The sequence below is a fragment of the Somniosus microcephalus genome, unplaced genomic scaffold, assembly GCF_052327205.1.
Source record: "Somniosus microcephalus isolate GS21.2 unplaced genomic scaffold, FLI_Smic_1.0 unresolved_chr1, whole genome shotgun sequence".
NCBI classification, from domain to species: Eukaryota; Metazoa; Chordata; class Chondrichthyes; order Squaliformes; family Somniosidae; genus Somniosus; species Somniosus microcephalus.
This window is the reverse complement of record NW_028225179.1, coordinates 97,176,920-97,465,277: the sequence shown is the minus strand read 5'-3', so window position 1 is coordinate 97,465,277 and position 288,358 is coordinate 97,176,920. Positions and strand designations below refer to the sequence as shown.

The window sequence follows — 288,358 nt, the reverse complement described above, 5'->3', positions numbered from 1 at the left end:
TGCTCCGCTGCCTTCAGGGATCTATGTACATGTACACCAAGGTCCCTCTGACCCTCTGTACTTCCTAGGGTCCTACCACTCATTGTGTATTCCCTTGCCTTATTTGTCCGTCCAAAATGCATCACCTCGCACTTTTCAGGGTTAAATTCCATTTGCCACTTTTCCGCCCATCTGACCAACCCGTTTATATCGTCCTGTAGCCGGAGGCTTTCCTCCTCGCAATTTACCACCCCACCAATTTTCGTGTCATCTGCGAACTTACTGATCATACCTTTTACATTTTCATGCAAATCATTTATGTAGATCACAAACAATAAGGGACCCAGCACCGATCCCTGAGGTACCCCACTGGACACAGGCTTCCAGTCACAAAAGCAACCTTCGACCATCACCCTCTGCCTCCTGCCACTCAGCCAGTTTAGGATCCAACGCGCCAAGGCACCCTGGATCCCATGGGCTCTTACCTTCTTGACCAGTCTCCTATGCGGGACTTTGTCAAAAGCTTTACTGAAGTCCATGTACACCACATTCTCAGCATTTCCCTCATCCACCCCACTAGTCACCCCCTCGAAAAATTCGATCAGATTTGTTAGACATGATTTACCCTTGACAAAGCCATGCTGACTATTCCCGATTAATCCTTGCCTCTCCAAGTGGAGATTAATTTTGTCCCTCAGAATTTTTTCCAATAATTTCCCCACCACAGATGTTAGACTCACTGTCCTGTAATTCCCTGGTTTATCCCTGCTACCCTTCTTGAATAATGGTACTACGTTAGCTGTTCTCCAGTCCTCTGGTGCATCCCCTGTGGCCAGAGAGGTTCTGAAAATTAGTGTCAGAGCCCCTGCAATCTCCTCCCTTGCCTCCCACAGCAGCCTGGGATACATCTCGTCCGGGCCTGGGGATTTATCCACTTTTTGGCCCGCTAAAACCGCTAGCACCTCCTCCCTCTCGATGCTATTATGTTCAAGTATGTCACAGTCCCCTTGCCCGATTTCTATGTCTGCATCGTCTTTCTCCATAGTGAACACAGATGCAAAAAATTCATTTAAAACCCCGCCTACATCCTCTGGCTCTACACACAGATTGCCACTTTGGTCCCAGTGTACAAGATTATGACAGGTTTGGATACGCTAACCCGGGAAAGGCTGTTCCTACTAGTTGATGGTACGGGGTTCCAGAGGGCACAGATTCAAGGTTTTGGGCATGAGATACAGGGTGGATGTGAGGAAAAACTTTTTTATGCAGCGAGTGGTGAGGACCTGGAATTTGCTGCCAATGGAAATGGTGGAAATGGAGATATTCAATGTTTTTAAAGGGAGACTGGATAGGCACTTGAGGGAAACAAACTTGCCGGTCTATGGGGATAGAGCAGGAGACTTGGGCTGACTCGATTACTCCACAGAGAGCCGGCATGGAATCGATGGGCCGAATGGACTCCTTCTGTGCCGTTATTACTCTATGACTCTATAAACCGAGGCGCTGGACCTCTTTTGTGTAACATTTTAACAGTGCTTCTCAGCAAAATTATTAATAAAATCAGACAAGATGTCTTTGGGAAAGGACTGAAGGAGGTAATGGAATTCCTGAGATGAGAGGCAAAGGGAGTCCGATGATTCCTGCCTCAAACTGAGACAATTGATGACAAGGCCACCACTATCTTCTTCGAGCAAGGCTCTACCATCGGTATGTTAACGAGCTGAGAAGGGTCCAAGAATAAAAAGCAGATGACATCAGGTGTCATATGATGATGAGTTGACTAGGACAGGCGGGGTTATTATGTCGGTGGTATCCCTGTAATTGGACAGGGGTTTACAGGTGTGAGTCAATGATTGGGTTAACTGGTCCCCATAGGCTTTGCTGTGAAGAAGAAATATAAGAAGGGTTCTCTCAAACACTTTGTTTGTAGAGGCACTCAGGAAGGAGCTTGGGAACATCCACCAGACGAGCCAAGGATGGATTCGGGTTGGGGGACGACCACTAGCATCACACTGAGCAAACCCTGAGGCCAAGGCCGACAGGGGTTGGCCCATGGAGATTGCATCTACTACCCAGGGCATAACGAGTAAAATAAACCTTGATTGCGCCTTGTGTAACTACTGCTACGTTGCTGTAATATATCGAGTCTCACTTACACTGTATAATAAAATTACTGTCACCAATACGGTTCAATTCGAATCTTTCGGAGCTTAGGAGTGAAGGGGTTAATTGGCAAATCCCCAGAACCTCTACAGTCGTTAAACCGAGGCCCCATCTGCCCTCTCAGGTGAATGTATAAGATCCCATGGCACTATTTGGAAGAGGAGCAGGGGAGTTCTCCACGCTGTTCAGAACAATATTTTTTCCTCACCCACAAATACTATAAAACATAAGATTAAGTCATTATCAAATTGTGGCGTGCAAACTGGTGACCGTGTTTCTTACATTGCAAGTGTGACTACCCTTCAAGCTTACTTTATTTGTGTGCATCGCTTTGTGGTGTCATGATGTCATGAAAGGTGCTATATCGGTGCTACTTCTTCACTGCCTTCTGAGGCCCTATGGGAAGTTTCAGAACTCTTATCTCCCTATTCGGGCACTGAACTTTCATTGCTCCCATTGATTTTATTTGAATGAAAAGCATTTTCTGATGCCACCACTATTGCACTGCCAAACCCGTCCCACCTGTTAGGCTAATTAGCAGAACGGGAAGAAGTGATTAGCAGCTGGTTGATGCTGTTCCCACCTCACTCCCCCATAGACATTCTGGTCGTAAGTAAGTGAAAAATCCTTACTAAAGAGTCAGACAGAGGAAGATAAGCAGAAATGATTAGAGGAGCACAGAAAGAAAGTGACAGGAGAAACACAAATATAGAGGAAAAGAGTGAGATGGTCAGAAACAAGAATAGAGAACCGTAAGAATAGAGAATAGTGAACCATAAGTAGATGGACAGCCATTGCTCCGTAATTGAATAAATGTGGTGTAACTGCATACATTCGCATTAGCTGCCGGTCCTTTTTTTCTGAATTCAATGATTCATTTCAGCTTTTTACCTTCTATATTGCAGCGAATGCATTGACAATTGTGATTCTCTCCTGTGGAAAGTGCAGTCTATCCAGATGTATCACTCTTTACCTGGTGCCCATGGCAGCAGCAGATCTACTAGTTGGTGTTACTTTGCATGAAATTAAAGGGACTTATTTACCAGATTCATAATTAGTCATGGTGTGTGGGTTAACCTTTTTGCTAAAAATTCCACTGTACTTTATCAACGAAACTGGTAAAATAATTGATAACATTCAATGGTTCTGTACTGTAAAATCCCCCTTCCACACCTTGCCCACTTGGATGGCTTACTATTGACTTCAGACTATCTTAACCCAATTTGTTTTCATTTGTGTTGATTGTGCTGTTCAATGCTCTGACCATCGCACAGGACAGCAGAGTCCGGGTGGTATTCTGGGCAGCAAGAACGATGAAAGTCCCAATGATCCAGTGATGGAGAACCGATCGAAATGCATAAAGTTATTGCTCGCCATATCAGGAAGTGTTCTCCTGATATGGATGGTACATTTCTTCTGTGAACAAATTACAGATACTCGACTGTTCCAAACAGATTAAACTGACAATTTCAGTATCAAGCAACAAGTCAGATTCATGCCCCAGCGTTTGAGTTGCTGCAAGAACACTATTATTTATGTAGTGGTGCAGACTAAGTTCAGAAATGATGTAAAGGGCATTGTTTTATATAACTTTGCTCAAATGTTTAAGACAATTAAATTAACTACAATGACTACATTTGATCCTTGACGCCCCCGCCAGAGTCAGTAACTGACTAGAGTTGGTTATCAGTACATGTAACAGAAATTATTGTGTGGCGGGCTGTTCTTTGGTGTGTTTATGACACACGTCTCCCAACGCTAGTAGCAGGCCCAGAGGCTTATGAGGAGTGAGAGGTACGGTATCGTAGTGGAGTAGTAATTTTGAGGCCTGATTGTCCCGCCAACGTGAGTTCAAAACTCACCATGGTAGTTGTTGAGTTTAATCACATTTTATAAAAACAAACTCTGGACTTAAAACGCCGGTAACTGTAAAACTGACCATGAAGCTGTCGAATTGTCAGAAAGAACTATTGTCCTATTGGAAGGATACCTTCTGTCCTTACCAGGTCTGGCCTATACGTGACACCAGTCCCACGTCAGCTTTTCTCCTTCTCGTGCTTATCCAGTTTCTCTTTAAATGCATCTATGCTATTTACCTTGTAGTAGCGCGTTCCAATTCTTACCAATCTCTGGGTAAGAATTTTTTCCTGAAATCCCTGTTGGATATTTTAATAACTATGATACATTTCTGATTATGACCTCTAGTTTTGGACTCCACATCTACCCTATCAAACCTTTTCATTATCTTAAAGACATCTGTCAGGACACCCCTCAGCCTTCTCTTTTCTAGAAAAAACCCCCAGCCTGTTTAGTCCTTCCTAATTGTTTTATCCTCTCAGTTCTGGTATCATACATTTTATTCATTTTTGCACCTTCTCCAACTTCTCTATATCTATTTTATAATATGGAGAGGAGAACATTGCTCCAAGTATGGTCTAACCAAGTCTCTATACAAGTTTAACATAACTTCTCTGCTTTCCAATTTTATCCCTCTAGTGTTTGGCTTGCTACTTTATGGGTTTATTAACCTGCATCACTACTTTTAGTCATTTGTACCCCGGGATCCCTTTGCTCCTCCTTATTCTTCCTAAGACAATGCCACACCTCCCACATACCTATATTGAAATAGTTTTAAAATTACACACCATTTATGTAAGTTTATTAACGTCTTCTTGTATTTGTCGCATTCTTCCTTTGTGTTAACTAAAGCCCACAATTTTGTGTCATCGGCGAGGTTTGAAATTATACTTCCGATTCCTGACTCCAAATCATTAATGCAAATTGTGAACAGTGGTGCCAGCACCGATCCCTGTGGAACAGCACGTCCTACAGTTTGATAATCTGAGTAGTGACCCTTAAACCCCACGCTCTGTTTTCTGTTGAGGTCGAAGTTCAGCCATTATCTTATTGATTGACGGCGCAGGCTCGAGGAGCCACGTGGCCTGCTCCTGCACCCAATTCTTATGTTCTGATGTTCGCACCCTCAGTCTGATTGACATCCTCGGTTAGTTCATTCACAGCCCCGCCTCTCACAGTCTGAATAAGAGCCGCTTCCTCGCTGTCTGATTAGAGCCCTGGCTTCCTCACTCACAGTGTGACTGGGAGCCCCGGCTTCCTCACTCCAGATTGGGGTCATTTCCTTTTCAGTAAAATTTCAAACTTCGATCAAAACCGGGTAAGAATAAAAAAATTAGAAGAGTAAAAATCCGATAAAAGATGAAAGATTCCAGGCTCGCTCCAGTGTTGGAGCAGAACCACCAGGGAAGCTACTGATTGGATGCTTCATGGGCTGCTGTCTCTGATGTGACACTCTACATCACCTCCGATTAAGATATCTTCCCATTGGCGAGTTGATGCATCTCTCCTTTTAAGTGCTGACCGATTTCTGTATATCATGGAATTCATTATTTTGCTGTTTGGAGATTATTTGAGAGGGTTTGATCTTGGGTTGTGAGATTCAACCCGTGACCTTTCTTCTTTCACTTTGGAAATTATTTCAATCTGTAGATAATAATGTACTGAAAAGGGAGACTTCACCATAAGAAAACAAAAATAAAATAATAAATATGGAATTTCAAAAGGGTAAGTCTTGATTGACCAAACTCATTGAATTCTCTGAACAGGTAAGGAAGAGTTTAGACAAGGTTAATGTAGCAGATATGTTTTACCTAGATTTCCAAAATGCATTCGATAAGGTGCCAGATAATAGACAAATGAATAAGGTTAGAGATAGCGGATTCAGGGGACAAGTAGAAGAACGGATAGCTAGCGGTCTGCAAGACAGAAAGTAGAGAGTAACTTTAATGAGTAACTTTTCAGTGTGTGTAATCTTGGAAAGTGGAGTGTGAAGACCACTGTTGTTCCCATTTTATTTTAATGATTTAGACTTTGGAACTAAAAGCACAATATCTGAATTTGCAGATGACACTAAGGTGAACGGTGGGGGTATAGTCAAGACTAAGAAGGACTGCAACAAATTACAAGAAAACATGAATACATTTGCAGAATGGGCGTATAATTGGCAAATAAATTTCAACACAGATAGGTGCTCCAGGATACTTGATATTTTTTAAAGAAATAGGCAAAATGGAAAAGGAGAGTAGTAGACCTGTCAATAATGGATGGGTTAAAAACAATAGAGAGAAAAGATCTTAACTCGAAAAATCAAGATGTAGAACCAGTTTGGGTGAAGCTGAGAAACAACAAGGGGCAGAAAACCATAGTGGGAGTAGTTCATAAGCCACCTAACAGTAGCTGTCGTGTCGGTTAAAGTATAATTCAGGAAATTAGAGATGCATGTAACAAGGATAATTAAGCAAAGGACGAACAAAAAATGGATGAATAAAAAAAAGAGAATATGAGAGTTAGCTCTCAAGAGATATACAGACAGATTGTAATCGCTTCTATCGATATGTAAGAGGAAGACATTAGCGAAAATAAACATGTATCCCTTAGAGGCAGTGCCCGCAGAAATAATAATATGGAATAAAGAAATGGCAGACTCATTAAACAAATACATTGTATCTGACTTCAGGTTAGAAGACACAGCTAACACTCCAGCAATAGTGGGGAACCAATGGTCTAGAAAAATAAGCAATATAAAGAAATTAGTATTAGTAACTAAATAGCACTAGAGAAATTCATGGGAGTAAAATTCGACAAAACCCCTGGACCTTATGGTCTAAATCCTAGTGTTTTAAAAGAGGTAACTACATAGATAGTGGATGCATTAGTTTTAATGTTCCAAAATTCACTAGATTCTAGAACGGTCCCCTTGGATTGAAAGGCTGCAAAGTTAACCCTCGCTATTCAAGAAAGGAGGGAGAGAGAAAACACGGAAATATAGGCAGGTTACCCTGACTTCTGTATTACGGAAAAGGTTTGAATCTAATATTAGAGATGTGGTAACAGGGCAGTTACAAATCATAATATGATTAGATGGAGTCAACGAGGATTTATGAAAGGGAAATCATGTTTGACAAATCCGTTAGAGATTGTTGAGATTGTAACTAGTAGAGAAGAAAAGGGGGAAACGGGATGTAGTGTATTTGGACAAAAAAAACATTCGAGAAGGTGTCACTCAAGTGTTTATTACAACAAAATAAAGTTCATGGATTGAGCATTGGTTAATTGATAGAAAAAGGAGATTAAGAATTAACGAGTCATTTTTGGGTTGGTGGGCCTTAACTAGTGGGATACCATAAGGATTTGTGCTTAAGCATCAGTTTTTCCATTATATAATAATAGCATAGATAAGTGGATTGAGTGTTATGTATCCAATTTTGCTCATGGTCCAAAGGTAAATGGGAAAGTAAGCTGTGAGGAGGATGTAAATAGGCTACAAAGGGATATAGACAGGTTAAGTGAGTGGACAAGGACATCACAGATGGAATATCATTTGGAAAAGTGTGAAGTTATCTACTTTTGTAGGAACATTAGAAAAACAAAATATATTTAAATGTTGGGAGGATGGTAAACATTGTTACTCAGAGGGGCATGGGTGTCCTTCTGCACGAATCACATGCAGGTACCACAAGAAATTGGGAAAATACATGGTATGTTAGCCTTTATTACAAAGGGATTGAAGTATAAGAGTGAAGAAGGAGCTTAGTGAGACCACACCTGGAGTACTGTGTAGATCTTTGGTCTCCTTACCTAAGGAAGGATGTACTTGGCTTAGACGGAGTGAAATGAAGGTTCACTAGACTGATTCCTGGGATGAGGGGATTGTACTATGAGGAGAGATTCAGCAGGCATAGAGTTAAGAAGAATGCGAGGTGATTGTTATGTCTGACATTGGTGATAGGTACTCCATTGCCTTGGCCTGAGCACATGGAGTTTGATAGTGCTGTTATCATTGTATTGTGTATAGGTATTCGATTGCTTTTGCCTGGGAGTGTGTGTGTGGAGCAGCCATTAAAAAGCAACATGAACTGAACTCTGCTTACGGCCTCTGGATTATCTTTGCAACCACAACACTTGGCGACGAGGATGGATGAAATCTCTCTTCCACCAACTCCTCCCTTCCTCGCACTACCCGCTGAGCTGCTGATCCCGTGGGTTCGCAGGTTACAACAATTTGAAACCTATCTCATTGCTCTTGGACTAGAAAATGTGAGTACATCCCGGAAAAATGGGCACTGTTATCCCATTGCTTGGGAGCGGAGGGCCAGCGTGTTCTTGGGATATTATGCACAGCAGACTCAATTCAAACATATGATGAGGCTGTGGCTCTGTTAAGCACATACTTCTCTGCCCCACAAAGTGCCCTCCTGCGGTGATTCATTTTTAGACAGCGTCACCAACTCCCCGGCGTGTATGTGCATCAATACGTGGCTAATTTGAGGGGGTTAGCTAGCTCGTGCAACTTCAGTGCACTACAAGATGAGATGGTGCGTGATCAACTAATAGAGCACACCAACAACGTGAGAGTGCGTGAAAGACTGCTACTCGAGTCCGATGATCTGTCGTTGTCACAGGCAGTCAACATTGCCTTTCAAGTGGAGTCTGCAGTCGAATGTGCAGCAAAACGAGCAAACACACCCAGTGACAGCGCCCTCGGCCCCGACAGCTCTGACACGGTAATGCTCACGCGACGGCAGCAACGCGCACTACCGTGGCAAAAGCATGGAAATTGCGGATCTTGTTCACATGCTACCAGAGCGCAGAATTGCCCCGTGCGTGGCCAAGCCTGTCGCAATTGTGGAAAACAAAATCACTTTGCCAATATCTGCCGCTCTGCCCCAGTTGCTACAAACGAACACTCTCAGTCCTCAAGCACTATAATTAACAACGTGAGCTCTGGGCCAGTAGTGGCTTTCAAGTCATGCACAATTAACCTGAATGATGTGTGCATTCCGCTGTTGTTGGACACCGGTGCCAGCGTCTCACTGCTGAATGTGGAAACATTCAAACGCTTTTTCAGCTCATGCCACTCTCTCTGCCCTCCACTGCCCTTTGCGGGTATGGTAATTCGAAAATTGGACTAGTGGGCTCAGTCAACCTCACTGTACGCTGTGGAACAAAAGTTTTGCCAGAATTTTGTTTCCATGTGGCACGCCAAGGAGCTAATCTGATGGGACTGGATCTTTTCACTGACCTGGGTTTTTCTCTTTTGGACACCGGCGGGTCTGCGATTCTGCACGTTGCCTCACCATGGCACCAAACATGGCCAGCACTCTTCGAGGGTCTGGGCTGCCTGACTGCCTTCACCCACCAGCCCATGGTTGAATCCAACATTTCCCCCGTCATTCAGCCACTACGCCGCATCCCACTTGCTCTCCATGACGGGGCCACAGCTGAACTAAAGCAGCTACTGGAAGCTGGCATCATCGGCCCAGTTGATGCCTCCCCATGGGTTTCCAACCTGGTGGTTGCAACAAAAAAGTCAGGTGGTCCACGCGTCTGTGTCGATCTTCGATCAGTGAATAAGGCTGTAATCCCTGACAAATATCCAAAGCCCATGTCAGAGGAACTCACAGCGCAGTTCTATGGTTCCATCCTGTTCTCGAAACTGGACCTTCGACAGGGCTACCTATAGGTTCCCCTCCACCTCAGCAGCAGGGACCTCACTGCTTTTGTGACACATGCTGGCATCTTTCGTTACACCAGGATGCCATTTGGACTTAGCTCTGCACCCAGCTGCTTCCAAAAGGTGATGTTCTCTGTGCTCGCGGGCATTCCTGGGGTGGCCATCTACCTGGATGACATTGTCGTGCTTTGGCCCTCGACCTCCACTCACGACGAACACCTTCACAGATTTTTCACGGCTCTAGCAAAACACAAGCTGACACTGAATGGCGAAAAGTGTGTCTTTGCTGTTTCAGAGCTCGAATTTGTGGGGTTTCGGTTGTCGGCTGACGGTATATCCCCACTCCAGTGAAACGTCGATGCCATTCACAGCATCCCAGAGTGCAGCTCTGCTGCAGATTTTGCCTCCTTCCTTGGCATGACTGGGTTCTACCTGAAGTTTTTCCCCAGTACTCAGACACCACAGCCGCACTGCGCCAGCTCCTGCAAAAGGATGAGCCATGGGTGTGGTCACAAGCCCGCATGGAAGCTGTTCGCCTCCTCAAATCGCAGCTCATGTCGCCTCCAGTGTTGGCTCACTTTGACATCACCAGCCCCACCCTCGTCACCTGCGACACGTCTGCTGCAGCTGTGGGGGCGGTGTTATCGCAGATACAGAATGGAGTGGAGAATCCAATCGCCTTTGCCTCCCGAGCCCTTAGCCCCACCGAACCGAAGTACTCAGTAGGCGAGCATGAGGCGCTGGCATGCATCTGGGCATGTGAGCGCTGGCACCTGTACATTTATGGCCATGCCTTCACCCTGCGAACCGTCACCATGCTCTCACTGCCCTGCTGTCGACATGCGGCATGGGCCACAGACCACTGCGTCTACACCGCTGGTCTGAACGCCTCTGCCAATACAATTTCAGTCTCCAGTTCACACCAGGATGTGACAATGTTGTTCCAGATCTGCTCTCCCGCACAGTCTCTGCCCTAGCCCCACTCGTCAGGTCTGACCATGTGGAACAGGATATCGTCCAGATGCTGCACATGCCTCTCCAAACCACAGTCTCTCACCAGGAGCTCAAAGACGCATCTGAACAGGATCTGGCCCTCTCCCAGCTGTGCAGCTTCATCAGAGATGGCTGGACTCGCAAGGTGCCTGAGGAACTGTCTGCCTACTCCAGAGTTAAAGAGGAGGTCTCCTGCTGGAATGACTCCTGTGGTGCACGTGGGCTCTGCACTGTGGTCCTAAGTGCCCTTCGTGCGCGTGTTTTATCCATGGTGCATGAGGGCCACGTTGGCATAGTGAAGCTCAAACAACGATGCCGAGATCTAGCGTGGTGGCCGGGTATCAACAGGGAAATTGAGGCCCTGGTCAAGGACTGTGCAGCCTGCCTTGTAAGTGGTATGACTGGCCACCAAGCTCCTCCACCCCTGCAACCCCTTGCCTGGACCTCTCAGCCCTGGGAGCACCTGCAGCTGGACGTCGCCGGGGAGATCCATTGTGTCCCCCACCATCAACGGTTCCTAGTGGTGACCTATGACCTGCATTCAAAACGGCCAGAGGTCACTGCCGTGGGCTTCGTCACCTCTTGGGTCATCATTGATATCCTTGAGTCCCTCTTCTAACGCTGGGGCCATCCAAAGGCCATCACCACAGACAATGGCCCCCAAATGGTCTCTTCGGAACTCTCCTCTTACCTTGAGAGCATGGGCATCCATCACATATGCACACTACCACGCCGAGTCAAATGGGGGCGTGGAGCATATTAACCAGACACGGAAAAATGGCCTCAGAGCACACCAATCCCAAGGGTGTGCGTTTGACAAGGCCCTCCACCACACACTGCTGCACTACAGAGCCTCCCAGCATTGCACTACAGGGGTCTCACCCGCATCCCTCATGCTAGGCCGTGAGCTCATGCTGCCCCTTGGCAGGCTCCGCCCCTCGCTAGCTCAGAGCCCTGCTCCACCAGCTCAAGCCACAGTCGCTAGACAGCAGGAGAAGATGAAACTCTGCTTCGACCAGTCGAAGGGGGCCAAGGCGCCCAACATCTCAGTGTCCGATTGGGTCAGAGTCCGCAGGCCTCACCACAACAATAAGATGACGTAATTCTGGTCCACCCCTCTCCAAATCAGCCGCCAACCTGGACCAGCCACTTTCTGCCTCACTGACGGCTCTCGGTGGCATGCCAGCCACCTTCGGAAGGTGCCAGCCCCCCCTGATGCGGGATTATACGAACCTAATCCCCAAGCCTTACCCCCGGATTGGCGGGATGCACATGTGGCTCAGCCAGCCAACCCTCAAGCCGATATTGTGCCTCAGCCTGCTCCTCACCAGTCCCCACTTCGGCCTGCCCTTCACCAGTCAGCACCTCAGCCTGTTCGTACACGTTCTCGCCCTGGCCACCTACAGGACTTTGTCACTACATTTCATGTTTGAAATTCTGTGAGGGGGGAGGAAATGTTATGTCTGACATTGGTGATAGGTACTCGATTGCCTTGGCCTGAGCACATGGTGTTTGATAGTGCTGTTATCATTGTATTGTGTATAGATATTCGATTGCTTTTGCCTGGGAGTGTGTGTGGAGCAGCCATTAAAAAGCAACATGAACTGAACTCTGCTTACGGCCTCTGGCTTATATTTGCAAACGCAACAGTGATCTCATTCAAATAGGTAAAATTCTTAAAAGGCATGAAATGCTAGATGCTTGGAATCTGTTTTCGTTTCCTGGGAAGGCCAAGGAATAGGTGTTACAGTCTCAGAATAAGGTAGCATCCATTTGGTACTGAGTTCAGGAGACATTTCTTCACTCAGTACTTTGTGAACCCTTGCAATTCTCCACCCGAGAGAACTGTGGTTGTTCAGTCAGTGACAACAATCGATAGATTTTTGGATACTAAGGGAATCCAGGGATGTGGAGAGAGTGCAGGAAAGTGAAGGTGAGGTAGAAGATCAGCCATTATCTTATTAAATGGCGGCACAAGATCGAAAATCTGGAATTGCGGAATGGCCTGCACTTGCTTCTGTTCATTATGAGCTTATTACATTTGTTACATTTTGGTAAGAAATATAAGGACGGCACATAATACTTTGAAAATATGCATCTGAAATATGTAGAGGAGCAAAGGCAGTACAAATAACAAAATCACTAAAATTGGGGCGCAGGTGAATAAGGCCACAAAAAGCAAACCAATATTTAGAGTTTATTTCTAGAAGGATATATCTGAAAAGTAGTGAAGTGTACTTGTACCGAACCTTGGTTCGACCACACTTGGAGTACTGTGTATATATCTGGTCGCCACTTTATAAAAATGATATAGAAGCACTAGCGTGTGTGCAAAATGATTCACAAGGATAATACCAGAAATGCGAGGTTATACCTATCAGGAAAGGGTGAACAGGCTGGGTCGCTTTTTTCTTGAAACGGGAAAGCTGAGGGTAACCTAATAGAGGTCTTTAAAGTAAGGAAATGCTTTGATAGAGTAAACGTAGAGAGATTATTTCCAGTTGTGGGGAAGAGCAAAGCTAGACGCCATCAATATAAAATAGTCACCAAGATATCAAATAGTGAATTCAGAAGAAATGGCTTTACCCATAGAGTGGATAGAACGTGGAACTGGCTACCACAGGGAGTAGTTGAGGTAAATAGTATAAATGCATTTAAGGTGAGGCTAGATAAGCATATGAGGAAGAAATGAATAGAGGGTTATGCTGACAGAGTTAGATGATAAAGAATGGGAGGAGGTTCGAGTGCTGCAGGAACCACGGCATGGAATGGTTGGACTGAATGGACTGTTTCTGTGCTGTATACTCTATGCAATTCTATGTAATTCTATGCAACTATACAATTTTTAGTCTTTCGTTAATAATTGGATGAGAGGTCCCACCCGAAACGTTAAACTAGATTTACTTTCCGCTGCTGACAGATCTGTGTACTGGCAACATCCTTTCTCCATTTCTGCCTCTCACTCCCTGTCTGTGGGAATCAGGGCCAATGTGTATGTGGCACATAAGGGCCAGTATCACCTGGACCGTGGCGTTCCAAGGCATGATATCACTTGGAAACTCAGTTCTGGAAGGCAGGGCCCCTGTGCTCAGTGCTCAATTGCAGGCAGAAGCCACGTTGATCACTCAGCCATATTATCAGGTGTGTTCCTCACAGCCAGCAAGGCGATCGAAGGGACATTTTTTAAAATTTTATTCAACGCCCTGCAGTGAAACACCAGTGCAGGACCCACAAAGGTTGGATAAAGCAGGAGGGTTGAAATTAAAGAAAGACAGACAGACTGACAGAAAGACAGCCAAACAGATCTATGGCGCTTTTCAAGAGCTCAGAATATCATAATGAGGGGTAGTTGCACACCAGGAGAAGTAATATTGTGCAGGCTGTAAGTCGGCAGCTGAACCAACTCGACAGTTAAGTGCTTGGCGAGTTAAGTTACAATCTGTTGAATTGTACTTTTCTCCTGTGTAAATCAAACTCATATTTTCCAAAATATGTGAAAACGAAATTCATTGAAGATTGGTTTATTTTCTAAATCCATTGACCTGGAAGGTAATTTCAACTATTTTTATGACGTAAGGAAGACAACCGAACTCACAGAAAATTCCCGAAATGAAGCACTTGTTCCTTGTGTTGTTTATAGTTGTTCAGTTTATTATTGTTACAAGGTGATCGTACATAGAGTTGTAATTTCTAAAACAAAGAATCGTTAATTTACACTTAAAAGTGCAGACTGACCCACTTCAACAGCCTATTAGGTACATGTCATCAGTATGACACATAAATGTTTATAGAGTTTTCGATTGAATCTTTGAAATACAATAATATTTTCAGCGTTCATGTATTTACCCAAATATCTGTTAAAGCAGATATTTTTTCTTTAATGTTCTCAACCTTCATTTACTTTCAAAGAAGCCATGAGAATCGCTGGCTTCAGTATCTGGAGAGGTTTCCATAAACTTAATTTCACATTCATCGCCAACCACTGAAACGCTGCCAGATCCTGTGATCCTCTAGACCCAGCCATGGTGTGAAACATTTCCACCCCCTGCCCCCGCCAGGAAACACAGCCGAATCCCCAGTTCTTCAAGACTCCTGGTTCTGCCATTGGGATGCATTCACCAGGGCGCACTTGTCCCAGTACAGCATTCCCAGTGTGACCTAAACCCACACTCTTTGTTAATTAACATCAGAACCTGTACCGCAGCGCTGTGGAACCCGAGCCATCGCTTTCTCACACTTCAGCACAACTTTCGCAAAACTGCTGCCATTTAATCCTGGATCCCTATTCCAATTCAGCTAAATCTAAAAGTCGTTGTTCCAGCATCACTACAAGTCAGAGCCCTCCCTCCATTGGTTAAAATCTCAACTAAGCACTGTCCTGCGGGTGAACCACGGGACACCCACAGCAGCTCCGTAAAATTCGAGTCCACCACCATTGGTATCAAAAGCTCGCACTCCCTCCCAATACTGCCGAAACTCAAAACTATCCTCCCCCAGTCCCATCATTATCGCTAAGTGGTGGACAAACTCATTCATCGTGTGATCGCCTCTCAAACACCTTATCATGTGCTAGGAACCGTAAACAGGTAAAGGATGAATTAAGATTGGAGAGAAATGATGTTTTAATAAGAAGACCACGGAAGCCGTTTTCAACGAGGAATGGACAGAATTACATAATTATTTGCCTCAACAGTGTTAGAAGCTCAGGATTTCATGTGATAAAGAGTCACTAACTCAGTCACCGTAAATCAGTAGAACTTACATATCGAGCATATCCCCTTTGCTTTTATGAATTAGCAGAGACAAGTAAATCAGGCTGGCGAGCGCAGAAACATGAACTTCCGTTCCTTAAGCTTTCACTGCATGTGAGCAATTCGATTACAGATTGCTGTGAGCACATATCAATTCTATTGAAGTAATACGATTAAATTTGAAGGGATGGAATTGAAGGTAATGTTAACATTGGACGATATTTTAAAGTGGACAAAATTCAATTAGCCACCCATTATTCACCACTCCACATTTGCCTTCCCATTTAGGGCAATGGAAGGAAAAATTCAATATTGCTCCTTCTGCACAAATTCCCCAAGTTAAAGTTATTACCTTTGTGCTTTAAGTCGTAGAAGCCATGTAACTTACTTAAATAAACCCGTCACTAGAGCCAGAGGATGCTAAATCACATTTTTAGCGCAGTTCTGAATTTACTCTGGCACACTGCATAAATAAACGTGTCCGTGCATGAACTCAGCGTGCTAAGCATATACCCGGATTTTTCAATAACGCTGAAAAAGTCATAATGATTTTCTTCTACAAATTCATTATATGTGAATTGTACATACATGTAATATATGATTGTTAGCATCCATAAAAGTATAAAATTGCTTGAGATTGCGAGCAGTAGAATGATTGTTTTTTTTTAGGTTTTCAATCTCTGGATCATTGTGATTCACACCATTGTTGTTCCCTCGCAGAACCTTCCTCATTCTATTGGCCAGTCCAATGTGCCTGATGGTCAGAACATTCAGCAGTAAAATCAACAAAAATGGAACAAATGGGGTTAAAATGGTTTCCAACCACAAAAATGCTACCCATATGGATGAGGCATAAAAGTTTGGTTTTACATAGAAGGACCTTGGTACATTATCAATTATTTTCCCAGGTTCATATACAAAGTAGATTGGAACCCTTTCTAAAACGCTTAATGAACACACCACTGTTATAACCACAGTCACCGTTTTCTCAGTCCAATATATTGTTCACCACTTTTGACAACAAATGATGACAAAGCGTTCAAAGGTGACAGCGACAGTTAACCACACATAGCAATCAATGGAAACTAAAATCAGGGCGAGATTGAGAGAGCAAATGGGAGTGTAGTTCAGAAATGAATATCGAAAATATGCATCTTTAATCTTATACAAGATTACATCAAATATCAGGACCATTAGATCAGCCGCTGCCATGGCCACCAAGTACTGGGTGATACATTTGGAGAGACTGCACTTCCCATGGGAGAGAATCACAATTGTCATCAAATTAGCTGCAAAAAGGTAGGAAATTAAAACATGAACTCTCCTTATGTTAAGAGGATGTTTGGTCGACACTTCTTTGGTATGAAACTTCATGCACTACTTATCTTGAAATTTTACACTTCCAAACAAATTGTGCTGCCCGTCAGGTTATTACATGAAGAATATGTCGCAAATTTTGAGTTTTCTTTTGTTATTTGATTGATGGCGGTAATGAGGATCTGTGCATCAACCACATCAAAACAAACCGATACAATTATTATACTGACAGCAGGAGCATTGATACAGTTAAACGCTATTAAGGTTGAATATTAACTGATTAGAAGTGGCTTACCAGGTACATCAAATATTGCTGGAATCGGGTAGTAAATGTTTTCTATCTGTAGGATCACCAGCTGTCCCATTTTTGGAGCGAAGCGACGTTGGCTGTTACTGTTGCTAAAATGATCTGCTTTAAAAATAGGGTTTTATTTATACCTGACAGAAAGTTCAAGTGACACAAGAGCATTGCGCAATGCCTGGCATTAGTAACAGTGATTTGAACAAGCAGTTTAAGGCGAACCGTTTTTATTTACATTGATCAGGGAGCTGGATATTTTGCAATGATATTTCACGTTGAACAAAAAGGAATCTAGAATATTAGTTGGATCCTATTTTTGAAATAAAATATTTTTAAATATGCACTCCAGATACTACAGTCTCCTGAAACTGAGGATATTCATTTATAAATTCATGGAAGGTAGTTGGCGAAACAAATGTGCACCACACTTAGCACCACATACGTTTTAGGCACGTTATATTTTTTTCGTTTGAAATTATTATTCTACTTAATCTCGAATTGAGGATGCAACTAGTCAGTTGCATACAGCAGACAGCCCTGCGGAATTTCTGAGATGTTGGATTTCAGCATCAACAGGCTTTGGGGGGAGCTGAAGGAGACGGGAACATGCCTGATATATACCGGGTAAATGTGAATAAGGATCTCAGTAGCCATCTGGAAGGGCTATGGGGTTGTACGGCCATAACCTTTCAGGAATTGGAGGCTGGAAAGGAAACTTCACGCTGGCTGTGGAGTTGGAATTTGGAGGGAGAACACATTCGCCCCTCAGGTCAATGGCAAGTAGCCCCTCCCGAAGCAGAGCAGTGAATGCCCGTCACATTTTGGGATATTTCATCATTTGTTAATGATGGATTTTGATGCGATTTATATTAGAAGGATGATGTACAGGCAAATTGTGACCAAAGGGGATTACGATTCTCACAGCAGCAGATACTGGGTTGGGGTTGGGAGGTAGGACTGGCGTGGTGAAAATTTTGTATTTACAAGTTATATAGGATGTGTTATGCTATTTTCATAAACTGTCCCATATTCTTATCCATGTTTGATCACAGTTACACCCCCAGTTCGAATTGGGGTAGCTAATTCCAGTTAGTGCAGCGTTTCAGACCCTCGGATTCGCCTGAACGCTGTTGGATTATGTTAAATTAAAATGATCTCTGCTTCACTCTCCGGACTGTTATTAACGACCCTTCTTAAAGTGAGTATGTTGGGAAAGTTTAACGGGAATTGTTTGCCATGGTTCTGTAGCAAAATAATTTAACTCATTTGATTGAACGAGGAATGAGAGCCAGGGGACATAGCAACATGGGAACATAAGAACAGGCATAGGCCCACGAGCCTGTTCCACCATTCAATGAGATCAGAGCGGATCTGTGACCTAATTCATTTTATCCGACATTGCCCCATTATCCTTAGTGCCTTTGGTTAACAAAAATCTATCAATCTCATAATTAAAAGTAATAATTGGCCCAGCATCAATTGGCATTGGTGAAGAGAGTTCCAAACTAATATCATGCTTTGCGTGTAGAATTGTGTCCTAACTTCAGTCCTATCTTAGATCATGCCTCCTGGTCCTAGACCCTCCAAACAGTTGAAATAGTTTCTCTCTATTTACACTATTAGCTCACCTTAATATCTTGAAAAGTTCGAGCATAACACCAATTAACCTTCGAATTCCAGGGATTACAAACCAAGTTTGTGTAATCTCTCCTCGTAATTTAACCATTGGAGTCCAGGTATCATTCTGGTTAATCCATGCTGCATTCCCTGCAATATATCCATCCTAATGTTTGGTGCCCAGAATTGCTAACAGTACTCCAGGTGTGGTCTAACCAGGGGTTTGTATAGCTGTAGCTTAACTTCTATTCCCTTGTATTCTACTCCTCTAGATATAAAGACAAGCATGCCATGAGCCTTTTCTTATTATTTTCTGTACCTATTCATGGCATTTTAGTGATCTACTTACAATGACCCACAAGTCTCTTTGGACCTCCACTGTTTCTAGCTTTTCGCCATTTAGAAAGTACTCTGATCTATCCATTTTAGGTCCAAAGTGGATTAACGGACATTTGCCTATACTGAAATCCATTATTTTTGTTGCCCATTTGCTTAATCTATTCTTATCTATTTGCAATGTTATGCTTCTGTATGCACTGCTTACAATGCTGCCTATCTTTGTGTCATCGTTGAGTTTGGATATGCGACTTTCTGTACCATCATCTAAGTCGCTAATGAACACGATGCATAGATGAAGCTCCAACACAGATTCTTGTGAGACACCACCAGTCACATCCTGACAATTAGATTTGCTGCACTTATCGGTCCCTCTGTCTCCTGCCGCTCAGCTAATTTCCTAACCAGGTCAACAACTGGCCTTCAAATCCATTAGCTTCAACTTTAGCTAACGGTCTCCTCTGAGGGACTTTATCAAATGCCTTCTGGAAGTACACAGAAATAATATCAACAGACATTCCACTGTCCAGTATTTTAGTCACCTCTTTGAAAAATCAATCGGATTCGTCAGGCATGACCTACCTTTACAAATCCATTCTGGGTCTCCGTGATCAGCTGAAAATTTTCAAGTCACTTTATCCTTAATCACATTCTTCAATTCATCTCTGAATTTACTCTAGGACACTGCATCAATAAACGTGGTTGCACAAGAACTGAAGCAATTAAGCATTTACCCGAATTGTACCATAATGCTGAGAGAGTCATTCTAATTTTCTTCTATAAATTTAGGATTTTTATATTGTTCACATATGAAAAATATGAAACGTACCATACCATAACAGTATAAAACTGGCAGAAATAGCGAGCAGTAAAACAATGGAATTCCTTCGGTTCTCCATGTCTGAATCATTGTGATACTCACCATTGTTGTTTCCCCGGAGTCGCTTCCTCATTCTGTTGGCTTGATTTTACATAGCAGCACAATGGTAGATGGTCAACTATTTCCAGAGGGTCATATATAAAGTAGATGGGAACTTTTTCTGAAACGCTGCATGAACAAACAATTGTTACAGCAAGTAACACAGGTTTTTTTGGTAAAATATTTTGTTTGTAACTTTTGGCATCAAATAGTTATAAAACGATCAAAGTAGAAAGCAACATTTAAACTGGCAGAACCTACAACCGAAGCCAAAAGCCAGGAGAGATTGAGATAACCAACAGGAGTGTACTTCAGGAATGAATGTGGGAAACAAGCATCTTTAATCTCATGCATAATTACTTCAAATGCCAGGATCAGTAGATTTGCCGCTGCCATGGCCACCAAGTAATGGGTGATGCATCTGGAGAGCTCGCAACTTCCGCAGGAGAGAATCGCAATTGTCACCAAATTAGCTGCAGAATGAATGCAATTACGTTGCTAACTCTCCTCATATAGAGAGGGCTATCCGCCACCTATTTATTTGTTTGAACATTAATTATTCTTTTCTTGTTGCTCAAATTTCTCTCTCTCGTTCTCCTTCTCCCATTGTGTCGATCAACCTTACAGAAGCTGGAGAGATACATTTCTTTAATGATTTTTTCTTTCAGTTACTTCAAAAGAAACAAAAATGCTGAATTGAAATGCACGGGTGGATTTTTAACTTTCCAGCGGAGGAAAAATTTGCATTTCAGATAGGTGCCCTTCATAAAAGCCACCCGATTTTCATTTCCGTTCAATTCATAATTTCTCACTAGTGATAGAGCCTACCACAAGAAGATAATTAAAGAGATTGCTGGTTCATATGACATCAATATGTCATGTATTGTCTGGGCCTGAATAGTAGCTTTTTAGAGAAAGATTGAGAAGTCAGGGGAGTAGTAGATAGTACAGTTGGGCATGACTAGGTATCCAGGGCTCCTTAACCCCGGACGAGCCCCACTAGTTCTTGAGAGGTTGAGCAGAGAGCTTCGAGACAGAGCTGCGTAAATCGCAATTGTAGTGCATCGCAAGCAGAGTGGAAGCTGAGAGTTTGGTAATAGTAGGAATTTGGTGGCGAGGAGCAAATTGGTTTTAACGTCCAAATCAAAAGTTAGAGTGGAGCCACAGAACCTGTGTATTCAAAGTTAAGTATCTACTAATTATATTGTTTGTTTTTGCTATCTCAGTGGTTCGTGTTAAGCTTAAGTAAATAACTTAGCATTTGGGAAGTTTGCCGTAAATAGCGAATAGAAAAATTGCAGTGTAGTTTAGACCGAGTTAACAGCAATTATATAAATCACCTTGTATATAAGTAGTTTATTTGAAGTTTCTAATTAGAATGGCGGCACAGCTACGATGCGTAGCCTGAAATTCCTGTGCCTTGTGGAAATCTCAGGACGCTCTCTGTGTCCCAAAGGCACAACTGTATGTTTCGGAGCTTGAGGGGCAGCTAAATTCCTTGCAGGACATATGTGTGGATGGTTATGTCTTGGATTGCCGGTTCCAGGAGGTGCTCAATCGCAAATGGGTGCCCACCAGGAGGGGAAGGAAGAGGCAGCCAGTGCAGAAATCCTCCAGGAATGTGGCACTCTCACAGCGATATTAAGCATTGAATAGTGGTGAGGGTGACGACCCTTCAAAGGTATGCAGTCCTGAGCCTGGCATTGTGAGACAAAGGACTGTACAGTGGCTACAGCAAAGTGTAGGAATGTAGTAGTAATTGAGGATTCAATAGTCGGGGGGCAGACAGGCAGTTCTGCTACCGTCAACGTGAGATGTGTATGGTAAGCGACCTCCCTGCTGCCAGGTTAGGGTAATCATGGAGAGGGTGCTGAATATTCTGCGGGGTGAAGGAGAAGAGCCAGAAATCATGGCCCATGTCAGAACTAAGGAAACAGGGAGGATGAGGGTTGAGTTCCTGCAGTCAGTGTTTAAGAAACTAGGGAGGAAGTTAAAAGGCAGCAGCTCAAATGTAGTGAAATTTGCATTACTCCCAGTGCCACGCGCTAGTGAGAGTAGAAATCAGAAGATATGACAAGTTAATGCGTGGCTCGAAACATGGTGCAGGAGGAAGGGCTTCAGATTCTTGGGACATTGAGAGCAGTTCAGTCGCAGGAGGGATCTGTTCAAGAGGGACGGATTGCACCTAAACAGAACTGGCACCAATATCCTTATGGGCAGGTTAAACCTTAAACATTCACTCCCTCCACCACTGGCGTACCATGGCTACAGTGTGTACCATCTGCAAGATGCCCTGCAGCAACTCACCAAGGCTTTGTCGGCAGCAGATCCCAAACTCGCAAACTCTTCCACCTAGAAGGGCAAGGGCAGCAGATGCATGGGAACACCAGCACTTCCAAGTTCCCCTCCAAGTCACACACCAGCCTGACTTAAAAATATATCGCTGATCCTTAATTGTCGTTGGGTCAAAATCTTGGAACTCCCTACCTAAAAGCGCTGTGGGAGTACCAACACCACACGGACTGCAGCGGTTCAAGCAGGTGGCTCAAGGGCAATTAGGGATGGGCAATTAATGCTGGGCTGGCCTGCGATGCCCACATTCCATAAACGACTACAAAATACATTTAACTGGTGCTGTGAGTGTGGCTTTACACTAATTCTCTAGGTAGTTGGGCACCAGGTTGTAGTATTAAAAAGTAGAAACATGGTGCACAGAGGACTAGGAGAGACAGTTGAAGTTAGAAATAATACAGAATTAGGTGGGATCATAGAAAATTCAAAGAGATCTAAATTAGGTTTGTAGTGCATATGTGTAAATGCATAAAGTTTGGGTAATTAGGTTAGTTAGCTGCAGACGCAAATAGCCACGTGGGAATATGATGCAGTGGCGATAACTGAGACCTGACTCCAAAAGGTGAGAATTGGATGCTTAATATTCCTAGTTACAAGGTATTCAGGAAAGATAGGAAGGAAAAAAGGAGGAGGTTTTGATTAAGGAATATATTACAGTGCTAGATGGAGTGAATGTCCCTGAGGGATCAAAGACAGAATCTATTGTGTTGGAGTTCAGAAACAATAAAGCAGCTATTACGCTACTTGGTGTGTCTTACAGACGACTACATAATGGGAAGGAGTTTGAGGAAAAGATTGAAAACAAATTATTAGACGTGCAATAACTATTATTGAATGGAGCAGTGATTGTGTTAAGGGCAGAGAAGGGGAGGAATTTCTGAATTGTTTTCAGCAGAATTTTATTGATCAGTATGTTTCCTGCCCAACGAGGAAAGAGGCATTGCTGGAGCTAATCCTGGGAAATGAAGTGGATCAAGTGGATGATGCAACAAATGGAGAGCATATCGGGAATAGTGATCATAATATCGTAAGATTTAGATTAATTGTGGAGCATGACAAGCAACAGTCTTGAATAGAAATAATTTATTGGAGGTATTGCAGCGAATCGAGGAAGATCTGACCCGGGTAAATTGAGGTCAAGGACTGTCAGGCAATAATGGAATGGAGCAGTGGGCGGCCTTTAAAGTGGAGTTGGTTCTGGCAGAGTCGAGGTACATTCCTACTAGCGGGAAAGGGAGGGCAAACAAAACCAGACTTCATTGGACCACGAAGGAGTTGGAGTGTATGATGAAGCAGAAAAGGGGGACATATGACAGGTGTCATATTGTTATAACACGGTGGCATCAGGCTGAATATAAAAAGTACAGAGGAGAAGTGAAAATATTAATAAGAGGGGCAAAGAGAAAGTATGAGCATGGATTGGCGACTAACATAAAGATGAATCCAAAGGTCAACTATCTGCATATTAACAGTAAAAGCGCCATCAGAGGAGCGGAGGGGCCGATTAGGGACCAACATGGAGAACTATTGTTAGAAGCAGAACATAAGAACATAAGAAATAGGAGCATGAATATGCCACTTCGCCCCTAGAGCCTGCTCCACCATTCAATACGATCATGGCTGATCAAGGGCTCAATGCCACTTCCCAGCCCATTCCCATAACCCTTCACTCCCTTATCGTGCAAAAAATTGTCTATCTCCAATTTAAATGTATTTAATGACCCAGCCTCGACAGCTCTCTGGGGCAGAGAATTCCAGAAATTTACGACCCTCTGAGAGAAGAAGTTCCTCATCATCTCAGTTCTAAAAGGGCGACCCTTTAATCTGAGACTGTGACCCGAGTTCTAGATTTCCCCAGGAGGGGACATATGCTTGCTGCATCTACCCTGTCGAGCCCACTCAGTGTCTTATATATTTCGATAAGATAACCTCTCATTCTTCTAAATTCCAATGAATATAGGCCCAGGCTGCTCAAACTTTCCTCATAAGTCAAGCCACTCATTTCTGGAATTAACCTAGTGAATCGACTCTGAACTGCCTCCAATTCAAGTGTATCCTTCTTCAAATAAGGAGACCAAAACTGTACACAGTACCCAAGGTGTGGTCTCACCAATACCTTGTACATTTGTAGCAGGACTTCCCTCATTTTATACTCCAACCCCCTTGAAATAACGGCCAACATTCCATTTACCTTTTTGATTACTTGCTGTCCCTGCATGCTAACTTTTTGTGTATCATGCACAAGGACCACCAGGTCCCTCTGAGCTGCAGCTGTTTGCAATCTCTCTCCATTTAAATAATAGTTTGTTTTTTTATTTTTCCTGTCAAAGTGGATAATCTCGCAATTTCCCACATTATACTCCATCTGCCTTATTCACAAATTGTTCATTTTACGCAAATTGATTTTATTTAATCAGCCACCATATAAACATTTCAGGGTTGATTCACCTACTCCACACACAAGGCACAGAGCCTCAACCGCAATATTAGTAATTCATGCTTGTGTTTCCCACGGTGCGACTGTCTTTCCAGTTAAATAGTGGATGGTGAATCAGGAGTTGAGGGCGTGGTTTTTCAATCGGTGCTCCTGCTCGGTGCTCAGAAGATCAACGTCGGAATTCTGCCTTATAAAGTTTCCAGGGACGATCCCTGCTCTGAGCAGTGTTAGCGGATCTCAGTATCACCAGAAGTAGGGGTTCTGCGATAGGCCTCTGAACAATGGCCGGTCAGCTCAATGTGGAGGCTAAACATAAACACGGGGCAGATGTGTGTGATAATGAACAGTACTCATCACTCATTGATCCTAACACCAGTCAGCGGGTTAAACCAAACAGGTTAAGGGGAAATGTGTTCAAAAGTCGTCGTTTTCACTTAACAGAGAATATGTTTCATTAATTACTAGATTTCATGGTCACAATAGCTGCTTGTCTTTTGCAAAGCCCCAAATCTGCCATCTTTACTATTGAACTGCATGTGTTATGATAAGTGTGGTATAGTGAAGAACTAGTTACTGACAGCCAGCAGCATTTAAATGTCACAACTCGCCAGAGCCATCTTTAAACGACACAGCTAGTTCTGCTACAGGTACTGATAAACAACTCTGCACAGTTATTGGCAAATGAGTCATATTTTTAGTTTAGTCCTATTAATGTAATTTAATTAACTTTACCATCTGAGCAAAGGGATATGTAATCAGATTCTTTAACTCATCTCTGAATTTAGTCTGGGCCACTGCATAAATAACTGTGTTGGTACAGGAATTCAAACGCTGGAGCATATATCCGGATCGTTCCATGATGGCAAAAGGTTCATTGTAATCTGTTTGGAACAACTGAGCATCTGTAATTTGTACACATATTGTATAGAGGAAATATACCATCCATAGCAGGATGAAGCTGCCTGAAATGGCGAGCAGTAACAAGATGGATTTCCTCCGGTTATCCATTTCTGGATCATTGTGACTCTCACCCATCTTCTTCCCACGGATTCCCCTCCTGACTCTACTGGCCTGTACAATGTTCCTGATCGTCAAAGCATTGAGCAGTACAATCAACACAAATGGAGCAAATGGGGTTAAAATAGTTTGGAGCCAGAGATAAGCCATCCATATGGGCAAGGTGTAGAAGGTGGATTTTGCATTACAGAACCATTGTACATTATCAATTATTTCACCAGGTTCGTTAATAAAGTAAGCTGGAATGCTCCGTAAAAGGCTCAGAACATACACCGCCGTTATAACCGCAGCCGCAGTTTTACCGGTGCAATATTTTGCTCTCATCTTCTGGTAACATATGGAAATGAATCGATCAACGGTGAAGGCGACTGTTAGCCAGACAGAACAATCAATGGCACCAAGCATCAGGATGAGATTGAGACTGCAGATGGGAGTGTAATCCAGGAATGAACGTGGGAAATAAATCCCTTTAATCTCATGCAAAATTACGTCAAATATTAGGACCAAAAGATCGGCAACTGCCATGGCCACCATATAACGAGTGACACATTTGGAGAGACCGCACTTTCCAAGGTAGAGAATCACGATTGTCAATACATTTGCTGCAATAATGGTTGGAAAAATGAAAATAGTTAGTGTACTCAGAACAAATGGACCGACAGTTGATGACAATGTATGTGGTTACAGCACATCTTTGTCTTTTGCACTACTCATTCTCACTCTCCAACTCTCAGTATCGCATTATATGTCTCTCTTTGTTCGTCTGCTCACTGTCACAGTTTCTGACTGTTTCACTGCTTTCCTCTCTGTCTGTGGTTCTCCTGCTTCTCTGGATATCAGTCTCATTTTGTTTCTGTGTCGCTGTAATCAAATCTCACTATTGCTCTGTCTCTCTCTGTAGACGGCATTTTCTATAAGGAATATTTTTGGCCAGAATGGCTATGTAGCAAGCCAACAACCTCAAAAAGAAGGGAAATAATATGGAGATGCAGGAATGAGTTGGCAGGCCCATCAGAAGTAATACCTACATTTCAGAAGGGAGATATAACATGTTCAGTGAATTAAAGACCAGTCAGCTTAACATCGGTGGTTGGAAAAATAATGGAAACCCGATGAAAGGAGAAAGTAGAAGAACGTCTATGAAGCAAAAATGAAATAATGATTAGTCAGCACGGTTTCAAAATTGAAGGGCGTGCTTGGCCAAACTCATTGAATTTCTGAAGGCGTAACAGAGAGAGAGTGGACAAGGGAAATGCAATTGATGTAATATATCTAGATTTTCAACGGGCCTTCGATAAGATAGCACATAATCGACTAATAAATAAGGTCAGAGCATGCGGAATCATGGGACAAGTAGCAGAATGGATTACTCAGTTCAAGGCGGGAACCAGAGAGTAGGAATAAAGGGGAGCTATTCAGAGTGACAGAATTTGGAAAGTGGTGTCTCCCAAGGATCAGTGCTGTGACACCGGTGCTTAACAATTTAATTTAACGATTTAGACTTTGGAATCAACGACGCAAATTCTAAATATGCAAATGACACAAAATTGGGCAGATAGTCAATACTTACGAGGAATGCAACAAATTACAAGAAGACATTAATAAACTTGAGAAACTGGCCTATAATTGGCAAAGGAAATTCAACACAGATAAATAAGAGGTATTACATTTTTGGAAGAAAAATAGGGAGGTCACATATTACTTGGAAATTACGAATCTATTGGGGTAGAAGAGCAAAGGGATCTAGGGGTACAAATACACAAATGAATTCGCGACACAGCTTAACAAGACCATAAAATAGTAAACCAATCGCTCGGGTTTATTGCTAGAGGGATTGAATTGAAAAGTAGAGAAGTTATGCTAAATTGTATCGAACCTTGGGAAGACCAAACTTGGAGTATTTCGTACAATTCTGATCGCCATATTATAAACAGGATATAGAGCCACTGCAGAGGGTGCAAAGAAGATTTACAAGGATGATACCAGAAATGCGAGGGTATATCTATCTGGAAAGGATGAACTAGATGGGGCTCTTTTCTCTTGAAAAGGGAAGGCTAAGGGGTGATCTAATAGAGATCTTTAAAATGATGAAAGGTTTTGATAAAGTAGGCACTGAGAGATTGCTTCCACTTAAGAGCAAAACTAGAGACCGTCAATATAATATAGTCACCAAGAAATAAAATAAGGAATTCAGAAGGAACTTCTTTACCCAGAACGTGTTGAGAATGTGGAACACACTACCACAGGTAGTGATTGAAGCGAATAGTATAGATGCATTTAAGGGGAGGCTAGATATGCATACGAGGGAGAAGGTAATAGAGGATTATGCTGAAAAAGATAGATGAGGATAGATGGGAGGAGGCATGAATGGAGCATAAACGCCGGGAGGGACTGGTAAGGCCGAATGGCCTCTTTCTCTGCTGTATACGCTGTATAACATATGTAATCCTATTTAAAAATGACAATGCTGAAAAAAGTTAACAAATGGATAACCACACTTACCGTCACTGTATATTTTTTATGTGAGCGTTATTTGCAAGGCTGACATTTATTGCTCATCCCTCATTACCCAAATACAAGTTAATGATTTGTTGGACACTTAAGAGTGCATTTAAATGTCAACCACGTTGGCGTGGGACTGGAGTCAAGTATAGGCCAGACGGGTAAGGAGAGACTGGTTCCTGTGTTAAAGGGAATTAGTGAGCCAGTTGGCATTTTTCTACAATACGACAGCCTCATTTTCATTTTATCACAGACAACTGTTTGATTTCCAGTTTTTTTTAACGGAATTGAATTTCACAAACCGCCATGGTGGGAATTGAACTCATGCTTTCTGTGATATTGGTCCAGGTATCTGGATTATTGTTCCCCCAGTTTAACCCAAGTCCTTTCCAGGGGACTGACCACCCACAATAACCTGGGAAACTAATTAAGTGAGTGTTTTTTTTTTCCATCTTGGCCTCCAGAACAAATTAATGGCAGGAAATGGCCTGTGTTCAACTGGCCTGTGAATTATTTTTGGAACAAAATGTCCATGCATTTCAAGTATGTCCTTCTGTTGCCCTGGCTCCCATCCATTGGAAATGAAGGAACACAAATTCAAATATTTTGTAGAAGGGCAGTATATCCGTTAGGTGTAATATCTCGGTAGAAAAACATAACCTTCAATGCCTCACTCAGTTTCTCACTCTCTCTCTCTCTGGGACTAATTTCATTTTGATTGCTAGGTGAAAGTGGCTCTACCGATTTGATGTACATGGAAAACAAAATCCACCGAGTTATGAAACAAGCTGACAGTTGGTTAGAACTGGTTTACACCTGGCGATCTAATTTAAGTTTAACCTTCTGCCTCTCTGTCTTTCTTTGTCTCTGTCTTTTGTTTTCCCTCTTTCTATATTTCTAACTCAGTTGCTCTCTAACTTTCTCTCGCTCTCTGTTTCTCCACTTCTGACTCTGTGGGTGAAATTGGTCTCGGACAGTCGCGCAAAACTGGCGCTAGTGAATTGGTGCCAGGTTTTGCCCATGCCTGATTTTCTTTTCATTTGTTTAAAATGGGAAAGGAAATTTGCCCCGGAGTAAAACGTGCTCGGATTTGCTGTGAGCCCGTTTCGAGCTGCTGCTGAAGACTTATTTCACCCCCAGTACTGCAAGACTGTAATGAAAGTTCTTAAAATTTTTGGTGCTGAAACTGCAGAGACAATTATAACTTCCCTGTGCATTTATGTGACGTTATTGCATTGAAGTTTCTGTAGAAGGTAGTGACATTTAATTGATCTCAGTAATTATGGGCTGTGTAACCAACCACGTGAAAACAAATAGATCACAGAAGCAACAAGAGCAGTGATACAGTTAAACATCGAGTGACATTGACAACTGATGGTAACAACTTACCAATAACACCAAAGACTGAGAGGCTGGGGTAGTAGATTTCTTCAATTTGTGCAAGGATTGGTCGATCCATCTCTTTGAGTCACACGGGGCAACAGCTCAGTTTAACACGAAGATGAAGCTGCTTCAATATAATCCCTTATTTATAGCTGAGAGAAATCTCAAGTGAGATAAATTGGTTACACAATGACTGACATTACTTACGGTCTTTTAAACAAACAGATCAGGCAGCTGCTTTTACTCAAATGATTCTTGGCTATTAGGAGGGTGGAACTTCTGATCAGTAAAACTCTCTGATGAACTTTAACCTATTTGATCTATAATCCTGTGGGCACTAACTTTACAGATGTGTTAGCCTATTTGCGCACACACGGAATGTCAAGGTAAATTTGCTACTTATATTACCTCAAACAACTATGTTAAATTCCTCAGACAGCACTTGCACTTTACAGATTAATGCTGTTTGTTCTTAATTAATCAACTTTTTGCAGGGTTGGGTCAATGTTATCCTGTTTTATCACACCAGAATCTGTCACACGGCCCATCTGATCGATTCCTCTCCTCCAGTTGTAACCTTTCAATTCCTCTATCGCAAACTTTGGTAAAAAAATGGCAGAATATTTGTTTTTTCAAATCTCAACCACTCGATCTTCCTCCAAAACATGATTTCCTTTTCCAGCTTTAACGAGCTCTACTCTTTAATTGTTCTTTTGCTTTTCATCAGTTTCTACATAACCTTAATATTTACCCTTAATTGAAGTTCCATGCCAGGCTTTCGTCAGATTTTTTATTACCATTTCTAATCCTTTTCGCTTCCCATCTGTATTTTTTCAATTCAGTTAACTTTCATTTCCCTTTAGAATTGTGGCAGGCCCTTTTAACTCTCATTGTAATCTTTATTTGTTACACATTCTAGTATCGCCAGTTTTTGATGAGCTACCTTTACTTGTGCGAATATGTCTAGGCTTCTCTGAACTGCCTTATTGTTGAAGCAGTATCTAATTGAACCTATATTTCCCCCGTTCTGTGTTATTATATTTGACTGTTCTCTTCAATTTTGACATAGCATTTAAATAGAGCTTCATATTCTGCATGCACAGCCTGAAGAACATCTACATGAATACATCTTGGAATATTTTATCCGTGATATTTAAACTTATTTCACTCCTGTTCGGTTTGAATCTTTCCTCTCTTTTCATTAACCGATACTTTTTTATCCCTTCACCTCTGTTGCATCACTACCATCATCTCTTTCTCCTTGTCATCTATCCCCCTGTCTCCCTTCTCTCAATTATATCTCTCTTTCTACAGATACAGATATCTTGGCTTAAAAATAACAAGGCAAACTCAACATCTTCTGTGAAGGAGATTCTCCCCTCTGTTAGCCAAACATATTGATATGATCAAGAGGAACAGTGTGTCCGTTTTGGGAGAATGGGGCAGATAAGGAATATCAATGTCCTCTCCTGCCACCTATAAAACTTGCATCTACTACCTGTCTCCAGAAATGCCTGCTAACTTGAACATTCCAAGCAGGGCCAGCCTCCAACAGATCCACCTCTATCACTGAGGAGCTTAGCTCTGGGATATTGAACACGGGAGCTTGGCTTCCTGTAAAATAATTGCCTTTGAGTTTTTAGGCCCTTGCTCATTTCCTCTTTTCTAAACACTCCGAAAAGACCACCAAAGGTCCTTGTCAACATCTTGTCTCTATTTGTCCAGAGACATGAAACTCACAGCAGATAAAAGGCTGTATAGTTTGGACTTTCTATGGCCACATGAACCATTTCCTAAGGACCTTTCATTCTTATTATTATTAGTAACCTGCTTTCAGGGGCATTTACAAAATCATAATATGATTGGGCAGTGTCAAATCGGATTTATGAAAGGGAAATCGTGTTTGACAAATCTATTAGAGATTTTTGAGGTTGTAAATTGCAGGGTAGATAAGGGAGGACCTGTGGGTGTAGTTTATTTGGATTTTCAAAAAGCATTCAATAACTTACCACGCAAGAGTTTATTCAAAAAAAATAGAGCTCATGTGATTGGGCTTAATATATTAGCAAGGACAGCAAACAGAAAACAGAGATTAGTAAATAACGGGTCATTTTCGGTTTGGCAGGCTGCAACTAGTGGAGCACCTTAACGATCTGTGCTTGACATTCAGCTACTTTCAATAGCTGCCCTCCAATTAACAAAATCCACGACAAGGCCTTGGACAACGTGGACCACATTCCATACCTCGGGAGCCTATTGTCAACAAGGGCAGACGTCAACGACAAAGTCCAACAACGCATTCAGTTTGCCAGTGCAGCCTTCAGTCGCCTGAGGAAGAGAGGCCTAGAAATTCAGTGGTTTGCGCCAGCCGCTAACGCCATAAAAGGGTTATATTTCCAGCGCTAGACACTTAGCGCCTGAACGCAGTCCGATCTGCACCGACGCCCAAATTCAGTTGACATTTAGCGCCGGCGCAAAGTGTTTGCACCCGCTCAGGTGCGCGTGCAGCTTATGATATCATATCGTCGCGCAACGCTGTTTGTGCGCCCCAAACCGGAAATTCAGTGGCGCCCGCCCAATGTGGGCGTGGCGCTGCTAAGAACTGTGAGGTGGAATGCAAAAGAGGCCCTGTGGGCCTCGGGGAGCGCAAATTAAAGGGCACTTACACTGACCTATAAAGCTCAGCCATTTTGCTGCAATGACTTCACTGCTTTGGATTTCTGGACAGAGACCAAGGGACAGAGGTTACTGATTTGGGACAACATAGGAGAGGTATTTTTGGCTTCTGGCCAGTGCTTTGACAATTGTGATTTATCTGTTCTCGACTTTATTATGGGGGCTGTATGGGGGGCCAACCCTCAGTTGCAGCATTATGTGCGAAGGGCTAGCAGACGCTGTGAGAGAGGGCCAGCCATGCCTAGACGCAGAGGGGCCATCAGGCATCAGCAACGTAGGCCTTACCCACTCAGGCAATACCGGCAGCAGGTGTCCTATTGCACCATGACTGCGGCGCATTGTGTGAAGAGGCTGCGCTTCAGAAGGGAGGTGGTTGCAGAGATCTGCCAGCTGCTTCACACAGATCTGTGTCCACAGCTGATGTGCAGGACGTCTCTCTCGGTGGAAGTGCAGGCCACGGTGGCTCTGAACTTTTATGCAAGTGGCTCCTTCCAAGCTGCTGCTGCGGACATAGCGACCATCTCCCAGTTCGCCGTGCATCGCTGCATCCGGCAGGTCACCGATACACTTTATGCGAGGAGACACCAATTCCTCTCCTACCCCATGACCCGACAGAGGCAGGAGCAGCGTGCAGTTGGATTTGGCAGGATCGCGGGCTTCCCCATGGTGCAGGGCGCCATTGACTGCACGCATGTGGCTATGCGGGCACCTATCCACAATGCCGAGGATTACCGCAACCGGAAGGGCTACCATTCCCTAAATGTACAGCTGGTGTGTGACCACAGGCAGCGCATCCTAGCTGTCAATGCCCGCTTCCCAGGAAGCAGCCACGATGCATTTATCCTGCGCCAGACTACTGTGGCTGACATGTTCGAGGCACAGCCTCCACCAAGGGGATGGCTTATCTGGGACAAGGGCTACCGTTTGTGTGCATGGCTCATGACCCCGCTCCGCGCGCCCAGGACCGCAGCGGAGGGGGCATACAACGAAAGCCATCAAGCCACAAGGAACATCATCGAGCAAACGATTGGCGTCCTCAAGCAATGGTTCCACTGCCTGGATCATTCTAGTGGATCTCTTCAGTATTCGCCGGATAGAGTCTCCCAGTTCGTCGTCGTGTGCTGCATGCTGCACAACCTGGCTATCCGTAGGACTCAGGCACTGCCACCTGGCATTGCACCACCACCTCAGGAGGATGAGCAGGAGGAGGAGGAGGAGGAGGAGGAGGAGGACCAGCCCAGGAGGGAGCGGCAAGGGCCAAGGGCCGTCCGCCGGGGGCTTATTGATCGACACTTCTAGGCCCCCTGTCAGGGAATGGCCTGTGGCAATGAACGCACCTGAGGCAGCCGCTCCGCAAGCCCTCAGCCGGTTAACACAACAACCACTTCAAACATGACACCTGGACATGCTGAATAAATCAAAAGCTTTATTTCACAAACTCAGGGCCCTTCCCACATGAAACAGAAAAACAGACAAGACCCCCAAAAAACAGTCAAAAACATCTGTCACTCCCAAAACCTGGGGAGGACTAACAAAACTTGCCCATCCAAAAGGCCTTCAACAGCGGCCTTACAAAAATAAGCCCCCCCCCCACAACCGAGACACCCCCATGAAAACAAAAAATGCCTTGATCCTCGGCCTTAACAAAATAATGCCCCCCACAACACAAGCCCCCCAATATAAAAGAAACCGCTCTCACCACACTCTAATGGGTGTGCCGAGAGGGCGAGTCCTTAGACAGGCTTCTCCGGCCCCTGGCCAACCTGCTGCACCGCCTCAACCTGGTCCCTGCGGGTGTGGCGAGGCTGGGGGAAGGCTCATGAGGGCCACAAAGCGTGTCGGCAGATGCCCTTGGGGGTCGGCCTAGACGAGACCTGGCACGGGAGGGGCCGCATGCTGACTGCTGCAGCTGTGGCTGGGCAGCATCAGTCTTAGCAGCAGCTCGTCGCACCTTGGCTGGGGGAGTGGCAGTGTCGGCAGCACCATTGGGGGCAAGCTGGCTGATGGCAGGTGCGCGCTGCTCGCCAGAGACACTGGCACTCGGCCGGGCTGGCAGTGTAGCAAGCGCAGCAATCTGGGGGAGGCCAGACCGCTGTGCTGCAGCAGGGCGGCGGCTGCCATGGCGATGCCTCCGTGCCACAGCGAGTGTGGCAGAAGTGAGTGCCCGAACTGCCCTGGTATGTGCCCGCATCAGCTCTGCCAGTGTCTGGACGGCACCACTCATCTCGCAAGTCGCGTCCTGCGCTGCCGCCAGTTGCTGCACACCCGCGTCCTGCGCTGCCGCGAGTTGCTGCACATCCCTGTCCTGCGCTGCCATGAGTTGCTGCACACCCCTGTCGTGCGCTGCGGCCAGTTGCTGGACACCCCCGTCGTGCGCTGCCATGAGTTGTTCGAACCCCCTGGCCTGTGATTCCCCGAAAGCCACCACACTCTGAGCCAGGGACCCAATGGCGTGAGGCATCTGTTTGACCACCCCCATGAACTCTTGGTGGCGCCGCTCAGACGCCGCCAACATCTCATCGAGGACGCGCACCTCCTGGGCGAGGACCGTGTCCGGCCTGGAGGGCGGACTCTCCCTCCGGGGAGAAGGCCGCCATGCTGGCCGACCCTTCCCGCGTGCGTCGACCCCACTTGGGCCAGGTTCTGCCCTCCCCTCCAACACCTCCCCCCTCTGGGCAGAAGGCCGGCGTGCTGCCGGAGCCTTCCCGCGTGCGTCCACCCTACTGGGACCAGCTTCGGCCCACCCCTCCAACACCTCCCCCTGGCTCTCCTGCAGGCCAGACGTCTCCCCTCCATTGCCATCCCCTGGCACGGACGAGGGTTCCCCCGATGTGCCGCCTTCCTCCTGGTCCTCAACGTCACCCTCCTCCAAGGGCCTGTATCTCTGCGCTTCAGGGACCACTTCCTCCTCACCAGCTGAAAGCAGGAAGGCACAAGAGTAGCTTTAGAGTGAGGACAGGCCGTCAGCGAGGGAGGCCTGAGTGGTGCATTATGCGCATTTGTCGGTCAGTGGGAAAGGATGTAGATCTGAAGCGCGAGGGCAACGAGAGTGGTGCAACTGGTCATGTCCTTACCAGTGGGTACCAGTACAGGGTCCGCCTCGCCGATCGTGACAGGGCCAGTCACCCGGCCACGCATGAGTCGTGCCACGCTCTCCTCCAGATCAGTGAGCGCCTGGTGCTCGGGACGGCCTCCACCAGTGACAGCCTGGCTCCTTACATTGCTCGCCAGCTTGGCCTGCAAGAGAAAGGACGGCCTCTAAGTACAGTGTGGTGCCCTGTCGCTGTGTGGACTGCCTCCCATGGTCGAATAGCTTGGCCAGTGTGGTGCCCTGTTGCCGGGTGCACTGCCTACCATGGTCGAATAGCTTGGCAAGTGTGTTAAGTGCAATAAGTGCTATTGATGAACATGCAAGTGCCATTGCTGAGGGAGGAGGACTGCCCATTAGGCCTTTGAGGTCCCTTTGCCCATAATGTGAGGTGCACATGCAAGGATGAGGGGGACACTGGAAAGGGTACTCACCTTCACCATCCGAGTGAGGTCGTTGAACTTCTTGCGGCATTGGTCCGCACTCCTGGGGACATCACAGGTGGATGACACCCTGCGGGCGATTTTGCCCCAGGCTCTCCTGCACTGGCTCCTGGGAGCCTTCCTGCCACTGTCTGGGCACAGGATCTCTCTTCTCTTCTCCACACCATGAATGAGCACACTCAGAGCATGCTCTGAGAAGCGCTGCGCTCGCTCACGGGCCCTTTCCATTGCTCCAGGCGCTATTTTGGCACACCAGTAGTGCTGAGGCCTAGCTGCAGGGCTCCAGTATGCATGGCGTGGCAGCAGTCAAAGTTGACCCTTCCCCCTTTACGAGCTGGCCGGCGTCAGGGTGTCTGCTGTCAATCAAAACATGACCGCACCTGCGCTGCACACGGCTTCAGCGTTATTAGGCCGCATCGCCGGCTTAGCGCCGGAACACAGCATTTCAACGCCAGTTTCAGCGCTCGGCCAAACTTAGGGCCAACTCTACTGAATTTCGGCGATGTGGCCTACACTTTCCGGCGGGCGCTAACTTTAGCGAGCGCCCGACTTTAGCACCCCAAAAGTGTCCAGACTGAATTTCTAGGCCAGAGTGTTTGAAGACCAGGACCTCAACCCCGGCCCTAAGCAAAAGTGATACCCGCCCTGCTGTATGCCTCAGAGTCATGGACCATGTACAGCAGGCACCTCAAAGCACTGTAGAGGTACCACGAACGCTGCCTCCGCAAGAACCTGCAAATCCATTGGCAGGATAGGTGCACCAATGTCCGTGTTCTTGCGCAGGCCAACATCCCCAGCATCAAAGCTCTGATGGATGGGTCACATTGTCCGCATGCCCGATACGAGACTTGCAAAACAAGAACTCTACTCGGAGCTCTGGCATGGCAAGAGAGCCCCAGCTGGGCAGAAGAAATACTTCAAGAACACCCTCAAGGCCTCCTTGAAAAAGTGTAACATCGCCAACAACACCTGGGAATCCCTGCTCCAAGACTGCACAAAGTGGAGGAGCAACATGCGGGAAGGCACTAAAGACCTCGAGTCTCTTCGCCAGGAGCAAGCAGAAGCCAAGCGCAGGCAGTGCAAGGAGTGCACGTCGACCCAAGCACCACACCCACCCGCCCCTTCAACTGCCATCAGCCCCACCTGTGACAGAGACTCTAGGTCCCACATTGGACAAATTAGTTACCTGCGAACTCATTTTTTATGTGGAAGCATGTCATCCTTGGTTCCAAGGGACTGCCTAAGAAGAAGAAGATTTACAGTTTATATAAATGGCACAGATGAGTGGATCGAGTGCAATGTATCCAATTTTGCTGACGTTTCAAAGCTATGTGGGAAATTAAGGAGTGAGGAGGATGCAAATATGTTGCAAAGGGATATAGACTGGTTAATGAGTGGGCATGTGCATGGCAGATGGAATATAAGGTGGAGAAGTATGAAGTAAACCACTTTGGTAGTAAAATTAGAAAAGCAGAATATTTTTACATGGTGAGAGGATGGGAAATGTTGTTATTGAGAGGGACATGGGTGAACTTGTGCACGTATCACAGAAAGTTAACATGCAGGTACAGCAAGCAATTAGGAAAGCAAATGGTGCGTTTGCCTTTATTGCAAAGTGATTGGAGGATAAGAGTAAATAAGTCATATTGCCATGATGTAGGGCGTCGGTGAGACCACACCTGAAGCACTGTGTTGGTCTCCTCACCAAAGGAATGATATACTTGCCTTAGAGGCAGTGCAACGAAGGTTAACTGGACTAATTCGTGGGATGAGGGGATTGTCCTGTGAGGAGAGATTGAGTAGACTCTCCCTATATTCACTTGAGTTTAGGAGATGAGAGGTGATGTCATTGAAATATATACAATTCTTAAGCGGCTTGATAGGGTAGATGCTGGGAGGATGTTTTCCCAGGCTAGAGAGTCTGGAACTAGGGGTCGCCATCTCAGAATAAGACATAGGCCATTTAGGATTGAGATGAAGAGACACTTCTTCACTCAAATGGTTGTGAATCTCTGGAATTCTCCACACCAGAGGGCTGTAGATGTTCAATGGTTGAGTTCAAGTCAGAGGTCGATTAATTTGTGGATGCGAAGGGAATCAAGGGACATGGGGATAGGGTGGGAAAGTAGAGATGAGTTGGAAGTGCAGCCATGAGCTTATTGATTGTTCAGAGCAGGATCGAGGAGCTGAATTGCCTACTCCTGTTCTTATTTCGTATGTTCTTTTGATCTTATAGCCCACAGATGTTAATTGCTATAAGCATCTAAACAAATAGGTAGAACACGGCATCATCAATATGAACACATGGCTGCACAAGTTCCGATCATGATATTATAACAGCTAATTAACAATTGTAACATCATACAAGATTCTTTAACGATTTATCTCTTCATGTCATTCAGTTGATAATTTAGGCCGCGGTTTTATGAACCAAGGCTGGTCCGTGGCGGGCGATGTCGGTGGCGGGTCCAGAATCTGCTGTTGTCTCCATCCAGGCCTCTGCAATGACTTTCTCCTGATTGGGCTTGTTCAGCCCGCCCAGCTTCTTTGTCGGCCAGTTAGAGGAAGCGGGTCTGATGACGTCATTTGATGACACGTCATCAGCCGGTTTCTTCAAAGGGACATGGACAAATTTATTTCGACATTCGTGCTGTCAGTTTTCTGCAGCTTTGATGTGCTGCAAATACTGACGAACAGCGGACAAAGGTGCAGGGCTACACCTAAGCTCTCCCACGACTCCGTCCATATGCTTATGGAGGAAGTCACAACGCACAGGGAAGTCCTCTTCTCTTTTCATGGGTGGAAGAGACCTCCACAGGTGATCAGCACAGCCTGGTTGCACAGTGAATAGGTGGGCAGAAGCAGGGATAAGGTCAGCAGGACCTGGTTTCAATTATCTCAGTAGATTATGAAACGTCAGTACAAAGGCACGCTCAACCTTATTCTGCTGTGCCTTACATCAAATCACCATCAAGCTGCATTCCCTACCTTACTCCTGTACATCCTTACTCAGACCAACTTACCATGCACCTCCACCCATCACTCTCTATCTTCATTATCACATTTCCATCTCACTAGCCACCCAACACACTCACCCTCGTCCTAGTGCAATCATACCAACTAACAACACACAAGGCACTTGGGTGTGTAATGCAATGTTCACATAACATTTCTGTTAAAGTGGTATCAAACATTGAACCTTTTATTTGGAACACTTTGCTTTCTTGGACAGATTTGTGTGCACCGTTGGAAGTGGCTTAGTGAGTTGCAGTGAATGGTGATACATAACCGTAACTCCCTCAATGGTGATGAGTGTGAAAGTTATGGTTTGGGTATTGTAGGGATGCTTTATGGTGCTGGTGTGGGGTGGTGCGAACCTGGCACATCATTTGACAGGCAAGGTGTAGAGAGTTCAGTGAAGCATATCTGGCCATGGTTAGGAGATCCCTGGCATCCCGGGAAGCAATGTGGTCGCGTGCTGATGCCCTGTGCCCTCTGCAGCATCAGTTGATTGCAGAGAAGTTTGGTGTTGTTGGCGCTGCTGGTGTGCCTGGTGCTGCTGCTGTGCCTGGTGATGCTGGTGTTGGGTCTGATCGTGGTGGACCAAAGTGAGACAATTTAAAGGGCTCCCATGCTGATGGAATAGATGGCAGGTGAAGTTGAGATGACAGAAGCGATCTGTCAATGGTGGGAGAGGAAATATCGTCTTATTGGATGGAGAATTGTGTAAAGACTTGCAGCATCCTGAATCTGTAGTGGAAACGCAGTTTAGAGAATCTAATGGTTAAGGGAACATCCCTCAATCAGCTAGGAGCTTTGACTTGACATCTTAAACTGTCAACTCCTCAGCTGATGCACTGACCACGGACGTCCCGCCTCAGCTTCACAGAAGAGGTCTAGGCACAGTGGTAAACCGGTGAGCACCCTGTCGATTCCATAAATCTGGGAAAAACATTGACAAGTGGCTGTAAACAATCTACTATTGATTTCAATTGCCTCCCCTGCCACTGTGTATCGGGTGTGCTTAGCGCTAACTGACCATATATTTGGCGAAGGCGCGTGGCATCGGGTTCACAGTCGGGTCCCGACCCGCTGGGGAAGAAGTACTTTCCCACTCGACCCGCCACAAATCGCGCCCGCAAAATCCAGTCATAATGTCAATGTTTTTATTTTTGACACCATCTTTTGAGTCCGTCTGCCTTGATTTTTGGCCTTGCTTCCTTCAGTTTTGTGTTTCTCTTTACTCCTTTGTCTACTACTTCACTTTCTATCTCTGTTCCTTCACTCTGTATCTCCTTTCTGACTTAAGAATGTAAGTGCATTAGAAATAGGAGCAGGTGTATGCCATACGGCCTCTTGAGCCTGCAGAAAAATATCTTCTCTTCTCCCCTCTAAATCTTTTACCAATGATTATGCATCAATGATATTTGGTTATTGACCACTCGCCAGAAGGAATAATGTTTTCTCTATCTACTCCATCAAATCTCCCATCATCTGCAAAAAAGATTTATTCAGCCACGTCTTAGCCTTCTCTGTTCCAAGGAGAACAGTCCTAACTTTTGCAACCTCTCCTCATATCTGAACTCCCTCGTCCCTGGTAACTTCCTGGTAAACCTCCTCTCTACCAATTAGAAGACCTTTACATCTTTCCTGAAGTGTGGTGCAAATAAATATCCACAATAATCCAGCTGAGGAATAACTAGTGTTTTATAAATTTTCAGCATGATCTCGTTGCTTTTATATTCTATCCCTCTATTTACAAACCAAAGTAACCCATCTGTTTTTAACCATCATACCATGTGGTTATACTATCATTAAGAATTTTCTATATGGACACCAAGTACTCTTTGCTCATCTACAATTCTGGAAATCGTGCATTTTATATTATACTGTCTTCAAAAAGTGCATATAGGACCATTCTACTCAACTTCTGCTCAAAGGACAGCCCACTTATCCCAAGAATCAGTCAAGTGAACGTTTATTGCAACCCCTCTAAGGAAAGTATATCCTTCCTTAGATAAGCAGCGCAAACTATGTACAGTAATCAAGATGTGGTCTCACTATATAATTGCAACAAGGCTTTATTCCTTCCAACCCGGCCAATTAAGGTCCCATCAGTCTACTCTGAACCATCAGCAAAATGATGGAAGGTGTCATCAGCAGTGCTATCAAGCAACACTTGCTCATCAGTAACCTGCCAACTGAGGCTCAGTTTGGGTTCCACTAAGACCACTTGGCTCCCGACCTCATTACAGCCTTGGTCCAAACATGGACAAAGGAACTGAATTCCTAGGGTGAGGTGCGAGTGACTGCCATTGACATCAATGCAGCATTTGACCGAGTGTGGCATCAAGGAGCCCAAGTATAACTGAAGTCATTGGGAATCGAAGGCAAAACGCTCCACTGGCTGGAATCACACCTGTCACAGAGGAAGATGGGTGAGCTGGTTGAAGTTCCATCATCGCATCCCCAGGACATTGCTGCAGAAGTTCTTCAGGGCATTGCCCTAGGCCCAACCATCTTCAGCTGCTTCATCAATGAACTTCCCTCCAACATAAGGTCAGAAATGGGAATGGTCGCTGCTGCCTGCACAGTGTTCAGCGCCATTCACAACACCTCAGATAATGAAGCTGTCCATGTCCGCATGCAACAAGAACTGGGCGACGTTGATGCTTTGGCTGATAATTGTCAGGTAACATTCGCACCACAGAAGTGCCAGGCAATGTCCATCTCCAACATGCGAGAGAATAGCCACCTTCACTTGACATTCAACGGTATTACCATCGCTGAATTACCCACAATCAACAACTGGGTTGTCACCATTGACCAGGAGCTTAACTGGACCAGCCACATAAATGCTATGGCAACAAGAGCAGGTCAGAAGCTAGGTAGCCCGCGGCGAGTGTCTCAACTCCTGCCTGTTCAAAGCCTTTCCACCATCTACAAGGCACAAGTAAGGAGTGCGATAGAATATTCTCCACTTGCCTGGATGTGTGCAGCGCCAACAATACTGAAGAAGCTCGACAGCATCCAGGCAAAGCAGCCCACTTGATTGGCACCTCATCCACCACATGAAACATTCACTCCCTCCACCACGGTGTACCGTGGCCATAGTGTGTACCATCAGCAAAATGCACTGCAGCAACTCGCCAAGGCTGCTTCGGCAGCACCTCCCAAATCCGCGACCTCTTCCACCTAGAAGGACAAGGGCAGCAAGTGCATGGGGACACCACCATTTCCATATCCCCTCCAAGTCACTCGCTATCCTGACTTAGAAGTATATCGCCGATGCTTCATCGTCACTGGGTCAAAATCCTGGAACTCCCTACGTAACAGCACTGTGGGAGTGCCTCCACCACACGAACTGCAGTGGTTCAAGAACGCAGCTCAACACCACCTTCTCAAGGGAAGTTAGGGGTGGGCAATAAATGCTGGTCTTGACAGTGACGCCCACATCCCCTAAACGAATAAAGAAATCGCCTCTCATCCTTCTAATCTCTAGGGAATATAGAAATATTATTCGCAATCCCTCCTCAGAGGATAATCCCACCATCCCAGGCGTCAGTCCAATGAAATAAAAACAGAAAATGTTGGAAATACGCAGCAAGTCAGGCAGCATCTGTGGAGAGTGAAACAGAGTTAACGTTTCAGGTCGATGACCCTTCGTCAGAACTGGAAACAGCTGGAGATGGAACATTTTTTAAAGCAAGTGCAAGGGCAGGGAAAGGGGGAAGGGGAGGAATGAGTAAAAGGCGTGACATCAGCCGTCTCAATTTCTCTGCTCTACTCACTCACGCCAACCTACCTTCCTCTGAACTGGCAGCCCTCCATTCTCTCAGATCCAACCCCAACATTTTCACTAAACCTGCTGACAATGGTGGTGCTTTTGACGTTTGGTGAACTGACCTCTACCTAGCAGAGGCTGAAGGCCAACTCTCCGGCAGCGCCTCTTATCTGCGCCTGGACTATGACTCCACTACCGAACATCAAGCCACCATTTCCAAAATGGTCACTAACCTCATGACCTCTGGAGATCTTCCCTCCACTGTCACCAACCTCATAATTCGCCAACCCCGCACAGCCCACTTCTAACTCCTTCCCAAGATCCACACACATTACTGCCCTGGTAGACACATTCTTTCAGCCTGTTCTTGCCCCATGAACATAGCTCTTCCTATCCCGACTCTATCTTTTCTCCCCTTGTCCAGTCTCTTCCCACCTACATTTGCGACTCTTCCGACGCTCTCCACCACTTTAACAGTTTCCAGTTTCCTGGCCCCAACCGTCTCCTTTTCACTATGGATGTCCAATCCCTCTATACTCCATCCCTCAACAGGATGGCATGAGGGCGCTCCGTTTCTTCCTTGAAGAGAGGCCCAACCAGTCACCAACTGCCACCACTCTCGCTGCCTGGTTGAACTTGTTCTCAGATTGAACAACTTCTCCTTTGACTCCAGTCGCTTCCTCCAAATTAAAGGTGTTGATATGGGAAATCGCATGGGTCCAACTATGCCTGCCTTTTCGTGGGATATGGGTCACATTCTTTGTTCCAGTCCTACTCAGGTCCCCTCCCTCATCTCGTTTTCTGGTACATGGATGACTGTATTGGTGCTGTTTCCTGATCTCGCTCTGAACTAGAAAATTTAATTCACTTTGCTCCAATATCCATCCTTCCCTCACCATCTCAGAATCTTCCCTTCCCTTCCACGACTACTCTCTCCCCATCTCTGGTGATAGGCTATTGACAAACATTCACTACAAGCCCACTGATACCCACAGCTACCTGGACTACACTTCCTCCCACCCTGATTCCTTTAAGGACTCTATTCCATTCTGCCAGTTTCTCCATCTCCGTCGCATATGCTCTGACGATGCCACCTTTGGTACTCGTGCTTCAGACATATCTTCCTTTTTTCTCAGCGGAGGATTCCCTTCTACTGTGAATGACATGGCCCTTGACCATGTCTGTTCTATTTCCCGCACTTCTGCTCTCACCCCTGCCCTTCCCTCCCGGAACAAATATAGGGTTCCCCATGTCCTCGCCTTTCACCCCACCAGCCTTCATATTCAATGGAGCATCCTCCACCATTTCCGCTACCTCTAGCATGATCCCACTACAGACACATCATCCTCACCTGTCCCTCCGTGACACCCTAGTCCACCCATCTATCACACCCAACACGCCTTCCCTTTCGCCTGACACCTTCCCGTGCAAGCACAGGAGATGAAACACAGGCCCTATTACCTCCTCCCTTCCCACTGTCCAGGGCCCCAAACACTCCTTCCAGGTGAAGCAGCGATCTACTTGTACTTCTTGCAATTAAGTATACTATATTGGCTGCTCACGATGTGGTCTCCTTTACATTGGGGAGACCAAACGCAGATTCAGTGACTGCTTTGCAGTTCAGTCCATAAGGATAACCCTGAGGTTCTGGTTGTCTGTCACTTTAATTTTCCACTCCACTCTCCCTCAGACCTTACCGTCTTCGGCTCTTACACTGTTCCAATGAAGCTCAACGTAAGCTCGAGGAACAGCACCTCATCTTTCGATTCGGCACTTTACAGCCTTCTAGACACAGCAGCAAGTTAAACAATTTCAGACCATAACCTCTGCCCCTATCTTTTTTTTCAATGTCTTTCTCTCTCTCTCACATGGCAGCTGTATTTTAGTCTGCCAGGGACATTTTCCCTTCATCCAGAGCCACCTTCTGTTTCTGAACTTGTCCCATTACCATCTCCTTTTGTCTTGCACCATCATCCCATTTGTCTCTTAATCTCTCCTGCCTTCCTTCCTATCACAGACCTTCCCTTTGGTTCTTTCCTCCCCTCCCACCTTTCCCTGCCCTGCACTTGCTTTAAAACTTTTCCATCTTCAGTTTTTTTCCAGTTCTGATGAAGGGCCATCGACTTGAAACGTTAACTCTTTTTCTCTCTCCACAGATGCTGCCTGACCTGCTGGGTATTTCCAGCATTTCTGTTTTTATTTCAGATTTCCTGCATCCACAGTATTTTGCTTTTGTATCAGTCTAATGAACCTTCGTTGCACTCCCTGAAAGGCAATTATACCCTTCCTTAGGTAAGAATAAAAAAAAGCGGTACACAGTACAGAAGGTGTGATCTCACCAAGGCCGTATATAATTGCAGTAAGACTTTTTTACTCTTGTACTCAAATCTTTATATAATAAAGGCTAGCATATCATTTGCTTTCCTAATTGCTTGCTGAACCTGCATGTTAACGTTTTCTGTTTCGTGTACCATGATACCCAGGTCTTTCTCAATAACAACATTTCCTAATTTCTCATCATTTAAGATATTATCTGCTTTTCCATGTTACCTATTGATGTGCCAAATAACTGCCTGAATCCATGAGGTTACAACTTAAAACTAAATGCTTTTATTAAGTAAGTATCTTGGCATCAAGTTAACACAGGGCAACCATCATTCATCACCGACCCAGCCCTTATGAGTAAAACCCAGCTCTTATACATAAGACTCACACCAATCAGGAGGACCCATAAAGGCGGAGCTAGGGAGGAACATTAGTGGTTACACCTGTAAAACATTTACAGACATTAACAAGTACAACAACAGAAAATCCAGAACACAGAGTTATTTCATCACATTCACCCCCTGCTATAGATTCAATGTGTCAGGAGGTCTGATAGTCCTCTGGGAACGACGTAACTCTTGCCGAGGCTCCTCCCGGAGTACCAACTCCGGTTCATCCGAATTCCCAGAATCATCAGTGTTTTCCACACTGAGGGTTTGTGTCTCTAAAGGTCCAATACCACGATTAAAAACTCTACTCACAGCGTCGAACTCTTTTCGAGTTCCAGCAGGTGCAAAATCTTTAATAGAGACCGTATCCTCTCGCCCATCCGGATATTGAATGTACGCATACTGGGGAGTAGCATGAAGGAGTTGTACTTCCTCCACCAGTGGATCAGTCTTGTGGCCTCGCACAAGTCTGCGCAACAGCACAGGGCCCGTGGTCATCAACCATTTGGGTAACGGTACTCTATTAATAGCTTTTCTTGGAAAGCTAAACATCCTTTCATGAGGGGTGGCATTCATCGCTGTACACAAAAGAGACCTTATGGAATGCAGCACGTCTGGCAGGACATCCTGCCAGCGACAGGTCGGCAGTCCTCGCGACTTCACAGACAATATGATAGCCTTCCACACTGTCCCATTTTCTTTCTCAACCTGCCCATTACCACGAGGGTTATAGCTGGTAGTTCTACTCGTTGCAATTCTTCGCTCATAAAGGAAGAACCCCTATCACTATGTATATAGTTAGGCATGCCAAACAAAGAAAACAGTTGGCAGAGGCATTTAATTACAATAGCACTGGTCACATCTGAACAGGGGATAACAAAAGGGAACTGAGAGTACTCATCTATAATATTAAGAAAATAGACATTACGGTCACTCGATGGAAGGGGACCTTTAAAATCGAGACTCAAACGCTCAAATGGTCGAGTTGCTTTAATAAGATGAGCTGGCTCGGACGGCTTATAGAAGTGGGGTTTGCATTCAACACAGACATGACAGGTTCTGGTCATTGTCCAGACCTCCTCAATAGAGTAGGGTAGATTGTGAGACATAAAGAAGTGGTTCATTCCGGTAACCCCAGGGTGGCAAAGTGCATTGTGGAGACTTTGAAACTTATCTCTACCTAGACTAGCACATACTCCTCATGACAAAGCATCCGATGGCTCACTAAACACTCCAGGCCTGTACTGAATATCATAGTCATATTTTGACAGTTCTATTCGCCATCTTAAAATATTATCATTTTTGATCTTGCCTCTCTGCTTAATATTTAACATAAAGGCCACAGATCGCTGGTCAGTAATAAGCATAAAATGTCGGCCAGTGAGATAATGTCTCCAATACCTGACTGCTTCGATAATTGCCTGCGCCTCCTTTTCCACTGAAGAATGTCGAACTTCTCGTCCTGGCAATGTACGAGAGAAGAAAGCTACTGGGCTACGAGCTTGGTTAAGAGTTGCTGCCAATGCAAAATCAGATGCATCACTTTCCACTTGAAAAGGGATCTTCTCATCCACGGCACAATGTCCCGTTTGATATTACAGAAAGCCTCCTGAGCTTCCACCGATAGCGGAAAAGATGTCGACTTAATAAGAGGTCGGACTTTATCTGAGTAGCTAGCCACCCACTGGGCATAGTACGAAAAGAAGCCCAGACACCTTCACAGAATCACAGAATCACAGAAACCCCACAGTGCAGATAGGGGCCATTTCGGCCCATCGAGCCTGCACCGACACATATCCCACCCAATCCCAATAACCCCTACACCAACACATATCCCACCCTATCCCCGTAACCCCACATATTTAATCCCCCTAACACTATGGGTCAATTTATCACAGCCAATCAACCTAACCCGCATACCTTCTTAAAGCTTTTACAGTGTGAGGTAAAGGTAATTCCTTAAGTGGGCGTAATCTTTCAGGACCCGGCCCGATTACCCCATTCTCCACAATGCAACCAAGATTACACAAACGTGTAGTATTGAAGGTACAATTGTTTTCGTTGTAGGTCAGGTTTAACCTCTTTGCCATCTCTAGGAACTTCACGAGATTTTGATCATGCTCCCGTTGGTTACGCCCACAGATAGTAACATTGTCCAGGTACGGGAATGTTGCTTCCAACACGTATTCATCCACCATACGATCCATCTCCCATTGGAAGACGGATACCCCACTCGTCACTCCAAAGGGCACACTAAGAAATTGATACAGGCGCCGATTAGCTTCGAAGGCTGTATAAGGTCAGTCTTCTATTTTGATAGGGAGTTGATGGTATGCAGACTTTAAGTCAATGGTGGAGAACACGTGATACTGACCTATCTGGTTCACCATCTCAGTAATACGAGGCAAAGGATAGGCGTCCAATTGGGTATACAAGTTTCTAGTCTGGCTATAATCGACCACAAGTCTTTTCTTTTCATTAGTTTTAACCACCACCACCTGGGCACGGCATAGGCTATTACTGTGTTCGATGATTCCCTCCCGTTGAAGCCTTTCCACTTCCTCTTTTATAAATGTTTTATGTTCTGAACTATACCGTCAACTAGGAGCAAGGTTCACGAACAAAGAAGGCGGACTTACTTTTAAAGTAGAAAGGCCACCATACTTAAGGGTAATGCTCTCATGCTGACACTGGAAGTCCAAACCTAAAATTAAGTTCACTCACAACTGAGGTAATATAAGGAGTTTAATGTCCTTATACTCCGTATCCTTAATGGCCAATGTGACTTTACAATATCCAGTTACCTCCGAAGTGTGGGACTTGGACGCCATCACAATTTCACTTCGAGTAGGATACACCTTCAATGAACAGGAGTTAACAAGGTTGGGATGTATAAAACTTTCAGTACTGCCACAGTCTATCAAACACCCAGTAGGACGACCATTAATCTTAATGTCCATCATAGATTTCGACAAGGAACACGGTATGGTCTGGTCAACCGTAATCGAAGCTAGAGTAAAACGATAGGCGGCAGCAGAGAAGACATCAGGTACAGATTACCCTTACACATTTTACTAAAATGTCCCCGTTTCTTACATTTAAAAAAGGTAGTCTCTCTGGCTGGGCATCTTTGCCTGGAGTGTTTAGGTTGGCCACAAAAATAACACTAAGACCCATGGGGTACAGCCGCAACAGTAGGATTAAGTGGAGGCTCCATTTACGTTATGGATGCCTCCATACTCGGAACACACGAGGCTGAGAGAGACGCATGGTCTGATGCATACACCTCAAAATTATTCTGGGCTACCTCTAACGATCGAGCCATAACAAGGACTGTTTTTAAAACTAACGAGTCATTCTCGAGGAGTCTCTGTCTAATATAATTAGATCGAAGGCCAGATTTGAAAGAATCACGGATGGCTTCTTCATGATACAATATGGCAGAGACAGCCTTTTAGTTGCAATCCTTTGCCAAAGCCTTAAGATCCTGCAGAAAATCATCAAGGATTCCTCAGGTAATTGCCTGCGAGTAGACAAAAGGTACCTGGCGTATACTTCATTAACCGACTTAAGGTACTGGGCCTTAAGAGCTGCAAGGGCCTCTTCATACATAGTAATATCTTCAAATATAGAGTAAGTTTGATGACTTACCAAGTTGGTTATAAAACCCAACCTGTTAACCGTTGGATCGAACGATGCGATGAAGTATTCAAAACATCGAAGCCAATGCGTAAATTTCTTCGATGCATCTGCCGAATGGGGATTGATATCCAGATGCTTTGGTTTCAAAAATTGATCCATCTTCCAAAGTTGTTACTTAATAAAATTGATGTGCTAAATAACTGCCTGAATCCATGAGGTTTCAACTTAAAACTAAAGGCTTTTATTGAGTAAGAATCTTGGCATCAAGGTAACACAGGGCAACCATCATTCATCACCGACCCAGCCATTATGAGTAAAACCCAGCTCTTATAAATAAGACTCACACCAATCAGGAGGATCCATCAAGGCGCTCTTTTGGTTGAACCAAACATAAACAAATAGACTGTAACTAATTAAAATTTAAATAAACCTTAACAAATCAAATTAAAATTTGGTTGTCCAAATCAATTATGCACTCCAGTCCCCCGGTGCCCACCGGTCGCGGAAGTACTCGAGCGATCAGGCGGACACCGTGTGCTCCATCTCCAGGGCCACCCGGGCGCGAACATGGCCACGGAAGAGAGGGAGGCAATCTGGCTGGACGACCCCTCAACTGCCCACTGCCTGGACCAATTGATGGCTTTTTTAGCCAGGCCCAGGAGCAGACCCACAAGGAGGTCCTCCAACCTGCCCGCTCCCCTCTGCACCGGGTGACCGTAGATCAAGAGTGTGGGACTGAAGTGCAACCAAAAATCGAGGAGCAGCCCCTTCAAATAATGGAAGAGGGGCTGCAACCTCTCACACTCCGTGTATATATGAAAGACGGAATCCTCCAGGCCGCAGAAAAGACAGGTGGCCTGGGAGTCCGTGAACCTACTTAAAAATATATTGCACGGGACTGCTCCGTGCAACACCCTCCAGGCCAAGTCCCCAATAGAACAAGGGAAGACTCCCGCATAGAGAGTCCTCCATTGGGGACCTCCACCGGAAGGCAAGACGGCACGCCGAGGCTTGTCCGGAAGGCAGGCGAAGATGGCAAAGTGAAGAGTGTGCAGGAGCAGCACGTACAGGAAACACCTCCGTGCGGAATGAAAAGGCACGGAGGGTATTTCCTCGAGACGGCTCAAGTTGTGAGGTGCCGGCTCCCGAGGGGGGTTTCAGGGCTGGGCGCCAATGAGGAATTCCATCCGAACGGGGGAAAGCTCGGGTGGGATCGCCCCACGCGCTTGAGCCACCTCGATACACCTTGTTGCACCGGGGCGCAGTGTCACTTTCATCGACTCGATGGCATTGACCCCAAGCTGGACATTGGCCCAAGACATATGCCATGCCAACTCCTCCGGCGCCATCCAGCCCGCTCCTCCGCTATTGAGCAGGGCCCCGACTCTCGTCAGCTTGCCGGGCACAGCCCTGTGCTCCGCCAGCCACCCGAACCCGCGGACATGGAGGTGCGGATTCCTGAGCAGCGGTTCCCGAAGGAAAGCCGCCATTCCTGACGGGGGAGAGCTGTGTCTGGAAGCGACGTAGTTCCAAACCCATAACAGTTCCTGGTAGAAGACAGGCAGCTCCCGCAGGCTGGCACGCGTGCTGCCCACTTTCACAAACAGGAGCTGCAGGTGTAATTGAGGCCGTGCAGCTGGCGGAAAAAATACATCACCAGCGCACACCATCTCGGAGGATTCTCGACGTACAGGTATCTCTGCAGCGTCTGCAGACAGAAAGTCGCAGCCTTGGAGCAAAGGCACACCAGCGCCTGACCGCCCTCCCTAAGCGGGAGACTCAGAACCGTGGCAGAGACCCAGTGCTTACTTATGCCCCAGAAGAAGTCAATGATATTCTTCTGCATCTTGGCGACAAACTCAGGGGGAGGAATCAATGTGACCAACCGGTACCACAACATGGCGGCCACCAGCCTGTTTATGACCAGCGCTCGACCCCTGTAGGACAACACTCGGAGCAGTCCTGTCCAGCGTCCTAAGCGAGTGGTGACTTTGGCCTCTAACTCTTGCCAGTTCGCCGGCCAGGCGTCCTCGGCAGGGCTAAGGTAGACTCCCAAGTAGAGGAGGTGCGTGGTGCTCCAGGCAAAGGGCCTGAACTCCGCCGGCAGGGAGTCCACCCGCCACTGACCCACCAGGAGTCCGGAACATTTCTCCCAGTTGATCTTGGCGGAGGGTGTGTCCGAGTAAATCTGCTGGCATTCCCGCATCCTCCGCAAGTCAGCAGGATCCGTGACCATGAGGAGCACATCATCGGCGTAAGCCGAGAGGACCACCTCCATGCAAGGCCCTTGCAGAGCCAGTCCCGTCAACCTCTTCCGCAAGAGGCGCAGGAAAGGCTCTGCGCAAAGGGTGTATAACTGACCGGACATGGGGCATCCCTGATGCACCCCCCTCCCGAAGCGAAGGGGCGCCATCAAGGACCCATTAACTTTAATCAGACACCCTGCGGCAGCGTGCAGAAGTCGGATCCGGGCAACAAAATGCGTCCCAAACCCGAATGCGCGCAGAGTCCCAAAGAGATACTCGTGATCCACCCTGTCGAACACCTTCTCCTGATCCAGGGAAAGGAAGGCGACCGACAGACCAGCCCTCTGGGAGCAGATGGATGTTATCGTGGATAGACCGGCCAGGGACCATGTTGGACTGGTCGGGGTGGATCATGTGAGCCAGCATGGCACCAAGGCGAGCAGACATGGCCCTGGCAAAAATTTTGTAGCCCGTGCTGAGGAGGGAGACCGGGTGCCAGTTCTTAAGGAGGCGGAGATCGCCCTTCTTAGGCAGCAGGACAATAAGCGCCCTGCGCCAAGGGAGGGGCATCTCCCCGGTCACCAAACTGTCCCCCAGGACCCACGCGTAGTCGCCCCCCAAAGACGTCCCAGAATGCCCTGTCGAACTCCACGGTCAGCCCGTCCAGCCCCGGGGACTTTCCCCTGGAGAGCTGGCAGAAGGCGCCGGTTTGCTCCTCCAGACTCAGAGGAGCGTCCAATTTTTCAGCGCCCTCCAGGCCGACCTTCGGCAGGTCCTCCCACAAAACTCTGTGCACATCGTTGCTGGACGGATCCGGAGAGAACAGGGCCCTGTAATAGGCGTGGGCCTCCGGGTTGATTCCATCCGGATCCGAGACCAGAGATCCGTCGTCGGCCAGCAGCCCCAAGAGCTGCTTACGGACCCCCGTCTTTTTTCCAAGCAAGTAGAAGATGGGGGAGCCGCGGTCGAGATCCTGCAGGACCTGGATCCGTGACCTCACATACGCGCCTCAGGACCCGATGAGCTGCAGGTCCTTCAGCGCGCCCTTCTTCTCTTCATACACCTTCTGCAGGGCCGTGTCCTCGACGACTTGACAGAGATGGGACTCCAGGTCGAGCACCTCCTTCTCCAATTGCCCGACCCGGGCCTCCCGCCTCTTGGTCGACCCCTTCGCGTACTCCTGACAGAAGAGACGGACGTGAGCCTTGCCCACATCCCACCATAGCCTCAAGGAGGGGAAGCCCCCCTGCTTCCATCTCCAGTCATCCCAGAACCGACAAAACGAATCCTGGAACCGCGCGTCCTCCAGCAGCAGGTTGTTAAAATGCCAGTACGCGGACTACCCCCGCGCGTGCAGCGGAACGAGCTCCACCCACACCAGGTGGTGGTCCGTGCACGGCACCAGCCGCATGGAAGCCGCTGGAATGCAGGAGACGTACGCCCGGGAAATGTAAAGGCGGTCGATTCTGGACCTTCCTCCTCCAGACCCCACGTAAGTGAAGGCGCTGGAGTCGGGATGGAGATTTCGCCAGATGTCCACCAAGTCGAAGGACCCAACCAGGTCCCTCAACTTCTCCATCGCCACCAGGCATCGCAGGGGACCCGGACAGTCCCTCGCCTCGAGGTTGCAATTAAAATCCCCTCGGAGGATGACGCACTTGCCCACGTCGATGGAGCCCAGAAGAGCGGACACTTCTTCAAATAAGCGCACTTGCTGCGCACCGGCCTGAGGGACATACACGTTCACTAGATGGAGCGGCACGCCCCCCAGGTGAACAGTGACCTGGAGCAAGCGGCACGGCACGTGCTCCTTGACCCCCAAGATTTCCAGCTGAAAATGCGGGGCCAGCAAGATAGCCACCCCGCTGGAAACGTTGGAGAGGTGACTCATGCTGACCCCTCCTTGCCACTTCCGGAGACACGTGGCCTCGTCTCCCGGAATGGTGTGGGTTTCTTGCAGGAAGCACACCGCATACTTCCCGTCCCGAAGGACCGAAAGGTTATTAAATCTGCGGCGAGCCTCCCTGCTGCCGTTGATATTGAGGCTGGCTATGGTTATCTTCCTATCAGAAGCATAGTGCAACCTCTACCTACACCTAACGGGAGGAGGGAGCACAGCCGCTAGTCGACCGCCATTCCCTCAGCAGCCAAGTGAGGAACGACCTGAGCCAACGCAGCTCGAGCGGGCTCACGTCCGCGTCCGCGCCCATGATCTTGACGGTGGCGCGGACCGACCCAATGAGCAACAGCAGCTCCGACCACCTGGCGAGGGCCAGCCGGGTCTTGTTTTGATGACCCTGGCACACAGCCACTAAATCCCGGAGTTCCCTGATGGGAATGAGGGGAGACTCGGCGAGGGGCACGAGGTCATCCATCGCCTCATCGGCGATGGAATCCAACTCGTCCTCCGCGCCCATCACCGAGTCCCCGTCCTCCTCCGGGGGGTCACCACAAGTGGCCTACCCGTCCGTCGTGCAGTGCGCAGCGAACGGCTCGGCCGCATCGGCCGGCTTCGCCTCTGCCCGGATCCCACCCCCAGGATCGGTGGCAGAGGATTCCTCCCTGGGCTCCTCCGGGGGCGCCGGACCAGAAGACGGCGGCGGTTCGGAGACCCCCTCCGCCTCAGACGCCAGAACGTCCGGAGAAATCGGGGAGAAAATAAATGGAAATTCCTCTAGGACGTCTGGCGCCGGACACACAGTCAGGGGGCCCTCCCCCTCCACGCCACCAGCCTCCGACCCAGCAGAAGGGGTGCCTTCAACTAAATCCTTGACCAGGTCGAGCAGCCCCTGGGGCATGTCCGCGTCATATTGGGCGAGCTCATTTTCCTCGAGCTCGCCTGACCCAGACCCCAGGCCGCCCGACCCGGCGAGGGGTAACGGCACCGAGAGAATATCAATATCAGTTTCAATTTCTGCCGTGGGTTGTTCCGCGACCCCCCCCACGGGAAGGGTCTCATCCCGATCCCCGGGAGGCACGTGCTGGACAGTCACATGTGCCTCAGCCTCCCAAGGGGCAGTTGACCCCTGCCGATTGCTGGTGATGACGACAGCAGATGGGAGGGGCGCAGTACCCATGGCGGGCGACGACTCCCCCATGTCGGCGGGACCTTCCTCCTCCTGGTCCTCCTACTCCTCTAGGGAGTCACGCCTTCTTTGTAGCACGGAGGGAGCGAGGGAGACCTCCATGTCTGCAGAGGCCTCCTCCTCTGCTCCCTCTGGCGGAGCAGGTTTGTCGGGTTCCTCGGGCCCGAGCCCGGCCACAGGGATTGATGTTTCTGCCTCAGCGGTTGGGACCACAGGCTCGGGCACAAGGTCCCTCCCACCCTCGTCAGCCCCGACCATCTCCGCGATGAGCGCGGGTGTCAGGGACTCCAGGTTCAAGGGCCGGCCCTCCATGGGGGGACCCACCGTAAGGTATTTGTTTTTTCTCCGCGCCTTTTTCCACCTGGACGCGCTCCCTCCCCCCCGCCGGAGGCCTTGATGGTATCGGCCTCCGGCGTCGACCACACATCAGTTGTTTGGGGGGGCGCAGCCAGACCCGGGGACTGGAGCGGTAGCGGCGCCAGCCTCGGCCGCACCAGATGATCTGGTGGCCTTGGAGGCGGGGCAGTTTTTCCAGATGTGCCCCACCTCCTTGCAGACATGGCACCGCACACCGCCCGCCATCCAAAAGGCGCGATAGGCGGTCCCCTCGTGGAGGACGACGAATGCCCCGTCGGTGTCCTCCTCCCGCGCCAGCTGAATAAAGACCTGGCACCGGCAGGAGAAGATGTGCCGAAGGATGGCTTCCCAGCAGCCGAGCGGGATAGGCGTGATCCCTGACCTCACCTCCCCAAGTTGGCGCAAGTGGGGGAGGAGTAGCTCACCAGGAATATAGGACGGGATGTTGGAAATAACGATCCTCCGCACGGTGGCCTCAACAGGATCCACCGGCAGGAAGGTCCCGCCCATGGTGAGCCCCTTGGCGACGGCCAGGGACACCGCCCGCTCCGACCCCAGCAAGCACACAGCCTTCCCGTACATTTTTGAGGCGGCGAGGATGGCTGAAGGGCCGACAACCCCAGCCATGGCCTTTACACACTCCTCAATAGTCATTGTGGGGTGGGTGTAGCCCTTCACCCCAAGCTTGATAATGATCAATCTGAAAGGTGACGGGGCAGCAGAAGCAACGGGAGCAGCCGTGGCTGTGGCTGCCACTGCCGCATATGACCTTGCTGGCCCCATCACCGGCGATGAAGTAGTCGCCATTATGGGTGGTGTTTTTTAGAAGAGCCACACTCACCCCAAGTCACAGGCCTGAATGTGTTAATGGTCTCAGGTTAATTAGTGTCTTCTCTTGAGCAGAGGGAGCTGTTAAATTGAAGGCACACCTCTCCCCTTATTAACTAAAATTGGGAGGAGCCTCAGAGAGAGAGGCAAAGAGAGACGAAGAGAGAGAGAGAGGGGGGTTGGGAAGGAGGGAGGCCGCAAGGGCAGGGTCACCACTCAGGATGGTGGGTGGGTGTCGGCAGGGGTGCACTCTCCGATGGAAAAAATAAAGTCTGTTGTTGGTCTTCCGGTGGGGGGAGAAGATGCCTTCACCCGGGAAAGCTAGAGAATGCCCAGGCTCAGTCCTTTCCACCAGGTCTTAAATGGGTTGATTGACTTCGCCTAGGCAGCTCCAGCTGTCCCAGGTCAGGCCGTAGAAGGGGTGTTTTAATAGTGGTGTGTGTGGCCTAGTGCTTTACAAGTGCCACACACACACACACACAGACACCCCTTGGCGTTCCGGCCTTCTGTCTTCTGTCTTCTTTCCTCCCCCCACCTACAAAACAAAGTCTTTAGGAGAGTGCACCTAATAACACCCACCTGTAGATGTTCTTATTCTTCCCTCCTTCCAAAAGGTTGGCCGGTGGTTGTTTCTCCCCTCTCTCCCTCTCCCGAAAAGGAGGCCAATTTGGGGAGGCAGTGATGGGAAGGGCCTCTCCCCTGGTTGATGATGAAGTTCACCTTCCCCTTCCTCCTTTCCTCCTCTGTCCTCTCTCTCCAGGCACCTCAGTAGTTGAAGTTGATGGTAGAAGGAGACCACCATTTTCCACTCTGTTTCTCCTTAGACAGCAAGGCTGAGAATGAGCTGAGCAGGTCCAGTCCCTGCCTTGACTCTCTGTCCAGGTCAAGGCTTCAAACTCAAGGCTTTTATTAAGTAAGAATCTTGGCATCAAGTTAACACAAGGCAACCATCATTCACCACCGACCCAGCCCTTATGAGTAAAACGCAGCTCTTATAAATAAGACTCACACCAATCAGGAGGATCCATCAAGGCGGAGCTAGGGAGGAACATTAGTGGTTACACCTGTAAAACATTTACAGACATTAACAAGTGCAAGAACAGACAATCCAAAACACAGAGTTATTTCATCACACCTACCAAAGTGGATAACTTCACATTTCTCCACATTATATTTAATCTGCCATGTTCTTGTCCACTCACTTAACCTGTCTACATTGCTGACTGTTTGCGTCCTCCTCACTGCTTACTTTCCCACCTAGCTTTGTATCATCAGCAAAGCTGGATATGTTACACTCAGTTCCCTCATCTAATTCATTGATATAGATTGTAAATTGCTTCGGCTAAGCACTAATCCTTGCGGTACCCCCGTAGTTAGATCCTGCCAACCCAAGTAAGAGCCGTGTAATCCTACTCTCTGTTTACTATCTGTTAACCAATCTGTCTGACTCTCTCTCCCCCTCGATCTCTATCTGTCTCGCCCTCTGTCCCCCTCTATCAGTCACTCTCTCTCTGAGCACCTCTTTCTCTCTGTCTCTATCGCTCTCTGTCTCTATCCCTCTCAATTTATTTCTCGCAATCTCTCTCTCTGACTCTTTCACTCTATCGCTGTGTCTCCCTCACTATCTATGTCCCTGTCCCTCTCTCTCACTCTCTTTCCCTGACTCTGTCTCTCTGTCCCTCTCTCTTACTACCTCTATCCCTCTGCCTCTCTCTCTGTCTCTCTTTTTCTCTGTCAATCTCTCTCTGTCTCCACTCTCTCTCACTCTCTATGTCTCGCTCTCTTTCTCTAATCATCTGCCTCCCTCTCTGTCTCTCTCTCTCTCTCTCTTCCTCTATCGCTATATGTCCCAGTCTCACTCAACATCTCTTTCGCGGTATCTTCCGCTATCTCTATCACTGTGCCTCTTTCACTATTACTCTATCTCTCTCTCTCTCTCTCGGCGCCTCTCTCTCAGGGTTTGTGTATCTCTGTCACTTTATTCTCAGTCTCTGTTTTCTTCTCTCTCAGTCTCTGTCCCTCTTTCTCTTTCTCTGAGCCACTCTCTCGCTTTGCCTCTCTCTCTCTGTCTTTGGTTGCCTCTCCTTATGTCTCACTCTCCGTTTCTAACCTTCTGCCTCGCTCTCTCTCCCTCTCGCTATCTCTCTCTCAATCTCCTTCTCTGTCACTCTCGCTCCCTACCTCTCTCTCCCTAAGGGACACCTCCCTCTCAACCTCTCCCTCTTTGTCTCTATCCCTCTGCCTCTCTCTCCATCTTTCTTGGCTGTCTCTCTCTGTCCCTCCCTGCCTTTTCCTCTCTCTCCCTGTCCCTCTTCTATCTCTCTCTATGTCTCCCTCTCTATGTCTCCCTTATATATCTCACTGCTTCTCTATTCCTGTCTCTATTTTACTCAGACCCTCTCTCACTCCGTCGCTCTTTCACTCCAAGTCTATGTCACTCTGTCCCTCCCTCCCTCTCTCGCTCTCTCTCTTTATGTCTCCCTCTCTATCTCTATCCATTTAATATGTCTCTTTCAATAATAGCACTGCAATTGTCAGTCATCCATTTAGAGTTGGTTCACGTCGGCCATCTTATTGTAACACAGCACTGGAATGTGTATTGCAGATTACGATTCCTCACTAATTTAACTTTAGTTCTTTAAATGTGACACAGCGACAAACATGGAATCATTGAGCCACACACAAGTATAGAGTACAAGATGGGAGTGAATCAGTCCCTTTCCTGCGCTGTGTGTTCTGCACATGTGCAGGAGCTGAAACTGAGACACACACCAGAAGGGAGTGGAGATCCTTTCCTTTTAAATTGTACATGTTCATTGCGGAGTTTGCCTGCTCGAAATTTAAAACATGAATTTATTACTTCACTATGCTTAAAATATAAGGCATTAATTCTGTACAGTTAAGATGGAGGGTAATCCTTCTCTACATTTAAAATGTAGGGTATTCCTTCCTCAGCTTTAAAATGGAGGGTATTCCTTCCCCAGTTTTAAAATGGAAGGTATTCCTTCCATGTGTTTAAAATGGAGGGTATTCCTTCCCTGTGTTTCAAAATGGAGGGTACTCCTTCCCTGTGTTTAAAAAGGAGGGTATACCTTTCCCAGATTTAAAATGGAGGGTATCTCTTTCCCAGCTTTATAATGGAGGGTATTCCTTCCCCAGCTTTAAAATGGAAGATATTCCTTCCCTGTGTTTAAAATGGAGGGTATTCCTTCCCCAGCTTTAAAATGGAGGGTATTCCTTCCCCAGCTTTAAAATGGAAGGTATTCCTTCGCTGTGTTTAAAATGGAGGGTATTCCTTCCCCAGCTTTAAAATGGAGGGTAATCCTTCACTGTGTTTCACCATGGTGGGCATTCCTTCCCTGTGCTTAAAATGGAGGGTATACCTTCCCCAGCTTTAAAATGGACGGTTTCCTTCCCCCACTTTAAAAGGAGGGTATTCCTTCCCTGTGTTTAAAATGGACGGTTTCCTTCCCCCGCTTTAAAATGGAGGGTATTCCTTCCCTCGATTTGAAATGGAGGGTATTCCTTCTCTGTATTTAAAATAGAGGGTATTCCTTCCCCAGCTTTAAAATGGAGGGTATCCTTCTCTACATTTAAATGAAAGGTATTCCTTCTTTACTTGTAAATTGGAGTGTATTCCTTCTGTATTTTATATAGTGGAGGGTACTTCTTTTCTACGTTTAAAATGAAGGGGTTCATTCTTTACATTTAAAATGGAGGATATTCCTTCACTACATTTAAAATGGAGGATTTTTCTTCCATGCCTTTAAAATGGAGGATTTTTCTTCCCTGCATTTAGAATGGTGGGCTTTCCTTCTGTACGTTTAAAATGGAGTACAGAAGACGTTTCAATCTGTATCTAACCCAACTGGTATCTGATTTGTGAAGGTTTGATGGCACAGTGTAGAGGGAGCTTAACTCTGCATCTAACTTGTGCTGTACCTGCCCTGGGAGGTTTTTGTTCCAAAAGGGAAGGATTCACTCCCGCCTGGTAATGTACAGCCCACGTGTGTTTCTCAGTGGCTGCTCCTGTTCATGTATAGTGCACAGCGGTTAAAGTGTACGAGTGACTGAGATATTGCAATATTCTGTGTAGCAGGTAATATAGGCACAGTGTCAATCTGGCTCCACCTGGGTACAAAAGCAGTAAGGGTGCTTGCGATGGGCTCCCCAGTCTTTGCGATTTAATTCTCTGGTAGGTTTAAATTTCACCTGACATTGTGTGAGCACAGAGTGATGTTTTTTTCCTATCCACTCAGCTCCCACTCCCGACAGACCCTCAGGATTCGATTGTAAGGACATAGTCGTGTCTGATCAGAATAAATGATTCTGTTAATCACTCGCTGCCTTTGAGGGGATCAGTCCCTAATGCGACTGAGAGAGGGAATGGGACTGAGAGAGAGAATGAGACTGAGAGTGAGATATGACAGTGAGAGAATGAGACAGAGAGAATGAGACTGAGCGAGAGAATGAGACAGAGAATGGATGAGACTGGAAGAAAAAATGTGACAGAGTGCGATAATGAAGCACACTGGCAGAGAGAGTGAGAGAGAGAGAGACAGTGAGATAATGTTGGGTAGAGAGAGAGATTGTTAGGTTAGATTGAAAATATAATATATTAAAAAAAAGCAAAAGTAAAGAAAATTCTGGAAATACTCAGCAGGTCAGGCAGCATCTGTGGAGAGAGAAACAGAGTAAATGTTTCAGGTCGATGACTCATCGTCATGACGTAGCTGTATATTTCCAGCATTTTCTTCTTTTTAAACTTCAGATTTCCAGCATCCGCATTATTTTGCTATTATTACTGAAAAAAATCATGTTCATTTGATGTAATCCTTCACTCCTGTGTACACAGGCAGTGAGAATCATGGCATAAAATTCATTCAAATCTCAGGAATCTGGAGAACAGCTAACGTAGTACCATTGTTCAAGAAGGGTAGTAGGGATAAACCAGGGAATTACAGGCCAGTGAGCCGAACATCAGTGGACGCGAAATCATTGGAAATAAAATTTTGAAGGACAGAATTAGTCTCCACTTGGAGAGGCAGGGCATAATCAGGGATAGTCAGCATGGCTTTGTCAGGGGGAGATCATGTCTGACTAATTGTGATTGAATTTTTCGAGGTAGTGAATAGGTGTGTGGATGACGTTCGTGCAGTTGATGTGGTCTATATGGACTTCAGTAAGGCTTTTGACAAGTCCCACATTAGAGACTGGACAAGAAGGTAAGAGCCCATGGGATCCAGGGCAATTTGGCACAATGGATCGAAAATTGGCTTAGTGGCAGGATGCAGAGTGTGATGGTCGAAGTTTGTTTTTATGACTGGAAGCCTGTGTCGAGTGGTGTACCGCAGGGATCGGTGCTGGGTCCTTTGCTGTTTGTAGTGTACATTAATGATTTAGCTATGAAATTAGGAGGTATGATCAGTAAGTTCGCAGATGACACGAAAATTGGTGGCGTGGTAAATAGGGAGGAGGGAAGCCTTAGGCTACAGCACGATATAGACGGCTTGATTATTTGGGCAGAAGAGTGGCAAATGGAATTGAACCCTGAGAAGTGTGAGGTGATGCATTTTGGAAGGACTGAGAAGGTAAGGGAACACACAATGCATGGTAGGATCCAAGGAAGGACAGAGGATCAGAGGGACCTTGGTGTGCATGTACATATATGCAGCAGGACAGGTAGATAAGGTGGTTAAAAAGGCATATGTAATACTTGCCTTCATTAGCCAAGGCATAGAATATAAGAGCAGGGAATTTATGATGGAGCTGTACACAACGCCAGTTAGGCCGCAGCTGGAATACTATGTGCAGTTCTGGTCACCACACTATAGGGGGGATGTGATTGCATTGGAGAGGTTGCAGACGAGATTCACCGGGATGTTACCTGGGCTGGAGCGCTTCAGCTATGAAGAGAGACTGGACAGGCTGGGTTTGTTTTCCTTAGAGCAGGGAATGCTGAGGGGGGACCTGATTGAGGTGTACGAAATTATGAGGGGCATAGATGTGTAGATAGAAAGGAACGTTTCCCCTTAGTAGAGGGGTCAATAACCAGGGAGCATAGATTCAAGGTAAGGGGCAGGAGGTTTAAAGGGGATTTGAGGAAAAACTTTTTCACCCAGAGGGTGTTTGGAATCTGGAACTCACTGCCTGAAAGGGTGGTAGAGGCAGGAACTCCCACAACATTCAAGAAGCATTTAGATGAGCACTTGAAACGCCATAGCCTGCAAGGCTACCGATCAAGTGCTGGAAAATGGGATTAGAATAGATAGAGCTTGATGGCCGGTGCAGACACTATCGGCCGAAGGGCTTCTTTCTCTGCTGTATGATTCTATGACTATAGGAAGAATATGCAGAACAGACTTAGATTGACTTTTATATGCTTGATTTTCCTCAGATGAACCCAGATATCTCCAGGTCAACGTTCTTCGACATGTGAATACCTCCTCTGCATTGACAACAAATAATGTAAGACTTTATTATTTAATGAAGAATCACCGAGTCTCGGTATTTAAATATACCAGGGGAACCAGGCACTTTAATGCAATGCAGATTAACAATGAGTTCAGTGGGAAATTTTAACAAACGACAGCAATTGCTTACTGCTCACTGGACTCACTGAAGGTGATTTTTGTTTCGCAGCAGCAGATGTGGAAACTGGATTCCGAGAGACCCCCTCACATTAACAGTGAACCCCTTTTATAAATAGTGTAAGGGTACTTTAAACACATTCAGCACTGCACCTGCATTCGGACTGTTTGATCAGACAGTGCAGAAGAATATATGTTACATGATTTCCCTAACATGGGAGTGTTATATGAGGCAGAAAACAGCGAGCTTTAATAAGTATCTAATGCGCATGATACCGGCCTGGAAATAATTGATTGTACAGTGCAGAGGGAGCTTCACTCTGTATCTAAATCGTGCTGTACCTCCCCAAGCACTATTTCATGGGACAGTGCAGAGGGAAAGTCACCCTGCATCTAACCCACGTTGTACCTGGGGTACAGATACACAAACCATTAAAAGTAGTGAAGCAGAATAATAAGGCGATAAAAATCAAACCGAGCTCTGGATTTCATCTGTAGAGTGCTAGAATGAAAGAAACCAGAGAATTTATGTTAAACATGCATCGAACCTTGGTTAGGACACACTTTGAGTATTGTGCACAGTTGTTGTCTCTATGTTATGAAAAAGGATATCGTGGCTCTGGAAATGGTGCAATAAAAGATTTCCAACCATGATACCATAAAGGAAATGTTATACGTAACAGGAAATGATGAGCAGGCTTGGGCTCATATTTATATAGAAAACTGGAAGCTGAGGAGTGACCAAATAGAGGTCGCTAAAATTATGAAGATGTCTGATAAGGTGAACGTGGGGAGACCAAAACTATTGGGCATGAATCTGGTAGTCACCAATAAATCCAATAGGGAATTCAGAAGAAACATCTTTATCCCAAGATTGGAAAGAATGTGGCACTAGCTACAACAAAATTAATTGAGGCGAATAGCTTAGCTGCAATTGTGGGATAAAGGAGTAGAATAAATTGTTCAGATGAAGATCGGTGGGAGGAAGATCGTGTGGGGCACAACTGCCGGCAGCGACCAGTTCGGCCGAATGCCCTTTTTCTGTGCTGTAAACACTATGTAATTCAATGTAATTGTAAGGTTATGCCCCCTTGGTCTGGACTCCTCTACCAGAGGAAGTAGTATTTTTTATATAAACTCTATCAAATCCTTTAATATTTTTAAATAGGGTTATGTATGCATCAATTAATTGTCTGTGCAAGCAGTCATTTGCTAAATTGCTCTTTAATTCGAAAACCTTTATTTATTTTCACAGTACCAATGATCAATCGCTGAACTACACAGAGATAACAGGTGATGAATTGTGTCCGATTTGGCAACAGTGGCTAGTTCGTGAATGACAACACAGCTAGGCAGGGAATGGCAGCACGGGTCAGGTCCAGAAAGTCAGTTAGTTAAAGTTAGAGAAAGCAGTTTTGAATTGCACTGTGGTTCAAGTAGGACAGGATGATGGTCCAGGTCGGCAATGGCAGCCGGCCTCTGATAACGAATAGCACCTACAGCCAGACCGGGTTTATCGGCAGGATAATGGCGATTCTGGCAGCAGGGACATGCCAGGAGTTACAGCATTATATTGTTCTCTCCTTGCTAAATCACTCCTACTGAATATATTTACACCACAAACTTCGTCAGTTGTAGGCCATTCCATATTGGCACTGACCTAAGATGGTGTAAGTCTAGACACATGGTCGACCTTTCCTCTAGAGTGAAATCCAGTCAGATTTGTTAAAGTGAGTATTGTAGCATAGTGGTAACGTTACTGAAGTATTAATCCAGTAGGCCTGAGTTCCAATCCTCACACACTCTCAGTGAATTTAAATTCAGTGAATAAATAAAATATGGTATAAAACGCTAGTATCAGTGAAACTACTGTATTGTCGAAAAATAACATCTGATGCCGTTTAGGGATGCAAATTTTGCCTATATGTGCCTCCGAGACACACAGCAGTGGTTGACTCCTTACTGCCCTCTGAAATGGCTTAACAAGCCACTCAGTTGTATAAATCCCGTTATCAAAAATACAATTAGATTATAATCAGGTGGATCCCTTGACACCGGATATAAGACACGACAAAGTTCTCTGGGGACTTGTGCCAAAATTGGAGAGCTGTCCCACAGACTAGTTATATAATCCTTCTCACAGAATCACGCCTTTCAGTATCAGACTCCTCCATCACCATCCCTGGATATCTCCTGCCCCACCGACAGGACAGGTCCACTAGAGGTGGAGGTTGTAGCAAAGTAGCATACAATCGGGATGTCCTCAACATTTACTCCGAAATGCATGAAGTCACATAGCATCAGGTCAAACATGGGTAGGGAAAGCTCCTGCTGTTTACGCCATGCCTCAGCTGATAATCTGTTATCCTCCAGGTTGAAAACCACTTGAAAGAAGCACTGATGGTAGCAAGGGCACAGAATGTACTCTGGGTGGAGTACTTCAACTTTCAGCACCAAGTGTGACTCTGTAGCACCACTGCTAGTCGAGTGCTGTAGGACATAAATGCCAGACTGAGTTTGTGGCAGGTGGCGAGAAATCCAAGATGAGGGCAAAACCTAATTGACCATCCTCCCAAACTACCTGTCGCAAATGCATCTGTCCATATCAGTATTGGTAGATGTTTATAGGGGTAAAGTTCCACTGTGATTGGGCACACAATTGGCAGTAAAGGAACTACAGCCCATTATTCATCCCGTTTGTTATTTCTTTTGATTCACTTCAATGGATAGGAAATTCGGCTGGGTGCATAAGTGAGAGCCAATCCAGTACCGCACATTTTGCGTTTTGCGTCACCCCGAAATTTCTAAATGTCTTTGCAGATCCTCTTCCATAAATATGCATGCTTTTTTTAACTAATCCTCTTTAGTTACCGTTTTGTGCGCATTTCCCACCAGATACGACAGATATATTCTTTCAGTGATATTTGTGGCGCTGGAAGTATATGTGAACAGTGGCAAAAAGTAACTGACTTAATACCAGTGGACCAAGTCACTTTGAATGATTTAGACGTTATGATTGCTGGTGGTGTGTGACGTTAACCTAACCAGCCCGCTGGGAAACTGATGAAGTCAGACGCAATGCTGGTTTTATGCAGCACGTGTTTTTAAATCTACATTCAAGTAAACAGAGAGTAATATCGAGCGGGTCTTAAATCCGCAGTTCCACGGATGCCATTGCCTACACGCCAGGCGACGCAGGTTAAAATTGAGCTGTCTCTGCAAAATCCTTTGTCGCAACCCATTTTAATTTGATAACACACGGAGTGCAAATCCAACACTGTGTCACTCCTGTTGCTCAAAAGCTTATGACGTATTGAATGAGAGGAAAGAGATACGATAACGAGATTTAATCTGCTGATAAAGTTCTGTATCGAGGAATATTTTATCAACAGGAACTTCGGGTGGAAGTGATTGGTCCTAGCCAGTAGACCGAAACGGGCGATGGTGAATGGCAGTTGGTGCAAGCACCCCAATTTCTCTGAAAAATTAAAATCTGGGATACGTAAAACCAGCTGCAGATTCATTATCTCCCGTTTCGAGTTACTGACGAAGATGAATCCCTGCCCATCCGAAAAGAGCAACATTTGGATTCTACAATCTAGTTCTAGGGTTAGATTTTCACTTTCACCACGTGGGTGGTGAGTCAAGGAGCTGATCACCCGCCCAGTATCGAACCCTACTTCCTTTCGATTGAAAATCTCCCCGTTATTTTGCAATTTTCTCTTTTTTTGAAGGGCAAATTGTAATCAAATATGCTTTCTAGTCAGCTATGAAACAATCTTGTTCGCATCAATTTTTCATTAACTTAATAATTAGAGTGAACGGAATTTTAACCGTGTTCATTAACTCCTCTCTGAATTTAGTCTGAGCCACTGCATAAATAATGGCGTTGGTGCAAGAACTGAGCCGCTGAAGCAGATACCCTGTTTTTTCCATGATGGTGAAAGGGTCGGTGTGATCTGTCTGCAAAAACTGCGAGTCTGTAATTTGTATACAAATGTAATATATAAGAGTTAACATCCACAAAAGTATAAAATTACCAGATATGGCGAGCAGTAAGATGATCGAATTTCTTCGATTCCTAATCTCTGGATCATTGTGATTCTCACAATTGCTGCCTTGCATTCTCCTGCGGATAATATTAGCTGCTAAAATATTTTTGATGGTCAAAGCATTGAGGAGGAAAATGAAAACAAATGGAGCAAATGGGGTTAAAATGCAATCTAACCAGAGATAGGCCACCCAGGCAGGAGAGGTATAGAAGCTGGACTGAACAGTGCAGAACCACCAGATATTGTCAATTATTTCCCGGGGTTCACACATAAAATAAATTGGAACATTTTCTAAAAAGCTCAGTCCACAAACTGTCACTATAACGATAGCTGCGGTTCTTTTGGTACAATATTTAATTCTCAAATTCTGGCAACAAATGGCCACAAAGCGATCAAAGGTGAAAGTCACTGTAATCCAGACTGAGCAATCAATGACACAATAAATTAGAGAGTGAGTGATTCTGCAGACCGAGAAATAGTCCAGGAATGAATATGGGAAATATATATTGTTAATTTCATACAGAATCACATCAAATATCATGACCAGTAGATCTGCGATTGCCATAGCAATCAGATAGCGAGTGATGCATTTGGAGAGACCGCACTTTCCCGTGGAAAGAATCACAATCGTCAATAAATTAGCTGGAAGAGAGAAAAAAATAAATTAAAATGACTCACCGTAGCCGTAAGACATGAATGAACAGCAGGGGTTAAAACACTCCGATTTTATCTCTTTATGTTCCTGTCGCTCAATCTCTGCTATCTCCACAGTGTGTCATCGTGCAAATCCTGGCAACACGATTACAGTATGTTCACACACTATCGAATTTATTTTGGGAATTAATTCAACGAAACAATAATCTGATGTGGCTTGAAGTGATTGTCTCCAGATTGCTTCAGTTTATATCCATTTCTCTGCAAATATCGCCACCAGCACTTCAGAGAACGCACATTGGAGGATAATGTTATCTGTGGCGATAGTGTGTAACAGGCGAAAGCAGACCCGTGGTCCGCTATACACTCCCCCCCCCATAATGCATTTCACTGATTTGCTGGAATGGAAATGGGCCAAGCTGTGTTTACACTCTATCATTGCCGTGGACCAGCTTTAGAGACCAAATACCTTTATTACAAATAATCTGATTGATAATGCTCTGTATTCTCATAACGTGGAGGAATTACATTGTAATAATCCATCTGTTAGAATTAACAAACACAGTCGGCTTCATTTTAACATTGGGCCATAGTGTAAACTGGACGATATCAAATTAGTTTCCAATTGTCAATAGAAGGGACATCGGGCGAGCACGTAATGGGCTGTCAATTCGACATTGCTCATTTTTTTAATAATGCGGAAATTTGAAAAAACGCTAATTGAAATCACTACCAGGATGCTACCAATAATTGCTTTGTGGGGAAACTAGGACTGGGCAATAAATGTGGCCTTGCCAGCGTCACCCACATCCCAACAACAAAGTAAACAAATTTGACTCTCATCAAATGTCGAAAGTGTTCCTCCCGCAGATTTCTCAACACTCAACATTAAAACTGGGTTGGTCGCCTGACTGGACCGAGATGGAGCAGTGAGTGATATGCGAGTCCATGAGGCTAGTGACTGTCGTTGTAAACAATTTCACTGACACTGTGACCCACTGAGCCTCATGTAGGATTGCAACTGTTGTATCGAGACTGTCCCATACAGGGATAGTGCCACAGTCCACGATGAGGCAACTCCTCATTTTATAGATGAGACTTTGGGTAACTGTTAACTTAATTCGCCGAGTGGGAAATTGACCCCACCTGATTGTAATTCCCAGAGACTTCACTAAGAGTGATGTTTCACTAATACCGCCCGACAGAAACTGGCTTGTAGCGATGAGCCGCCTCTTTTACATAGCCCTGGGCTTTCATTTCCAATGACTTCAATGTAACCGAGAGTCGAGCGAGCTGTAAAATGGGCGGCCAATGTGCTACTTTCTGTTATCCATTCGTAACTAGAAGTAAAAATCCACCTAATGCAAATTAAAATCAGACCGGGTGTAAAACGGGGGATATCCAATTCACCTTCCATTATTACACCTCGTCCGATTCCCCTTCCATTGACTTTACATCGGAACAGAAATCGATATTGGGGCAGATTGTGACTGATTACAATGGTGTACAACGGGCGATGACGAATCGGCAGCCCGTTTTCCACCTCTTGATTTTTATCTCAATTGAAGTCAATGGAAATAAAAACCAGGAGAGATGTCAAGCAGGTGGCTCATTCCCCATCATCTGCTTAACACCATCGCACAAAGTTAAGAACGACCCCAATGCTGCCAGAAGGCAAGAGCAATAATACTGTTAACCATCAGTAAGAGCAAATAACAATGGATCACATTGACTTACCAGGAACACCAATCCCAACAAGGATCGTGTATAATATTGCTTCCAACTGCACAATGATTGGCCATCCCATGTTCTAGGAGCGGTGATCTTGCCAGCTGGTCTGATTGAGAAATAGATGAAGTGGCTTCTCAGCAACCACTCTTTTATCACTGAATGAAAGCCCATGGGGGCAATTCAGTTACCCAATTACTGACATTAGTCACAGTCTTTGAACAAACAGGTTAGGCAGCTGCCCTTACTCTAATCACCAGAGAGGAGGGGGTTGTTTCTGACTCATAGATTCCAGCAGCATAGCAAGAATATTAAAGGCTAGTATTTGACATTGATTTAGGTAGAAATTAGCTTTTTTCAGAAGTGTCTTTGTGCAGTATTGGTGTAGATCCTTGCTGGACAAGACTCACAAGCAAAGCATCTCACACATTTTCAATGATGTATTGAAGAATTTGATGACATACGTGCTGCTATTGAAGCTAGATTATCATTTATTTCGTTATATCTGGGTACTTGTCTTTGTTTCTTCGTCCAATGTACTCCACAGTGTTTTAGCACCATGAGGTATCATGGAAATAAATTTACCAACATTTCTCCACCGGAATTGGGGAGTAAGACCTAACTGTTGGGAATGTATGGGGTAAAATCGGCCATGAGCTCTGCCTGAATCTCTCTCCATTAACATTAATGCGTGGAATAATGCAGCAACTCTTGCCCGAATTTAGCAGGAGCGCTGCCCACGTTGAAATGCCCATGATTTGAAGACAAGTCTATTACACTGACTGGGCTGAAATTCGTTCTGAGCGGCAGTGCAATACAGCTGATAGCAAATCAGTAGCGCAATGTATACTCCAGCTGATTTTCTTTCCTATTGATTTCGGTGGGAAAGGAATTGGAGCCAAGTGTGAAATGGGCCGCCAATTCACTGTCACCAGCTTTGCACCACTGCCTGCTATAAATTCCAGCGTCCGTCTTCCACTTGTGGTTGGACACTGCGAGGGTTATATGCTGGGCGAGACTCACAAGCAAAGTATGTCACACATTTTTAATGATGTATTGAAGAATTTGATGAAATAGGTGCGCCTATTGAAGCTCAATCTATTAGAAGAGGATTTGGATGGTTCATTGCTGTCCATGTAGCCCCTGCAGCACAGTGAGCTGCTCTAATACAAATCTATAGTGCTGAATCGAGGGAGGCCCGAATATTACTGCAGTAAGGTACAAAGTGCTGTTGGAAGCTGCATGCTGCCCTGAATCCTCATTCGCTGGACAGTCAGCTCAGTACAATGAACATGGAATTAGAGAGACAAGCCCTGAAAAACTATCACTCACTCTGTTCAATGGAGCTCGAGGCACTGCAAATGGATTTAATATTGCTTTATTTTCAGTGCATTCTTTTCAACGGTTGCTTAGCATCGCTAGGTGAATGTTTGAAGTTTATGCGGGATAGGCGCTGCAGTACTCGTTCTTTTTCAGTTCTTGAGACGTGGACAATTCGGGTAACCTTCAAAAAATTGACTATCTCTCGCTGTATCGAGGAGTTGGTGGTGCTTGAACCTCTGAAATGCGTGGTGATGGTGCGTCCACTGTGGGGTGAGTTAGGGAATTCTGTAATGGTGATATATGTCAAAATCAGAACAATATGTGAATTAGAGCTGCTCGTGGAAGTTGATGGGTTCCAACAACGTTGATGCTGAGCTGGGACCCTAAGTGTGGGCCCAGAACGGAGAGAAACAAAGCAGGAAGTGCATGTTAGGAAAGTATTCAGCAAAATTTGTAGGGAGCAGAAACAAAGGCCAACAGTAAAGAGGGTCAAAGAGCAGAAAAATATTAAACAGACAAAGTTGAAGGCACTTTATCTAAATGCGTGCAGCATTCGCAACAAGGTGGATGAACTAATGGCATTAATAGAACTAAATGAGTAGGATGAAATTGCCATTACAGAGAAATGGTTGCAGGTAACCAAAGCTGGGAACTGAATGTTCCAGGGTAGTCAACATTTAGGAAGGACAGACAAATAGGAAAAGGAGGTGGCGTAGCACTGTTAATAACGGTGGAGATTGGTACGGTAGAAATAAAAGATCTTGGCTCAGCAGATCGTGATGTAGAACTGGAATCAGTTTGGGTGCAGATAAGAAACAGCAAAGGGCTGCACAGGCCTATCAATCAAGAAATTAGAAGTGCTTGTAACAAGTGCAATATGGTAAGCATTGGTGGCATTAATCTACATATTGACAGGGCAAATCAGGTTACCACTAATGGTGTGGAGGATGAATTATTGGAATGCATGCAAGCTGCCTTCCTGGATCAGTATGTGGAGGAATCAACCAGGGAACAGGCTATTCTGGATCTGGTAATGTGTAATGAGAAAGGGCTAATCAATGGTCTTGTTATAAAGGGGCCTTTAGGGACAAGTGACCATAATATGATTGAATTTTACATTAAGTTTGAGAGAGATGTAGTCCAATCTGAAACTAAGGTCTTCAATCTAAGCAGTGGAAACTACAAGGGTATGAGTGACAAGTTGGCCATGGTAGATTGGGCGACTGCACTAAACAGTATGAAGGTGGACATACAATGGCTAAATTCAAGGAAATAATGCATATTTTGCAACAAATATATATTACTATAGGGCTTAAAAATCGAAAAGGAAAAGTGATCCAACCATGGCTAATAAAAGAAATTAATACTAGTATTAAGTCAAAGGAGGACGCTTATAAAGTCGCCAGAAAAAGCGGTCAGCCTGAGGATTGGGATCATTTTAGAAATCAGCAAAGGGGGACCAAGAACTTGATAATGAAAGGGAAAATGGCATATGAGCACAAACTAGCAAAAAATATAAAAACGGATTGTCAAAGCTTCTACAAGTATGTGAAAAGGCAAAGATTGGCGAAGGTCCTTTACAGTCAGAGACGGGAGAATTTATAATGGGGAATGAGGAAATGGCACAGAAATTAAAGAAATACTTTGTTTCTGTCTTCATGGAGGAAGACACAAAAAGCCTCTCAGAAATACGAGAGAACCAAGGGTCTGGCGAGAATGAGGAGCTTAAAGAAATTATTATTAGTAAAGAAACAATAATAGCAAAATTAATGGGACAAAATTCGATAAATCCCAAGGACTGGATGACCTGCATCCTAGAGTTCTGAAAGAGGTGGCCACTGGGATATGGGACGCATTGGTTGTCATCATTCAAATTCTATAGATTCCAGAACGGTTCCTGCAGATTGGAGGATAGCAAATGTAACCCCGCTATTTAAGAAAGGAGGGAGAGAGAAAACGGTGAACCACAGACCTGTTAGCCTCACATCAATAGTTGGGAAAATGCTAGAATCTATTATAAAGGATGCAATAACTGGGTGCTTAGAAACTAATGGTAAGATTGGGCAGAGTCAACATGGATTTCTGAAAGGAGAATCCAGTTTAACAAACCTATTTGAGTTCTTTGAGGATGTAGCTAGTGGAGTAGACAAAGGGGAACTGGTAGATGTGGTGTATTTGGATTTTCAGAAGGCCTTCGATATGTTCCTACACAAGAGGTTGGTGAACAAAATTAGGGCACATGGAATTGGGGTGATATGCTAGCATGGATTGAAAATTGGTTAACAAACAGAGAACAAAGAGTAGGGATAAACGGGTCTTATTCAGGATGGCAGGCTGTGACTAGGCTGGTACCGCAAGGATTGTTACTTGGGCCCCAGCTATTCACAATTTCTATCAATGATTTGGATGAGGGGGCTAAAAGCAATATTTCCAAATTTGCTGATGATACAAAGCTAGGTGCCAGTGGCAGTGGTGAAGAGGATGTGAAGAGGCTTCAAGTGGATTGCGACAGGCTAAGTGAGTGGGCGAGTACATGGCAGATGGAATATAATGTGGATAAATGTGAATTTATCCACTTTTGTAGAAAAAACAGAAAGGGAGAGTATTTCCTAAATGGTGAAAGATTGGGGAATACAGATCCTCAAAGGGACCTGCATGTCCTTGTACATGAGTCACTGAAAGTGTAGGTGCAGGTGCAGCAAGCCATTAGGAATGCAAATGGTATGCTTGCCTTCATTACAAGAGGATTTGTGTACATGAATAAAGAAGTCTTACTCCAATTATATAGGGCCTTGGTGAGACCACATCTGGAGTACTGTGTACAATTTTGGTCTCCTTATCTAAGGAAGGCTATACTTGCCATAGAGGGAGTGTAACAATGGTTCACAAGATTGATTTCTGTGATGGCGGGACTGTCGTATGAAAAGAGAATAAGTAAACTAGACCTGTATTCTCTTCAATTCAAAAGAACGAGAGGGGATCTCATTGAAGCATACAAAATTATTACAGGGCTCGACAGGGTGGATGCTGGGAGAATGTTTCCCTTGGCTGGGGAGTCAAGAACCAGGGGCCACAGCCTCAGGATAAAGGGTAGACCATTCAGGACAGAGATGAGAAGAAATTTATTTACACAGTGGGTGGTGAATCTTTGGAATTCTCTACGCCAGAGGGCTGTGGCGGCTCAGTCATTTGTTATATTCAAAACAGATGTCGATAGATTTCTGACTAGTAAGGGCATCAAGGAATATGGCGATAGGGCCGGTGAATGGAGTTGAGCAGAAGATCAGCCATGATCTCATTGAATGGCGGAGCAGGCTCGAAGGGCCCAATAGCCTACTCCTGCTACTAATTCTTAAGTTATTAAGTTCTTATTTTCTTCCGTTTGGAGGCTGAGGTTGAATGGAATAGTGATGCTGTCATAGTAACCTTGGTAAGTTGTTACAGTGCATCCCGTAGATCCGATACACTGCATCATCAGGGCGCTGGCGGTTGAGGGGTGGATATTGTGTCCAATGACAGCAGCAAAAAGGGAACAACTATGTCTTGGATGGTATAGATAGGCTTGAATGTGATTACAGGGGCACACATTCCGGCAACAACAACAATAACAACAACTTGTGTATACACAGCCCTTTCAATTTCGTAAAAACAGGCGCTTCACAGGAGTGTTGTGAAAAAAGTTTGACATAAGGTGATATTAGGACAGAGGACCAAAGATTTGGTCAATGAGCTAGGTTTTAAGGAGTGTTTTAAAGGAAGAGAGTGAGGAGGAGAGGCGTAGAGGTTTAGTGAGGAAATTACAGAGCTGAGGGCCTTGGCAGCTGAAAGCACTGCCGCCAAAGGTGAAGCAATTAAAACAGGGATGCACAAGAGGCGAGTATTGGAGGAGGACAAAGACCTCGTAGGGTTGTAGTGCTGGGCGAAGTTACAGCGATAGGGAGGTGCGAGGCTGTGGGAGGGACTTCAACACATGGATGAGAATATTACAATGCCGAGTGAAGATGGGTGCACAGGACTTGGTGGAAGTGAGCATACATGAAGCACAATCTTGGATGAGCTTAAGTTTATGTAGTGTGGTAGATAGGAGGCCGGTCAGAAGAGTTGAGCCTTCCATCACACTCATAAATTAAGCCTTACTGATGGTGGAGAGGAATTGAGAGATCAGGAGATGGACGACTCAATTCAGGATTCACCTTCTGTCCTGCTCCTGTAACCACGGTGTAAATATATCATTCCAATGCACCTTCTGATCATTGTTAATGCCAAGGATGTGTATGAAGGAGGACTCAGTGATGGTCGCATTTTTGAAGGTCAGCAGAGGGTGGCTGGTCTTTCCCTTGTTTCACCTAAGTGGCACATACGTTGCCTGCCCCTTGTCCTCGTATATCTGAAAGTTATCCATGTCCCATTGTAGGCTGGCGAAGGCTGCTTCATTATCACAGAATTTTATGGTGATCAATTTCCACTGAGGTTGGGCACATAATGAACTACCGCCCGTTCAACACCCCGCTTGACTTTGTTTTTTGATTCATATCAATGGACAGGACAATCGGGCGGTGTGCTAAACTGACGGTAGATCCGCTTCCGCACGTTTTGAGACCCCACCGAAGTTGAATTTCTCCCCGGCCATTTCTCTTTGTCTTTGCGGACGATGTTCTGAAAATCTACGTGTTTTTTTAACTGATCCGCTCTTGTTACCATTTGGTGCAAATCACCCTCCAGACACCACATGTGTATTCATTCAGTGATTTCTGCAGTGATGGAGGTATATATGGAAGAGTAGCAAAAAGTAACTGACCTAATAGCAGTAGACCAAGTCACTTTGTCTGATTTAGATATTAATATTGCGGTGGGGTGTGATTTTCATGTTGTAGCTTGAATTGTACTTCGTGTGCCTTGCCTTCATTTACTAAGGGCCTCCTGGTGTTTATTTGTAGACCACAATAAGCAGAGGTCTGACTTGCCTAATGTTCTCTGTAGTCAGGTGTAAGCCCATCTCCAGACTATCGTTAGGACGGGCAAGACTGGGCACTACTGGCTGATATGGGCATTGTGAAGGGTAGGTTATGCCAAGGGATAGTGTAATTGCCTCAATACCCAACCGAAAACTAAGTGAGTGTTCTTGTTCCAGGGGTTCATCTTCAACAGCAGTGCAGTCCAAACATCCCCAATATTACCTTGTTTTGGAAATTCAAACTTCTTCGATATATCTCGGTCTCATCAGTGCCCCCCCGCAACTTAGGATACATCTCCAAAACTTCCATACGTCTTGCTGCATTGAGAGATATTAGAAGCAGGGGAGAGTTCTACTTTCATTCAGTTAATATGAACAAACGGACAATGAAGGACAGGTGAAGAGCATCTCGTCCATTTCGACTTTCCCACACGATTGTGATATTTCCTGTATCACAATATATACACTCTACACCCAGCCAAAACCATATGATCTAATGGTGCAGGCGAAAAACAGGTACAAAACAGGCCAATTTGGGTGAAATAATCTGGGAAATTCCTCTCCGACTCATCTAGCCAATCGCAACTAATTCTGTAGATCACTCTGACCCTGAATTTCCTGAAGTACCTACTTTTTGTAAGAGGTGATAGGCGCCCCAAGCAGAAACAGGTCCAGTCCATTTGAGTCCTTTTTCTCATTCCCAACTGAACAAAGTGAGTTCATAAATTATTATTATCAAGCTTTAAAACTATACAACAGCTGACTTATTGGTTTCACTGTTAATTTGCTAATATTGATAATTATATTCCAGTATTCAATCCATAACCACAATAAATGACAAAGCTTCGGTATAAAATGGAGGTTACTGAATTGCTTCAGATTGTATCATTACAGCCCCATAGCCCTGATTTTAACCTACTCGGCGCGGCAGCAATCAGCTGGGCCATGGGTTTCACACCCACCCATCTACATTGCATTGTCCCATGCTGCCCACAGCCCACGCTCTGGAATGCACTCTCTCAATCCCTTCATTCTCTCTACTTCCCCCTCCTCCTGTAAAACCCTCATTAAAACGCAGCACATCAATGAAGCTTTTCCACAATACTCTGAATATCTCCTTCTGTGGCTTCTGTTTATTATTTTTCTTTATTCTTCTGTCAAGTGTCTTGGACGGTTTATCAACGTTAAAGGCGCTATGTAAAAGCAAGTTGTTGGTGCCCTGAAATATATTCTCTTTTCCCCAACACGGATGCAGTATTGCATACAAATTAGCAAAGAATAAATTGTATTATCGATTTCTACTGCAGCTGAAGGCCGTGCTCCATTATATGTGCGGTGTGATGAAGTGAAATCCCAATATATGCATTATAATGCAGGGAGTAATTTAACTCTGGGCGATGGTGTAACATGGACATAAGAACATAAGAAATAGGAGCAGGAATAGGCCAGTTGGACCCTCGAGCTTGCTCCGCCATTCAATAAGATCATGGCTGATCTTGGGCTCAAAGCCACTTACCTGCCCGCTCCCCTTAACCCTTCACTCCGTTCTCTTGTAAAAATGTCTATCTTCATCTTAAATGTAGTTAACGACCCAGCTTCCGCTGCTCCGTGCAGCAGAGAATTCCACAGATTTACGAGCCTCTGAGAGAAGAAATTCATCCTCATCTCAGTTTTCAAAGGCGACCCTTTATTCTGAAACTCTGCCCCTGATTTCTATATTTCTCCAGGAGGGGAAACATTCTCTGCATCTACCTTTTCGAGCCCCCTCAGTATCTTATATGATTCAATAAATTCACCTCTCATTCTTCTTAATTCCAATGAGTATAGGCCCTACCTGCTCAACATTTCTTCCTAAGTCAACACCCCTCATCTCATGAATCAACCATGTGAATCATCTCTGAACTGTCTCCAATGCAAGTATATCCTTCCTTAAATACGGAGACCAAAACTGTACGCAGCTTGGTTCTGGTTGGCTAACATTATTGAGTTAATTCAGAGATGATCTGAAGAATATGAGTAAACAGCCCCTGGCTCCAATTCCATCCCCCAACTGTAAGGGAAGTAGTGCAATAGAAATGAAATGTGCACACAGGAAACTCCCGTCGAATTGCTCGCACTCAAAGGAAGTTTATGCACCGGAGTTTCGTGTTTCCATGATGGCCAATCTGGTATATCTGTCAATTAAATTGGCCCGATTTTTCTGGTGCCTACTGGTGCATACTTGCTGCATACACGCCCATAAGGGCTCTGCAGGTTCTGGGTTTTCACGTGCATAGCAGATGGTATTTCTTTATGAACCAATATCTGCATGTTTATTCATCTGATGCACAGGCTTATGAGCGCACATTTAATAATGAACCCATCGCTTAGCGGACAATACGTGGGATGCCCTACACATTCTTCTGTCACTTCAGCAGGTGGAAAGTCTTCCAGATTAAGGCATACATAAGAAATTACTGAGTAAGATTTATTTACAGGTGTAAAAGTATACAGACCCAAAATGATCCAATGAATCCCCGGGAAAAGGGCATTCCCAGGTGGAGAGTTGGGAATGCTCATTAAATTCTAATGTCTGGCAAAAACAGCCATTAGAGTTTAATTGAATATAATTTTTTCCAAGTATTTCAACAGTAAATCGCCTATATAATAAGTAACGATTATTCTTAGCCTCTTTAACATACTTAAAAGTATTTTTCAAACAAATAAATTTGTTTTAAAATTTTAATGAAATTGTATTTTAATTAATTTTAAATGATCTTTTATTTATTTGTCATGTAAATGAGTTTTTACTAGATTTCTATTCATGTTTGGGGATCATGAATATGCATGAATGGGGCTCCCCCTTCTTTGATTGGTCAGGCCGGCCCACGTGATCCCAGGGAGCCTGCGAACCGCCTGAGCCCCTGGGATAGGTGGGCCCCTATGCAGCCGCATGCGTAGAAATGCAGGAGCGCAAGTTTCCGTGGATCCCGAGGCAGAAGGTAGGCACGTATTTTATTTGTGCATCGGAGGCATTTCACAGCGGAAAGCCTCCCACCGCAATTTCAGACCCATTAGCTAAATGGGGATGAGAAGTCGAGAGAGTTCAATCCGTAAACCCCGGCCGTGCTATTTGCAGCCACAGATGGGATATTCTCAATAAGACGCAATTCAATACTGTCATGGCCCCTGATTTAAGATGACCGAGTAAGTTATTTTTATTACATGACATTCTGGAGTTCTCCTGCTATTCAGACCTGTAAGGCAGCGGGTCACCTTAGAGGCAATGTGGGAGCTTTCTGACATTTACTAATGCTGGCTCACGACCTTGATGTTTAGAAGAATCGGATTAAGCTTCCACGATTAAGTGGCAGCAGTTGTGAGGTACTTGTGCTGAGATTCGAAAGCACACCTACCGCGGGTTCTGCAGCACTGCAGCAGCGGTTCTGAAGTTAATTTACACTGAGTGGTGGCGGGGGCGGGGCTTCTGTTTAGGCTGCACTGGGAATTGAATATGGCGAGAATCAGCCCCTGGTGAATCCTTTCCTTTGGCAGCAACGCAGAGGCAGAACTTACAATCTGGTAGAACTCGGGATTCGAATGTGTTTTCTGGTGGAGGGCGGAGGGGGAAGTGTCTGAGCCCATGGGTGGGATTGAGAGGATCCCAGGATCTGACAGCACTTCGGTTGTTGGCCATGAATGTGAAATTAACTTTCTCAGAAATCTCTCTCTAGATTCTGAAGTCAGCGATTCTCTTTGCTTCTTTGAAAATGACAAACTTTTATGACTTTAACCACAAATGGCTGCTTAAGCAGACAAATACTGAATAAATACGTAATCATCAACGTATCATTTTTTTCAAAGACTCAATTGAAAACCTTTTATTAAAGTTAAAATATATTTGAAGAACTGTACAGACAATTGTCATGTAAAAATAATAAACTGAACAAACGTAAGCAACAGAGGGCGTGAGTGATTTAAACAGGGAATTATCCCTGAGCCGGATTATCTTTCTTACCTAATAAAATAAACTGAAAATATCTTCCTGATCAAACAAGTTTAGAAATGTTTTTGCATTGGTTTCGTTTCAACGTAATTATAAAAGTGCGAATCAGTTATACACAGGGTCAAATACAATTCAACAGATTTTAAATTGAACCACCAGGCTGGAAACTGACGGGCTGTTCAACCACCTGTTTTATGCCCCACCTGAGTATTGTGGAGTATAATGGGGCGGCCAATCCAACCCCGTCACTTCAACACTGGTCGTGTTGGGTTAAAATTAATTAAAAATTAAAAACAAATTGCAATGATAACAAAGGCACAGCTGGTGCAACCACTCCATTGGACGTTATTAATTATTTTATCATTTCTACTATGATGCAGGAATGTGGGAATAACATGCAACAGTTGCTGACACACGGGATTTTCCCGGAGTAAGAGTTAAGTTAACATTGGTGTCAGTGTAATATGGACGGTATTGAATTGACAGCCCATTATGATGTCATCAGATTTATATTCCATCGACTTCAATGAAATTGAAAATCCGTCGTCGTCTGTAATGGGCGGCTAATCCGACATGCCCCATTTTACACTGTCCCCGGGAGTTAAAATAACCCCACGGACTTGATTCGGGTGAATTTGTCTTGGGCAGAAAGGAAACACAGGCAAAAGATAATTGGCGTTTTACGCTCTGTCCCATTTTCTGTTACTTGACTTCGGTGAATACTAAAATCGATGGGTATAAAAGAGGTGGCGAATCCCGTTTCAGTCCGAAAATTAACATTCAATCAATTGGCCATTTACTGTTGGTTTAAAGCTTCATTTAATGCCAATTTCCTGTTTGAAGAACAGCCAGTGTAGCCTGAATAAGAACACATTGGGTTTTTTTTCCTGTGTATATCACGATTAGTGGCCTGAAAGAAATGTGTAAACAAAAGTGTTTGACCTGCTTCCTAGGTCAAGATGAGATAAATTCCTTATAAGGAGTTACTTCCTGTGAACAGAATTTCAGCATGGAAAATTCTTTGATAATCTTTGTAACAATTCCCTTTAAAGTGTCAAAGGGTACTAGCAGACCATTTGGCTGAGTTAGGTGGTACTGCTTTGTAAATTCAATCTTCTAAAGCGTACCCACATGGGTAGCATTTTTGTCATCGGAAACCATTGTATCCCTGTTTGTTCCATTTGTTGATTTTATTGCTCACTGTTCTGACCATTAGGCACGTTGTACTGGGCAATAGAATGAGGAGGAGTCTCCGAGGAAAGAACAATGGTGAGAATCACAATGATACAGAGATGGAAAACCGAGGGAAATCCATCCTTTTTCTGCAGTCCACCTTTTTTAGCTTGATACCATTATGAATTAATTAGTTTTATACTATTATTTCCTACATGACATATGTGTGTAATATATAGATGCTGAATAATTACAGGCAAATTATACCATCTCAACATTATAGGGAAACGGAATATATGATTAGGACTTTGAGTTGCTGCACAAACATGTTTATTTATGCAGTGTCCTGGAGGAAATTCAGACAGATATTCAAAACATTAGTAAGCATCCATTGGCTGTAATTAGTAGTCAATTCAATAGCAAATGACTTCATCAGTTAAAACAAATCAGAAACTCGATTAGAAATAGTGTGCATACTCACAAATCTCACGTGGCAGGGGAAATAATGGGTTCCTTTGTTCCAAAATTAAATTACACAGACCATTGTACAGGAACCACCTAGACTGGACTCTTTTAAAAATATATTATCCCATGTCCATAAATGAGAACCATTCACGTATATTTTTATTCTTCTCAAGTGCTTGAGCAGCAGCTTCTATCAATAGAAAATATGATGCCCAGGCTTAGTGATTTGGCAGCAGAGACAGGAGCGCTCGTAGTTACTTAAGGAGGAAACGCCCATGTCTCCCCCTTCGAGCAATCCGTCTTGGGAGGTGAGCAATGGCACTGAATAGGTTAAAACCATACCTTTGCAAGACCATTTCTTACTCTGCCTTGTCACCATATGTGACATTTGAGGATATTCTTCTGGTCACTGACAAAACAAATAAATCAGTAGCAAAAGCAAAACCTGAGACACTCAACTTGAGTCCTGAAACTTTACACAAATATCTAATACAGTTTGAGACTTTAATTTCAGCAATGCAACGAAGCAAAATTTTGATGATTAAATATCCAAGCTTAGTTACTTGAGAGAATATAAGGAAGGTGTTAATTACTTCTTGGCTGTGCAAACTTTGAAAATAAACGTTGAGGCTGGAGTTACTATCAAAACAGAAGCTTCAGATTAGCTGGAAGAAAATGTAAAGATGCAGTGACTTGAAGGAGTATTAATCCATTAAAACAAGACAAAGAACTAGAAGTTGCAGTCAAAATAACGTCGACGCTAACGGCTCTCCCCTTTATACATGTGCAAAGCGAACAGCAATTTCAGGCGAGCACAGATGCGCAGTTAATTTGCAAAATGCGGAAGTTGCTGTTCAAGATGCGCTACTCTGCTGTAAGCTGCGTGAAAACGGCACATTGCCGTCTTGCCTCCCCATTGAAATGAGTGGAAGGGCATTAAGTTCCTATACTTAGCGTCATAGATATGGACTAAACTCGCCACAGAAATTCAGAGCTTGTCCATTTCATTCTAAGTACCCTTTATAATGTCGTAATAAGTATTACTTCCTGCCAACCAACTTCGCTGGTGCTGAAAATTAACTTCCAGAAGTGTGGAGTGTCATTGACTGTTCTCGAAGATTTTGAAATCATTACATGTGTTTTTTTAACTTTTTCTTGTCTCTCTCCCTCTTAAACAAATTTTTCTGTTTCTCTGTTTATTTCTTTTTCTGCACCTGATTTGACATTAAGTTCACCATTCCAACTCACACTTCTTGGTTCAGCCTCTGCGCTGTTGAGTAACAATTCGTCCACCTGATAAGTTAATGGGCTGCACAGTGACTTTACCTGTTCACACAAGTCCCAGATGCCTGGTCAACAGCATCACATCCTTTCGATGTCGCACTTGTAGCAAGTTGCCGTGCAAAACTCATGGAAATTAAATGGACAAGGGGCAATCTAACGAACGGCAGGGGCCATTCGTTCACCAGTTACAGTAAATTCTGCCGTGTTATTATTTAATAATTTTGTTTGTAAGGTTCTGACTTATCCCAATCTCTGATTTACTCTCTGTAACTTTTTTAAACATTCCACATAAAAGCAGCTTCTCATTTCCTGGATCTCTATCTGTGAGAATTCTGCAATGTGATTGGGTGCTTAGAGAGCTTGCTGACGTCACAGCAGCTTCGTACCGGGGGTTCCCACGACTGAGCAATGAAATCTCTTGAACGTTGAAGAAAAGCAAATTCTCGCCACAGTGATCGTGAGAATTCCGTAAATTCTGGGCCATCATGTTTCTGATAAATATCTGAAAATACTTTGAGAACAGTTATTTGGAAACAGTGAGTCTCTTTTATGGAGAGTCATCTTGCACAGCTCAGGATCTCAAAAAAGCCTGGCCAGCTGTTGGAATGAGATAATACACAGAAGCAACCTTGGGTTAGTGAGGGACAAATCAACCTGGGATCCATCTTCGAATACAACTAAGCATCTGTGCAGTTCTGATGAGGTCTGGATTGGCCTGAACTATCTTCCTGCCGTTCAATAACCAAAGGTTGTTAGCAGATTTAAACAGACTCATGGGCAATATCATCTTTACATAAATTCCACTGCAGATTTAGGCAGATGTAAGTGTTGGCTGTGGGGTAACTGAGCGCTTCATTTGCCTTAGATTTAGATTGTTGAAAGCTTCTCTAATCCTGTAATGGTACACAAGTGTTTAAAACCAGCTTCACGCACAGAAATCATGTCTCAGCATTTCTTAGGACATTTTTGTTGTGAATGTTCAGTGTGTTGTTGGGCATTGTTTCTGAGGAAAGCCACTCAATTCAAGTTCAGGCATATGGCAGTATGGCGGGTTTGGAATTTTAACAGAGTTATTCAATTTCACGAAGACTTGTGGAGTTTAATGTCCGTGGTTTTTAAATCAGAGGAAATTGCTCTGATGGTTTGTAGAGAGGACTGGGGCAGATACTGCCACTCCTGTGCCTGGGTTGATTGGATAACCTGATCACCATGAATACAGGAAACTGGGCGGAGAGTGGAAAATGCCCAGAAAGGACCCTGCCCACATGTCTGACCATTTAATTCAAGTAAATGTATCGCTGCATAAGAAAATTAATAACAGTGCTATTATAACACACACAAATTGCACACATATAACTTTTTTACAACGCGATGCAACTACTCTAAAAATCATTGAAGCTAATACTGCTGTTTGTTTGTTCTGTTAATGCTTCATAAATCTGTTTAGAATTAAGCGGAAAACAATGTCCTCGTGTGCAAAGTCCAGGGCTGATCTACTACCTCAACACCTACCCGCCCTATGCCCATACTCCTTAATTCCTTTAATATCCAAAAATCTATCGAAGATACTCAACGACTGAGCATCCACAACCCTCTGGGGTACAGAACGGCAAAGATTCATAACACTTTGAGTGAAGAAACTTTTCCTCATCTCAGTCCCAAATGTCGACTCCTTATTCTGAGACTGTGACACCTACTTCTAGGCTTTCCAGCCAGGCAGACATCCTTCCACTATTTACTCTGTTAAGCCCCATAAGAATGTTTAACCTTTCAGTGAGGTCACCTCTAATTCTCCTAAGCTCTAGATAATATAGACCTAGTCTACTCAATCTCGCTAAGTCAGGCTCTTTCTTGACGAGTCTATAAGACAGGTGCCTGAACTTTGGCAGCAGGCCCCCAGATGATTATGAGGAGCCATAGGCATGGTATGCTAGTGCTTATGTTTCTGGAATAGTAAGCCAGAGCTCTGAAAGTGATTATCCAGAGAATGTAAGTTCAAATCGCACTTTGGTTGTTTGTGAGTTTAATCTTAGTTCATTGTAAAAAAAACGCTGGAGTTAAAATGCTGTTAACAGTAAGACATGAAGCAGCCGAATTGTCAAAAAAACTATTGTCTTATTGGAAGGATAGCTTCTGTCCTTACCAGTTCTGGCCTATACGTGACACCAATCGCATATCATCGTGGTTGACAAAGTACTCCCTCATGTGCTTATCCACCTTCCCCTTAAATGCATCTATGCTACCTGCTTGAATTTTCCCTTGTGGTAGCTCTTTCCACGTTTGTACCAATTTTTACATAAGTATGTTTCTCCTGGATTCCGCATTGGATTTTTAATTCACTATCTTATATTTATGAGCTCTAGATTTGGAACCACCCGTGCCTCACCCACAATTGGAAACACTCTCTGTACGTCATCCCTAACAAAACATTCATTATCTTAAAGACATCTGTCAGCAAGACAACACAGGGACAGAGCGCTTTAAACAGGGAATTTTCTCTGAGCCAGATTATCAAGTAGAATCAGTTTGGGTGATGTTAAGAAACAGCAAAGGGTAGAAAACGTTGGTGGAGTTGTTTATAGGCCTCCAAACAATAGATATCATTTAGGGCAGCGTATAAATCTGGAAATTAGAGGCGCATGTAACAAGGGTAATACAGTAATCATATGGACTGGACAAATCAAATTTGCAGTAATAGTGTGGAGGACGATTTCATGGAATGTATGCAAGATAGTTTTCTGGATCAGTATTTTGAGGAACCAACTCGGGAATCAGACTAGTATTGTGCAATAACAAACTTATAGTAAAGTGGACTTTAGGGACGTGTGACCATAATATGTCAGAATTTTAGATTGAGTTTGAAAGAGATTTAGTTTAATCCGAAACTCAGGTCTTAAATCTAAACAAAGCAAAATACGTAGGTATGCGGGGCGAGTTGGCTAAGGTGGACTGAGAAACTACAATAAAATGTGTGATGATAGACAAGCAATGGCTAGCATTTAAAGAATTAATATAAATTTACAACCCATATGCATTCATTTAAGGCACATAAAGCCCACAAGGAAAGTGTTCCAACCATGGCTAACAAGGTATGTTAAAGGTACTATTAGATCAATGGAAGAGGATGATAATATTGCCAGAAAGAGTAGTAAGCCTGAGGATTGCGAGAATTTTCAAATTAAGCAGGTAGGACCCAGAAATTGATGAAGAAATGGAGAATAGAATGTGAGAGTAAATTAGAGAGGGATATACAAACCGTCTGTAAAAGCATCTGTTTGTATGTAAAAAGGGAAAGATTAACGAAGTAAATGTGGGTCCCTTACAGGTTTAGACAAGAGAAATTATAATGGGGAATAAGGAAATGGCAGAGAAACAAAACAAATACTTTGTGTCTGTCTTCATGGAAAAAGACGCATAAAACTTCCTGGACATAGTGGAGAACTAAGGGTCTAGCGAGAATGAGGAACTGAAAGAAATTAGTATTAATAAAAAAATTGTACTGGAGAAATTAACGTGGCTGAATGCCGATAAATCCCCTGGAGCTGATGGCCTACATCCTAGGGCTTTGAAAGAGGTGACTATAGAGATAGCTAGAGATGGTTGTCATTTTCCTAAATTCCATAGATTCTAGAACGGTTCCCGTGGATTGCAAGATATCAAATGTAACCCCACTATTTAAGAAAGGAGGGTAAGAGAAAACGGGGAACTAGAGGCCAGTTAGCCTGACATCAAGAGTAGGGGAAATGCTAGAATCTATTATTAAGAACTTGGTAACAGGGCACTTAGAAAATAATAATTGGATTTGGCACGGATTTATTAACCTGGGTGGGAATGTAAGTAGTGAGGAGGATGCAAGGAGTCTTCAAGGGCTTATAGACAGGCTAATTGCGTGGGCAAGAACATGGCAAATAGAATATAACGTGGTGAAAGGTGAAGTTATCCACTTTGGTAGGAAAAATAGAAAGGCAGAGTATTATTTAAATAGTGAGAGATTGTAAACGTTGGTCTTCACAGGGACCTGTGTGTCCTTCTACACGAATCACTGAAAGTTAACATGCAAGTACAGCAAGCAATTAGGGAAGCAAATATTATGTTGGCCATTATTAAAAGTGGATTGGAGTAAAGAAGTTTCAAAGCAATTATATAGGGCTCTGGTGAGACCACACCTGCAGTGTGGTGTACAGTTTTGGTCTCCTTATCTAAGGAACGATATACTTGCCATAGAGGGAGTGCAACAAATGTTCATCAGACTGGTTCCTGGGATTGGAGGTTGTCTTGGGAGGACAGATTGAGTAGACTAGGCCTATGTTTTCTATAGTTTAGAAAAATGAGAGGTGACCTCATTGAAACATGCATAATTCTTACATGGTTTGACAAGGTAGATGCACGGAGGATGTTTCCCCTGGCTGTGGCGTCTAGAACCAGCGGTCACAGTCTCAGAATAAGGGGTCGCCCATTTAGAAATGAGATGAGGAGAAATTTATTCACTCAGAGTCTGGTGAATCTTTGGAATTCTCTACCCCAGAAGGCTGTGGAGGCTCAGTCGTTGAGTATATTCAAGACAGAGATCGATAGATTTTTGTATATTGTGATTCAAGGGATATGGGGATAGTGCAGGAAAGTGGAGATGAAGCAGAAGATCTGACATGAACTTATCGAATGGCGGAGCCGGTTAGGCGAGCCAAATGGTGTAATCCTGCTCCTATTTCTTATGTTCTTATGTGCTTATCTTTCTTATCCAATATAAGATGTTGAAATTACCTTCCTGATCAATTAAATTCAAAATTGTTTTTACATTGATGCCGTTCCGAAAAAAATGCATAAAATGATTAGTTATACACAGAGGAAACTACTATTCAACAGATTTTAAACTAACTGGCCAGGCCGGAAACATATGGTTTGATTTGACTGAGTGTTTTCACCGCACCAGATTTAACTTCCAATGTGGCATAAAGGGGCGGCCAATCCGATATCTTCAGTTCCCCACTGGTGATGTTAAGTTAAATTTAATTGAGTTCATATTTTAACAAATTTTGAATGGGAGCAGGTGCTCAGTTGGTACAATCATTGTCGGGGAACTTATTAGTTTGTTTTATCATTTCCACTATGATGCAATAATGGGAGAATAACAAGCTATAATTGCTGACACACAGGTTTTTCCCGAAGTAAGTGCTCAGTTAACATTGGGCGTTAGTCTAAAATGGGCACAATGGTATTGACTTCCCATTATGCATGTCAGCTGATTTCTCTTTATTGATATCTATATAATGAGTGGCTACTTTGATATCTTCAACTTACATTATCACCCAAAGCTGTGAAATAATTTTTGGCAGTAGCAGAAAACAGTTAATAGCAATTTGGTTGCAAATTTTTCACTATTTCCAATTTTCTGTTCCTTGACTTCAATGAAAATGGAAATCAGCGGGTATAAAAGATGCGGTTTCAGCCCAAAATGAAGATTGGCCCAATTGGCCGTTTGTTAATTTTTTTGAAGCGCCATTTCTTTTAATGCTTACCTCTTGAAATGACCATAGCATTTGTCTGAAAGGGCAGCCAGGATATTGACATTGTTTTTCTTGTATTTGTGACGATAGGTGGCCTGAAAGGCATCTGGAAACACAAATGTTTGACCTGCCTCCTGGGTCAAGACGGGAAGTAATTTATTATAAGCAGTTACTTCCTGTGAACATAATTTATGGTATTCAGCAAAGCACAGCCTATGATAATCTTGGCAGCAATTCCCTTTAAATTGCCAATTGGAACCTGCAGCCCATTTAGAGGTGGTCCTGCTATGTAAAATCAAGCTGCTGGACCGTACCCATATGGGTTGCATTTTTCGGGTTGGACACCATATTAACCCCCTTTGTTCAATTTGTGTTGATTTCACTGCTCAATGCTCTGGACAACAGACACATTGAACTGGCCAATAGAATGAGGAGGGGTATCCGAGGAATCAAGAATGGTGACAATCACAATGATTCTGAAATGGCGAACCGAAGGAAATCCATCATTTTAATTCTATACAACTTTTGTAGTTTTATACTTTTCTGGAGGATAACTTTCCTATATTACATAAGGGTGCAATTTACAGATCCTCAATCTTTAGAGATAGATTATTCTGATCCTCTCACCATCATGAGAGAAACTGGATATTAAGATTAGAAATTTGAGTTTCTGCACAAACAGGTTTATTTATCAGTGTCCCAGTGGAAATTCAGCAATGCATTGAAGAATATCATTAATCGCCCCTAGTTGCAATAATTAAGTCAATTAAATATGTAATGACTTCAAAGAATTAAATAAATTATATCTATTCAAGCTGAACATAGGTTCTGCAGTACAAATAATTTGCACACGCTCAAAGCTCACGTGGCATTGGAAATAATGCTTCCTCTATTCCAAGCTTACTTCACGCACAATGCTGTGCAGGTACTACTGATGCTGGCCTCTTTCTTATACTGAACTTTTTTTTATCCCGTCCTTAAAGGGGAACCCTATATGTATAATGTTACCCTTTTCAGATGCTTGAATAGCAACACGTATCAGTATATTTTGTTATTGATAAAAAAGATGCTCAGGTTTTATAGCAGAGACAGGAGCGATTGCAGTTACTTTCGAAGGTAATGCCAAAGCCTCCTGGCTCGAGCACGCTATCTTGCAAGCTGGGATGGGGAACTGAATTGGTTAAGACCGTGACTTTGGGAGTCTAAGCCTTGCTCCACCTTGTCTCCAGACTCTGACATTTGATGACATTCCTCTGACATCTGCTGGAAACCACTAAATCTTAACTTTAACAAAACCTGGGGGAGTTAACATAACTCCTGAAATTAAACAAATAACTATAATAGAGTGTGCTGTCTTTACATTCAGCATTGCAACTAAGCAAAATATTGATCAGTAAATTTTAAAGATTAATGAGTTGAGAGAGTAGAAGGAAGGGGTTAGTGGCTTCTTGGTTGCGCAAACTTTGAGAAGAAACCTTGAGGGTGGAATCAACTCTCGCATCACCAATTTCAGACTGGCTGGAAGATAATTTAATGAAGCAGCGATTTGAAAGAATTCGAATAAGTTTAAAACAAGACACCATCCTGTAACTGTATATTTGTAAATTTACGCAACTCCTCCTCACTTTTTAGTTAACAGCTGTGCATTTATTGGTTGTTTAACGTATCCTGTGTATTTATAAAACGTGCAGCAATCAATTTAATACAAAATAAAACTGCATCAAAGATGCAGTTAAAATCATAGCTATGATGTATCCAATCAAATAAATAATTGTTGTCAAAAACATTTCAGCTGAAATGAGTCTAGGCTAATCCATTTTTACTTGAAAAAGTATAAGGACAATTTTCAAACATTACCCGTGAAGGCACAAACGTTTCCCAATCTCTACCATTGTTGCTTCAAGTGACAATGCAACGTAGTTTGACCCATACATTTCCTTCCTACAGCTCCCTCCACCGTGCCTTGCAGCTCATAACATTGTGTGACGAAATCCCGAATGCCGCATTCTTTGCAATCGATGGAGTTTGGTTTTAAGCTGCTTATCGGATAACCTCATGTTTACAATGACTGTAAAAGTGCAGAAAGCAATTTAAAGAACTCAAATAATATTTACATGCTTTAGCTTCCTCGTTAAATCTAATAAGGAAAACAAATGCTGAACATTAGGAGCAGTTGAATGCCTTGAAACCCAGAAATGTCTTGTTGTTAAAAGGATGATATGAATTTAACCCACCGATTATAAACCGCGCTCAAACTCCCTTTCTATTAAAGGGGTAAGTGGGCGGGCCTATGAAGGGATGCCAAGTCGATAACGCCCATTTTATACCATCACCCAGAGTTAAATTACTCCCTACAGTATAATGCATATGTTGGGATTTCACTTCATCACACCGCACATACAAAGGTGGACGGACTTCAGCTGCAGTACAATCGATAATACACATTGGGCTAGATTTTCAGTTGCTTGCGCCAGCAGTTAGCGCCTTAAGAGAAGTGATTTCCGGGCGCTATGCATGTAGCGCCCGGGCGCAGCGCAGTTTGCGCCCCGCCCCAAATTAAGTTGCCCGTTAGCGCCGGCGCAAAGTTTAGCGCCCGCACGGATGCGCGCGCAGAAAATGACGTCACATCCTCGTGCAACGCCCTTTGGCCGCCCCGATTGCAAACTTCAGTCGGACCGCCCCATTGTGCGGCGGGCGGCCGGAGCGTTTGGAAAAAGGAACGCAACACAACCAGCGCGGGCCCCGGGGGGCGCTAATTAAAGGGAACGTCCTCTCCAGTATAAAGGCCATCCTTTTTTCAGAAAACAGTCTTGTGCAACGCATTTCTGGAGACACAACAAGGAGGATAGCTAACTGGTTTCAAGCAGCAAGAGCCAGGTATTTTTGGACTCAGGCAACAGCGCTGCAAGTGGCCATTTGGAAATTAGAGTGTTTTCCAGGATTTGATGGGGGTTGCATGGGGTGCCAACGCGGAGCTGCAGCTCCATGTCCGTAGGGCTCGCAGACGCATTGTGAGAGGGGCAGCCCTGGCTAGAGGCAGAGGGGGCTACAGGCGTCGGCCACGTAGGCCTTACCCAATCAGGCTATACCGCCAGCAGCGCTCCTACCTAAACATGAGTGCCGCGCGATGTGTTAAAAGGCTCCGATTCCGAAAGGGGGTGATTGCAGAGATCTGCCACCTGCTTCGCCGAGATCTGCGGCCAAAGCTCAGGTGCAGGACGTCTCTGTCGGTGGAAGTGAAGGTGACGGTGGCATTGAACTTCTATGCCACCGGCTCCTTCCAATACGCTGCTGGGGACATAGCAAACATCTCCCAGTACGGCACGCATCGCTGCATCCGCTAGGTGACCGAAGCACTGTTCAGAAGGAGAAGCCAATTCATCTCCTTCCCCATGGCCCTGGAGAGCCAGCATCAGCGCGCATTGGGATTTTCCAGACTCGGGGAATTCCCCTTGGTGCAGGGCGCCATTGACTGTACGCATGTGGCTTTGCGGGCCCCTCTGGAGCATGGCGAGCAGTATCGCAACAGGAAGGGCTACCATTCTCTGAATGTGCAGCTGGTCTGTGACCACAAGCAGCGCATCATGGCAGTCAATGCCAGCTTCCCAGGCAGCAGCCACGATGCCTTTATCCTGCGGCAGAGTACTGTGCATGACATGTTCCAGGCACAGCCTCCCCCAAGAGGATGGCTACTCGGGGACAAAGGCTATCCTTTGTGCACCTGGCTCATGACCCCGCTCCGCGCGCCCAGGACCGCTGCTGAAGAGGCCTACAACGAGAGCCATCAAACCACCCGCAACATCATCGAGCTAACTATTGGGGTCCTCAAGCAGCGGTTCCGCTGCCTTGATCGCTCCGGAGGAGCTCTCCAGTATTCACCGGACCGGGTCTCCCAATTTGTGGTGGTTTGCTGCATGCTACACAACCTGGCTATCCGCAGGACTCAGGCACTGCCACCTGACGTTGGACCAGCACCTCAGGAGGAGGAGCAGGAGGAGCATGAGGAGGAGGAGGAGGAGGAGGAGGAGGAGCAGGAGTACGTTCCCAGGAGGGAGCGACCAGGGCCAAGGGCCGCACGACGCCACCTTATTACACGGTACTTCTAAGCCCCCTGTCAGGGAATGGCCAGGGGCCATGAGGGAAGATGAATGCAGCCGCTCCGCAACCCCTCAGCCGGCGAAGCCAACAAACACTAAGAAGAACAACCATGGAGACTGCATGAATAAAGATAATTTTTTATTACACAAAAATGAAAAGCCCTTCCCACATGAATCCCCAAAAACAATAAACGGGCCCCACAAAAAGCCCAACAAACGACTCACTCCCACAAACTGGGGAGGAGCCACTCCACCTTTATTGAAACCGGGCCTCAACGTCGGCCTAACGCAAAAAAAAAGCCCTCCAAAAGCACAACCATGGGCAAAATAAAGATGGCCACCGCCATATTAAAGGAAAGCTGGCCACACCCTCTACTGAGTGGCCCGCGAGTGCGAGACCTTGGCCAGCATTTTGCCTCCCCTGCCCTGCCTGCTGCTCCTTCGCAAGCTCTGCCCAGTGGCTGCTGCGAGGCTGGGGGAAGGCGCCTGAGGCTCAGATGCCCTTCCGCCAGATGCCGCTGGGGGGGCGGCCTACACGGCGTTTGGGCCTCGAGGGGCTGTCTCCTGAGTGGCGCACCTGAGCCTGGCCACCATCAGCTGCAGCCGCTTGCCCTTGACGCCCCAGAGGGGGAATGGCGGCGACGGATGGCGCAATGTGGGCCAGCTGGCGTCTGGGATGCGCTGGCTGGTGCTGTGGCGCGGTGGCACTCGGCCAGGCCCGCACTGCAGGATCCGCAGCAATCAGCCGACGGCCGGCTTGCTGGGATGGTCCAGCGCGGCGCCTGCCCTGGCGATGCCTGCCTGAGACAGCGCGTGTGGCAGCAGTGAGTGGCCCTGTGGTCCTGGTGTGCGCGCGCATCACATCCGCCAGGGTCTTGACGGCATCAGTTAGCATGCGGCCAGTCGCGGCAGTTGCTGCCCCGAACTCGCGCACACTGGTCGCCAGCGACTCGATGGCCTCAGGCATGCGCCCCACCACGCTCATGAGCTCCGTGTGGCGCTGGTCCGAGTCGTCGGCCATCTGATCGAGCTTCCGCACCTCCTCCGAAGTGAAGGTGTCCGGACTGGAGTCGCGACTCTCCCGCTGGGGAGGAGGGGGCCGAACTAGGGGACCCTTGCCGCGTTGGTGACGGCGAGTGTGCCGAGCAGCAGCACTCCCCTCTGATCCTTCCCCCCTTTGGGGGGAAGGCCACGGGCCACGCGCACGGCTGCTGGGTGGCTGGACGCCACTGGTCCCAGAAGCTGCATTGCCCTGCGACAGTTCCTCCAGGCACTCGTCCAGTGAGGAGGTGTCGAGCATTTCCTCCTCTCCTGCGGGACGTGACTGTTCCCCCGAAGGTCCGGCTTGCTCCTCCTCCTCCTCCTGGTTGGAGGTGCTGTCACTGGCAGCCTCAGGGTCCTGGTCGTCACCAGCTGAAAGCAGGAATGCACAAGAGTAGCTTCAGAGTGAGGAGACGGCGTCAGCGAGGGAGTTAGGACTGGTGGGATTCAGCGCATTGGTGGGACAGTGGCAAAGGAGGTAGCTCGGATGGGCCAGTGCGACGCGAGAGGGCCAAAAGGCGAGGTCCTTACCATTGCCGGGCAGTGGAGGGTCGGATACACCGCACGCTGTGGGGACAATCACACGGGCTCCCATGAGCACACACACGCGCTCCTCCAGCCGAGTGAGCTTCTGCAGCTTGGTGCGGCCACCCCTGGCACGGGCCTGGCAATTAAATGCTACTTTAGCCTGCAAGAGAAAGGACGGGCTGTAAGTGCGCAGTGAAGCCCTGATGTAGTGTGCACTGCCTCCCATGGTGGAATAGCTTGGACAGAGTGAATCCCTGATGTACTGTCCACTGCCTCCCATGGTGGAATAGCTGGGCCAAAGTGTAGAGTGCCGAATGGCCATTTGATGCTCATGACTGTCCCAATGCTGCTGGCTGAGGGCTGGCCAAAAGGACTTTCAGGTCCCTTTGCCCATCATGTCAGGTGTACATGCAAGAATGAGGAGGAGACTGGAAAGGCTACTCACCCTCACAATCCTGGTCAGATCGTTGTATTTCTTACGGCATTGTGTGTGGGTCCTGGGGGCCTCGCCGGTGAACGTCACCCTCTGGGCGATCTGCTTCCAGGCTTTGGTGTAGTCGTGGTGGGTTGGATTCCTCCCACTCTCTGGAAACAAGATCTTGCGCCTCACCTCCAGAGCTGTGACCATTATGTCCAGATCACCCTTTGAGAAGCGCAGGGCACACTGACGGGCCTTCTCTGGCGTTGCCATGACTCCCTGGGGCTGAGCAGTAGTGTTGAGGCCTCTTTGCAAGGCTGCAGTGTGCAGGGCGTGGCAGCAGACCAATTCGTCCCTTCCCCCTTTAAGAGCTGGTCGGCACCACGGGGTCTGCTGTCAGTGCAAAAATGACCGCACCCGTGCTGCGCCCCGCCTGGGCGCTATCCCTCTGGACCGCCGGCTTAGCGCCTAAAGAGAGTAGTGGAACGCCTCTTTTAGCGCTCCACCAACTTCTTAGGGCGAAGCCACTGAATTCCCGGCAACGGGGCGCTACTTTGGGGCGGGCGCTAACTTCGGGCGGGCGCTAAGGTTAGCGCCCCAAAACTGCCTATACTGAAAATCTAGCCCATTATTCTTTGCTAATCTGTGTGCAAAACTGCATCTGCACTGGAGAAAAGAGAATGGCCTAGAAATTCAGTATCGCCACGTTAGGGGCATTATAGTTGAGCGGGCGCTAAATTTAGCGCCCGGCGCAAATTATCACCACCTTCAGCGAAATTGACCTGCTTCACCCCAAGAGGTGCTTGGAGTGCTAAAGCAGGCACTGCATGACTGTCCTAAGGTGCTAAGCCAGAGAAGCGAGGCGCTACCACCAAGGACGGGCGCAGCACAGGTGCACCCCGTTAGTGATTGCAGGCAGACACGCTGGTGCCAGCCAGCTCTTAAAGGGGGATGGTCGATTTGGACTGCAGCCATGCCCTGCACATTGGAGCCCTGATTCTCGGCCTGTACAGAGCTGCTGCCGCATTCTAACGCCTAGGACCATGGAGAGGGCCAGGGAGCGAGTGCAGCGGTTCAGTGAGGGGGCCCTGCAGGTTCTGGATGCCGCAGTGGAGCGCAGGCGATCTATCCTGTTTCTGGAGAGTGGGTGGAGGCCGCTGCCCAACGAATATCAAAAAGCTTGGAGGGAGGTGGCACATAGAGTGACCTCCAGCAGCATGTTACCTAGGACCCCTGTGCAATGCAGGAAGAAGTTCAACGACCTCACTCGGGTTGTCAGGGTGAGTACCCTTTCCAGTATCCTCTTCATCCCTGCATGTGCAGCTCACTTTATGGCCAGATGATCCTGAAAGCCCCAATGCCCAGCCCTCATTCAACACCTATGGGCCTTTCATGACACTCGCATGCACATTCACCACTTTACACCCTGTAAGGGCTATTCGACCATGGGAGGCAGTGCAGCCAATATCAGGGCTTCACACTGTAAGGGCTATGCGACCATGGGAGGCAGTGCAGCCAAGATCAGGGCTTCACACTGTAAGGGCTATTCGACCATGGGAGGCAGTGCAGCCAAGACCAGGGCTTCACACTGTAAGGGATATTCGACCATGGGAGGCAGTGCAGCCAAGATCAGGGCTTCGCACTTTAAGGGCTATTCAACCATGGGAGGCAGTGCAGCCAAGATCAGGGCTTCACACTGTAAGGGCTATTCTACCATGGGAGGCAATGCAGCCAAAATCAGGGCTTCACACTCTACTCAGAGCCCATCCTTTCTCTTGCAGGGCAAGCTGGCGCACAATAGGAGGCAGCCGCAATGAACCGGGGGAGGCCATTCTGACCTTAAAGACCTCAGCGTTCTGGAGCAGCGAGTGGAGCAGATTATGGCAGGCCAGATGATTGGCCCTGTCGCCACTGGAGATGCCGACCCCGTTCTGGACTGCAATGGTAAGGTCATCACATTTTTACCACTCTCCTTCCACTTGTGCCTCACACCAGCATCCTTTGCCACTATCGAACCAATACAGTGCATTTCAGCACACATGCCTCCCTCACTGCCGCCCTGTCCTCATGCTAAAGCAACTCTTGTACCTCACTGCTTTCAGATGCTGATTTGCCAGGTGTGGAGACGGGCCCGCAAGCTGCCACTGTCAGTCGGTGGGAATTTCATTACAGCGGCAGCAGCGGGCCTATAAAAGGCTCCAGAGACCCAGGTAGGCGTCAGTGCATCGGCGGGAATTTCATTTCAGCGGCAGCAGCGGGTCTATAAAAGGCTCCAGAGACCCAGGTAGGCCTCAATGCGTCAGCGGGAATTTCATTTCAGCGGCAGCAGCGGGGCTATATAAGGCTCCAGAGACCCAGGTAGGCCTCAGTGCGTCAGCGGGAATTTCATTTCAGCGGCAGCAGCGGGGCTATAAAAGGCTCCAGAGACCCAGGTGGGCCTCAGTGCATCAGCGGGAATTTCATTTCAGTGGCAGCAGCGTGGCTATATAAGGCTCCAGAGACCCAGGTAGGCCTCAATGTGTCAGCGGGAATTTCATTTCAGCGGCAGCAGCGGGGCTATAAAAGGCTCCAGAGACCCAGGTAGGCCTCAGTGCATCAGCGGGAATTTCACTTCAGTGGCAGCAGCGAGGCTATATAAGGCTCCAGAGACACAGGTAGGCCTCAGTGTGTCAGCGGGAATTTCATTTCAGCGGCAGCAGCGGGGCTATAAAAGGCTCCAGAGACCCAGGTAGGCCTCAGTGCATCAGCGGGAATTTCATTTCAGTGGCAGCAGCGTGGCTATATAAGGCTCCAGAGACCCAGGTAGGCCTCAGTGCGTCAGCGGGAATTTAATTTCAGCGGCAGCAGCGTGGCTATATAAGGCTCCAGAGACCCAGGTAGGCCTTAGAGCATCGGTGGGACTTTCATTTCAGCGGCAGCAGCGTGGCTATATAAGGCTCCAGAGACCCAGGTAGGCCTCAGTGCGTCGGCGGGACTTTCATTTCAGCGGCAGCAGCGTGGCTATATAAGGCTCCAGAGACCCAGGTAGGCCTCAGTGCATCGGTGGGAATTTCATTTCATTGGCAGCAGAGGGGCTATATAAGGTTCCAGAGACACAGGTAGGCCTCAGTGCATCGGCGGGAATTTCATTTCAGCAGCAGCAGCGGGCCTATATAATGCTCCAGAGACCCAGGTAGGCCTCAGAGCGTCGGCGGGACTTTCATTTCAGCGGCAGCAGCGTGGCTATATAAGGCTCCAGAGACCCAGGTAGGCGCACCAGTCTCCAAACTCAGAACTCAGACGGAAGGAGAGAGGTAAAATGTAATCGAGTTGTGACGTCACCAGAAAGCAGGTAAGTGATTGGTTGGTGAGTATTTCTCTCTTTTTAAACTTAAACTCTGTGGTTTATAGTTTCTAAATTCTCTGTGGTGTAGCGGGGACTGTTTATAAACCAGGGCCCTTAAATATACTATTTAACTGTATTTTAATTGATGGGATTGATTTGATTTAATTTAATTTGTTGGTAAATTTTATAAGTTGGTAACTTCAATTAAATAGAGGTGTGATATTCATCATCTTGATTCGGGGCAGAGGGTATTTAAAAATAATAATAAATTTAATTAATTACATAGAATGGGAGAGCAGGTGATGTGTTACTGCTGCAATATGTGGGAGCTGGTGAACACCATTGATGCTCACGGTGATCACATTTGCAGTAAATGCTGGCTGCTCGAGGAACTCCGGCTCCGTGTTGAAGAGCTGGAGTCCGAGCTTCAAACACTGCGACACATCAGGGAGGGGGAGAGTTACCTGGACCCTGTGTTCCAGGAAGTAGTCACACCAATTAGATTAATTAATTCAGATGTAGTCCGTGGTCAGGGACAGGAGTGTGTGAGTATGAGTGAGGCAGGTACGGGGATCCAGGAGGTAGTGTTGGAGGAGTTGCACCCCTTGCTCTTGTCCAACAGGTTCGAGGCTCTTACTCCCTGTGAGGACGGGAACGGGGACTGCAGGGAGGATGAGCAACCTGGCCACAGCACCGTGGAACGAGGAGCCATTCAAGTGGGAGTGTAAAAAGAAGTGTTGTAGTGGTAGGGGATAGTATCATAAGGGGGATAGATAGGGTTCTTTGCAGCTGAGGCGAGAGTCCCAAAGGTTGTGTTGCCTACCCGGTGCCAGGGTTAAGGACATCTCCTCTGGGCTGGAGAGAAACTTGGGGTGGGAGGGGGAGGATCCAGTTGTCGTGGTCCATGCTGGTACCAATGACATAGATAGGACAAGGAAAGAGGTTCTGCTGAGGGGGTATGAGCAGCTAGGGGCCAAATTAAAAAGCAGAACCACAACGGTAATAATCTCTGGATTACTACCTGAGCCGCGAGCAAATTTGGTAAGTGTAAATAAAATCAGAGGTAAATGCGTGGCTCAAAGACTGGTGTGGGAGAAATGTGTTTCGCTTCTTGGGAAACTGGCACCAGTACTGGGACAGGAGAGAGCTGTTAAATTGGGACGGACTTCACTTGGCCAGTGCTGGGACTAGAATCCTGGTGAATCGAATAACTAGGGCTGTAGAGAGGGCTTTAAACTAATTAGTGGGGGGGGAAGTTTCAAGAGAGCGAAAAATACAAATGTCAGCGGAGAAGGCAATAGAGCAAAGTAGCAGTGGGGTAATTAAAATCCAGAGCATGTCAGGTAGGGACAGAATATATATATAAAGATAAAGGTAAAGTAGTAAAGGGGGTAAAAGCAGGAATAAATTGTCACAAAACATGTTATAAAGTTCTTTATCTGCATGCACTCAGCATTCGTAACAAAATAGATGAGTTGACGGTACAATTAAATACACACGGGTATGATCTGGTGGCCATTACAGAAACATGGCTGCGAGGTGACCATGACTGGGAACTAAACATCCAGGGGTATTGGACTATTAAGATGGACAGACAGGAAGGAAAGGGAGGTGGGGTGGCTGTGTTAATAAAGAAAGCAATCACTGCATTAGTGAGAAATGATATTGGGTCAAAGGATCAGGATAGTGAAACAGTTTGGGTGGAGATAAGGAATAATAAGGGGAAAAAGTCACTAGTGGGCGTAGTCTACAGGCCTCCTAACAGTTGCAACTCTATTGGTCGGAGTATAAATCAGGAAATAGTTCGGGCTTGTAATAAGGGAACAGCTATAATCATGGCAGATTTAACTTTCATATTGACTGGACAAATCAAATTGGGCAGGGCAGCCTTGAGGAAGAGTTCATAGAGTGCATTAGGGATGGGTTCCTTGAGCAGTATGTTACTGAACCAACTAGGGGGCAGGTAATCTTAGACCTGGTCCTGTGTAATGAGACAGGATTAATAAAGAATGTCCTAGTAAAGGATCCAATTTGAATGAGTGACCATAACATGGTTGAATTCCAAATTCAGTTGGAGGGTGAGGCAGTTGGATCTCAAACCAGCATACTAAGCTTAAATAAAGGAGTCTATGAAGATATGAGAGCAGAGTTGACTAAAGTGGACTGGGAAAATAGATAAAGGTGTAAGACGGTACATGAGCAGTGGTGTACATTCAAGGAGATATTTCACAACTTTCAAGAATAATATATTCCACTGAGGAAAAAGGGGTGTAAAAGAAAAGTCAGCCATCCGTGGCTAAGCAAATTAATAAAGGACAGTGTCCGACTGAATACAAGGGCATATAAAGTAGTCAAATCTAGTGGGAGGATAGAAGATTGGGAAGCATTTAAAAGCCAGCAAAGAATAACTAAAAGATTAATTAAGAAAGGGAAGATAGATTATGAATGTAAACTAGCAAAAAATATAAAAACAGATAGCAAGAGTTTCTACAGTTATAATAAATGAAAAAGGGTGGCTAAAGTGAATGTTGATCCCTTAGAGGATGAGACCGGGAAATTAGTAGTGGGGAACAGAGAGATGGCAAATACGCTGAAGAAATATTTTGTATCAGTCTTTACAGTAGAGGACACTAAAAATATCCCAACACTGGACAAACAGGGGGCTATGGGGGGGAGGAGCTAAACACAATTAAAATCACTAAGGAGATGGTTCTCGTTAAGATAATGCGACTTAAGGTGGATAAATCCCCTGGACCTGATGGCTTACATCCTAGGGTCTTGAGAGAAGTAGCGGTAGGGATTGCGGATGCATTGCTGGTAATTTTCCAGAACTCCCTGGATTCAGGAAAGGTCCCAGCTGATTGGAAAACTGCTAATGTAACGCCCTTAGTTAAAAAGGGATCTAGCCAAAAGGCTGAAAACTATAGACCAGTTAGCCTAACATCTGTGGTTGGTAAAATGTTGGAGTACATTATTAAGGAAGCAGTAACAGGACATTTGGATAAGCATAATTTAATCGGACAGCGTCAGCATGGTTTTATGAAGGGGAAGTCATGCTTGACAAATGTGCTCGAATTCTTTGAGGACGTAACAAACAGGGTGGGTAAAGGGGAACAAGTGGATGTGGTGTATTTGGACTTCCAAAAGGCATTTGACAAGTTGCCACAAAAGATTACTGCACAAGTTAAAAAAATTACAGGATTGGGGGTAATATACTGGCATGGGTGGAAGATTGGCTATCTAACAGAAAACAGAGAGTGGGGATAAATGGTTTATTCTCGGGTTGGCAATCAGTAACTAGTGGTGTTCCGCAGGGGTCAGTGCTGGGACCCCAACTCTTTACAATCTATATTAACAATTTGGAGGGGGGAACCAACTGCAACGTATCCAAGTTTGCTGACGTTACAAAGATGGGAGGGAAAGCAGTGAGTGAGGAGGACATAAACAACCTGCAAAAGGACATTGACAGGCTAAGTGAGTGGGCAGAAATTTGGCAGATGGAATATAATTTTGGAAAGTGTGAGGTTATGCACTTTGGCAGAAAAAAATCAAAGAGCAAGTTATCTAAATGTAAAGAAGCTGCAAAGTGCTACAATACAAAGGGATCTGGGGGTCCTGTTGCATGAAACACAGAAGGTTAGTATGCAGGTACAGCAGGTGATCAGGACGACCAATGGAATCTTGGCTTTTATTGCAAGGGGGATGGAGTATAAAAGCAGGGAAGTCTTGCTTCAGTTATACAGGGTACTGGTGATGCCGCACCTGGAATACTGCGTACAGTTTTGGTTTCCATATTTAAGAAAATATATTGCTCTCGAGGCAGTTCAGAGAAGTTTCACTCAGTTGATTCCGGAGATGAGGGGGTTGACTTATGAGGAAAGGTTCAGTAGGTTGGGCATCTACTCATTGGAATTCAGAAGAATGAGAGGCGATCTTATCGAAACATATAAGATCGTGATGGGGCTTGATTGGGTGTATGCGGGGAGGATGTTTCCACTGATGGGTGAGACTAGAACTAGGAGGCATAATCTTAGAATAAAAGGCTGCCGTTTCAAAACTGAGATGAGGAGAAACTTCTTCACTCAGAGGGTAGTAAATCTATGGAATTTGCTACCTCAGAGAGCTGTGGAAGCTGCGACATTAAATGAATTTAAAATGTAGAAAAGACAGTTTCCTAGCAGATAAGGGAATTAGGGGTTACGGGGAGTGGGCAGGGAAGTGGACGTGAGTCTAGGTTCAGATCAGCCATGATCCTATTGAATGGCGGAGCAGGCCCGAGGGGCCATATGGCCTACTCCTGCTCCTACTTCTTATGTTCTTATGTTCTATGTTCTTATTCTGAAGGAGAGCAGGAACAGGAAGAGACAGACCATCAGTGCCACCCTCAGCCGAGGCAGCCCATGGCCATAATGGGGAGACATCTTCCCTGGAGGGGAGCAGGGGGAAGGGTCTGAGGAGGGTGATGCTCCGGGGCCCAGAGGGCTGCAGCAACGTGAGGTGGGTAGGGAAGCTCGGCGGCCTTCTCCCCAGAGGGAGAGTCTGGCCTCCAGTCCTGCTACAGTGAATGCAGAAGAGGTGCGGATCCTCGCTTAAATGGGCACCCAGCTGGAGCAGAGCTACACTGAGCTCATGGCTGCAGTGGCAAGGATGCCTGACTCCATAGAGTCACTGGCAAGGAGTGTCCAGGACTTCGGGGCAGCACTGGCAAGGAGTCTGCAGGACTTTGGTGCAGCACTGGCAAGGAGTCTGCAGGACTTCGGTGCAGCACAGGCAGCACAGGCGGCTTCCACGCAAGTGCTTAGTGGTGCCATGCAATCAGTGGCTGGTCTGATGCAGGCACAGATAAAGGCCACATGAGCACTGACTGCTGCCACCCTCGCTGGATCAGGCAGGATTCGCCGGGGCCCTCGCTGCACCGCAGCAGGCCAGCAGTCTGTGTTTCAGCAGATTGCTCCGCATGCTGCAGCGCTGCCCCGTGGGAGTGCCAATGTGTTGTCCGACCATGGAGAGCCTGTGCTCTGTCAGGATGGCAGCACTCCTGCTGCCAACACTGTCACACCTCCACTGCAGCTGCCACCACCCGTAGGACAGACTGCTGCTGCCCATGCAGAGTTGGAGCAGTCAGCAGCCAAGCCCTCCAAGCCCAGAGCTGATCCAGGCCATCCCCCAAGGGCATCTGCCGATTCACTTTCTAACACTAGCAGCCTTCCCCCAGCCTTGCTGCAGCCACTGGGGTCCCATTGCGGAGGAGCTGCAGAGTGAGAAGGGGCCAATCTCGCAAGCGAAGCAGATCACCCTCGCAGGCCAAAAAGTAGGAGGTGTGGCAAAATGCTGTGAATTTTTTATTGAAGGCCGAGGATCATGGTCATTTTTGGTTAACTCTTTTGTTCATTGTCTCCAGGTTGTGAGAGCCAGTTATGTGTCTGACTTTTTTTGGGGGGTTTCTCTGTATTTCTTTGTCATGCGGGAAGGGCACAGAGTTTGTTAATTAAATAATTGTCTTTATTCAGATTGTGCATGTTTGCTCTTTTAACTATTTGTTGCCTTGACCGGCTCAGGGTTTGCAGAACCGTTCCATTCATGTTCTTTCAATGGCACAAGCCATTCCCTCAGAGGGGGCCTAGAACCGACTTGCAATAAGCCGCTGATGGACGGCCCTTGCACTTTGTGCCTCCCTCCCGTCTTGGTGCTCCTCCTCCTCCTCCTCCTCCTCCTCTGGTGGTGCTTAAATGTCTGCTGGCAGTGGCTGAGTGCTGAGGATAGCCAGGTTATGCAGCAAGAAGCACACTACAACAAAATGGGAGACTCGCTCAGGCGAGTACTGAAGGGCTCCCCGGAATGGTCCAGACAGTGGAACCGTTGCTTTATCACGCCGATTATATGCTCAATGATGTTCCTCGTTGCTTGATGGCTGTCATTGTACCGTTCTTCAGCAGGGGTGCTGGGCGCACAGAGCGGGGTCATCAGCCAGGTGCACAAATGATAGCCCTTGTCCCCGGGAAGCCAATCTCCTGGGTGAGCCGGGGCTTCGAAAAGGTCTGTCACAGAAGTGTGACGCAGGATGAAGGCATCGTGGCTGCTGCCTGGAAAGCGGGCATTGACAGCTAGTATCAGCTGTCTGTGGTCACACACCAAATGCACGTTCAACGAATGGAGCCCCTTCCGGTTGTGGTAATCCTCGGCATTCTCTTGAGGCACCTGCAAAGTCACCTGCGTGGAGTCAATGGTGCCCTGGACCATGGGGAAGCCCACTATTCTTGCAAATCCCATTGCGCGCTCTTGTTGCTTGTCCAGGGTCATGGGGCAGGAAATGTACTGATGTCTCCTTTTGAAGAGGGCATTCGTGACTTGGTGCATGCAGCAATGCACCACGAACTGGGAGACATTGGCAATGTCCCCAGTAGCAGATTGGAAGGAGCCGGTGGCATAGAAGTTGAGAGCCACTGTTACCTTCACTGCCACCTACAGATACGTCCTGCTCCTCAGCTGAGGCTGCAGATCTGTCTGAAGCAGGTGGCAGAGCTCAGTGACCACTGCCCTTCTGAATCGAAGCCTCTGAATATAGTACTCCTCAGACATGTTGAGGAAGGAGAACTGCTGGCGGTATACCCTGGGAGGGTTAGGTCTCCTGTGCCGACGCCTGTTGGCCCTCCTCCACCTGGCCATAATTGGCACTCTCTCTCGGCGTCTCTGAGCCCTCTCAATGCATTGGAGAAACCCAACGTTTCCACCCATTGCAGCCCCCATAATATGTGGCCACGCAGGGCTATGGCACTGAAAAATCAATCCAACTGCAAAGCTCTTGTCTGAAGCCAGAATACCTGTGCGAGTGCTGACTCAATGCAGCAAGCTCTCTCCCTTTGTCTCTCTGCAAATCTCTCTCTCCCTCACACAGAAGGAGTGGTCCAAAAATGGCTACCACTAAAATGCCAAATGTAAGAAGTCACACAACACCAGGTTATAGTCCAACAGCTTTATTCAAAATCACAAGCTTTCGGAGCGCTGCTCCTTCATCAACGCTCTGAAAGCTTGTGATTTCAAATAAAGCTGTTGGACTTTAACCTGGTGTTGTGTGACTTCTTACATTTGTCCACCCCTGTCCAACACCGGCATCTCCACACCATGACCAAGAAGCCAGGAAGTGCCCCCTTTAAATAGCACCCCCCTTCAACCCCACAGCGACTGGGAACCATTCCAGTCAACCAGTTGCTGGGAGTGCCAGGCAGAAAGAAGGGGGGCGCCACTGAAGTTCCGGTTCGGGGCGCATCAAGGGTGTTGCACAATGAAATGATGTCAGGATCTGCATGCGCAGCTGAGCAGGCGTTTTGCACCGCCGCTAACTGTCCACTCAATTTCGTGAGAGGTGCAGGTCTCGCCGCGCCCGGGCGCTAGCCACTTCGCTCCCCACTTATCGCCCTCTTAAGGCGCTAATGGCTAGTGCTAACAACTGTATTTCTCCCCCAATATGTCTCTGGAGATCCACAACTTGTGGGAGAAATTGAGTATAGCCCCGTTTGGGGCGCCTGCCTCGCCAGGGTGCTAAAAGTAGTGCCCCAGATGCATTCCCTGCCGCCCGCCGGAAATTGAGTGATAGCGCCCCAAAGGGAAGCGAGGCATTACTGGAGGTGCCCTGCATCCCTCTTGGGGTGCAGCGACTGAATATCGTGGCGCAACGTGCCACAGCGCCACACGCTGCGGCACGTCGTGCTGCAGTTTTGCAGGCCTTCCTCCCCTTCTTAAAGGGGAGGGGCCTTGTGAATTGCAATCTGGGGCCCAGCTGGGCCCCCGAGGATCACGAGTGCAGGCAAAAGAGCCGGGAACCGAGGAGAAGTGCCAGGCTCTTGGAACACAGCCGGCACTCTGCGGGGGTGGGGGGGGGTTCAGGAGGCCAGGGACGGGAGTGCAGGCAGGTGCTGAAAGGCGGCCAGCAACTAAAATGGCCGCCCCGCACCTCTCCTTTAATGTGTGCCTCCCCGGCCACAGGTAGGCCCCCCTGAACCGGTCGGACATTGCGTCTGCGGTAAATCAGGGGGCGCTTCCAAATATTGCGGCCGTGGCGTCAGCGGGGTGCTGTGCACACCGATGACGTCATCGGTAGTGGTGCAGCTCTAACGGCTAGCGCCACCACTAGCGTCCCGCGGAATTTATTGGGAGGAATGGACAGTGCCACGCCCGGGCGCCAGTTGGATTGCGACCCACTTAGCACCCTCTTAAAGCGCTAACGGGTGGCACAGCCAACTGAATTTCTCCCCCCTTGTCTTTACATAGCGCCTTTCCAGTAGATAAAGTCCTAGAAATTCACTGGCGCCCCGTTTGGGGTGCCAGTCTCGCCAGGGCACCGGAAGTACCACCCCGGAAGGAGTCGTGAATGCTCCCCAGAAATTCAGTTTCAGTGCCCCAGACGGAAGCGCAGCGCTACTCGAGGTGCCCTGCATCCCACTTGGGGTGCTGCAACTGAAAGTCGCAGCACAACGTGCCACAGCGTGTGACACACTGTGGTACTGCAGGCCTTCCTCCCCTTCTTAAAGGGGAGGGGCCTGCTGCAGCGCGGTCGGAGATCGCGTGTGCCGGCAGAAGAGCCCGGCACCAAGGAGAAGTGCCGGGCTCCTGGGACACAGATGGCACAACACGGGGGGGGGGGGGCTCAGGAGGCCGGGGACGGCTGCACGAAGAAAAAAAATTGGCCGCCCCGCACCTCTGCGCCTCTACCACCACAGGTAGGCCCACCTGAACTGGTCGCAAACTGCGAGCAGCGTTAAAGCAGGGGGCGCTACCAAATTTCATGATCGGGGCAGTAGCGGGGCATTGCGCACACCGATGACGTAATCGGTAGCGGCGCAGCGCTAATGGCTAGTGCCACCATTAGCGTCCCGCTAAATTTAGCGGGAGGCATGGCCAGTGGCGTTCAACCCACTAAGTGCCCTCTTTGAGCACTAACGGGTGGTGCAGCCCACTGAATTTCTAGGCCTTGTCTGAGACACTTGACAGAGGCTTAAAGAAAAATAATAACTTTGAGCCGCAGAAGGAGATTTCCAGAGGAGAGTCTGAAAGCTTCATCGATGTGGTGGATATTGAGGAGAGAGAATGAAGGGATTGAGAGAGTCCATTCCAGAGCGTGGGCTGTGGCTGGCCTGAGGCATTGGAAAGTAAAGTCAGGTGGGGTGGAAAACGGGCGGCCGAACCAATTTCTGCCACGCTGGGTAGGTTAAAATTTGGGCGACTGGGCTTTAATTATACATTCTACAGAAATTCAGTAAGCTCAATTTTACACCGAAGCTTTAATTGTCATTTATTGTGCTTATAGATTGATACTGCAATATAATTCTCAATATTAGCAAAGTAACACTGAAAACAACAAGTCAGTTGCTGTATATTTTAACAGCCTAATGATATTATTTTCTGAACTCACTTTGTCCAGTTGTGAATGAGACTATGGAATGGATTGGACCAGTTTCTGGTTGGAACGGATATCACTTGTTACAAAAGAGAGGTACTTCAGGAAATCCAGGGTCAGAGTGATCAACGGAAATAGTTCCGATCGCCTAGTTGGATCGGAGAAGAATTTCCCAGATTATTTTTCCCAAGTTGGCCTCTATATTTTTAGTTGTGTTTTCATCTGTACCATTAGATCACATTCTTTTGGATGGGTAGAAAGTATATATATTGTGATACACGAGGTATCACAATCGTGTGGGAGGGTCGAAATGGAGCAAAAGTTCTTCACCTGTCCTTCATTGTTCGTTTGTTCATATTATCTGAATCAAAGTAGAAGTCAGAGCATTCTCCCTTGCTTCCAATATCTCTCAATGCAGCAAGACGTATGGAAGGTTTGGAGGCGTATCTTAAGTAACTGGGCACATTATGTGACCGGGATATATTGAAGATGTTTGAATTTCCAAAGCATGGTATTATTTGGGAAATTTGGACTGCATGCTTTTGAAGATGAACCCCTGGAACTCGAGCTCTCAGTAACTTTTTGGCTGAGGCAATTATAATACCCATTGGCATAACCTACCCTTCACAGCCCCCATTTCAACCAGTAGTGCTCAGTCTTGCCCGTCGTATCGATAGTCCGGAGATGGGCCTACACTTGAATAAAGAGAACATTAGACATGTCAGACCTGAGCTTATTGTGGCCTACAAATAAATGCCTGGAGGTACTTAGTAAATGAGGACAAGGCACAATATGTAAAAGTCATGCTACAGCAATAAAATCACCCCCCCCCAGCATTAATAACATTTAAATCAGACAAAGAGATTTGTTCCACTGCTATTATGTCAGTTTGTTTTTGCTGCTGTTCCACATATACCTCCATCACTGCAGATATCACTGACAGAATAAATCTGTTGTGTCTGGAGGGTGAAGTGCACCAAATTGTAACAAAAGAGGATTAGTTAAAAAACACGCAGATTTATGGAACATTATCTGCAAATTCAAAGAGAAATGGCGGGAGAGAAATTCAACATCAGCGGGGACACAACATGTGTGGAAGCGGATCGGCCATCAGTTATGCACTCCACCTGATTTTCCTTCCCATTGCTGTGAATCAAAAAACAAAGTCAAGCGGGGTTTAGAGCGGGAGGTAGTCCCTGTAGCACCCATTTTGTGCCAACCACAGTGGAAATTAACCGCTATAAACTTCAGAAATAATGAAGCAGCCTTTGCCATTTACAGTGGGATGTGCATAACATTCAGACATACGAGAACAAGGGGCAGGCAACATATGTGTCACACACATGAAACAAGGGAAAGACCAGCCACTCTCTGCTGACCTTCAGTAATGCGACCAATACTGAGTCCTCCTTCATACATATCCTGGGCGTTAGTGTTGATCAGAAGGTGAAGCGCTATAGATTTGTGTAAGAGCAGCTCACTCTGCTGTATGGGCTTCATGGAGAGCAATAAACCATCCAATTGCTCTTCCAATGAATTGAACTCTCCGCTTTTAACCTTGCAGATTCCAACCACAAGTAGAACACGGGCGCAGGAATTTGCGGTAGGCAGTGGTGCAAAGCTATTGACAGTGAATCGGCGGCCAGTTTCACAATCAGCCCCATTTCATTTCCCACCGAAATCAGTGGAAAAGCAAATCAGGTGGAGTATAAATTGCGCTGCTGATTTGCTTTCCACTGTTTTGCGCTGCTGCTCAGGACTGGCTTCAGCTCAGTTAATATAATATCTTTGTATTTAGATCCCGGGCGTGTCACCACGGGCAGCGCTCCTGCTAAATTCGGGCACGAGTTGCCGCAATATTCCAGGCATTAATTTTACCAGGGAGAAAATCAGGCATAGACCACGCTCAATTTTACACTAGGCATTTCCAGCAAACAGCTCTTACTCCCCAATTCTGACGGAGAAATGTTGGGAAAGTGATTTCCATGAAACCTCTTGGTGTTGAAACATTGTGGAGCATATTGGAAGAAGAAGCAATGACAAGTCCCGAGAAAAAAACGAAGAAAGTGCTAATCTACCATCAATAGGCACATCCATGTCATCAAATTCTTCAATACATCATTGGAAATGTGTGACATGCTTTGCTTGTGAGTCTTTTCCAGCAAGGATCAGCACCAACACGACACAAGGCAATTCCTAAAATAGTTTATTTTCTACATACATCAATGTCAAGATTCTTGCTATGCTGCTGGTACCTGTGAATGTAATACAGTCCACTTCTCTCTGGTGATTAGAGTAAGGGCAGCTGCCTTACCTGTTTGTTCAATGACTGTGACTAATGTCAGTAATTGGGTAACCGGATTGCCCCCCATGGGCTCTCACTCAGGTATAAAGTGGTGGTTGCTGAGAAGCCATTTCATCTATTCCTCAATAAGACCAGCCAGCAGATCTCCGCCCCTAGAAAATGTGATGGCCAATCATTATGCAGATAGAAGAAATGTTATACCCGATTCTTGCAGCGATTGGTGTTCCTGGTAAGTCAACCTGATCAATTGTTATTTGTCCTTACTGATGGCTAACAGTACTATTGCTCTTGCCTTCTAGCAGCATTGGGGTAGATCTTGACTTTGTGCGATGGTGTGAAGCGGGTAACAGGGAATGAGCTGTCTGCTTTACAACTCTCCTGGTTTTTATTTCTATTGACTTTAATTCAACCGAAAATCAAGAGATGGAAAACCAGCTGCTGATTCGCTATCACCCGTTGTACACCATCGCACTAAGTCACAATCTGCCCCAATATCCATTTCTGTTCCGACGTGTTGATGCAATCCATAATTACAGCAACCGTTGCATTAAAGTCAATGGAAGGGGATTCAGACGAGGTGTATAATGGAAGTTAAATTGGATATCCCTCGTTTTACACCATTGCTCATTGTTCAGATTACACCCTGTCTGATTTTAGTTTCCATTGGGTGGATTTTCGCTCTTAGTTATGAAAGGAAAACAGAAAATAGTGCATTGGTCAACAATTTTACCACTCGCTAGACTTTCGTTTACTTTGAAGTCAGTGGAAATGAAAGTCCAGGGCTGTGTAAAACAGGCGGCTGATCGCTCGAAGCCAGCTTCTGCAGGGCGGTATAAGTGAAAAAATCTACCCTAGTGAAGTCTATGGGAAGTAAAATCGGGTGGGTTGCAAAACTGGTCGGTTCAGTTTCCTACTCGGCAAATTACATTAACATTTATCCAAAGTCTCATCTACAAAATGAGGAGATACGCTATTGTAAACTGTGACAATACCCCTGTACGGGACAGTCTCGGCACAACAGTAACAATCCTACACTGGATGTCCATGAGGCACTGTGGGTCAGAGTACCAGCACAGTCTCTAACCTCATGGCCTGGCATATCCCTCAATCCTCCATTACTGTCCAGCCAGGAGACCAACCCGTGTTTAATGCTGAGTGTTGAGAAATGTCGGTCAGGAACACTATCAACACAAATGAGTTAACGTTTTTGTTGTGATGGGGGTGACGCTGGCAAGGACAGATTTATTACCCAGTTCTAGTTTCCCTGCAAAGGGGCTATTCGGTAGCATCCTGGTAGTGATTTTAATGAAGGTTATTCAACTTTGGCCATTAGTGAAAATATGGGCAATGTCGAATTGACCGGCCATTAGGTGTTCGCCCGATTTTCCTTCCATTGACTCCAATGGATGGACAGTTGGAAGTGGTTTATAAAGGGGAGCTAATTTGATATCGTCCATTTTACACAATGGCCAAAAGTTCACATGAACCCCAATGTATTTGTTAATTCGAGCAGATGGGTTATTTCACTTAAAATCCTCACGTTATTAGAGGTCAGAGCATTATCAATCAGATTGTTTGTAATAAAGGTATTTGGTCTGTGTAGCTGATCCACGACAATGATATGGTATAAACACAGCACGGCCCACTTTCCATTCCAGCGAATCAGTGAAAAGCAATATGGGGAGAGCTGTATGATGGGCCACGTATCCGCTTTTGCCTGTTTCACACTATCGCCAGTGTTAACATTATTCCCAATGTGTGTTCTCTGAATTGGTGGTGACGAACTTTGTTACTAAGTGGATATAAACTGATGCAATCTGGAGACAATCACTTCATGCTACATTAGTGTATTGTTTGCTTGAGCTAATTCCCAGATTAAATTCGGTAGTGTGTGACCGGACTGTAATGTTGTTGCCAGGATTTGCGCATTTACAGGCTGTGGAGAAAGCAGGGGCTGAGCGACAGTGACAGAAATAGACAAATCGGTATCATTTTACATACGCTGCTCATCCCTGTCTTAAGCCTACAGTGAGTCACTTTCGCTTATTTTTTTTCTCGCAGCGAATTTATTGACAATTGTGATTCTCACCCGGGGAAAGTGCAGTCTCTCCAAATGCATCACTCACTTTCTTATTGCCATGGCAATCACGAACCTACTGGCCATGATATTTGATGTGATACTTTGAGATGAACGATATTTATTTCCCATAATCATTCCTGAACTATACTTCCAGCTGCAGAATTAGTCGCTCTCTGATTGATTGTGTCATTGATTGCTCAGTCTGGTTAACAGTGACTTTCACCTTTGATTGCTTTGTAGCCATTTGTTGCCGGTATTTGAGAATTAAATATTGTACTGAAGGAACTGCAGCTACCGTTATACTGACAGTTTGTGGACTGAGCTTTTTAGAAAATGTTCCTATTTATTTTATGTATGAACCCCGGGAAATAATTGACAATACCTGGTTGTTCAGCACTATTCAGTCTAGCTTCTATACCTCTCCTGCCTGGGTGGCCTATCCCTGGTTAGACAACATTTTAACACCATTTGCTCCATTTGTTTTGATTTTACTACTCAATGCTCTGACCATCAAACATATTTTAGGAGGTAATATTCTCTGCAGGAGAATGCAAGGCAGCAATGGTGAGAATCAGAATGATCCAGAGATGTGGAATCGAAGAAAGTCGATCATCTTACTGCTCGCCATATCTGGTAATTTTATGCTGTTGTGGATCTTAACTCTTATTTATTACGCTTGTATACAAATTACGGATTCTCAATTTTTTCATACAGATTACACAGACCCTTTCACCATCATGGAACAAACAGGATATCTGCTTGAGCGGCTCAGTTCCTGCACCAACACCGTTATTTATGCTGTGGCTCAGATTAATTTCAGAGGGGGGTTAATGAACACGGTTAAAAGTCCCTTCGCTCTAATTATTAATTTAATGAAATATTGATGCAAACAAGATTGTTCCATAGCTGACTAGAACCCACATTTCTTCACAATGTTACTTTCACAAAAGAAAGCAAATTGCACAACAACGGGGAGATTTTCAATTAAGAGGAAGTCCGGTTCGATACTGGGCGGGTGATCAGCTCCATCACTCATGACACAAGGGTGAAAGTGTAAATCTACACCGAGGAGTAACATTGAAGACTCAGACTTTTGCTCATTTCAGAAGGAGCGATGGAAAATTTGCTCCTCTTTTACACCTTGCCAAATTCTCCTTTACACAGAAATTGGACGACTGCATCACCTGCCATTCACTATCGCCTGTTTATGATTACCGGCAAAGTCAAATCTCTTCCCTCAAGTATATGTTTGCAAAATATTCCTCTAGACAGAACTTTATCAGCGGTGTCACTCTCTTCATATTATCTCCTTCCTCTCATTCAACATGTCATAAGATCTTGAGGAACTGGAGTGACACAGGACGGGATTTAGGATCCATGCATTGTCAAATGCAACATGGTTGGGATTAAGGATTTTGCACACGGCTCAATTTTAACCTGCCTCGCCTGGTGAGCAGTTCAGGGCATCAGGTTGAACACTGGATTTACAACCCGTTTGATATTACTCTCTGTTGACTTTAACGGAGAGCTTTTATAAATGATAGGTGAAAACTAGCATTGCGCCTAATTCGATCAGTTTCCCGACGGGTGGGTCGGGTTAAAATTGCAGTTGAAGCCCAGATTCCGAGGTGTGCTGTCAGTTTCACATTAGTGACTCGCATCAACACCAAAGGTCCGATGTAAATGCAGCTTTAGAAATGTCCTGACTCCTAGACCATAAAAACAAATGCATTTCGCAACATTCTTATTATTTGTTTCTTTCAGGTGAAGATTTCTTCAGTATATTATTATTTGTTGAACCTGCAGTTAAATTTAATGGGCGCACTGAGAACACCGTTACTGGGATTTCACAGTTTATTTCAAGATTTGTTTCCACTTCAACTCGTCTGAGAGTAATTTTCATCCAGGCGAATGAATAATCCTGGTCACAATATTAAATTTACACAAGCCTTTAGGAGCAGTATGTGTTCTGCTCTCACAACAACAGGAAACAAAAGCAAATAGGGTAATTTTCCTTTCTGACAATGTAAAACTGGTGATATCGGGCACCGATTATATACCTCCGCCGAGCTTCCTTCTGATTGACTTCGTTTTACAAGCGCAAGGAGGGCCAATTTCAGAGAGCCAGGTCTGGCATCTGAACAGCTGCAGAGTTAGCGGCGCTGCCATATTTGCATAGGCAGTTGCCCAGGTGCCCGGTGCACCAGCCAAAAACAGTCGTTAGGCCCGGTACATATCTAAATGCAGGCCTGACCACTGTTTGAGGACCGCTTCACTAAATTAGGTGCAATGGGAGGAGCAGCCTCTGGAACTTCCCTGATGACGATCCTTCATCGGCCGCTGCGGCTGAAGCAGATACCATCAACAAGAACAACAACTTGCATTTCTATATCGCTTTCAAGGTAGTAAAATGTGCAAGGTGCTTCACATGAGTGATTATCAGACAAAATTTGCCGCCAAGCCAGATAACGAAATATTAGGACAGTTGACCAAAAGCATGTTAAAAGAGGTAGGTTTTAAGGAGCATCTTAAATGAGGAGCGAGAGAGAGGTGGAGAGTTGGAGAGGTTTGGGGAGGGAATTCCAGAGTTTAGGGCCTCGGCAAAAATGTGCTTTTTAAACTGTTCCTGTGGAGCCAGGAAGAGAACAATTCCTCTTTGCGGCTCCACAGCACCTGTCAATTTACAATCGCGCCAGCATAGTTTCTTTCTGACCTGCTCACCCAGGACTGACATTAGGGCAGCTGCTCACGAGCCAGAGTGCAGGAATGTGAAATTCTCACAATGGACCAGGTGCCTCAGAAGATATGATAAGCTCTGGCAGCTCGCGACTGTCTGCTGTCTGGGCCCAGAAACATGAAAAAAACAATTTTTATCCCAAAGCCTGGCAAAGAGCTTGTGAATGTTTTAGAGCACTGATTGTAGTCTGAGTTCAGTAGCTGGAGTTGTGATTGTGGTTCAGTAGGTTCAGAGGTTGCAAAGGAGGACCATTTGACTTTGTAAAAAATATTGGATACCAATCTTCCCTTTAGCTTTTTTGTACTGAGCAGGCCATGAACTCCTTTCAGAGCGACATTTTCGCCCGTGATCAACTTTTACAACAACAATCACAACTTTTACAAAAACGAAAGCAACAGCAACCATTTAAAAGTTTATATATTAATGCCATATTGACACCCTACCATCCCAAATCATAATCAAGGTCCTATGCAAGTTTAACATAAGGCCGCTGCTTTTGAATCTGTTCCTCTAGAAATGAACCCCAGTGCTTTATTTGCACTTCTATGGCTTTTTTAAGCTGCAATGTTATGTTAAATGATTTGTGAATCAATACCCCGACAGCCATTTGCACTTCTACCTCATTCAGAACTTTATTTTGCAAGGAATAGGTAGCCTCCTTATTCCTCCTACCAAAATGCACCATCTGACACTTACATATATTGCAATTAATTTGTCATTTACATGCCCATTCTGCAAATTTGTTTATGGTTGAATTAAATAAAAGCTTTTAGTTCGTCATGTAGAAATGCTATTTAAAAAATACTTGTCAGAAATGACTGACTGTGATTTAAAAGAACTGCATCATAATGCAGTAACACTTCAGAAAATTCACCCAGTTACACGGTTATGCATCGACATGCAATCCAAAAACCCAAGCTGAGCTGAAAGAGGCATATCTATTCGTGCAGTTTTGTATAAATTTTAAAGTTTTCAATGTATTAGCCCGTCCCTCATGTCACTATAGCAACGGCTGCACAGGCAGCAGGAGCAGTGGCTTTCCGATGGCGCTGACGTGCTGTACATCCAGATATGTAATTAGAATATGCATCACAATGTATCCAGACAAACAATAAACTAGAAGTGCTGAGGTTCTTTAGTTCACATAAAAGTAATTGAACTAAAACGTGAATTGGTATTTTGAACGTCAATCTCTTCCATTAATAAACGTGGTCTTCTTGAACAAGCACACTTACCATGTAACATATCAGAAAAAACACATAAACAATTTGCATCACCGAATTAAATCAAAAATCAGGAAAAGCTATGACTTAACATAAATAAAACATTTTCTTCCTTCCTGGACAGGAGAATCAATCAGACTGACATGGATATTTTTCCTAATACGTTGACGTAAATATGTTAATTTACGAATTTCGCTTCTAATATTTTTCTATCAAACATTCTCCACAATATTAATCCCTGCTCTTATCACGAAAAGTATTGAATTATTTTAGGAACTTCGCAATTGAATAGCGGGTAACAAACTTCATAGAAGTCTCAATTTTTAATCTCTTATTTCAAAGATTTATAGCAAATCGAAATTGTACATTATCAGTTTAATTGAAGTATTTTTTGTGTCTTTCTCAATAAACAAGTAATAGTTTCTTCTAAAGAAGCTTCCTGCATTTTTTATCCATTATTAATGAACTCTTCTTTCTATTAACATTCCACTAAACGTTTAAGAGGAAATCTATATTTACATTATTCCTGAGATTTGTTCGGATTATAGAACGACAAACAAAATAAAATGGTTTGTGCTTTCCCCCTTTTTTGATTCTCTTCCTAAACGTCTTAAAGATTTGATTTGAAAAAGACAATAAAAACGTAATATGTAACTTCAACACAACCTCCCCTGCCCCACACCCCATCTCCTCAAGAGCATGGCTTCATGTTTGTTAAAGCTACTTACTTCAGTCGGTCTTTCAAAATCAAATATTGAGAAATTTCAATTTTAAAACGTTTTAAGCAATTCAGAACCTCTTTAAAAGCATATGGGCTTCAAGACCTGGTTGAAACTTGTTTAGATGAGGGGAAAATTGATTTTTGCTTGTTTCTTCCAAAATCGTATTCAATGCTTGGGATGGAAAAAAAATGTTTTTAACACTCATTTTTTGGGAAAAGTTAATAAAAATCTTTAAATTATTTCAAGTCTCGTTGCAGCTTTGACAGGAGAAGTTGCTCCAACTTTCTCTTTCACTCTTCAATGCTGTCATTAAACATGTAACAAAAATAAAATAAAGTTAATTCTAATTCCAAACGAAGCTCAATAAGAAGTGAATAATGTGGTTCAACTTCCTAAGAAGGCGGTGAGGTTATCAGTCCCCAGCCTTCATGATGAATTGGCATCAGTTTTGGAGAATATCTTTCTAATTTTTCTGCTGGTGCTGCCTCCGTCTCTCACTACTCTGGGGTACAAACGGGGGCACAAACGTTTTCCCCTTTCTCACAACATTAATTAAATAACCCTGAGAAACTCTTTCAAAAAAAGGACAAAACTTGGCAAAATTTAACTGTAACTGACCGGGGGACATTCTTCATCACTTTCTCGTATTTTGTTCCAGCTTTAAACACATTCACAAGTTTAAAAAAAAATCACTGCGGGCCTAAAACGTGTTTTCTTTCACCTCTTTCCAGCGGCCATTGAATATGCACTGCACTTTCATCTGTGTTATTCCATATTGCGGCCATCGCTCAGTTCCCAGGAACAGACTACACGGGACTGCAACCTTACAGCGCTCTCTGTCTCCCTTTTTCGCTGTCTCTCTCTCGCTCCCTCACACCCCTGTTACTCTTTCTATCTCCCTCTGACCCTATCTCTCGTGCTCGCTCCCTCTCACCCTGTCTCTCTCTCCTTCCCTCTGAAAGATTACCTGTCTCTTGCTCTCTCACTGTTGCTCTATGTCTCACTCTCTCGGTCTCTCTATGTGTCTCTCTCTCTGTCTCTGTCCCATTCTCTCCCTTTCTCTTTGGCCATCTCTCTCTTTCTCTCTCTGACTCTATGTTTCACAGTCTCTGCAAAGAACATTGGAGCAAAAGGAGAAACAGAGAAACAGTGTCCGGTTTGGAGAGAGATTTATTCCCCTTTTTGAAATCCAGTCAATTTTGAAAAATGAGAAGTATTTCCCTCTTAGGGGAAACGCTTCTTGACAATGCATTCCTATTTGTGATCTTGTGATAATGAAACTGCTCATGTCAGACACTAGCTCCAGTAACCTGTTCACAATTAATAGAACGCCCTTTGTGTCCCAGCTCAGTGAAATCCTGAGTGATCACTTCCTGCAGCTTTTAGAAGAGACGATTAAATGAAGCCCTGTCAGTGGATGATAAATAATTGTTACCGCGATTGTAAGAAGTGCAGGGAAGCTCTGTCCCCTAGCCTCACTCTCTCCCTAGTCACATTCTCGCCCCAGTCGCTCTCTCTCTCCCCCCTGTCTCTCTCTCCCCCATTCTCTCTCTCTTTCCACAGTCTCTCTCCATCCCCCAGTCTCTCTCTCTTCCCCAGACCCTCTCTCTGTCTCTCACCCCAGTCTCTGCTCTCGCCAGTCTCTCTGTCTCCCCAGTATCTCTCTCTCCCCTTCTCTCTCTCTCCTCCATCACTATCTGTCTCCCGCAGTCTCTCTCTCCCACAGTCTCGCTCTCTCCCCAGTCTCTCTCTCCCCCCGTCTCTGTGTCTCTCTCTTTCCCAGTATCTCTCACTCTCTCCCGTCACTCTCTCCCCCCCCCAAGTCTCTCTCTGTCTCCCCGGTCTCTCCAATCTTCAGCCTCTCTCTCATCACAGTCTCTCTCTCGCCCAGTCTCTCGCTCTCCCCCCCGTCTCGCTCTCCCCCACAATCTGTCAATCTCCCGAGTCTCTCTCTCACTCCCAGTCTATCTTTCCCTCAGAATCAGTCTCACTCCTCCAGTCACACTCTCCCCCAGTCTCTCACTCCCCAGTCTCTCTCCAGATCACGCTCTCTCATCCCAGTCTCTCACTCTCCCCTAGTCTTTCTCTCTCCCCAGTCTCTCTCTCACCCTAGTCTATCTCTCTCCCCAGTCTCTCTCTCTCCCCTCCCTCTGTACCCCAGTCTCACCCTCCCCTGTCTCTCTCTCTCCCCAGTATCTCTCTCTCTCACCAGTATCACTCTCTCACCCCCTTTCTCTCTCCCCGTCTCTATCTGTCTCCCTAGCCTCTCTCTCCCGCAGTCTCTCTCTCTCCCCAGTCTCTCTCTCTCCCACAGTCTCGTTCTCTCCCCAGTCTCTCTCTCCCCAGTCTCTACCTATCTCCCCAGTCTCCCTCTCCACAGACTCTCGCTCTCCCCTCACTCTCTCGCCAGTCTCTCCATCCCCCTGTCTCTCTATCCCCGTATCTGTCTCTCTCCCCAGCAGCCCTCTCTTTGTCTCCTTCTCTGCCAATCCTATCTTCCCCTTCCTCCCTGAGGCTCAGGCCCGTTTCACACTCTGCCCTAGAGTCTCTCTCTCTCTCAAGTCTCTCTCTCTCCCCAGTATCTCTCTCCTCCCCTGTCTCTCTCTCTCTCCCCCAGTCTCTCTCTCTCCCCTCCCTCTCTCCCCCATTCTCTCCCAAAAAAAGTCTCTCCATCCCCAGTATCTCTCTCTCTCTCACCAGCCTTTCTCACTCTAACCACTCTCTCTCCCCCAGTTTCTATCTGTCTCCCCCAGTTTCTCTCTCCCACAGACTGTCTCTCTCTATCCAGTAAACCTCTCTATCTCTCCTCCTCCAATCGTATCTCGCCCTCCCTCCCAGATGCTCAGGCCCATAGCAGATTCCAATGCCCAGGCACTCTTTATAAGCGCATCATCATTTGCCACAACTCTCAGCATAATATTGTCATTCAACAGCAGTTCACATTCTGAGTGGCACAAGGCTCAGCACTGTAGTGACTTCCTGTGTGCAGGCGCTGAAATGGGTCGCGTGTGCAGGCACCAACATGGGTCCAGCGCGCAGGCATGGAAGTCTGCTCTTGCGGGTTGGAGGAACGATCCTGTAGGATGCAATTAGAATGAATGCCTGCACGCTGGAGCACACTCCAGTCGGACTGCGAGGCCTGCAGTGCCTGATGCATGACGCAATCGAGGTAACTGCTTGTATGCACAGCCATGCAGCTTCGTGGGAAAAGTGGAATAGCATTCTGTTTTACACTTGATAGAATATCTAACCTTATCCGTGGGAGACAACTCCCTCCAGTGTATTTGACTGGATTCGCCTCTAGGGGAAATGTCCACTAAGTGTATAGATTTACACTGTCATTTTAGGTCAGTGTGAATAAGAAATGGCCTACAACAGAAGATAGGTTTGGTGTGTAAATACATTCAGATGGAGGTATTTTCAGAGAGAGAACAATAAAATGCTATAGTTTCTGACATGCCACGGCTGCCAGATTCACTGTTATTCCACCCATATACCTGATCAGACAGTTGGTGATCATTTTTATCAGAGGCCAGCTGCCATTCCCGAGCTGAAACATCATCGTGTCCCAAATGATCCACGCTGCAGTTTGCAGGTGCTTTCTGTGACCTTCACTGGCTGAGATTCTGGACCTGACCCGCGCTGCCATTCCCTGCCTTGCTTTGCTGTCACAAACAAAGTGACCACAGATGCCAAACCAGAAAGAATTCGTCACCTGTTATCGCTTTGCAGTTTAGCGATTTGTCATTTGTACCATGAAAATAAATAAAGCTTTTCGACTTTAAGAGCAATTTAGCAAATAACTGCTTTAGCAGACAAATATTGGATGAATACATAAGAGTAATTAGTATGGTTAAATTATATGATAGAGTAGATAGAGGCAAACTATTTACTCTGGTGGAGGAGTCGAGAAAAAAGGGGCATAATCTTCAAATTGCATTGAATGATATCGTATTTAGAGCACAGAACCAGGCCATTCGGCCCAAATGGTCTGTGTCGGCGTTCAGACTCCACTCGAGCCTCCTCCCACCTATATTAAACTTTGCTTATCCTTCGACTCCTTTCTCCCTCAAGGCATCTATGCTATTCACCTTAACTTGTGGTAGCGAGCTCCACATTCTTAACAATTTTTGGATAAAGATGTTTGACCTGAATTCCCCTTTGGATTTACTGCTCAATATCTAATATTCATGCATGCTAGCTTTAGTCTGCCCACAAGTGAAAACATCTTCTATAAGTTCACCTTATCAAGCGCCATCACAACCATTATTTGTTCAACCCTCAGCCTTCTCTTTACTGGATATGTGATCCCAGCATGTTCAGCCTTTCCTGACATGTATAACTTCTCCGTTCTCGTATCATCCTTGTAACTATTATATTTAGCACTGCCTCTAGTGCCTTTAAATCCTTTTTATAATATTGAGACCACAAATTTGCGCAGTACTCTAAGTGAGGCTTAACCAATGTTCGATACATAATTTACATAACTTCCCTGTTATTTGCATTCCAACCCTCTAAAAATGAAACCAGTGCTTTGTTTGCATTTTTATTGCTTTGTAAACCTGCATCGCTCCTTTCAAAGATTTGTGTATCTGAACCCCTAGATCCCTTTGCTTCGTTACCTCATCTGGACTCTTATTTTCAAAGCAGTATGTGGCCTCCTTATTCCTGTTACTTAAATGTAGCACCTCACACTTATCAATATTGAATTTAATTTTCCAATTATACGACCATTTTGCAAGATTATTGGTGTCCTCTTGTAGTTCATCGCAGATTTCCACAGTATTGACGATAGCCTCCGATTTGGTGTCAGCCGCAGATTTTGAAATTGTACTTCTGATTCCCAACTCTGAAATCGTTTATGTAAATTGTGAACAAGAGTGGTCCTGGAACTAATCCTTGTGGAACGCCACTTCCCACCTTTTTCCAGTCTGAGTAGCTACCCTTAACCCGTACTCTGTGTTTTCTGGACAGTAACCAGCTTGCTATTCAATCTGATCATTGTCCCTTGATTCCGCATGCACTGATCCTAATCATGAGTCCAGTATGCATTACCTTATCGAAGGCCGTATTAAAAAACAAATATATTACATCTACTACAATACCCTTGTCTAATCATTCTGTTACGTCTTCAAACATATTCAAGCACAATCTTCCCTTTTGATATTCGTGCTGAGTTTTCTGTATTATATTTTCGGTTTCTAGATTTTATTCTATTACATCGTTCAGCAAATTTTCCAATTATGTGTCCTAGCACAGATTCTCTTCAAATAAAGATATAACATTAGCTGTATGCATGTCCTCTCGTACTATTTCCTTTTCTAATGAATTCTTACATATTTGTAATATGTCTCTTCTATCTCTTCCCTATCTTCTTTCAATACACACGGATGAAATCAATCCAGACATGGGGTTGTATGCTCCTAAGTTTTATTAATGTATCAATTATCTCATCTCTATCTATCTTAAATGTGTTTATGTCTTTTTGATCTATTTTTATGTTATGATCACTTTGTTAGTCTCTCTAGTAAATGCTGAGGCAAATTAATTGTCAATATCTCTGCCATTTCGCTATCATTACCTACATGTTTATTTGGTGCATCACTTAGCGGTCTTATTGTTATCCCGATGTTATTTTGTTATTTATTTGTCTGTAGAATACTTTACTGTTTCTTTCTACATTCCTTTAAAATTTTATTTCGTAATTGCTCTTTGCGTGCCTTTTTTATTTCTTAAAAGCAATAACAAACTAGCCAATAATCAGAGAGCGTAGATGATTAAAGATATAAAGGCAGAATTGAAGCTAAAGGAAAAGGCACGATGTGCAAGAACAAATAGACACCAAAGGATAGTATGACTAAATGGAATACGAAAAGATTAGGTAAGAAGCTTCTGGATGATATAAATCTTGGTAACTTAGTAAATAGTGAGCAGGATATTAGAACATCGCAGGAAGACGTGGACTGACTAGTGAAATGGGCAGACACATGGCAGATGCAATTTAATGTGGTTACGAGTGAAGCGATGCACTTTGGGAGAAACAACATGGAGAGGCAATATAATCCAACTGATGCTCTGTTGAGGGGATGCAAGAGCAGAGAGACCTAAGAGTGCATATACACAAATCCTTGAAGGTGGTAGGGCAAGCTTATAAGGCAGTTAAGAAAGCATATTATATGCTTGGCTATGTAAATAGAGGCATTGATTACAGATAGAAGGAAGTCATGCTAAATAGTTACAAATCTCTGCTTAGGCCTCAGCTGAAGTATTGTGTACAATTCTGGGAACCACCATTTAGGAAGGATATCAAGGCCTTGGTGAAGGTATAGAGGTGGTTAACCTGAATGATACGAGGGATGCTGGTCTTCAGTTATGAGGAGAGATTGGAGAAGCATAAGAAGATAAGAAATCTGAGCAGGAGTAGGCCATATAGCCCCTGGAGCCTGCTTCGTCATTCAATAAGTTCATGGCTGATCTTCGACCTCAACTTCATTTTCCCGCCTGATCCCCATATTGCTTGATTCCCCTTGAGTCCAACAATCTATCTATCTGAACCTTGATATTTTTCAAAAAGTCTCAGAATCCACAAGCCTCTGGGGCATATAAATCCAAAGATTCACAACCCTCTGAGTGAAGAAATTCCTCCTAATCTCAGTCTTAAATAGCTGACCCCTTAACCTGAGACTATGCCCCCTAGTTCTAGACTCTCCAGCCAGGGAAAACAGCCTCTCAGCCTTTAACCTGTACAATAACTCTCATAATCATATCCGTTTCAACGAGGTCAACTCTGATTTTTCTAAACACCAGAGAGAATAGGCAGATTCTATTCATTCTCTCCTCAGAGGACAACCCTCTCATCCCAGGAATCAATGTAGCTAACCTTTGTTATACCACCTCTAAGGTAAGTATGTCCTTTTAGTACGGAGACCAAAGCTGTAAACAACATTCCAGATGTGATCTCACCAAAGCCCTGTACATTTGCAGCAAGAGCACCTTACTCATATATTCCAACCCCTTTGCAAAAAAGGCCAACATACCATCTTCCTTCTTAATTGCTTGCTGTACCTGTATGTTAACTTTCTGTGTTTCGGACTGACAAATCCCTCTGGAAACCAACATTTAATAGTTTCTCACCATGTAAAAATATTCTGTGTTGCTATTCTTCCTACCAAATTGAATAACCTCATATATCCCCACATTATACTCCATCTGCAAGTTTCTGGCCACTCACTTAACATGTCTATATCATATTTCAGCCTCTATGGAGGGAACATTCAGTTGGTTAGCGCCTCCCAATAGCACATGGTGGGACCGCTAATGGGACGTTAATGCATCAGATATTGGTCAGTGCTTCGAGTTAAACGCCACAGAGCTAGGCCATTAGCGCTTGAATTAGTGCTCCAATGCTTTCATTGTGCAATGAAACTGAATTTTGCGCGCAGTCTGAAGCATAAACTCCTGGCGCTAATTCTCAAACATTTCAAAAGATAGCGCCCAGTCATGGGCAATAATGAATTTCTCCCCCTCTGTGACCTCTGCGCAGCTTATTTTCCGACGTAGCATCACAACATCAGCAAACTTGGATACATTACATTCGGTCCTTTCATCAAAGTTATTAATAAAGATTGTTGCAGGGATTGTTCTCATTAGAGCAGAACAGTTTAAGGGGAGACCTAGTGGAGATAATAAAAATTACGAAGTTTTTTGATAGAGCAAGTAGAGAGAAATTATTTCCTCTGACATTGGGTCTGTAACCAGAGGTCATAGATTTAAATAATTGGCAAAAGAACTACAGGGGAATTGCTGAGCAGTACCAGGAGGAGTTAATTCTTGATTCCATATTAATGGGATTGTATCTCCCTTCATACATCAGCATCTGCTGGAGAATAAACCCCTCAAGTTACACACTGCCTATGACCAGGCATGTTCTCTGGACTTAGCAAAGAGGAATGTAGACACCTATTTTTCGCCACATGCACGGGCTGCTGCTATCACTTTTAGTGACTCTTTTGAAAGGCCTCGTGCGGAAGCCCTCACGGATGATGACTCCAACCCAACTGATGACAACCCTACCCAAGAAACCTACACTGATGACGACCCTGCCCTAGCAGCATCTTGGCAATCTGGAAGGAAGTGTTTCTTCTGTGAAGGTGCATTCCATTATAGGAAATGTTGTTCTGCTTGTAACGCGACCTGCAATCATTGCAGCAAGGAAGGTCACTTTTCTAAGGGATGCAAGTCAAGAGCCGCTGTTAGTAAGAAAGGGCACTTTTCTAAGGTATACCAGTCGAGAGCTCCTGTTATTTCGGCAGCAACTATGTATTAAACTCATCCTCCCCCAAGAATCACTACTAAGGTTACAGCTGTCAAGGATAAAACTTCCCCTCCTCCCATCACAGCTGTTTTTCCCCAAAGTCTGTCCCATGCAGCCATGGATGTTTCGGTAAATGGACACATTTTGAGTGCACTAATCGACTCATGCAGCTCTGACAGCTTCATTAGTGAGCGGGCTGTCAGTAAGTTAAAACTGCATATTTACCCCTCGGAGAGGGAAATTGCAATGGTTGAGACGAAACTGACCACCAATTCTTCCGGCTTTTATCTTGTCAACCTTATTCTCAATGGCCGCACTTACTTCTCCTCCCGGCTCGGGGTGCACACGAGCCTATGTAGTGATGTGCAGGATTTCCAGAAACAACACAAAAGACTCATCTTCGAGTTTGGAGGGTCAAAGCCGGAGCTTACTATTTCCAAAGTACCGTTTTTTGCACTTTTGGCGGCTTCACTCCACGAGCCCTCCTTTTTTGCCAATCTTTCTCCCCGATGTAAGCCCATAGTCACTAAATAACAACGTTTCAGCCAAGATGATGGATCCTTTATCGAGGCAGAGATCTCTTGCCTTCTAGCTGACGATATCATTGAGCCATGTTCATCTTCCTGGTGGGCTTATGTCGTCGTTGTTAATAATCCTCTGAAGCAACACAAGAAACATCTTACATAGATTACTCGCAAACTATTAAACAGTATACCGACCTGGATGCCTACCCACTACCACACATCGATGACATGATCAATAACCTTGCCAACTACAAGGTATTTTCAACTTTTGATTTAAAGAGCACATACCATCAAGTACCGTTAAAGGACTCTGACAAGAAGTATACAGCCTTTGAGGCCAATAGTCAGCTTTACCAGTTTTGTCGCCTTCCATTTGGGGTCACCAATGGGGTGGCCATCTTTCAACGGGCAATGGATAGCCTAGTCAAAGAGGAGAACTTAACGGGCACTTTTCCATATCTGGATGATATCACCATTGCTGGTAATGACCAGAAGGAGCATGATGCCAACTTCCAGAAATTTTTTGACATTCTCCGTCATCGCAACTTAACCTGAAATGAGTCCAAATCTGTGAAATCTGTAACATCAGTCAACATCCTTGGCTACTGGGTGGGCAAAGGTGTCATCAAACCAGTTCCAGAGCGACTTCATCCGCTTCAGGAGCTCCCTCCCCCTAAGAATCTCGGCTCTCTTCATCGGGCTCTTGGCATGTCCTCCTATTATGCAAAATGGATACCCAACTTCTCCGACAAGATCCAGCCCCTGCTTCACGCAAAGTCATTTCCATTAGAGGCAACGGCTATTTCAGCTTTCAACCTCCTCTCTCTATCGACAACTGGAAAAAGCCATGCGTTGTTCCATTGATGAAAATCTTGCTTTCATGGTCGAGTGCGATGCATCGGGTGTGGCAATCTCTGCTACCTTGAATCAAGGTGGTCGACCCGTTGCATTTCTGTCCAGAAGTTTGCAGGGTAGGGAGCTCCATTATCCTCCTGTCGAGAAGGAGGCTACGTCCATTATCGAAGCGGTACCTAAATGGAGTAATTTTTGCGTGCGTCGCCATTTCACACTTATAACCGATCAGCGCTCCGTGGCCTCTATGCTGTATAACCGGAAATGCACTAAGATCAAGAATAACAAAATACAACTCTGGAGGATGCAATTGGCCGCCTTTGGATACACCATACATTATCGACCGGGCAAAGAGAATGTGGCCCCGGATACCTTCACGCGGGCATTCTGCTCTTCTATATCAACTTCGACTCTGGCAGATCTTCATACTGACTTATGCCATCCTGGCATTACCTGTATGTTGCACTTTGTGCGATATAAATATCTCCCATTTTCTATGGAAGATGTGAAACGAACATGCTCCTCCTGTAGAATTTGTGCGGAATTAAAACCACAATTCTTCCATCCATCGGATGGCTCGCTCATACAAGCTATGCAGCGACTCAGCATTGGCTTTAAATGGCCATTGCCCTCCTCAACGCGAAACACCTACTTACTGACTATGGTCGAAGAATATTCATGCTTTCCCTTTGCTTTCCCCTGTCACAATATGCTTTCTTCCACAGTGATCAAATGCCTTGTTCAAGTCTTTTCCCTTTGTAGTATGGCCAATTTCATCCACTCTGATCGGGGTACCACATTCATTTCAAGAGAACTCGAAAGTTATCTCTCCCAATGGGGAATCACCAGAAGTAAAACAACACCATACTATCCCATCGGTAATGGACAGGTTGAGAGATACAATGCTATCATTTGGAACGCTGCTCATCTTGCGCTGATGGCACGCAACCTTCCAGACCCGCAGTGGGAATCCATGCTCCCTGATGTGTTGCATTCCATCAGGTCTCTCCTTTCTACGTCTACCAATGTCACACCTCAGGAGCGATTCTTCAGCCGCCAGCTTCTCTCCACCCATGGGCCGTCTCTACCATCATGGTTTGCAGCTCCCGGCCCCGTGCTTCTCCGAAGATTCGTCCGATCATTTAAAACTGATCCTCTCGGTGATGAGGTAGAACTCACGGACGTCAACCCCACGTATGTGCACGTGCGGTACCCGGATGGCCGGGAGTCCACCGTTTTGCTCCGGGACCTGGCTCCCTGTCCAGCTGGTTCCACGGAGCCAACCGATAGAGGGACCCTCGGGGATGATGCTGACACTCTGCACTCCCCCGAAGATGATGCCCTACCTGGGGCATCAAGAGATCTTCCAGCTAACCCACCGGATCCACTCGGGGAGCCGAGCGCTCCCCGTGGGATGGCCACCCGAGGCTAGGACCCATTCAATCCCTGGCTATCCAACAGGATGAAGCCAGTTCTGCACCTGTGGGGACCCGCACCCAAAGGCACGAACTCCCCAGCCTCACTCAGGTTGATCAGAGCAACACGGGCCCTGTCGATCTACTGGTATGCATCAAGTGGCCCAGGGAACAAGACACGATCCGGGGAGACATGCCTTCTAGCCATAAACAAAAATTTAAAAGACTGCGGCTATTCCTGGTCCACCTGAACTGCTAAGAGAAAGTCGTTGGACTTCCAAAGCTTTTAGGCAGGAATAATGTTATAAATCTCATCATTCATCAAGAAACTACTCGTGAATTATGGCTGGACGGCCAGCTGGTGGCGCGGTCCAAGGACTTTAAAAAGGCGGGCGTCGGCCCCAGCTTGCCAGGGACAATTTGTAAGACAAGGAACTAGTGAAGTAGAACTAGACCTCCATGTTCTGAAACAAGTTGATTAAAGCCTTGCTTTATGCTCAAACCAAGTGCGTAGTGAGCTTTATTACGTAACTGGCCAATCACCCAAATTGACCCATCAACACAAACTGACCAATCACCCCAAACTGGCACATCGCCCCAACTGACCCACCAGCCCAAACTGACACAGCAATACAAACTGGCCAATCACCCTCAAACTGCCCCATCACCCTAAACTGACTCATCAACACAAACAGACAATCACCCCAAAAATGGCCAATCAACACAAACTGACCATCACCCCCAAACTGACCCATCAACGCAAGCTGACACATCAACACAAACTGACCCATCAGCCCAAACTGACCAATCACACCCAAACTTTACCAGCACTCCCAAACTGACCCATCACCCAAATCTGACCAATCACACCTAAAATGAACCTTCAACACAAAATGTCCAATCACCCCAAACTGATCCATCAGTTCAATATTGAAGAATCACCCCAAACTGAACAATCACCCCCAAACTGGCACATCGCCCCAACTGACCCACCAGCCCAAATTGACACAGCAATACAAACTGGCCAATCACCCTCAAACTGCCCCATCACCCTAAACTGACTCATCAACACAAACAGACAATCACGCCAACAATGGTCAATCAACACAAACTGACCATCACCCCCAAACTGACCCATCAACGCAAGCTGACACATCAACACAAACTGACCCATCAGCCCAAACTGACCAATCACACCCAAACTTTACCAGCACCCCCAAACTGACCCATTACTCCAAACTGACCTATCACCCCCAAACTGACCCATCACCCAAATCTGACCAATCACACCTAAAATGAACCTTCAACACAAAATGTCCAATCACCCCAAACTGATCCCTCAGTTCAATATTGACGAATCACCCCAAACTGAACAATCACCCCCAAACTGGCACATCGCCCCAACTGACCCACCAGCCCAAACTGACACAGCAATACAAACTGGCCAATCACCCTCAAACTGCCCCATCACCCTAAACTGACTCATCAACACAAACAGACAATCACCCCAACAATGGCCAATCAACACAAACTGACCATCACCCCCAAACTGACCCATCAACGCAAGCTGACACATCAACACAAACTGACCCATCAGCCCAAACTGACCAATCACACCCAAAATTTACCAGCACCCCCAAACTGACCCATTACTCCAAACTGACCTATCACCCCCAAACTGACCCATCACCCAAATCTGTCCAATCACAATTAAAATGAACCTTCAACACAAAATGTCCAATCACCCCAAACTTATCCATCAACACAAATTACAAATCACCCCAAACTGACCCATCAACACAAACTGACCAATCACCCCCAAACTGAACCATCACACAAACTGGCCAATCACCCCAAACTGATCCACCAACACAAACTAACCAATCACCCCAAAGTGACCCAGAAACACAAACTGAACAATCACCCCAAAACTTACCCATCAATACAAACTGACCAATCACACCAAACTGAGCCATCAACCCCAAATTGACCAATTACCCCAATCCAGCATACAACACAAACAGACCCATCAACACAAACTGAGCAATCACCCCAACACTGGCCAGTTAACACAAACTGACCATCACCCCGAAAGTGACCCATCAACACAAACTGACACATCAACACAAACTGACCCATCAGCCCAAACTGACCAATCACACCCAAACTGTTCCAGCACCCCCAAGCTAACCCATAACCCCAAATTGACCTATCACTCCCAACTGACCATCAACCCAAACTGACCCATCACCCAAAACTCACCAATCACACCCAAAATAACCCATCAACACAAACTGTCCAATCACCCCCAAACTGATCCATCAGTCCAATATTGACCAATCACCCCAAAACTGAAGAATCACCCCCAAACTGACCCATTACTCCAAACTGACCTATCACCCCCAAACTGACCCATCACCCAAATCTGACCAATCACACTTAAAGTGAACCTTCAACACAAAATGTCCAATCACCCCAAACTTATCCATCAACACAAATTACAAATCACCCCAAACTGACCCATCAACACAAACTGACCAATCACCCCCAAACTGAACCATCACACAGACTGGCCAATCACCCCAAACTGATCCACCAACACAAACTAACCAATCACCCCAAAGTGACCCAGAAACACAAACTGAACAATCACCCCAAAACTTACCCATCAATACAAACTGACCAATCACACCAAACTGAGCCATCAACCCCAAATTGACCAATTACCCCAATCCAGCATACAACACAAACAGACCCATCAACACAAACTGAGCAATCACCCCAACACTGGCCAGTCAACACAAACTGACCATCACCCCGAAAGTGACCCAACACAAACTGACACATCAACACAAACTGACCCATCAGCCCAAACTGACCAATCACACCCAAACTGTTCCAGCACCCCCAAGCTAACCCATAACCCCAAATTGACCTATCACTCCCAACTGACCATCAACCCAAACTGACCCATCACCCAAAACACACCAATCACACCCAAAATAACCCATCAACACAAACTGTCCAATCACCCCCAAACTGATCCATCAGTCCAATATTGACCAATCACCCCAAAACTGAAGAATCACCCCGAAAGTGACCGATCACCCAAAACTGAACAATCAACCACAAACTTGCCCATCACCCGAAAGTGACCTATCACCCCCAAACTGATCAATCACCCACTAACTGGCCCATCACCCGAAACAGACACATCACCCCGAAACTGAGCAAACACGCCCAAACTGACCAATCACCCACAAACTGACCAATCACCCCAAACATGAACCATCACCCCAAACTGACCCACAAACACAAACTAACAAATCACCCACAAACTGGCCCATCACTCCCAAACAAACACCTGAACACAAACGGACCAATCACACCCAATTTGTCCTATTACCCACTTACTGGCCCATCACCCAAAACATACACATCACCACTAAACTGACCAATCACGCCCAAACTGACCAATTACCCACAAACTGACCAATCACCACAAATACAGAACCATCAACACACACTGACCCACAAACACAAACTAACAAATCACACCCAAACTGGCCCATCACCCCAAACTGACCCATATCACAAACTGACCAATCACCCTCTAACTGGCCCAATCACACGAAACTCACACATCACCCTCAAACTGAACAATCACCAAATACAGAACCATCAACACACACTGACCCATAAACACAAAATGACAAATCACCCCCAAACTGGCCCATCACCCCCAGACTGACATTTCAACACAATCTGGCCAATCACACACAGACGGACCCATCAGCCCAAACTGACCAATCACCCCCAAACTGACCCTGCAGCACAAACTGAACAATCACCCCAAACTGACCCATCAACACAAACTGACCAATCAACCCAAGCTGACCTATCAACAAAAACAGACCAATCGCGCCAAACTCAGCAATCAATCAAAAACTGACCCATCAACACAAAATGAGCAATCATTGCAAACTGACCAATCACACCAAACTGACAAATCACCCTCAAACTGACCAATCACCCCAAACATATTTATCACCCCCAAACTGCCCAATCACCCCAAACAGATAAATTACTCCCAAACTGACCAACATTCCAAAACTGTCGAAGCACTCCAAACTGACCAATTACCCAAAAACTGACCAAGCAGCACAAACTGACCTATCACCCCAAACTGAACCACCACCCAAAACTGATCCATCACCCCAAAACTGAACAACCACGCCAAACTGACCAATCACCCTAAACTGACTAATCAACACAAACTGACCAATCACTCAAACTGACCCATCACCCTCAAAATGACCAATCACCAAAACCAGACCCATCAACACAAACTGACCAATCACCCCAAACTGAGCCATCGCCTAAAACTGACCCATCACACACAAACTGAACAATGAATGCAAACTGACCAATCACACCAAAATGATCCATCAACAAAAACTGACCAATTACCCCAACCTGACACATCAAAACAAACTGACCAATCACACCAAACTGGCCCATAAGCCCCAAGTCAACAATCACCCTCAAAAAGACCCATCAACACAATCTGACTCGTCAGACCAAAGTGACCCACCACCAAAAACCGATCCATCAACACAAACTGACACATCAAAACACACTGGCCAATCACCACAAACTGATCCATCCACCACAATCTGAACGATCACCCCAAACTGACACTTCAACACAAACTGACCAATCATCCCCAAAATGATCAATCAACCCAAACTGGACCATCACCTCAAACTGACCTATCACCCCAAACTGACCAATAACCACAAACGGACCAATCACCCCAAACTGACCCATCTACCACAAACTGATCAATCGCCCGAAACTGACCCATTTGTACAAACTGACCAATCACCCCAAAATGAACCATCACCTCAAATTGACCCACCACCCAAAACTGACCCATCATATCCAAACTGACCCATCAACACAAACTGACCAATCACCCCAACCTGACCCATCAACACAAACCGACCAATCACCCCAAACTGACCCATCACCCCAAACTGACCACTCACCCATACTGAATCATCAACACAAACTGACCTATCACCCCAAACTGACCAATCACCACCAGACTAACTCATCAAAACAAACAGACCAATTACCCCCAAAATGACCCATCACCCTAAACTGATCATCAATACAAACTGACCAATCACACGCATAATGACACATCAACACAAACTGGCACCTCACCCCAAAATGACACATCAACACAAACTGACACCTCACACCAAAATGACTCTTTAACACAAACTGACCAAGCACCCGCAAAAGGACACCTCAACACAAATTAACAAATCACCCCAATCTGACCCATCACTTCAAACTGACCCATCACGCACAAACTTATCCATCAACACAAATTGAACAATTACCCCAAAAGGACCCACCACCCAAAACTGACGCATCACCCCGAAACTGACACATCAACACAAACTGACCAATCACCAACAAACTGACCCATCAACATAAACTGACCAATTTCCCCAAAAGGACCCTTCAACACACACTGACCAATCACCCCAAACTGGCCCATCAGCCCTAACTGACCAATCACCCAAAACGGACCCATCAACACAAACTGATCAATCACCCACAATATGACCCAGCAACACAAACTGAACAATCACCCAAACTGACCCATCAACACAAACTGACCAAACACACCCAAATTGACCAATCACCAAAAACCGACCCATTACCCCGAAACTGACACATCAACACAAATTGACCAATCACCAACAAACTGACCCATCAACACAAACTGACCAATCACCCCAAACTGCCCTATCAATACAAACTGTCCAATCACCCAAAACTGGCCCATCAGCCCAAACTGACCAACCACCTCAAACTGATCCATCAACACAAACTGACCAATCACCTGCAATCTGACGCATCAACACAAACTGACCAATCACCCCAAACTTACCCACAACCCCCAAACTGACCAATCACCACCAAACTCACTCATCAAAACAAACTGAACAATCACCCTCAAACTGACCCATCAAAATAAACTGACAATCACCCCCAAACTGACCCATCACCATAAACTGGACATCAACACAAAATGACCAATCACACGCAAAATAACACATCAACACAAACTGACACCTCACCCCCAAAATGACCCATCAACACAAAATGACTCATCAACACAAACTGTCCAATCACCCCAAATTGACACACTGCCCAAAACTGACCCTTCACCCTCAAACTGACCCATCAACACAAACTGACCAATCACCCCATACTGGCTCATCAGCCCCAACTGACCAATCACCCCAAACTGACCCATCAGCACAAACTGACCAATCACCCCCAATCTGACCAATCAACACAAATGGACCAATGACCAAAATTGACATATCAACCCAAACTGACCAATTACCCAGACTGACCCCTCAGCACAAACTGACCAATCATCCCCAAACTGACCAATCCCCAACAAACTAACTCATCAAAACTAACTGACCAGTCAACCTCAAACTGACACATCAACACAAGCTGACCAATCACCCCCAAACTGAAGCATCACCCTAAACTGATCATCAACACAAACTGAACAATCACCCCCCAAACTGATACATCAACACAAACTGACACCTCACGCCCAAACTGACCCATTAACTCAAACTGACCAATGAACACAAAATGACCCATCAGCCCCAGCTGAACATTCACCCCAAACTGACCCATCACCCCAAATTGACCTATCACCCAAACTTAACCATCAACTCAAACTGGCCAATCAACCCCAAACAGAACAATCACCACCAAACTGACTCATCAACTCAAAATGGACAATCACCCCCAAACTGACACATCACCCTAAACTGGTCATCAACACAAACTGACCAATCACCCCCAAACTGAAACACAAACAGAAACTGACCCAACAACACAAACTGACCCATTTGCCCATCCTGACAAATCGCAACCAAACAGATCAATCAAAAAACCGACCCATCAACACAAACGGACCCATAAATACTAACTAACGAACAACCCCAAACTGAACCACCACCCAAAACTGACCCAACACCCCCAAACTGACCAATCACCCCATCCGACTAACGAACACAAACTGACCAATCTCCATAAACTGACCCATCACACCCAAACTGACCAATCACCCCATCCGACTAATGAACACAAACTGACCAATCTCCACAAACTGACCCATCACCTCCAAACTTACCAATCACCAAAAGCCGAACCATAAACACAAACTGACCCATCAAAACAAACTGACCAATCACCCCAAAGTGAACAATAACCTCAAACTGACCCATCAACACAAACTGGCCGATCACCTCAAACTGGCCATTCACCTGAAACTGAACCATCAACAGAAACTGACCAAACAACCCCACAATGACCCATCAACATAAAATGCCCAAACACACCAACCTGACTCATCACCTCAAACTGGCCCATCACCCACAATCTGACGCATCAACACAAACTGACCAATCAATCCAATCTGACCCACCAACCAAAGCAGACCCATCAACCCCAAACTGAACCTTCAACACAAAGTGACCAATCACCCCAAACTGTCTCATCAACCCCAATTGACCAATCACCCCAAACTGACACATAACACAAACTGACCAATGACCCCAAATTGACACATCAACCCAAACTGACAAATTACCCAGACTGTCCCCTCCGCACAAACTGACCAATCATCCCCAAACTGACCAATCCCCAACAAACTAACTCATCAAAACAAACTGACCAATCACCCTCAAACTGAACCATCAACACAAACTGACCAATCACCCCGAAACTGAAGCATCATCCTAAACTGATCATCAACACAACCTGAACAATCACCCTAAACTGACACATCAACACAATCTGATACCTCACCCCCAAACTGACCCATTAACTCAAACTGACCCATCAACACAAAATGACCCACCAGCTCAACCTGTCCAATCACACCAAAACTGTACCATCACCTCCAAACTGACCAATCTCCCCAAATTGACCAATCACCCCAAACTGACCAATAACCCCAAAACTGACCCATCACCACAAACTGCCCCATCACTCACAAAATGACCCATGAACACAAACTGACTAATCACCTTCAAACTGACCCATCAGACCAATATTGATTAATCACCCCAAACTGAACATTCAACCCAAACTGACTAATCACACGCGAACTGATCAATAACCCCAAACTGAAGCATCAACACAAACTGACCAATCACCCCAAACTGAACAATAACCCCAAACTGACCATGAACACAAGCTGACCGATCAGCCCAAACTGACCAATCACCCCAAACTGACCCATTATCACAAACTGGCCAATCACCCCATAATGATACAGCAGCACATACTGACCGATCACCCCAAACTGACCCAAGACAAACTGACAAATCACACAAAACTGACCTATCAACACTAACTGATCAATCACCCAAACTGACCCATCAACTCAAACTGACAAATCACCCCCAAGCTGACCAATCAACACAAACTGACCAATGACGCCTAATTGGCACATCACACCAAACTGACCAATCACCCAAACTGACCCATCAACACAACCTGCCCATCACCCCCAAACTGATGTACTACCCTAAACTGATCCTCAAAACAAACTGATAGCTCACCCCCAAACTGACCCATCAACTCAAACTGACCCATCAGCCCAACCTGACCAATCGCACCCAAACTCTACCATCAAATCCAAGCTGACCAATCTCTGCAAACTGACCAATCACCCCAAACTGACCAATCACCCACAAACTGACCCATCACCCGAAACTGCCCATCACTCCCAAAGTGACCCATCAACACAAACTGAGCAATCACCTCCAAACTGACTCATCAGACCAATATTGATTAATCATCCCAAACTGAACAATCACCCCAAACTGACCAATCACCCACAAACTGACATATCACCTCAAACTGACCCATCAACCCCAAACTGATCAATCACACCAAAGTGACCGATCACCCCAATGTAAGACATCAACCCGAAACTGACCCATAAACAAAAACTGAAGAATCAGCCACAAACTGACACATCACCCCCAAACCGACCCATCACCCCCAAACCAACCCATCACCCCCAAACGGAGCAATCACCACCAACCTGACCCATCACCCAAAACTGAACCCTCAACACAAACTGAGCAATCTCCCCCAAACTGACCGATTTGCCTAAACTGACCAGTCACCCCAAACTGACCCATCAACACAAACTGGCCCATCAACACAAACTGACCCATCAGCCCGACCTGACCAATCACACCAAACTCTACCATAACATTCAAACTGACCATTCACCCCAAACTGACCCACCACCCCAAACTGACCCATCACTCCCAAACAGACCAATCACCCCAAACTGACGAATCACCCCTGACATGAATCAGTCACATGAAAGAAAGAGTTAATACAGAGCAGCCTTAGAGTGGCGCTGTCCAGGGAGAGTATAAATATTCGGGCATGGGCCCAGCTTCCGCAGAACATTCGCAACAGGACCTAGTGAAGGACACAACTAGACCTCCATGTTATAAAACAGTTGATTAAAGCTTTGTTTAACGCTTAGATCAAGTGCCTAGTAGTTTTCTTACGTCAAACCCGAAACTGACCCATCATCCCAAACTGCCCCATCACTCCCAAAATGACCCATCAACACAAACTGACCAATGCTCTCCAAACTGACCCATCAGTCCAAAATTGATCAATCACCCCAAAATGAGCAATCACCCCCAGACTGATTAATCACACCAAACTGACCCATCACCGCCAAACATGACCAATCACGCCCAAACTGACCCATCGTCCCAAACTAAGACATCACCCACAAACTGACCCATAAACACAAACTGAACAATCACCCCCAAACTGACCCATCACCCCCAAACCGACCTCTCACACCCAGACTGACCAATCACCACCAAATTCACCCATTACCCCAAAATGAACCCTGAACACAAAATGCCCAATCACACCAAACTGACCAATTTGCACAAATTAACAAGTTACCCCCAAATTGACCAATCACCCCAAACTTACCCACCACCCCAAAACTGACCCATCACCCCCAAACAGGCCAATCATTCCAAACTGACCAATAACCCCAATCTGCCCCATCACTCCGAAAATGCCCCATCAACACAAACTGACCAACCATCTCCAAACTGACCCATCTGACCAATAGTGATCAATCACACCAAACTGAACAATCACCCGCAAACTGCACAATCATGTCGAAACTGTCCTATCACCACAAACGGATCCATCAACCACAAACTGAACCATCACCCCAAACTGACCCATCACCCCAAACAAGACGAATCATGCCTAATCTGACCCATCACCCCAAACTAAGCCATCACCCCCAAACTGATCTATTAACACCAACAGAACAATCACCCCCAAACTGACCCAGCACACTCAAACCGACCCATCACCCCCAAACTGAGCAACGTCCACCAAGCTCACCGAACACCCCAAACTGAACCCTCAACACAAACTGCCCAATCAACCCAAAGTGCCCCATTGGCCCAAACTGACCAGTCACCCACAAATTGAACAATTTCCCCAAATTGACCCATCAAGACAAACTGAAAAATCACCCCAAAACTCACAACAACACAAATTGATCAATCATCCAAACTGTCCCATCAACTCAAGCTGACCAATCACACACAGTTGAGCCATCAAATCAAACAGAACTATCACCCCCAAACTCAAAAATCACCGCAAACTGAGCAATCACCCCAAGCAGACCCATCAACCCAAACTGACCCATCAATACAAACTGACCAATCAGGCACAAAATGACCCATCAAGACAAACTGACCAATCAACCCCAAACTGACCCTTCAACACAAACTGACCCATGAACACAAACTGAACAATCACCCCCAAACTGACCCACCAGCCAAAACTGGACAATCCTCCCGAAACAGACCAAACATCAAAACATGAACAATAACCAACAGTCTGACCAATCAGCCACAAACTGACCAATGACCCCAAACGGACCAATCACCCTAAAATAACCAAAGACCCCAAACTGACTAATCACCAAAAAATGACAAATCACCCCCAAACTGAACCATCAACACAAACTGAACAATCACCATCCAAAAAGACCCATTACCCCGAAATGAACAATCACCCTAAACTGAACAATCAGCCTAAACTGACCCAACTCTACAAACTGATCAGTCACCAAAAAATTAGCAATCACCCCAAACTGACCCATCAACATAAACTGACCCATCAAAACAAACTGACGAATTACCCCCAATCAGACCCATCAACACGAACTGACCAATCACCCCAAACTGACTCATCACCCCAAACTGAACAATCAGACATACTGCCCCATCAATACAAACTGGCCAATCACCCCCAAACTGAGCGAACACCAAAAACTGACCCATCACTACAAACTGAACAATCACCACAAAACTGAAAAATCACCGCAAACTTACCCATCATCACAAGCTGAATAATCACAAAAAAATTTCCAATCATCCCCAAACTAACCATCAACAAAAACTGACCATCAAAACAAAGTGACCAATCACCCAAAATTGCCCCATCCAAACAAGCTTAACATTCAACAAAAATTGACCAAACACCCAAACGGACCAATCACCCACAAACTGAACAAATACGCCAAAATGATAAATCATCCCCAAACTGAACAATAAACATAAACAGACCAATCAGCCCAATCTGACCCATCAACACAAACAGACCAATCAACCCCAAACTGACCCCTCATCCCAAACTGACCAATCACCCAAACTGACCCAGCCACACCAACTGACCAATCACCACCAAACTGAACAATCACCAAAAACTGACCCATCAAGACAAACTGACCAATCGCCAACATACTGACCAATCAGCGCAAACTGATGCATCAAATAAATTGATCAAACACCACAAACTGACCTTTCACCCCAACTGACCAGTCAACACAAACTGATCCAACAAAACAAACTGAGTGATCACCACAAACTGACTCATTAACACAAATGAACAATCAGCCCAAACTGATAAATCACCCCAAACAAACCCATCAACACAAACTGAACAATCACCCCAAATTGACCCATCAACACAAACTGACCAATCACCCATAAACTGAGCAATCACGCAAAACTGAACAATCAACCCAAAGTGACCAATCGCCCAATCTGACCCAACAACACTAACTGACCAATCACCCCAACTGTCCAATCAACACAAGCTGACCAATTACTCCAAACTGACCAATCACACCAAATTGACCAATCAACCCAAACTGACCAATCACACCAAACTAACCGATCACCCTAAGCTGACCCATCAACACAATCACAACAATCACCCCCAACTGACCAATCTCCCCAAACTGATCAATCACCCCATACTAACAAATCACCCCAAGCTGACCCATCAACACATTCAGAACAATCACCACCAAAGTGACAAATCACCCCAAACTGACCAATCACCCCAAACTGTCGAATCAACAAAAACTTACCAATCATGCCCAAACTGACCCTTCAGCACAAAATGACCAATAACCCCAAACTGAGCCATTAACACAAACTGACCAATCACCCCAAACAGACCCACCAGCCCAAACTGACCAATCACCCCAAAGTAGGAGTGGGCCTTTGGCTTAGCGGTAGCATCTCCGCCACTGGGCCAGAAGGCTTGGGGTTTCGAACTCCGCTCCAGGCAAACCCGGCAAGTGGATTGGGATCTCCGGCTCTAAATTCTGGGTTGACATCCAGCGGGATAATTGCGTCCGTGGGTGTGGGTGGCCCCCCCCTCGTATGGGTTGTGGGATCCCGTAAAACACCCCCGCCATAGAACTAACCACCCTAATGGCTGGTACGAAGATGGTTACGGTCACGGAAGGAGCGTTAATCGCGGCCAGAAATCCTTCCACCACTTCATACAGTTCCCCAAAGGGAACAGTATGAAGACACGTATGACGACGACACCAAACTGACTAATCATCCCGAAACAGACCAAACAACAAAAAATGAACAATAACCAACAGACTGACCAATCAGCCACAAACTGACCAATCACCCCAAACGGACCAATCACCCCAAACTAACCAAAGACCCCAAACTGACTAATCACCAAAAAATGACAATTCACCCCCAAACTGAACCATCAACACTAACTGAACAATCACCCCCAAAAAGAACCATCTCCCCGAACTGAACAATCACCCTAAACTGACCTAACTCTACAAACTGACCAGTCACCAAAAAATTAGCAATCGCCCCAAACTGACCCATCAACATAAACTGACCCATCAAAGCAAACTGACGAATCACCCCCAATCAGACCCATCAACACGAACTGACCAATCACCCCAAACTGACTCATCACCCCAAACTGAACAATCAGCCGTACTGCCCCATCAATACAAACTGGCCAATCCCCCCCAAACTGAGCAATCACCACAAACTGACCCATCACTACAAACTGAACAATCACCGCAAACATACCCATCATCACAAACTGAACAATCAAAGAAAACTGTCAAATCATCGCCAAGCTAACCAATCAACAAAAACTGGCCATCAAAACAAAGTGACCAATCACCCAAAATTGCCCCATCAAAACAAGCTTACCATTGAACAAAAATTGACCAAACATCCAAACGGACCAATCAGCCACAAAATGACCAAATACACCAAAATGACAAATCATCCCCAAACTGAATAATAAACACAAACAGACCAATCAGCCAATCTGACCCACCAACTCAAACAGACCAATCACCCCAAACTGACCCATCATCCCAAACTGACCAATCACCCAAACTGACCCATCCACACCAACTGACCAATCACCACCAAACTGAACAATCACCACAAACTGATCCATCAAGACAAACTGAACTATCGCCAACAAACTGCCCAATCAGTGCAAACTGATGCAGCAAAAGAAACTGACAAAACACCACAAACTGACCTCTCACCTCAACTGACCAGTCAACACAAACTGATCCATCAAAACAAACTGAGCAATCACCCCAAACTGACTCATTAACACAAATGAACAATCAGCCCAAACTGACAAATCACCCCAAACAGACCCATCAACACAAACTGACCAATCACCCCAAATTGACCCATCAACCCAAACTGACCAATCACCCATAAACTGACCAATCACGCAAAACTGACCAATCAACCCAATGTGACCAATCGCCCAATCTGACCCAACAGCACTAACTGACCAATCACCCCAAATGTCCAATCAACACAAGCTGACCAATTACTCCAAACTGACCAATCACACCAAATTGACCAATCACCGCAAAATGACTAATCACACCAAACTAACCGATCACCCTAAGCTGACCCATCAACACAATCACAACAATCACCCCCAACTGACCAATCACCCCAAAATGATCAATCACCCCATACTAACAAATCACCACAATCAGAACAATCACCACCAAAGTGAAAAATCTCCTCAAACTGAACAATCACCCCAAACTGACGAATCAACAAAAACTTACCAATCATGCCCAAACTGAACAATCAGCACAAAATGACCAATTACCCCAAACTGAGCCATTAACACAAACAGACCAATCACCCCAAACAGACCCACCAGCCCAAACTGACCAATCACCCCAAACTAGGAGTGGGCCTTTGGCATAGCGGTATCATCTCCGCCTCTGGCCCAGAAGGCGTAGCGTTTCGAACTCCGCTCCAGACAATCCCGGCAAGTGGAGTCGGATATCCGGCTCTAAATTCTGGGTTGACATCCCGCGGGACAATTGCGTCCGTGGGTGTGGGTGGCCCCCCCCTCGTATGGGTTGTGGGAGCCCGTAAAACCCTCCCGCCATAGGACTAACCACCCTAATGGCTAGTACGAAGATGGTTATATTCACGGAAGGAGCATTAATCGTGGCCAGAAATCCTTCCACCACTTCATACAGTTCCCCAAAGGGAACAGTATGAAGACACGTACGACGACGACCCCAAACTGACCAATCATCCCGAAACAGACCAAACGACAAAAAATGAACAATAACTAACAGACTGACCAATCAGCCACAAACTGACCAATCACCCCAAACGGACCAATCACCCCAAACTAACCAAAGACCCCAAACTGACTAATCACCAAAAAATGACAAATCACCCCCAAACTGAACCATCAAGACAAACTGAACTTTTACCCCCAAAAAGACCCATCACCCCGAACTGAACAATCACCCTAAACTGAACCAACTCTACAAACTGACCAGTCACCAAAAAATTAACAATCACCCCAAACTGAACCATCAACATAAACTGACCCATCAAAGCAAACTGAAGAATCACCCCCAATCAGAACCATCAACACGAACTGACCAATCACCCCAAAATGACTCATCATCCCAAACTGAACAATCAGCCGTACTGCCCATTCAATACAAACTGGCCCATCACCCCCAAACTGAGCAATCACCACAAACTGACCCATCACTACAAACTGAACAATCACCATCAAACTGAACAATCACCGCAAACTTACCCATCATCACAAACTGAACAATCACAAAAAACTTTCCAATCATCCACAAACTTACCAATCAACAAAAACTGACCATCAAAATAAAGTGACCAATCACCCAAAATTGCCCCATCAAAACAAGCTCACCATTCAACAAAAATTGACCAAACATCCAAATGGACCAATCACCCACAAAATGACCAAATGCACCAAAATGACAAATCATCCCCAAACTGAATAATAAACACAAACAGACCAATCAGCCCAATCTGACCCACCAACACAAACAGATCAATCACCCCAAACTGACCCATCATCCCAAACTGACCAATCACCCAAACTGACCCATCCACATCAACTGACCAATCACCACCAAACTGAACAATCACCACAAACTGACCCATCCAGACAAACTGACCAATTGCCAACAAAGTGACCAATCAGCGCAAACTGATGCATCAAAAAAACTGACCAAACACCACAAACTGACCTTTCACCCCATCTGACCAGTCAACACAAACTGATCCATCCATACAAACTGAGCAATCACCCCAAACTGACTCATTAACACAAATGAACAATCAGCCCAAACTGACAAATCACCCCAAACAGACCCATCAAAACAAACTGACCAAACACCCCAAATTGACCCATCAACACAAACTGACCAATCACCCATAAACTGACTAATCATGCAAAACTGACCAATCAACCCAAAGTGACCAATCACCCAATCTGACCCAACAACACTAACTGACCAATCACCCCAACTGTCCAGTCAACACAAGCTGACCAATTACCTCAACCTGACCAATCACACCAAATTGACCAATCAACCCAAACTGACCAATCACACCAAAATAACCGATCACCCTAAGCTGACCCATCAACACAATCAGATCAATCACCCCCAAACTGACCCATCATCCCAAACTGACCAATCACCCAAACTGACGCATCCACACCAACTGACCAATCACCACCTAACTGAACAATCACCACAAACTGACGCATCAAGACAAACTGACCAATCGCCAACAATCTGATCAATCAGCGCAAACTGATGCATCAAAAGAAACTGACCAAACACCACAAACTGACCTTTCACCCCATCTGACCAGTCAACACAAACTGATCCATCCATACAAACTGAGCAATCACCCCAAACTGACTCATTAACACAAATGAACAATCAGCCCAAACTGACAAATCACCCCAAACAGACCCATCAAAACAAACTGACCAAACACCCCAAATTGACCCATCAACACAAACTGACCAATCACCCATAAACTGACTAATCATGCAAAACTGACCAATCAACCCAAAGTGACCAATCACCCAATCTGACCCAACAACACTAACTGACCAATCACCCCAACTGTCCAGTCAACACAAGCTGACCAATTACCTCAACCTGACCAATCACACCAAATTGACCAATCAACCCAAACTGACCAATCACACCAAAATAACCGATCACCCTAAGCTGACCCATCAACACAATCAGATCAATCACCCCCAAACTGACCCATCATCCCAAACTGACCAATCACCCAAACTGACCCATCCACACCAACTGACCAATCACCACCTAACTGAACAATCACCACAAACTGACGCATCAAGACAAACTGACCAATCGCCAACAATCTGATCAATCAGCGCAAACTGATGCATCAAAAGAAACTGACCAAACACCACAAACTGACCTTTCACCCCAACTGACCAGTCAACACAAACTGATCCATCAAAACAAACAGAGCAATCACCCCAAACTGACTCATTAACACAAATGAACAATCAGCCCAAACTGACAAATCACGCCAAAAAGACCCATCAACACAAACGGACCAATCACCCCAAATTGACCCATCAACACAAACTGACCAATCACCCATAAACTGATCAATCACGCAAAACTGACCAATCAACCCAAAGTGGCCAATCGCCCAATCTGACCCAACAACACTAACTGACCAATCACCCCAACTGTCCAATCAACACAAGCTGACCAATTACTCCAAACTGACCAATCACACCAAACTGACCAATCACCCCAAACTGACCAATCACACCAACCTAACCGATCACCCTAAGCTGACCCATCAACACAATCACAACAATCACCCCCAAACTGACCAATCACCCCAAACTGATCAATCACCCCATACTAACAAATAACCCCAAGCTGACCCATCAACACAATCAGAACAATCAACACCAAAGTGACAAATCACCCCAAACTGACCAATCACCCCAAACTGACGAATCAACAAAAACTTACCAATCATGCCTAAACTGACCCATCAGCACAAAATGACCAATTACCCCAAACTGAGCCATTAACACAAACTGACCAATCGAACACAGCTGAGCCATCAAATCAAACAGAACTATCACCCCCAAACTCAACAATCACCGCAAACTGAGCAATCACCCCCAGCTGAACCATCAATCCAGACTGACCAATCAATACAAACTGACCAATTAGGCACAAAATGACCCATCAAGTCAAACTGACCAATCACCCCCAAACTGACCCTTCAACACAAACTGACCCATGAACACAAACTGAACAATCACCCCCAAACTGACCCACCAGCCCAAACTGGACAATCCTCCCGAAACAGACGAAACAACAAAAAATGAACAATAACCAACAGACTGACCAATCAGCCACACATTGACCAATCACCCCAAACGGACCAATCACCCCAAACTAACCAAAACCCCAAACTGACTAATCACCAAAAAATGACAAATCACCCCCAAACTGAACCATCAACACAAAATGAACAATCATCCCCAAAAAGACCCATCACCCCGAACTAAACAATCACCCTAAACTGACCCAACTCTACAAACTGACCAGTCACCAAAAAATTAGCAATCACCCCAAACTGACCCATCAACATAAACTGACCCATCAAAACCAACTGAAGAATCACCCCCAATCAGACCCATCAACACGAACTGACCAATCACCCCAAACTGACTCATCACCCCAAACTGAACAATCAGCCATGCTGCCCCATCAATACAAACTGGCCAATCACCCCCAAACTGAGCAATCACCACAAACTGACCCATCACTACAAACTGAACAATCACCACCAAACTGAACAATCACCGCAAACTTACCCATCATCACAAACTGAACAATCACAAAAAACTTTCCAATCATCCGCAAACTAACCATCAACAAAAACTGACCATCAAAACAAAGTGACCAATCACCCAAAATTGCCCCATCAAAACAAGTTTACCATTCAACAAAAATTGACCAAACACCCAAAGAGACCAATCGCCCGCAAACTGACCAAATACACCGAAATGACAAATCATCCCCAAACTGAACAATAACCACAAACAGACCAATCAGCCCAATCTGACCCATCAACACAAACAGACCAATCACCCCAAACTGACCCATCATCCCAAACTGACCAATCACACAAACGGACCAATCAGCGCAAACTGATGCATCAAAAGAAACTGAACAAACACCACAAACTGAGCTTTCACACCAACTGACCAGTCAACACAAACTGATCCTTTAAAACAAATTGAGCAATCACCCCAAACTGACTCATTAACACAAATGAACAATCAGCCCAAACTGACAAATCACTCCAAACAGACCCATCAACACAAACTGACCAATCATCCCAAATTGACCCATCAACACAAACTGACCAATCACCCATAAACTGACTAATCACGCAAAACTGACCAATCAACCCAAAGTGACCAATCGCCCAATCTGACCCAACAACACTAACTGACCAATCACCCCAACTGTCCAATCAACACAAGCTGACCAATTACTCCAAACTGACCAGTCACACCAAATTGACCAATCACCCCAAACGGGCCAATCACACCAAACTAACCGATCACCCTAAGCTGACCCATCAACACAATCACAACAATGACCCTCAAACTGACCAATCTCCCCAAACTGATCAATCAGCCCATACTAATAAATCACCCCAAGCTGACCCATCAACACACTCAGAACAATCACCACCAAAGTGACAAATCACCCCAAACTGAACAATCACCCCAAACTGACGAATCAACAAAAACTTACCAATCATGCCCAAACTGACCCATCAGCACAAAATGACGAATTACCCCAAACTGAGCCATTAGCACAAACTGACCAAGCACCCCAAACAGACCCACGAGCCCAAACTGACCAATCACCCCAAAAAAGGAGTGGGCCTTCGGTGTAGCGGTAGCACCTCCGCCGCTGGGCCAGAAGGCGTAGGGTTTCAAACTCCGCTCCAGACAGTCCCGGCAAGTGGAGTCGGAGCTCCGGCTCTAAATTCTGGGTTGACATCCAGCGGGATAATTGCGTCCGTGGGTGTGGGTGGCCCCCCCCCCTCGTATGGGTTGTGGGAGCCCGTAAAACCCTCCCGCCGTAGGACTAACCACCCTAATGGCTGGTACGAAGATGGTTACGGTCACGGACGGAGTGTTAATCGTTGCCAGAAATCCTTCCACCACTTCATACAGTTCCCCAAAGGGAACAGTATGAAGACACGTACGACGATGACCCCAAACTGACCAATCATCCCGAAACAGACCAAACAACAAAAAATGAACAATAACCAACAGACTGACCAATCAGCCACAAACTGACCAATCACCCCAAACGGACCAATCACCCCAAACTAACCAAAGACCCCAAACTGACTAATCACCAAAAAATGACAATTCACCCCAAACTGAACCATCAGCACAAACTGAACAATCAGCACCAAAAAGACCCATCACCCCGAACTGAACAATCACCCTAAACTGACCCAACTCTACAAACTGACCAGTCACCAAAAAATTAGCAATCACCCCAAATTGACCCATCAACATAAACTGACCCATCAAAACAAACTGACGAATCACCCCCAATCAGACCCATCAACACGAACTGACCAATCACCCCAAACTGACTCATCACCCCAAACTGAACAATCGGTCATACTGCCCCATCAATACAAACTGGCCCATCACCCCCAAACTGAGGAATCACCACAAACTGACCCATCACTACAAACTGAACAATCACCACCAAACTGAACAATCACCGCAAACTTACCCATCATCACAAACTGAACAATCACAAAAAACTTTCCAATCATCCCCAAACTAACCAATCAACAAAAACTGACCATCAAAACAAAGTGACCAATCACCCAAAATTGCCCCATCAAAACAAGCTTACCATTCAACAAAAATTGACCAAACACCCAAACGGACCAATCACCCACAAACTGGCCAAATACACCAAAATGACAAATCATCCCCAAACTGAACAATAAACACAAACAGACCAATCAGCCCAATCTGACCCACCAACACAAACAGACCAACCACCCCAAACCGACCCATCATCCCAAACTGACCAATCACCCAACCTGTCCCATCCACACCAACTGACCAATCACCACCAAACTGAACAATCACCACAAACTGATCCATCAAGACAAACTGACCAATCGCCAACAAAATGACCAATCAGCGCAAACTGATGCATCAAAAGAAACTGACCAAACACCACAAACTGACCTTTCCCCCAACTGACCAGTCAACACAAACTGATCCATCAAATCAAACTGAGCAATCAACCCAACCTGACTCATTAGCACAAATGAACAATCAGCCCAAAATGACAAATCACCCCAAACAGACCCATCAACACAAACTGACCAATCACCCCAAATTGACCCATTCAACACAAACTGACCAATCACCCATAAACTGACCAATCACGCCAACTGTCCAATCAACACAAACTGACCAATCTCCCCAAACTGACCAATCATTCCCAAACTGACCGATCACCAAACACCGAACCATCAACACAAACTGGCCCATCAAAACAAACTGACAATTAACCCCAAACTAACCTATCAATACAAACTGACAACTCACCAAAGGCTGACCCATCAGCCCAAATTGACCAATCTCCCCAAACTGATCCATCAACAGAACTGACCAATCACCCCCGATCTGACCCACCAACAAAAACTGAGCAACCACCCCAAATTGACCCATCAACCCAAATTGATGCAACACCCCAAACTGACCAATCACCCCAATCTGACGAATCAACACACACTTAGCAATCAGGCCCAAACTGACCCATCAGCACAAACTGACTAATCAATCCCAAACTGACTCACCAGCCCAAACTGACCAATCAATCCCAAACTGACCAATCATCCCCAAACAGACCATTCAACTCAAACTGATCCATTAAGATAAACTGAGCAATCATTACAAACTGCCACATTAACACAAACTAGCCAAACACCTGAAATCTGCCCAATCACCCACAATCTGACCAATTACCCCCAAATTCGCAAATCTCTCCAAACTGACCCATCAACACAACCTGTCCAATCACCCCGAAACTGAAAAACACCCAAACTGGCCAATCAGCCAAAACAGACAAATCATCCCAAAAAGACCAATCAACACAAACTGACAAATTAGGCCCAAACTGACCCATCAGCACAAAATGACAAAACACGCCAAACTGACCAATAAACAGAAAATGACCAATCACCCCCAAACTGAACAATCACCCCCAATATGAGCCAGCAACACAAACAGACAACTCACCCCAAACTGACCCATCATCCCAAATTGACCAATCACCAAAACTGACCCATCAACACAAACTGACCCATCCCAACAAACTGACCAATCACCCCAAACTGACCCATCAACACCAAACTGACCATACAACCCAAAATGACCAATCATCACAAACTGCTCAATCACGCCAAGCTGACCCATCAACACAAACTGAGCAATCACTTCAAACTGACCCATCACAACAGACTGACCCTTCAACACAAACTGAACAAACACCTCCAAATTGATCATTCACCCCAACCAAATCAATCAACCAAACTGTCCCATCAACGCAAGCAGACCAATCACACAAAACTGACCCATCAACACAAACAGAACAATCAACCCCAAACTGACTAATCACCCCAAACAGACCAATCACCACAAACTGACCAATCACCCCAAACTGACCAACCAACACAAACTGAACCATCAATACAAACTGACCAATCACTCCAAACTGTCCAAACACCCTAAACTGACCAATTACCCCAAACTGACCAAACACCTCAAATTGACAAATCAACACACACTTAGCAATCAGGCCCAAACTGACCCATCAGCAGAAACTGAACAAATTATCCCAAACTGACCCATTAACACAAACTGACAATCAACCCCAAACTGATTCACCAGCCGAAACTGACCAATCAATCCCAAACTGACCAATCACCGACAAACTGACCAATCACCACAAACTGACCCATCAAAACAAACTGATCAATCATCCCCAAACAGACCATTCAACACAAACTGATCCATCAAGATAAACTGAGCAATCATTACAAACTGCCACATTAACACAAACTTGCCAAACACCCCAAATCTGACCAATCACCCACAATCTGACCAATCAGCCCCAAACTGGCAAATCTCTCCAAACTGACCCATCAACACAAACTGTCCAATCACCCCGAAACTGAAAAACACCCAAACTGACCAATCAGCCAAAACAGTCAAATCATCCCAAACAGACCAATCAACACAAACTGACCAATCAGGCCCAAACTGACCCATCAGCACAAAATGACAAAACACGCCAAACTGACCAATAAACAGAAAATGACCAATCACCCCCAAACTGAACAATCACCCCCAATATGAGCCAGCAACACAAACTGACAAATCACCCCAAACTGACCGATCATCCCAAATTGACCAATCACCAAAACTGACCCATCAACACAAACTGACACATCCCACCAAAACGACCAATCATCCCCAAACTGACCAATCAACCCAAACTGACCAATCTTCCCACACTGAGCAATCAACACAAAATCAACAATCACCCCCAAACTGAACAATCGCCCCAAAATGACCAATTAACCCAAACTGACCAATCAGCACAAACTGAACAACCAGGCCCAAACTGACCCATCAGCACAAACTGCAAAATCACCCCGAACTGTCCCATCAACAAAAACTGACCAATCACTCCCATATGGACCCACCAGCCCCAACTGAACATTCATCCCCAAACTGACCGATCAACACGAACCGACCTGTCAACAGATAAACTGACCAATCACCCCCAAACTGACCCACCAACCAAAACTGACCAATCATCCCCAAATTGATGAATCAAACCAAACTGACCAATCAGGCCCAAACTGACCCATCAGCACAAACTGACCAATCACCCCAAACAGAACCTTCGACACAAAATGACCAATCACCCCCATACTGACCCACTAACCCAAAATGACCAATCATCCCCAAACTGACACATAAACACAAACAGAACAATCAACCCCAAACTGACTAATCACCCCAAAAAGACCAATCACCCCAAACTGACCAATCACCCCCAAACTGACCCACCAACCAAAACTGACCAATCATCCCCAAACTGATGAATCAAACCAAACTGACCCATCAGCACAAACTGACCAATCACCCCAAACAGAACCTTCGACACAAAATGACCAATCACCCCCATACTGACCCACTAGCCCAAACTGACCAATCACCCCAAACTAACCAACCAACACAAACTGACCAATCAGGCCCATACTGACCCATCAACACAAACTGACCAATCACCCCAAAATTACCCATCAACAAAAACTGATCAATCACCCCCAAACTGACCCACCAGCCCAAACTCAACAATCGTCCCCAAACAGAACAACCAACAAAAAATGGACAATCACCAAACTGACCAATCACCCACAAAATGACCAATCACCCAAATTGACCAATCACACCCAAACTAACCAAATACTCCAAACTGCCCAATCACCAAAAAATGACCAATCACCCCCAAACTGAAACATCAGCACTAACTGACCAATCACCCCCAAACAGACCCATCACCCCAAAATGAACAATCACCCCAAACTGACCCATCACTCCAAACTGACCAATCACCAAACAATTATCAAACACCCCAAACTGACCCTTCAACGAATAAACTGACCCATCAGCACAAACTGACCAATCACCAACAATCTGACCCATCAACACAAACTGATCAATCGCCCCAAACTGACCCATCAACCCAAACTGAACAATCACCCAAACTGACCCATCAACACAAACTGGCGAATCACCCCCAAACTGAGCAATCAGCGCAAACTGTCCCATCACTCCAAACTGTCCAATCTCCACCAAACTTAACAATCACTGCAATCGGACCCTTCATCACAAACTGAACAATCACAAAAAACGTACCAATCATCCACAAACTAACCAATTTACAGAAACTGATCCATTAAAACAAACCGAGCAATCACCCCAAATTGCCCGATTAACACAAACTGACCAATCTCCCCAAATTGCCCCATCAACACAAACAGACCCATCACCCCCAAACTGAACAATAACCCCCAAACTGACCCATCTCCCCAATCTGCCCCATCACTTCCAAAATGCCCCATCAACAAAAACTGGCCAACCTTCTAAAAACTGACCCATCTGACCAATAGTTATCAATTACCCCAAACTGAACAATCACCCCCAAACTGAAGATTCACACCGAAACTGGCCTATCGCAAAAATCTGAACAAACAACCACAAACTGAACCATCACCCCAAACTGACCCATCACCCTATACATGAACAATCACGCTTAAACTGACCCATCACCTCAAACTAAGCCAACACCCCCAAATTGAGTCAAAAACACAAACTGAACAATCACCCCCAAACTGGCACATCACACTCAAAGCGACCAATCTCCCCCAAACTTACGAATCAACATCAAACTCAACCATCACCCCAAACTGAACCCTCAAACCAAACTACCCAATGAACCCAAACTGACCCATTTGCCCAAACTGACTAGTCTCCCCCAAACTGACCAATTAGCCCAAATTGACCCAACAAGACAAACTGACAAATCACCCCAAAACTCACCCATCAACAAAAATTGAACAATCACCCCAAACTGACCCATCAACTACAAACTGACCAATCAAGACAAAATGACCAATCAGCACAAACTGCCCAATCACGCCAAGCTGACCCATCAACACAAACTGAACAATCACCCCCAAACTGACCGACAAGCCCAAACTGACCAATCGTCCCCAAACAGACCAATCAACAAAAAGTGACCAATCACCAACAAACTGACCAATCACCCACAAACTGACCAATCCCCCAAACTGACCAATCACACGCAAACTAACCCAAGACACCAAACTGACCAATCAAAAAAAAAGGACCAATCACCCCCAAACTGAACCATCACCCCAAACTGAACAAACACCCCAAAGTCACCCATCACTCCAAACAGACAGATCACCAAAAAATTACTAATCACCCCAAACTGACCCATCAACATAAACTGACCCAGCAACACAAACTGACCAATCACACCCAGTCTGACCCGTCAACACAAACTGATCAATCACCCCAAACTGATACATCACCCCAAACTGAACAATCACTCAAACTGACCCATCACTCCAAACTGACCAATATCACCAAACTGAATAATCATCAGAAACCGAACCATCAACACAAACTGAACAATCACAAAAAACATACCAATCATCGCCAAACTGACCAATCAACACAAACCGATCCATCACAACAAAATGACCAATCACCCCAAACTGAACAATCACCCTAAACAAACACATCAACACAAATTGAACAATCACCGTAAAATGACCAATCAACACAAACTGACCAATCAGACCCAAACTGACCAATTACCCACAAACTGACCAAACCCAGCAAACTGACAAATCATCCCCAAACTGACCAATAAACACAAACTGACCCATCCACACAAACTGACCCATCAACTCAAACTGACCCATCAACACAAGCTGACCAATCACCGCAAACTGACCCATCAAGACAAACTGACCAATCACCAACAAACTGACCAATCATTGCAAAATGACGCATCAAAAGAAACTGAACAATTACCCCGAAATATCCAATCACCTCAAAGTGAACAATCAAAACAAACTGATCCATCAAAACAAACTGAGTCACCAACCGAAACTGACCGATTAACAAAAAATGCCAATTCACCCCAAACTGACCAAACACGCCACACTGACCCATTAACACAAACGGACCCTTCTCCCCAAATTGACCATTCAACACAAACTGAGCAATCAAACCAAACTGACCAATCACCCCAAACTTACCAATCACCCCGAAACTGACCAATCACACCAAACTGAACAATCAACCCAAACTGACCAATCAACACAAAATGACCAATTACCCCCAATCTGAACAAATCACCCCAAAACTGACCAATCACACCAAAGCGTCCAAACATCCCAAAGTGACCAATCACCCCGTCTGACACATCAACACAAACTGACCAATCACCCCAAACTGTCCCATCAACACAAGCTGACCAATCACCACTAGACTGACCAATCACACCAACTGACCAAGAACCTCAAAATGACCATTGACAGCAAACTAACCAATCACCACAAACTGACCCATCAACACAATCAGAACAACCACCCCAAACTGACGAATTAGCCAAGCTGACCAATCGCCCCAAAACTGACTAATCACCAAAATCTGACGAATCAACACAAACTTCGCAATCATGCACAAACTGAACCATCAGCACAAACTGTCCAATTGCTCCAAACAGACCAATCAACACCAAACTGACCAATGATCCCCAAAACGACCCATCAACACAAACTGACCAATCAACCCCAAACTGAACAATCAGCGCAAACTGACCCATCACTCCAACTGACCAATCACTAACAACTGACCAATCAGCACAAAATTACCAATCACCTACAAACTGAAACACACCCCAAACTGACCAATCACCCCAAAAAGACCAATAATCCCAAACTGCCCAATCAACACAAACTGACCAATCAGGCCCAAACTGACCCATCAGCACAAAATGCCCAAACACGCCAAACTTACCAATCAACACAAAATGACCAATCATCTCCAATATGCACAATCCCCACAAACTGTACAATCACCCCAAACTGACCAATCATCCCAAACTGACCAGTCAAAATATAATGACCAATCAGCCCCAAACTGACCCATCAATGCAAACTGACCAATCACCCCCAATCTGACACATCAACACAAATTGGCCAAACTCTCCAAACTGACCCATCATAACAAACTGACCAATCACCAAATCTGACCCATCAGCACAAAGTGACCAATCAAACCCAAACTGACGAATCACTGAAAAGTGACTCATCACTCCAAACTGACCAATCATGCCCACACTGACAAATCAACACACACTGATCGATCAAAACAAACTAACCAATCATCCAAAAACTACCAATCACCCCAAACTGACCAAACACCCCACACTGACCAATCAACACAAAATCATAAATCACCCCCAAATTGAACAATCACCCAAACTGACTAATCACCCCAAACTGGCCTATCATCCCAAACTGACCAATCGCCCCCATACTGACCCACCAGCCGAAACTGACCAATCATCCCCAAACTGACGAATCAAAACAAAGCACCCCATCAGCCAAAATGCCACATCAACGCAAACTGACCAATCAACACCAATCTGAATATCAACAGCAAACTGACCAATCAACACAAAATGCGCAATCACCCCAAACTGTCCCATTAACACACATTGACCAATCAGACTAAACTGACCAATCAACTCAAACTGACCAATCTCCCCTAAACTGAACAATCACCCGCAAAGAGACACACCAGCCCAAACTGACCAATCGTCCCCAAACTGATCCATCAATCCAAATTGAACAATCACCAAAAAATGACCAATCACCCCAAACTGACCCATCTACACAAAGTGACCTATCACCCCCAATCTGTCCCTACAACACAAACTGAACAATCACTGCAACCTGCCCCATCAAATGAAACTGAACAATCTCCTCAAACTGACCAATCATCCCCAAACTGACCAATCAACACAAACTGATCGATCTAAACAAACTGACCAATCACCCCAACCTGAACCATCAACACAAACTGACCAATCACCTCGAAATTGACCCATCACTCCAAACAGACCAATCACCAAAAAATGACCAATCACCCCAAACTGACCCATCTACACAAACTGACCCATCAACACAAACTGACCAAACACCCACAAACTGACTATCACCGCAAACCATCACATCACTCCAAACTGAACACTCACCACTTAGCTGACCAATCACTGCAAACTGCCCCATCAAAAGAAACTGACCAAACAACACAAACTGACCCATCAACACAAACTGACCTATCACTCACAAACTGACACACCAGCCCAAACTGACCAATCGACCCCAAACTGACACATCACTCCAAACTGACCAATCTCAAACAATGACCAATCACTCCAAACTGACCCATCTGCACAAACTGACCCATCAACACAAACTGACCAATCACCCCCAACCTGTCCCTACAACACAAACTGACCAAGCATCCACAAACTGACCAATCACTGCAAACTGACCCATCACTCCAAACTGATCAATCACCACTTTACTGACCAATCACTGCAAACTGCCCCATCTAAACAAACTGAACAATCACCCCAAACTGGCACATCAACTCAAATTGACCAATCAACCCAAACTGACCCATCAACTCAAACTGACCAATCTCCCCTAAACTGACCAATGACACCAAACTGATAAATCACCCCATACTGACCAATCAACAAAAAATCACCTATCACCCCCAAAGGGAACAAAACCCCCTAACTAACCAATCACCTCAAACTGACCAACCATCCCAAAATGACCAATCAACACAAACTGAACAATTAGGCCCAAAATGAGCCATCAGCACAAACTGGCCAATCACCCCAAACTGACCCATCGATATAAACTGACCAATCACCCATACTTATCCATTAGCCCAAACTGACCAATCATCCCCAAACTGATACATAAATACAAACTGACCCATCAACACAAACTGACCAATCACCCGCGATCTGACACACCAGCCCAAATTGATCAATCGTCCCCAAACTGACCCATCAATCCAAATTGAACAATCACCAAAAAATGACCAATCACCACAAACTGACCCATCTACACAAACTGACCAATCAACCCCAATCTATCCCAACAACACAAACTGAACAATCACTGCAAACTGCCCCATCAAAAGAAACTGAACAATCTCCTCAACCTGACCAATCATTCCCAAACTGACCAATCAACACAAACTGATTCATCTAAACAAACTGACCAATCTCCCCAATCTGAATCATCAACACAAACTGCCCAATCACCCACAATCTGAACCATCAACACAAACTGACCAATCACCCCAATCTGACCCATCAACACAACCTGACCAATCAACCCCAAACAGACCAATCACCAAAAACTGACCCCTCAATCCAAACTGACCAATCATCAACAGACTGACCAATCACTGCAAACTGAGCCTTCAACAAAAACTGATCAATCACCCCCAATCTGTCCCATCAACACAAAATGACCAATCATACCAACCTGACTAAACACACAAAACTGTCACATCAACAAAAATTGACCAATCTCCCCAAAATGACCCATCAACACAAACTGACCAATCAGTCCCAACTGACCAAACAACCCCAAAATGAACAATCACCCCTAAACTGACCAATCACAGCAAACTGACCAATCCCCCCAAACTGACCAATCAACACAAAGGAACCAATCACCCCAAACTGACCAATATACCCCAATCTGAACAATCACTACAAACTGACCAATCACTCCAAACTGATCAATCACCAAAAACTGACCCATCAACACAAACTGACGAATCACCCCAAACTGACCAATCATCCCTTAATTGATCAATCAACACAAACTGACCAATCATTCCCAAAATCAACCATAAATACAAACTGACCAATCAACACAAACTGACCAAACACCCACAAACTGACACACCAGCCTAAACTGAACAATCGTCCCCAAACTGACCCATCACTCCAAACTGACCAATCACAAACAATGACCAATCACTCCAAACAGAACAATGTACACAAACTGACCCATCAACACAAACTGATCAACCACCCCAATCTGTCCCTACAACACAAATTAACCAATCACCCACAAACTGACCAATCACCTCAAAATGAGCCATTATTCCAAACTGACCAAACACCACATAACTGAACAATCACTGCAAACTGCACCATCAAAAGAAAGTGATCGATCACCCCTAACTGACCAATCTTCCCCAACCTGACCAATCAACACAAACTGATACATCTAAACAAACTGACCAATCACCACAATCTGAACCATCAACAAAAACTGAACAATCACCACAAACTGACCAATCTCCCCAAACTCTCCAATCACCCAAGCAGACCAATCATCCCAATCCGACCAAACGCAAACTGACCAATTATACCCAAACTAACCAATCAGCTAAAAAGGACCAAGCACCCCAAAATGACCAATCTCCCCCAATCTGAACAATCATATCAAACTTACCAATCACCCCTAAACTGACCAATCACAGCAAACTAACCAATCACCCCAAACTGACCAATCAACAAAAAAGGTCCAATCACCCCAAACTGACCAATCACCCCAAATTGTCACATCAACACAAACTGACCAATCACCCCAAACTGACCCATCAACACAAACTGACCCATCAACACAAACTGACCAGTCATCCCAAACTGACCAAACAACACAAACTGACCCATCAACACAAACTAACCAATCACACAAAAACTGACATATCAGCCCAAACTGATCAATCGTCCCCAAACTGACCCATCACAAACAATGACCAATCACTCCAAACTGACCCATCTACACAAACTGACACATCATCACAAACTGAACAATCACTGTAAGCTGACCCATCTGCACAAACTGACCCATCAACACAAACTGACCAATCACCCCCAATCTGTCCCTACAACACAAACTGAACAATCACCCCCAAACTGACCAATCACTGCAAACTGACCCCTCACTCCAAACTGAACATTCACCACTTTACTGACCAATCACTGCAAACTGCCCCACCAAAACAAACTGAACAAGCACCCCAAACTGACCAATCATCCCCAAACTGACCAATCAACCCAAACTGACAACTCATCCCCAAACTGATGAATCAACACAAACTGCCCAATCAACCATTATCTGACCCATAAACACAAACTGAACAATCACCCCAATCTGACGCATCAACACAAACTGACCAATCAGCTCCATCTGACCAATCACCCCCAAAATTACCAATCACCCCTAAACTGACCAGAGCAAACTGACCAATCAAACCAAACTGACCAATCAACCCAAACTGACCAATCAACACAAAAAGACCAATTACCCCCAATCTGACCAATCATCCCAAAACTGACCAATCACATCAAAGCGTCCAAACATCCCAAAGTGACCAATCACCCCGTCTGACCCATCAACACATACTGACCAATCACCCCAAACTGTCCCATCAACACAAGCTGACCAATCACCACTAGACTGACCAATCACACCAACTGACCAATAACCTCAAAATGACCAATGACACCAAACTAACCAATCACCCCAAACTGACCCATCAACACAATCAGAACAATCACCCCAAACTGACGAATTACCCCAAGCTGACCAATCACCCCAAAACTGACTGATCACCCAAATCTGACGAATCAACACAAGCTTCGCAATCATGCCCAAACTGAGCCATCAGCACAAACAGTCTAATTGCCCCAAAATGAACCATCAGCACAAAATGTCCAATTGCCCCAAACAGACCAATCAACACCAAACTGACCAATGATCCCCAAACTGACCCATCAACACAAACTGACCAATCAACCCCAAACTGAACAATCAGCACAAACTGACCCATCACTCCAACTGACCAATCACTAACAACTGACCAATCAGCACAAAATTACCAATCACCTCCAAACTGAAACACACCCCAAACTGACCAATCACCTCAAAAAGACCAATAATCCCAAACTGACCAATCAACACAAACAGACCAATCAGGCCCAAACTGGCCTATCAGCACAAAATGCCCAAACACGCCAAACTTACCAATCAACACAAAATGACCAATCATCTCCAATATGCACAATCCCCACAAACTGTACAATCACCGCAAACTGACCAATCATCCCAAACTGACCAATCAAAATATAATGACAAATCAGGCCCAAACTGACCCATCAACGCAAACTGACCAATCACCCCCAATCTGACACATCAACGCAAATTGGCCAATCTCTCCAAGCTGACCCATCATACCAAACTGACCAATCACCAAATCTGACCCATCAGGACAAAGTTTCCAATCAAACCCAAACTGACGAATCACTGCAAAGTGACCCATCAATCCAAACTGACCAATCATGCCCAAACTGACAAATCAACACACACTGATCGATCATAACAAACTAACAAATCATCCCAAAACTACCAATCACCCCAAACTGACCAAACACCCCACACTCACCAATCAACAAAAATCACCAAACACCCCAAGATTGAACAATCACCCAAACTGACTAATCACCCCAAACTGGCCTATCATCCCAAACTGATCAATCGCCCCCATACTGACCCACCAGCCGAAACTGACCAATCATCCCCAAACTGATGAATCGAAACAAACCACCCCATCAGCCCAAACTGCCACATCAACACAAACTGACCAATCACCACCAATCTGAATATCAACTGCAAACTGACCAATCAACACAAAATGCGCAATCACCCCAAACTGTCCCATTAGCACACATTGACCAATCAGACCAAACTGACCAATCAACTCAAACTGACCAATCTCCCCTAAACTGACCAATCACCCGCAAAGAGACACACCAGCCAAACTGAACAATCGTCCCCAAACTGACCCATCAATCCAAATTGAACAATCACCAAAAAATGACCAATCACCCCAAACTGCCCCATCTACACAAAGTGACCTATCACCCCCAATCTGTCCCTACAACACAAACTGAACAATCACTGCAAACTGCCCCATCAAAAGAAACTGAACAATCTCCTCAAACTGACCAATCATCCCCAAACTGACCAATCAACACAAACTGATCGATCTAAACAAACTGACCAATCACCTCAATCTGAACCATCAACACAAACTGACCAATCACCTCGAAATTGACCCATCACTCCAAACAGACCAATCACCAAAAAATGACCAATCACCCCAAACTGACCCATCTACACAAACTGACCCATCAACACAAACTGACCAATCACCCACAAACTGACTATCACCGCAAACCATCCCATCACTCCAAACTGAACAATCACCACTTAGCTGACCAATCACTGCAAACTGCCCCATCAAAAGAAACTGACCAAACAACACAAACTGACCCATCAAAACAAACTGACCTATCACTCACAAACTGACACACCAGCCCAAACTGACCAATCGACCCCAAACTGACCCATCACTCCAAACTGATCAATCACAAACAATGACCAATCACTCCAAACTGACCCATCTACACAAACTGACACATTAACACAAACTGACCAATCGCTGCAAACTGACCCATCTGCACAAACTTACCCATCAACACAAACTGACCAATCACCCCCTATCTGTCCCTACAACACAAACAGACCAAGCACCTACAAACTGACCAATCACTGCAAACTGACCCATCACTCCAAACTGACCAATCACCACTTTACTGACCAATCACTGCAAACTGCCCCATCTAAACAAACTGAATAATCACCCCAAACTGGCACATCAACTCAAATTGACCAATCAACCTAAACTGACCCATCAACTCAAACTGACCAATCTCCCTGAAACTGACCAATGACACCAAACTGATAAATCACCCCATACTGACCAATCAACAAAAAATCACCAATCACCCCCAAACGGAACAAAACCCCCTAACTAACCAATCACGTCAAACTGACCAACCATCCCAAAATGACCAATCAACACAAACTGACCAATCAGGCCCAAAATGAGCCATCAGAACAAACTGGCCAATCACCCCAAACTGACCCATTGATACAAACTGACCAATCACCCCATACTTATCCATTAGCCCAAACTGACCAATCATCCCCAAACTGATAAATAAACACAAACTGACCCATCAACACAAACTGACCAATCACCCGCGATCTGACACACCAGCCCAAATTGACCAATCGTCCCCAAACTGACCCATCAATCCAAATTGAACAATCACCAAAAAATGACCAATCACCACAAACTGACCCATCTACACAAACTGACCAATCACCCCCAATCTGTCCCTGCAACACAAACTGAACAATCACTGCAAACTGCCCCATCAAAAGAAACTGAACAATCTCCTCAACCTGACCAATCATTCCCAAACTGACCAATCAACTCAAACTGATTCATCTAAACAAACTGACCAATCTCCCCAATCTGAACCATCAACACAAACTGACCAATCACCTCCAAATTGACCCATCACTCCAACCAAACTGACCAATCACCAAAAAATGACCAATCACCCCAAACTGACTCATCTACACAAACTGACCCATCAACCCAAACTGACCAATCACCCACAAACTGACTAATCACCGCAAACTGACCCATCACTACAAACTGAACAATCACCAATTAACAGCCCAATCACTGCAAACTGCCCCATCAATAGAAATTGAGCAATCTCCCCAAACTGACCAAATATTCCCAAACTGAACAATCAACACAAACAGATCCATCTAAACAAACTGAGCAAACATCCCCAAACTGACCAACCAACAATAAACAGATCTATCTAAACAAACTGACAAATCACCTCCAAATTGACCCATCGCTCCAAACTGACCAATCAACACAAACTGACCAATCACCCCCAAACTGATAAATCACCCCAACTGACTCATAAAATAAACTGACCAATCACCCCAAATTGACCTCAATACAAGCAGACCAATCACCCCCAAACGGGCCAATCGTCCAAAAATTCACCAATCACGCCAAACTGACAACTCATCCCCAAACTGATGAATCAACACAAACTGCCCAATCACCCACAATCTGAACCATCAACACAAACTGACCAATCACCCCAATCTGACCCATCAACACAACCTGACCAATCAACCCCAAACAGAACAATCACCACAAACTGACCCCTCAATCCAAACTGACCAATCATCAACAGACTGACCAATCACTGCAAACTGAGCCTTCAACACAAACTGACCAATCACCCCCAATCTGTCCCATCAACACAAAATGACCAATCATACCAACCTGACTAATCACACAAAACTGTCACATCAACGAAAAGTGATAAATCTCCCCAAAATGACCCATCAACACAAACTGACCAATCAGTCCCAACTGACCAATCAACCCCAAAATGAACAATCACCCCTAAACTGACCAATCACAGCAAACTGACCAAACCCCCAAAATGAACAATCAACACAAAGGAACCAATCACCCCAAACAGCCCAATATACCCCAATCTGAACAATCACTACAAACTGACCAATCACTCCAAACTGACCAATCACCAAAAACTGACCCATCAACACAAACTGACGAATCACCCCAAACTGACCAATCATCCCTTAATTGATCAATCAACACAAACTGACCAATCATTCCCAAAATCAACCATATACACAAACTGACCAATCAACACAAACTGACCAAACACCCACAAACTGACCCACCAGCCTAAACTGAACAATCGTCCCCAAACTGACCCATCACTCCAAACTGACCAATCACAAACAATGACCAATCACTCCAAACAGAACAATGTACACAAACTGACCCATCAACACAAATTGATCAACCACCCCAATCTGTCCCTACAACACAAACTGAACAATCATCCACAAACTGACCAATCACCTCAAAATGAGCCATTATTCCAAACTGACCAATCACCACATAACTGATCAATCACTGCAAACTGCACCATCAAAAGAAAGTGAACAATCACTCCTAACTGACCAATCTTCCCCAACCTGACCAATCAACACAAACTGATACATCTAAACAAACTGACCAATCACCACAATCTGAACCATCAACAAAAACTGAACAATCACCACAAACTGACCAATCTCCCCAAACTCTCCAATCACCCAAGCAGACCAATCATCCCAATCTGACCAAACACAAACTGACCAATGAACACCAAACTGACCAATCAACTAAAAAGGACCAAGCACCCCAAAATGACCAATCTCCCCCAATCTGAACAATCATATCAAATTTACAAAACTCCCCTAAACTGACCAATCAGAGCAAACTAACCAATCACCCCAAACTGACCAATCAACAAAAAAGGTCCAATCACCCCAAACTGACCAATCACCCCAAATTGTCACATCAACACAAACTGACCAATCACCCCAAAGTGACCCATCAACACAAACTGACCAATCACCCCAAACTGACCAGTCATCCCAAACTGACCAAACAACACAAACTGACCCATCAACACAAACTGACCAATCACACAAAAACTGACACACCAGCCCAAACTGACCAATCGTCCCCAAACTGACCCATCACAAACAATGACCAATCATTCCAAACTGACCCATCTACACAAACTGACACATCATCACAAACTGAACAATCACTGTAAGCTGACCCATCTGCACAAACTGACCCATCAACACAAACTGACCAATCACCCCCAATCTGTCCCTACAGCACAAACTGAACAATCACCCCCAAACTGACCAATCACTGCAAACTGACCCCTCACTCCAAACTGAACATTCATCACTTTACTGACCAATCACTGCAAACTGCCCCACCAAAACAAACTGAACAAGCACCCCAAACTGACACACCAGCCCAAACTGACCAATCATCCCCAAACTGATGAATCAACACAAACTGCCCAATCAACCATTATCTGAACCATAAACAGAAACTGAACAATCACCCCAATCTGACCCATCAACACAAACTGACCAATCAGCTCCATCGGACCAATCACCCCCAAAATTAACAATCACCCCTAAACTGACCAATCACAGCATACTGACCAATCACACCAAACTGACCAATCAACCCAAACTGACCAATCAACACAAAATGACCAATTACCCCCAATCTGACCAATCACCCCAAAACTGACCAATCACACCAAAGAGTCCAAACATCCCAAAGTGACCAATCACCCCGTCTGACCCATCAACACATACTGACCAATCAACCCAAACTGTCCCATCAACACAAGCTGACCAATCACCACTAGACTGACCAATCACACCAACTGACCAATAACCTCAAAATGACCAATGACACCAAACTAACCAATCACCCCAAACTGACCTATCAACACAATCAGAACAATCACCCCAAACTGACGAATTACCCCAAGCTGACCAATCGCCCCAAAACTGACTGATCACCCAAATCTGACGAATCAACACAAGCTTCGCAATCATGCCCAAACAGAGCCATCAGCACAAAATGTCTAATTGCCCCAAACTGAACCATCAGCACAAACTGTCCAATTGCCCCAAACAGACCAATCAACACCAAACTGACCAATGATCCTCAAACTGACCCATCAACACAAACTGACCAATCAACCCCAAACTGAACAATCAGCGCAAACTGACCCATCACTCCAACTGGCCAATCACTAACAACTGACCAATCAGCACAAAATTACCAATCACCTCCAAACTGAAACACACCCCAAACTGACCAATCACCCCAAAAAGACCAATAATCCCAAATTGCCCAATCAACACAAACTGACCAATCAGGCCCAAACTGACCCATCAGCACAAAATGCCCAAATACGCCAAACTTACCAATCAACACAAAATGACCAATCATCTCCAATATGCACAATCCCCACAAACTGTACAATCACCGCAAACTGACGAATCATCCCAAACTGACCAAACAAAATATAATGACCAATCAGGCCCAAACTGACCCATCAACGCAAACTGACCAATCACCCCCAATCTGACACATCAACACAAATTGGCCAATCTCTCCAAACTGACCCATCATACCAAACTGGCCAATCACCAAATCTGATCCATCAGGACAAAGTTACCAATCAAACCCAAACTGACGAATCACTGCAAAGTGACCCATCACTCCAAACTGACCAATCATGCCCAAACTGACAAATCAACACACACTGATCGATCAAAACAAACTAACCAATCATCCCAAAACTACCAATCACCCCAAATTGACCAAAAACCCCACACTGACCAATCAACACAAAATCACCAATCACCCCCGAATTGAACAATCACCCAAACTGACTAATCACCCCAAACTGGCCTATCATCCCAAACTGACCAATCGTCCCCAAACTGACCCATCAATCCAAATTGAACAATCACCAAAAAATGACCAATCACCCCAAACTGACCCATCTACACAAATTGACCAATCAACCCAATCTGTCCCTACAACACAAACTGAACAATCACTGCAAACTGCCCCATCAAAAGAAACTGAACAATCTCCTCAAACTGACCAATCATCCCCAAACTGACCAATCAACACAAACTGATCGATCTAAACAAACTGACCAATCACCCCAATCTGAACCATCAACACAAACTGACCAATCACCTCGAAATTGACCCATCACTCCAAACAGACCAATCACCAAAAAATGACCAATCACCCCAAACTGACCCATCTACACAAACTGACCCATCAACACAAATTGACCAATCACCCACAAACTGACTATCACCGCAAACCATCCCATCACTCCAAACTGAACAATCACCACTTAGCTGACCAATCACTGCAAACTGCCCCATCAAAAGAAACTGACCAAACAACACAAACTGACCCATCAACACAAACTGACCTATCACCCACAAACTGACACACCAGCCCAAACTGACCAATCGACTCCAAACTGACCCAGCACTCCAAACTGACCAATCACAAACAATGACCAATCACTCCAAGCTGACCCATCTACACAAACTGACACATCAACACAAACTGACCAATCGCTGCAAGCTGACCCATCTGCACAAACTGACCCATCAACACAAACTGACCAATCACCCCCAATCTGTCCCTACAACACAAACTGACCAAGCACCCACAAACTGACCAATCACTGCAAACTGACCCATCACTCCAAACTGACCAATCACCACTTTACTGACCAATCACTGCAAACTGCCCCATCAAACAAACTGAACAATCACCCCAAACTGACCCATCAACACAAATTGACCAATCAACCCAAACTGACCCATTAGCTCAAACTGACCAATCTCCCCTAAACTGACCAATGACACCAAACTGATAAATCACCCCATACTGACCAATCAACAAAAAATCACCAATCACCCCCAAACGGAACAAAACCCCCTAACTAACCAATCATCTCAAACTGGCCAACCATCCCAAACTGACCAATCAACAAAAAATGACCAATCAGGCCCAAAATGAGCCATCAGCACAAACTGGCCAATCACCCCAAACTGACCCATCGATACAAACTGACCAATCACCCCCATACTTATCCATTAGCCCAAACTGACCAATCATCCCCAAACTGATACATAAACACAAACTGACCCATCAACACAAACTGACCAATCACCCGCAATCTGACACACCAGCCCAAATTGACCAATCGTCCCCAAACTGACCCATCAATCCAAATTGAACAATCACCAAAAAATGACCAAACACCCCAAACTGACCCATCTACACAAACTGACCAATCACCCCCAATCTTTCCCTACAACACTAACTGAACAATCACTGCAAACTGCCCCATCAAAAGAAACTGAACAATCTCCTCAACCTGACCAATCATTCCCAAACTGACCAATCAACACAAACTGATTCATCTAAACAAACTGACCAATCTCCCCAATCTGAGCCATCAACACAAACTGACCAATCACCTCCAAATTGATCCGTCACTCCAACCAAACTGACCAATCACCAAAAAATGACCAATCACCCCAAACTGACCCATCTACACAAACTGACCCATCAACACAAACTGACCAATCACCCACAAACTGACTAATCACCGCAAACTGTCCCATCACTCCAAACTGAACATTCACTAATTAACAGCACAATCACTGCAAACTGCCCCCTCAATAGAAATTGAGCAATCTCCAGAAACTGACCAAACGTCCCCAAACTGACCAACCAACAAAAACAGATCTATCTAAACAAACTGACCAATCACCTCCAAATTGACCCTTCACTCCAAACTGACCAATCAACACAAACTGACCAATCACCCCCATACTGACCAATCACCCCAACTGACTCATAAAAACGAACTGACCATTTACCCCAAATTGACCTCAATGCAAGCAGACCAATCACCCCCAAACTGGCCGATCATCCAAAAACTGACCAATCATGCCAAACTGACAACACATCCCCAAACTGATGAATCAGCACAAAGTGCCCAATCACCCACAATCTGAACCATCAACACAAACTGAACAATCACCCCTATCTGACCCATCAACACAACCTGACCAATCAACCCCAAACAGACCAATCACCACAAACTGATGCATCAATCCAAACTGACCAATCATCAACAGACTGACCAATCACTGCAAACTGAGCCTTCAACACAAACTGACCAATCACCCCCAATCTGTCCCATCAACACAAAATGACCAATCATACCAACCTGATTAATCACCCAAAACTGTCACATCAACAAAAAGTGACCAATCTCCCCAAAATGACCCATCAACACAAACTGACCAATCAGTCCCAACTGACCAATCAACATCAAAATGAACAATCACCCCTAAACTGACATATCACAGCAAACTGACCAATCACCCCAAACTGACCAATCAATAAAATGAGCCTATCAACCCAAACTGACCAATGTCCCCCAATCTGAACAATCACTTCAAACTGACCAATCACTCCAAACTGACCAATCACCAAAAACTTACCCATCAACACAAACTGACCAATCACCCCAAACAGGCCAATCATCCCATAATTGACCAATCAACACAAACTGACCAATCATTCCCAAAATAAACCATAAACACAAACTGACCAATCAACACAAACTGACCAGACACCCACAAACTGACACACCAGCCTAAACTGACCAATCGTCCCCAAACTGACCCATCACTCCAAACTGACCAATCACAAACAATGACCAATCACTCCAAACAGAACAATGTACACAAACTGATAAATCAACACAAACTGATCAACCACCCCAATCTGTCCCTACAACACAAACTAACCAATCACCCACAAACTGAACAATCACCTCAAAATGAGCCATCATTCCAAACTGACCAATCACCACATAACTGAAAAATCACTGCAAACTGCACCATCAAATGAAAGTGAACAATCACCCCTAACTGACCAATCTTCCCCAACCTGACCAATCAACACAAACTGATACATCTAAACAAACTGACCAATCACCACAATCTGAACCATCAACAAAAACTGACCAATCACCACAAACTGACCAATCTCCCCAAGCTGTCCAATCACCCAAGCAGACCAATCATCCCAATCTGACCAAACACAAACTGACCAATCAACCCCAAACTGAGCAATCAATAAAAAGGACCAAGCACCCCAAAATGACCAATCTCCCCCAATCTGAACAATCATATCAAACTTACCAATCACCCCTAAACTGACCAATCACAGCAAACTAACCAAGCACCCCAAATTGACCAATCAACAAAAAAGGTCCAATCACCCCAAACTGACCAATCACCCCAAACTGTCACATCAACACAAACTGACCAATCACCCCAAACTGACCCATCAACACAAACTGACCAATCACCCCAAACTGACCAATCATCCCAAACTGACCAAACAACAAAAACTGACCCATTAACACAAACTGACCAATCACACAAAAACTGACACACCAGCCCAAACTGACCAATCGTCCCCAAACTGACCCATCACAAACAATGACCAATCACTCCAAACTGACCCATCTACACAAACAGACACATCATCACAAACTGAACAATCACTGCAAACTGACCCATCTGCACAAACTGACCGATCAACACAAACTGACCAATCACCCCAATCTGTCCCTACAACACAAACTGAACAATCACCCCCAAACTGACCAGTCACTGCAAACTGACCCCTCACTCCAAACTGAACAATCACCACTTTACTGACCAATCACTGCAAACTGCCCCACCAAAACAAACTGAACAAGCACCCCAAACTGACACACCAGCCCAAACTGTCCAATCATCCCCAAATTGAACAATCAAGCCAAACTGACAACTCATCCCCAAACTGATGAATCAACACAAACTGCCCAATCACCCATAATCTGACCCATCAACACAAACTGACCAATCAGCTCCATCTGACCAATCACCCCCAAAATTACCAATCATCCCTAAACTGACCAATCACAGCAAACTGACCAATCACCCCAAACTGACCAAACAACACAAAAGTACCAATCACCCCAACCTGACCAATCTCCCCCAATCTGAACAATTACATCAATTGATCAATCACTCCAAAATGACAATTAGCAAAAACTGACCCATCAACACAAACTGACCCATCAACACAAACTGAACAATCACCAATTAACAGCCCAATCACTGAAACTGCCCCATCAAAAGAAATTGAGCAATCTCCCCAAACTGACCAAACATCCCCAAACTGAACAATCAACACAAACAGATCCATCTAAACAAACTGAGCAAACATCCCCAAACTGACCAACCAACAATAAACAGATCTATCTAAACAAACTGACAAATCACCTCCAAATTGACCCATCACTCCAAACTGACCAATCAACACAAACTGACCAATCTCCCCCAAACTGACTAATCACCCCAACTGACTCATAAAAACAAACTGACCAATCAACCCAAATTGACCTCAATACAAGCAGACCAATCACCCCAAAACTGGCCAATCATCCAAAAACTGATCAATCACGCCAAACTGACAACTCATCCCCAAACTGATGAATCAACACAAACTGCCCAATCACCCACAATCTGATCCATCAACACAAACTGACCAATCACCCCACTCTGACCCATCAACACAACCTGACCAATCAACCCCAAACAGATCAATCACCACAAACTGACCCATCAATCCAAACTGACCAATCATCAACAGACTGACCAATCACTGCAAACTGAGCCTTCAACACAAACTGACCAATCACCCCCAATCTGTCCCATCAACTCAAAATGACCAATCATACCAACCTGACTAATCACCCATAACTGTCACATCAACAAAAAGTGAACAATCTCCCCACAATGACCCATCAACACAAACTGACCAATCAGTCCCAACTGACCAATCAACCCCAAAATGAACAATCAACCCCTAAACTGACATATCACAGCAAACTGACCAATCCCCCCTAACTGACCAATCAACACAAAGGAACCAATCACCCCAAACTGACCAAAATCCCCCAATCTGAACAATCACTTCAAACTGACCAATCACCAAAAACTGACACATCAACACAAACTGACGAATCACCCCAAACTGACCAATCATCCCATAATTGACCAATCAACACAAACCAACCAATCATTCCCAAAATCAACCAAAAAAACAAACTGACCAATCAACAGAAACTGACCAAACACCCACAAACTGACACACCAGCCTAAACTGACCAATCGTCCCCAAACTGACCCATCACTCCAAACTGACCAATCACAAACAATGACCAATCACTCCAAACAGAACAATGTACACAAACTGACCCAGCAACTCAAACTGATCAACCACCCCAATCTGTTCCTACAACACAAACTAACCAATCACCCACAAGCTGACCAATCACCTCAGAATGAGCCATCATTCCAAACTGACCAATCACCACATAACTGAACAATCACTGCAAACTGCACCATCAAAGGAAAGTGAACAATCACCCCTAACTGACCAATCTTCCCCAACCTGAGCAATCAACACAAACTGATACATCTAAACAAATTGACCAATCACCACAATCTGAACCATCAACAAAAACTGACCAATCACCACAAACTGACCAATCTCCCCAAACTGTCCAATCACCCAAGCAGACCAATCATCCCAATCTGACCAAACACAAACTGACCAATCAACCCCAAACTGACCAATCAACATAAAAGGACCAAGCACCCCAAAATGACCAATCTCCCCCAATCTGAACAATCATATCAATATTACCAATCACCCCTAAACTGACCAATCACAGCAAACTAACCAAACACCCCAAATTGACCAATCAACAAAAAAGGTCCAATCACCCCAAACTGACCAATCACCCCAAACTGTAACATCACCCCAAACTGACCAATCACCCCAACCTGACCCATCAACACAAACTGACCAATCACCCCAAACTGACAAATCATCCCAAACTGAACAAACAACAAAACTGACCCATCAACACAAACTGACCAATCACACAAAAACTGACACACCCGCCCAAACTGATCAATCGCCCCCAAACTGACCCATCACAATGACCAATCACTCCAAACTGACCCATCTACACAAACTGACACATCATCACAAACTGAACAATCACTGCAAACTGACCCATCTGCACAAACTGACCCATCAACACAAACTGACCAATCAACCCAATCTGTCCCTACAACACAAACTGAACAATCACCCCCAAACTGACCAATCACTGCAAACTGACCCCTCACTCCAAACTGAACAATCACCACTTTACTGACCAATCACTGCAAACTGCCCCACCAAAACAAATTGAACAAGCACCCCAAACTGACACACCAGCCCAAACTGACCAATCATCCCCAAACTGACCAATCAAGCCAAACTGACAACTCATCCCCAAACTGATGAATCAACACAAACTGCCCAATCACCCATAATCTGACCCATAAACACAAACTGACAATTCACCCCAATCTGACCCATCAACACAAACTGACCAATCAGCTCCATCTGATCAATCACCCCCAAAATTACCAATCACCCCTAAACTGACCAATCACAGCAAACTGACCAATCATCCCAAACTGACCAAACTCCCCCAATCTGAACAATCACATCAAACTGATCAATCACTCCAAAATGACAATTACCAAAAACTGACCCATCAACACAAACTGACGAATCACCCCAAATTGACCAATCATCCCATAATTGAACAACCAACACAAAATGACCAATCATTCCCAAACTGACCCATAAACACAAACTTACCAATCACCCCTAAACTGACCAGTCACAGCAAACTAACCAATCATCCCAAACTGACCAATGAACAAAAAAGGACCAAGCACCCCAAAATGACCAATCTCCCCCAATCTGAACAATCATATCAAACTAACCAATCACCCCAAACTGACAAATCAACAAAAAAGCTACAATCACCCCAAACTGATCAATCACCCCAAACTTACACATCAACACAAACTGACTGATCACCCAAAACTGCTCATCAACACAAACTGACCAATCACCCCAAACTGACCAATCATCCCAAACTGACCAGACAACACAAACTGACCCATCAACACAAACTGACTAATCACCCACAAACTGACACACCAGCCCAAACTGAACAAACCTCCCCAAACTGTCCAATCACGCCAAACTGACAACTCATCCCCAAACTGATGAATCAACACAATCTGAACCATCAACACAATCTGACCAATCACCCCAATCTGACGCATCAACACAAACTGACCAATGAACCCTAAACTGACCAATCACCACAAACTGAACCAACAATCCAAACTGACCAATCATTCCAATCTGTCCCATCAACACAAAATGACCCATCATACCAAACTGACTTATCGCCCAAAACTGTCATGCCAACACAAACTGACCAATCACCCCAAGTTGACACATCAACACAAACTGACCAATCACCCCCAAAATGACCAATCACCCCTAAACTGACCAATCACAGCAAATTGACCAATCAACCCAAACTGACCAATCAACACAAAACTACCAATCACCCCAAACTGACCAATCTCCCCCAATCTGAACAATTACATCAAACTGACCAATCACTCCAAATTGACCAATCACCAAAAATTGACCCATCAACACAAACTGACGAATTACCCCAAACTGACCAATCATCCCATATTTGACCAATCAACACAAACTGTCCAATCATTCCCAAACTGACCCATAAACACAAACTGACCAATCAACACAAACTGACCAATCACCCACAATCTGACCCATCAACACAAACTGACTAATCACCCCAATCTGACCCATCAACCCCAAACTGACCAATCACCACAAACTGACCCATCAATCCAGATTGACCAATCATCAACAAACTGACCAATCACTGCAAACTGAGCCTTCAACACAAACTGACCAATTGCCTCCAATCTGTCCCATCAACACAAAATGACGAATCATACCAACCTGACTAATCACCCAAAACTGTCACCTCAACACAAACTGAACAATCACCCCAAATTGACCCATCAACACAAACTGACCAATCAGCCCCAACTGACCAATCACCCCCAAAATGAACAATCACCCCTAAACTGAACAATCACAGCAAACTGACCAATCACCCCAAACTGACCAATCAACACAAAAGTACCAATCACCCCAAACTGACCAATCTCCCCCATTCTGAACAATTACATCAAACTGACCAATCACTCCAAACTGACCAATCACCAAAATCTGACCCTTCAAGACAAACTGACGAATCACCCCAAACTGACCAATCATCCCAAAATTGACCAATCAACACAAACTGACCAATCATTCCAAACTGACCTAAAAACACAAACTGACCAATCAACACAAACTGACCAATCACCCACAAACTGACACACCAGCCTAATCTGAACAATCGTCGCAAAACTGACCCATCACTCCAAACTGACCAATCACAAACAATGACCAATCACTCCAAACAGAACAATCTACAAAAACTGACCCATCAACACAAACTGACCAATCACCCCCAATCTGTCCCTACAACACAAACTGAACAATCACCCACAAAATGACCAATCACCACAAAATGAGCCATCACTCCAAACTGACCAATCACCACATAACTGAAAAATCACTGCAAAATGCACCATCACAAGAAACTGAACAATCACCCCTAATGGACCAATCTTCCCCAACCTGACCAATCAAAACAAACTGATACATCTAAACAAACTGACCAATCACCCCAATCCGAACCATCAACACAAACTGACCAATCACCACAATCTGACCCATCAACACAAACTGACCAATCACCCCAAACTGACCAATATCCAAAAATGACCAATCACCACAAACTGACCCATCAACACAAACTGACGAATCACCCTCAAACTGACACACCAGCCCAAACTGACCAATCGTCCCCAAACTGAACCATCACTGCAAACTGACCAATCACAAAAAATGACCAATCCCTGCAAACTGACCCATCGACACAAACTGACCCATCAACACAAACTGACAAATCACCCCAAATCTGTCCCTGAAACACAAACTGAACAACACCCACAAACTGACCAATCACTGCAAAATGACCCATCACTCCAAACTGACAAATCACCACTTAACTGACCAATCACTGAATACTGCTCCATCAAAAAAACTGAGCAATCACCCCAAATTAACCAAACACCCCCAAACAGATCAATCAACACAAACAGATCCATCTAAACAAACTGACAAATCACCCCAAACTGACCAGTCAGTACACACTGACCAATCTCCCCAAACTGACCAATCAACACAAACTGACTCATAAACACAAACTGACCAATCACTCCAAATTGACCAATCTACACAAACAGACAATTCACCCCAAAACTGGCCGATCACACACAAACTGACCAATCACTCCAAACTGACAAATCATCCCCAAATTGATCAATTAAAATAAACTGACCTATCACCCCAAACAGACCAATCACCCCAAACTGACCAATCACCCCAAACTGACTAATCACGCCAAACTAAAAAAACACCCCAAATTTTCCAAGCATCACAAATCTGAACCATCAACTCAAACTGAACCATCACCCCAAAATGACAAATCACCCAAACTGAACCCTCAACATAAACTGAGCAATCACCCCTAAACAGGCCAATCACCCCCAAAATGGCCAAACACCGCAAACTGACCCATCAAAACAAACTGACCAATCACCGCGAACAGACCCAGCAAGAAAAACTCGCCAATCACCCCAAAATGACCCATTAATAGAAACTCACCAACCACCCCCAAACTGACCAATCACCCCCAAAATGACCAATCACCACTAAACTGACCAATCACAGCAAACTGACCAATCACCCCAAACTAACCAATCAACACAAAAGTACCAATCACCCCAAACTGACCATTCTCCACCAATCTGTACAATCACCTCAAACTGACCAATCACTCCAAACTGACCAATCACCAAAAACTGACCCATCAGCACAAACTGACGAATCACCCCAAACTGACCAATCATCCCATAATTGAACAATCAACATAAACTGACCAATCACCCACAAACTGAAACACCAGCCTACACTGATCAAACGTCCCCAAACTGAACCATCACGCCAAACTGACCAATCACAAACAATGATCAATCACTCCAAACAGAACAATCTACACAAACTGACCCATCAACAGAAACTGACCAATCACCCCCAATCTGTCACTACAACACAGACTGACCAATCACACCAAACTGACCAATCAATACACACTGACCAATCTCCCCAATCAACACAAACTGACCCATCAGCACAAACTGACGAATCACCCCAAACTGACCAATCATCCCATAATTGAACAATCAACATAAACTGACCAATCACCCACAAACTGAAACACCAGCCTACACTGATCAAACGTCCCCAAACTGAACCATCACGCCAAACTGACCAATCACAAACAATGATCAATCACTCCAAACAGAACAATCTACACAAACTGACCCATCAACAGAAACTGACCAATCACCCCCAATCTGTCACTACAACACAGACTGACCAATCACACCAAACTGACCAATCAATACACACTGACCAATCTCCCCAATCAACACAAACTGACTCATAAACACAAACTGACCAATCACTCCAAATTGACCAATCAACACAAACTGACAATTCACCCCCAAACTGGCCAATCACACAAAAACTGACCAATCACTCCAAACTGAAAAATCATCCCCAAATTGATCAATCAAAATAAACTGACCAATCACCCCAAACAGACCAATCACCCCAAACTGACCAATCACCCCAAACTGACCAATCATGCCAAACTAAATAAACACCCCAAACTTTCCAACCATCAAAAATCTGAACCATCAACTCAAACTGACCCATCACCCCTGTGGTGATTATTCCTTGATTAGTAAAAGTATTGTGATTTGTTGTTTGTTAACTGCCTTGGGATATGTGTTGTATTCTCATTGGTAGTTGATGATCACATGATGTGTTGTGGCTACCTTAAATTCAGTCCTTTTCTAGCTTTAGTTGGGACTGGATGTGGAAAGATATGCTGCTGATTTTAAAGTTAATAAAGCCTAGCTTTGGAAGGCCAATCTATTCTTTATTTCAATTTATTAACTTTATGTTAGAATGGAGCGATATCTTCAACCAGAACGATTCAAAGCTGACCCCAATTCTGCTGGAGTGGATGATAAATGGAAACATTGGTATTGTACATTTAAAAACTTTTTGGGCGTGTTGGATCAAGAGGCTCTAAATAAGCTGAATATGCTGATCAACTACATTGACCCGGATGTATATAAATATATTTTGCACTATAAAACTTATGAAGAGGCTATTTCTACATTGGAAAAGATTTTTGTTACACCAAAGAATGAGGTATTTGCACGTCATCTTCTATCTGCCCGTAGGCAGCAGGTGGGAGAATCTTTGGATACTTATTTACAAGCACTTCGGTGCCTTAGTGTTGACTGTAATTATAAGGCTGTGACGGCTGAAGAATATAAGGATGAATCGGTACGGGATGCTTTTATTAATGGATTACTGTCTAGATCAATTCGTCAGCGGTTGTTAGAAAATAAGACTCTGGATCTTAAAAGTGCTTTTGAGCAAGCTTCTACATTGGATGTGGCTCAGAGAAGTTCGGATTCTTATGCTCTTTTTAATCGGCCTGCGACTATGGTTTCGGCAGTTTTGGATGAAAAGCAATTATGTGGACTTAATGGGACTGGTTTACTAGATTTTGAAACAGTTTCTACTTCGGCGGCCGTTGCCTCTAGGATTCAGATGTGTTATTTTTGGCGGAATATTCGGCACCCTCGTCTGAAGTGTCCTGCTCGGGAGGCTGTGTGTAGTAAATGCGGCAAGAGAGGTCATTATGCACGTGTGTGCAAATCATCAGGTTCAATTACCTTCCCTTCTCCTGGTGTGGGAGGGTCTTCCTCCACTACCTCTTCTGTGACTATTCAGCCTTTAGATAGGGCGTTTATTGCATCAATTTCTGCTGCATTTGCTCATGGCCTAAACAAAGCTATAGTTACGCCTCAAGTTAATGGGTTGGAAGTGAAGGCCCTTATAGATACGGGCAGTACTGAGAGTTTTATAAGTCTTCAGTTTGCGAAGGAGAAGCATTTGAAAATTTCGCCTGTTACGTATCAGGTGTGTATGGCTCAGACGACCCTTACTTTACAAATAGCTGGTTGTTGCTTTGTGAAAATGGTTCTTCTAGGTAATACGTATACTGATATACGCCTATCTGTTTTGCCTAATCTCTGTGCGGATATTTTGATTGGACATGATGTGCTTCAGTTATACGAGTCTCTAGTCTTTCATTTGGAGGGACTAAGCCACCTTTATCTATTTGTGGATTAAGCTCTTTATCTATTCCTCCATTATCACTTTTTTCCAATTTGATGTCGGATTGTAAGCCAATTGCTTCCAAGTCAAGAAGATATAGTAGTCAGGATAGAGAATTTATTAATTCTGAAGTTCAACGTCTCTTATTGGAAGGAATCATTGAACCTAGTTGTTCGCCTTGGCGAGCACAGGTAGTTGTCACGACTAATGAGAGACACAAGAAACGAATTGTGATAGACTATTCCCAAACTATTAATAGGTATACTCAATTAGACGCGTACCCTTTGCCTAAGATTGATGAGCTTATCAATAAAGTATCTCAGTATAAAGTTTTTAGCACTATTGATTTAAAGAGTGCTTATCATCAGATTCCTATTGTTAAGAAGGATCAACCACATACGGCCTTTGAGGCTGGTGGAAAGCTGTATCAGTTTTGCCGAATACCATTTGGTGTTACTAATGGTGTTGCTTGTTTTCAACGGGCAATGGATGCTTTTATAAGTGATAACTCCCTCTCTGACACCTTTTCATACTTAGATGACATCACAGTGTGTGGCAAATCAAGGGTGGAGCATGATTCTAATTTTAAAAGATTCCTTCAAGCTGCGGAAAAAGTTGGTTTAACTTTTAACAAAGAGAAATGTATCTTTTCGACTACTGGGGTAAATCTATTGGGGTATATTATTTCGGGAAATAAGATTAATCCAGATCCAGAACGTCTGCGACCATTGATTGATTTACCTTGTCCTACTAATTCTAAGGCTTTGCAACGAGTTGTTGGACTGTTTTCTTATTATCCTAATTGGATTGCAAATTTTTCACGGAAGATCCGGCCTCTTATTCGGGTTACGACATATCCTCTATCATGGGAGGCTAGGACATGTTTTGAGAATTTTATAAAGGATATTTTAGGAGCAGTTGTGCATTGCATTGATGAGCAGGTTCCCTTTGTGATTGAGACGGATGCTTCAGATTTTGCAATTGGGGCTACTTTGAACCAAAATGGAAGACCTGTGGCCTTTTTCTCACGTACTTTGAATAATAGTGAAAAAAGACATTCCTCAATAGAAAAAGAGGCATACGCAATAGTAGAAGCATTGCGTAAATGGAGACATTATTTATCGGGGCGACATTTCACGTTGGTAACTGATCAAAAATCTGTGTCCTTTATGTTTGATGTTAAACATTTTGGAAAGATTAAAAATGATAAAATAATGAGATGGAGGATTGAATTGGCATGTTACCATTTTGACATAGTTTATCGTCCGGTAAAGGATAATGTTGCTGCTGATGCACTGTCGAGGGCTTATTGTTCTGTGATTCACGGAGATACGCTTATTAATCTTCACAATGCCTTATGTCATCCTGGGGTTACGAGGATGATACACTTTGTACGCAGTAAGAATTTGCCTTTTTCAGTTGAAGACGTCAAGCGGATGACTTCATCATGTTCTATCTGTGCTCGGTTTAAACCGAATTTCTTTAAGCCTCAACGAGCTCATCTTATAAAGGCTACTTCTCCTTTTGAACGTTTGAGTATCGATTTTAAGGGACCTCTTCCTTCAACTACTCAAAACCGATATATATTTACTGTTGTGGACGAGTTTTCAAGGTTCCCTTTTGCTTTTCCTTGTGCAGATGTATCAGCTGCTACAGTTATTAAATGTTTGACTCAACTTTTTGTCATCTTTGGGATGCCTGCGTATATCCATTCAGATCAGGGAAGTTCTTTTATGTCTTCCCAGTTGAAGGAATACCTTCAGAGTCGGGGAATTTCTACCAGTAGAACTACCCCGTATAATCCCCAGGGTAATGGACAGTGTGAACGATACAATGGGGTGATCTGGAAGGCAGTTATGTTGGCGTTGACATCCCGGTACCTTAAGAATACACAGTGGGAAATGGTGCTGCCTGATGCCCTGCATTCCATTAGATCATTGCTTTCAACGGCTACGAATGTGACCCCCATGAAAGGCTCTTTAACTATCCGCGGAGATCTACTACGGGATATTCGGTACCTTCATGGCTTACTATGCAGGGACCTGTGTTGCTTCGACGCCATGTTAGATTGTCAAAATATGACCCCTTGGTGGAGGAGGTGGAGCTGTTTGAGGCAAATTCCCAATATGCTCATATTCGATTCCAAGATGGGAAAGAAAGTACTGTTTCAATTAAAGACTTGGCTCCTTGTGGGGGCCAGCCCTCTTCTGAGGATATTAATAATGGTCATGATTCGGATAATGTGGATGCTGTTACAGATACTACGAATATTTCCAATCCGATTGCAGATAATCATACTACTCTTAGTCAGCCTTTGATTGATGTTTATGACCGTCCCAGTTCATCTTCTGATGGGATTTCTAATCCAGAAACCGTTGGAATCGGGATATGGATAGCCTTCCTGTTGAAGATACTTATGTGCCTTCTGGTGTGGGAGGGCAAGGAATTTCACCAAGGTTAAGAAGGTCAACACGAACAAGATATCCGGTCGACCGATTGAAAATGGACTTTTAAATTGATAGTAATGTTTTAAAAATTGTTGAAATATTATAGTATATTGTTTTAGTTGAGAGATACTTAATACTTATGCGTAATGTTATTATTTGTTGTTGTTCATTTAGTATTGTGTTATGTAAATAGTTTTATTCTCGTGCATAGTTTAGTTGTAAATAATTAATTGTAAATTGTAAAAGTTATTAGTGTGGAGTATATTTTAAAAGGAGGGGTGAATGTGGTGATTATTCCTTGATTAGTAAAAGTATTGTGATTCGTTGTTTGTTAACTGCCTTGGGATATGTGTTGTAATCTCATTGGTAGTTGATGATCACATGATGTGTTGTGGCTACCTTAAATTCAGTACCTTTCTAGCTTTAGTTGGGACTGGACGTGGAAAGATATGCTGCTGATTTTAAAGTTAATAAAGCCTAGCTTTGGAAGGCCAATCTATTCTTTATTTCAACCCCATAATGACAAATCACCCAAACTGACCCCTCAACATAAACTGAGCAATCACACCTATAATGACCAATCACCACCAAAATGGCCAATCACTGCAAACTGACCCATCAACACAAAAGTACCAATCACCCCAAACTGACCATTCTCACCCAATCTGAACAATCACCTCAAACTGACCAATCACTCCAAACTGACCAATCACCAAAAACTGACCCATCAGCACAAACTGACGAATCACCCCAAACTGACCAATCATCCCATAATTGACCAATCAGCATAAACTGACCAATCACCCACAAACTGACACACCAGCCTACACTGATCAAACGTCCCCAAACTGAACCATCACTCCAAACTGACCAATCACAAACAATGATCAATCACTCCAAACAGAACAATCTACACAAACTGACCCATCAATACAAACTGACCAATCACCCCCAATCTGTCCCTACAACACAAACTGACCAGACACCCACAAACTGCCCAATCTCCGCTAAATGTGCCATCACTCCAAACTGACCAATCACCACATAACTGACCAATCGCTGCAAATTGCACCACCAAAAGAAACTGAACAATCACCCCTAACTTACCAATCTTCCCCAATCTGACCAATCATCACAAACTGAAACAACTAAACAAACTGACCAATCACCACAATCTGAACCATCAACACAAACTGACCAATCACCACAAACTGACCAATCTTCACAAACTGTCCAATCACCCCAAGCAGAGGAATCATCCCAATCTGACCAAACACAAACTGACCAATCAACCCAAAACTGACCAATCAACAAAAAAGGGCCAAGCACCCCGAAATGACCAAACTCCCCCAATCTGAAGAATCAAATCAAACTTGCCAATCACCCCTAAAATGACCAATCACAGCAAACTAACCAATCACCAAAAACTGACCAATCAACAAAAAAAGTCCAATCACCCCAAACTGAACAATCACCCCAAACTGACCCATCAACACAAACTGACCAATCACCCCAAACTGACCAATCATCCCAAACTGACCAAACAACACAAACTGACCCATCAACACAAACTGACCCACAAACTGGCACACCAGCCCAAACTGCCCAATCGTCCCCAAACTGACCCATCATTCCAAACTGACCAATCACAAACAATGACCAATCCCTCCAAACTGACCCATCTACACAAACTAACCCATCAACACAAACTGACCAATCACCCCCAATCCGTCCCTGCAAAACAAACTGACCGACACCCACAAACTGATCAATCACTGCAAATTGACCCATCACTCCAACTTGTACAATCACCAATTAACTGGCCAATCACTGCAAACTGCCCCATCAAAAAAACTGAGGAATCTCCCCAAACTGACCAAAGATCCCCCAACAGATCAATCAACACAAACGGACCCATCTAAACAAACTGACCAATCACCCCAAACTAACCATTCAATACACACTGACCAATCTCCCCAAACTGACCAATCAGCCCAAACTGACTCATAAACACAAACTGAACAATCACTCCAAATTGACCAATCAACACAGACAATTTAACCCAAACAGACCAATCACCCCAAACTGACAAATCACCCCAAACTGACCAATCACCCCAAACTAAATATACACTCAAAACTTTGCAATCACCAAAAAATGATCAATCATCCCAATCTGAACCATCAACTCAAACTGACCCATCACCCCAAAATGACCATTCACCCAAACTGACACCTCAACATAAACTGACCAATCACCCCTAAACTGACCAATCACCCACAAAATGACCAATCACCGCAAACTGGCCCATCAAAACAAACCGACCAGTCAGCGCGAACTGACACAGCATGAAAAACTCACCAATCACCCCAAAATGACCTGTTAACACAAACTCACCAATCACCCCCAAACTGACCAATCACCCCCAAAATGACTAATCACCCCTAAACTGACCAATCACAGCAAACTGACCAATCACCACAAACTGACCAATCTACACAAAAGTACCAATCACCCCAAACTGACCAGTTAACCCCAATCTGAATAATCACATCAAACTGACCAATCACTCCAAACTGACCAATCAGCAAAAACTGACCCATCAACACAAACTGACGAATCACCCACAAACTGAAACACCAGCCTAAACAGGTCATTCATCCCCAAAGTGACCCATCACTCCAAACTGACCAATCACAAACAATAACCAATCATTCCAAACAGAACAATCTACACAAACTGACCCATCAACACAAACTGACCAATCACCCCCAATCTGTCCCTTCAACACAATCTGAACAATCACCCACAATCTGACCAATCACCGCAAACTGAGCCATCACTCCAAACTGACCAATCACCACATAACTGACCAATCACTGCAAACAGAACCATCAAAAGAAACTGAACAATCACCCCTAACTGACAAAGCTTCCCCCAACTGACCAATCAACACAAACTGATACATCTAAGCAAACTGACCAATCACCCCAATCTGAACCATCACCACAAACTGACCAATCAACACAAACTGACCAATCAACCCAAACTGTCCAATCAACCCAAGCAGACAAATCATCCCAATCTGACCAAACACAAACTGACCAATCAACCCCAAACTGACCAGTCAACAAAAAATGACCAAGCACCCCAAAATGACCAATCTCCCCCAACTTGAACAATCATATCAAACATACCAATCACCCCTAAACTGACCAATCACAGCAAACTAACCAATCACCCCAAACTAACCAATCACCCCAAACTGACCAATCAACAAAAAAGGTCCAATCACCCCAAACTGACCAATCACCCCAAACTGTCACATCAACACAAACTGACCAATCACCCCAGACTGACCCATCTTCCGAAACTGACCAAACAACACAAACTGACCCATCAACACAAACTGACACACCAGCCCAAACTGACCAATCGTCCCCAAACTGACCCATCACTCCAAACTGACAAATCGCAAACAATGAACAATCCATCCAAAATGACCCATCTACACAAACTGACCCATCAAAACAAACTGACCAATCACTGCAAACTGACCCATCTACACAATCTGTCCCTACAACAAAAACTGACCAACACCCACAAACTGACCAATCACTGCAAAATGACCCATTACTCCAAACTGACCAATCACCACTTAACTGACCAATCACTGCAAACTGCCCCATCAAAAAAAACTGAGCAATCTCCCCAAACTGACCAAACATCCCCAAACAGATCAATTAACACAAACAGATCATCTAAACAAACTGACCAATCACCCCAAACTGACCATTCAATACACACTAACCAATCTCCCCAAAATGACCAACCACTCCAAACTGGATCATAATCACAAACTGACCAATCACTCCAAATTGACCAATCAACACAAACAGACAATTCACCCCTAAACTTGCCAATCACCCACAAACTGACCAATCACTCCAAACTGACAAATCTTCCCCAAACTGATCAATCATAATAAACTGACCAATCACCCGAAACAGACCAATCACCTCAAACTGACCAATCACCCCAAACTGACCAATCACCTCAAACTAAATAAACACACCAAACTTTCCAATCATCAAAAAATGATCAATCCTCCCAATCTGAACCATCAACTCAAACTGACCCATCTCCCCAAAATGACCAATCACCCCCAAAATGACCAATCACCTCAAACTGACCCATCAAAACAAACTGACCAATCATTGCGAACTGACCCAGCAAGAAAAACTCACCAATCACCCCAAAATGACCCATTAACACAAACTCACCAATCACCCCCAAACTGAACAATCACCCCGATCTGAACAATCACCCAAACTGACCTACCATCCCAAACTGACCAATCAACACAAACTGATCAATCAGGCCCCAAATAACCCATCAGCACAAACTGTCCAATCACCCTGAACTGACCCATCAACACAAACTGACCAATCACCCCAAACTGACCCATCATCCCCAACTGACCAATCACCAACACTGACCCATCAACACAAACTGGCAAATCAACCCCAAACTGACCAATCACTGCAAAGTGACCCATCACTCCAAACTGACTTTTCATCCCAAACTGACCAATCAACACAAACTGACAAATCAAGCCCCAAATGACCTATCAGCACAAACTGTCCAATCACCCCGAACTGACCCATTAACACAAAATGACCAATTACGCCAAACTGACTAATCATCCAAAACGACCAATTAACCCAAACTGACCAATCAACACAAACTAACCAATCACCACCAAACTGACCAATTACCTACAAATTGCCCAAACACCCCAAACTGTCCAATCACTCCAAACTAAATAAACACCCCAAACTTTCCAATCACCAAAAAATGATCAATCACCCTAATATGAACCATTTACTCAAACTGACCCATCAACACAAACTGAACAATCACCCCATTCTGAACCATCAACACAAACTGACCAATCACCCCCAAACTGAATAATTAGCGCAAACTGACCCATCAAAGCAAATTGACCAATCACCCCCAATTTGAACAATCACCACAAACTGATCCATCAAATAAAACTGAATAATCACCGTAACTGAAAATTCATTCCCAAATTGAAAAACCGTTCCATCAAAACAAACTGACCAATCACCCCAAACAGACCCATCAATACACACTGACGAATCAACGCCAAACTGACCAATCACTGCAAACTGACCCATCAAAACAAACAGAATAATCACCGCAAACTGACCAATCACCCAAAACTGTCACTTCAAAACAAACTGATCAATCACCCCAAACTTATGCATCAAAACAAACTGACCAATCAGCCCCAAACCGACCAATCACCATCAAAATGGCAAATCACCCCAAACTAACCAATCAAAGCAAGCTGACCAATCACCCCAAACAGACCAATCACCCCAAACTGAACAAGCACCCCACACTGACCAATCAACACAAAATCACCAATATTCCCCAAACTGAATAATCACCCCAAACTGACGAATCATCCAAACTGATCTATCATCCCCAACTGACCAATCAACACAAACTGACCAATCAGTCCCCAACTGACCCATAAGCACAAACTGAAAAATCATCCCGAACTGACCCATCAACACAAACTGTCCAATCACCCCCATATTGACACACCAGCCCAAACTGACAAATCATCTCCAATCTGACCCATCAACACAAACTGACCCATCAACACAAACCTACCAATTACCCCCAAACTGATCCACCAGCCAAAACTGATCAATCATCACCAAACTGAAGAATCAAAACAAACTGACCAATCAGGCCCAAACAGACCCATCAACTCAAATTGACCAATCACCCCCAATCTGATCCATCAAAACAAACTGCCCAATCACCCCAAACTGACCTATCATCCACAACTGACCAATCACCAAAACTGACTCATCAAAACAAACTGACTAATCAACCCCAAACTGACCAATCACTGCAAAGTGACCCATCACTCCAAGCTGACCAACCATCCCCAAATTGACCAGTCAACAGAAACTGATGCATCAAAACAAACTGAGCAAAGACCCAAAACTGACCCATCAACACAAAATGACCAATCATCCCAAACTGACCATAAACCCCTAAACTGACCAATCACACCAACCTGAACAATCACCCCATACAAACCAATCAACACAAAATCACCAATAACCCCAAAACTGACCAATCACCCCTAATCGACCAATCATGCCAAACTGACAAATCAACGCAAACAGACCAATCAGGCCCAAACTGATCCATCAGCACAAACTGACCAATCACCCCAAACTGACCCATCGACATAAACTGACCAATCACGCCCATACTGAAACACCAGCCCAAACTGAAAATTTATCCCCAATCTGACCCATCAGCACAAACTGACCCAGCAACACAAACTTACCAATCACCCCCAAACTGATCCACCAGCCAAAACTGATCAATCATACTTACCCAATATCCCAAACTGACCAATCATCCGCTAACTGACCCAGAAATACAAACTGACCCATCAGCACAAACTGACCAATCACCCCAAACTGACCCATCGACTCAAGTTGACCAATCACCCCCATATATACCCATTGGCCCAAACTGACCACTCATTCCCAAACTGATCCATAAACACAAACTGACCCATCAACACAAACTGACCAATCACCATAATCTGTCCCTGCAGCAAAAACTGGACAATCACCCACAAACTGACCAATCACTGCAAACAGACCCATCATTCCAAACTGACCAATCACCACTTAACCGACCAATCACTGCAAACTGTCCCATCAAAGGAAACTGAGCAATTACCCCAAACTGACCAAGCATCCCCAAATTGACCAATCAAAACAAACAGTTCCATCTAAACAAACTGACCAATCACCCCAAACTGACCAGTCAAAACAAACTGACCAAGCACCCCCAAACTAACCAATTATCCCAAACTGACTCATTAACACAAACTTACCAATCACCCCAAATTGACCTCAATACAAGCAGACCAATCAACCCCAAACTGGCCAATCACCCAAAAACTGACTAATCACGCCAAACTGACAGATGAACACAAACTGAACCATCTGCCTAAACTGAACAATCACCCAAACTGAACCATCAACACAAACTGCCCAATCACCCATAATCTGACACATCAACACAAACTGACCAATCACCCAAACTGACCCATCATCCAACACTGAACAAACACCCAAACTGACCCAACATTCCAACCTGACCAATCATCAACAAACTGACCAATCACCGCAAACTGAGCCATCAACACAAATCGACCAATCAACCCAATCTGTCCAATCAACACAAAATGACCAATCACCCCAAACTGACCAATCACCAAAAACTGTCACTTCAACACAAACTGACCAATCACCCCAAAAATGACCCATCAACACAAACTGACCAATCAGCCAAAAACTGACCAATCAGCCCAAAATGACCAATCACCCCTAAACTGAACAATCACAGCAAACTGACATATCAGCCCAAAATGACCAATCAAAATGAAATGACCAATGACCCCAAACTGACCAACCTCCCGCAATCTGACCAATCACACCAAACTGACCAATCACCCCAAACTGACCAATCACCCCAAACAGTTCCATCAACGCAAGCTGACCAATCAAAAACAACTGGCTCATCAACACAAACAGAACAATCACACCCAAACTGACCAATCACCCCAAATGGACCAATCTTCCCAAACTGACCAAACAACACAAACTGACCAATCAGGCCCAAACTGATGTATCAACACAAACTGAACAATCATCCCCAAACTGACCCTTGAACACAAACTGACCCATCAATACAAACTGACAAATCACCCCCAATCTGACCCACCAGCCCAAACTGACCAATCTTCCCCAACTGACCAATCACCACAAACTGACCAACCACCACCAAATTGATCAATTATCTACAAACTTCCCAATCAGCCCAAACAAACCAATCACCCCCAAACTAAATAAACACCCCAAACTTTCCAATCACCAAAAAATGACCAATCACCCCAATTTGAACCATCAACACAAACTGCCCCATCAACACAAACTGACCAAGCACCCCAATCTGAGCCATCAACACAAACTGACCATTCACCCCAAACTGACCAATCAACCAAACTGTCTCATCAACACACACTGAACAATCACTCCCATACTGACCAATCTCCGCAAACTGACCCATCAAAACAATCTGGTCAGTGACCCCCAAACAGAGCAATCACCACAAACTGAACAATCAACACAAACTGACCAATCACGCCAAACAGACCAATCAACACAAAGTGACGAATCACACCCAAACTGACCCACCATCCCAAACTGATCAATCATCCCCAAAATGATCCATCATCAAAAACTGACCCATCAATAAAACTGACCAATCACCCCCAAACTGACTCACCAGCCGAAACTGACCAACCATCCCCGAACTGGCCAATCAGCACAATCTGACCAATCACCACCAAACTGAACCATCACTCCAAACTGACCAATCATCCACAAACTGACCAATCACCTCAAAATGACCCATCAACACAAACTGACCAATCACACCAAACTGATGCATTAACACAAAATGACCAATCACCCCAACCTGACCAATCACCCCAAACTGTCACATCAGCACAAACTGACCAATCACCGCAAACTGACCCATCAACACAAGTTCACCAATCAGCCCCAGACTGATCAATCACCACCAAAATGACCAATCACCCTTAATTGACCAATCAGAGCAAACTGACCAATCAACCCAAACTGACCAATCAACACACAATCACCAATCACCCCAAAAAACCAATCACCCCAAACTGACCCATCAACACAAACTGACCAAGCACGCACAAACTGAACAACCAGCCCACACTGAAAAATCATCCCCAAACAGCCCCATCAACAAGAACTGACCCATCAACACAAACTGAACAATCACTCCCATACTGACCAATCACCGCAAATTGACCCATCAAAACAATCTGGTCATTGACCCCCAAACAGAGCAATCACCACGAACTGACCCATCAACACAAACTGACCAATCACCCCAAACTTACACATCAACACAAACTGACCAATCACGCCAATCAGACCCATCAACACAAAGTGACCAATCACACCCAAACTGACCCACCATCCCAAACTGACAAATCATCCGCAAAATGATCCATCATCAAAAACTGACCCATCAATACAAACTGACCAATCACCCCCAAACTGACTCACCAGCCGAAACTGACCAACCATCCCCAAACTGACCAATCAACACAAACTGACCAATCACCACCAAACTGAACCATCACTCCAAACTGACCAATCATCCACAAACTCACCAATCACCTCAATCTGACCCAACAACACAAACTGACCAATCGCACCAAACTGCTGCATTAACACAAAATGACCAATCACCCCAAACTGACCAATCACCCCAAACTGTCACATCAGCACAAACTTACCAATCACCCCAAAGTGACCCATCAACACAAGTTCACCAATCAGCCCCAAACTGAACAATCACCACCAAAATGACCAATCACCCCTAAATTGACCAATCACAGCAAACTGACCAATCACCCCAAACTGACCAATCAACACACAATCACCAATCACCCCAAACAGACCAATCACCCCAAACTGACCCATCAACACTGATGCACCAACACAAACTGACCAATCATCCCAAACAGACCCATCAGCACAAACTGACCAATCACACCTGAAATGAATCACCAGCCCAAACTGACCAATCATCTCGAAACAGACCCATCCATAAATACTGACCCATCAATGCAAGCTGATGAATCACACACAACTGGCTAATCAACACAAACAGAGCAATCACACCCAAAATGAACAATCACCACAAACTGACCAATCACACACAAACTGATCAACCACCACAAACCGACAAATCACCCCAAACTGACCAATCACCCCAAACGGGCCAATCATCCCAAACTGAACAAACAACACAAACTGACCAATCAGGCCCAAACTGACGTATCAACAAAAACTGACCAATCACCCCCAAACTGAACCACCAGCCCAAACTGACCAATCATCCCCAAACTGAACCATCAACACAAACTGACCCATCAATACAAACTGGCAAATCACCCCCAATCTCACCCACCAGCCCAAACTGACCGGTCTGCCCCAACTGACCAATCACCTAAAACTGACCAATCACCACCAAATTGACCAATTAACTACAAACTTCCCAATCAGCCCAAACGAACCAATCACACCCAAACTAAATAAACACCCCAAGCTTTCCAATCACCAAAATATGAAAAATCATCCCAACCTGAACCATCAACACAAACTGCCCGATCAACACAAACTGACCAATCACCCAAATCTGAGCCATCAACAAAAACCGACCATTCAACCCAAACTGGCCCAGTCGCCCCCAAACTGACCAGTCACCGCAAACTGAAACATCAAAACATTCTGGTCATTGACCACCAAACTAGCCAATCACCGCAAACTGACCCATCAAAACAAACTGAGTAATTACCCCAAACTGAACAATCTTCTCCAAACTGAAAAATCAACACAAACTGACCCATCAACACAAACTGACAAATCACCCAAAACTGACACATTAACACAAAATGACGAATCACTGCAAAATGAACAATCACCCCAGACTGTCACATCAAAAAAACTGACCAATAATCCCAAACTGTCCAAACAACACAAACTGATCAATCAGGCCCAAACTGACGCATCAACACAAACTGACCAATCACACAAACTGAACCATCAAAACAAACTGCTCCTTCACCCCCAAACTGGTCAATCACCGCAAACTGACCAGTCGAAGCTTAGAGAATAATCAACCCAAACTGTACAATCATCCCCAAACTGACCCATCAGCACAAACTGAACAATCAACCCCAAACTGACCAATCGCCACTAACTGACCAACATTCCAAACTGACCAATCATCAACAAACTGACCAATCACCGCAAACTGACCCATCAACACAAGTTGACCAATCACCCCAAACCGACCCATCAACACAAACTGAACAATCAGCCCCAAATTGATCAATCAGCCCCAAAATGACCAATCGCCCCTAACTGACCAAACACAGCAACCTGCTAATCACCCAAACTGACCAATCAACACAAAATGACCAATCACTCAAAACTGACCAATCTCCCCCAGTCTGAACAAACACACCAAACTGACCAATCACCCCAAACTGACTAATCACCGCAAACTGACCCATCAACACAAATTGACCAATCACCCCAAACCGACCCATCAACACAAACTGACCAATCAGCCCCAAATTGATCAATCAGCCCCAAAATGACCAATCGCCCATAACTGACCAAACACAGCAACCTGCCAATCACCCAAACGGACCAATCAACACAAAATGACCAATCACTCAAAACTGACCAATCTCCCCCAGTCTGAGCAAACACACCAAACTGACCAATCACCTCAAACTGACCAATCACCACAAACTGACCCATCAACACAAACTGACCAATCATCCCAAACTGTTCCATCAACAAAACCTGACCAACCACACGCAACTGACTCATTAACATAAACAGAACAATCACAGACAAATTGGCCAATCACCACAAAGTGACCAATCACCCCAAACTGACCAAACACACCAACATGACCAATCACCTCATATTGACCAATCATCCTAAACTGACCAAACAACACAAACTCACCCATCAGACCCAAGCTGAAGCATCAAGACAAACTGACCAATCGCCCCAAACAGACCCATCAATACAAACTGACAAATCATCCCCAAACTGACCCACCAGCCCAAACTGAACAATCCTCCCCAAACTGACCACGCAACAAAAACTGACCCATCAACACACACTGACAAATCACCCCAAACTGAACAATCATTCCCAAACTGACCAATCAAAACAAACGGACCCATCAACAAAAACTGAGAAATCAACCCCAAACTGACAAATCACCGCAAACTGACCAATCAACACAAACTGACCCATCAAATCAAACTCACCAATCACCCCAAAGTGACCCATTAACACAAAATGATGAATCGCCGCAAAGTGACCAATCACCCCAGACTGTCATAGCAACACAAACTTACCAATCACCCCAAACTGACCCATCAACACAAACTGACCAACCAGCCCCAAACTGACCAGACACCCCAAAATGAACAATCACCACTAAACTGACCAAACACCCCAAAATGAACAATCACCCCTAAAGTGACCAATCACACCTGATTGACCAATCTGAACTGAACAATCATCCCCAACTTGACCAAACAACAAAAACTGATCCATCAAAACAAACTGACAAATCAACACCAAACTGACAGATCACTGCAAACTGAACAATCAACACAAACTGATCCATCAAAACCAACTGACCAATCACCCCAAACTGACCAATCACCACAAACTGACCCATTAACCCAAAGTGACCAATCACCTCAAACTGACCCATTAACACAAACTGACCAATCAACAAAAACTGTCACATCAACACAAACTACCAATCACCTCAAACTGACCAATCACCCCAAACTGACCAATCGCCCCAAACTGACCCATCAACAAAAACTGACCAATCAGCCCAAAACTGAACAATCAGCCCAAAATGACGAATCACCCCATAACTTAACAATCGCCCCAAACTGACTGATCATCCCAAACAGACCATACAACACAAATTTAATAATCAGGCCCAATCTGACGCATCAACACAAACTGACCAATCAACCCAAACAGACCCATCTACACAAACTGACCAATCACCCCAAACTGAAATATCATCCCCAAACTGACAGATCAACACAAACTGACAAATCAACCCCAAACTGACAAATCACAGCAAACTGACCAATCACCACAAACTGACCAATCAACTACAAACTAAACAATCACCCCAAACTGACCCATCAACACAAACTGACCAATCACCCCAAATTGATCCATTAACACAAAATGACTAATCAATGCAAAATGACCAATGACCCCAGACTGTCACATCAACACAAAATTACCAATCACCCCAAACTGAACCATCAACACAAACTGACCAACCAGCCCCAAATTGACCAAACGCCCCAAAATGACCAATCACCCCTAAAGTGACCAATCACCCCAAATTGACCAATCACCCCAAACTGACCAATCAACTCAAAATGACCAATAACCCCAAACTGACCAATCACCCCCTATCTGAACAATAACACCAAACTGACCAATCGTCCCCAACTGACCAATCATCCCAAATTGACCATGCAACACATACTTACCGATCAGGCCCAATCTGACCCATCAACACAAACTGACCAATCACCCACGAACTGACCCACCAGCCCAAACTGACCTATCATCCACAAACTGACAGATCAACACAAACTGTCAAATCACTCCCAAACTGACCCACCAGCACAAACTGACCTATCATCCCAAATCTGACCAATCAACACAAACTGACACATCAACACCAAATTTACTAATTAGCTACAAATGGAACAATCATCCCAAACTGACCAATCACCCCAAACTAAATAAACGCCCTTAGCTTTCCAATCACCAAGAAAAGACCAATCACCCCATTCTGAACCATCAACACAAACTGACCAATCACCCTAATCTGACCCAACAACACAAACTGACCATTCAGACAAACTGACCCATCACCCCAATCTGACCAATCACCCAAACTGACCCATCAACACAAACTGACCAATCACACCAAAACTGACCAATCACTAAAAACTGGAACATCAAAACTAACAGACCAATCACCCCAAAAATGACCAATCACCGCAAACTGCCCCATCAAAACAAGATGAATAATCACCCCAAACTGACCCATTAACACAAAATGACGAATCACCGCAAAATGACCAATCACCCCAGACAGTCGCATCAACACAAATTTACCAATCACCCCAAACTGACCCATCAACACAAACTGACCAACCAGCCCCAAACTCACCTAACACCCCAAAATGAACAATCACCCCTAAAGTGACCAATCACACCAAATTGACCAATCTCCCCAAACTGACCAATCAACCAAAAAGACCAATCACCCCAAACTGACCAATCGCCCCAATCTGAACAATCACACCAACTGACCAATCGCCCCAAACTGACCCATCAACTAAAACTGATCAATCACCCCAAACTGTTCCATCAACACATGCTGACCAATCACACACACCTGACTCACGAAGAAAAATAGAACAATCACACACAAACTGAACATTCACCACAAATTGATCAATCACCCCAACATGACCAATCGCCCCATATTGACCAATCATCCCAAACTGACCAAACAACACAAACTCACCAATCAGGCTCAAACAGTCCCATCAACACAAACTGAAAAATCAACCCCAATCTGACAAATCACAGCAAACTGAACAATCAAAAAAACTGATCAATTAAAACAAACTGACCAATCACCCCAAAGTGAACAATAACCACAAACTGACCTATCAACTCAAACTGACAAATCACACTAAATTGACCCATTAACACAAAATGACGAATCACCGCAAAAGGACCAATCACCCCAGACTGTCAGATCAACACAAACTTACCAATCACCCCATACTGACCCATCAACACAAACTGACCAACCAGCCCCAAACTGACCAAACACCCCAAAATGAACAATCACCCCTAAAGTGACCAATCACACCAAATTGACCAATCACCCGAAACTGACCAATCAACCCCAAAAGACCAATCACCCCAAGCTGGCCAATCAACCCCAATCTGACCAATCACACCAAACTGACCAATCATCCCAAACTGAACAATCGGCCCAAACTGACCCATCAACAAAAACTGAACAATCACCCCAAACTGTTCCATCAACACATGCTGACCAATCACACGCAACTGACTCATGAGCACAAACAGAACAATCACACCCAAACTGACCATTCACCACAAACTGATCAATCACCCCAAACTGACCAATTATCCCAAAATGACCAAACAACACAAATTTACAAATCAGGCCCAAACTGATGCATCAACACAAACTGACCAATCACCCCAAACAGAACCATCAGCACAAACTGAACAATCACCCCCAAACTGACCCACCAGCCCAAACTGAAATATCATCCCCAAACTGACCGAACAACACAAACTGACAATTCACCCCCAAACTGACCCACCTGCACAAACTGACCTATCATCCCAAATCTGCCCAATCAACACACAGTGACCCATCAACACCAAACCGACCAATTACTTACACACGGAACAATCATCCCAAACTGAACAATCACCCCAAACTAAATAAACCCCCTTAACATTCCAATCACCAAGAAAAGACCAAACACCCCAATCTGAACCATCAACACAAACTGACCAATCACCCTAATCTGACCCAACAACACAAACTGACCATTCAAACAAACTGACCCATCACCCCAATCTGACCAATCACCCAAACTGATCCATCAACACAAACTGACCAATCACAGCCAAATTGACCAATCACTGCAAACTAGCCCATCAAAACTAACAGACCAATCACCCCAAAAATGACCAATCACCGCAAACTGACCCATCAAATCAATCTGAGTAATCACCCCAAACTGAACAATCATCCAAAACCTGTCCAATCAACACAACCTGATCCATCAAAACAAACTGACCATTCACCCCAAACTGACCAATCACTGCAAACTGACCCAACAAAACAAACTGAACAATCACCACAAATTGACCCATCAACACAAATTGACTAATCACCCCAAACTGACCCATCAACAGAAACTGACCAATCGCCCCAAACTGACCAATCGCACCAAACTAACCAATCATTCCAAACTGACCAAAGAACACAAACTGACCGATCAAGCCCAAACTGACGCATCAACGCAAACTGACCAATCACCCCAAACAAACCCATCAACAAAAACTGACCAATCACAACCAAACTAACCAACCAGCCCAAGCTGGCCAATCATCCACAAACTGAACAATCAACACAACCTGACCCATCAACACAAACTGAAAAATCACCCCCAAACTGACCCACTGGCCCAAACTGACCAATCATCCCCAAACTGACCAACCAACACAAACTGACAAATCACCACCAAACTGACCAATTACCTACAAACTGCCCAATCACCCCAAACGGACCAATCACCCCCAAACTAACTAAACACCTCAAACTTTCCAATCACCAAAAAATGACCACGCACCCCAATCTGAACCATCAACACAAGCTGACACATCAATGCAAACTGAGCAATCACCCCAAACTGAGCCATCAACACAAACTGACCATTCAACACAAACTGACCCATTACCCCTAACTGACTAATCACCCAAATTGACCCATCAACACAAACTGACAAGTCACCCCAAACTGACCACTCACCGCAAACTGACCCATCAAAACAAACTGACCATTCACACCCAAAATGACCAATCAATGCAAACTGACCCATCAAACAAACTGAATAATCACCCCAAACTGAACAATCATCCCCAAACTGACCAATCAACAAAAAGTGATCCATCAACACAAACTGCTCAATCATGCCAAACAGACCCACCAACACAAACTGACGAATCAACACAAACGGAGCAGTCTACCCAAACTGACCCATCACCCCATCTGATCAATCACCATAAAACGACTCAGCAACTCAAACTGATCCATCAACACTAACTGAACAATCAACACAAACTGTCTAATCACCCTCAAACTGACCAATCACCACAAACTGACCATTCACCCACAAACTGAACAATCACCACAAACTGACACATCACTGCAAACTGACCCATCAACACAAACTGATCCATGAAAACAAACTGACCAATCACCCCAAGCTGACCCATCAACACAAAAACACCAATGACTCCAAACTGACCAATCACCCCAAACTGACCAATTGCCGCAAACTGACCCATCAACAAAAACTGACCAATCACCCCAAACTGTTCCATCAACACAAGCTGACCAATCACACACAACTGACACATGAACACAAACTGTCCAGTCACACCCAAACTGAACAATCACTGCAAACTGGCCCATCAAAACTAACAGACCAATCACCCCAAAAAAGACCAATCACCGCAAAGTGACCCATCAAAACAATCTGAATGATCACCTCAAATTGAACAATAATCCAAAGCCTGACCAATCAACACAAAGTGATCCATCAAAACAAAATGACCATTCACCCCAAATTGACCCATCACCACAACCTGACCAATCACCCCCAAACTGACCAATCACCCCCAAACTGACCCATCAACACAAATTGACCAATCACCCCAATCTGACCCATCAACACACATTGACAAATCACCCCCAAACTGACCCACCGGCCCAAACTGATCAATCATCCCCAAACTGACAAATTACCTACCAATTGCTCAAAAACCCCAAAAGGACCCAGCACCCCCAAACTAAATAAACACCTCAAACTTTCCAAGCACCAAATAATGATCAATCACCCCAATCTGAAACAGCAACACAAGCTGGCACATCAACGCAAACTGACCAATCAACCCAAACTGAGCCATCAACACAAACTGACCATTCACCACTAACTGACCCATCACCCCAAACTGATCAATCACACAAATTGACCCATCAACACAAACTGACAAGTCATCCCAAACTGACCAATCACCAAAAACTGACCCATCATAGCAAAATGACCATTCACACCCAAGCTGACCATTCACCACAAACTGATTAATCACCCCAACCTGACCAATCGCCCCAAACTGACGAATCATCCCAAACTGACCAATCAACACAAACTTACCAATCAGGCCCAAACTGATGCATCAACACAAACTGACCAATCACCCCCAAACTGATATATCATCCCCAAACAGACCGATCAAAACAACCTGACCCATCAACACAAACTGACAAATCACCACAAACTGACCCACCAGCCCAGATTGACGTATCATCCCCAAACTGACAAATCATCCCAAACTGACCCATCAACAACAAACAGACCAATCACCACAAACTAAATAAACCCCCTTAGCTTACCAATCACCAACAAAAGACAAATCAGCCCAACTGAACCATCAACACAAACTGACTCATCAACACAAACTGACCAATCACCCTAATCTGACCCACCTGCACAAACTGACCATTCAAACAAACTGACCCATCACCCCAGTCTGACCGAACACCCCAACTGACACATCAACACAAACTGACCAATCACCCCCATGCTGAACAATCACTGCAAACTGGCTCATCAAAACTAACACAGCAATCACCCCCAAAATGACCAATCACCGCAAACTGACCCATCCAAACAACCTGAATAATCACCCCAAACTTAACAACCATCCAAAAACTGACCAATCTACACACACTGATCCATCAAAACAAACTGACCTTTCACCCGAAATTGACCCATCACCACAAACTGACCAATCACCCCCAAACTGATCAATCACTGCAAGCTGACCCATCAAAACAAACTGAACAATCACCCAAAACTGACCCATCAACACAAATTGACCAATCACTCCAAACTGACTAATCACACACAGACGGACCAATCACACCAAACTGACAAATCATCCCCAAACTGAGTGAACAGCACAAAATGACCCATCAGCCCAAAGTGACCCCTCAACTCAAAATGAACAATCAACCCCATTTGACCTAACAACACAAACTGACCAATCACACCAAACTGACCAATCAGGCCAAACTGACCAAAGCACACAAACTGACCGATCAAGCCCAAACTGACGCATCAACAAAAACTGACCAATCACCCCAAAATTACACATCAACACAAACTGACAAAGCACCCAAAAATGACCCACCAGCCCAAAATGAACAATCATCCACAAACTGAACAATCAACACAAACTGCCCAATCATCCCAAACTGACCAATCACCCCCAAACTAAATAAACACCCCAAACTTTCCAATCACCAAAAAATGACCAATCACCCCAATATGAACCATTAACACAAACTGACACATCCACACAAACTGACCAAGCACCCCAAATAAGCCATCAACACAAACTGACCAGTCACCCCAAACTGACACACCACCACAAACTGACCAATCACCCAAACTGACCCATCAACACAAACCGACCAGTCACCCAAAACTGACCAGTCACTGCAAACTGACCCATCAAAACATACTGAATAATCACCCCAAACTGAACAATCATCCCCAAACTGACCAATCAACACAAACTGATCCATCAAAACAAACTGACAAATCTACCCAAACTGACCCATCAACACAAACTGACAAATCAACCCCAAACTGACAGATCACCGCAAACTGACCAATCATCACAAACTGATCCATTAAAACAAACTGACCAATCACCCCAAACAGACCCATCAACACAAACTGATCAATCATCCCCAAACTGACCCACCAGCCCAAACTGACCAATCATCCCCAAACTGACCAACCAACACAAACTGAAAAATCACCACCAAACTGATCAATTATTTACAAACTGCTCAAACACCCCAAACGGACCAATCACCCCCAAACTAAATAAACACGCCAAAATTTCCAATCACCAATAAATGGACAATGAACCCAATCTGAACCATCAACACAAGCTGACACATCAACACAAACTGACGAATCAGCCCAAACTGAGCCATCAACACAAACTGACCATTCACCCCAAACTGACCCATCACCCCAAACTGACCAATCACCCAAGTTGACCCATCAACAAAAACTGCCCAATCATCCCCAAACTGACCAATCACCACAAACTTACCATTCACCCCCAAACAGACCAATCACCACAAACTGACCAATCACATAAAACTGTAGAATCACCCCAAACTGAACAATCATCCCCAAACTGACCAACCAATACAAACTGACCCATCAACACAAACTGACCAATCACCCCAAACTGACCCATTAACACAGAATGACCAATCACCTCAAACTGGTCCATTAGCATAAAATGACCAATCAACAAAAACTGTCACATCAACACAAACTGTCCAATCACCCCAAACTGACCCACCAACCCAAACTGACCAATCATACCAAACTGATTCATTAAAACAAACAGACCCATCAACACAAACTGAATAATCAACCCCTAACAGACTCACCAGCCCAAACCGACCAATCATCCCCAAACTGACCAATCAGCACAAACTGACCATTCACCTCCAAGCTGACCAATCACCCACAAATTGACCAATCAGACCAAACTGACCAACCATTGGCAAACTGACCAATCACCACAAACAGACCAATCACCACCAAATTAAACAAACACCCCAAACTGATCATTCACCATAAAATTACAAATCACCCCAAACTGACCTATCAACACAAACTGCCCCATCCACACAAACTGACAAATTACCCCATCTTACTGATAAGCCAAAACTGACCAATCACCCAAATTGACACATCAACACAAACTGACCAATCACCCCCAACTGAACAATAATCCCAAACTGACCCATCATTCCAAACTGAACCAATCACCAGCAAACTGACCCATCAAATCAATCTGAGTAATCACCCCAAACTGAACAATCATCCAAAACCTGTCCAATCAACACAACCTGATCCATCAAAACAAACTGACCATTCACCCCAAACTGACCAATCACTGCAAACTGACCCAACAAAACAAACTGAACAATCACCACAAATTGACCCATCAACACAAATTGACTAATCACCCCAAACTGACCCATCAACAGAAACTGACCAATCGCCCCAAACTGACCAATCGCACCAAACTAACCAATCATTCCAAACTGACCAAAGAACACAAACTGACCGATCAAGCCCAAACTGACGCATCAACGCAAACTGACCAATCACCCCAAACAAACCCATCAACAAAAACTGACCAATCACAACCAAACTAACCAACCAGCCCAAGCTGGCCAATCATCCACAAACTGAACAATCAACACAACCTGACCCATCAACACAAACTGAAAAATCACCCCCAAACTGACCCACTGGCCCAAACTGACCAATCATCCCCAAACTGACCAACCAACACAAACTGACAAATCACCACCAAACTGACCAATTACCTACAAACTGCCCAATCACCCCAAACGGACCAATCACCCCCAAACTAACTAAACACCTCAAACTTTCCAATCACCAAAAAATGACCACGCACCCCAATCTGAACCATCAACACAAGCTGACACATCAATGCAAACTGAGCAATCACCCCAAACTGAGCCATCAACACAAACTGACCATTCAACACAAACTGACCCATTACCCCTAACTGACTAATCACCCAAATTGACCCATCAACACAAACTGACAAGTCACCCCAAACTGACCACTCACCGCAAACTGACCCATCAAAACAAACTGACCATTCACACCCAAAATGACCAATCAATGCAAACTGACCCATCAAACAAACTGAATAATCACCCCAAACTGAACAATCATCCCCAAACTGACCAATCAACAAAAAGTGATCCATCAACACAAACTGCTCAATCATGCCAAACAGACCCACCAACACAAACTGACGAATCAACACAAACGGAGCAGTCTACCCAAACTGACCCATCACCCCATCTGATCAATCACCATAAAACGACTCAGCAACTCAAACTGATCCATCAACACTAACTGAACAATCAACACAAACTGTCTAATCACCCTCAAACTGACCAATCACCACAAACTGACCATTCACCCACAAACTGAACAATCACCACAAACTGACACATCACTGCAAACTGACCCATCAACACAAACTGATCCATGAAAACAAACTGACCAATCACCCCAAGCTGACCCATCAACACAAAAACACCAATGACTCCAAACTGACCAATCACCCCAAACTGACCAATTGCCGCAAACTGACCCATCAACAAAAACTGACCAATCACCCCAAACTGTTCCATCAACACAAGCTGACCAATCACACACAACTGACACATGAACACAAACTGTCCAGTCACACCCAAACTGAACAATCACTGCAAACTGGCCCATCAAAACTAACAGACCAATCACCCCAAAAAAGACCAATCACCGCAAAGTGACCCATCAAAACAATCTGAATGATCACCTCAAATTGAACAATAATCCAAAGCCTGACCAATCAACACAAAGTGATCCATCAAAACAAACTGACCAATCACCCCAAACAGACCCATCAACACAAACTGATCAATCATCCCCAAACTGACCCACCAGCCCAAACTGACCAATCATCCCCAAACTGACCAACCAACACAAACTGAAAAATCACCACCAAACTGATCAATTATTTACAAACTGCTCAAACACCCCAAACGGACCAATCACCCCCAAACTAAATAAACACGCCAAAATTTCCAATCACCAATAAATGGACAATGAACCCAATCTGAACCATCAACACAAGCTGACACATCAACACAAACTGACGAATCAGCCCAAACTGAGCCATCAACACAAACTGACCATTCACCCCAAACTGACCCATCACCCCAAACTGACCAATCACCCAAGTTGACCCATCAACAAAAACTGCCCAATCATCCCCAAACTGACCAATCACCACAAACTTACCATTCACCCCCAAACAGACCAATCACCACAAACTGACCAATCACATAAAACTGTAGAATCACCCCAAACTGAACAATCATCCCCAAACTGACCAACCAATACAAACTGACCCATCAACACAAACTGACCAATCACCCCAAACTGACCCATTAACACAGAATGACCAATCACCTCAAACTGGTCCATTAGCATAAAATGACCAATCAACAAAAACTGTCACATCAACACAAACTGTCCAATCACCCCAAACTGACCCACCAACCCAAACTGACCAATCATACCAAACTGATTCATTAAAACAAACAGACCCATCAACACAAACTGAATAATCAACCCCTAACAGACTCACCAGCCCAAACCGACCAATCATCCCCAAACTGACCAATCAGCACAAACTGACCATTCACCTCCAAGCTGACCAATCACCCACAAATTGACCAATCAGACCAAACTGACCAACCATTGGCAAACTGACCAATCACCACAAACAGACCAATCACCACCAAATTAAACAAACACCCCAAACTGATCATTCACCATAAAATTACAAATCACCCCAAACTGACCTATCAACACAAACTGCCCCATCCACACAAACTGACAAATTACCCCATCTTACTGATAAGCCAAAACTGACCAATCACCCAAATTGACACATCAACACAAACTGACCAATCACCCCCAACTGAACAATAATCCCAAACTGACCCATCATTCCAAACTGAACCAATCACCAGCAAACTGACCCATCAAATCAATCTGAGTAATCACCCCAAACTGAACAATCATCCAAAACCTGTCCAATCAACACAACCTGATCCATCAAAACAAACTGACCATTCACCCCAAACTGACCAATCACTGCAAACTGACCCAACAAAACAAACTGAACAATCACCACAAATTGACCCATCAACACAAATTGACTAATCACCCCAAACTGACCCATCAACAGAAACTGACCAATCGCCCCAAACTGACCAATCGCACCAAACTAACCAATCATTCCAAACTGACCAAAGAACACAAACTGACCGATCAAGCCCAAACTGACGCATCAACGCAAACTGACCAATCACCCCAAACAAACCCATCAACAAAAACTGACCAATCACAACCAAACTAACCAACCAGCCCAAGCTGGCCAATCATCCACAAACTGAACAATCAACACAACCTGACCCATCAACACAAACTGAAAAATCACCCCCAAACTGACCCACTGGCCCAAACTGACCAATCATCCCCAAACTGACCAACCAACACAAACTGACAAATCACCACCAAACTGACCAATTACCTACAAACTGCCCAATCACCCCAAACGGACCAATCACCCCCAAACTAACTAAACACCTCAAACTTTCCAATCACCAAAAAATGACCACGCACCCCAATCTGAACCATCAACACAAGCTGACACATCAATGCAAACTGAGCAATCACCCCAAACTGAGCCATCAACACAAACTGACCATTCAACACAAACTGACCCATTACCCCTAACTGACTAATCACCCAAATTGACCCATCAACACAAACTGACAAGTCACCCCAAACTGACCACTCACCGCAAACTGACCCATCAAAACAAACTGACCATTCACACCCAAAATGACCAATCAATGCAAACTGACCCATCAAACAAACTGAATAATCACCCCAAACTGAACAATCATCCCCAAACTGACCAATCAACAAAAAGTGATCCATCAACACAAACTGCTCAATCATGCCAAACAGACCCACCAACACAAACTGACGAATCAACACAAACGGAGCAGTCTACCCAAACTGACCCATCACCCCATCTGATCAATCACCATAAAACGACTCAGCAACTCAAACTGATCCATCAACACTAACTGAACAATCAACACAAACTGTCTAATCACCCTCAAACTGACCAATCACCACAAACTGACCATTCACCCACAAACTGAACAATCACCACAAACTGACACATCACTGCAAACTGACCCATCAACACAAACTGATCCATGAAAACAAACTGACCAATCACCCCAAGCTGACCCATCAACACAAAAACACCAATGACTCCAAACTGACCAATCACCCCAAACTGACCAATTGCCGCAAACTGACCCATCAACAAAAACTGACCAATCACCCCAAACTGTTCCATCAACACAAGCTGACCAATCACACACAACTGACACATGAACACAAACTGTCCAGTCACACCCAAACTGAACAATCACTGCAAACTGGCCCATCAAAACTAACAGACCAATCACCCCAAAAAAGACCAATCACCGCAAAGTGACCCATCAAAACAATCTGAATGATCACCTCAAATTGAACAATAATCCAAAGCCTGACCAATCAACACAAAGTGATCCATCAAAACAAAATGACCATTCACCCCAAATTGACCCATCACCACAACCTGACCAATCACCCCCAAACTGACCAATCACCCCCAAACTGACCCATCAACACAAATTGACCAATCACCCCAATCTGACCCATCAACACACATTGACAAATCACCCCCAAACTGACCCACCGGCCCAAACTGATCAATCATCCCCAAACTGACAAATTACCTACCAATTGCTCAAAAACCCCAAAAGGACCCAGCACCCCCAAACTAAATAAACACCTCAAACTTTCCAAGCACCAAATAATGATCAATCACCCCAATCTGAAACAGCAACACAAGCTGGCACATCAACGCAAACTGACCAATCAACCCAAACTGAGCCATCAACACAAACTGACCATTCACCACTAACTGACCCATCACCCCAAACTGATCAATCACACAAATTGACCCATCAACACAAACTGACAAGTCATCCCAAACTGACCAATCACCAAAAACTGACCCATCATAGCAAAATGACCATTCACACCCAAGCTGACCATTCACCACAAACTGATTAATCACCCCAACCTGACCAATCGCCCCAAACTGACGAATCATCCCAAACTGACCAATCAACACAAACTTACCAATCAGGCCCAAACTGATGCATCAACACAAACTGACCAATCACCCCCAAACTGATATATCATCCCCAAACAGACCGATCAAAACAACCTGACCCATCAACACAAACTGACAAATCACCACAAACTGACCCACCAGCCCAGATTGACGTATCATCCCCAAACTGACAAATCATCCCAAACTGACCCATCAACAACAAACAGACCAATCACCACAAACTAAATAAACCCCCTTAGCTTACCAATCACCAACAAAAGACAAATCAGCCCAACTGAACCATCAACACAAACTGACTCATCAACACAAACTGACCAATCACCCTAATCTGACCCACCTGCACAAACTGACCATTCAAACAAACTGACCCATCACCCCAGTCTGACCGAACACCCCAACTGACACATCAACACAAACTGACCAATCACCCCCATGCTGAACAATCACTGCAAACTGGCTCATCAAAACTAACACAGCAATCACCCCCAAAATGACCAATCACCGCAAACTGACCCATCCAAACAACCTGAATAATCACCCCAAACTTAACAACCATCCAAAAACTGACCAATCTACACACACTGATCCATCAAAACAAACTGACCTTTCACCCGAAATTGACCCATCACCACAAACTGACCAATCACCCCCAAACTGATCAATCACTGCAAGCTGACCCATCAAAACAAACTGAACAATCACCCAAAACTGACCCATCAACACAAATTGACCAATCACTCCAAACTGACTAATCACACACAGACGGACCAATCACACCAAACTGACAAATCATCCCCAAACTGAGTGAACAGCACAAAATGACCCATCAGCCCAAAGTGACCCCTCAACTCAAAATGAACAATCAACCCCATTTGACCTAACAACACAAACTGACCAATCACACCAAACTGACCAATCAGGCCAAACTGACCAAAGCACACAAACTGACCGATCAAGCCCAAACTGACGCATCAACAAAAACTGACCAATCACCCCAAAATTACACATCAACACAAACTGACAAAGCACCCAAAAATGACCCACCAGCCCAAAATGAACAATCATCCACAAACTGAACAATCAACACAAACTGCCCAATCATCCCAAACTGACCAATCACCCCCAAACTAAATAAACACCCCAAACTTTCCAATCACCAAAAAATGACCAATCACCCCAATATGAACCATTAACACAAACTGACACATCCACACAAACTGACCAAGCACCCCAAATAAGCCATCAACACAAACTGACCAGTCACCCCAAACTGACACACCACCACAAACTGACCAATCACCCAAACTGACCCATCAACACAAACCGACCAGTCACCCAAAACTGACCAGTCACTGCAAACTGACCCATCAAAACATACTGAATAATCACCCCAAACTGAACAATCATCCCCAAACTGACCAATCAACACAAACTGATCCATCAAAACAAACTGACAAATCTACCCAAACTGACCCATCAACACAAACTGACAAATCAACCCCAAACTGACAGATCACCGCAAACTGACCAATCATCACAAACTGATCCATTAAAACAAACTGACCAATCACCCCAAACAGACCCATCAGCACAAACTGATCAATCATCCCCAAACTGACCCACCAGCCCAAACTGACCAATCATCCCCAAACTGACCAACCAACACAAACTGAAAAATCACCACCAAACTGATCAATTATTTACAAACTGCTCAAACACCCCAAACGGACCAATCACCCCCAAACTAAATAAACACGCCAAAATTTCCAATCACCAATAAATGGACAATGAACCCAATCTGAACCATCAACACAAGCTGACACATCAACACAAACTGACGAATCAGCCCAAACTGAGCCATCAACACAAACTGACCATTCACCCCAAACTGACCCATCACCCCAAACTGACCAATCACCCAAGTTGACCCATCAACAAAAACTGCCCAATCATCCCCAAACTGACCAATCACCACAAACTTACCATTCACCCCCAAACAGACCAATCACCGCAAACTGACCAATCACATAAAACTGTAGAATCACCCCAAACTGAACAATCATCCCCAAACTGACCAACCAATACAAACTGACCCATCAACACAAACTGACCAATCACCCCAAACTGACCCATTAACACAGAATGACCAATCACCTCAAACTGGTCCATTAGCATAAAATGACCAATCAACAAAAACTGTCACATCAACACAAACTGTCCAATCACCCCAAACTGACCCACCAACCCAAACTGACCAATCATACCAAACTGATTCATTAAAACAAACAGACCCATCAACACAAACTGAATAATCAACCCCTAACAGACTCACCAGCCCAAACCGACCAATCATCCCCAAACTGACCAATCAGCACAAACTGACCATTCACCTCCAAGCTGACCAATCACCCACAAATTGACCAATCAGACCAAACTGACCAACCATTGGCAAACTGACCAATCACCCCAAACAGACCAATCACCACCAAATTAAACAAACACCCCAAACTGATCATTCACCATAAAATTACAAATCACCCCAAACTGACCTATCAACACAAACTGCCCCATCCACACAAACTGACAAATTACCCCATCTTACTGATATGCCAAAACTGACCAATCACCCAAATTGACACATCAACACAAACTGACCAATCACCCCCAACTGAACAATAATCCCAAACTGACCCATCATTCCAAACTGAACCAATCACCAGCAAACTGACCAATCACTGCAAACTGACCCATCAAAACAAACTGTCAAGTCACTTCAAACTGACCCATCAACACAAACTGACCATTCACTGCAAACTGACCCATCACTCCAAACTGACAAATCACCAACAAACTGTCCAATCACCCCAAACTGATCCATCAAAACAAACTGACCAATCACCCTAAACTGCCCTAGCAACACTAACTGAGCAATCACCCCAATCTGACAATTCACCCCAAAATGACCCATCAACACAAACTGACCAATCACATCAAACTGACCAATCAACACAAACTGACCAATCACCCCCAACTGAGCAATCAAACCTAAATTTACCAATCACCTCCAAACTGACCAATCACACTAAACTGACCAATCGCCCCGAACTGACCAATCAACATAAAATGACCAATCACCCCAACACCGACCAATCACCCCCAAACTGAACAATCACCCAAAAACTGACCAATCACACAAAACTGACCAATCACAACAACTTACCAATCAACACAAACTGACCAATCACCCCAACACCGACCAATCACCCACAAACTTACCAATCGCATCCAATCTGACCCATCAACACAAACTGACCCATCACCCCAAACTGAACAATCAACAAAAAATTACCAATCACCCCAATCTGTCCCATCACCACAAACTGACCAATCACATCCAATCTGATCCAACAACATAAACTGACAATTCACCGCAAACTGACCCATCAAAACAAATTGACCAATCACACAAACTGACCCCTCAACACAAACTGCCTAATAACCCCAAACTGACCAATCACCCCGAAATGACCCATCAACACAAACTGACTAATAACCCCCAAACTGAACAATTACTGCAAACTGAACAATCACTGCAAACTGACCCATCACCACAAACTGACCAATCGCATCCAATCTGACCCATCAACAGAAACTGACCATTCACCACAAACTGACCCATCAACAGAAACTGACCAATCATCCCAAGCTGACTCATCAACACAAACTGATGCATCAACACAAACTGAAGAATCACCCCGAAGTGACCCATCACCCCAAAGTGACCAATAATACAAACTGACCCATCAACACAAATTGACCAAACAACCCCAAAATGCTCCACCAGCCCAAACTGACCAGACTTACTCAAACTGATCAATCAACACAAACTGACCAATCACCCCCTAACAAACCAATCACGCACAAATTGACCAATCGCACCAAACTGGCCAATCACTGCCAAATTGACCATACACCACAAAATGACCAATCACCCCAAACTAACCAAACACACCAAATGACCAATCATCAAAAAATGACCAATCACCTCAATCTAAACCATGAACACAAACTGACAAATCACCCTCAAACAGACCCATCACACCAAACTGACCAACCGCCCAAATTGATGCATCAAAACAAACTGGCCAATCACCGCAAACTGAATCGTCAACACAAAATGACCAATCACCCCCAAACTGATGCATCACTCCAAACTGAACCATCAACACAAACTTAACCATCACCCCATATTGGTCCATCAACACAAACTGACCAATCACCCCCAAACTAACCCATCACCTCAAATTGAACCATCAGCACAAACTGACCAATCCATGCTATAACATCCCACCAGCCCAAACTGCCCATTCATCCCCAAACTGACCAATCAACACAAACTGACCAATCGCCCCCAAACAAACCAATCAGCCCCAAATTAAGGAAAGATGCCAAACTGACCATTCACCAAAAAATGTCCAATCACGCCAATCTGAACCATCAACACAAAATGACAAATCACCATAATATTAAAAATCACCCCAAAATGACCATCAACGCAAACTGCCCCATCACCGCATACAAACCAATCACCCCCAATCTGACCCATCAACATAAACTGACAAATCACCAATAAGCTGAAGAATCACTGCAAAATGACCCATTAAAACAAACTGACCAATCACGGCAAATTGGCCCATGAACACAAACTGACCAATCAATGCAAACTGACCCATCACTCCAAACTGACAAATCACCAACAAACTGACCAAACACCACAAACTGATCAATCAAAACAAACTGATCAATCACCCCAAACAGTCCCATCAACACAATCTGACCAATAACCAATAATGACCCATCCACACAAACCGACCAAGCAACATTAAACTGAACAATCACCCAAAAATTGAGCAATCACACCAAACTGACCAATCACAAAAAACTGACTAATCAACACAAACTGAACAATCACCCCCAAACTGACCAATCACCGACAAACTGAACAATCGCATCCAATCTGACACATCAACACAAACTAAACAATCACCCTAAAATGACCAATCACCCCAAACTGTCCCATCATCACAAACTGAAAATTGACCGCAAACTGACCCATCAACACAAACTGACCAATCATCCCAAACTGAGCCATCACTGCAAACTGACCAATCACTGCAAACTGACCCATCACCCCAAACTGATCATTCGCATCCAATCTGACTCATCACCACAACTGAGCGTTCACCAGCGGGAGCAGTGAGTCGGAGCCCGGTATAAAAATCGGAGAGAGGCGAGGCCCGAGACCAGTTCGGACCAGCGGGAGCAGTGAGTCGGAGGCCGGTATAAAAACCAGAGAGAGGCGAGGCCCGAGACCAGTTCGGACCAGCGGGAGCAGTGAGTCGGAGCCCGGTATAAAAACTGGAGAGAGGCGAGGCCCGAGACCAGTTCGGACCAGCGGGAGCAGTGAGTCAGAGCCTGGTATAAAAACCGGAGAGGCGAGGCATACCAACTCAGCAGCGGGGAGGGAGGTAAAAAGTAATCAGTGTGTGACGTCACCAGGGAGCAGGTAAGTGATTGGTTGGTGAGTATTTCTCTTTTTTAAACTTTAACTCTGTAGTTTATAGTTACTAGGGTCTTTTCTGGTGTAGCAGGGACTGTTGGTAGACTATACAAGCGCCTTAGAGATATTTTTAATTGGTGATAGTAAATTAATTTAAATTAAGTAAAAGGAAGGTCATGCCAGGTGAGCCCAGCCCCGTGTTATGCTCCTCTTGCTCTATGTCGGAATTCAGGGACACTGCCGGTGCCCCTGATGACCACGTGTGCCGGAGATGCATCCATCTGCAGCTACTAGCAGACCGCATTGAGGCGCTGGAGCTGCGGGTGGATGGGTTGTTGAGCATTCACGATGCTGAGAGGTTCGTGGATAACACGTTTAGTGAGTTGGTCACACCGCAGGGAAGGGCTGCACAGGAAGATAGGAAATGGGTGACCACCAGGCGGAGCAATAGAAGCAGGCAGGTAGTGCAGGAGACCCCTGTGACCATTCCCCTCTCAAACAGGTATACCGCTTTGGATACTGTTGAGGGGGATGACTCACCAGGGGAAGGCAGCAGCAGCCAACTTCCTGGCACTGGGAGTGCTCCTGCTGCCCAGGAAGGGGGGAAAATGAGTGGGAGAGCAATAGTGGTAGGGGATTCCATAGTAAGGGGAACAGATAGGCGTTTCTGTGGCCGTAGACGTGAATCCAGGATGGTTTGTTGCCTCGCTGGTGCCAGGTTCAAGGATATCACTGAGCTGCTGCAGGGCATTCTGGAGGGGGAGGGTGGACAGCCAGAGGTCGTGGTCCACATTGGTACCAACGACATAGGTAAAAAGAGGGATGAGGTCCTGCAGCAAGAATTTAGGGAGCTAGGTGAAGGATTAAAGAGCAGGACCTCAAAGGTTGTAATCTCTGGATTACTCCCGGTGCCACGTGCTAGTGGGTATAGGAATAGCAAGATAGAACAGATGAATGCGTGGCTAAAGGGATGGTGCAGGGGGGAGGGCTTTAGTTTCCTGGATCACTGGGTCTGCTTCTGGGAAAGGTGCGATTGTACAAGTCGGACGGTTTACACCTGAACCAGAGGGGAACCAATATCCTTGCGGGGAGGTTTGCTAGCACTGCTGGGGGGGGGTTTAAACTAACTTGGCAGGGGGATGGGGTACAGAGTGGAGCTATAGTAGGGGGTGATTTACAGCCAAATACAGAGGAAAAATCAAGTCAGCTGGGAAGGCAGAGCAAATATGTGAAGGCAAAAGGGAATATGGCAGGGCTGGAAGGCATTTATTTTAATGCAAGGAGTCTTGCAAATAAGGTGGATGAACTGAAAGTGTTGTTGAACACATGGGAGTACGATATTGTTGCTATCACGGAGACATGGTTGAGGGAGGGTCAGGACTGGCAGCTCAATATTCCGGGGTATAAAATCTTCAGGCGAGACAGAGGGGGGTGTAAAAGGGGAGGGGGTGTTGCAATATTAATTAAGGAGTCAATTACTGCTGTAAGGAGGGATGACATATTAGCGGGTTCCTCTAATGAGGCCATATGGGTAGAACTTAAAAACAAAAAGGGGGCAAGCACTTTGCTGGGAGTGTACTATAGGCCCCCAAACAGTCAGGGGGAGATAGAGGAACAGATATGTAGGCAAATCTCAGAAAAGTGCGAAAATAATAGGGTATTAATAGAGGGGGATTTCAACTTCCCCAATATTAATTGTGATAGTCAGAGTGTGAAAGGCTTAGAGGGTGCAGAATTCTTAAAGTGCATCCAGGAGAGCTTTTTGAGCCAACATGTAGAAAGTCCTACGAGAGAGGGGGCGGTACTGGACCTAATTCTGGGGAATGTAGCCGGGAAAGTGGTGGAAGTATCAGTAGGAGAGCATTTTGGTGACAGTGACCATAATTCAGTGAGATTTAAGGTGGTCATGGAAAAAGACAAAGACGGCCCAGAAATAAGGGTTCTAAATTGGGGGAAGGCCGATTTTAATATGATAAGGCAGGATCTGGCCAAAGTGGACTGGGAGCAGCTACTTATAGGAAAATCCACATCAAAACAGTGGGAGACTTTCAGAAGGGAAATAGAGAGAGAACAACGCCAACATGTTCCTGTAAAGGTCAAGGGTGGGACCAACAAGCAAAGGGAACCTTGGATGACAAGGGATATACAAAAATGCATTAGAAATAAAAGGGGGGCTTTTGGCAGTTACAAAAGACTAAAGACGGAAGAAGCCCTAGAGGAGTATAAAAAGTGCAGGGGCATACTTAAAAAAGAAATTAGGAGGGCGAGGAGGGGCCATGAAATAACACTGGCGAGCAAAATAAAGGAAAATCCTAAGATGTTTTATAAGTATATTAAGGGCAAGAGGATAACCAGGGAAAGGGTAGGGCCCATTAGGGACCAAAGTGGCAATCTGTGTGTAGAGCCAGATGATGTAGACGGGGTTTTAAATGAATTTTTTGCATCTGTGTTCACTATGGAGAAAGATGATGCAGACATAGAAATCGGGCAAGGGGACTGTGACATACTTGAACATATTAGCATCGAGAGGGAGGAGGTGCTAGCGGTTTTAGCAGGCCAAAAAGTGGATAAATCCGCAGGCCCGGACGAGATGTATCCCAGGCTGCTGTGGGAGGCAAAGGAGGGGATTGCAAGGGCTCTGACACAAATTTTCAGAACCTCTCTGGCCACAGGGGATGTACCAGAAGACTGGAGAACAGCTAATGTAGTACCATTATTCAAGAAGGGTAGCAGGGATAAACCAGGGAATTACAGGCCAGTGAGCCTAACATCTGTGGTAGGGAAATTATTGGAAAAAATTCTGAGGGACAAAATTAGTCTCCACTTGGAGAGGCAAGGAGTAATCGGGGATAGTCAGCATGGCTTTGTCAAGGGTAAATCATGTCTGACAAATCTGATTGAATTTTCCAGGGGGTGACTAGGGGGGTGGATGAGGGAAATGCTGTGGATGTGGTTTACATGGAATTCAGTAAAGGTTTTGACAAAGTCCCGCATAGGAGACTGGTCAAGAAGGTAAGAGCCCATGGGATCCAGGGTGCCTTGGCGCGTTGGATCCTAAACTGGCTGAGTGGCAGGAGGCAGAGGGTGATGGTCGAAGGTTGCTTTTGTGACTGGAAGCCTGTGTCCAGTGGGTTACCTCAGGGATCGGTGCTGGATCCCTTGTTGTTTGTGATCTACACAAATGATTTGGATGAGAATGTAAAAGGTATGATCAGTAAGTTCGCAGATGACACGAAAATTGGTGGGGTGGTAAATTGCGAGGAGGAAAGCCTCAGGCTACAGGACGATATAAACGGGTTGGTCAGATGGGTAGAAAAGTGGCAAATGGAATTTAACCCTGAAAAGTGCGAGGTGATGCATTTTGGACGGACAAATAAGGCAAGGGAATACACAATGAGTGGTAGGACCCTAGGAAGTACAGAGGGTCAGAGGGACCTTGGTGTACATGTACATAGATCCCTGAAGGCAGCGGAACAGGTGGATAAGGTGGTTAAAAAGGCATACGGAATACTTGCCTTCATTAGCCGAGGCATAGAATATAAGAGCAGGGAGGTTATGATGGAGCTGTACAAAACGCTGGTGAGGCCACAGCTGGAGTACTGTGTGCAGTTCTGGTCGTCTCACTATAGGAAGGATGTGATTGCTTTGGAGAGGGTGCAGAGAAGATTCACCAGGATGTTACCTGGGATGGAGCGCCTCAGCTATGAAGAAGGACTAAACAGGCTGGGGTTGTTTTCCTTGGAGCAAAGAAGGCTGAGGGGGGACCTGATTGAGGTGTACAAAATGATGAGGGGCATAGATAGGGTAGATAAAGAGGAACTTTTCCCCTTAGTAGGGGGATCAGTAACAAGGGGGCATAGATTCAGGGTAAGGGGCAGGAGATTTAGAGGGGATTTGAGGAGGAACTTTTTCACCTAGTGGGTGGTTGGAATGTGGAACTCAATGCCTAAAAGGGTGGTAGAGGCAGGAACCCTCACAACATTCAAGAAGCATTTGGATGAGCACTTGAAATGCCATTGCATACAAGGCTATGGACCAAATGCTGGAAAATGGGATTAGACTGGACAGGGATGGATGGGCGGCGCGGTCACGATTGGCTGAAGGGCCTCTTTCTGTGCTGTAAAACTCTATGACTCTATGACACTATGACCACAAACTGACACATCAACACAAACTGACCGAGTACACAAACTGACCCATCCACACAAACTGACCAACCGCCACAAATTGACAAAGCACCCAAAACTGGCCAATCAACATAAACTGAACAATCACCCCAAAACTGATGCATTATTCCAAACTGACCCATCAACACAAACTGACCAATCACCCCAAACTGACCCATCAACACAAACTGACCAATCACCCAAACTGACCCATCAACAAAAACTGAACAATCACCACAAACTGACCCATCAACACAAACTGACAAATCACCGCAAACTGACACACCACCCCAAACTGACCCATCTACAAAAACTGACTATTGACCACAAACTAACGCATCAACACAAACTGACCAATTACCACAAACTGACCCATCAACATAACTGAACAATCATCGCAAACTGACCCATCAACACAAACTGATGAATCACCACAAATTGACGAATCACCCAAACTGACCCATCAGCAGAAGCTGACCAATCAAGACAAACTGACCAATCACTGCAAACTGACTCATCACTGCAAACAGACCCATCACCCCAAACTGACCATTCGCATCCAATTCGACTCATCAACACAACTGACCATTCACCACAAACTGACACATCAACACAAACTGACCGAGCACACAAACTGACCCATCAACCCAAACTGAACATTCACCCCAAATTGACAAATCACACAAAACAGCCCTATCAACACTAACTGTCCAGTCACCCCAATCTGACCAATCACCCCAAAATGACCCATCAACAAAACTGATCAATCACATCAAACTTACCAATCAACACAAACTGACCAATCACCCCAAACTGAGCAATCAAACCCAAATTGACCAATCACCTCCAAACTGACCAATCACACTAAACTGACCAATCGCCATGAACTGACCAATCAACATAAACTGAACAGTCACCCCAAAACTGACGCATCACTCCAAACTGACCAATCAACACAAACTGACCAATCACCCCAAACTGACCCATTAACACAAACTGACGAGTCACCCCAAACTGACCCATCAACAAAAACTGAACAATCACCGCAAACTGACCCATCAACACAAACTGACCAATGACCGCAAACTGACCCATCACCCCAAACTGACGCATCTACAAAAACTGCATTCACCACAAACTGATGCATCAACACAAACTGACCAATCACGACAAACTGACCCATCACTCCAAACTTACCCAGCAACACAAACTGACCAAACCCCAAATTGACCCATCAACAAAACTGAACAATCATTGCAAACTGACCCATCAACCCAAACTGACCAATCACCGCCAAACTGACCAATCACCCACAAACTGACCAAAAGCATTAAAGTTGACCCATCAACACAAATTAACCCATCACACAAAACTGACCAATAACCAAAAAATTATCAATCACCCCAAACTGTCCCATCACCACAAACTGACCAATTGCATCCAACTTGACCCACCAACACAAACTGATCTATGACCACAAACTGACCCATCAGCACAAACTGACCAATCACACAAACTGAACCATCAAAACAAACTGACCATTCACCCCAAACTGACCAATCACCCCAAACTGACCCATCAACAGAAACTGACCAAGAAACCCCAAACTGACTCATCAATGCAAACTGACAATTCACTGCAAACTGACTCATCTCCCCAAACTGACCAATCGCATCCAATCTGAACGATAAACACAAACTGAACATTCACCGCAAACTGACCCATCAACAAAACCTGAACAATCACCGCAAACTGACCCATCAACACAAACTGACCAATCACCGCAAACTGACCCATCACACCAAACTGACGCATCTACAAAAACTGACCATTCACCACAAACTGACGCATCAACACAAACTGACCAATCACCCCAAACTGAGCAATCAAACCCAAATTGACCAATCACCTCCAAACTGACCAATCGCCATGAACTGACCAATCAACATAAACTGAACAGTCACCCCAAAACTGACGCATCACTCCAAACTGACCCATCAACACCAGCTGACCAATCACCCCAAACTGACCCATTAACACAAACTGACGAGTCACCCCAAACTGACCCATCAACAAAAACTGAACAATCACCGCACACTGACCCATCACCCCAAACTGACGCATCTACAAAAACTGCATTCACCACAAACTGACGCATCAACACAAACTGACCAATCACGACAAACTGACCCATCAACACAAACTGACCAATCACCCACAAACTGACCAAAAGCATTAAAGTTGACCCATCAACACAAATTAACCCATCACCCCAAACTGACCAATAACCAAAAAATTATCAATCACCCCAAACTGTCCCATTACCACAAACTGACCAATTGCATCCAATTTGAGCCACCAACACAAACTGATCTATGACCACAAATTGACCCATTAACACAAACTGACCAATCACACAAACTGAACCATCAAAACAAACTGACCATTCATCCCAAACAGACCAATCACCCCAAACTGACCCATCAACAGAAACTGACCATGAAACCCCAAACTGACCCATCAATGCAAACTGACAATTCACTGCAAACTGACTCATCTCTCCAAACTGACCAATCGCATCCAGTCTGAACGATAAACAAATACTGAACATTCACCGCAAACTGACCCATCAACAAAACCTGAACAATCACCGCAAACTGACAATTCAACACAAACTGACCAATCACCGCAAACTGACCCATCACACCAAACTGACGCATCTACAACAACTGACCATTCACCACAATCTGACGCATCAACACAAACTGACCAATCACCACAAACTGACCCATCACTCCAAACTGACCCATCAACACAAACTGACCAAGCACCCCAAACTGACCCATCAACAAAACTGAACAATCATCGCAAACTGACCCATCAACACAAACTGACCAATCACCCCAAACTGAAAAATCACCCACAAACTGGACAAATCATTCAAGTTGACCCATCAACACAAATTAACCCATCACCCCAAACTGAGCAATCACCAAAATATTACCAATCACAGCAAACTTTCCCATCACCACAAATTGACCAATTGCATCCAATCTGACCCATTAACACAAACTGACCTATGACCACAAACTGACCCATCAACACAAACTGACCCATCAAAACAAACTTACCATTCAGCCTAAACTGACCAATCACCAAAACTGACCCATCAACAGAAACTGACCAAGAACCCCCAAACTGACACATCACTGCAAACTGACAATTCACTGCAAACTGACTCATCACCCCAAACTGACCAATCGCCTCCAATCTGACCCAGCAATACAAACTGACCATTCACCGCAAACTGACCCATCAACACAAACTGACGGAGCACAAAAACTGACCGATCAACACAAACTGACCAATCACCCAAATTAACAAATCGCCCCAAACTGACCCATCAACACAAACTGACCAATCACCCCAAACTGAACCATGAAAACAAACTGACCAATCACCACAAACAGACCCATCAACACAAACTGACCAATCACCACAAACTGACCCATCACTCCAAACTGACCCATCAACACAAACTGACCAAGCACCCCAAACTGACCCATCAACAAAACTGAACAATCATCGCAAACTGACCCATCAACACAAACTGACCAATCACCCCAAACTGAAAAATCACCCACAAACTGGACAAATCATTCAAGTTGACCCATCAACACAAATTAACCCATCACCCCAAACTGAGCAATCACCAAAATATTACCAATCACAGCAAACTTTCCCATCACCACAAATTGACCAATTGCATCCAATCTGACCCATTAACACAAACTGACCTATGACCACAAACTGACCCATCAACACAAACTGACCCATCAAAACAAACTTACCATTCACCCTAAACTGACCAATCACCAAAACTGACCCATCAACAGAAACTGACCAAGAACCCCCAAACTGACACATCACTGCAAACTGACAATTCACTGCAAACTGACTCATCACCCCAAACTGACCAATCGCCTCCAATCTGACCCAGCAATACAAACTGACCATTCACCGCAAACTGACCCATCAACACAAACTGACGGAGCACAAAAACTGACCGATCAACACAAACTGACCAATCACCCAAATTAACAAATCGCCCCAAACTGACCCATCAACACAAACTGACCAATCACCCCAAACTGAACCATGAAAACAAACTGACCAATCACCACAAACAGACCCATCAACACAAACTGACCAATCAACACAAACTGACCAATCACCCAAATTAACAAATCGCCCCAAACTGACCCATCAACACAAACTGACCAATCACCCCAAACTGAACCATGAAAACAAACTGACCAATCACCAAAACTGACCCATCAAGAGAAACTGACCAAGAAGCCCCAAACTGACACATCACTGCAAACTGACAATTCACTGCAAACTGACTCATCACCCCAAACTGACCAATCGCATCCAATCTGACCCAGCAACACAAACTGACCATTCACCGCAAACTGAACCATCAACACAAACTGACAGAGCACACAAACTGACCGAGCAACACAAACTGGCCAATCACCCCAAATTGACAAATCACCCCAAACTGACCCATCAACACAAACTGACCAATCACCCCCAAACTAACCCATCAACACAAACTGACCAATCACCCCAAACTGAACCATGAACAAAAACTGACCAATCACTGCAAACAGACCCATCAACACAAACTGACCAATCACCCCAAAACTAACCCATCAACACAAACTGACCAATCACCCCAAATTGAACCATGAACAAAAACTGACCAATCACTGCAAACAGACCCATCAACACAAACTGACCAATCATGCCAAACTGACGCATCACTCCAAAATGATCCATCGACTAAAACTGATCATTCACCCCAAACTGACCCATCAACACAAACTGATCAATCACCCCAAACTGACTCATCAACACAAACTGACCAATCACCGCAAACTGACCCATCACTCCAAACTGACCCATCAACACAAACTGGCGCATCAACACAAACTGACCAATCAACACAAATTGTCCAATCACTGCAAACTGACCCATCAACACAAACTGAACAATCACCCCAAACTGATGCATCACTCCAAACTTACCCATCAACAAAAACAGACCATTCACCACAAACTGACCCATCAACACAAACTGACAAACCACCCCCAAACTGACCATTCACCAGTAACTGACACATCAAAACAAACTGATGAATTTTCCCAAACTGACGCATCCCTCCAAACTGACCCATCAACACAAACTGACCAATCACCCAAACTGACATCAACGCAAACTGACCATTCACCACAAACTGTCTCAGCAACACAAACTGGCGAATCACCCCGAACTGACCAATCACCCCAAACTGACCCATCACCCAAACTGACCATCAACACAAATTGACCAAACAACCCAATCTGACCCACCAGCCCAAACTGACCAGTCATCCTCAAATTGACCACCCAACCTAAACTGACCAATCACTCCCAAACGGACCAATCACCCACAAATTGAACAATCACACCAAACTGAAAACCACTGCCAAATTGACCAATCACGGCAAATTGACGAATCACCCCCAAACTAACCAACCACCCCAAACTGACCAATCATCACAAAATGACCAATCACCCAAATCTGAACCTTCAAAACAAACTGAGCTATCACCCTCAAACAGACCCATCACCCCAAACTGACCAATCACCCAAATTGACACATCGAAACAAACTGACCAAACACCGCAAATTGACCCATCAACACAAACAGACCAATTACCCCCAAAATGATGCATCACTCCAAACAGAACCATCAACACAAACTGACCAAGCACCCCCAAACTGACCCACCAACACAAACTGACCAATCATACCCAAACTGATTCATCAAACAAACAGACCCATCAACACAAACTGAACAATCAACCCCTAACAGACCCACCAGCACAAACCGACCAATCACCCCTAAACTGAACAATCAACACAAGCTGACAATTCACCCCCAAACTGATAAATCACCCACAAATTGACCAATCAGACCAAACTGACCAATCACTGCCAAACTGAACAATCACCCCAAACAGACCAATCACCCACAAATTAATCAAACACCCCAAACTGAGTATTCACCATAAAATTGCAAATCACCCCAAACTGACCTATCAACACAAACTGCCCCATCAACACATAGACAAATTACCCCCAATCTGACCCATCAACACAAAATGACAAATCACCCCAATCTGATGGCTCACCCCAAACTGACCAATCACCCAAATTGATGCATCAACACAAACTAACCAATCACCCCCGAACTGTAAAGACTGATACAAAACATATCTTCAGCGAATTTGCCAGCTCCATGTACCCCACTTCTAATTTCCCGGTCTCGTCCTCTAAGGGAACAACATTCACTTTAGCCACCCTTTTTCTTTTTATATAACTGTAGAAACTCTTGCTATCTGTTTTTATATTTTTTGCTAGTTTATTTCATGATCTATCTTCCATTTCTTAATTAATCATTTAGTTATTCTTTGCTGGCTTTTAAATGCTTCCCAATCTTTTAACCTCCCACTAGATTTGGCTACTGTATATGCCCTTGTTTTCAGTCGGATACTATCCTTTATTACTTTACTTAGCCACAGATGGCTGTTTTTCTTTTACGCCCCTTTTTCCTCAGTGGAATATATTTTTGTTGGAAGTTGCGAAATATCTCCTTGAATATACACCACTGCTCCTGTACCATCTTACACCTTAATCTATTTTCCCAGTCCACTTTAGTCAACTCTGCTCTCATACCTTCATAGTCTCCTTTATTTAAGCTTAGTACGCTGGTTTGAGATCCAACTCTCTCACCCTCCAACTGAATTTGGAATTCAACCATGTTATGGTCACTCATTCCAAGGGGATCCTTTACAAGGACATTTTTTATTAATCCTGTCTCATTACACAGGACCAGATCTAAGATTGCCTGCCCCCTGGTTGGTTCAGTAACATACTGCTCAAGGAACCCGTCCCTAATGCACTCTAGGAACTCTTCCTCAAGGCTGCCCTGCCCAATTTGATTTCTCCAGTCAATATTAAAGTTATATTCTCCCATGATTATAGCTGTTCCCTTATTACAAGCCCCAACTATTTCCTGATTTATATTCCGACCAATAGAGTTGCAACTGTTAGGAGGCCTATAGACAATGCCCACTACTGTCTTTTTCCCCTTTTTATTCCTTATCTCCACCCAAACTGTTTCACTATCCTGATCCTTTGACCCAATATCATTTCTCACTATTGCAGTGATTCCATTCTTTATTAACATAGCCACCCCACCTCCCTTTCCTTCCTGTCTGTCCTTCCTAATAGACATCTTCCCCTGGATGTTTAGTTCCCAGTCATGGTCACCTCACAGCCATATTTCTGTAATGGCCACCAGATCATACCCATGTGTAGTTATTTGTACCGTCAACTCATCTATTTTGTTACGAATGCTGCGTGCATTCAGATAAAGAACTTTTAAATATGTTTTGTGACAATTTATTCCTGATTTTACCCCCTTTACAACTTTACGTTTATCTTTATATATTCTGTCCCTTCCTGACACGCTCTGGTTTTTAATTTCCCCACTGCTACTTTGCTCTATTGCCTTCTCTGCTGACATTTTTATTTTTCGCTCTCTTGAAACCTCCCCCCCACTAATTAGTTTAAAGCCCTCTATACAGCCCTAGTTATTCGATTCACCAGGATTCTCGTCCCAGCACTTGCCAAGTGAAGTCCGTCCCAACGGAACAGCTCTCTTCTGTCCCAGTACTGGTACCAGTGTCCCAAGAAGCAAAACCCATTTCTCCCACACCAGACTTTGAGCCACACATTTAACTCTCTGATTTTATTTACCCTAGTCAAATTTGCTCGTGGCTCAGGTACTAATCCAGAGTTTATTACCCTTGTGGTTCTGCTTTTTAATTTGGCCCCTAGCTGCTCATACTCCCTCAGCAGAACCTCTTTCCTTGTCCTATCTGTGTCATTGGTACCAACATGGACCACGACAACTGGATCCTCTCCCTCCCACTCCCAGTTTCTCTCCAGCCCAGAGGAGATGTCCTTAACACTGGCACCGGGCAGGCAACACAACCTTTGGGTCTCTCGCTCTCGGCTGCAAAGAATCTTATCTATCCCCCTTATGTTACTATCCCCTACCACTACAACAATGCTTTTTACTCACCCCCGCTTGAATGTCCCCCTGTTAAACGGTGCAGTGGCCAGGTTGCTCATCCTCCCTGTAGTCCCTGCTCCTGTCCTCACAGGGAGTAAGAGGCTCGAGCCTGTTGGACAAGAGCAAGGGCTGCGGCTCCTCCAACACTACCTCCTGGATCCCCGTACCTGCCTCACTCATAGTCACACCCACCTGTCCCTGACCACGGACTACTTCTTAATTAGTTATTCTAATTGGTGTGACTACTTCCTGGAACACAGAGTCCAGGTAAGTCTCCCCCTCCCTGCTGTGTCGCAGTGTTTGAAGCTCGGACTCCAGCTCATCAACACGGAGCCGGAATTCCTCGAGGAGCCAACGCTTCTTCAAATGTGATCACCGTGTGCATCAATGATGTCCACCAGCTCCCACATACTGCAGCAGTAACACATCCCCTGCTCTCCCATTCTATGTAATTAATTAAATTTATTAATATTATTTTTAAATAACCTCTGCCCCAATTCTAGATGATGAATATCACACCTTAGAAACTATAAACCACAGATTTTAAATTTAAAAGAGAGAAATACTCACCAACCAAACACTTACCTGCTTTCTGGTGACTTCACACTTCGATTATTTTTTACCTCTCTCCTTCCCCCTGAGTTCCGAGTTCGGAGACTGGTATGCCTTACCTGGTCTGTGGAGCCTTATATAGCCCCGCTGCTGCCACTGAAATGTCCACCGACCCATCAACACAAACTGACCAATCAACCCGAACTGACCCATCAACACAAACTGACCATACGCCTCAAAACTGATGCATCACTCCAAACTGACCCATCAAAACAAACTGACTAATCACCCCAAACTGACACCTCAACACAAACTGTCCAATCACCCCAAACTGACCCATCAACAAAAACTGAGCAATCAATGCTAATGACCCATCACTCCACCTGAAGCATCAACACAAACTGAACAAATACCCCAAACTGACCCATCTTCTAACACAGACCATTCACACCAAACTGACATATCATTACAAACTGACGAATCTTCCCAATTGACGCATCCCTCCAAACTAACCCATGAATACAAACTGACCAATCACCCAAACTGACATCAACGCAAACTGACCATTCACCACAAACTGTCTCATCAACACAAACTGGCGAATCACCCCGGAAATGACCAATCACCCCAAACTGACCAATCGCCATGAACTGACCAATCAACATAAACTGAACAGTCACCCCAAAACTGACGCATCACTCCAAACTGACCCATCAACACCAGCTGACCAATCACCCCAAACTGACCCATTAACACAAACTGACGAGTCACCCCAAACTGACCCATCAACAAAAACTGAACAATCACCGCACACTGACCCATCACCCCAAACTGACGCATCTACAAAAACTGCATTCACCACAAACTGACGCATCAACACAAACTGACCAATCACGAAAAACTGACCCATCAACACAAACTGACCAATCACCCACAAACTGACCAAAAGCATTAAAGTTGACCCATCAACACAAATTAACCCATCACCCCAAACTGACCAATAACCAAAAAATTATCAATCACCCCAAACTGTCCCATTACCACAAACTGACCAATTGCATCCAATTTGAGCCACCAACACAAACTGATCTATGACCACAAATTGACCCATTAACACAAACTGACCAATCACACAAACTGAACCATCAAAACAAACTGACCATTCATCCCAAACAGACCAATCACCCCAAACTGACCCATCAACAGAAACTGACCATGAAACCCCAAACTGACCCATCAATGCAAACTGACAATTCACTGCAAACTGACTCATCTCTCCAAACTGACCAATCGCATCCAGTCTGAACGATAAACAAATACTGAACATTCACCGCAAACTGACCCATCAACAAAACCTGAACAATCACCGCAAACTGACAATTCAACACAAACTGACCAATCACCGCAAACTGACCCATCACACCAAACTGACGCATCTACAACAACTGACCATTCACCACAATCTGACGCATCAACACAAACTGACCAATCACCACAAACTGACCCATCACTCCAAACTGACCCATCAACACAAACTGACCAAGCACCCCAAACTGACCCATCAACAAAACTGAACAATCATCGCAAACTGACCCATCAACACAAACTGACCAATCACCCCAAACTGAAAAATCACCCACAAACTGGACAAATCATTCAAGTTGACCCATCAACACAAATTAACCCATCACCCCAAACTGAGCAATCACCAAAATATTACCAATCACAGCAAACTTTCCCATCACCACAAATTGACCAATTGCATCCAATCTGACCCATTAACACAAACTGACCTATGACCACAAACTGACCCATCAACACAAACTGACCCATCAAAACAAACTTACCATTCACCCTAAACTGACCAATCACCAAAACTGACCCATCAACAGAAACTGACCAAGAACCCCCAAACTGACACATCACTGCAAACTGACAATTCACTGCAAACTGACTCATCACCCCAAACTGACCAATCGCCTCCAATCTGACCCAGCAATACAAACTGACCATTCACCGCAAACTGACCCATCAACACAAACTGACGGAGCACAAAAACTGACCGATCAACACAAACTGACCAATCACCCAAATTAACAAATCGCCCCAAACTGACCCATCAACACAAACTGACCAATCACCCCAAACTGAACCATGAAAACAAACTGACCAATCACCACAAACAGACCCATCAACACAAACTGACCAATCAACACAAACTGACCAATCACCCAAATTAACAAATCGCCCCAAACTGACCCATCAACACAAACTGACCAATCACCCCAAACTGAACCATGAAAACAAACTGACCAATCACCAAAACTGACCCATCAAGAGAAACTGACCAAGAAGCCCCAAACTGACACATCACTGCAAACTGACAATTCACTGCAAACTGACTCATCACCCCAAACTGACCAATCGCATCCAATCTGACCCAGCAACACAAACTGACCATTCACCGCAAACTGAACCATCAACACAAACTGACAGAGCACACAAACTGACCGAGCAACACAAACTGGCCAATCACCCCAAATTGACAAATCACCCCAAACTGACCCATCAACACAAACTGACCAATCACCCCCAAACTAACCCATCAACACAAACTGACCAATCACCCCAAACTGAACCATGAACAAAAACTGACCAATCACTGCAAACAGACCCATCAACACAAACTGACCAATCACCCCAAAACTAACCCATCAACACAAACTGACCAATCACCCCAAATTGAACCATGAACAAAAACTGACCAATCACTGCAAACAGACCCATCAACACAAACTGACCAATCATGCCAAACTGACGCATCACTCCAAAATGATCCATCGACTAAAACTGATCATTCACCCCAAACTGACCCATCAACACAAACTGATCAATCACCCCAAACTGACTCATCAACACAAACTGACCAATCACCGCAAACTGACCCATCACTCCAAACTGACCCATCAACACAAACTGGCGCATCAACACAAACTGACCAATCAACACAAATTGTCCAATCACTGCAAACTGACCCATCAACACAAACTGAACAATCACCCCAAACTGATGCATCACTCCAAACTTACCCATCAACAAAAACAGACCATTCACCACAAACTGACCCATCAACACAAACTGACAAACCACCCCCAAACTGACCATTCACCAGTAACTGACACATCAAAACAAACTGATGAATTTTCCCAAACTGACGCATCCCTCCAAACTGACCCATCAACACAAACTGACCAATCACCCAAACTGACATCAACGCAAACTGACCATTCACCACAAACTGTCTCAGCAACACAAACTGGCGAATCACCCCGAACTGACCAATCACCCCAAACTGACCCATCACCCAAACTGACCATCAACACAAATTGACCAAACAACCCAATCTGACCCACCAGCCCAAACTGACCAGTCATCCTCAAATTGACCACCCAACCTAAACTGACCAATCACTCCCAAACGGACCAATCACCCACAAATTGAACAATCACACCAAACTGAAAACCACTGCCAAATTGACCAATCACGGCAAATTGACGAATCACCCCCAAACTAACCAACCACCCCAAACTGACCAATCATCACAAAATGACCAATCACCCAAATCTGAACCTTCAAAACAAACTGAGCTATCACCCTCAAACAGACCCATCACCCCAAACTGACCAATCACCCAAATTGACACATCGAAACAAACTGACCAAACACCGCAAATTGACCCATCAACACAAACAGACCAATTACCCCCAAAATGATGCATCACTCCAAACAGAACCATCAACACAAACTGACCAAGCACCCCCAAACTGACCCACCAACACAAACTGACCAATCATACCCAAACTGATTCATCAAACAAACAGACCCATCAACACAAACTGAACAATCAACCCCTAACAGACCCACCAGCACAAACCGACCAATCACCCCTAAACTGAACAATCAACACAAGCTGACAATTCACCCCCAAACTGATAAATCACCCACAAATTGACCAATCAGACCAAACTGACCAATCACTGCCAAACTGAACAATCACCCCAAACAGACCAATCACCCACAAATTAATCAAACACCCCAAACTGAGTATTCACCATAAAATTGCAAATCACCCCAAACTGACCTATCAACACAAACTGCCCCATCAACACATAGACAAATTACCCCCAATCTGACCCATCAACACAAAATGACAAATCACCCCAATCTGATGGCTCACCCCAAACTGACCAATCACCCAAATTGATGCATCAACACAAACTAACCAATCACCCCCGAACTGTAAAGACTGATACAAAACATATCTTCAGCGAATTTGCCAGCTCCATGTACCCCACTTCTAATTTCCCGGTCTCGTCCTCTAAGGGAACAACATTCACTTTAGCCACCCTTTTTCTTTTTATATAACTGTAGAAACTCTTGCTATCTGTTTTTATATTTTTTGCTAGTTTATTTCATGATCTATCTTCCATTTCTTAATTAATCATTTAGTTATTCTTTGCTGGCTTTTAAATGCTTCCCAATCTTTTAACCTCCCACTAGATTTGGCTACTGTATATGCCCTTGTTTTCAGTCGGATACTATCCTTTATTACTTTACTTAGCCACAGATGGCTGTTTTTCTTTTACGCCCCTTTTTCCTCAGTGGAATATATTTTTGTTGGAAGTTGCGAAATATCTCCTTGAATATACACCACTGCTCCTGTACCATCTTACACCTTAATCTATTTTCCCAGTCCACTTTAGTCAACTCTGCTCTCATACCTTCATAGTCTCCTTTATTTAAGCTTAGTACGCTGGTTTGAGATCCAACTCTCTCACCCTCCAACTGAATTTGGAATTCAACCATGTTATGGTCACTCATTCCAAGGGGATCCTTTACAAGGACATTTTTTATTAATCCTGTCTCATTACACAGGACCAGATCTAAGATTGCCTGCCCCCTGGTTGGTTCAGTAACATACTGCTCAAGGAACCCGTCCCTAATGCACTCTAGGAACTCTTCCTCAAGGCTGCCCTGCCCAATTTGATTTCTCCAGTCAATATTAAAGTTATATTCTCCCATGATTATAGCTGTTCCCTTATTACAAGCCCCAACTATTTCCTGATTTATATTCCGACCAATAGAGTTGCAACTGTTAGGAGGCCTATAGACAATGCCCACTACTGTCTTTTTCCCCTTTTTATTCCTTATCTCCACCCAAACTGTTTCACTATCCTGATCCTTTGACCCAATATCATTTCTCACTATTGCAGTGATTCCATTCTTTATTAACATAGCCACCCCACCTCCCTTTCCTTCCTGTCTGTCCTTCCTAATAGACATCTTCCCCTGGATGTTTAGTTCCCAGTCATGGTCACCTCACAGCCATATTTCTGTAATGGCCACCAGATCATACCCATGTGTAGTTATTTGTACCGTCAACTCATCTATTTTGTTACGAATGCTGCGTGCATTCAGATAAAGAACTTTTAAATATGTTTTGTGACAATTTATTCCTGATTTTACCCCCTTTACAACTTTACGTTTATCTTTATATATTCTGTCCCTTCCTGACACGCTCTGGTTTTTAATTTCCCCACTGCTACTTTGCTCTATTGCCTTCTCTGCTGACATTTTTATTTTTCGCTCTCTTGAAACCTCCCCCCCACTAATTAGTTTAAAGCCCTCTATACAGCCCTAGTTATTCGATTCACCAGGATTCTCGTCCCAGCACTTGCCAAGTGAAGTCCGTCCCAACGGAACAGCTCTCTTCTGTCCCAGTACTGGTACCAGTGTCCCAAGAAGCAAAACCCATTTCTCCCACACCAGACTTTGAGCCACACATTTAACTCTCTGATTTTATTTACCCTAGTCAAATTTGCTCGTGGCTCAGGTACTAATCCAGAGTTTATTACCCTTGTGGTTCTGCTTTTTAATTTGGCCCCTAGCTGCTCATACTCCCTCAGCAGAACCTCTTTCCTTGTCCTATCTGTGTCATTGGTACCAACATGGACCACGACAACTGGATCCTCTCCCTCCCACTCCCAGTTTCTCTCCAGCCCAGAGGAGATGTCCTTAACACTGGCACCGGGCAGGCAACACAACCTTTGGGTCTCTCGCTCTCGGCTGCAAAGAATCTTATCTATCCCCCTTATGTTACTATCCCCTACCACTACAACAATGCTTTTTACTCACCCCCGCTTGAATGTCCCCCTGTTAAACGGTGCAGTGGCCAGGTTGCTCATCCTCCCTGTAGTCCCTGCTCCTGTCCTCACAGGGAGTAAGAGGCTCGAGCCTGTTGGACAAGAGCAAGGGCTGCGGCTCCTCCAACACTACCTCCTGGATCCCCGTACCTGCCTCACTCATAGTCACACCCACCTGTCCCTGACCACGGACTACTTCTTAATTAGTTATTCTAATTGGTGTGACTACTTCCTGGAACACAGAGTCCAGGTAAGTCTCCCCCTCCCTGCTGTGTCGCAGTGTTTGAAGCTCGGACTCCAGCTCATCAACACGGAGCCGGAATTCCTCGAGGAGCCAACGCTTCTTCAAATGTGATCACCGTGTGCATCAATGATGTCCACCAGCTCCCACATACTGCAGCAGTAACACATCCCCTGCTCTCCCATTCTATGTAATTAATTAAATTTATTAATATTATTTTTAAATAACCTCTGCCCCAATTCTAGATGATGAATATCACACCTTAGAAACTATAAACCACAGATTTTAAATTTAAAAGAGAGAAATACTCACCAACCAAACACTTACCTGCTTTCTGGTGACTTCACACTTCGATTATTTTTTACCTCTCTCCTTCCCCCTGAGTTCCGAGTTCGGAGACTGGTATGCCTTACCTGGTCTGTGGAGCCTTATATAGCCCCGCTGCTGCCACTGAAATGTCCACCGACCCATCAACACAAACTGACCAATCAACCCGAACTGACCCATCAACACAAACTGACCATACGCCTCAAAACTGATGCATCACTCCAAACTGACCCATCAAAACAAACTGACTAATCACCCCAAACTGACACCTCAACACAAACTGTCCAATCACCCCAAACTGACCCATCAACAAAAACTGAGCAATCAATGCTAATGACCCATCACTCCACCTGAAGCATCAACACAAACTGAACAAATACCCCAAACTGACCCATCTTCTAACACAGACCATTCACACCAAACTGACATATCATTACAAACTGACGAATCTTCCCAATTGACGCATCCCTCCAAACTAACCCATGAATACAAACTGACCAATCACCCAAACTGACATCAACGCAAACTGACCATTCACCACAAACTGTCTCATCAACACAAACTGGCGAATCACCCCGGAAATGACCAATCACCCCAAACTGACCAATCACCCAAACTGACCATCAACACAAATTGACAAACAATCCAAACAGACCCACCAGCCCAAACTGACCAGTCATCCCAAATTGACCTCCCAACACAAACTGACCAATCACTCCCAAACAGACCAATCACCCACAAATTGTCCAACCACACCAAACTGAAAACCACTGCCAAGTTGACCAATCACAGCAAACTGACGAATCACCCCCAAACTAACCATACACCCAAACTGACCAATCATCAAAAAATGACCAATCACCCCAATCTGAACCTTCAAAACAAACTGAGCTATCACCGTCAAACAGACCCATTACCCCAAACTGACCAATCACCCAAATTGACACATCGAAACAAACTGACCAAACACCGCAAACTGACCCATCAACACAAACTGACCAATTACCCCCAAAATGATGCATCACTTCAAACTGAACCATCAACACAAACTGACCAATCACCCCCAAACTGAACCACCAACATAAACTGACCAATCATACCAAACTGATTCATCAAAACAAACAGACCCATCAACACAAACTGAACAATCAACCCTAACAGACCCACCAGCCCAAACCGACAAATCATCCCCAAACTGACCAATCAACACAAGCTGACAATTCACCCCCAAACTGACCAATCAGCCACAAATTGCCCAATCGGACCAAACTGACCAATGACCCCAAACAGACCAATCACGCACAATTAACCAAACACCCCAAACTGACCATTCACCGTAAAATTATAAATCACCCCAAACTGACCTATCAACACAAACTGCCCCATCAGCACATACAGACAAATCACCCCCAATCTGACCCATCAACACAAAATGACAAATCAACCCAATCTGATGGCTCACCCCAAACTGACCAATCACCCAAATTGATGCATCCGCACAAACTAACCAATCAACCCCAAACTGAACAATACTCCCAAACTGACACACCATTCCAAACTGAACCAATCACCAGCAAACAGGAAAATCACTGCAAACTGACCCATCAAATCAAACTGAACAATCTCGTCAAACTGATCCATCAACACAAACTGACCATTCACTGCAAACTGACCAATCACTCCAAACTGAAAAATCACCAACAAACTGACCAATCAACCTAAACTGATCTATTAAAACAAACTGACCAATCACCCCAAACTGCCCTATCAACATTAACTGACCAGTCACCCCAATCTGACAAAGCACCCTAAAATGACCCATCAACTCAAACTAACCAATCACCCCAAACTGAGCAATCAAACCCAAATTGACCAATCACCTCCAAACTGATCAATCAAAATAAAATGTCCAATCACCCCCAAATTGAACAATCCCCCAAAAACTGACCAATCACACCAAACTGACCAATCACAAAAACTTACCAATCAACACAAATTGACCAATCAACACAAACTGACCCATCAACACAAACTGACAAATTACCCCCAAATTGACCCACCAGCCCAAACTGACCAATCATCCCCAAACTGATGAATCAACACAAACTGACAAATCACTACCAAACTGAACAATTAACTACAAACGGCCCAATCACCACAAACGGACTAATCACCCCCAAACTAAATAAACACCCCAAAATTTCCAATCACCAAAAAATGTCCAATCACCCCAATATGAACCATCAAAACAAACTGACGCATCAACACAAACTGAGTAATCAACCCAAACTTAGCCATCAACACAAACTGACCATTCACCACAAACTGAACCATTAACCCAAACTGACCAATCACCCAAACTGACCCATCAACACAAACTGACCAGGCACCCCAAACCGACCAATCACACAAACTGGCCCATCATAACAAATTGACTATTCACCCCAAACTGACCAATCACCCCATACTGACCCATCAACAGAAACTGCCCAAGAAACCCCAAACTGATCCATTAGCACAAACTGGCCGAGCACACAAATTGACCGATCAACACTAACTGACCAATCGCACCTAATTGACAATCACCCAAAACTGACCCATCAACAGAAACTGACCAAGATCCCCCAAACTGACCCATCACTGCAAACTGACCATTCACTGCAAACTGACCCATCACACCAAACTGACCATTCGCACCCAATCTGTCCCGTTAACACAAACTGACCATTCACCATAAGCTGACCCATCAACACAAACTGACCGAGCACACAAACTGACCCATCAACACATACTGGCCAATCGCCCAAAATTGACAAATCACCCCAAGCTGACCAATCAACATAAACTGACCAATCACCCCCAAACTGACGCATCAATTAAAACTGACCCATCAACACACACTGATCAATCACCCCAAACTGACCCATCAACACAAACTGACCAATAACCCCAAACTGATGCATCACTCCAAACTCAACCATCAACACAAACTGACCAATCACCCCAAACTGACCCATCAACACAAACTGACCAATCACCCCAAATTGACCCATCAAAAAACCTGAACAAACACCGCAAACTGACCCAATCACCGTAAACTGCCCCATCACTCCAAACTGAACCATCAACTCACACTGAACAAACACCTCAAACTGACCCATCTACAATAACTGACCATTCACCGCAAACTGACCCATCAACACAAACTGACCAATCACCACAAACTGACCCATCACTCCAAACTGACCCAGCAACACAAACTGACAAAGCACCCCAAACTAACCCATCAACAAAACTGACCAAACATCACAAACTGACCCATCAACACAAACTGACCAATCACCCACAAACAGAACAAACGCATCCAAGTTGACCCATCAACACAAACTAACACAGCACCCCAAACTGACGAATCACCAAAAAATTACCAATCACCCCAAACTGTCCCATCACCACAAACTGAACAATTGCATCCAATCTGACCCATCAACACAAACTGACCCATCTCACACAGTGATCCATCAACACAAACTGACCAATCAACAAAAACTGACCAATCACCCCATACTGACCCATCAACACAATCTGACCAAGAACCCCCAAACTGACACATCACTGCAAACTGACCATTCAGTGCAAACTGACCCATCACCCCAAACTGACCAATCGCATCAAATCTGATCCATCATCATAAACTGACCATTCACCGCAAACTGACCCATCAACACAAACTGACCGAGCACACAAACTGACCGATCACCCCAAACTGATCCATCAACACAAACTGACCAATCACTCCAAACTGATAAATCACCAACAAACTGACGAATCAGCTCAAACTGCCCGATCAACACAAACTTACCAATCATTCCAATCTGACCAATAATCCAAAATAACCCGTCCACACAAGCTGGCCAATCACATTAAACTGACCAGTCGCCCCAAACTGACCAATCAACACAAACTGATGTATCACCCCCAAACTCACCAATCACCCACAAACAGAACAATCGCATCCAATCTGACACATAAACACAAACTAACCCATCACCCCAAACTGAGCAATCACCAATAAATTACCAATCATCCCAAACTGTCCCATCACCACAAACTGACAATTGACCACAAACTGACCCATCAACACAAACTGATGAATCACACAAACTGATCCATCAACACAAATTGATTAATAACCACAAACTGACCAATCAGCCCAAACTTACCCATCAACACAAACTGACCAATAACCCACAAACTGACGCATCACTGCAAACTGTCCAATCACTGCAAACTGACCCATCACCTCAAACTGAACAATCACATCCAGTCAGACCCATCAACAAAAGCTGACCATTCACTGCAAATTGACCCATCAACACAAACCGACGAATCGCCCCAAATTGATGAATCACCCAAACTGACCCATCAACACAAGCTGACCGATCAACAGAAACTGACCAATCACCCCCAAACTGATGCATCACTTCTAACTGAACCATCGACACAAACTGACCAATCACCCCAAACTGACCCATCAACACAAACTGACCAATCACCGCAAACTGACCCATCACTTCAAACTAACCCATCAACACAAACTGACCAAGCACCACGAAATGACCCACCAACAAAACTGACCAATCACTGCCAACTGACCAATCACCGCCATACTGACCAATCACCCACAAACTGACCAATCGCTTCCAAGTTGACCCATCAACACAAAGTAACCCATCACCCCAAACTGACAAATCGCCAAAAAATTACCAATCACCCCAAACTGTCCCATCACAACAAACTGAACAATCGCATCCAATCTGACCCATCATCACAAACTGACCAATAACCCTCCAACTGACCCATCACTGCAAACTGACCATACACTGGAATCTGACCCGTCACCCCAAACAGATCATTCACATCCAATCTGGCCCATTAACACAAACGACCATTTACCTCAAACTGACACATCAACACAAACTGACCGAGCACAGAAACTGACCCATCAACACAAATTGACCAATCACCACAAATTGACAAATCACCCCAAACTGACCAATCAACATAAACTGACCAACCACCCCCAAACTGATATAAGAACATATGAACATAAGAAGTAGGAGTAGGAGTAGGCCATACGGCCCCTTGGCCTGCTCCACCATTCAATAGGATCATGGCTGATCCGAACCTAGACTCACGTCCACTTCGCTGCCCGCTCCCCATAACCCTTAATTCCCTTATCAGCTAGGAAGCTGTCTATTTCCGTTTAAAATTTATTTAATGTTGCAGCTTCCACAGCTCTCTGAGGTAGCAAAATACATAGATTTACTACCCGCTGAGTGAAGAAGTTTCTCCTCATCTCAGTTTTGAAACGGCAGCCCCTTATTCTAAGATTATGCCCGCTAGTTCTAGTCTCACCCATCAGTGGAAATATCCTCCCCGCATCCACCCGATCAAGCCCCCTCACAATCTTATACGTTTTGATAAGATCGCCTCTCATTCTTCTGAATTTCAATGAGTAGAGTCCCAACCTACTCAACCTATCCTCATAAGTCAACCCCTCATCTCCAGAATCAACCGAGTGAACGTTCGCTGAGCTGCCTCAAGAGCAAGTATATCTTTTCTTAAATATGGAAACCAAAACTGTACGCAGTATTCCAGGTGTGGCCTCACCAGTGCCCTGTATACCTGAAACAAGACTTCCCTGCTTTTATACTCCATTCCCCTAGCAATGAAAGCCAAGATTCCATTGGCCTTCCTGATCACCTGATGTACCTGCATATTAACCGTCTGTATTTCATGCACCAGGACCCCCAGATCCCTTTGTACTGTAGCACTTTGCAGTTTCTTCCCATTTAGATAATAATTTGCTCTTTGATTTTTTCTGCCAAAGTGCATAACCTCACACTTTCGAACATTATATTCCATCTGCCAAATTTCTGCCCACTCGGTTAGCCTGTCTATGTCCTTTTGCAGGATTTTTATGACCTCCTCACTCATTGCTTTCCCTACCATCTTTGTATTGTCGGCAAACTTGGATACGTTACACTTGGTCCACTCCTCCAAATCGTTAATATAGATTGTAAAGAGTAGGGGTCCCAGCACTGACCCCTATGGAACACCACTAGTGACTGATTGCCAACCCGAGAATGAACCATTTATCCCAACTCTCTGTTTTCTGTTAGATAGCCAATCTTCCACCCATGCCAGTATATTACCCCAATCCCGTGATTTTTTATCTTGTGCAGTAATCTTTGTGTGTCACCTTGTCAAATGCCTTTTGGAAGTCCAAATACACCACATCCACTGGTTCCCCTTTATCAACCCTGTTTGTTACGTCCTCAAAGAGTTCGAGCCAATTTGTTAAGCATGATTTCCCCTTCATAAAACCATGCTGACTCTGTCCTATTAAATTATGCTCATCCAAATGTCCTGTTACTGTTTCCTTAATAATGGACTCCAACATTTTACCAACCACAGATGTTAGGCTAACTGGTCTATAGTTTCCAGCATTTTGTCTACCTCCCTTTTTAAATAAGGGTGTCACATTAGCAGTTTTCCAATCTGCTGGGACCTTTCCTGAATCCAGGGAGTTTTGGAAAATTACCACCAATGCATCCGCAATCCCTACCGCTCCTTCACCCAAGACCCTAGGATGTAAGCCATCAGGTCCAGGGGATTTATCTGCCTTACGTCCCATTATCTTACCGAGTACCATCTGCTTAGTGATTTTAATCGTGTTTAGCTCCTCCCCCCCTATAGACCCCTGTTTGTCCAGTGTTGGGACATTTCTAGTGTCCTCTACTGTAAAGACTGATACAAAATATTTGTTCAGCGTATTTGCCATCTCCATGTGCCCCACTACTAATTTCCTGGTCTCGTCCTCTAAATGAACAACATTCACTTTATACACCCTTCTTTTTATATAACTGTAGAAAATCTTGCTAACTGTTTTTATATTTTTTGATAGTTTACTTCCATAATCTATCTTTCATTTCGTAATTAATCTTTTAGCTATTCTTTGCTGGCATTTAAATGCTTCCCAATCTTTTATCCTCCCACTAGATTTGGCTACTGTATATGCCCTTGTTTACAGTCGGATACTATCCTTTATTACTTTACTTAGCCACGGATGGCTGTTTTTCTTTTACGCCCCTTTTTCCTCAGTGGAATATATTTTTCTTGAAAGTTGCAAAATATCTCCTTGAATGTACACCACTGCTCCTGTACCATCTTACACCTTAATCTATTTTCCCACTTCACTTTAATCAACTCTGCTCTCATACATTCATAGTCTCCTTTATTTAAGCTTAGTATGCTGGTTTGAGCTCCAACTCTCTCACCCTCCAACTGAATTTGGAATTCAACCATGTTATGGTCACTCATTCCAAGTGGATCCTTTACTAGGACAATTTTTTATTAATCCTGTCTCATTACACAGGACCAGATCTAAGATTGCCTGCCCCCTGGTTGGTTCAGTAACATACTGCTCAAGGAACCCGTCCCTAATGCACTCTATGAACTCTTCCTCAAGGCTGCCCTGCCCAATTTGATTTGTCCAGTCAATATGAAAGTTATATTCTCCCATGATTATAGCTGTTCCCTTATTACAAGCCCCAACTATTTCCTGATTTATACTCCGACCAATAGAGTTGCAACTGTTAGGAGGCCTATAGACAATGCCCACTACTGACTTTTCCCCTTATTATGCCTTATCTTCACCCAAACTGTTTCACTATCCTGACCCTTTGACCCAATATCATTTCTCATTATTGCAGTGATTCCATTCTTTATTATCATAGCCAACCCACCTCCATTTCCTTCCTGTCTGTCCTTCCTAATAGTCAAATAGACCTGGATGTTTAGTTCCCAGTCATGGTCACCTCGCAGCCATATTTCTGTAATGGCCACCAGATCATACCCATGTGTATTTATTTGTACCGTCAACTCATCCATTTTGTTACGAATGCTGCGTGCATTCAGATGAAGAACTTTTAAATATGTTTTGTGACAATTTATTCCTGCTATTACCCCCTTTACTACTTTAACTTTATCTTTATATATTCTGCCCCTTCCTGACACGCTCTGGTTTTTAATTTCCCCACTGCTACTTTGCTCTATTGCCTTCTCTGCTGACATTTTTATTTTTCGCTCTCTTGAAACCTCCCCCCCACTAATTAGTTTAAAGCCCTCTATACAGGCCTAGATTTTCGATTCACCAGGATTCTAGTCCAAGCATTTGCCAAGTGAATTCCGTCCCAATGGAACATCTCTCTTCTGTCCCAGTACTGGTACCAGTGTCCCAAGAAGCAAAACCCATTTCTCCCACACCAGACTTTGAGCCACGCATTTAACTCTCTGATTTTATTTACCTAGTCAAATTTGCTCGTAGCTCAGGTACTAATCCAGAGTTTATTACCCTTGTGGTTCTGCTTTTTAATTTTGCCCCTAGCTGCTCATACTCCCTCAGCAGAACCTCTTTCCTTGTCCTATCTGTGTCATTGGTACCAACATGGATCACAACAAATGCATCCTCCCCCTCCCACTCAAAGTTTCTCTCCAGCCCAGAGGAGATGTCCTTAACCCTGGCACAGGGCAGGCAACACAATCTTCAGGACTCTCGCTCTCGGCTGCAAAGAATCCTATCTATCCCCCTTATGATACTATCCCCTATCACTACAACATTTCTTTTGACTCCCCCCCCACTTGAATGGCCGTCTGTTCAACGGTGCTGTGGCCAGGTTGCTCGTCATCCCTGCAGTCCCTGCTCCTGTCCTCAGAGGGTGTAAGAGACTCGGACCTGCTGGACAAGAGCAAGTGCTGCGGCTGCTCCAACACTATCTCCTGGATCCCCGTACCTGCCTCACTCATAGTACCACCCTCCTGTCCCTGACCACGGACAACTTCTGAATTAGTTAATCAAATTGATGTGACTACTTCCTGGAACACAGAGTGCAGGTAAATCTCCCCCTCCCTGATGTGTCACCGTGTTTGAAGCTCGGACTCCAGCTCATTAACACGGAGCCAGAATTCCTCGAGGAGCCAACACTTCTTCAAATGTGACCACCGTGTGCATCAATGGTGTCCACCAGCTCCCACATATTGCAGCAGTAACACATCCCCTGCTCTCCCATTCTATGTAATTAATTAAATTTATTAATATTATTTTTAAATAACCTCTGCCCCAATTCTAGATGATGAATATCACACCTTAGACACTATAAACCACAGAGTTTTAATTTAAAAAGAGAGAAATACTCACCAACCAATCATTTACCTGCTTTCTGGTGACGTCACACTTCGATTATTTTTGTACCTCTCTCCTTCCCTCTGAGTTCCGAGTTCGGAGACTGGTATGCCTTACCTGGTCTGTGGAGCCTTTTATAGCCCCGCTGCTGCCGCTGAAATTTCCGCCGACCCATCAACAGAAACTGACCAATCAACCCGAACTGATCCATCAACACAAACTGAACAATCACCGCAACTGACCCATCAACCCAAACTGACCAACCGTCCCCAAACTGAAGCATCACTCCAAACTGACCCATCAAAACAAACTGACTAATCACCCCTAACTGACACCTCAACACAAACTGTCCAATCACCCCAAACTGACCCATCATCAAAAACTGAACAATCACCACAAACTGACCAATTAACACAAACTGAGCAATCACCACAAACTGCCCCATCACTCCAAACTGACCCATCAACACAAACTGAACAAACACCACAAACTGACCCATCTACAAAAACTGACCATTCACCACAAACTGACCCATCAACACAAATGGACCAATCACCACAACCTGACCCATCACTCCAAACTGACCCATCAACACAAACTGACCAAGCACCGTGAACTGACCCATCAATGAAACTGACCAATCACTGCAAACTGACCCATCAACATAAACTGACCAATCATCGCCATACTGAACAATCACCCACAAACTGACCAATCGATTCCAAGTTGACCCATCAACACAAAGTAACCCATTACCCCAAACTGTCCCATCACCACAAACTGACCAATTGCATCCAATCTGACGCATCAACACAAACTGACGAATCAACACAAACTGCCCCATCAACATAAACTGACCAATCACACAAACTGACCCATCAACACAAACTGACAAATCGCCCCAAACTGACCAACCACCCCAAACTGACCCATCAACACAAACTGAACAAGAAACCCAAAACTGACCCATCACTGCAAACTGACCATTCAGTGCAAACTGACCAATCACCCCAAACTGACCAACCGCACCCAATCTGACCCATCAACACAAATTGACCATTCACTGCAAACTGACGCATCAACACAAACTGACCGAGCACACAAACTGACCGATCAACACAAACGGACCAATTGCCCCAATTGACAAATCACCCCAAAATGACCCATCAACACAAAATGACCAATCACCCACAAACTGACCCATCACCCCAAACTGACACATCAACACAAACTGATGTATCATCCCAAACTGACGCATCTCTCCAAACTGACCCATCAACACAAACTGACCAATCTCCCAAACTGACATCAACACAAACTGACCATTCACCACAAATTGAAGAATCACCCCCGAACTGACCCATCACCCCAACCTGACCAATCACTCAAACTGACATATCAACACAAATTGACCAAACATCACCAAACTGACCCACCAGCCAAAACTGACCAGTCATCCCCAAAATGACCAACCAACACAAACTGACCAATCACTCCGAAACTGACCAATCACCCACAAATTGACTAATTACACCAAACTGAACAACCACTGCCAAATTCAACAGTCACCGCAAACTGACGAATCACCCCCAAACTAACCAAACACCCCAAACTGAACAATCATCACAAAATGACCAAGCACCCCAATCTTAACCATCACCACAAACTGACCAATTACCCTCAGAGACCCATCACCTCAAACTGACCAAACACCCAAATTGACACATCAGAACAAACTGACTAACCACCGCAAACAGACTCATCAGCACAAACTGACCAATCACACCCAAGCTGATGCATCACTCCAAACTGAACCATCAACACAAACTGACCAATCACCCCAAATTGGACCATCAACACAAGCAGAAGAATCACTCCAAAACAGATCCATCAACTCAACTGATCCATCAACGCAAACTGACCAATCAACCCCAAACTGACCCATCAGCCCGAGCCGACCAATCATCCCCAAACTGATCAATCAACACAAACTGACCAATCACCCCCAAACTGACCATTCACCGACAAATTGACCAATCAGACCAAACTGAACAATCACTGCCAAACTGACCAATCACCCCAAACAGACCAATCACACACAAATTAACCAAGCAGCCCAAACTGATAATTCACCAAAAAATGACCAATCACGCCAATCTGAACCATCAACACAAACTGACCCATCTCCATAAAATTGCCAATCACCCCAAATTGACCCACCAACACAAACTGCACCATAAACACATACAGACCAGTAATCCCCAAACTGACCCATTAGCAAAAACTGACAATCTCCCTAATCTGATGGATCACCCCAAACTGAACAATCAACACACACTGACCAATCGCCCCCGAACTGAAGCATCAGTCCCAACTGACCCATCAACACAAACTGAAAAATCACCCCAAACTGACCCATCAACACAAACTGACCAATCACCCAAACTGACCCATGAACACACACTGACCAATCACTGCAAACAGACCCATCAACAGAAACTGACCAATCACCCCAATCTGACCCATCAACACAAACTGTCTAATCACTGCAAACTGCCCCATCAACACAAACTGTCCAATCACCGCAAATTGAACAATCACCCCAAATTGACCTATCAACACAAACAGACAAATCACGCAAACTGACCCATCAACACAAACTGTCCAATCACCGCAAACTGTCTGATCAACACAAAATTGCAAATCACCCCAAAACTGAAACATCACTGCAAACTGATCATTCACTGCAAACTGACCCATCACCCCAAACTGACCATTCGCATCCAATCTGAACCATCAACAAACACTGACCATTCACCACAAACTGACCCATCAACACAAACTGACCTTGCACACAAACTGACCCATCAACAGGCAGTGACCAATTGCCCCAAATAGACAAATCTCCCTAAACTGACCCATCAGCACAAACTGATCAATCTCCCCAAACTGACCCATCAACACAAACTGACCAATCACCCACAAACTGACGCATCACTCCAAATTGACCCATCAACATAAACTGACCAATCACCCCAAACTGACCCATCAACACAAATTGACCAATCACCACACCCTAACCCATTACTCCAAACTGACACATCAACACAAACTGACCAAGCACCACAAACTGACCCATCAACGAAAATGAACAATCATCGCAAACTAACCCAACACAAACTGACCAATCACTAAAAACTTACCAATCTCCCAGAAACTGACCAAACTGGCGACTGTCTGTGTGGAGTTTGCACATTCTCCCCGTGTTTGCGTGGGTTTCCTCCGGGTGCTCCGGTTTCCTCCCACAGTCCAAAGATGTGCGGGTTAGGTTGATTGGCTATGATAAATTGACCCTTAGTGTTAGGGGGATTAAATATGTGGGGTTACGGGGATAGGGTGGGATATGTGTTGGTGTAGGGGTTACGGGGATCGGGTGGGATATGTGTCGGTGCAGGCTCGATGGGCCGAAATGGCCTCTATCTGCACTGTTGGGTTTCTGTGAAGTTCTGTGAAACGCATCGAAGTTGACCCATCAACAAAAATTAACCCATCACCCCAAACTGACAAATCACCAAAAAATTACCAATCACCTCAAACTGTCCCATCACTGCAAATTGACCAAATGCATCCAATCTGACCCATCAACACAAACTGGCCAATCACCACAAACTGACCCATCAACACAAACTGACAAATCACCCCAAACTGACCAATCACCCCAAACTGACCCATCAATACAAACTGACCAAGAACCCCCAAACTGACCCAACACTGCAAACTGACCATTCACTGCAAACTGACCCATCACCCCAAACTGACCAATCACATCCAATCTGACCCATTAGCACAAATTGACCAATCACCACAAACTGACCCATCAACACAAACTGACCAAGAACACAAACTGCCCGATCAACACACTGACCATTCTCCCCAAATTGACAAATCACCCCAAACTGACCCATCAACACAAATTGACAAAAAGCCCCAAACTGACCCATCAACACAAACTGACCAATCACCAAAACTGGCCAATCAACAGAAACTGAACAATCACCCCCAAACTGATGCATCACTCCAAACTGACCCATCATCACAAACGGACCAATCTCCCCAAACTGACCCATCGACACAAACTGAACAATCACCGCAAACTGACCCATCACTCCAAACTGACCCATCAACACAAACTAACCAATCACCCCAAACAGACCAATCAACAAAACTGAACATTCACCGCAAACTGACCCAGCAACACAAGCTGATCAATTACCCCCAAACCGAGGCATCACTCCAAACTGACCCGTCATCACAAACTGACCAGTCACCCAAACTGACCCATCAACACAAACTGACCATTCACTGCAAACTGACCAATCAACACAAACTGACGAATCACCCCCAAACTGACGCATCACCCCAAACTGACCCATCAACACAACACAACGAATCATCTCAAACTGACGTATCACTCCGAACTGACCCATCAACACAACCTGATGAATCACCCAAACTGATGCATCACTCCAAACTGACCCATCACCACAAACTGATGATTCACCACAAACTGCCCCATCAACACAAATTGACCAAACAACCCCATACTGACCCAGCAGCCCAAACTGACCAGTCATCCCCAAACTGGCCAATCAATACAAACTGAACAATCAGCACCCAAAGTGTGCAATCACCCACAAATTGACCAATCACACCAAACTGACCAATCACTGTCAAATTGACCAATCACCGCATACTGACCAATCACCCCCAAACTAACCAAACACCCCAAACTGACCAATCATCAAAAAATGAGCAATCACCCCAATCTGAACTATCAACACAAATTGACAAATCACCCGCAAACAGACCCATCACACCAAACTGAACATTCACCAAAATTGACGCATCAAATCAAATGGACCAATCACTGCAAACTGACCCATTAACACAAACTGAACAATAACCCCCAAACTGATGCATCACTCCAAACTGAACAGTCAACACACACTGACTCATCAACACAAACTGACAAATCACCCACAAACTGACCCACCAACCCAAACTGAACAATCATACCCAAACTGATACATCAACACAAACAGAACCATCAACACAGACTGACCCATCAACCCCATACTGACCCATCAGCCCAAACTGTCCCACCAGCCCAAACTGTCCATTCATCCCCAAACTGACCAATCAAAACAAACTGACCAATCACCCCCAAAATGTCCAATCACCCACAAATTGACCAATCACACCAAACTGACCAATCACCCCAAACAGACAAATCACCCCAGATTAACCAATCACCCCAAACTGACCAATCACCAGAAAATCACCAATCATGCCAATCTGAACCATCAACACAAACTGACCAATCACCATAAAATTAGCAATCACCCCAAACTGACCCATCAACACAAACTGCCCCATCAACACATACAGACCAATTACCCCCAATCTGACCCATCCACACAAACTGACAAATCACCCCAATCTGCCGCATCATCCCAAACTGACCAATCACCTAAATTGATGTATGAACACAAACTGACCAATCAGACCCAAACTGAACAATAATCCCAAACTGGTCCATCATTCCAAACTGAACCAATCACCACCAAACTGACCAATCACTGCAAACTGACCCATCAAAACAAACTGACAAGTCACTTCAAGTTTCTTCAAGTGCATTTTATGGCTTCATGGCTCCTTGTTATCTAGCAGGTGCTACCCTCCCTGTTTTCTTGCATTTTATGATTCCCTTATTACATCTATTTGCCTTTTGATGCTTGATATTCGACCTTGCTGGCATTTATGCTATCTGTTCCTGGTTGCATGTTAACTGTCTCTGTTCTAAGAATTAAAACCCATCTTTGAATCTAACAGCTATTTCTTACAATTCCCTTCGTGCAGAAGGAAATATCCTTATTGACTTCACTCAATCGGCACTTGACTATTCTAGCTATCTCTTATTGCTCTCTCAACTTGGGGGTTAGTTAGTAGGGAGTCTTGAAGATTTCTCCCTTCCTTACAGTCCATTCCTTTGAGGAGAAGGTGCAACCTCTGACCCCATATTCAAATTCAATTCACTGTTTAATGGCAGGAATGATGTATGCGGAGAGATTGGGTCGATTGGGCTTGTACTCGCTGGAGTTTAGAAGAATGAGAGGGGATCTCATCGAAACTTATAAAATTCTAACAGGACTAGACAAACTAGATGCTGGAAGGATGTTCCCGATGGTCGGGGAGTCCAGAACCAGGGGTCACTGTCTAAGTATAAGGGGTAAGCCATTTAGGACAGAGATGAGTAGGAATTTCTTCAGCCAGAGAGTGGTGAACCTGTGGAATTCTCTGCCAAAGTAGGCAGTAGAGGCCAATTCATTAAATATATTCAAGAAGGAATTGGATATATTTCTTAAGGCTAAAGGGATCAAGGGATATGGAGAGAAGGCAGGAACAGGGTACTGAATTTGGATGATCAGCCATGATCTCATTAAATGGCAGAGCAGGCTCGAGGGGCCGAATGGTCTACTACTGCTCCTATCTTCTATGTTTCTATGTTTCCAGTGTTCCAATTCTGCCCCACCTCATGTTTCCCCTGTTTCTTCTATCTTTCCTGATGTTACCCCGCCTGGGGTCTCCTTTACATTGCCTCAGATCTTCTCTTTCGGTGTGCTCAATTAACTTGTTGGTGCTCGTTAATCATGGGCATGGGTACCCAATTGACTTATGCATCAAAGTCTTACTCCACACGTTACATATATCGAAGGCACTATCATTATAAGCTGAAAAACTACCAGAGCATGTGAAATAATACGAACGTAATGGTGTGCTGTTGTATTAAGCTTAACATCCCTCCAGTGTGAGTTGTCCCCTGTGCTGTCAATTTCGATATCTATTCTCGAGTTGTCTTGCTCCAAAACATAAAAATGCTTTAGGGAGGAATTAAGTCACTCATTTCCATCTTGTGGATAATTCTTACTAAACATGATTTCTCCTTAGCCCTCAATTGTCCCAATCCAGATTCCATGTAACTCTTGCATTGACACATACTCCATCGAGAAACTATCTAATTAATGAAACAATCAGAATAGAGTAAAATACACTGGTGCCTGTTAAAGGGATTGAAATTGAAGTTGAAGTGCCACATTAAGCATTTCATGTCTTGCTGTTGTCAAGTAACTGAGCATGTCTAAGACCCGTTCTTCAGTGCAAATTCAACATACATTCCCAGATGGTAATTGCTTCATACGTAACAAATCACATTTGAACACTCATATCTCCATATCGTGCCATCTGATACAAGCCTTTCTCGGGCTTTCAGGTATCTTATCAAAAGATTGTAGTCGTCTGCAGATCTTTGCACATCTTCCTCTGCATGGTCCCAATGTCTTGGGTAGTGGCCAGACTATCAAATTCAGTTTTCTTAAAAGTTCATTAAAGGCAGTAACACAAATGTCTCTAAGAGAAAGCCATCAATTTACTATTCTTAACTACACTTTCATGACTTTCACTAGAAAATTTTGTAAATTCCCATTCAGTAGTGTAATTCTCATTTTTCAATCTTACACCCTCAATCACTTTCCTTTAGTTACCATTCATATCTCATTCATGAGTCCTGGGGAAACCTTATTGTCCAGTACAATATTTAAGATAGAAAACATAGATCAAACGTTCTCACTTGATCCAAGTTATTAACACTTCTTTATTTATCGTTATTGTAGAGGATATTTAATTTTCCCAAAAGTAACCCAGTATATAGTGCCTGAGCCCATTTTGTTATTACAAAATTATCCCAAAATCCAAACAGCAGTATTATTGAACTGACAGCTTTTGTCAATGTTCAATTTCATATCTATCAATTTACCTTCCATTTCCAATTTCAGAATCAAGTGATTCTCAGGCTAGGTGGCTTAAACCTTGTTTTAACATTAGAGACAGAAGTGCTGCAATTAGTTTACAAGATAACTTCCATATAACAAAAGAAGGAAGAGACACCATTGTGACTCTACTTACAGCCCAAGGGGTTAAGTTATCAAATCATAATTTTACTTCTCGGAAATATTAACTGAACATTAAGAAGCTTAAATTTAATATTGTCCAATATCTATAAATGTCATACTAAAGTTGTTGCTTGGTGAACTTAAACAATTGTCAGTGGGAAGGGTTAACTCCTTTGCAGGTTTTTAAGAAGGTGGAGCGAAACATTGGCAGGTGCTCACAATTGCATCACTGCACGTAAATTAAAAAAAACTTTCCCGATCAAAAACACAGTTGTGTTTTCACACTTTAACTAAACATGTACAGAACAGGTAAAACAAAACAAAATAGCACATTCTTGCAGAAAACAACAAATTACCTCATATTTCTTATTTTCCTTTCTTCAGATGTCTTTTCAAATTATTGTAAAAATATTGAATATAACTGGAGAAATATTAGTTTTTCCCATTTAAGCAAATCAAATCAAACTGCTCTGGAAGATTTCACAATAGCAACCGCGACTCCAAGGTTAAATCGTAGACTGAAACTTAATCTTTTGTTAAACAAACTTTTTGTTGCTCTTCTCAGTTTTTACACACCAGCTTAACTTAAATTGTAGTAGTTTTTTCCAATTATGTTGGCACAATCATATTCGCGCACTTAAAACTTCCAAAATCCAATACAAGACAAAAGATTTAAACGTTTTTAACAGAGAAGTGGGTGGAGCTACACCACACGTAACAGAAGCTTTCTTTTAAAGACAGATATTCAGACAATAGAAAAACTGTAACTTCTTAAACATTCATAGTCAGGAAAACTTTCACACTTTAACACACACTTTCACAGAAACTGAAATTCCAGCAAGTATTTAAGATTCCTTTCACTCAGCAAATCTTGTGTTTCATTTGTCTCGGCACAGACATTATAAACTTCCATGTCGGTAAAACTTGAAATTTATCTTCTTATTCCCCTTTTTCATTTGGTGTCTCAGCAGCTTTGTCTGGCTTTCCAAAACCTTGTTTTTTCCCTTCCTTTGCTGAGTTTTCAGATTTGTTAGCCTGAAAATTAGATCTTTTTCCTTATTTATCTCTCCCTCTCTCGCCTGCACATTATGCTTTACCTCCTTCAGGCTATCTATCAACTGTTCCCGGTGATATGCCAACGCCATTGTATTTCTGGTTTTACCTTTCAGCAAGCTCTTTACTGCTCCCTTCTTTCAGTGAAAAAAAAACACTATCCATAGTCTAAGCAACGATCACGTGTGTTCGACTGGTCCCTCTGGTCATCCAAACCAGAAACTTACAACTCCTAACTATGTGATCCCAATTCTGACAACACTGTAAGATTAGGATCAATGGCTCACACACAGATTAACCAACAGGGCTTTAGAAGTTGTAACACTTTTATTAAAAAGCTACAGTTTTATTGCATAATCAGATATTTCATATGGTTTAAGCCGAGTATAATAAACAAGCAACCCATGACAGTAGGAGCGATCTACGACTCCCGAATCGGAATGCCATGAACGGACGGACGGGGATGCAGTAGGGTGGTCATGGATTAGGTGGATTCCTGCAGCCTGCTTTAGTGGTCACTTCCGTTGGGTCATCTCTCAAGCTGTTGGAGGTATGAGGCCGTCAGCCACCTCAGAGGCTAAACTTGACCAAGATGTTAGGCCGTAGCCACCTTTGGAAAGCCTTTGCCCCTGACTGCCTGATTTCCTCTCTCAGTCGTCTAAATTTATAGTTATTTCGGTGGGCTGGTAATCACCTGGTGTCAATCATTTGATCCCCATCCTATTGTCGAATTGTGAAAGGGGAAGGCAACACTCGCCATCCCTTTCAGCATGACTGACAAGGCCTCCCTCTTATCTTTCTGAGGAATATTTTGTCAAGTTTCTTCAAGGGCATTTTATGGCTTCCTGGCTCCTTGTTATCTAGCAGAAGCTATCCTCTCTGTTTCCTTGCATTTCACGATTCCGTTATCAGTTCTATTTGGCTTTTGATGCTTGATATTCGCCCTTGCTGGCATTTATGCTATCTGTCCCAGTTTCCATGTTGTCAGTCTCTGTTCTGTGAATTAAAACCCATCTTTGAATCTTACAGCTATTTCTTACACTACTATCTCCCCATATCCCTTGATCCCTTTATCCTTAAGAAATATATCTAACTCCTTCTTGAATATATTTAATGAATTGGCCTCAACTGCCTTCTGTGGTAGAGAATTCCACAGGTTCACCGCTCTCTTGGTGAAGAAATTCCTCCTAATCTCTGTCCTAATTGGCTTACCCCTTCTCTTTAGATTGTGACCCCTGGTTCTGGACTCCCCGGCCATCGTTTCAATGAGATCGCCTCTCATTCTTCTAAACTCTAGAGAATATAAGCTTAATCAAACCAATTTCTCCTCATACATCATTCCTGCCATCCCAGGCATCAGTCTGGTAAATCTTCGCTGCACTCTCTCCATGACAAGAACATCCTTCCGCAGTTAAGGTGACCAAAGCTGCACACAATGTTCATGATGTGGTCTCATCAAGGCCCCGTACAACTGCAGCAATACATCCTTGCTCCTGTACTCGAATGTTCTCGCTATGAAGGCCACCATACCATTTGCCTTCTTAACTGGCTGCTTCAGCTGCATGCTTACCTTCAGTGACTGTTACACGAGGACACCCAGGTTTAGTTGCACATCCACATTTCCCAATCTATTGCCGTTCAGATAATAATTTTTCTTCCGGTTTTTGCCACTGAAGTGGATAACCTCGCATTTTTCCACATTATACTGCATGTGCCATGCATCTGCCCATTCACCCAACCTGTCCAAATCATACTGGAGTTTCTCTGCACCCTCCTCAAAGCACACACGCCCACCCAGCTTTGTGTCATCTGCAAACTTGGAGGTATTACAGAGAGTTCCCTCGTCTGGATCATTTATGTATATTGTGAATAGTTGGGGTACTAGCACCGATCCCTATGGTACCCCACTAGTCACTGCCTGCCACTCAGAAAAGGGCCTGTTTATTCCAACACTTTGCTGCCAGTCTGCCAACCAATTCCCTATCCAAGACAGTACCTTACACCCAATGCCATGTGCTTTAACTTTGCACACTAAACTCTTATGCGGGACCTTATCGAAAGCCTTATGAAAGTCCAAACACACAAAATCCACTGGTTCTCCTTTATCTATTCTACAGTTACATCCTCAAAAAAATCCAGTAGTTTCTTCAAGCATGATTTACCTTTTGTAAATTCATGTCGACTTTGTCCGATCCTGTCACTGTTTTCCAAATGCTTGGCCTTTACATCTTTTATAATCGACTCTAGCATTATCCCCACTACCGATGTCAGACTTACCAATCTATAATTACCCATTTTCTCTCCACCACCTTTTATAAATAGTGGGGTTACATAAGCTATACTCCAATCCATGGGAACTGTTACAAACTGACCCAACACCACCATTGACGATTCACCCCATATTGACCCATCACTCCAAACTGACAAATCGCCACCAAACTGACTGATCAACACAATCTGACCAGTCACCCTCAAACTGACGCATCAATGCAAACTGACCAATCAACGCAAACTGACCGAAGACCACCAAAATGATTTATCAACACAAACTGACCAATCACCCTAAACTGAACCATCAGCACAAACTGACCATTCACCGCAAACTGACCCATCAACAGAAAATGACCAATCACCCCCAAACTGACCATCACTGCAAACGGAACAATCACTGCAAGCTGACCCATCACCCCAAACTGACCAATCACCCAAACCAACCCATCAACACAAACTGACCAATCACCGCAAACTGACCCGTGAACACAAACTGAACAATCACACCCAAACTGATGACCATGAGTGCCGGAAATGTATCCAGCTGCAGCTACAAGCAGACCGCATAGAGGTGCTGGAGCTGTGGATGGATGAGTTTTGGAGCATTCGCGATGCTGAGAGGGTCGTGAATAACAGGTTTAGTGAGTTGGTCTCAGCGCAGGTAAGGGCTGCACAGGCAGAAGGGAAATGGGTGACCATCAGGTGGAACAGTAGAAGCAGGCAGTTAGTGCAGGGGACCACTGTGGCCATCCCCCTCTCAACAGGTATACCGATTTGGATACTGTTGAGGGGGGTGACTTACCAGGGGAAGGCAGCAGCAGCTAATTTTCTGGCACCAGGGGTGCTTCTGCTGCTCAGGAAGGGAGGAAAAAGAGTGGGAGTGCAAAAGTGGTAGGGTATTCTATCGTAAGGGGAACAGATAGGCGTTTCTGTGGCCGTAGATGTGACCAGGATGCTTTGTTGCCTCCCTGGTGCCAGGGTCAAGGATGCCACTGAACGGCTGCAGGGCATTCTGAAGGGGGAGGGTGAACAGTCAGAGGTCGTGGTTCACATTGGGACCAACGACATGGGTAGGAAGAGGGATGAGGTCCTGCAGCAAGAATTTAGGAAGATAGGTAGCCGATTAGAGAGCAGGACCTCACAGGTTGTAATCTCTGGATTACTCCCGGTGCCACGTGCTAGTGAGTATAGGAATAGGAAGACAGAGCAGATGAATGTGTGGCTAAAGAGTTGGTGCAGGAGGGACTGTTTTAGTTTCCTGGATCACTGGGTCTGCTTCTGGAGAAGGTGGGACTTGTACAAGTCGGACGGGTTGCACCTGAACCAGAACGGGACAAATCTCCTTGCGTGGAGGTTTGCAAGCACTGTTGGGGGGGCGGGTGTTTAAACTAACTTGGCAGGGGGATGGGATACCGAGTGGAGTTATAGCAGGGGGTGATGTTATGCCAAATAAAGAGGAAAAAACAAGTCAGCTTGGAAGGCAGAGCAAATATGTAACGGCACAAGGGAGTAGGGCAAGGCTGGATGGCATTTATTTTAATGCAAGGAGTCTTGCGAATAAGTTGGATGAACTGAAGGTGTTAATGAACACATGGGAGTATGATATTGTTGCTATCACGGAGACGTGGTTGAGGGAGGGGCAAGACTGGCAGCTCAATATTGCGGGGTATAGAATCTTCAGGCAAGACAGGGGGGGCGGTAAAAGAGGACGGGGTGTTGCAATATTAATTAAGGAGTCAATTACTGCTGTAAGGAGGGATGATATATTAACAGGCTCCTCTAATGAGGCCATATGTGTAGAACTTAAAAACAAAAAGGGGGCAAGCACTTTGCTGGGAGTGTACTATAGGCCCCCAAACAGTCAGGGGCAGATAGAGGAACAGATATATAGGCAAATCTCAGAGAAGTGTGAAAATAATAGGGTAATAATAGTGGGGGATTTCAACTTCCCCAATATTAACTGGGATAGTCAGAGTGTGAAAGGCTTAGAGGGCGCAAAATTCTCAAAGTGCATCCAGGAGAGCTTTTTGCACCAGCATGCAGAAAGTAGTACAAGACAGGGGGCGATACTGGACCTAATTCTAGGGAATGTGGCCGGGAAAGTGGTACAAGTGTTAGTAGGTGAGCACTTTGGTAACAGTGACCATAATTCGGTGTAGATTTAAGGTAGTCATGGAAAAGGTCAGAGATGGACCAGAAATAAAGGTTCTAAATTGGGGGACGGCCGATTTTATTTTGATAAGGCAGGATTTGTCCAAAGTGGAGTGGGATCAGCTACTTGTAGGAAAATCCACATCGGAGAAATGGGAGTCTTTCAGAAAGGAAATTGAGAGAGTAAAATGGCAACATGTTCCTGTAAAGGTCAAGGGTGCGCCCAACAAGCCCGGGGAACCTTGGATGTCAAGGGATATACGAGAATGGATTAGGAAAAAAAGGGGGGCTTTTGGCAGATACAAGGAGCTAAAGACAGAGGAAGCCCTAGAGGAGTATAAAAAGTGCAGAGGGATACTTAAAAAAGAAATTAGGAGAGCGAGGAGGGGCCATCAAATAACAGTGGCGAGCAAAATAAAGGAAAATCTTAAAGTGTTTTATAAGTATATTAAGGGCAAGAGGATAATGAGGGAAAGAGTAGGGCCCATTAGGGATCAAAGTGGCAATCTGTGTGTGGAGCCAGAGGATGTAGGTGGGCTTTTAAATGAATTTTTTGCATCTGTGTTCACTATGGAGAAGGACGATGTAGACATAGAAATCGGGCAGGGGGACTGTGATATACTTGAACATATTAGCATCGAGAGGGAGGAGGTACTAGCAGTATTAGCTGGCTTAAAAGTGGATAAATCCCCAGGCCCGGATGAGATGTATCCCAGGCTGCTGTGTGAGGCAAAGGAGGAGACTGCAGGGGCCCTGACATAAATTTTCAGAAACTCTCTGGCCACAGGGGATGTGCCAGAGAACTAGAGAACAGCTAACGTAGAACCATTATTCAAGAAGGTTAGTAGGGATAAACCAGGGAATTACAGGCCAGTGAGCCTAACATCAGTGGTAGGGAAATTTTAGGAAAAAATTCTGAGGGACAGAATTAGTTTTCACTTGGAGAGGCTGGGATTAATCAGGCATAGCCAGCATGGCTTTGTCATGGGAAGATCGTGTCTGACAAATTTGATTGAATTTTTCGAGGGGGTGACTAGGTGTGTGGATGAGGGTAGTGCAGTGGAAGTGTTACACATGGATTTCAGTAAGGCTTTCGATAAAGTCCCGCATAGGAGAGTGATCAAGAAGGTAAGAGCCCATGGGATCCAAGGTGCCTTGGTACATTGGATCCAAAACTGGCTTAGTGGCAGAAGGCAGAGGGTGACGGTCGAAGGTTGTTTTTGTGACTGGAAGCCTGTGTCCAGTGGGGTACCACAGGGATCGGTGCTGGGTCCCTTGCTGTTTGTGGTCTACATTAACGATTTGGATGTGAATGTAAAAGGTATGATCAGTAAGTTTGCAGATGACACGAAAATTGGTGGGGTGGTAAATAGCAATGAGGGTAGCCTCAGTCTGCAGGACGATATAGATGTGTTGGTCAGATGGGCGGAACAGTGGCAAATGGAATTTAACCCTGAAAAGTGTGAGGTGATGCATTTTGGAGGGACTAACAAGGCAAGGGAATAAACAATGTATGGTAGGACCGTGGAAAGACAGAGGATCAGAGGGACCTTGGTGTGCATGTACATAGATCCCTGAAGGCAGCAGAACAGGTGGATAATTGGTTATAAAGGCATATGGGATACTTGCCTTCATTATCCGAGGCATAGAATATAAGAGCAGGGAGGTTATGATGGAGCTGTACAAAATGCTGGTTAGGCCACAGCTGGAATACTGTGTGCAGTTCTGGTCGCCGCACTATAGGAAGGATGTGATTGCTTTGGAGAGGGTGCAGAGGAGATTCACCAGGATGTTACCTGGGCTGGAGCGCTACAGGTATGAAGAAAGACTGGACAGGCTGGCGTTGTTTCCCTTGGAGCAGAGAATGCTGAGGGGGGACCTGATTGAGGTGTACAAAATTTTGCGAGGCATAGATAGGGTAGATAGAAAGGAACTTTTTCCCTTAGTAGAGGGGTCAATAACAAGGGGGCATAGACTCAAAGTAAGGGGCAGGAGGTTTAGAGGAGATTTGAGGAAGAACTTTTTCACCCAGAGGGTGGTTGGAGTCTGGCAGGAACCCTCACAACATTCAAGAAGCATTTCGATGAGCACTTGAAATGCCATTGCATACAAGGCTACGGACCAAATGCTGGAAAATGGGATTAGATTAGACAGGGATTGATGGCCGGCGCTGACGCGATGGGCCGAAGGGCCTCTTTCTGTGCTGTATAACTCTATGACTCTATGACTCTAACACAAACTGACCAATCAGCCCCAAACTGACAAATCACCACAAACTGACCCATCATCACAAACTGGCCATTAACCACAAAATGACCCATCAACAAAAACTGAACAATCATCCCCAAACTGACCCCTCACCCCAAACTGACTCATCAACACAAACTGACCAATCACCAGCAAACTGACCCATCACTGAAAACTGACAAATCACTGCAAACTGACCATCACCCCAAACTGAGCAATTACACAAACTGAGCCATCAACACAAACTGACTCATCACCGCAAACTGACCCATCAACACAAACTGACCAACCACTCACAAACTGATGTATCACTCCAAACTGACCAATCACCCCAAACTGACCCGTCAACACAAAATGACCAATCAAGCCCAAACTGACCCATCATCCTAAACTGACCCATCAACAGAAACTGACCAATCACCCACAAAGTGACCCTTCAACACAAACTGACCCATCAACAAAAACTGACCAAACAACCGTAAACAGACCCACCAGCCCAAACTGACCAGACAACACCAAAGTTACCAAACAGGACAAACTGACAATTCACCCCCAAACTGACGAATCACCCACAAATTGACCAATCACAATAAACCGACCAATCACTGCCAAACTGGCCAATCAACGCAAACTGACCAAACATCCCCAAACTAACGACACACCCAAAACTGTCGAATCAGCAAAAAATGACCAATCTCCCCCAAATTGACCCATCAACACAAAATGACCAATACCCCAAACTGACCCATCATCCTAAACTGAACAATAACCTAAATTGACGCATCAACACAAACTGACCAATCATCGCAAACTGACCCATCAGCACAAACTGACCAATCACCCGACAACTGATGCCTCACTCTAAACTGACCCATCAACACAAACTGACCAAATCACCCCAAATTGACACATCATCAGAAACTGAGCAATCACCCCCAAACTGACTCATCACCCCAAACTGACCCATCCACAAAAACAGGCCAATCACCCCAAAACTGAATCATCAACCCAAACTGACCAATCATCCCCACACTGACCAATCAACAGAAACTGACCAATCACCCCCAAACTGAACAATCACCCTCAAATTGACAAATTACACCAAACTGAACAATCACTGCCAAACTGACCAATCACCCCAAACTGAACAATCACTCAAATTGACGCATCAACACAAATTGACCAATCACCCCCAAACTGAACAATCACTGCAAACTGACCCATCAAAATAAACTAACCAATCAGGTCAAACTGACTCATCAACACAAACTGACCAATCACCCCAAACTGACCAAACACCCACTAACTGACCAATCCACCCCAAACTGACCAATCACCCTCAAACTGACCAATCACTGCCAAACTGATCATTCACCCCAAACTGACCAATCATCCCCAAACTAAACAAACACCCCAAACTGACCAATCACCACAATATGACCAATTCCGCCAATCTGAACCATCAACACAAACTGGCCAATCACCCTCAAATTGACCCATCACTTGAAAGTGCCCAATCGCCAAAAAAATACCAATCACCCCAAACTGACCCATCAACACAAGCAGCCCCATCAGCACAAACTGACCAATTACCCCAAATCTGACCCATCAACACAAAGTGACCAATCACTCCAAACTGACCCATCACCCCAAGCAGACCAATCACCCAAATTTACACATCAAGACAAACTGACCAATCACCCCAAACTGAACATTCACCGCAAACATACCCAACATTCCAAACTGAAACAATCTCCACCACACTGACCAATGACCACAAACAGAACCATCAAAACAAAGGGACCAATCACGTCAAACTAACTCATCCACACAAACTGGCCAATCACCCCAAACTGACCAATCACCCATAAACTGAGCAATCAATACCAAAAAGATCAATCACCCACAAACTGTCCAATCACGCCAAACAGACCAATCAACACAAACTGAAAAAGCAACCCCATACTGAACAATCACTCACAAACTGACCAATCACACCAAACTGTCCAATCACCCCAAACTGACCAATCAACACAAATTGACCAATCACCCTAAACTGACCAATCAACACGAACTGACAATTTACCCCCAAACTGACCAATCAACCACAAACGGACCAATTACACCAAACTGAACAATCAACCGTAAACTGACCAATCACCCCATACTGACCAATGTTCCCGAAATTGACTGATCACCCCCGAACTAACCAAACACCCCAAACTGAAGAATCACCAAAAAATTACCAATCACCCCAAACTGACCCAACAACAAATATTGACTAATCACCCCAATCTGCCCCAACAACTCATACTGACATAGATACATAGATGCATAGAAGATATACGAAGGAGTAGGCCATTCGGCCCCTCGAGCCTGCTCTGCCATTTAATGAGATCATGGATGGTCATCCAAATACAGTACCCTTTCCTTGCTTTCTCCCCGTATCTCTTGATCTATTTAGCTTTAAGAAACATATCTAACTCCTTCTTGAAAATATTTAATGTATTGGACTCAACTGCCTTCTGTAGTGGAGAATTCCACAGTTTCACCACTCTCTGGGTGAAGACATTCCTCCTCAATATAGTCCTAATTAACTTACCCATTATCCTTAGCCTATGACCCCTGCTTCTGGACTCCCCCGCCAACTGGAACATCCTTCCTGCATCTAGTCAGTCCAGTCCTGTTAGAATTTTATACCTTTCAATGAGATACCGTCTCATTCTTCTAAACTCTAGCGAATATAAGCCTAATCCACCCAATCTCTCATCATACGTCATTCCTGCCATCCCAGGTATCAGTCTGGTGAATCATCACTGCACTGTCTCCATGGCAAGAAAAATCTTCCTCAGATAAGCTGAACAAAACTGCACACAATACTCAAGGTGTTGTCTCACCAAGGTCCTGTACAACTGCAGCAACACATCCTTGCTCCTGTACTCGAATCATCTCGCTATGAAGGCCAACATACCATTTGCCTTCTTAACCGCCTGCTGCACCTGCATGCTTACCTTCAGTGACTGGTGCACAAGGACACTCAGTTCTCGTTGAGCATCCCCTTTTCCCAATCTATTGCCGTTCAGATAATAATCTGTCTTCCTGTTTTTGCCACTGAAGTGGATAACCTCGCATTTATCCACATTATACTGCATTTTCCATGCATCTGCCCATTCACCCAACCTGTCCAAATCATACTGGAGTTTCTCTGCACCCTCCTCAAAGCACACACGCCCACCCAGCTTTGTGTCGTCTGCAAACTTGGAGGTATTACAGATATTTCCCTCGTCTAGATCATTTATGTATATTGTGAATAGCTGGGGACCTAGCACCGACCCCACTAGTCACTTCCTGCCACTCGGAAAATGACCCATTTATTCCAACTCTTTGCTTCCTGTCTGCCAGCCAGTTCACTATCCAAGACAGTACCTTACCCCCAATCCCTTGTGCTTTCACTTTGCATGCTAATTTCTTATGCAGGACCTTATCGAAAGCCTTCTGAAAGTCCAAGTACTCAACATCCACTGGTTCTCCCTTATCTATTCTACAGATACATCCTCAAAAAATTCCAGTAGATTAGTCAAGCATGATTTACCTTTTGTGACCCTGTCAATGTTTTCCAAGTGCTCTGCAATTACATCTTTCATAATGGGCTCTATCATTTTCCCCACTACCGATGTCAGACTTACCAGTCTATAATTCCCCGTCTTCTCTCTACCACATGTTTTAAATAGTGGGGTTACATTAGCTATGATCCAATCCATGTGAACTGTTCCAGACTGACCCATCACCACCAATCTAACGAATCACCCGATATTGACCCATCACTCCAAACTTACCAATCACCATCAACTGACTCATCAACACAAACTGACCAATCACCCTCAAACTGACCAATCAACACAAAAAAACAAATCACCACAAACCGACCCATTAAAAACAAACTGACCAATCACCACCAAAATGACTCATCAACACAAACTGACCAATCACCCTAAATTGACCCATCAGCACAAACAGAATATTCACTGCAAATTGACCCATCAACCCAAACTGACCAATCATGCCCAAACTGCCCCATCACCCCAAACTGACCCATCAACAAAAACTGACCAATCACCCCCAAATGATCCATCATTGCAAACTGAACAATCACTGCCAACTGACCCATCACCCCAAACTGACCAATCAGACAAACTGACCCATCAACACAAACTGACCAATCAATGCAAACTGACCTATTAACACACACTGACCAATCACCCAAAACTGATGCATCACGCCAAACTGACCCATTCACAGAAAGTAACCAAACACCCCAAACTGACCCATCAACACAAACTGACCAATCACCCCCAAACTGACCCATTACCACAAATTGACCCAACAACATTAACTGACCAAGCACCCAAACTGAAGCCTCAACACAAACTGACAATTCAATGCAAACTGACCCATCAACACAAACTGAACATTCATCCCCAATCTGACCCATCACCCCAAACAGACCAATCAACTCAAACTGACCAATCACCCCCAAACTGAACCATGACTGAAAACTGACCAATCACCGCAAACTGACCAATCACCCCCAAATTAAACAAACACTCAAAACTGACCAATCCCCAAAAAATGACCATTCACCCCCAATCTGAACCATCAACACAACCTGACCCAACACCCCAAACTGACCATTCACCCAAATTGACCCATCAACAAAAACTGAGCAATTCCCCCAAACTGACCCATCACACCAAACTGACCCAACAACACAAACTGACCAACCATCCCCATACTGACACATCAACACAAACTGACCCATCAACACAAACTGACCAATCAACACCAAACTGACCCACCAGCGCAAACTGACCAAACAACAACAAATTGACCCATCAACACAAACTGTACTATCCCCGCCAAACTGACCAATCACCAACAAATTAACCAATCACACCAAACTGACCAATCACTGCCAAACAGACCAATCACCCCAAACTGACCAATCACCACCAAACTAAAGAAACACCACAAACTGACCAATCACCCCAAACTGACTCATCATTCGTATCAAAATGAATGAGTTAACGGCACAAATAACGACATATGGGTATGATCTTGTGGCCATTACAGAAACATGGCTGCAGGGTGACCATGACTGGGAATTAAACATACCAGGTTATTTAACAATCAGGAAGGACAGGCAGGAAGGGAGAGGAGGCGGGGTGGCTATGTTAATAAAGGAAGGAATCACTAAAATACAGAGAAATGATATTGGGTCAAAGGAGCAGGATAGTGAAACAGTTTGGGTGGAGATAAGGAATAATAAGGGGAAAAAAACACTAGTGGGTGTAGTCTATTGGCCTCCGAACAGTTGCAAATCTGTTGGACGGAGTATTAGTCAGGAAATAGTTGAGGCTTGTAATAAGGGAACAGCTTTAATTATCGGGGATTTTAATTATCATATTAACTGGACAAATCAAATTGGGCAGAACAGCCTTGAGGATGAGTTCATTGAGTGTATTAGGGATGGGTTTCTTGAGCAGTATGTAACTGAACCGACCAGGGGGCAAGCAACCTTAGATTTGGTCTTGTGTAATGAGACAGGATTAATTATAAATGTCCTAGTAAAGGATCCCCTTGGAATGAGTGACCATAACATGGTTGAGTTCCATATTCAATTAGAGGGTGAGAAGGTTGGATCTCAGACAAGCGTGCTGAGCTTGAATAAAGGAGACTATGAAGGTATGAGAGCGGAATTGTTTAGAGTGGACTGGGAAAATAGATTAAAGGGTAAGGCGGTACATGATCAGTGGTGTACATTTAAGGAGTTATTTTACAACTTCCAAAAAATATATATTCCACTGAGGAAAAAAGGGTTTAAAAGAAAAGATAGCCATCCGTGGTTAAGTAAAGTAATTAAGGATAGTATCCGACTACAAACAAGGGCATATAAGGTAGCCAAATCTAGTGGGAGGATGGAAGATTGGGAAGTTTTTAAAAGACAGCAACAAATAACTAAAAGATTGATTAAGAAAGGGAAGATAGATTATGAAAGTAAATTAGCCAAAAATATAAAAACAGACAGTAAAAGTTTCTATAGTTATATAAGAAGAAAAAAGGTGGCTAAAGTAAATGTTGGTCCATTAGAGGATGAGACCGGGAAATTAATGGTGGGAAACATAGAGATGGCAAAAACACTGAACATTTATATTGTATCAGTCTTTACAGTAGTGGACACTAAGAATATCCCAACGCTGGACAAACAGGGGGCTCTAGGGGGGGAGGAACTAAATATGATTAAAATAACTAAGGAAGTGGTACTTGGTAAAATAATGGAACTCAAGGCGGATAAATCCCCTGGACCTGATGGCTTGCATCCTAGGGTCTTGAGGGAAGTAGCGGTAGGGATTGTGGGTGCATTGGTAATAATTTTCCAAAACTCACTGGATTCAGCAAAGGTCCCGGCAGATTGGAAAACTGCTAATGTAACACCCTTATTTAAAAAGGGTAGAAGCCAGAAGGCTGGAAACTATAGACCTGTTAGCCTAACATCTGTGGTTGGTAAAATGTTAGAGTCCATTATTAAGGAGACAGTAACGGGACATTTGTATAAACATAATTTAATAGGACAAACTCAGCATGGTTTCATGAAGGGGAAGTCATGTTTGACAAATTTGCTGGAGTTTTTTGAGGAAGTAACATACAGGGTGGATAAAGGGGAACCAGTGGACGTAGTGTATTTAGAATTCCAAAAGGCATTTGACAAGGTGCCACACAAAAGATTATTGCTCAAAATAAAAATCACGGGATTGGGGGTAATATTCTGGCGTGGGTGGAGGATTGGCTCTCTAACAGAAAGCAGAGAGTTGGGATAAATGGTTCGTTCTCAGATTGGCAACCAATAACTAGTGGTGTTCCGCAGGGGTCAGTGCTGGGTCCCCAACTCTTTACAATCTATATTAATGATTTGGAGGAGGGGACCAAGTGTAACATATCAAAGTTTGCAGATGATACAAAGATGGGACGGAAAGTAGTGAGTGAGGAGGACATAAAAACCCTGCAAAGGGACATAGACAGGCTAAGTAAGTGGGCAGAGATTTGGCAGATGGAATACAATACTGCTAAATGTGAGGTTATGCACTTTGGCAGGAAAAATCATAGAGCAAGTTATTATCTTAATGGCAAGAAACTGGAAAGTAATGTAGTACAAAGGGATCTGGGGGTCCTGGTGCACGAAACTCAAAAAGTTAGTATGCAGGTGCAGCAAGTGATCAAGAAGGCCAATGGAATGTTGGCTTTTATTGCTAGGGTGATGGAATTTAAAAACAGGGAGGTATTGCTGCAGTTGTACAAGGTATTGGTGAGACCGCACCTGGAATACTGCATACAGTATTGGTGTCCATACTTAAGAAAAGACATACTTGCTCTCGAGTCAGTACAAAGAAGGTTCACTCGGTTAATCCCGGGGATGAGGGGGTGGGCATATGAGGAGAGGTTGAGTAGATTGGGACTCTACTCATTGGAGTTCAGAAGAATGAGAGGCGATCTTATTGAAACATATAAGATTGTGAAGGGGCTTGATCGGGTGGATGCGGTGAGGATGTTCCCAATGATGGGTGAAACTAGAACTAGGGGGCATAATCTTAAAATAAGGGGCTGCTCTTTCAAAACTGAGATGAGGAGAAACTTCTTCACTCAGAGGGTGGTAGGTTTGTGGAATTTGCTGCCCCAGAAAGCTGTGGAAGCTACATCATTAAATAAATTTAAAACAGAAATAGATAGTTTCCTAGAAGTAAAGGGAATTAAGGGTTATGGGGAGCGGGCAGGAAATTGGACATGAGTCTAGGTTCGGAATGATCATGGCCCTGTGGGCAGTGGAGTGGGCCCAGGGGCCGTGTAGCCTGGTTCTGCTCCTACTGTGTTCTAATTCTGTGTTAGATTTCAGGAGATGGTTTTATTCCTGTTCCTGGCTGGGGTGGAGGTCGCCTTTACAGAAGGTAAGTACTGTAGAAAATATAGGGACAGAGTGATCTCCTGGAAGAATTTCGATCGCCTAGATGGGTCGGAGAGGAATTTCCCAGATTTTTTTCCCCCAAATTGGCCATTGGGTCTTTATCTGGTTTTTCGCCTCTCCCGGGAGATCACATGGGTTCGGGTGGATGCACAGTGATAGAAGATATGAGGTTAGGATCAGATCAGCCATGATCTTATTGAATGGTGGAGCAGGCTAGAGGGGCCGATTGGCCTACTCCTGCTCCTATTTCTTCTGTTATTGTGTTCAACACAAACTGCCCCATCCACACAAACTGACTAATCACCCCAAACTGACCAATCACCGCAAACTGACCAATCATGCCAGCCTAACATTTTTTGAAAAAAATTTTGAGTGATATGCCGGGAATAAGTTAACCAGCACCATGTGCGGACTTAAAATGCAGCCATGCCAGGCCATTGTTTAGATTAATATTGGCATTCTAAATAAAGTGCCACTAAGTGAGATGTTCAGAGTCCTGTCAGTAATTTTGGACATTTTAATCATTGGAATTACCACAGGAACTGTTTCTCTGGGTGTTTTCAATGACTCCGTAACCCACATAATTATTTTAAACACCAGTGTCTGATTAAAAGCTCGAACAGCTGTCCACACAGTTTGGAAATAAACAGCAGACATTACAATGGGGAATGGGGAGATCTGATGCCATCTTTACATCCAGCTGAAATCGGCCTTGGATTCCATGGAGGAGGAAAAGCAAACTAAAAGAGAATTAAAAGGCAGCAGGATGGGAATTCTTCTGAACTGGATGTCAGTATTACTGCTGTTACCTTTAAACACTGCCAATCATTAACAGCCCGCTGCTTAAATGATTTCTATCACCATCTTAGCAACTCGCAGGATCACTGGAGCAAGACATCACCGCACAATTTGCCAAAATCCATCGATATCTTAAAGACAAAGAGAAACATTTAATCGAAGAGCTCAGGAGACAAAAGGAGGAAGATCTGCGACCAATTGAGAAGAACTTGGAAAGGATTGAAGAGGAACTGACGTCACTTCAGGAGAACATACTGAACCTTTGTGTAGACATCGAGCAGCAAGACAATATCTCTTTTCTCAAGGTGACTCATTATAACCCAATCCCCAAGCTGTTGGTGTAAGTGTAAACAGTACTTTATAATAGGGCTCAAACCCCATCACAACAATGCACAATGTGCGGTATAACTGAGGACAAATAGGTATTAGTCAGGATTGAGCTCTGAGTGTCGAGGAGACTGACCCACACTGTTACAACCTCACACTGGCCGCAGTATAACCGGAATAAGACAACTTATTAAACCTCTTGCTTGTCCCCTTTTTGTTATCTCTGTGAGTAAAGAACTGAGAGGACAGTCCACACTTCAATGAAACTAAACACTTCACTGACACTGAAAACTCAAGTAATAACTTTAAAAAGATGTGCTTAGTCCTTGGCTTCAACGAATTTGATTGTGGTGTGCGGTCGGCAGTATAACTGAGAGCTGTGTTTACATATGTTACCAGGGTTGCACATCATTGATGCTGGAAATCCCTCTGTTTTTCCCGGCGCCTGTTTCTGAGAGCCTAAGTGAGGGAGAGATATTGATCTTGTCCTGTCACTCTAACCCTTACACTGTTTTTACAAGCCAAACAGTGCATACCAGCATCTAGTAATACATCATCAATCGACTCACCATCCGAATAGCTCCTATAAGTTACAGAAATGTCTATGTTCAGGTTAAAATTTGTCACCTTTCAATTTCCTCCCCTTCCCTTCTGTCCTTAATTTAGAGTCAGTCTGGTGCACAGTCCGAAGTGTGCCATCCCTGAGATCAGTGACAGTTGGTGGTACAGTACCATGGTTGCTATACCTGAGATCAGTGACATTTCAGGGTACAGTCTCATGTGTGCTATCCTTGTGAGCAGTGACATTTGATGGTACAGTAGCATGGTTGCTACCCCTGAGAGCAGTGACATTTGAGGGTCCAGTCCCATGTGTGCTAGCTCTGAGAGCAGTGACTTGTTGGGCTGCTGTACAATGGGTGCAACAAATGCTCTGCTGAGAAACTGAGCAACAGGAAGCTATTTGACTGCATAGGCATCACAATAAGCCTAATTATTTTCTCGGCTGATGTGTACACTCATGCGTTTTGCCACAGATCTTCTTGGAAGTGTCCAGGATCTGTTACATAGGCTGTTGTCTCACTATCGAGGGGATGCTGAGGTTAGGTATAACACCACTGTCCCCAGCTCAGGCCGCACAGACCAGAGACAAGCTCTGAGATGCTGGGGAATAGAGACCCAAAATAAAAGGAAATTATCAGCGAACCTTCAAATCTTCAGCAGCCGAGGAAACCCTGTACATTGGATTCTGGGGGCAACTGACGTGTTTTCACATCACTGGAGCCAGTCAGTGAACACCAGATCCCTTCACAGTTTACTAAAACAGTTGATTATACATCATTAAAAGTACAATCTCAACATTCAAGTGGGGGAGTTAAAAGAAATGTTGTAGTGGTAGGGGATAATATCGTTAGGGGGATAGATAGAGTTCTTTGCAGCCGAGAGCGAGAGTCCCGAAGGCTGTGTTGCCTGCCCGGTGCCAGGGTTAAGGACCTCTCCTCTGGACTGGAGAGAAACTTGGAGTGGGAGGGGGAGGATCCAGTTGTCGTGGTCCATGTTGGCACCAACGACATAGATAGGACAAGGAAGGAGGTTCTGCTGAGGGAGTTTGAGCAGCTAGGGGCCAAATTAAAAAGCAGAACCACAAGGGTAATAATCTCTGGATTATTACCTGAGCCATGAGCGAATTTGGCTAGGACAAATAAAATTAGAGAGTTAAATGCGTGGCTCAAAGGCTGGTGTGGGAGAAATGGGTTTTGCTTCCTGGGACACTGGCACCAGTACTGGGGCAGGAGGGAGCTGTTCTGTTGGGACGGGCTTCACTTGGCCAGTGCTGGGACTAGAGTCCTGGCGGATCATATAACTAGTGTTGTAGAGAGGGCTTTAAACTAACTAGTGGGGGGGGGGGGGGGAGGTTCCTAGAGAGCAAATAATAAAAATGACAACAGAGAAGGTCATAGACTTAGGTAGCAGTGGGGAAATTAAAAACCAGAGCGTGTCAGGAAGGGGCAGAAGGTATGGAGTAAAAGGTAAAGTAATACAAAAGGCAAAAGCAGGAACTAAGTGTCACAAAACATATTTGAAAGTTCTCTATCTGAATGCACATAGCATTCATAACAAAATAGACGAGTTAATGGCACAAATAACTACATATGGGTAAGATCTTGTGGCCATTACAGAAACATGGCTACAGGGTGACAATGCCTGGGAGTTAAACATACCAGGTTATTTAACGATCAGGAGGACAGGCAGGAAGGAAGGGGAGGTGGGGTGGCTATGTTAATAAAGGGAGGAATCACTGTAATACAGAGAAATGATATTGGGTCAAAAGATCAGGATAATGAAACAGTTTGGGTAGAGGTAAGGAATAATAAGGGGAAAAAAACACTAGTGGGCATAGTCTACAGGCCTCTGAACAGTGGCAACTCTGTTGGATGAAGTATCAATCAGGAAATATTTGAGGCTTGTAATAAGGGAACATCTAAAATTATGGGGGATTTTAACTATCATATTAATTGGACAAATCAAATTGGGCAGGGCTGCCTTGAGGAAGAGTTCATTGAGTGTATTAGGGATGGGTTTCTTGAGCAGTATGTAACTGAACCGACCAGGGGGCAAGCAACCTTAGACAGGATTAATTAAAAATGTCCTAGTAAGGATCCCCATGGAAAGAGTGACCATAACATCGTTGAATTCCATATTCAATTAGAGGGTGAGAAGGTTGGATCTCAAACAAGCGTGCTAAGCTTGAATAAAGGAGACTACGAAGGTATGAGAGCGGATTTGAGTAGAGTGGATTGGGAAAATAGATTAAAGGGTAAGACGATACATGATCAGTGGTGTACATTTAAGGAGTTATTTTACAACTTCCAAAAAATATATATTCCACTGAGAAGAAAAGGGTGTAAAAGAAAAGACAGCCATCCGTGGCTAAGTAAAGAAATTAAGGATAGTATTCGACTAAAAACAAGGGCATATAAGGTAGGCAAATCCAGTGGGAGGATAGAGGATTGGGAAAACTTTAAAGGACAGCAAAAATAACAAAAAGATTGATTAAGAAAGGGAAGATAGATTATGAAATTAAATTAGCAAAAAATATAAAAACAGATAGTAAGAGTTTTTATAGTTATATAAAAAGAAAAAGGGTGGCTAAAGTAAATGTTGGTCCCTTAGAGGATGAGAGCAGGAAATTAGTGGTGGGAAATATGGAGATGGCAAAAATACTGAATGAATATTTTACATCAGTCTTTACAGTAGAAGACACTAAGAATATCCCAACACTGGACAAACAGGGGGCAAAAGGGGGGGAGGAGCATGCATTGGTAATAATTTACAAAACTCCCTGGACTCGGCAAAGGTCCCGGCAGACTGGGAAACTGCTAATGTAACACCCTTATTTAAAAAGGGCAGTAGGCAGAATGCTGGAAACTATAGACCGGTTAGCCTATCATCTGTGGTATGTAAAATTTTGGAGTCCATTATTAAGAAGACAGTAAAAGGACATTTAGATAATCATAATTTAATAGGACAAAGTCAGCATGGTTTTATGAAGGGGAAGTCATGTTTGACAAATTTGCTGGAGTTCTTTGAGGAAGTAACGTATAGGGTGGATAAAGGGGAACCAGAGGACGTAGTGTATTTTGAATTCCAAAAGACATTTGACAAGGTGCCACACAAAAGATTATTGCTTAAGATAAAAAATCACGGGATTGGGGTAATATTCTGGCATGGATAGAGGATTGGCTATCTAAAAGAAGGCAGAGAGTTGGGATAAATGGTTCATTCTCAGACTGGCAATCAGTAACTAGTGGTGTTCCGCAGGGGTCAGTGCTGGGTCCCCAACTCTTTACAATCTATATTAACGATTTGGAGGAGGGGACCGAGTGTAACATATCAAAGTTTGCAGATGATACTAAGATGGGAGTGAAAGTAGTGAGGGAGGAGGACATAAAAACCTGCAAGGGGACATCGACAAACTAAGTAAGTGGGCAGATATTTGGCAGATGGAATACAATACTGGAAAGTGTGAGGTTATGCACTTTGGCAGGAAAAATCGTGGGGCAAGTTATTATCTTAATGGCAAGAAACTTGAAAGTACTGAAGTACAAAGGGATCTGGTGGTCCTGGTGCACGAAACTCAAAAGGGTAGTATGCAGGTGCAGCAAGTGATTAAGAAGGCCAATGGAATGTTGGCTTTCATTGCTAGGGGGATAGAATATAAAAATAGGGAGGTATTGCTTCAGTAGTTCAAGGTATTGGTGAGACCGCACCTGGAGTACTGCATACAGTTTTGGTGTCCATACTTAAGAAAGGACATACTTGCTCTCGAGTCAGTACAAAGAAGGTTCACTCGGTTAATCCCGGGGATGAGGGGATGGACATATGAGGAGAGGTTGAGTAGATTGGGACTCTACTCATTGGAGTTCAGAAGAATGAGAGGCGATCTTATTGAAACATATAAGATTGTGAAGGGGTTGGATCGGGTGGATGCGGGGAAGATGTTCCCGATAATGGGTGAAACTAGAACTAGAGGGTATAGTCTTAGAATAAGGGGCTGCTCTTTCAAAACTGAGATGAGGAGGAACTACTTCACTCAGAGGGTGGTAGGTCCATGGAATATGCTGCCCCAAAAAGCTGTAGAAGCTACATCATTACATAAATTTAAAACAGAAATAGACAGTTTCCAAGTAGTAAAGGGAATTAATGGTTACGGGGAGTGGGCATGAATTTATACATGAGTCTAGTTTCGGATCAGTCATGGCCCTGTGGGTAGCGGAGCGGGCCCAGGGGCCGTGTAGCCTGATCCTGCTCCTATTTCGTGTGTTTAATTCTGTTAGATTCAGGAGATGGTTCTGTGATAGTGGATTGGCGGTTAGGATCAGATCAGCCATGATCTTATTGAATGGCGGAGCAGGCTCGAGGGGCCGATTGGCCTACTCCTGCTCCTATTTCTTATGTTCTTATGTTCTTATGTTCTTATTTCTGTAGATTTATTCAAATGTTTCTGATTATCTGTCCTGAAAGAACTGAAAAGGTTGACAAAAAGTTGAGAAACGAGAAGGTGTAGAGAGAGGTGAAAAGGAAGAGATCGTGGTGCCTGCAAGTCTGAAATACACAGTGTTTCGAGGCCCATTACTTTACGCAGTGTGGAAGGAAATGAAACAGATCATCTCTCCAGATAAGAAACTCCACAGCTTTATGTCGACTTTCTGCAGTGTCCTACTCTCTACCCCCACTCCTGAAGGTGCTTCCTGTTGCTGGGTACAAATCACTGGGTCAGAGTATATCACATCCAAACATTCACACTTTCCAGTAGGGCTCACTGGACTGTAATCAGGCTGGGATACCTGGCTGACTGTGTTCCATTTTGACCCAGGACTCAACAAAAGTGATCAGTTTGGGAGCCCGGGCTGATTATGTTCCCCTCTGAACCTAGGACTCACTGGACAGTGATCAGATTGGGACCCCTGGCTCATTGTGTTCCCCTCTGACGCAGGACTCACTGGACAGTGATCAGATTGGGACCCCGGGCTGATTGTGTTCCTCTCTGACCCAGGACTCACGGGATAGTGATCAGACTGGGGCCCCTGGCTTATTATGTTCCCCTCTGACAGAGGACTCACTGCACAGAGACCAGACTGGGATCCCTGGGTTATTGCTTTCCTCTCTGACACAAGGCTCAATGGCCAGTGATCAGATTGGGACCCTGCACTATCTGTTCACTGTAAACACTGCAGTCCAGGAATGCATCTAAATGTACACTGTACCCAGTCTGCTGTATTCACTGATACAGATATTATAGACTGGTTGACGAGCCCAGTTGTAAAGACATCAGATATTAACCTGTGTCCGTCCAAATTCCTCTATGTAAAATTCTTAACATGATGTCATTTTTATTTCCCCCATTCTCAGCCTCACTGTCCCTGGAACCAAACACAACGCTTCGTAAACTCCTCCTGTCTGAGGACCGGACCAGTGTGAGACACAGTAACAGAGAATTGCTGCTTCCCGATAACACGGAGAGATTCAATGCTGCTGCCTGTGTCCTGGGGTCACAGAGATTCACATCAGGGCAACACTACTGGGCGGTGGACTTCAGGGACACGACTGAGTGAACTTTGGGTGTGGCAGAGAGACATCCAGTAGCAAAGAAGTGTTTTACCTGGGGCCTGAACATGGATACTGGATTGTGCATCCGTGAAATGGGAATGAAGATATAGCTGTTGAAATCCCATTAGCGCCATTGATCCCGAACGTGAATCCCAGGACTATTGGCGTTTACATGAACTATGAGGGAGAACAGGTGACCGTTTACAATGCTGATGATATGTTCAAGCTCTACAGGTTCACTGACACATTCGCAGAGAAACTTTTTTCTTCGCTGTATCGTAGATGGTGTGACGAGGATAAAATGTCTTCCCCCACGAAACTGCGTCATTTCAAACCATAGGTTCCTGAACTGATGCGTCAGAGTACAGAGAGAATGTATCCACTGCTGAGCGAATATTGCACATCTCCCGCAGTAACTTGGAGACAGAGCAGGAAACAGCACAGGGAAAGGCGCTTGGCAATAAATGGTGGTGTTGAGAGTGTTGGGCTGGTGAACAATAAGTGCTCCTTGCTCTGAGCTCTTGGGCTGTGATCACGGACTGTGACATGTGTTATTGTGCAGGGTGATGAGGTTTCAACATGAGCTCCTGGCCGATCGCACCAGCTGTCCAATCCTGAACTCTTCACTCCTGGTCATTCCACCGTGAGAGGCCCTGCTGCTCTTTGTGAATCCGGGGTTTGTGTTAAAAATCCCAGCCATGCCGCTCACCATCAGGAAACCGGAGTAACGGGATCCCGGAGTCACATTGCACTGTTCACACAAACGCAGCGGTTAGCAATAGAAAAATACATAAAATATGCAAACATTTTATCTAAATGTGCAAAATTGGTTCCGAACGGGCTGTAGCAGCGAAGAGTTGCTGAGTTACACCTCCTGGTTCTAATAAGAGAAGAAATGCTCACGATAGGAACTTGCATAACCTGGTTCCAGAACAGCTGAAAATCTACACAAGCTGGCCCCAGACCAGCTGAAGATATCCATAACCTGGCCACTGACCAGCTGAAGATTTACATAACCTGGCTCCAGACAAGCTGAAGATCTCCATAACCTGGCTGCAGACAAGCTGAAGATCTCCATAACCTGGCTCCAAACCAGCTGAAGATCGCCATAACCTGTTTCCAGACCAGCTGAAGATCTCCATAACCTGGCTCTAAACCAGCTGAATATCGCCATAACCTGGCTCCAAACCAGCTGAAGATCGCCATAACCCGGCTCCAGACCAGCTGGAGGTCTCCATAACCTGTCTGCAGACCAGCTGAAGATCTACATAAACTGTCTCCAGACCAGCTGAAGATCAACATAACGTAACTCCAGACCAGGTGCTCGATCACAACCAGGCAGCACCGAAAAATGTTGAGGGACTCGGCAATTCTGAGCCAACCATGAGTAGATGTAAAACTTTCTTTAAGATGTTATTCTAGGACAGGCCTTTGTTTTCAGATAAGGGAATCCAGTTTGGAAGTTCGTATTGTTGTTAAATCAATTCTAAATCCTGCATCAATTGTAGATATTGATTAATTTCAACGTGGTATTTTCTGCTATATAATAAATCACTCTTTTGTTTATAAAGTCAAGGGTTATGCCTGAAATGTATTATTAGCTAAAACAGCCACTAAGTAAAATAGAAAGGCGAAGAGTTTCTGTTTGCTTAATCTTTGCAATCCGGGTTAAATTAGCCAAATCAGTGCTAAAGCTCATGGAAACTCAAGCATGAGTTATGTCAAGCGTAAAGCAAGTCTCGGGTAAAAAGTCATTTTGCCCGAAGCTGGCCCCGCCCACAAAGCTGGCCACATAATGAGCCTGGTAAGTTTCCACCCATTGCGTCTGTACGAGGGGCGTCTTCTAATTTAGCTTTTCTCAGGCGCACAGGCACCAGTCGGCACGGCATAAAAGATTCTAAAGTTAAAAAAAACTGATTTACTAAGAAACTGACCAGTGTACATCGAAAAAACTACTCAATGATTCAGTCTCGTTTTTTAATTCATTTTCAGTGCATTAAAATTCAGAGGTGGGAGTGACTCACTGACCTTGGGGTATATATGCAGAAATCGTTGAAGGTGGCAGGGCAGGTTGAGAAAGTGGTCAATAAAGCTTACGGGATCCTGGGCTTCATAAATAGAGGCATAGAGTACAAAGGCAAGGAAGTTATGATGAACATATATAAAACACTGGTTCGGCCGCAACTGGAGCATTGCGTTCAAATCTGGCTACTGCACATTAGGAAAGATGTGAAGGCCTTACAGAGGGTGCAGAAATGATTTACAAGAATGTTTCCAGGGAAGAGGGACTTCAGTTACGTCGATAGACTGCTAAGCTGGGGTTGTTCTCCTTAGAGCAGAGAAGGTTGAGAGGAGATTTAATAGAGTTGTTAAAATTCATGAGGGGTGTAATCCGAGTAGATAGAGAGAAACTGTTCCCATTGGCAGAAGGGTCATGAACGAAAGGGCACAGATTTATGGTGATTGGTAGAAGGACCAAAGGCGACATGAGGAAAAACGTTTTTACGCAGCTAGTATTTAAGTTCTGGAATGCACTGCCTGAAAGGCTGGTGGAAGCAAATTCAATCGTGGCTTAAAAATGAGAATTGGATACGTACATGTAGGAAAAATATTGCAGGCCTTACGGGGAAAGGGTGGGATACTGGGACTAGCTGAACTGCTCTTGCAGTGAGCCAAAAGGGTTTCGACGGGCCGAATGCTCTCCATCTATGCTGTAACCATTCTATGATTCTATGATGTGTAATCATAGAAGTGGCTCACGGTTAATCAATGCTCATCCTTACTTTCAAATCCCTCGATGGCTTCATCCCGCCCCATGTCGTTATCACCTCCAGCCCCACAACCCCGCGAAATATCTGTGCTCCTCTAATTCTGCCTTATTGAACATTCCTGATTTTAATCGCTCAACAATTGGTGGCTGTGGCTTCTGTTGCAAAGGCCCCAATCTCTGGAATTCCCGTCTGAACGTCTCCACCTCTCTACATCTCTTTCCTCCTTTTAGCCGCTCATTAAAATCTACATCTTTGATCATGCTGTTGGTCACCTTCACTAATTTCTCCTTATTTGGCTCGGTGTCAAAAACGTTGTCTTATAACATTTCTGTGAAACGCCTTGGGACGTTTTACCACGTTAAAGGGGCAAGTTGTTGTTGTTATTGTAATATTTACCAAATGAATCTTACGGCAGACGAGCAAATGGATCAAGATAGATATGTGATGCTAATAATATTAAAGCCTTAAATATGCCCATGAGGGATTGCCAGGGGCTGTTGGAGACTAAGGTTGCGAAGTAGTAAAAGTAACAATTATCTTGGATCACTTCTGTAGTTTAAAACCTGAACATTAATTAAATGACGTTGTGTATGAAACACTGTAATGTTGGCGTTGAACATGGGACATCTACCTTTGGAAATAATGAATCGTGGGTTTCGGTTTAAAATATAGCTCAGCACCATGGAGGAGCATTTTATAGTATATGCAGTCAACCTCAATATATGAGCATGCATTATCCAAAATAATAAGTGATGGATATTTTGGACATCCTGGATAGCTGCATGTTGGTGATCGTGTGAGGAATGCATAATTTGTCTTCTGCTAAATGAAGTGCTTGTGAAAGGAAATAACTGACAGTAATTAAGTCAGCCATGGGGGATTATAGCGTAACTTTTGGGGCTAGGTTAATAAACATAGGCAGAGGTATCCCTTAGCTCTAGTATTGAATGTAAACTATTAATAAAGCCTGTTCTTCAGTGAGACAATGAAGTTACGTCATGAAGTCTTGTTTGAGGGAAATAGCTTTTCAATGAGCAACTACAACTGAATAGACTCCCTTTAAAGGATTTGCGAACAGAAACATCATGAAGTCTGATCTATAACATGCACATGTGGCGTTGGCAAAATATGGGCCCTGAAATTCGGGTCGGGGGCTTCCCGCGGGTGCAAGCCCCTGAAATGCACTTACCTACCCTGCCGGCCGTTGAGCTGTGGGCCCGCGTGGCATTCAGATCCTGGGTCTCCTCCAACTGCCGGCGCACAGTGCTTGCATATTTCAGGGGCCCAGTTAGTTCGATGCGTCCCCTGGGGCCATGTGGGCCATGGAGAGCCAATGTTAGCAGGGAATGCTTCATTCATATGTTTGACAGGAAGACCTGTCAAATCTATAAATACTATAAGCCCCAAAACATCACTAAATCTTCAAATAATTTTTTAAAAAATCACATTTTTATAATATCTATAAATTACACGAAATAATTATTTTAAACAATTATTTAAATTTTTGAAAAAATTAATTACTTTTTCTAACAGGGCTAAAAATAAACTTACCTTTCTTTAAAGTATTTACAAATAACAAACCTGTGGAAAGAATGTATTAATTTTAATGAATTCACCACTTACCTTGTAACAAGCAGGCCTTGCGCCTGCTTTTTAAAAGTGTAACTCCTGGAGACTTACCCTCCTGGAAAAACCTGGAAAAAAATGTAAGTTGAATGCGCACGCGCTAACTCTCCTGCGCACGCATTCCACCTCGCAACCTCTTCTTTCAGGGGAACGGAAGTGCCGGTTTTCCGTGCATGCGGAGTACTTGCACGAAACTGGCGCTTCCATTGGGCCTACGCATGAGTACCCCATGCGTACTTACCCGTGGAGATCCGAATTTCTGGGCCATTATGTTGCTTTAAGCTGGAGTCAGTAAGTATTCTGAAGCCAAAAAGCAAAATGAGACAAGTGCCACTAAAGCACGTCCAGCTACAGCTGCGCTGTTGTAATTCTAAATCCAAGTGCTGATTTCTCCGGTAACCATGGGATAGATATTAGTCTTTACATCCGGCATGCCCTGCATCACATGGGACAAGCACAAAAAGCCGAATCCTCTGCGGAGGAGAGGCTTCCATAAAAACAGCATATTGCCCTCCATTACTATTAATGGAAAGAAAATCGGGAGGGTACTATTAACACCAGCGGTTATAGCTGACTGATGTTCCTTTCTGCGCACAGGGGTAGACGGCGCTATCGTGTCTGCCTCTCACACCCCGTCTGATGTTCAGTTCTATTAACTTCAATAAACCTGAATATCAAGCGAGGCTTATAACAGGCGGCACATGCGCTACCTCCTGTTCAGCGCAACTGAACAAAACCAATTTCTACCGCACAGAGTCGACCAATGTTTAATGCCCAGGCGATAAAAACTACAAATTATCCCAAGTTTCCTATGCATGGTAGAAGTAGAGTGAATGCAATGGAATTTCCACGAGCCTTCTCCTGCGTTTGATGTAGTGTATATGCACTTCAGCAGGACATTTGATAAGGTTCCACATGGCAGACTGGTCACAAAGTTAAAAGCCCATGGGATCCAGGGCAAAGTGTCAAGTTTGATTCAAAACTGGCTCGGAGACAGGAAGCAGAGGGTCATGGTTAATGGGTGTTCTTCTGACTGGAAGTCTGTTTCCAGTGGGATCCACTGTGCTCAGTATTAGGTCCTTTGCTTGTTGTGGTATATAGCAATGATCTTGACTTGAATATAGTGGGTATGATTAAGAAGTTTGCAGATGATACTAAAATCGGCTGTGTGGTTGATACTGAAGAATGAAGCTATAGACTGCAGGAAGATATGAATAAATTCGTCAGGTGGGCAGAACAGTGGCAAATGAAATTCAATCCGGAGAATTGTGAGGTAATCCATTTGGGGAGGCTAACAAGGAAAGGCAATACACATTAAATGGTAGGACGCTGAGTAGTGTTGAGGAACAAAGCGAACTTGGAGTGCATATCCACAGATCCGTGAAGGTACCAGGCCAAGTAGATAATGTGCTAAAGAAGGCATACGGAATGCTTGACTTTATTAGCCATGGCTTAGAATATAATAGTAGGGAGGTTATGCTTCAATTGCATAAAACAATAGTAGGCATCAGCTAGACCACTGCGTGTAGTTCTGGCCATCACATTACAGGAAAGTTGTGATTGCACTAGAGAAGGTACAGAGGAGATTTGCAAGAATGTTGCTGGGAGTAGAGAATGTTAGCTATGAGGAAAGACTGGATAGGCTGGGCCTATTTTCCTTGGAACAGAGGAGGCTGAGGGGAGACCTTATTGGGGTGTATAAATTTATGAGCGGCATAGAAAAATGTCGATAGAAAGGACCTGTTTCTCTTAGTAGAGGGGTCAAAAACCAGGGGGCGCAGATTTAAAGTAATTGGGGGAATTTAGTGGGGATTTGAGGGGCAATTTCATTAGCCAGAGAGTTGTCGGGTCTGTATTCACTGCCTGAGGGCGTGGTAGAGGCCAGAACCCTAACCACATTTAAAAAGTACTTGGATGTGCACTTGGGATGCTCTAACCTGCAGGGCTACGGACCAAGAGCTGGGAAGTGGGATTAGGCTGGCTAGCACTTTGATGGCTGGCGCGGACACGATGGGCCGAAATGGCTTCCTTCCGTGCTGTAACTTTCTATGATTCTATGATATCCCACCACAGCTTCGGTAAAAATCTTTGTAATCCGGGAGAAACGGTGTAAGGTGTTGAATTTATCACAGGAGATCGGCAAATCCCTCCCCAGTAATTGTATTCAATCGTGTTGCTGCAGAAACTACACCCCGGAGGCAGGGGTCATTTCCAGCTTCTATAATTGGACGGAAGTCAGGCGGGGTTTACAATGGGCAGGTCGCCCGCTCTTCACATTATCAGACATGTGGTAAAGGTGAAAATTACCCACTTTTCTGGTCCTATCGTCCCGTTCGATAAACCGAGAGATAAATAGTTCAAATCAATAATTAACTTTGATTGATCTGTTGGGAGTTTTTTAGAAACGTTTATTATTTTCGAAAACTGGAGGAAAGAGTAATACCATGTCACACATTGAACACAGAGGAAGATAAATAAACTGGGATTTGGTAATTATATAGGATGTCCGTTCAGTCACAGGGATTTCCAATGCTATGTTTGCACAAGCTGCAGTGCTCAAAGCTTACGTTTCCACTCTTGACAGATTTGGATCTGAGACAAGAGCTATTGCTGTTTATATTATTCAGCACAGTATGGACGCTAAAGAACCATTTTATGCGGTCAAATGGGGGAAAACAATTATTTTGTTGATAGGTTTTCGACCTGAACTGTTAACTCTGTTTCTCTCTCCACAGATGCTGCCTGACCTGCTGAGTATTTCCAGCATTTTCAGCATTTATTTCAGATTTCCGGCACCCACAGTGTTTTGCTTTTGACAATAATTACACTTGGATTCAAATACACAGCTAAAGATACATTTGGGATAATTGCTGAGAAATTATTTAAGGACAGCTTCTCATGTAGCAGCAGTTATCTGGGGTTAGGAATCCTTGGGCGGAATGGCACGGGCTGCGTGTTATCCGCCCCTCCCGATATCCAGTACCATTGGCCTAAGAAACTGGACATCAAGCGGACAGATAACGGGCAGCCAGCGCATTACCACCCAAGAAAATCATTTCCTGTTTGCAAAGCACAGTCATTCTTTCCAGAGCTCCGCTTCGTATGGAAACATAGAAATTCGAAAATATAGATACATAGGAGCAGGAGTAGGCCATTCGGCCCTTCGAGCCTGCTCCACCATTCAATATGATCATGACTGATCCTTTGTCTCAATAGCATATTCCCGCTCTCTCCCCATACCCCTTGTTGCCTTTTATGTCTAGAAATCTATCTATCACCTTCTTAATTATATTCGGTATTAATAGCTATTGCACATTATTAATAAACTAAGTTGCAAATCCGCTTCTTAATGTTTGCCTCTGAGGCAAACCAAGGTCCACATTTCTAATAATAACTGATATAGCATAAAATTCCCTCTGGTCATGCTCAGATCCCACTTATCGCCTGTCATTTAACTGGCTGCATTGCTGTAAGCGATTCCGGTGATAAAAGTTGGAGCACAATTAATAATGAAATGTCTGTCATTATATTGTGCACATAAATTAATTTATTACTGAGAAAACTTCCTTTGCGGTTCATGTGTTGAGGAAAAGCACGGGAAGGATTCCTGGTAGGAACCTGCTTCCAGAAGACTAAGCGATAGAATATTGCAGTCAGGATCGCGTAATCACACTGAAACCTACATTGCCTGATTATTGAGGATATTTGAAATGATGAGATACTGGGCTACATTTTGAAGCTAACATTTGGCTTAAATCTGGCGATGGGGGTCCGGTTGCCCGCTTTTATCTGTTAGCAGATCTGTAATGACGGTTTACACAAGGAAAGGCAGATGGAAAGCTAACCCGCGATGTGTATGGATAGACAAGGAATAAGCAGATCAGCCGCACTTTTGGCTATTTTGCACCGAGCCGGAAATTCCTTTCTGTTGATGTGAATGGAAATGAAAATGGGGCAGATTTAATTGCAGCCGCCACTCGGAAAAGCCCGTTTTTGCTCCGACATTCACTGCAGCATCGTTTTCATTTAAAGTAACTCAGAATAAGTTTGCAACATGTAGTTATAAAAAAAAGTATCGTTTTAGAATTTCTAGGCTTATCCACGAGATTTGGAGAAATAGAGTGAGATATTTGAGTGATAAGAAAACTTTCCCTGAATTTCATACCAAGAACTGTCGACTGATCATCCCCTCAGATTAAGTAGAGTTAGTAATTTAATTTACACTTTTTTGCAGCTAATTTGGTGACAATCGTCATTCTCTCCCGTGGAAAGTGCAGTCTCTTCAAATGCATCACCCGTTACCTGTTGGCCATGGCAGCGGCTGATCTAATGGTCCTGATATTTGAAATAATTCTGCATCAGATTAATGTTGCTTATTTCCCATTTTCATTCCTGAACTATACTCGATTTGTAGTCTCAATATCGCCTTTCTTTTTGTTTCCATTGATTGCTCTGTCTGGCTAACTGTGGCTTTCATCTTTGATCGATTTGTTGCTAGTTGTTACCAAACGTTGCGAACAAATTATTGCACTGAAAAAACTGTGGCTGTGGTGATAGCAGTGGTGTGTTTCTTAAGCCTTTTAGAAAATGTTCCAATCTACTTTATATTTGAACCTCGGGAAATAATTGACAATGTACCATGGTCCTGCTATGCAAAATCAAGCTTCTACACCGTGCCCATATAGGTAGCATTTTTGTGATTAGACACCATTTTAACTCCATTTGCATCATTTGTATTGATCGTGCTGCTCAATCTCCTGGCCATCAGGCACATTGTACTGGGCAATAGAGTGAGGACCGGTCTCCGAGGAAACAACAAGCTTCAGAATCACACTGATACAGAGATGGAGAACCGAAGGAAATCAATCATGTTACTGCTCGCTATACCTGGCAATTTTATATTATTATGGATGGTAAATTTCATAGTTTACATATATGTGCAATTTACAGATACTCAAATTAAGGGAGCAAAATACCATGACTCCTTCACCATTGCGGAACAATCCAGATATATGCTGAGGTGTTTGAGTGCTTGCACAAACACGTTTATTTATGCAGCCTCCCAGAGAAAATTCAGGGAGGAAATAAAGAATGTGATTCAGCGACCACTGGCTCTCATTAATGATTGAATCAGACAAATTAAATTGTCCACGGGACTAAAATGTAATTATATCCATCGCAAGTGAGCAGAATTTTTTCAATTGACATCTACAAACAGGAATCTCTAAAGCACATGGCAGCTTCCATCTGTTCCCCATATTAGATATCATATTGTAGGAGATCAAAGATGCTTGGGATATTATTAACTTTTGCTGAAAGTGTAAGACAAGCGATATAGGATCTGAAAAATATAATTCTTCAGAGCCAAAATAAATCAATTACACAAACATATCTCTTGCTTTTACTGATCTAAACCCAGCATCGGTTTCCTTAACATATCCCATAACACCTACTCCTGTCAGTAACACATGTTATCTGTTGAAACAGCCATCTATTCCCATCAAAGGATTCATTTTGTAAATGGAACCCCAGGCGTATGATTCTTTCAGTGACCAGCTCCTGTCTGACCTGACACTTTTTCCCAACTTAAGGATTTACAACTTTAGAATGGTCAACATTTGTTCACAATTGCTATTAACGATTTAGACTTTGGAATCAAAAACACAATTTCCAAATTTGCGGATGTTAGTGAATACTGAGGAGAACTGCAACATATTAGAAGAAGACATTAATCAACTTGCAGAATCGGCATACAATTGTCAAATTAATTTTAGCATAGGTAAATGTGAGGTACCACATTTTGGTAAGAGGAATTAGCCACTTATTAGTTGGACAATAAAAATCTAAGTGGTGCAATGGAGCAAAGGTATCAGGGAGTAAATAAAAACCAAATGATTAAGATTTGCGACATAGGCCAATAATGCCATTAGAAAAGCAAACCTACCATTCTGGTGTATTTCTAGAGGGATAAAATTGAAAAAGCAGAAAAAATTAGTTAAACTTGTATCGAACCATGATTCGACCACACTTGGAACTCTGTGTACGGTTTTGGTCAAAATATTATGAAAAAATGATATAGAGGCACTGGAGAAGGTGCAATAAAAACATTAAAATGATGAAACCAGAACATCGTGTTTATACATATCAGGAAAGGGTGACAGGCTGTTGAATGGCGGTTACATAATAGAGGTCTTTGAAATTATGAAAGGTTTTGATAGAGTAGACAGAGTGTGAGAGCGTGTTTCTACTTGTGGGGAAGATAGTCACCAAGAAATCAAATGCGGAAGTCAGTAGACACATCTTTACCCAGAGAGTAGTGAGAATAAGGAACTCGCTATCACAGGGAGTAGTTGAGGCGAATAGATTAGCTGCATTTCAGGGAAAGCTAGATAACTATAGGAGGGAGAAGGTTATAGAGAGTTATGCTGATAGATTGAGATGAAGAAGGATGAGAGAAGGCTCGAGTGGATCATTAATGCCAGCATGACTGGTCGGACCGAATAGCATATTTCTGTGCTGTTTATTGTATGTAATTCTGTGTAAACCCAGAGTTCAGATCTCCAGTCAGCATAAAAGACAAGGGAAACCTTAGACTAAATGTTACATTGGAAATCAATCCAACTACAGAAATGATCGTGACGTCAACAAAACGGGAGGACAACTGACCACTATCTAGTGAGGAAATGTTAAATGTATTGGCTCCTACCAGTACAAGTGGTCTTAATTGATCCACAATTAGAGAGCTTCAAACCGCTAACTACATATGTTCTCATTCCATATGCATTCGCTTTACAACTAGGCTATTTTCTTCAGTGAACATCATTTCCCCCTTAATTTATTTCCAAACAAAGGCACGAAGAATGCAAACAAACCCCATCAGATTCGATGTTTCTTTTGCTCAGACTGACAGATCTGCACAGTTAACGTCATCAATGGCGTCTCATCAATGGAATTCTCATAATGGTGCAGTTTGCTCAATCTATGTATAAGTTATATTAAACTTCCAATTTCAAATCATACAACTTAAAGCACAAAACATCTGATTTTGTTACAAAATCCGTGAAAAAGATCCCATCAACCTTTCCCAACATGCAAAGTTTATCAGGGCCGCTATTATAAATTCGCAGATGGAAGCGACATATATTTCCTAAAATAATCGAAGGGAGCTGAGACGGATTTTACTGGCTGAAATTGCCGCCCTGACAGGGTTCAGCTGCCTCAGTTCCAACTGGGGATGCAACTTTCGGGAAGAAGCTTGGAAAGGACTTCAGGAACTTTTATAATAATAGCATTCAAGTAGCACAAATGGACAATGTAACTTTCCTAAACAAAACTGGCAGCTCCACCCGCCACCCGCCCAGCATCTGCCGCTGTGAGAATCGTAATCCATTGGGGAACAATCTGAATGTACATCATCATTTTATATAGATCCCACCAAAATTCATCTTTGACCAAATGGTACAATATTCAAAAAGCCGACGGGCATTAGGAGAATGTGACATATTTCTAAAATAGCTCTGTTTCAGGCAGGGCTACTTGCCATTGACCCGAGGGGTGTTAGCGGGCCCGCTCCAAATTCCGGTTACTCAGTCCGCAGGAAGTCTCGCTTTTCCCTCCATCTCCTCAGAATTTGACGGCCATAAACTCTATTGCCCTTCCAAACGGCTACTGAGATGGTTGTCCACGTTTATCTTACTCACACCTGGTATATATCAGACCAGATCCTGCCTCCTTCCCCTCCGCCCAAAGCTTCTTGATGCTGAAATCCAACATATCAGCTTGTCCGTGGGGCTGCTCAGCTGTACACGACTGACTATATCACTGTCTGTGTGTATCTGTGAACGCTCTTCGTACTAACGGGCACCACGGAGCCTCCCTATATTGATATTGTATTGAATATCAATTAACAAATACAATTTATGTTCCACCTAAAATGTAGTTGTTGACTATCTACCCCTAATGTGCACAGCTATTGCATCAAATGTCTTCCATTAACCTATGATGGACTGACCTCAGTTTCAGGAGTCTGTACCTTTACAGTGCAGATTTCAACCTATTTTATTTTAAAATATGATTAATGTAATACTCTAGACTTTTTTATAGTATGTGAAAGCTCCTGCTCCCTGATCAGTAGGAGCAAATACGGCACGGCTTAATCTGTTTGTTCAAATACCATTAACAATTGCGCATTCTTATGCCTGATAAAAGCTTGGCATAAGGCCTGCTTTTTCCAGCATAAGAGTTTAATAAAATAGAAAATTAAATGTTGCCACTGACTTATACATTAAAAATCTTATCCAGTTAGGTAAGGTTATGCTCAGCCCCGTTAAGATGATAATTTTTTTCAAAAAATTAAATTTTTGTTTAAGAATTCCACGGCCTTTCAGCAGGCAGAATTTTGGCAAATAGCGCAACTCTCCACCCGCAGAGGCCCTTTTGCTGGGGATGCAGAGGATCTGTCAAGAAGATTATTGAGAGATCGCAAGTGCTGGTTTTAGCACGTGCGCTTTGGATGACTCAACGCAGAACTTGCGGGGACCCCACAGGCACGGACGCATCTCGTCCACACCCGTGGGGGTCGCAAATTATGCCAAATTATGTCTTTGTTTTGATGTGCTTGATGTGAAGACATTAATTACCGTCAGGAACTAAATAATCAGAAAACTCCATGTTTCCGACATATTCCTCATGTAATAAACGGACGGGCAGCAGAATTTCTTCTGAAGTTTTAATTCAAACAATTAAATGGAGATTCCATCGCATTTGTAGATAGTCTTGTACTATGAAAAATATTGTCATCAGGTAAATGTTAGCATTGCAGCTTGGTTCTGGTTGCTTAATATTATTGAGTAAATTCAGACATGATCTGAAGCGTATGATTAAGCGTCCCCTGGCTCCAATAATGTATTCATTTAACTAAGATAAATAGCTTCACCGAATTTTTAAAAAATTAGAATTTTAATTTGGGTTATTATGCCAAACAGGCACAATAGAATTACTTGCCCATTATGCGCCCAGCCCAATTTCCCCCTCTATAGAATTAAATGGAAAGAACAATCAGGCGTGGTGCATAAAGGGAGCGAATTCAATGTCGTCCATTTTACACTATGGCCTCAAGTTAAAATTAACCAATTCCATCCCCCAACTATAAGAAAAGTACTTCAATAGAAAAGACAAGTGCACACAGGAAACTCCCCTCGGCTTGCGTGCACTCAATGGAAGCATGTGCTTCCTGTTTACGCGGTCATCAGTCTGTTTTATTGACAATTAAATTGCTCTGTTTTGTCCGGTGCCTATGTGTACTTATGTGATGCAAACCCGCCTTAAGGGCCCCACAAATGATGGGTTTTTCCGCGCAAAGCGCATGCACAACAAACCAGTACTTGCGATGTGTCAAGAATCGATCTGTCAAGAATCCAATGCATCCCCGGGAGAAGGACAATCGTAGGCAGAGAGCTGGGCTATTTGTCCAACCACTAAATAGGATTATATAGGATATATGGCACAGAAACAGGCCATGCAGCCCAACCAGTCCATGCCAGCGCTCATGCTGCTCTCGAGCCTCCTCCCGTCTTTCCTTGTATAAATCTATCAGTGTAACCCACTATTTCCTTCTCCCCCATAAGCCTGTCTAGCCTCTCCTTAAATGCTTCTATACTTTTCGCTTCAACCACTCTGTGTTAGCGAGTTCCACATTTTCACCGCTCTTTGGGTAAATCAGTTTATTTTGAAATCCCTATTGGTTATCTTGGTGACTGTCTTATATTGATGGTTCCTAGTTATGCACTTCAACACAAGTATCTACTCTATAAAAACCTTTCATAATTTTAAAGACATCTATTAGGTCACCACTCATCTTTCTTTTTTCAAGAGAAAAGAGACACAGCCTGTTCATCCTTTCCTGATATATATACCCTCGCATTTCTGGGATCATTCTTGTAAATCTTCTCTCCACCCTCTCCAGTGCCTCTATATCCCTTTTATAATATGGTGACCAGAAGTGTACGCAGTACTCTAAGTGTGGTCTAAACAAGGTTCAATACAGATTTAGCATAACTTCCCTACTTTTCTATTCTCTCCATTTAGAAATAAATGTTAGTTCTTGTTTTTATGGCCTTGCTAACCTATGTCGCAACTTTTAGTGATTTGTGTATCTGCACTCTGGGATCCCTTTTTTGCCTCTGCCCCATCTAGACTCGCACCCTCTACGTAATAAGTAACCTCCTTATACTTCCTACCAAAGAGTAATACCACACATTTATCTGTGTTGAACTTCATATTGTCAATGCTATTGCTATTCTGCAAGTATATTAATGTCCTCCTGTAATTATTTGCAGTCCTCCTCAGTATTGACTATCCCCACCCAATTAGGTGCTATCCCCAATTTAAAATTGTGTTTTTGGTTCCAAAATCTAAATCGTTATTATAAATTGTGAACAACAGTTATCCCAGCACTGATCCTTGTGGAACACCACTACTCATATTCTGCCACTGAGAATAGCTACCCATTACCCCTACTCCCTACTTTCTGTCTTGAAGCCAGCTAACTATCCATTCTGCAACTTGTCCCCTGACTCTGCATTCTCTGGCCTTGTTCCTCAGTTTATCATGGGGTACATTATCGAAGGCCTTTAGATATCTAAATCAATTACATCAAGTGCATAACTATTGTCTACTCTCTCTGTTACCTCTTCAAAATACTCAATGAGGTTGGTCAAACAAGACTGTTTGTTTTGAAAAGCATGCTGACTAATCATTACTATGTTTTTGGTTTCTAGATTTTCTTCTATTTTCTACTTTAGTAAGAGTTACATTATTTTTTCTACCACTGATGTTAAGCTGACTGGCCTATAATTCCCTGGACATTATCTATCCCTCTTCTTATATATAGGTAGTATGCCAGCTAATCCGCCAGTCCTCTAGCAGTATACCTTTTTCTAATAAATTATTAAATATATGTAGTAATGAAAGCAATCTCTGCTTTTCCAAAATCCTCTCCAGCTGTGGAGAGACATCATTTAACCTGGCACTGGATAAGCAACTCACACTTTGGGATTCTCGTTCTTGGCTGCAGAGAATGTTATCTATCCACCTGCTGCCCAGCGAATACCTGTGAAATTCTGACATCTGGTATGAGCAGACATAAGGCCTACATTTAGCAGCATAAGAGATTAAATGAAATTAAAATATTTTTTCAATTATTTAAACATTAAAACGCGTGTAAAATAAGTTAGGGTTATTCTCAGCCTCTTTAAAACATTTAAAATTATTTAATTTTCAATTCAATTGTATGTAGATATGTTTTAATGTGACCCCCATTCATGCTCATGGGGATTCTGTACGTATGGAATCTTCATAATCATGATTGGGGATCCCGCTTTGATCATTGCTGGGGCCGCATTGTTTGGGCCATCCTCATGATCTCAGGGTGCTTCCGAACCGCCTGTGCCCCTGGGATACGTGCGCCCTCCGCAGGCGTAGGTGTAGATGCACAGGAGCGCAAGTCGCCGTGGATCCCATAAATCCCAAGACAGAAAGTGGGCTCGGATTATTTTTGCAGATCGGAGGAAATTCCCCACGGGAAGCCTCCGAGAGCAAATTCAAGCCCTTTAAATAAATGGGGAAGCGATGTTGAGACCGCTCAAACTGAAAACCCCGGCCATGCTATTTGTAGCTACAGATGGGATATTTTCAATAACATGCAATTTAATACTGTCATGGAACTTGATTTAAGATGACCGAATAAGCTTTTATCATTACATGTCATTCTGGGCTGCTCCTGCTAGTCAGACCTGTAAGGCCAATTCTGGCCAATGATGGGATTGTTCTACCATTCACTACTGCTGGGACACGATATTTATGTTTAGAAGAATCGGATTAAGGATCCAGGATTAAGTAGCAGCAGATGTGCAGTAGGTGTGCTGAGATTCGAACTCACAAAGTACTTGTTCTGCATTGCAGCAGCGGATCTGAGGTTAATTAACACTGATTGGAGGGACGGGGTTGGGCTTGGTTTTAGGTCACACTGGGAAGTGGTTATTGCGAGAATCATCCCCTGGTAAATCCTTTCCTTTGGCAGCACCGCAGAGGCAGAACATGAAGTCTGGTACCCCTGGGGATTCGAATGTGTTTTCTGGCGGTGGGAGGAGGAGTAAGTGTCTGAGCCCATGAGTGGGAGGGGGAGGATCCCAGGACCTGACAGCACTTCAGTTGTTGGCCATGAATGTGAAATGAACTTTCTCAGAAATCTCACTGTAGATTCTGAACTTAACGAATCTCATTGCTTCTTTGAAAATGAAATGTTTTTATTATTTTAACAAAAAGTGACTGCTTTAGCAGACCAATATTACGGAAATACATAACCGCTCAATGTATCATTTTATTTCAAAGATTCAATCGAAAATCTTTATTGAAATTAAAGCATGTTTATAGAACTGTACAGACAATCGTCATGTAAAATTAATAAACTGAACGAGTATAAGCAACAATTGCTTTGAACAGGGAATTATCCCTGAACCACGTTACATTTCTTACATAATAAAATAAGTTGAATTATCTTCCTGATCAATTAACATCAAAAATGTTTTTGCATTATCGTTTCCGCTGTGTGCCCTCCCCAATCTATTTGCAAGTACAATGTGCTTTATGATCAGAGCATTGAGCAATAAAATCAAAACCAATGGATCTAATGGAGATTAAATAGTCTCCAAGTACATAAAATGCTCCCCATATGGGTTAGCTAGATGTTACACGTTGCACATTGTTCATTATTTCACGAGGTTCATCTACAAACTAGATTGGAACACTTTATAACACGCTCATGGAAAATATCTCT

General features: G+C 44.5%; 2 protein-coding genes and 1 pseudogene across 2 annotated transcripts; 1 reads left to right on the top strand and 2 right to left on the bottom strand.

Moving 5' to 3' along the window:
* Window positions 1-25,308: 25,308 nt before the first annotated feature.
* On the bottom strand, window positions 25,309-26,385 carry LOC147095634 (putative G protein-coupled receptor 139). Its single transcript, XM_085974711.1, has one exon. It carries the CDS (start codon window positions 26,245-26,247, stop codon window positions 25,405-25,407), a length of 843 nt encoding a protein of 280 aa, XP_085830837.1. The 5' UTR covers window positions 26,248-26,385; the 3' UTR covers window positions 25,309-25,404.
* Window positions 26,386-65,841: 39,456 nt separating this feature from the next.
* Window positions 65,842-66,768, bottom strand: LOC147095633 (uncharacterized). The gene has a single exon (XM_085973676.1). The coding sequence runs from the start codon at window positions 66,667-66,669 to the stop codon at window positions 65,842-65,844; it is 828 nt and encodes a 275-aa protein (XP_085829802.1). The 5' UTR covers window positions 66,670-66,768.
* An 18,016-nt stretch (window positions 66,769-84,784) lies between these two features.
* LOC147095632 (zinc-binding protein A33-like) lies at window positions 84,785-271,466 on the top strand (annotated as a pseudogene).
* Window positions 271,467-288,358: the final 16,892 nt, after the last annotated feature.

What these genes read in the sequence shown, in the direction of transcription:
- LOC147095633 (XM_085973676.1), bottom strand. Translation starts at nt 66,669, where the DNA reads ATGGCAATCGCAGATCTACTGGTCATGATATTTGATGTGATTCTGTAT.
- LOC147095634 (XM_085974711.1), bottom strand. Translation starts at nt 26,247, where the DNA reads ATGGTGGCCATGGCAGTTGCCGATCTTTTGGTCCTAATATTTGACGTA.